This window comes from Crocodylus siamensis, chromosome 5 (assembly GCF_052110815.1).
Source record: "Crocodylus siamensis isolate JL-2025a chromosome 5, ASM5211081v1, whole genome shotgun sequence".
NCBI lineage: Eukaryota > Metazoa > Chordata > Crocodylia > Crocodylidae > Crocodylus > Crocodylus siamensis.
The window spans coordinates 187,184,636-187,423,917 of record NC_143399.1 but is presented as its reverse complement, the minus strand read 5'-3'; the positions used below and the strand labels follow the sequence as shown (position 1 = coordinate 187,423,917).

Here is a 239,282-nt window from a genome sequence, read left to right as displayed (position 1 = left end):
GAAAAACCAATATTAAGAGTATTCTACGTAAAAATATTCAATTAATATCTATTTAAAAAACTCAAAATCTTTGTTTTTAGTATTATAGGGCTTTTTTACATGTGCAAGTGCCACAATGCTGTGACTTATGCAATTGTATAAGCAGCAAAATGCCATTTTCTGCACACTTATGTGCATTTCGCCACTTATACAACTGCACGTGGCACAGCACAGTACACATCAGCTCATGTGCGAAGCAGATTCATTAATCGAGTCTGCTCTGAAGTGGTGGATCTTCATCGTGTCATGGGGGAAAAAAAGGTACATGTATAAATACCCATAATGTAAAGACTGGATCTGTATACAAGCCATATTTTTCTTGACTGCTAGTACTACAAGTTTCCTTTGGAACCTGGAACCTTCATGCATTTTTTCCTGTTTGTTTATTCAAGTGTGGTATCTGAAAAAGTAATAAATTTTGTTCATGCACAAGGTAGCGTATAACTTACTTTTCTTTATGCAGTGTTGACAGAAATACCACTTCTGATGTACCTCTTGCACACGAGATCAGATCCTTTTGATAAGCAGAACCCATTGGGGTTAGGGAAGTTTTGGTATCTCTTTTCCATTGCAGGGCAGTAGACCCAATCATCCCTGAGCTCTGTTTCTGCAGAGTCTCAGACCAACAGGCAATTGTAGAAGTGGAAAAAGAAGAGTAAGTATATTATAAAGCCAGAGGGATGATTATTGTCATATATTCTAACTGGCTCTATAATATAGGCACACAGGACGTCCCAGAATTAATTCCTGTCATCTTGCACTCCTCCTCCAAAGACTTAGGGCAACCAAAGTAGCCTGCAAGGAAGTTGTCTGATCTAGTCACAGAACAGGCTAGACAGCTCTGGTATTTGGATCTAATAAATCTGTCAAGTGAGCTCTATTGCCTGCTCCATCTGATAATCTCAGAATTGTGGTTAGAGCCTACTTCTTGATCTGTCACAATTGTCTGCCAGCACAGAGGCTGACTAATTAATTACCAGAGGAAGGAGCTCTTCAGAAATTCTGATTCATAGCAAAAAGCCATGCATACAACATACAACTCCTCACCCCCCACAATAATCCACTAAACCAAAGTGGAGGTGGTTTTTATTTGGGCCTCCTAACTTCACCGGTGAAAATCTACTTTTCTGCAATTTAATTTATTGCCCTAAAGTATCAGAGCTATCCCTTAGTTTTCTGCATTATACCTTCCTATTATAAGGCACTGCCTTATTTTCTCACTGTACAACTTCTGTGCCCTTCTAAGGTCTCTCTCATGCACTTATTTCCCTAGTTCCAGTATTCCTGCCTCCCCCAAATTTCAATATAGCACACACAGGGTTGAGGTGTGAATTCCAACACACATGCATTGCCTCTTAACATTCAAACTTGCTGCACTGTGTAGCAATGTCCCAGTCCGTCTTTGGCTGCCATTCAGTTCATTCACTGCAGATCATAATCATAATCAGCTCCAATTATCCTTGGCAGATGCAACAACTCAAATCCTTGAAATCTGTCTTTATGGGTGAACTTTGAGATTGCCACTCACCCTGTCACTCACATCCACTTCCTCTTGGTGGCAAGCATTGGCTGATAGTTGCTGCAGTAGACACATCTATTAGGGGTTGGAATATTGGCCATTTTATGTCATGGAGCAGATTTTGTAGAACTGCTATAAACTTGTTGGTGCAAACTTTTTCAAACATCACCCACTTCCAAAGGTAACCCTTCAAGTTATAACTTCAATGTAACTCTTACTTTGTCTTTTCTTTGACATCCACAAGGTTTCCTCCTGTGGGTTTTGAATGTCTTATGTGAATTTTTGGAGTATCTTTGTAATGTGTACATTTCAAAGCCCTCCTTTTGATATATGTATGGCCACTGTCTTCCTGTTAGCCAGAAGGACATATACCAAAACCATCATCACTGATTGCTCAATTTAACTCAGAACTCATAAGCATTTAATCCATATCTATAATGAGTTTACTATTTACATGTATGCCACCTAATAGACCAGATCATAGGGAACTGTCCCCACCTGCCAAATGAGGATACTACTCATGTTTTCTCCACTTCATTTTCCTTTTTTATTCTGCTTTATTCAGTCTTCAATCATGAAATCTCTGCCCTAGCCTGCTTATTCTGCTTCCTAGGTTTCCAGCTCCATCAGTTTCTCTGCCATGAGTAGCCTTTTCTCCAGTGACAGGTTTCTTCCAATCAAAGTTCTGCTTTTTTAGAATTTTAATTTTCGTGCCCAAATGTGTAGCAACCTCTGTGGCACCGTCTCCATCGTCACCTCCAGGAAAAGAAAGAGATCCTTCTGATTCCTTCATTTGGAGTAGCAGCCCCATCCTGCCTCAAATCAGAAAAGTGCAAGATGACCACCAGGTCCATTGTTTTTTCTGATGAATGGCAGGCAGAGCACATCATGCACACATGTTTAGCAGCTGATCTTGAACTGTTCATAATTCATGCTTGCTATTTGGGCTTTCACTTAAATAAATCCATTCTTTGTTTTCATTTTAAAAGTAGAAAGCTTTAGATCTCCACACCTTTCTGAAAAAAAGCCTTTCTGAAATGCCTGTCTATCATGCTTATCCCAAATGCTGTCACCATCCATCACAGCACTACATGCAGACCCCTCACTAAACCCTCATTAGACTGAGGTTTTAGGGTCCTAATATGCTAGGCTCATTGTAAACCTCCAGGCTAGTTGTAAAACTATCAGTTCCATGGACTCTAGCATGTTTCTAGGGCACATGTTCTCTGTTCACAGAAATGGAACAACCTGGTCCAGTTGCCCTAGTACTGCAGGCCCTTGCTGGTTGTCCCTTAAACCCTTTTGTAGAGGCTTTGGGTTCTGTTCACTGTTTAAAGATATGTCATAATGGAAAGTTCTTTGCATTAGCTAGCACAAGAAATATACAGATCCAGACAAAAGAAACTTACCTGCACACATCATCTTGTCTTAATCTCCACACCACCCTGAAGCATTCTGTCAGGTCAAGTCAGTATTCTCTAAAGCAGGGGTGGGCAAAATATGGCCTGTGGACCACATCTGGCCTGCCAGACCATTCTATCTGGCTTGTGGGGCCCTTTAAAATTTAGAAAATATTTATCTGCTCCTGGCTTGTCAAAGATGACAAGATACAGGGGCAGTAGGGTCGTTGCTCCCACCTACATTGCCAGACCAGGGAGCACGGGACCCACAGTAGTACCCCTGGGGAGGAGGGGTGCATGTGCACGTAGGAAGGGACTGTGTGTATGTGTGTTCATAGGATGAGTCCCACACACACACATACCCCACCGTACTCATGTACCCACACCCCACCTTGCACTGCCAAATAGGCCCCCACACCCCATCCCCACATACCCCAGCTCTCTTTTCCCCACAAACCCCATAGCCACCCACACCTCACATATCCACACCTACATGCTCCCTCACCCCCCACCCTTCACAGACACACCCACATCCACACACCCACAGCTTCCCACAAACCTATACCCACCCCAATATATAAGAGTAAGACTTCATTTTAAGCTATTATAGACAATCACTGTACACTACACAAACACATGTAAACCAGTACAAAAATATTTTTTGAAATCAAATTAATATTTTATATGTTCACTTTTTAGAATATAATTTTGTAGTTTTTTTGGTTACAAACCCCCTTGCTGAAAGGAGTACTTCTGGGGCAAGGGAGGGACTTATGGTGGCAAAGGTAAGGCGTTAGGGTGCAGGACTTCCAGTCACAAGATGGCAACCAAGGGGCAGGGCACCTGTCAAGGGGCAGGTCTACCCATGCAGGGCCTCAACAGCTTACCAAAACTCAGTAAGTGGTGCTTTGCCCAAAATAATTGCACACCCCTGCTGTAAAGAGTTCAGGATCCTTCTGCTACATGTGGTTTCTCCTCCCAATCTTGGAGTTGCCCCTCTTTCTCTGACCTCAGCATTCACCAATATTCCATCCTCTTGTCCGAGGATGCTGGTATAAATCACTCTGTGGCTCAGCCTGCAAACCTGAGTCCTGCAAACTACCCTTCATAATCCTTTTTTTTTTTTTACGTGGCAAAAGCCAAACTCACATCCAGTATTGGCATGTGAGGTTGTATCCAAGTTCCTTAATACAGACAGTGGAGTTCATCTAGTCTGGTGTGTGGTGCACTGTACTTTTCTTTCTTTAATCACTTCAAGAGTGAAAGTTATTGCAGCCCACCACCAAATGGGTTTTTTGTCAGCCTAGCACGACACTCACTTTTGTGAAACAAGCACGTCTTTTGTGATTTAGAGACATTAGACCAGAGAAGGCATAGAGAGTGAGGAAGTTTGGATTTGGAAACATACAACATGGATGTCTGGATTTGGAACAAACAGATTTGGATTTGAAAACATACAACAAATGAACACTGTAGTTGCTGCCCTATCTCCAACTACACTGGCATTTCTAGAACAGAGGAACTCACATAACATGATGGGAATGTATCAGTTGGAGATGACCAATAGTGGCTCAAAAATTTCCATGTAATGAAGCACATCTTTATTGACCTTTCCAAACCCACTCTGTCTTATCTTGGAGTGGGGCTGGACTCCACATTAACCTTCATAATCACCTGAAGAAGGTAGCTGATAAAATGAAGGTAAGGGTCAATTTGGTCCAGAAATTAGCAAGTATGAGCTTGGGAGCATCTGCATCAGTAGTAGAGGCATCAGGGCCCTTGCATACTCCATAGCTGAGTACTATGCACCAGTAGGACCAGAAGCAGTCACACTTGACTTGTTAACATCCAACTGAATTCTGGAATGTGCATCACTGGAACCCTCTAGTCAGCCCCACTGTCTTGGCTGCCTGTGCTGTTGCACATTACTCCTTAAGCCATTCATTGCAAGGCAGCAACTCTACAAGTCAAACCAATTAAGGAAAACCAACACCTCCCCATCCACCAGGACCTCAACAAGGCCCCCTCACCATCGCCTAAAGTCACTCAAACCCTTCAGGATCCACACCCTTAACCTTCAACAATGTGACTTCAATCCTGATGAAGCTTGGGAAACTGAATGGAATTCACAGGAAGTCCTAAATAAATATCTTGTGATAGATCCAACGCAATAGGTCCCTGGCCTCAATCTCCTGCAGTGCTCATGGGTAACTCTAAACAATATCTGCACAAACCATGGGAGATGCAGATAATTGATGCACAAATGTAAAATTAAAAACTCCACTCTGCAACTGTGGTCACCCAGAACAGACCATGGAAAGGTGGAACATATAATGACTCAATGCCTGATCCACAAATATGAAGGAGGTGTCACAGTGACATACTCTGCTGCTCCTGATGAAGTTGTCTGGCTCACCTACCTACACGTAAAATTATAGTTGCTGTTCTGTACCTACATCAGCCATACAAAAGAAGTCGCAGGGTCATGGGTGCCCACCATTATTTTGGGGGACCCCACCTATCCTCTACTGTCATGGCTGATGAAGCCATATCCAGATAACCCAGTGCCATGAAGGCCATTCAGTTACACTCATAGCAATTTCAGAATGGTGATGGAATGTGCATTTGGAACCTGAAAGAAAGATGGCATTTGCCTCTAAAAGCATTTGTACGCTAACACAGTGAACACTGCATGCATTACCATGGTCTGCTACTCCCTGCAAAACATTTATGAAAAAGAGGCAAGTTGTTCTGTATAGAGGGGAAGTTGGATAGTAGTGTGCTCAGATCCATGCCACATTTGGTGGTTCTACTGAGGAATTATCTGCTAACTTAGGTGTAATTTGGACCAACACAAGACATCTTGTATTATATTGTCCTGACTTGTTATAGGGCTTGGAATTGCTTGTACTTATTTTTAACCTTCAAGAAAAATGGGGCTTATGTACCTGGGGTATTTTGTCCTTAACAAATTTAACAGATTGTGGTAGGGGAAAAATGATTATTTTGTCTGTATAGATTGCTTGCTTGTGTGCATGCATGCACGTGTATTATAAACATGACAAAGGACCCTTCAGACTTTTCTATTGAGGGTTTAAATTCTTTGCCTTTCCAGGAACTGTGATTGGTTGATGAAAATTCTAACCAGAAAACACTGGCTAGTCCTCATCTCCAAAACAGATTCCACAAAACAGACTGGTGTAGACATTACAAACTTATGACTTTCAAGATTAGTATGTTGTCCACTAAAGCATCCATATAATTCACAGGCAAAGTCTTGACCTCCTTTTGTTGAAACATTTATTTTATTATAATCTACAAATAATGGGCCAATGTGCATCATAATGATCAGGAAAACAAGTCTTATGCAACATCTCAGTCATGTGAGAATGTGTGTAATAGTAGCCGTACTATGAGACAATACGATGTCAGGCAATACTATGAGACATTCATCAACTGGCTTGTGCCTTTTTCATTCCCTTCTGAGCAGCCATGTTGGCAAGCATGTGGCACAGCTAGATGATGCACTCTAGTCTGCGTACCTTGGGAAAAAAATAACCCAACTGGAGAAAGGTAACAAACTTCAGCTTTTGTACAATATGTTCTTTTGTAACTGACATTTTCCCCTATTTTCTTCCACAATTGTGAAAACTGAACCAAGATCCAAACCTCCACACTGGTATATAAAGTAGCATGATTTCCAAACTATATAGTGCAATGACAGTGGCCCTTTTATTTAAGTTTGTAGTTACTGAATTATGCTACAAAAAGATGTTAAGCCAGACCTATATTACTAAATGTTCAGCTCCTTTTTGTTTCTGAAGACCTTGAGCTCAGCAGAGTGTAACTCTTCCCAGAAATACAGAGTGGTTCCTGAAAGTAAAATGAAAGTTTTGCTGTACTTTATAGAACTACAGAACAGACAGAATTTAAAACCACAAAATATTTTTAAATGAGAGCCTAACTAACAACTAAGGTTGCTGTAATGAATAAGGTGCTTGAGACTACAATAATAAACTCCCTCAGTGTTCATTTTCACATATGGAAACACTACATAAATCCACAAATAACAATTAACTTTGTATATCTCTGCAAAAAAAACCCAGTTACTTGCCTTTTTTTTCTCCCAAGGATTGTCCAAAAGGATTCAAGTCCTGGAAACTAACAAACAGTTATATGTATATTTGAGAGAAGAAAGTAGGAGTTCCACTTAGCCAGTGATTGAAAAGGCTACCCTACCATGCCAAGCATCCAATGTGGAAACCTCTACTGAAGAAAAAATATCTTGTGAATGTGTGGACCAAACTCCCCAAAGCTACCTAATAAATTAATTTAAAAAAATAAGACCATTTTCTAGATAGGTAGCAGAGGCTCCCTGAGATCTAGTACAATGAGTTGTGAAGTCTTTGCTGCATCAAGTATATACAGTTTCTGAAGTTAAACCAAGCTTGGGGAAGAAAAGTGAGAGATGAATAAATTGGTTCATAAATTGGTAGTCTGAGGCAACCTGAGGCAAGATGGGGATGGGCACTGAGAGCAATCCTGTTCTGTTGAGAAAGAACTTAAGCGGGATCTACCCTGAAGATGTCAATCTCCTGTACTTTTCATACTCATGTGACAATTACTACAAAGGCAGCTTTCACTGATAGGCAATATAGGGAACAGATTGCTAAAAACTCAAAGAGAAGGATCCATCAGTCTATTATCAGTATTGTGAGGTCCCAAGAGGGAAGGGATTCCTGAACTTGGTAAAAATATGAGATGGTCCCACCCTTAAGAAATCTAGCCACAAAAGAGTGAGAAAATTCACTGGGGGAGAGGGAAGTTATTTGCAAATGTTGCTGACACATGACCCCCTTATGGTTGCTGTAATGAATAAGGTGCCTGAGACAACGACAACACAATAAACTCCCTCCGTGTAGGCTTATTATTAAGCATGTAACTGAGTATTACTAAAACAAATGTTATCAAGGGACACCCTAAACTTTAAAGAGCTATAAACATATATTTGAGGACCTAATGAGAGATTTATGAAGGCAGAATTGCTTTCCTGAACTTGAAACAATATATGTATTCTGTTCACAACAGGAATCTATGCCCCTTTCTTCTTTGGGATGAGCATTCTTAGTGCACTTATGCTACTGCTCCAAGTTGCAGAAAGAAATCCACTGCTAGTTTTAGCAGTACTCATGAGAACCATCACACAAAAAGGACTGGAATTGATACAACTCTTTTGGCATTTCCAGCACCCACTAGTTTGAGATGTTCTGAGTCTAGGCTTTCTGAAAGTAAGAGCCAGTTTTCAACACAGGGAATGAAAGGGAAAGGTGCTTCAGTGTTTCAATCACACTCTCCAAATTGGTATCAGACCTGTTGTCTGGTGAAAAATGCAAATACATGCAGCAGCAGAGGAAGAAATAGAGGGTCATTGTTACTGAAACCTCTGCTTGTTTCTCTACAGCTTTTAGTCCCTCTGAGGCTCATAACAGTACTTTACCTGCAGGAAATGTTTGCTTCATTCTTTGCACTGGAATGTATGGGCCCCAAAAAACAAAGAATCCCACTGGAGTCCTCCAATAAAAAGGAAGACTACATGCATTTTTAATAAAATGTTTATTACTCTTTAAGGAAGGTCCTCAGTTGTTATCGGAACCTTTCTGGGAATCTCCATGTACATCATCATGGATGTGTTCCTAGAATATCCAGCCTTGGAATCCTAACTGAGGAAATACCAGGTTTCATCGTATCCATCCTAAAAACCTCTTGTCACCCAAAGACCGAGTTGTGTCTAAGACACAACAGACTTTCTACAAAAGCTTAAAAACATAGACCACTTTCCCAGCAATATCCTCCTAGCCACCATGGATGTCAACAACTTATATACCAACATCCCACACCAGGATGGCATCCAAGCTCGCCTCACGTATCAACAGGAGTAAGATTACAACTCAGCGTAGACCTAAAGATGTTACTGAATTTATACACTTCATCCTCACACAACAACTTCAGTTTCAATAACCAACACTTCCTCCAGAACACAGGCACAACCGTGGGCACTAAAATGGCCCCTTCACAATTCGATGCTGCCCTTCATGATTTGATCACTGAGGAAGATAAAACACTCATACCACATATTGAACACTTAATTGGTACTAGAGATGATAAAACCCTGCTTAAGAGAAGCGCTTAGCAAAAACAATTTAAAATGGGGTGGGGCTTATATCTTTTGCTGATCTTGGTGGGAGGCTGGAGGATGTGAGGTTGTAAAGCACATCAACACTTTTCTGTATCTAATGTAGATTAGCATTTGCTTTAGTGTCTTGGATCTCTAATCACATACATATAGGGGTTTTTGTAACGATAAAACCAATGAGACTTAATGGTCACTAGAAATGATCAAAAAAATCCTTCTTAGGAGAAGTTAACACAGTAAACTAGTAAATATTTTAAAAGTTTTTGAAGGAAATAAACACTGAATTTAAAATATATATATTCTCACAGCTTTTGTATGGTAGGGGGGTAGTAGGGGTGTGTGTTATAAAGATAAACCAGACGACAAAAACAAAAAACAAAAAAAGATGGCCATTGTGTTCAGAGCTCTTCCTGTTTTAAGACTAAAGGAGTTATCTTTTACCAAAAGGCCTGCTGTAAAGATAAGGCCGACAAGGCTTAATGGTCACAGGAAATGATAAAAAACACTTCTTAGAAGAAGGTTTAACAAAAGAAATCAGTAAATATTATAAAAGTTGTTGATGGAAATAAAGGCTGAATTTAAAAATATATATTCTCACAGATTGTGTATGGTATTGGGTGGCAGGTGTGTATCATAAAGATAAACCGGTTCCAAAAAAAAAAGCTGACCGGTGTTTCCAGATCTCCACATATTTTAAGACTAAAGGGGTGGAGTTGACTTTTAGTGGTGACTATTTTAATACAGTTATATTTTAGTTTATACATACACTATCTTCCTTAATCTGTTATTTAATTTGAAATACAGAGGACTTACTTATATCATTTCATTTATATTACAGAGAGCTTTTCAGGTGAGTATTACCACAGCAAGGTAAAAATTATTTTAAAATGGTGGGTTATTTGTGGCTGCGTTACTATAATCACACTAAGTTATAACAACTGTTTGTAACTTTGTTTTCAAACAGAACCTCTTCTTCTAAAATAGAAAAGCAGAACAAGCACATACAGTCATGTTTTCATCCAGTAGTAAAAGGTAATTTTTCTGAAATCAGCTTCTGAAACTTTATGTTTCTTGTGGGAGGAGAAGCCGTGTGTAGGGGTTAAACAAATTTTAAATTTGTAGTGTGTGAGGAAAATGAATTCTCAATGCTGAGATGTAAATTTTATATTTTCTAAGTGATCACACACACCACTCCCAAAGAAGAGCGGGGGCCTGGGCAGAGACCTCTAAAAGCACAAGCAAAAAACCCCAGAAATGCTCAGCCTGCAGATCATAATACCCAAGGATCAGAAGACCACCGGGACAGAACAGAAGGGTATGATTCCTCAGAGGAAAACAAGCCACATATCTCTGAGAAAACCATATGTAAAAAGACAAGGATTCACATTCCCAAAACAGGTGATCTGGACCCTGTGAATAAGAACCCCAGGACTGATTGCTCACACAATTTAGAGAAAGAGGAGAGTCTTTCTCCTTTTTTGAAAGATCATGATTATTGTGAAAAAAAACGAGGGTGGATTTTCAGGGTGAGTGTAATCACCTTGTCTTGAAAGATCATGATTATTGTGAAACAAAGAGGGTGGGTTTTCGGGGTGGGTATAAACGCTTTGTCTTGAAAGATCATGATAATGAAAAAAGGGGAGGGAGTTGGGGTGATACTGGCAGATGTATACATCTCAGAAAGAGTGTGCAGAGCACTTTGAAAGATTATGATTACTACCAGAGCAAAAGGGTAAATTTTACTCAGAGAGGAGGTAGTCTGTGTAATTTGGACAGTAGGCGTGGCCTGTATCATAAGAGGGGGAGTCACAGATTTCATAGATTTCATAGACATTAGGGTCTGGAAGTGACCTCGGAAGATCATCGAGTCCAGGCCCCCACCCAAATGGCAGGAAGTCAGCTGGGGTAATAGGATCCCAGAAAGATAAGCATCCAATTTGCTCTTGAAGGTGTTCAATGTAGGTGCTTGAACCACCTCCGCTGGCAGGCTGTTCCAGACGTTGGGGGCTCGGACAGTAAAGAAATTCTTCCTTATGTCCAGCCTGAAATGGTCTTGCAGGAGTTCATAACCATTCGACCTCGTCATCCCTAGAGGCGCTCTGGTGAGCAAACGTTCCCCCAGATCCTGGTGGTCACCCCTGATAAACTTGTAGGTGGCCATCAGATCACCCCTGAGCCTGTGTGCTTTTCCAGGCTAAAGAGCCCCATGGCTCTCAGCCTGTCATCATAAGGTCTGTCATGGTAAACGTGGGGGTAAGAATGGGTGGCAAACCAGCAAGTGGCTCGCGGAGCGAAAAGTAAGGGTCTGGTTAAAGAGGAGCATGGGGAAGGCTAATTTAAACAAGATGACCTCAGAGCTGTTTTTAGAGTGGTTCAGTAATGTTACAAAGCCAGAGAGAAATATTGCTCGATTCGACATTTTGGCTGGTTGTGGTTGTTGTGAGAGGCCGGGGAGGTGGAAGCCGTGGACTTATAAGTCCTATCCCCTATTCCCAGATCATTACTAAAAACAGGAAGTATGTAATTGACTTGAATACCTATGATACTAACCTGTGCTTTGCAGGCAGTCTATTGGCTGTTACAAAATATAGAGGGGCCAGAGATGTTGAACTGCTAGATGGTGCCAAAGAACTGCATAGGAAATTAGGCATGTCTATATAGCAAAAGGTTATGCCCCATCAAGTACCATTGTTTGAAGACCTTGAACAGGTTAACATTCACATAGTAATGCATAAGGAAAAAATTGGGTGGAGTTTATTTAAAACACAGGATGCACCCAGATACCCCGACACCTGTTTTCTTCTGCTACATGGTGAACATTATTATGGTATTTTGGATGTGAAAAAGGTGTTTGGCATGAGAAATTATTGCACTCTTTGTCAGACATTGTACAGCCATAGCCACATGTGCAGGTTCCGATGTCGTCTTTGCCTGAGCCCAAACGGCTCTGAAAACATGGGCAGGACACAAAGGTGCCCTAATTGTAAGCTGTTCTGTCGTTCCAAAGAGTGCTTAGAAAGGCATGCGGCCCTGGCTTCTGAAAATCGGATTCAATGTCTGACTAAAACTCTGTGCGATGAGTGTAAATCTTATGTGGACAAAAAGCACGAGTGTAAAGGATAGCAGTGCAAACAGTGTTATGGGAAAGTCACGGATGTAAACAAACACTGGTGCTTTATGCATCAGATTAAAGAGCCTGAAGAAGGCGAGGGGTAAATTTTTTATGATTTTGAATGTGTGAAGGAGACGGGGATGCATGTGCCCAACTACATTTTTGCAATGGAGCTAAAGACAGGGGGAAAAAAACCTCAGAAAGCCACAGGCAAAAACCCCAAAAAGGCCCAAAAAGCCAGAAAGCACTTGGGAGTTTAAGGGCAAAGAGTGTCTGTCTGATTTTATTAAGGTCTTTATGGATAAAAAGTTCAAGGACTACACCTTCATAGCTCACAACGCCAAAGGCTACAATAGTTACTTTGTTGTCAGCCATTGAAGGAAAAAATGGGCATAAAACTAATCACTCAGGGCGGTAAACTCATGTTTATTGAAGTGACCGGGGTCTGTTTCACAGATTCTTTAAACTTTTTGCCAGTGAAACTTAGCAGGCTTCCACAGGCAATGTGGTTTGAAGGATGCAAAGGTTATTTCCCACATTTTTTTAATACAGCAGAAAACCAAAATTATGTGGGGTCTCTCCCAAAGATGGAGTACTACAGTGTTGAAAATATGATGTCCGGTGAGAAAGGACAGTTTTTAGAATGGTATCAGAATAACAGCGATAAGACCTTTGACATGCAAAAGGAGCTGGCCTATTATTGCCAGCAGGACATAAAAATTTTGAAAGAGGCCTGCTGCCTCTACAGGGATGAGATTATGAAAATAACACAGCCGGTAGACCAAGTGAAAGTAGATGGTGAACTCCAAAATGTAGTATGCTGCATAGATCATCATGCTGGCCTCCACCTGCATGGCCATGTAGAGGTTTATGTTTTTGGAACCGCAGACCATAGCGTTTCTCCCCCTAGACAACTATCACAGACAGAAAAAGGGTTTTCAACCCCATCTATTCAGTGGCTAATGTACACTTCAGAGAAAGAAAATATTCAAATTTGACATGCCTTACAGGGAATTTCAGGTAGGCCCCTATTTTTTAGACGGCTATGCCAACATTGATGGGGAACCTACGGCGTTTGAATTTAACGGATGCTTTTTCCAGCGTTGTGTCACTTGCTGCAATGATAAAGATCAAAACCTGTTGACGGGGACCACCTTCAGGTTTCTGAATTATCAGGCATTGCACAAAACCGATTATCTCGAGAGAGGGGTTTACCGTTAGGACCATTTGGGAGCACGAGTGGAGGGGTCTGTTAGAAACAGATGGGGAGCTGGCAGATTTTTTAAACAGAATCCCGCTGCCTTCTCCGCTGGTGGCTAGGGATGCTCTTTTTGGGGGTAGAACTAATGCCATCTGTCTATATTACCAAACTAAACCTGGTGAACAAATACAGTATTATGATTTTACCAGTCTTTACCCCTTTATAAACAAAATGAAGGAATACCCAGTCAGACACCCTGAAATCATTCATGACAATTTCCAACCCCTGTCGAACTATTTTGGAATAGCCAGGGTGAAACTGTACCCACCGCAAAACCGTTTTTTTCCTGTGCTACCCACCAGGGTGAACAGGAAACTTATGTTCATGTTGTGCTGCCTCTGTGCGGAAAGAAGACAGCAAAAGTGCTACCACACTGATGAAGAGAGGGCCCTTCTGGGCACATGGTGCACACCAGAATTGAATAAAGCTATCCCCAAGGGGTACAGAGTAGCTCAAATCTATGAAGTCTGGCATTTTCCCGAGAAGTCTAGCACCCTTTTTTCATGGTACATAAAAATGCACCTCCAACAGAAACAGGAAGCCTTGGGCTACCCTGCCTGGTGTACTGACCAAGAAAAACAAGAGAAATACATGGCCAATTTCTTGCAAAAAGAAGGCGTGACCTTATGCCCAGAGTATATCAAACCCAAAGTGCCAAATAGCAAAATTGTTTCTAAATTCTTTGTGGGGTAAATTCAGTCAGAGAACCAACTTGCCCAACACCAGCATTCTTAGAGACCCTGAAGAACTCTTTGGCTACCTCTTTTCTCCCACCTATGAAATTTCATCTTGCGATTTTATTGATAATGTGGCAGCCTGCATATCTTGGAAACACGCCAAAAAGCATTACACGGTCTCTGGTAACACAAACATCTTTATGTTGTTCCAGCTGTGTGGGTATTGTATTTCTGCTAACCTTAGTTCCCCAGCAGATCCAAAGGTTTAACCAGTTGTATGGTAAAGCTTGAGCTGGTGTTCTGCAGAAAAATGCTGGCACAAGCGTTGCTGAGCAAAGTGATGTAAAAGTCGCCATCACACATCTCAGCCTTCTGACTGAGGCACCCCTATATGTTACAAACTTGGGAGGCTTCCACCCAGCTGTTAAACTTAGACAGACACCCCAACCATTTCACCAACAACTTCTTAAAGTTCTGTTAAACCTCTCTACCACCGCCGCTTTCACGTCACTATTCGTCATGAAATGGTGAATATTATACTGTTTTAACAGCTTGCTTAAAGACTTATTTAAAAATTCTTTTCCCCGATCAGTCTGTAATTTTCAAGGTACACGGCCCTCTGTAAAAATGGTTTTAAAGGCCCGAGCTATTTCACCACCTGACTTGTCTTTTAGACCCACGGCCCAGGCATACTTTGATGATATGTCTATCACTGTTAAGATGAACTTAACCCCATCACTGTGCTTGGAAAACTGCTGCATATCCACCAAATCTGCCTGCTGTTGCACATCAATATTTGAAACAACAGTCTTGTTTCTTTTAAAATGTCTTCTTGCCGGTTTGTGTAGTGTGTAAGCATCCTGATCTGAAAGCCAGGAGGCCACCTCACTTCTGTTCAGAACTTTATTCTGCCTTTTGGTAGCTTCAAAAAGTGTGTTCACCCCACCAAAACTGCCAACTTCACCAGGAGAGTGATAACCTTCCTTTAGCATAGCCTCCTGTGTAGACATGTCTGGTAACCGCTTCCCCCACCCTCACCCCCATGCTAACACCCATGTGGTGCATTCAAATGTTTGAGGACAAATTTAAACCATGGCACAAAGATACCATCTTCCAAATTCTCAACATCTGCTTAGGGGCTTGGGCGATAGGTCATAATTGCACGATGTGATCTAGGGCGGTTCTTGCAGCATGAGGGGTTGGGCTTTGGGGGTCTGCATGGGCTGTCCTTGTGATGTCATGGACCATGTGGTGTTGATGTCACACACCACGTGACTGGGGGGGGAGTTGCTGATGTCACACACCACTTGACTGGGGTCAGGGGAGGGGCTGGCGATGTCATGCACCATACAAAGGGAAAGGGAGTGAGGCTAAGGGGGTGGGGCTTCCAGTCTTGCCCACCTGTCACATTTGCATTGAAGGGCAGTGAGCCTATATACTACTAAGGTGCAAGAATCCAGAAGCATCTCCTGCCCTGCTTCTGCAATATATCAAGAATATCCATCACGTACTTAATACTGTTGCAGAAGGCACTAGGGTCATCATCTGAAGCAGGCATCACGGAAACTGTGAGGCCACAACCACCTTACTGGAAAAAGGTGAAGAAAACCTGGAGGAGCTCCAGGCCACAGTCCACAGACTGCATGCCATCAGGGACTGTGAGCAGAAGACTGACTCCTACTGCCAGGCCCTTGTCCCCCAGAAGCCAGAGAGTAGACCACAGTCTCCCTCCAGGGCAAAGGAGGACTCCGGGACCTCCCGCTCTGTCTAGCCAGGGGCATGGACCAAGGTGGTCAAGGGCCCTAAGGCCTGCCGCACAAAGGCCCCTGCCCCGTCAGAGCTTAGCAACAGGTATACACCTCTTGCTGCTCGAGCAGAGCCTGCTGAGTTGCCAGCTCCCACAGGCAACACAGGCTCAACTGCAGCTACCACCCCTGCTCTCCCCAAGACAAAACATAACGTGTTTGTTGTGGGAGACTTCATCCTGAGGGGGACTGAGGGGGCAATCTGCTACCCTGACCCCTGAAGTCTGCTGCTTCCCAGGGGCCCACATCTGGGACATTGCAGAGAGGATCCCTAAGCTCCTCCAGCCCACAGACCACTATCCTATGCTCCTTATTCATGTGGGCACCAATGACACAGCTCAGAGCGCTCCCAGCCAGGTCATGAGGTGCTACAGGGATTTGGGAGCAGGGCTAAAGGGTCTGGGGGCACAGGTGGTGTTCTCGTCAATCCTCCCAGTCTTGGGGTATGGGCTGAGGAGGAAGAGGAGGATCCACGTAGTCAACCAAAGACTGCAGCGCTGGTGTCATCGGGAAGGCTTTGGCTTCCATGACCACAGCCCGCTCTTTGGCAAGAGAGGCAGCGAGCTGCTGGGAAGAGATGGCCTCCACCTCTCTCCCCTGGGGAGGAGGCTCTTCTCAGCCAGACTGGCTGATGTGCTCCACCGGGCTTTAAACTAAGCCCATTGGGGGACAGGGAGAATACCGCCACTGCTGGCCCACTGAGCAACCCTTACAAAGCCAGCAGGCCAAGGCACTTAAGGGAGCCCACCCCTGCCCCAGCCCTGGTATAATCTGTGGGCAAGGCAAGAGCCCCCAAGGGGACACTTGCCTGCCTGTACACAAATGCCAGGAGCTTAGGGAACAAGCAGGAGGAGCTCATCCTCCTGCTTAATGCAAATAATTAAGATGTCATAGGGATAACAGAGACCTGGTGGGACTCCACCCATGACTGGACCATGGGTATAGATGGCTATACCCTGTACAGGAGGGATCACGTAGATAAAAGGGGTGGGAGTGCAGCTCTCTATGTTAAGGAAAGCTACGCATCCATGCAAGCTGATATTGGTGACCAGGGTGGATGACTGGAGACCCTCTGGGTTAAAATCCATGGGGAACACGGCACAGGGGACACAATGGTGGGAGTCTACTATGGTCCTCCCACCCAAAGTCCTGAGCTTGACCAGGAGTTTGCCCGGGAACTGGCTGAGGCCGCATGCTCCAAGACCATGGTTGTCTTGGGTGACTTCAATTACCTGGACATCTCGTGGGAGGATCACTCAGCAAAATCTGAGCGGTCGCAAAGCTTCCTCTCATGCGTGGATGACCTCTACCTGACTCAAGAAGTCTATGGGCCAACGAGAAGTAAAGTGCTGCAAACCTGGTACTGGCTACTGGGGATGACCTAATCAGTGACCTAGTGAGTGATGGGAAGCTGGGTGACAGCAACCATGAGCTGATCATCTTCACCATCCACCGTAAAGCTGGCAAGTCAGTCAGCAACACAGAAGTCCTTGACTTCAGGAAAGCCGACTTTGACAAGCTCAGGAGGCTTGTCAGTGAGGCCCTAAGGGACCATTACCCCAGGGAGAGGGGAGTTCAAGAAGAGTGGTTCCTCCTCAAGGGAGTGATGCTCAATGCACAAGCTAAATCTATTCCATCTCGGAGGAAAGGCAGCAAGAGGACACAGCAGCCCCCCTGGCTCTCCAGGGACCTAGCAGACCTCCTGAGGCTAAAAAGAAAGGCCTACAAAGGATGAAGCGGGGGATTCACCTCCAAGGAGGAATATTCTGCACTGGTCCAGTCCTGCAGGGAACAAACCAGGAAAGCCAAGGCTGCAACTGAACTCCAACTAGCTTCGAGCATCAAGGACAATAAAAAGTCCTTTTTCAGATATGTGGGGAGCCAGAGGAAAAGCAAGGGCAACATTGGACCCCTGCTGAACCAAATGGGGCAACTGACAACTGATGCCCAAGAAAAAGCCAACCTATTAAATGGGTACTTTGCGTCAGTCTTTCATCAGTCCCATGGGACTCCCATGCCCACTACAGGACAGGGTGGTCTGGGTAAGGGAGATCCCCTGCCCTCCATTAATGCTGACCTCGTGAAGGAACACCTTGAGAGGCTGGATGCTTTCAAGTCAGCCAGCCCTGACAATCTACACCCCATGGTACTCAAGGAGCTGGCGAGCATCATAGCTCAGCCTCTGGCACGGATCTTTGAAAACTCCTGGCACTCTGGTATAGTACCCGAAGACTGGAAGAAGGCCAATGTGGTGCCGATCTTCAAGAAAGGGAGGATCCAGCTAACTACAGGTCCATCAGCCTGACTTCTATCCCAGGGAAGGTCTTAGAAAAGTTTATTAAAGAGGCCATCCTTAATGGACTGGGCAACGCCAACGTCCTAAGGGATAACCAGCATGGGTTTGTTGTGGATAGGTCTTGCTCGACCAATCTAATTTCTTCTACGACCAGCTGACCTATCACCTGGACAAGGGAGAAGAGATTGGTGTCATATATCTTGACTTCAAAAAAGCCTTCGATCTGGTATCCCATGATCCCCTCTTGGCAAAACTGGCCAATTGTGGCCTTGATCTGCTTGCTGGGAAATTGGCTCCATGGTCGGACCCAGAGGGTGGTAATTGATGGAAGTCAATTGTCATGGTACCCTGTGACCAATGGGGTCCCCCAAGGCTCTGTCTTTTGACCTGTATTGTTCAACAACTTCATTAATGATGTGGACACTGGAGTCAAAAGCAGACTGGCCAAGTTCGCCGATGACACCAAACTTTGGGGCAAAGCATCCACACCAGAAGACAGGCGGGTGATCCAGGCTTACCTGGACAGGCTCAGCAAATGGGCGGACAAGAACCTGATAGTGTTTAACACCGAAAAATGCAAGGCTCTCTACCTTGGGAAGAAAAACCTGCAGTTTTTATAGGCTTGGCAGTGCTACGCTGGCTAGCACTACAGAAGAACGAGACTTGGGGGTCATGATTGACCACAAGATGAACATAAGCCTGCAATGAGCATGAGCATGCAAGATGAACATAAGCCTTTACTAGCTGTGGCTAGTAAAGCGACCAAAACGCTGGCTTGCATCCATAGATGCTTCTCAAGCAAATCCCAGGACGTCATTCTCCCCTTGTACTCGGCCTTGGTGAGGCCGCAGCTGGAGTACTGTGTCCAGTTTTGGGCCCCACAATTCAAAAAGGAGAAGCTTGAGAGAGTCCAGAGAAGGCACAGGCTCCAGAAGGGGGCAAGAGCGCGAGCCCCGTGGGGGAGACAGGTCCCAGTGAGGGCTGCAAGGCCCGTGGGAGGGAGACAGGCCTGGCGCAGACGGAGAGAGCCGCGAGGCCCGGTGTAGGGCGGTAATACAGAGGCAAGGCCCTGGTGTGGGTGAGAGCACGCACGATGGGCCCCGTGCAGCGAGGGCCATGAGGGAAGCGAGGGGGCACCTGAGCTCCTCCCGATAATCGCCCACGTTGGGCCAGGGTCAGGACACCCCAAAATGCATGATATGTCATGATCAGAGGTCAGGAAAACAGACCTTACAATGACAGGCTGAGAGCCATGGGGCTCAGGGCCACCTATAAGTTTATCAGGGGTGACCACCAGTACCCAGAGCACCCCAAGGGATGACGAGGTCCAACAGTTATAAACTACTACAGGACTGTTTCAGGCTGGACATAAGGAAGAATTTCTTTACTGTCTGAGCCCCCAAGGTCCGGAACAGCCTGCCATCAGAGGTGGTTCAAGCACCTACATTAAACACCTGCAAAAGCGAATTGGATGCTTATCTTACTGGGATCCTATGACCCCAGCTGACTTCCTGCCATTTGGGTGGGGGGCTGGACTCTATGATCTTCTGAGGTCCCTACCAACCCTAATGTCTATGAAATCTATAAAATTGCAGTGGGGATGCCCTTTATAGAAGGTGTCCCTCATCACTTTCTTCCTTCTGCCTTTCCATGATTTGAAGCTATACTTAGTGTGGGTTGGCCTGTGCTGCCTCGATGAGGAAAAGGATCTAACCTGAAAGGTCAGAAGATTTGGCTGGTGTGAAGATGGCTGCACACAAGACGAGTCAGATATTGTTTAATTTTATCTTGTTAGCCACCAGGAAGGATGATTTAAGTCTTGGTTCATCTCTGGAGTCATGCTCCTTCCTGCTCCTTTAATGCTGACATGGATGTACACAATTGGAATTTTTGAGTCAACATACAATAGGATCTGAGGGGAATCCTGGGTTAAGGGGGAAACTGACTAAACTGTAAAGTCAAACTGTCCCCTTCCTTTTATTACAGCTTGCATAGAATACTCCAGGAAAAAAAACTTTTGAATCATAGATCTCTTCCCTTCTGTGGCAGGGTGACCTCTAGGGGTGCTGTGACCTCCCCTAGCGCCCCTACCTACCGTGCCAAATATGGTTTAAATGCACCCTCTTTATCTTGCCCGCCACGTCTTTGATGTTGATATGTTCAAAGGAGGCTGCCTTTCTACCCTCTTTGGCACAGCCTGGATGGATCTTGGCTTGGCCTAACTGCCCGGTGCACTCTGACCTTTGGGGCTGCATGTGAGTCCCACTGTCGCCCGTGCCCGTACAGGTCCTCAGACTCGTCCCCATGCCTGCCTGTCTTGACCTTGCAGGTGCCCCCTCGCTTCCCTCATGGCCCTTGCTGCACGGGGCCCATCGTGCGTGCTCTCACCCACACCAGGGCCTTGCCTCTGTATTACCGCCCTACACCGGGCCTCGCGGCTCTCTCCGTCTGCGCCAGGCCTGTCTCCCCCCCACGGGCCTCACAGCCCTCACTGGGATCTCTCTCCCCCGCGGGGCTCGCGCTCTCGCCCCCTTCTGGGGCCTGTGCCTCGTGCTCCCACCCCCTTCTGGGGCCTGTGCCTCGTGCTCCCCATGCTCCTGCCCCCTTCTGGGGCCTGTGCCTCGTGCTCCCCGCGCCCGCGTCGCCCGCATTGGGGCCTTGCTCACGCGCCCACATCGCCCGCACTGGGGCCTTGCTCACGCGCCCACATCGCCCGCACTGGGGCCTTGCTCACGCACCCGCACTGAGCTCCTCCCAATAATCGCCCACATTGGGCCAGGGTCAGGACACCCCAAAACACAGCACCCTCTGCGGCGCTAGGAACCCCCCCCCCCCACTACTGGGGAGCTCCCATGAGGCCTCCTCCACCCCTACAGGTGTAATATCACAACCAAAACAGAAAACTCCCACTCCTGGGTTACAACAAACTTCAGGCCAACCTGGCTATCCCTCACATATCCTTATCAGGGTTTCCTCCACCCAGTATTGTCAAGCCTACACTCTCCGGTCATCCTTCTCCGCTATGTTCTGCTTGCTCCAACAGAGCTCCCTCTTCCCTGGCTGCCAGAAGGGGAACTGATCTCTGGCCTCAGCCTTCTCTGTTTATATAGGCCAGGCCCTGCCCCCTTCTGGTCAGCTGACCAGACTGGTTGCCTTGGCAACCCCCACCTGTGCTGCCCTGGTGAGTGGCAGCTGAGCCCACATTACTATTATCCAGTAGCAGGCACCCTAGTGCCCTGCTACACCTTCTTAATCCTTGCAGGGAAAGAACAACATATAAAACACTGCTCAGTGCCTCTGTCAATGGCACCAGAGCACCTTACTGGGGGAATTTTTGAACCCTCAGGAGTTCTTATAAGAACTCCTCCTGTTGGGTAGTTAAACACAGCAGTGGACTAGTCTATAAACTGCTTATCTTAATAAAAAAGTATTTTGGACAGGGTTTGTTTGGTAGTGGTGGCAGCAATTGTTTTTTGCCAACAGGCAAAAATACTAATACTACCAGCTAAGGGTTGGAATCAACACAAATACTAGCACAGTGTATATCTAGTGAAGCAGGGGCTCCCCCTTGCTGCAATGTATGGTAAGAAGAAACTGAGGAATGATTGGGCCCACTCCTTCCTTCATGCCTGTAACTGAGGATCAGGAAGACATCCAGGACAAAGGTGCTGCCCCCAGTAGACCTTGGTGGTCAAAAGAATCTGCTTAGGCATGCATGAAACACTTGAAGTTCAAGAGTGTATTCCATGTGAATATTAAATCAAAGAGAAACTTAACTCTAATCCACAAACCAAGTGTACAGACAAGTATATTCACATTAGTGTTTGTCACCTGAAAAAAACAGTGGGCCAAACCCCCTGCAGATATGCCAGGTGCATCAGATCTAATGACAAGAAAAGAGCAATAGCTTCCCTGGATTACTAGTTATTAAAAATTGTCTTTTAGTTCAAAAGACAAAGTATTTGTACAGGAAATGTCTTCATGCCTCAGGCTGTAAATAGACATGGAATTTGTCTTGGGCAAAAGACTTTTGTACATCTGTAGAATCATCTTGGGACAAATCCATTGTCCTACTTCAAGTCTCTGAAATATGGGGAATAAAATGTACTAACGTTGTTTTCCAAAACATGGTTGTGTGTGTCTGCAGGGTTATTGCAAATCAGTGCAGCAACAAGGTGTCCAGGCTGTGTGCTCTCACTCGCTGCCTATTGGCAGAGGAACAGCGGTGTATGTTAAGATGCGTTTGCTGTGCCTGTTTTGATTTAGGTCAAACCTGAGAACATATGAGGCCCATCTCAAATGAGATGTCTGTGGACATCTAGCTGTTGGTGGATGGGTGGATCTATGACTTTAGGAAGAGCTAAAAAGTCTTCAAGGGCTGTGCAATAGGAAGAGAGAGAACATAAGCAGCCAGCAGACTGCAAAATTGCTGTAAGAAAGGTTGCTTGACTATTAAAAAGGAAAGACAATCATTAACACATGTGGAGTAAAGAACAATGAGATATTAGTTAAATGAACCCCTCAACTGACAGAATAGTAATGGCACAATTGCTGAACTGGAGCAGGAATCAAAGCAGGTTGCTTCCATCCTAGGGAGAAAATCAGTTTCCTTGCTTAATACGCCATTCCCAATTTGAAGGGAAAAGGTACAGGTTGCACTCAAGAAAAATACGTATATTTTCTAAAACAGGAAATCCAAACATAAAACCCCAAACATTCCAAAATTACCCAACTGAATAGCTTAGTCCAAGGGTGGGAAAAATATAGCCTGTGCGCTGGATTCAGCTCACCAACTAGTTGGATCTAGCCCATGGCTGTTCCAACAGAGCTCTGCATGGGGCTGAGCCCCACACTCCTGCCTGGGCAGCCTGCACACCTGGGCTCCAACTCCAACTCCAGCTCTCAGTACTTGGGCAGCCGCAAGTGCACAAGGAGCAGCTTGCCAGGAAGCTGTGCACGTTAGCTGGGGCCGAGGCCAGGGGCATGGGTGCTTCAGACAGGAGCAGGCAGGGCTCTGCCCTATTTGGAGTGCTGCAGGGGCAGCTGTGTGCCAGTTGGGAGGGGCAGAATGCACCTGAACCACACTGCCTGGATATGCTCTGTTACATGAGCCCTCTGCCCCCTACCTTCCTCCTCCAGCCCTGGCCAGCTCCTGGGACTAAGTGCACAAGCACCACCCCCTCATACACACCACACCTGCCCACATATCCCATCCACCCCCACACATACACTGTACAAGAATAAGACTTTATTTTGAGCTATTATGCAATTGCCTATTCAAAAAAGTAGAAACCAGGACAAACTTTAAAAAAAAAAAAAAGTAGATATTTGATTTTTAGTATATGAATTGTTTTATATCTATAATTTGTTAAAATGATATCTTCTAAAAAATTGTGTGTGGCCCTCGGCACCTCACCAAAACTTGTTAAGTGCCCCTACAGATGAAATAGTTGCCCACCCCTGGCTTAGTCTATTGTTTAAGAAACCTATCTTAATTCACTTTAATTATTTGAGAATCTGAAAACAGTTCAAGTGAAATGTTATGCATTTCTAAATAAGTTCTATTTACTTACTATTTCAGCTTTCTGAGGAGTTGGTAAGGAACCCAACAATCCTAAAACCAAAACCAATATTTCTATCAAATATATCAGGCTATCCCTTGGTATTTTATACTTCAAGATAATAAAAAGGGTAAACTTTTGTAAAAAAAAACATAGTAAGATATTTAATAAGCTTACTATAATATGAAGATCAGTCTTAAAATATGCTGGTATACCATATGATTAATTTATTTGTTTTACAGGCTGGCTGAATAAATTCAAACATTTATTTTGCTGTATAAAACAGCTAACCTCAGAGTCACACATCCAGAGCCTAGCACACGACATGAGGAAAAAACATTTAATCACTGGGCTTGTTTATCATATCTAAGGACACTGGCAGACATTACACTTAAGATGTGATTAACCAGTTAATCACATTAAGTAGCAACATGCTCACACATTCATGTAATTAATGGCGTGATAAAACGGAATAAACCATAAAGTTATCAATAATAACTAATAGCTATTAGTAATAACTTTGTGGCTGGTTCCCATCAAGTTTTAAACTGAATATGTGACCAATACCAATCAGCTGACTGGCATTCCCAGCCTTGTGAGTGCACTGGAGTGAAGGGCTCTAATGTGATCCTGAGGCTGGGAGTGCCCATCAGCTGACTGGCACTCTCAGCTGGACACACCAGGCACCCACCTTGCTAACTGCCAGCGCAAGGGGAGCCTGGGATCATGATCAAAGTTAGTCATGATCCTGGGCTCCCCTCTCACTAGCTAGAGGGCACAATTAAGTTCTGATCCCCAGTCCGAGAATCACACCTCCTGCCATGCGCATGTAGTATGGCAGGAGGTGTGATTGTTGGGATTACAGATCAGATCCCATCACATCTTTCACTGAACATCTGCCAGGAGCCTCATACTAATCACTGTTGAGTCCTGGCAATAAATAGCACCCCAGTGAAATCTATAAGTTCCTTCTCTTTTCACGTCTGTGGGTTGTTGTCCCACACAGTTACAAGTCTCTCTCTCTACTTCCTTACTCATCATTCCTTTACTGATACTTCTGCTTCTCCTGGCTTTAACATGGCACCAGGAGAGAAAAAGGAGTCCTCCCCATCTCCTCCACAAATTCCTGATTTCCTATGATCTGGTACAAGGGTTTGAGGACAAATTTGAAGAACTCTGTTAACTATGCCCTTTCCCCCCCACCCCCACCCCCCTGGAGTCTCAAATTTCTGTTCTGAATGTTCTCAGTGGCCCCTTGCTAGTCCAGATAGTACATTTCCCCCACAAACTGTCAAGGCTGATTGTTTCTCCTTCTGTGGGACTTAAGGAGCCAAGAATTATGGAAGTTTGGGATTTTTGGTGCAAGACTGTTTACATGGTAGGGTTATCTCCAAGCCAGGGATGCCAGAAGCCATTCTTAGAGTTTCAGCTTCCAGTCTCTAAGACAGGGCCACTTACAATTCTACAAATACTGGCTTCAGGTGGGACTTCAAGGCCAGCTATATTCCCAATTCTGAAATAGTTGGAAGCCTTAAGAATCCACAGGGTTCCTGGTTCCACAGCAGGGAACATGGAAATCCTCAAGTCTCTAGCCCCAAGGCAATGCACAAGACAGGTCTGCTCTAGAAAATTCCCAACTCTACAATCTACATAGTAGTCTGAGCCCAAGGCAATCCATTCTACTTGCTCACTGAAACAGTCAAGGAAATAGCTGCAGAACTGATCTATAACTTGTTTTATTCCAAAAAATGTTTTGGGGAGTTTTTGAAAGAGCTCCCAGAATCAATCCTGAGGATAAAACACAGCCGACTCACTGCACTATAGAACGCTGCATTTGATTAACTATTAAATTATATACTGTATGTAATGTAAATACAGACTGTATACATTTATTTATATGAAATGTAAGCGTTTGGTTCTTGCTCCCCAGCAGCCTGAAAGGTAAGCTGACAGAAAAGCAGGCAGGCTTCCAACAGAATCTTATGTGGGAACACTGTTCTGTCAGAAGTTAATCAAAATGGAAATATTTAAATGAGACATTTGGGGGGGGGGTTGTAAATTAGCATTTTCTGACAAGCTATTCACAAGAAAATTCTTGATCAGTTCTGCCTACAAGTTCCTTCCAGAGCCATGTACAATGGTAATAAACTGGTACATAAACTGAGTGAAAGTGTTTATTTTTAAAGTCTCTATTTTAGTAATTTAGTATTGTATGTTCTCACAGCAATCTATAATGATATAAGGAAAGGAGGTAAAACATTTTAAAACAAATATGATTATAAAACTGAAATCCTTCTGCAATACTGACAAGAATACACAATTCAATTTAGGTTGAGTTTTCTAGAAGTATTTTGTTAATAAGGAAAAGAGTTACCCTTAAATCCCTTGCTCTGAGAAATGAAAGACTTTTTGTTTATTATCCTTTTCTTCCACAGTGATGGCTGAGTTTCCATCCCTGAATGTGCTATGTAAAATCAGATAGAGTACAATAGATTAGTACTTTAACACAAAAACAAAGAAAAACATAATCACTTCGAAAAAGATTTGGTTTTAATCCTTTAGAATTAAATTTGTTTCTTAGAATTAAATTAGCCACGCTGCACTTCTAAGAAAAATAAGCAGCACATTGGAAAAAACTCCAATTATCAAAATTAACAAATCCTCATTAGAAACCATGCATTAATGCCTATGGGCCAATCTGCATGCGGTTTTAAATGTTGTTAGGATTTAAAAATTAAATGGAATACACAAAATGTCTCTGTTACTGACCTCTCTACCTCTTCTGGCATAGCTATCCCACAAAGGACAGTAAGTGCAAATGCCATTTCTTGCATGTACCACATGGACATAGCCCATTATGTAATTTTTTTCATCAAATATAAATGGAAATGGCTCTCTGTTCTAAAATCTCCTTCTCTCATAGGCAGAATTAGCTTCACGAGTTACCTGATGGTATGCTCGGTCTTGAAGATACATTAAGGAGCGTGGATAAAACTGGAGTTACTACATCTAGTGGCCCATGGATCCTGGATGAAACAGAAGTTATGTCTGCTGACCTATGGGCAATATATGGGATCATCTCTTTGGAGTAGCTCCGTTTTGCAGATGCTTCAAAATAAAATAAAATCTATTAAATATGCCATATGGGATACAATTACTTAGCCAATACCAAATTATTCCAGTAGGGAAAAAACATTATCAAGAGGATTGTATGTCATGAAAAAACAGGACAGCTGGGCAATTTGATAACCAACAAAAGCAGTGGTTATTAGTAACAAAAACAACAGGTGGAAGGATTACAAGCAATTAGAAATTAGCTCCATTTGTTAATGTCGGCCAAAATATTTTTACATATGTGCATATTTTTTCAGACATTTAAATTTTCTAACCTCTAATGTAAAAATACCTTACTAACAAAATAACTGCCTGCCCCGATGTAAACTGTATACTTCTTTACCTTACCCAAGAGACAAAGCATTATAATAAACTTTTAGTGCCCACTGTTTGGCAATTCCACAAGAACTAATTAATGTAGCAAATTTTTCAGGAAAAAAATGAATTATTTGCCAAGTATTCAAAACTCTTCAAGTTATACTGTCCCCATATTCATTCTCAATGAGGCTAAAATCTGTGCCTTTGATGAGAGTCTTTTTGCCTTAGGGTACCACACTGCACAGCTCTTGTGAAAGGAAGCAAGTACTCTCCTCCTCCTCTCCAGTGTCCTGTGCCCGTCCCAACTCAGTGTTTGCAGCTACTTCTTCTCAGGACTGCTGCTGCCCCTCCCTGACAGATGGGCCAACAGCCCCTGTGCCAACTACCCATACACTCCCATCAGAAAACACTGCTGCAGGTGGGTGGACATATTTTGCAGCCTTGCTTGTCCCCTCTACTCTTCTCACACTCTTGGGGCTCATGGGAAAGCCTGTAGGTATGAAACCATGCAGGAACAGCTTCAGTGGCAGGGGCCACACTTGCCTCTTCACAGGTAGAGACTGGGAGTGGGGAGGGGCAGAGAATGGAAAGAACAGGGCACAGCACAGTTAGGTCCTGCCCTTGCCTCCCTTACCTGGCACCAGCTACAGCACTGCTTCTCAACCTATTTAGTCTGAAGGGACTGCCTTCCTATCTTCTTTTAATTTAGATTCTAGCTCAGTGATTCACAACTAAGGTGCCTCAAAACTCAGAAATTCAGCTAGAAGGGGTGCCTTAAGGCTAAAGAAGTTGAGAACTGCTGGTCCAGAATATAAACGCCCAAGGAACAAACAATCACTTTGGAATCCATAAGAGTGGTTTCCATTATAGATTCCTTCCTATAGATGGATTCCTTCATTCATTATAGAGCTGAGTAAGTTGAAACCCACAAATATACAATCTCAATAGCGACCAGCATTTCTTTTGGAATACCTGATTGTAACTGATTAAAAGGGAGAATAATGTATTAATTACTCAACCTATACTATTTTACTCTCTAAGGAAAGAGAAAAGAGCTATAGAGAGGAGTTGGACAATGCTAAATTCATCTTACAGCCATGAGCAATAAGATGGAAGTGAGGAATTTGTGCTCCACTCATTATTGTGTAGGTGGGCTAATTCTGGCACAAAAGCATGGTAGGCACAAATACAGCCTTAGCAGAGTGTATGTCTGGCACAGATGCAGCCTCAGCACACCATCAGGCAAAAGAATATGATCTTCTGGGTGTACGGTGAATACAAAGGCCCCTGCCACATGTTACCTAGATTATGCAGTTAACTGGTTAACCATGCAATACACTGAAACCAGCCATAAGTGCAAAGTCATTATCACACCATAAAATGTCCATCCAGCTATAAGAAGAGCCAACCAGCTACTGAGTTAGTGTTTGAAAATGTGTAACAACTTTATAACTGGTTTCTATCCAGCTTTAACATGAACATGTGGCAGGGCCCAAAGATGCAGATACTGCTTATTTGCTAATTTAACAACATTTGGTTAAATTAGTCATTTTTGCAACATAAGTGAATTAAATAAGATTTTCCTCTTTGAAAATTCTGTCCCATTATGCTGCAGAATAACCTTAGGAAAAGAAACGGAATCCTCATTTAAGTGGCTGAAACAAAGCACTAGAAACTGTCAACAATTACAGTGGCAGAAGGATAGAGTAAATGATTAGATGAAGTAAGTCTTTGTCACTTCTAAATGGTGTGATCCAAACAGGCATGGGTGCCAGGCTAAGATACAAAGAAAGCCTGCAAACCACCATAAGGGACACCTAACGGGCCAGAAACAAGTTGTAGACAGACAGAATACAGAGCATAGAGATACATTTGCTTACCAGAAGGTAGTACAGCTGCAAGTTGTTTTGAATCAGAACTGGTTTGCACAGGAGAGAAGCCTGTGGCACTTTTGTGGAACCTGCACATTTATCTGAATATACCCCTAGGGTTTATTTAGTTTGCAGAAGAGAAGACTGAGGAGGGATTTGATAGCAGACTATAACTACCTGAAGGGGGGTTCCAAAGAGGATAGAGCTAGACTGTCCTCAGTGGTGGCAGATGACAGAACAAGGAGCAATGGACTCAAGTTGCAGTATGGGAGGTTTAAGTTGGCTACAGGCAACCCCCACTTGGTGCTCTTAATTGGTTCTGGAAAACCCAAGCACTAAGCAAAATGGTGTTATGAGAAACACTGGATTTAGCATAAGTAATGATAATTGGTTTCACACCACCTGCCAACCCAGATCCCATGCTCCTGCAGCCCCACCCTGGGCCCTGCCAGCCCAGGCCCTGCACTCCTGCTGGCCCTGGCGTTGGTGCTCCCAGCAAGGCACCACATGGGCTCTGCCAGGGAAGGCATCAGCTCCTCCCGGCCTCATTGTTCCCCTGCCGCAATGACTCTGTCAGCCCACACCTGCTGGCCACCAGTGCACGGCCCCAGCTGCCCTGCCCTTGAGGCCTGAGTTGGGGACCTGCCTGCCCAGGGATTTATGGTGAGAAAGCAGCAGGGCTCTGGGGCAGGGTAAGCAGTGGGGCCACCCACCCTCCTGCACCCTGCTTTGGCCAGCAGGGTCTCCTTCCAGGTCACCCAGCACTGGAATGAGCCACCACTGCCGGATTGCTGCAGGGGGCGGGGACAGGGGAGCTCTGTGGGCTTGGCTTGCACTGGCCCAGGCCCTGCACTCCTACTGGCCCTGGCCTTGGACGCCCCACTCCTGCCGCCCACCTGCCCCTTCTCACTACTGCTGCTGCTCCTCCCCACCCACTAGCTGCTCCAGCATCACGTGCTGGAGCGGACCCTGCGATCCTGCCTTCTTGCCCTGGGCTCCCACTGGCTGCCACTCACCACTTCCCTCACTGCTGCTGCCTGCTGTCACCACTGCTTCTCCACACCCCCACGCTGAGTGCTATAATGAAACGTGCTCAGCACTAAGTGAAACCAGGTAGGTATTTTAAATTAGTGCTATAACAAAACGGCGCTAAGTGAAACTGCATTAAGCGGGAGTTGCCTGTATTAAGAAAAATTCTCTCACTAGGAGGGTGTTGCAGCACTGGAATAGATTAGCTAGAAAGGTGGTGAAATCACCATCCTTGAAGGTTTTTAAGGCCTGGCTCAACAAAGCCCTGGCTAGAATGATCTAGTCAGGGATGGTCCTGCTTTGAACAGAGGGTTGGACTAGATGAACTCCTGAGAGCCTTTCTAACCCTCATTTTCTATAATTCTATTATTCTAACACTAGAGAGGACCTGCCAACCATCCATTGTCATCCCACCCATTGCTGGCAATCCTTTGAGAATGATCTCTACCACAGCTTACTGATGGGTCTTGTGGTAATTTAAGAGCCCAATCTACAAGCCACAGATCTGTCCACAGAAGTTGCAGGTTTTTCTGTAGGGGAGAGTAGGCTGTAGGCTAGAATTCCTCTCCTTTTTCTTCTTCTGCTCTCTTTTTTCTCCTTTGAGGGCAAGATACTTTACCTCAAAAGAGGCTGCTACATGGTTAAGGCTGCAGCGCCACTGGAGTTGGTCAGCAGCTAGCTCCTCCCAAGTCTTGATGTAAGCATCCATTTTCTTGAGGTGTGCCTTCAATGTGCCCTTGTACCATTTCCTCTGGCCACTGTGAGACCTTAGGCCATTACTAAGCTGGGCGTAAAGCTCTTCGTCTGGGAGTTGAGAGTCAGGCATCCACAAACAGTCTAGCCAAGTTGATGCTCGAAGTTCACTGACTCAATGCTGGTAACACTGGCTTTGGGCAAGGTTGTTGGCATCTGTGCAGCAACCCTCTGATTTGATTTAGAGGATTTTCTAGAGACATTGTTGATGATAGCTCTCCAGGATCTTGAGATGATGATGGTAGGTCACCCACATCTCACATCTGTAAAGGAGAGTGGGGATGATGACTGCTTCGTGGACCTGGAACTTGTTGTCTTTCTGGAGGTCACAAAAAACAGATATGCCAAAGAATTTCCAAAAGCAGGATCCTGTACTGGATCTCCTCATCAATGTTCACTCTCTAAGACAGGTGGATACCAAGGTAGGGGAAATGCTTGACTACCTCCAGGGTCTTTCCCTCAATAGTAATTTTGGAAGGGGAGTCATATTCATGGCCTTGGGCAGGCTGACAGAGCATTTTATCAAGGCTGAGAGAGAGGCCCAAAGTTCAGTAGGCTTTCCTCAATGTGTGCAAGGATGGTGCAATCATCGACATATTGAAGGTCAAGGATGGTTGTTTTGAGTAGTTTGGTCTTCGAGTGAAAATGGCCCAGGTTGAAGGGCCCTCCATCCATTCAGCATTCAATGTCATTTCTGGAAGGAAGATAGGATGACCATCAGAAAAATGGAGAACAGAATTGGGGTGATGACACATCCTTCTTTGACTCCAATTTGGATAACAAATGAATCTGTCTCCGATCTACTACATAGAGAGGCTGGAGTCATCTGATTATGGAGAAGCTTCAGGACTTTTATGTACTTTTCAGGATATCCAAATCTGGCCAGTACTTTCTACAAGCCTTGACTGAATTGAATCAAAGGCCTTAGTAAGGTCAATGAAGGCCATATCTATGTCCTGGTGTGGTTCCTAACAGTTTTCTGGGAACTGGCAGGCAGCAAAGATGTCACTTGCCCCATGGGATCGTATGAAACTACACAGATTCTGGCAGGACTTCCTCAGCAAGAGGTAGAAAACAGTTCAGCAGGATGTGGGCAAGGATTTTGCTTTGGAAAGGAGGCAATAGGCTTGATAGTTCCCAATGTGAGGAAGCTGGGGCACAGACACAGAAACCACACAATCTTAACAAAACGGAGATCTGGCCCCGGTGGCAAGGAAGAACCCTGGATGACAGGACCTCCATCTTGTGGCTGTCTTCTTCCGTTTTTCCAGTGGTTGAAATCTTGACGTCATCTTCTGCCTGATCTGCCTTTGAGGACTTGGGGTTGGATTGTGGCTTGTCTGGAACTTCACCTCAGACCTGTTCACCATGAGTGACACTGCTAGGAGTGTAAGCCTGGGCAACAAAGCTCTGAGGATCATTAGGACATGCAAGTGTCTCTGCCACTACAAGGTCTTGATCACAAAGAGGTGATCCCACCCAACCACCTTGTCTGTATTCTCTCAGTACCTGGTGCCTAGCTGCCCAGAGGGCTCTGATCCTTTACTGTGCATTCACACTCTGACAGCCTCACAAAGGACCTCCCTTCTTCCTGTCCTCCCTTTCTCCAAATGACCATAGGTGCCCAGAAGGCCTGTTGGGCTAGCCCCTGGGCAAGTATGTCTGGAAATGCCTTCATTATGCATTTGCAGGGCCATGGTTTCAGGATACTCAGCACACAAGAGTGGGCCCAATGCCTATGGTGTGGGCTCCTAAATTCACCCCACGGTGGGGGACTTGACAGCAGCCTGTGCAGCTGTGACACAGTGAAGGTACTCTTATCTTCAGGAATGTCCTTTAGCCCCAAATCTATCTCCACTGTCTGATGCTTAACCACTGAGAACAAATTAAAATTTGCCAATAGGCTAATTTCTTAGTCCAATGTACCTCAGCTTCACCTGTCTCACGGAGGCCTTACCAACTCTAGCAGAGGAGATTTAGATGGCTTAAAGAATTACACCCGTCTATGAATCATGTAAAATTAGAGATTTTGGTGAGCAGTTATCACCACTTGGGCCATTAGGAGAGCAGGGTGCTATAATAAAGCTTATTGTTGTCTGCTGTCTTGTGCATTCTTAATTTCAGCCACAAGCCAGTAGTATCCTCCCTCCCATTCTTCTCCATTCTACTGTTCACTCATAATGGGAGTAGAGGTGGGGAGGGCAAATTTTGTCCTTTCACCAGAATTCACACCACTCTGGAAACTGCTGAGCCAGGAAAATTCTGTTGTTGTTTCAGATTGGCAAGTGTAACCAGGGGCCTTCTCAGAGCCTATTTGCCTGTGGCCTGCCCACCTGTTTCTGGGCCAAATGCCCACCTTCTCACCTGCCACACCTTGTTGTTACCTAATTAATTATATTAATTAGGTGGGAGGTTGCCTATTGTCTTGCCCCGATGCCAGGGGGTGCTATCTGCATCTCTGTACCTCCCCTACACTGCAGCCCATGCCTCGCAGATGGCATCCTAGTTGTTACTCACCGGCCCCACACTGAGCCCCAGAATCCTCCAGTCAGGACCCCTCTAAGATTCCTCCATTCAGGCAGCCTACCCCACCCTCATTCAGAGCTGCCTAACTCGCTAAAACTATTTCCCCTTTTGGGCGTGGTTCCCCCAGGACCTTTGGCCACACAGGCCCTGGCCTCATCTCCAACACCAGTTGGAAACCCCAGGCCCTCAGCTCTGGGCATCCCTCACGGTGGCCCCTGGCTCTTTTGACTGTTCTGGTCCTGGCCCCAGCAATGACCAGTCGCGGGTACTCTATATCAGGTCTCTGAGCCTCTAGCCCCACCCTCTCTGGGGTCTCCCTTCTGGACCCTACTAATGGGTAACCCACCCAATTGTGGGAGCTGGGGTCATGGCGCCCCAAACCGCCTTTTACCAGGGTGGTAACTGGCCTGGCATTTCCTGGGGGCTCCCACGCTACTGAGAGCCCCACCAGGCCACCCACTCCCAGCAGGTGCAGTTTTAGGTCATGCCCAGGACCAGGAGCCTCCTAGCCATCCCCTACAGCCCCTTCCTTACCTCCGGGATGTTCCAAGACTTGCAGCCAGGTGATGTTGCTGCCTGGCCCACATGCAGGGAACTGATCGGTTTATATAGGCAGCCAGGGATCTAAAATTGCTGCCGCAATCAAGCACCAGCTGGCTGCTTGGCTCAGGTCTTAAAGTGGCAGGCATAAACAGTGCCCTGCCACAGCAAGTCATTCAGTTAATGGCAGTTTAAATAATGACTTGATTTTCTCTCTTCAGCCTGAAACTAACACAGACCACGCTCCTCTCCCCCTTTCTGGGCAACAGTAAAGACACAGCTCAACACACCCTACCCATGCCCCTCCCACACTTAGCAGTGTGTATGTTCAAGCTGTAAACCTGTCCTATTTAAAAGCTGTCTTTCAGACCAGAGCTTTTTTTTCTCCAACTGGTCAATTTTGTTGCCCAAGAGGTTAAGCAGTGGAGAGACAATATTTATGTATTTTAAACATCTCTGAATATAAGGAAAACATTTAATATTGAGAAGTGATTAAAGCAGATAGTCATTAACTAATATTTATTTATGGAATATTTTCACCAAAGGATTATATTTAATCAATGACCTGGAAGATGGGAGGAGTGCAACCTCAGAAAGTTTACAGATGACACCAAGCAGGGGGCAGTAGTAGAAACACTGGAAGGCAGGGCTAGGATTCAAAGAGATCTAAACAGTTGGAGAACTGGACCAAAAGAAATCTCACAAGGTTCAATAAGGACAAATTCTGCACTTAGGACAGAACAATCCCATGCACCAGTGCAGGCTGGGGACTGACTGGCAAAGCAGCAGCTCTGCAAAAAAGGACGTGGGGGTTACAGTGGACAATAAGCTGAATAGAAGCCAACAATGTGCCCTTGTTGCCCAGAAGGCTACCAGCATACAGGGCTGCATTAATAGGAGTGTTGTCAGCAGGTCAAGGGAAGTAATTATTCTCTATTTGACACTAGTGAGGCCACATCTGGAGTAGTGTGTCCAGTTTTGGGCCCCTCACTACAGAAAATATGTGGGCAAATTAGAGAGAACCCAGCAGAGGGCAACAAAAATAATGAGGGGGCTGGGCACATAAATTCTGAGGAGAGGTTGAGGGAACTGAGCTTATTTAGTCTAGAAAAGAGAAGACTGAGAGGAGATTTAACGTCAGTCTTCAACTACCTGGAGGGTGGTTTGAAAGAGGATGGACCTAAACTGTTCTCAGTGGTGGCAGATGACAGAAAAAGGAACAACAACCATTTTGCAAGTTGCAGCAAGGAAATTTTAGTTTAGATATTAGGAAGAACTTTCTCACTAGGAGGGTAGTAAAACACTGGAACAGGCTACCCAGAGAGGTTGCGGAGTCTCCATCCTTAGAGATTTGTAAGACCTGGCTAGACAAAACCTTGGCTGGGATGATCTAGTTGGGAATGGTTCTGCTTGAACAGGGGATGGGACTAGATGACCTCCTGAGATCTGTTCCAACCCCCATTTTCTATGATTTTGTGATTCTATATTAAGTGCAAGGGAGTCAAAATGACAAAGTATAAGTAAGTTTTTTAAACTTTTAAAAAATAAATGTCTTCATTTAAAATATCAAAATTATGTTGGCACATACTCTTTAAATATATAAAATTCACACACCTGTTAGTGCATCTTAATTATCCTTTAATACGACAAAACAGATGTATCAGATCTATTTTTGTGTCTAAATATCTTCTCTTATATGGGCAATGCAACAAAATGTATTGTATGTAAAGAAAGAAAACTTTTTTTGTTTGATAGTTTTGTAAAAGCAAACCTAAACTTTCCTCTTTTATAGGATTATCATAAACATGCTATGGCTATGTAGAGCTGTTCATTTGCTCCTGGGAGAGTTGCTGCTGTCCCAAGAGAAACCACAGATGTAGAGACATTCATGGTTTTTCTCCCAGAGCAAAAATGGCTTTTCTGGGAGAAAACATAACACTGGAATAACCTGAAAGAAATGGCTCCCAGAAGACTCTCTCTCAGGAGACCAAATGCCTGCATAGATACCTATGTGAAAAAAGCCACAGAGCAGTCTTTCAGAATCCCAGCAAGCTTTGCTGTCTGCCTTCCCCCTGCTCCTGAGCTGAGAGAGACAGTTTGTCAATCCCAGCCATACAAGGAGTAGAACATGCCCCCGAGTGCTTTGGACTGCTAATACCCAGTCCTGAAGCACTTAGAGGGTATGCTCTGGTCTCAACTTTTTCCAGCTACAGCCAATCACACCCTCTCAACTGAGCTGGCAGCCCCCTCTGCCCCATCATTGACCCCCATCATTAGCAAACCCCCGCCCTCCTTCACTGATCTGCCAGGCTTTGTGCCCCTTGCCTAGACAGCAGCACTTGGTGCTCTAGAGCCTCCTGGCAGGCTAGTGTCAGCGCCACAGACTCTCTGGTGCTCAGCTTGAATGTTTGTAAAGGGCTCTCCAAACAAGTTTTTTCTATTGGGACAACAAACCTGGGAAAATTCTCCCAGATCATTTCAATGCATGTATGCAGCCAATGTCTATTATATAACCAGAGAATAGTATTTTTGAATGAGGCAACGTTCTATGAAAGGAATGACATACATGTGCCACAGGAGATTCCCACAGCACATCTGCAAGAGGGGGAATTCTCATGCAAAAGCACTGCCTGATCGGGGGTGGCTGCCTGGTACAAGCACCACAGGAATCCCCTGCAGAGGAATTCCTGGGCCATGCAATAAATAAGCAGTGTGACTACCTTTGGGTGCAGCAACATTTTTTGGCACTTAAAGCACAAGAGGCTAGGATGTACATTTGCTCACAATTTGTGCTCCCATAAATTTTATGGTGGCAAAACAGTGACATCTGTTTTCATTCAAAGAGAGAAATCTGCAAATCACCACAGCCATACAGCAATACTGCATCTTCCTTTCACAAAAGTGACCAGAGAAAAACGGAAAGTCACAGAAATAAATTAACATATGGGAAAGCTCTTCACTTACCTCTGCTTCTGTCTTGATGTATCAGGAGTGTTGAAGGTGTAGGTTCAAGCTGTAAACCTGAAAGAAAATTTAATGACCGTCTTTCAGACAGGAGTCTTTTTTTCTCTGACTGGTCAATTTTGCTGCCTAAGGGATTTTCCAATGGAAAGGCACTATTTATATATTTTTAAACTTCTCTAAATACAAGCAAGACACTCAATGCTGAAGATGCTCATTAACTATGATTTATTTAGCAAACATTCTCACCAAAGGGTTATCTTAAGAGCAAGGGAGTCAAAATGATGACATATAAATTGCAACCCCCTGCGAAACTCCTCTGCCTACCCCCTGAAAAAACCAAAATTTTCAAGTAAATGTTTTAAATAGATACTTTCATAGTAAGTAAAGGCCCGAATTAAATATTTGAAAAAGTAAAAGTCTACATTCGTTTTTTTAAAAAGACAGACTGTTTTAATCCATGGTGTAACAAAATGGTCTGTTCTTTAAAGAAGGGTCAACTAATTCTGTTAAAGAAATTCAGATGTGAGGCATAAGGAGGGAGTGTCCCACTAGGATCATAAAGAGCTCCTTAACAAGAAAGAAAGAGAAGAGAGAAAATTAAAAAAAAAACCTTTATCATAAAAATATTGTAAAAAGAAACTTTAAAGTGCAAAAAAGTAGGCCTGTGTGAAACTGCTTGTATTTGCTTTGGATTCAGCCAGTTCAGGGGACAGTGATTCGCTTCAGTGACTCGAATCACTGTCCCAGATAGATTCGGCCGAATCTCCAAATCACCCAGGCCCATCCCCCACCCAGTCTCCCAGCCTGGCAATGGCTGCCCTGCCCACCCAGCTCCTGGCACTTTGAAAAAAAAGCCCTGACTCAGCAGATGCTGCTGGGCAGGGGGACAATCCCTGCTGCCTCCCACTGCCCCATGCTGCATGGGGGGCTCGTGCCCCCCCTGCTGCTCCAGTCACCACCCCATGGCTGCCCCACTCGCCCCAGCTCTGGCCCTTTAAGGAAAAAGAAACAAAACAAAATCCCCAGACTCACCATTGCTGCTGGGCAAGGGGGGCAATCCCCACTTCCCCCTGCTACCCCGCACCATGTGGGGGGCTCTGCATGAGCCCCCCAAAGCCATGACAGCAGGAGTGGTGAGTCCTGGGGTTTTGTTGCTTCTTTCTTAGAGGGCCAGAGTTGGGGGAGGCGGGGCAGCCATGGGGGGGGGGCCTGGAGGAGAGAGGGGGGTCAAGGGACTTGTGTCAGAGCCCCCCATGCAGCGTGGGGCAGTGGGGGCCAGCAGGGTTCACCCCCTAACCCAGCAGCACCCAGTGAGTTAGGCTTTTATTTAAAGCACTGGGAGCTGGGGCAGGCGGGGCACCCATGGGGAGAGCAGGCAGGGGATAGGGGCTGGTGGGGGTACCCCCATAGTCCCATCCCCCCTCCTCCAGCCCTCCCCTCCCCTTCCCCCCTACTTACCAGCTCTGAGTCCGGCTCCAGCTCTCTACTGCAGTAGACAGGGACTGCCCAAATCATCAAAGCTCTCCAAATCTTTTCCAAAGATTCAGACCTTTTAATTGGTCCCTGATTTAATTCAGATTCGACCACCAAATCGGGCCAATCCTCCTCTGAATCGAATCAGCACCTGAAGCTTTGCACAACCCTACAAAAAAGTGTGTGTTGCCTACCCCCAGGGGCTGAGCATGAAACATTCATCAGTATCAAAATTCCTGTATCACTAGAGTTTGAAACCCCTCTTACACTCATTTAGGATTAGCTGTTTGTCTTCCATCTTGTAGACTGCCCCTCAGTGGCTCAGCATGACACAAATTGGTCCACATTTTGTTGCAAGGTGAAGTATCCAAACTCAAATGAGATGTAAACCCAACCAAGAAGTAGAAGAGTTGTAGGGTATCATCAGAACCAGCTCTTGTGACCCAGTTTCTGCAGCTTTTCAGGGTCACCATTTTGGCCTGGCCCAGCAGGAAACGTAGAAAAAAAACAAGTTCAAAGTGCCAGAGTGGGGAAGTGAAAGGAAAAAGGAAGCGATAGGGAAAAATTTTTGAAGGAACAGTTTGATGGGAGGAGAAGCCAGAGCAAAAAGTGGCTTTTCTCCTAATGTCTGAGGAGGATAAGAGTATTTTGGTTTGGTTTGGTTTGTTTATTTTGCTAAAGACTGACATTTGTGTTGTTGGGAATAAAGATAAACATAGCTACTTGTCCTGTAAATGGCAGCAGGATAAATAACCTGCTTACATATGGAAAATGAGAGAAAATGGAAAAGGTTTAATAATAAAAAGGAGAGACTGAAAAGCCAAAGACAAAATAGGTTTTAAAAAGGAAAATGACCAGTACTACTTTTAAATTAATAAAGCTAGGTCTGTCTATTAGAAAAGGCAAGTTAAAAATCATTTTAAATGTAAAAATATAGGGCAAAATATAAATGTAATACAGAAGAGCAACTTAAAACAAAAGCTAAAGTTAAAGTCATCTGACCCTAGCACTCTTTCCTGCCTAGGCAGGGGGTTAGACTTGATGAACTGTTCAGGTCCCTTCTGACCCTAGCATCTATGAATCTTAATCATCAACAAAACAAAGAGGGAAAATGCTCTTATCCATGAAATTTCATTTTAGGACTTTCAATGCCAAGCAGGTGTCACAGTCACAAAATACATGCTTTTTTTTTTTGTAAGTCTTTCCCATTATACATTCCTTCACAAGGGGATAGAAAAAAACAATAAATTATTAAGGGAAGGAGGATTAAATTTACCCATTAAGACCTGAAAAGAAACCTAAGCATAACAAGGATACCCTGTTCCGTACTTTCCTCATACCAAATATTAAACCAGCGGAGATGAGAATGACAGTATTTAACATTGAATATGTGTAGAGTCTGGAATGCCTTACATGAATGGAACCTGCATACTGCAGGCCTGATAAGAATGGCTGTCCTCAAAAATCTAACATCAGATACTGTAAAAATGAGTCAGTAACTGCATTAAGTGATGGATGGACTTGAGCTCCATAAGAAACCATCTCATTGCATGTCCTACACTTCAACTGCCTTTGCTCTGGAATGTATCTCTACACAAACAATGAAAACCCAAGTGATACACAGGGTCTTAAAAGCAAGATGCTAAAAGTGGGTTAATTTGCTCTACTTCCTAGGAGAGCTAATGAACCTGGGTGCAATACCATGCAAATCTGGCTACATGACTTCCAGTGCAAGAGGTACCAAATGCAGTACAGAATTGTGCGTGTCAGTATAGCAATACTTAATAGACCTGTGCAAAATGGCTAGTATTTGCTTCAGATTCGGCTGATTCAGGGGACAGTGATTCGATTCAGTGATTCGAATCACTGTCCCAAATCAATTCAGCTGAATCTGATTGGAGTATTCAGTTGCCACCTAATCGGCCAAATCTCTGAATCAAATAGGCCCCATCCCCCACCCATTCTCCCAACCCGGTCGATAGCTGCCCTGCCCAACCCCAGTGTTCCGGCTCTTTTTTTTTTAAAGCTCCACACTCACTGGCTGCTGCCAGGTGGGGCAGGGGCAGGGGGAATCCTCGCTGCACTCCATTGCCCAGCGCTGCTTTGGGGGCTCTGCCACAAGCCCTCTGAAGCCCTGACAGCTGCTGCAACAACCAGTGAATATGGGGCTTTTTTTAAAGAGCTGGGACACTGCGGCCAAGCAGGGCAGCCATTGACGGGGCTGAGAGTGGGCAGGGGATAAGGGCTCATAACAGAGCCACCCACGCAATGTAGGGCAGTGGGGGGCAGTGGGGATGGCCTCCCCACTCGGCAGGAGCTGGCTTTTTTTTTCTTTTTTAAAGAGCCGGGATGCTGGGGCTGGGCATGCAGGAGCCAGGGGGGCACTCAGGGGGACTGGGGAGCAGGCAGGGGATGGGGTCTGGCGTGGGTCCCCCCATGAGGGGTGAGCTGAAGTCACTGGTAGCAGATGACTCATTGATATCAGAAAAGTTGCAGAAGCTGACAGCTGAGGCATTGTTGGTAAAAAAAAAAAAGTTTGTTGAGAAAAGAGATGCTTTGTATCTTTCTTGAACCTCTTACCATAGACTTTGCCTATGTGCTTCCAGGATACAGGAATTTCTTCAGTTTGGTTGCTGCAGGGATACTTTATCTTAACTGAATCTCCAGTGAAACAATTTCTTCTTGTTCTGTAACTTTGGAAAATAGGAGTTCCAGACCTGGAGGACACCCATGTGATGTGCAATGTATAGGGTTGTGTTTGTAGTCCCCAGGTTGCACTTGTATTTTGGAGTGGAGGGTGTCTGGTAAATTCTATCCTTATGAACACTGCTAGTCACCTTGTGAGGCCCAAATTTGCTTCTTAGTGTCTGGGTGTTTTTTTCGCCTTCCTCAGAAGTGTTGGCACTGGATTTATGACCCAGATACCTTGTTCAGGGTAGACCCAAACCCTCAGACCAACCACAACCCCACCCTTTGATAACAGGCAAATTTTATTGATATACAGTGATAGCATATAAGAATAATGCAAACAGTTCTATATCTACCAGTCCTAGGGTTCACAGAGTAAAGGGACGTCTGGCCAGTACATGACCTTCGCTCTGAGGTTCTCTCTTGAATGTCAGATTCATAGATTTTAGGGTCAGACAGGACCTCAGTGAGCCATCTAGTCTGACCAATGCCCTGGCAGGCAAGAAAAGGGTTACCAAACCTGGGGTCATGTGAACCCAGCAAGGTGCCTGTCCAGTCTCCTCTTGAAGACCCCCAAGCATGGGGTGAGCACCACCTCCCTTGGAAGCCCATTCCAGATCCTGGCAACCCTGATCATGAAGAACTTTTTTCTAATGTTCAGTCTAAACCTTCTTTCCAGTAGCTTATGACCATTGTTCCTTGTTGTTCCAGGGGGTGCCCTGGTAAACAGATCATTGCCTACTTCATGTTGCTCTCCCCATATGAATTTGTATGCCACCACAAGGTCCCCTCTCAGCCTTCTCTTGGAGAGGCTGAAGAGGTTAAGGTCCCTTAGCCTTTCCTCATATGGCCTTCCCTGCAGGCCTCTAATCAGATGAGTGGCTCTTCTTTGGACCCTCTCCAAGTTGTCCAGATCCCACTTGAATTGTGGCGTCCAGAACTGGACATGGTACTCCAGCTGTGGCCTGACCAGTGCCACATAGAGAGGAAGATTCACCTCCCTGGACCTGTTTGTGAAGCACCTATGGATGCACGATAAGGTTCAATTGGCTCTGCCGACAACTTAATCACATTGACAACCATGTTCATCCTGGAATCAACAGTGACTCCAAGATCTCTTTCTGCCTCAGTGGTGCTGAGAGGGTCGCCCCCCTGCCCAGCCTATAGGTATGATGGCAGTTCTTTCTCCCTAGATGCAGCACCTTGCACTTGTTCTTATTGAATTGCATCCTGTTGCTCTCTGTCCACTTCCCCAACCTGTCTAGGTCAGCCTGGATCTGGTTCCTCCTCCCCAGGGTGTTAGCTTCACCCCGTATTTCTGTGTCATCCATGAATTTGGACAGGGTGCTTCCCACCCCCTCATCCAGATCACTGATGAAGATGTTGAGCAGCATTGGCCCCAGAACTGAGCCCTGAAGGACTCCACTGCACACATTTCCAGGTTGACACCAACCCATCCACCACCACTCTCTAAGTGTGACCCTTGAGCCAGTTTGATACCCAGTCTACCACATAATCATCCAAGGCAAATCTCCTCAGTTTATGTATAAAGATGGTATGGGATACCATGTCAAAGGCCTTCCTGAAGTCCAGATAGATAACATCCACCTCAACTCCTGCGTGTAAACATTTGGTGGCCTTGTCGTAAAAAGAAACTAGGTTAGTCAGGGAGGATCTGCCTGCTATAAACCTGCTAGATGTCAGCAGCCTGGAGGTCAAAGGCCAAGGCCCACCCTCCCCACAGTGGGGTGCATGAGACAGGCTGGTGCTATGCCCCCTGTCCATGGTGGCCTTGGTTTTCCCTCTCATGGACCTTTTGCTGCTCTGAAATCCCTCCTTTTTGTATTCTTTTTTCCCTTCTGATGACTCTTCATCCCTGGGCCTCGTTGATTGGTCTCCCTGTGGTCATCATACTGTCCATGGTCTGTCCTGTCAGTACATTCCTTTTTTTTCACAAACCCATCACATGCACTTTTTTCACAAACCCATCCTAATTTGTTGGGCTTTTGCCGGTCTGCCCGGCAATTCTCCTAATTTGGTCTGCCCCCAAAGCCAGAAATCCCAAAGGCTATGCAGTTGGCGCTGTGACCTGGTGCCAGTGCTTCAGAGTCCCTTATCTCTGTTACGAAACAGTGCAATAAATGCCTTCAATTTCCCAGCCTATGCACCTGTTTCCTGCTTGCCTGTGTCAAATACAGTGGGTCTTGAAGGAGACTTTGCCACAAACAGGCTTTTAGAAATCAATTAACCCTTGCCATTACTGTGGACCATTGTTCTAAAGCAATATCTACTTTATCTATAACCCAATTCTTAAAAGCAAACCTCTAAATATCATTTTCTAGCTATCAAAAAGCATTGGGTGTTGGCCATAGACAAAATTGGGGATTTTGACTGTTGTGAGCCAATGGGACTGGGATCTGGAAAACTCAGAGGCTCAAAGCTAGAGGGTCTTGATCCTCTGCTCAGGATCAGACCAACTGTCACATCTGGGACGAGGAAGAACCCCATGGTTTCACTGGCATGTAGTGTGGGGATTTTTGCTGACTTTTGTAGGAGTGGAGCACAGTCCTCTTCCTTACAACTCTGGAGCGTATTTTAACAACCTAATTCCAGTCCTTGCAGTGTGGCAGGACATAGAGGGATGAAGGCATCATCAGCTTTACCAATGGTAAGTTAAAGGGTGTTTTTGATGTTTTGGACATTATGTCTCATAGCTGTGTGTGTGAGACTTCCCAAAGTTTTTAAGAACAGTTTAAACAAAGAATTGCCTAGGATGGTTTAGACAATGGTTGAGTAGGAGGTTAGGCTAGATGACTTCCCGAGGTCCCCTCCAGCCCTACTTTTATATACGATTCTATGAATTCTACTTTGATATCACTGAAGAGAGGTTTTCATGTGGCCTGTTGGTACTGTGTCAGCATGGACCTCACCCCTGTACCCATTAGGAATCAGATTCTACAACAGCCTACTTAATTCGAAAGAAGTACCTTGCTTACTCTCTGTCTGGGAACTGAAGAAGCATACTATTCTTTGTCTGTTATTTCCAATAAGGAGAAATGTTGTCCACCAAACCCTCCTCAGATTGTCCAAATATTGATTTGTTTTGAATTTAGTAATAGCAAAGAAAAAAAGTCATACCAATGAAGAAACTAAGAAAACATGCCATTCAAATTTTTTGAAAGCTCTACTACAGGAGGAAATTTGGAATATGCCATGTATGCCACATGGAAACAGAAAGTTCTAGAGAGTTTTGTCTGAAAGGTTTGCCTAAGCCCAGAATCATAATAAGAATTGGATCTTCTCCCAGTTGCCAGGGAAATTTGGCACATTGACTGAATAGACTGTCTTGCATGGAGGAGACTAAGACCCCTTCTACACGTGTAGATAAAGCCACAATTGGACTTAATGCACAATTCACACAATCGCACCTCCTGCCATGCCACATATGCCTGAAATCCTCAGACCCTGGGGATTTCAGCTACTGTGATCCCTAGAGCTCAGGGGTGTGGGAAGCCCTTGAAGTCTGGGGATTGTGGGTGCCACAATCCCTAGGGCTTGGGGATGATGGAAACTTCCAGATTCTGGATATCATGACTGCCATGATCCCTAGGGGTTAAGCATCTCACACAGGGAATTGTGCATCCCTGCAGCTGGAAGCCCCATCAACTGACAAGGCTTCCAGCTGCAAGGGAGACCCTGGTATATATGCAAATTACAGCTTGATAGCAACCAGCTAAAAAGGTAGCACACATTTTCAAGGTCTAACTTCATAGCTGGTTGGAGCTTTTTATGTCATGATAACTACTTTGTGCTGGTGTCCAGCAGGTAACTGTGCAATTAACCAGTTAATAGTGCAATACCTGTAACATGCAGAGGAAGCCTGAAAATGGCCAGTGTCAAAAACAAAAGTATATAGAAATAAAAGTAGAAACTAATTTAAAAAAAAGGCAAAGGCAAAGCAAGTAATAAATAAAATGTCCAAAAAACCATGAAACTAAAGAGCCATGTACCAGTGTTTATTTTATATGCATGATGTATTCTATTCTCTTTTCCTTATATTGTTTTTGCATTTTAAGTTTCCAATTTTGTAAGTTAATAAGTATGCCTGGACACTCACTGAACTCTACAGAGTTCTACACAGGCCCTCAAATGTCTCTTATATCCATTTAATTGAAGGATCAGAGCCTGATAGTATACATTCCATAGGGCATAAATTGTCATTTTTGTGTGTATTTGTACTGAACCCAACTCAATTGTGCCACCTTCCTGGCTAGGACCTTTAAACGCTGTCTTAACCGTGCACATACTTACACAAATGCCTAAAGTCACTATCAGAAGTAGTTCCACTGCTTCAACTGGACAATTTATGGTAATGATGTTAAGCAGGTGCACACTTGCAGTATCAAAGGCTAATAAAATAAGTAATAGTAATAGACTACTTGCTCACAATGTGGCCAAATTATAAAAAGTTTTTTGACTGGGCTTTCAAAAATGTCCAGCTATATCAAAGAGGGAGGATAAAACAGACTTAGAAAAAAAACTCAAGGTTCCTAAATTATCATCTGGTCCATAAAAGCTGACCTAAGGAAAACTGTAGATTCTATGTTGCATATCTAAATAGATTTTCAAGATCCCAATGGACAATCTTAAAGACAACAAATGGGACAGTGGTACAGAGGCAGCTAATCTATTGTATAATGATGGTAACCAACTAGCCCAGGGGTTTTCAGCCAGGGGTATATGTACCCCTGGGGGTACTTTAGAAGGCACCAGGGGGTATGCAGCAGTGGCACAGAGAAGCCGCCAGCACTTCCAGTTTTGCTGCCATGCAGGGGACTCCCCCCCACCCCTGCACGTCAACTGGCTGACAGGGAACTTCCTGCTTCTAGACCAGCTGCCTGGGGTACCCTGACCAAAAAAGGTTGAAAACCCCCGATCTAGTCAATGATCTGCCCAGAGAGTCAGAGACAATAGTCTCATATTGGATTACCAGATTTTATTTTATTTTTAATTAAAGGTATTAAAAAGCCTCACAATATCTACAACACAGATTAACATTGCCCTGTGATGCCATAAGCCCTGTCAAAATGTTGAGTGGTTAAACATAAATCTTTGAAAATCAGCAAAGATAGATTTAATCTCCAATGCCTTTAAAAACAATGCCCCATTATGTTAATGGAACACACGTTATCAATGTCTCTTTACAAATGAACATTCTTCTATATGGGAATGCCATTTTTCCCTTTCCCACTACTTCCCCTCTTGGACGTGGTTCCCCCAGGACCTTTGGCCACACAGGCCCTGGCCTCATCTCCAACGCCAGTCGGAAACCCCAGGCCCTCAGCTCTGGGCACCCCTCAATTGAATTCTCAACTTAAATCTCATCCATATGGATAACTACACATATAAAGAAACAGTAGTTACATTGAGTATCCAGAGATTGAAGAAAACAATACATCATCTTTGTTCAAAATTCTATCCATAGGTGGTGCCAGAGGCCCCAGCAAACTCACTTTTTTAACTAACATATAAGTTATTTACTTTGCACTCACCACTGGATCCAAATCTTCCCAACTGTCCCGAAACCAAAACCTGTGCTTGTTGCAGGCCTTTTAGATTTTCTTCCACCTTTGCAAGCAAATGCTCTCTGTTCTTGGAAAACTCTTGGCTAGCTTTTCTCTCTACAGAGTACAGAAGATTTTAGTGCACTTACCAGAGAAAAGTTTTAGATATTATTCTCTATGAAATTAAAAGCATGATGCAGAAAACTGATCCAGACCTTTCCTGCAGGCAATAGTATAACATCTTACCATACCATACAGAAAATAGTCTAAAAAGATGAATTAATATTAGACAATAGAAAGAACCAACAACAATTTCTGCATTTTATCATGTATCTACCTATATGTTTAAAAAAGCACCTGCAAAAATAAAGACACTTGAAAATTGAAGTTTTCATCTGTGGGTCTCATAGATTTCATAGACATTAGGGGCTGGAAGGGACCTCATGAGATCGAGTCCAGCACCCCAGCCATAGGCAGGAAGTCAGGTGGGATCAAATGACCCCAGAAAGAACTACATACATATGTTTTTTGAAAGAGTCCAGAGTAAGTGCTGGCATCACCTCTGGGGGGGAGTTTGCTCCAGACCCTGGACACTCGCACCATAAAGAACATTTTTCTTATGTCTAGTCTAAATTGTCCTTCCTGGAGTTTATGGCTATTAGATCTTGTTATCCTTTGGGGAGCTCTGGTGAACAACTGTTCTCCCAGGTCCTGATGCACCCCTCTTATATAATTGTAAGCTGCCACCAAGTCCCCCCTGAGCCTTCTCTTTTCCAGACTGAAGAGTCCCAAGTCCTTGTAAGGCCTGACCTCCAGGCCTTGGATCATATGAGTGGCTCTCCTTTGGACTCTCTCAACTGGGTTCTCTCACACCAAAGAAATGTTTTGCTTTAGCAATAGACTTAGAGAACTTTCTAGCCTCCCTCCTCCTCATGCCACTTCACCTGAAGGTTAAAAAGAAAACGCCAGCTTCTAGCCTCTCAGTTTCTTCTCATTGCAGAGTTGAGGGTACTTAACTGTGCTTGCGGACAGTACATCTCAAAAGAATTTCCTTCTCATTTAAGATCAGCTCCAAAGCACTACCCATGTGTCTGAAGGTGACCTTCAAGTGCTCTATACCAAGGGTGTCAAACATACAGCCCATGGAACAACTGGTCCACTGGTAGTCCAATGGACTATGGTCTGACGGACTGTCCCTTAGCTCCAAACTGCTGCACGCTCCAGACACTGCCGACTGACTAGAGCTCCACACTGCTGGGTGGCAGCATAGAGCTGGGGGTGTGCAGCTGCATGTTTCTAGCTTCATGCTGCTGTATGAAGGTATGGAGCTCTGGATGGTCAACAGCACCTGGGGTGTGAGGCAGCATCGATCCAGGATGTGTGATGACGTGTTGTCATGTTCATGCAGTGCAGAGCCACAGGAATGTGTCCATGAGGAACCAGGAGTGTGCAGAAGGGAAGAGCTCTAGCCAAACATGGTTCTGCACTGCTGCATGCTTCTGGCTCTGTATTGTTACCTGGCCAGAGCTGCACACCATGCATGCCACTACATCTTTGCTCTGTGCAGCCACATACCCCAGGACCTATTCTGTTGCCTGGCCTAAACCAACACTGCTCCCCAAATGCAGCCCCACAGATCTGACCTGAGGTCCACGGTGAGTTTGACAGCTCTGCTGTAGATAAACCCCAACTGCAGAACCTCCTGAAAGCCTCCAGGATGCTGTAATGCTTAGTGAAAGTATGTATGGAGATCCAGGTGGTAGCCCTTGAGATTCACCTTACACAGGGAAATAAACTGGACTTTGGTGTAATGAACTTTTTATCACAGAAGGCAGATCTACATCAATAGTCTCACAACATAAATTTGCACGACCTAATGACCAGTCTTTGAGCTAATATGACTGCATCTTTAAATCTCCCAGTCAAAACCAGCCATAGAGATTTCACAGCTTGGTTCTTTTAAGGTAGTAGGTCAAAGCTTTTAACATCAAGTGAATATAGTGAAACCTTGGATCACATAAATAAGGAAACAACATAGGCAAGCTTATTTGCTAACCTATACGAAAATCTGAGACTACTTTAACAGAAATTTTGAATGGCTCCTTACAGTCACTTTATCTGAGTAGAAAATAGTATAAGGAAAATCCAAGAAGTGCTTGGCTACCCACTAATCTTGCCAATATTACTGCTTCCAGAAATTCAATTTCTTGGAAAGATTCAAGAAAGAACACACTGCAATAGGCCCAAATTATATTCTCATCCACAACATGAGGTCCAAAATCAGGTCCTATTCTGGAACTGGCGTGTCCACATGAGAAAAGTCTTCAAGACAAGCCAGAGATTTGCTGGATAAGAAAATACATGTAGCCAGTGACAGGCTAAGATAACTGCCAGATGGATTTCAACTACCTGACAGACGTTTGCATGTTTTAGGTCCAAAAGGCAGTCAAGAATGGTCCTGATGGGCCTAATGTTCTTCAACCAAAATCAGAAGAAAAACCTAGTCCATTTTACCAAGTAAATATACCCAGTTGAGGTCTTTTTGATGCCAGTGAGAATGTCTCTGGCCTTAGCTGAACATTATTGCCCAACCTACAAGAGCCATACAACATCCATGGTACAGAACCCCCTGTCATGGATTAACAAACCTGGCACTGAAAACAGTGCCATAAGATCTCACCAAGAGAATCAGGGGACCCTGATGCTAGAATTACTTCAGCCACACAGGCTGATGATTAGGATTCAGTCCTGCCTGATGAGGAATTCACAAGTTTAGATGTGTGGGAAGGAAGGCATATAGAAGGCATTTCAACCACACTTTATAAGTCCAGATACCTGGCGAAAGCACACACCTTTGCGACCTGCTCGGGGAAGCAACACAAATGAAAGGGATCTGGGGGTAACAATAGACCCCAGCATAAATATGAGCTGGCAATGCAATGCAATAGCCACTAGGGCCAATAAAACTCTGGCATGCATCAATCAATGCATCTCCAGTAAATCCAGAAGTGATTCTCTCACTTTACTCAACATTGGTGCAGCCGCAGCTGGAGTACTGCATCCAGTTCTGGGCGCCACACTTCAACAAGGGCATGCTGAAGCTCAAGAGGGTCCAGAGAAGGGACACTCGTATGATCAGGGACTTGCATAATAAGCCATACGAGGAGAAGCTGAGGGATCTCAGACTCTTCAGCCTAAAGAAAAGAAGGCTGAGGGGGGACCTGATTGCAGCTTACTGCTATATCAGAGGCATACATCAGGGGCTCAGTGAACAACTGTTCACCAGGGTGCCCTGGGGGAAAACTAGAAACAGCAGCCACAGACTCCTAGAAGACAGTTTCAGGCTGAACATTAAGAAAAACTTCTTTACAACTATAGTGTCTAGACTGTGGAACAAGCTCCCCACAGAGGTGGTGCAATCATCTACCCTAGAGGCCTTCAAGAGAAGACTGGACGGTCACCTGGCTGGGGTTGTCTAACCCCAGATGTCTTTTCTGCTCATGCACGGGGTTGGACCCAATGACCCTTTGGGGTCTCTTCCAGCCCTATGATTTATGATTCTAAGAATAAACTGAGAGGGGAAAAAGGACTAAGACCACCTTGTGGACAGAAATAAAAACACATCTTGTTGGTTCCATTTGCAAAGAGGCCTATATCTAGATTGGGGTGGGCAATTATTTTGGGCGGAGGGCCGCTTACTGAATTTTGGCAAGCCATCAAGGGCTGCATGATAGGCAGCCAGGGGCAGATAAATATTAAATTTTTTAGGGGCCCTGCAGGCCAGATAGAATGGCCTAACAGGCCGCATTTTGCCCACCCCTGATCTAAATGGAGATACTCTGCAAATATACTCCTGAGACTAAATCCTTGATCTTCTATCATTTGTAAGGACATCTTTTGGCAATGTAAAATTAAATATCCTGTCAATCAGGGGGGTGAAACTCATCTGGCCAGATGGGCTGGAGGAGGCTGGACCACAGGCTGGACTGGGTCTACAGACATCTCCCCATGCTACATCCAGTGCACATGACACCTGCCCCCATGCTACATCCAGTGCACATGACACCTGCCCCGGACCAGTCCGGGATCTGTGCTCCAAATGGTACTCACCCTGGACCAGTCTGGGATCCAATGCAGCATGCAACACTTACCTGTGGCTGGTCCCTGACAGGCACCACATGCAACACAGGTCCTGAACCAGCTGCAGCAGGTACTGTGCACAGTGTACATCCCAGACTAGCCCCGCATGGATGCCACATGCAGTGCAGTCCCAGACTGGCTGAGGCAGGCACTGCTTATGTCCCAGGCCCTGCATGCAGAGCTGGTCCAACGCACACTGCATGTGGTGTGTGGATCAATTATGAGACCCTGGGGCAGCACTGGGGTCCAAATTGTCCTGTTTGACAGCCCTGATGAAGTTAAGCGATACAAGCCAGCCCCTTCAATGTAAGGAGGGTATTATTGCCACTAGAGTAATCAAAATCAGTACCCACCTACCTTCTCTCCCATAGGTCCAAAAAAGAAATTTGGACCCATATAGACTGGAAATGATCCAAGCATTTGTGCAAGAGCAGAAAGGCTTATTGTTATCATTTCCCAATCACACCATCACACTCCCTATATGAGGTCAGATAAACTAGAAGTTGATGTCTAAGCTGCAGCTAGATGTCTTTGTCTATGAAATGTATGCTACTTTATGGGGGGCTCACCTGACTGGGACACACCCTGAACAGGTAGAGCACTGAAGATCACAGATGAGAAGGAACTTCTCCACTTAGTTGACCTTGGCTGGCACAGAAATCTGTGCTTGTGTGAAGGACAGACTACCCCAAACAAGCATAATGGGCTTTGAAGACTTTATGGTTCATCCAAGTTAGAGCTATATCCTCAAAGTAAAAGTTAGGTCAATATCCTCAAAGTAAAAGTCCTCCACAATTGACTGGACCTCCTTTGGGAAGCCTGAGCCTTGAAGATATGAAAAGCAGCACATCATTACTGCCAATGCTATGAATCTGACTTCTGTATCTTCTGCATTAAATGATACCTACAATGCCATTTTTGCTAGTAATTAATCATCTAAAATTAAGGTCAATAGTTCTTCCTTTCTCCCCAGAGGGAGTAAATTCACCAGGTCATCACATCATAGAACCTAACATCAAATGAGCCAGGACAGCCAGAATTCATGATTCTGGATTGCAAGCTGGGTGGAAAGCAAGACCTTTTATTGACCTAGTCCTGGCACTCTTTACTGTTTCTCTCTTTTCTTGCTGGCATTATAGCTTGATGCGGGAGTTTGACATTCTCTCTTTGCAGGATCCACAGTCACTTTATTAATAGGTAACATAGGGCCAACTTCAGAGGTTCTGTATGGTATAACAGAACCACTATAGCATAATTAGGGACCTACCAAATTCGCAATTTCACAGAATCCATGAAATCTGGCCAATGCCCACAAAATCTGCAGAAAAAACCACTTACAGAAAAGAAATTGCTTGCTCCTTAGAAGGAGCCAGAAGTCCTTAGTGTGCTGCAGCAGCTTAGTGAGGTGAGGAAGGGAGGCTGCCCATTTGAACAGCTGCAGGCAAGATGGCTGCCACTTCTACCCTCACCATTGATTGGCTGAGAGGACTGCAAGTCATGTGGTCCTACCCCACTCCACCAATTGGCAGTGACAGACAGCCCTTGTAGCCAATCGGTGGCCAGGGCAAGGCCATATGATGTGCACCCCTGCAGCCAATCAGCAGCAAGTGGCAGGGCCACTGGGGCCCTTCAGCCAGAGGTTTGGAGTGCAGCTGCCATGTTCTACCTGCAAAATGACTGCCTGGGCCCATGTTCCATCTACAAAATTGGGGGGCAGCTGCCATGAATTCGATAGATCTCTAGGCTTAATATATTCCAGTATCTCTTTTGAGATAATTCTAGAACCTGGCCTACTCACTTCATTAATTCTTGAAAACCTCCAATGTCCTCCAAGGACTGAGGTACTGGCTGTACCAGGTTCGTTCCAAGAGAAGAAGGCTCTCAAGAATATCCCATTCTTAGTCTAGTAGTTAACTGTACATGGTGATTCAGATTAAATCTAAAATGGCCCCAGATAGAGGTTTAGGATTTTGGTATTATTCTTCAGATTGAGCTAATGTAAGCTCCAAGACCAAGCTAGTCATAATGGTATTATAGGACATCCTGGCAGCCACGGATTGGCAACACCGAACTCCCAACAAATGTGTACAGCGTTGTATGTACCAAAGGATGATCTAAACTGGCATTCTAATAACCTGTGCTGGGGACTAATTATTGGCCAGCAACAACAGGGAGGTCATAACAGACAGTGATGGTGAGTTTGCATCTGACAGGCAGCTTGCCTGTAGATCTTGGCTGAGATCAGTGTGGTGGGCACTTCAGCACTGGAGTGGGCATCACTCTGTGTGAAATCTCAAAGCCAGGAAGTGTATTGTGTTTTCCAGAACCCTTCAGCCTCAGGCTCAACAGAACTGAGGGAAAAATAGCTAAGGCCTATATATCTAAAAGGAATATCCAGAACAGATCAGACCTTGTTTCTGTACTTACCAGTGACATTACCTGGTTGGGTAGCTAGAAGAGCATGCGCTTGCTGAAGATCTTTCCAACCTGATTCTAGATTTGCAAGGAAAAGCCTTCTTTTTTCTGATAAATTGGGCATTTCATTCTCTACAAAATAACAGAAATACCTTGCAATTCAAATTTCCTTTAAAATCTGAGGTACATTATTTGTGCCAAGCAGAAAGCACAAAGAAACTATTATTCTGGCTGGAGGTGGTCACTGGAGAATTTTCTTTGTCCAAGGGCTCTTTACTGATGTAAAGCTACAACAGTACTTCCCCACAATTTTCCACAATGGAAAAGAAAAAAGCATGTCATCAGGGGCATTCTAGGAGTCAATGGGAGGTCATGGAAGACATGGAGGAAGAGAATCAAAGATATTGCTTCAGAATTTTAAATTACAGCAACTTCTGTAACTGTTCCCTTACAGCCCCCTCTCTCCTTTCCCTGGTATATAACATTTAACCTTAGCCTGAAAGAGACCACGAAGCAATAAAGGAGTATAACAGACTTAGGGCCCTATCTAATCACAACATAAATAGGGTGCTACCTGTGCACCTGATTTGTATGGCTTGTTCCCCATTTTATGACCTCTTAAATGTTCCACATATAATACAGAACATTTTTATGGCTCATTTGTATAGCACCTTAAATTTAACATGTGGCTAGTGGCTGATAATCAGCTGAAGCAATTTCTGCAAGGAACTTTAAACCCTGTGCTGGACAGGCCTGGTTGGGTTGCCCAGTGCTGTGAATCAGAGGCTCCCAGCAGGAGTGATGAAAGGGAGGGAAGCCCCCCACTGGGACTTTAAACTTTCACTGAGCAGCCTGAAACAGGGAAGGAGCACCACCAGGCTGTATCCCTCTATATAGGGTTTAACGTTCTCATGAGGGTAAAGCCTCTGCTCTCCTGTGCTAGGACTTTAAACCCTGTGCTGAGCAGCTCTAGGCAGGCTGCCCAGAGCAGGGAAGCAAAGGCTCCCAGCAGGGGGGAGAAACATTCATCTTCCCCTGCCAGGGATTTTAAACCCCATATCCATCAGCTCTGGTTGCTGGGTCCACGACTGCATTGAGGTTCAGAACCAGCCCAGTGCAGACACCAGACTCAGCTGACAACCTGCTAATTATCAACCAGGCGTGATAATCATTATCATTATCATTCCAGACCCCAGTGTGGTCCTGTGGCCAAGCTAACAATCAAATGAATCTTGGGCACCTACACATGTGCAGCGAGGATGCTCCAATGCACTGTAACTACAGCGCATCAGAGCAGACTCCAGCATCTCGTGTATCAGCATCCCCATGTTGAAAAATGGTAGTGAGGGTGCTTTAACTAAAGCTCGTTTGATGTGTATAAATGTCCCTCCCTGGCTTTCAACTTTCCCACTAGGCAGCATGATGTGATTGGGATCCGATCCCTGATCATAAAATTGTACATCCTGTCATCCATGTGTGGCATGGCAGAAAGCACAACTGTTGGGACTGGAGATTGGATCCCCTCACACCTTTAAACGAGCATCTGTCATAGCCCTTAGACATCCAACTCTAATTAAATTTGTATAAAAACTGGGTGTTACTTTGCTTGTCTTCAATTGCTACATTCCGTAAGGCAGAGAAAGAAAACACCTCTGAATCCAGTAGAAGAGTCACATCTGTGACTTGGTATTTAGTGGCAATTAGTTGGATTTGGCTTATTTTTCTCTGCATTGCAGATTTTTAGTACTTTTTGAATAAAATTACTTAGCACTCAACAATTTAAAACAGTCCTTTCTACTTCATAACATCCCGTTTTTATACAAATTTAATTTAAGGGAAGGCAAATGTGCTTAGTTTATCACAAAGAAAGTTAAATATTCTTTATTAAGTACTATGAAAACAAAGAAAGTATTTGAATTCAATCACTGAAAAGAAGCTATTCAAGTGGTAGTCTTATAACCACTTTATTAATGAATTTAAATTTCACATTCAAATCAGAACCTTCTATATCTCTCTGCTTACCAATGTTACCTTTTGTTTCCACCCCAGGAATACACACACTAAACAATCTGGTGTTTAACAGAAGCTGTTAATATCTTAAATTACAATATCATATATCATTTCAACTGACCTAGCACAGTACGGGTGGTGGAGGGGTGGAGAGCAGCTGACCAGGCCTGTGACAGCTTACTAAAACTCCCTAAGTGGCCCTCTGGCCCAAACAATTGCTCACCCCTGCCCTTTATCATCCTGGTTGATAAAATCTTGGTGATAATTAATCACTTAGTCAGATCGCATAATAAAAGGTCATAGCAATTTCCTGAATTCTTAGTTGAACAAGGACATATATTTAGAAAGATCAAGGACATATATTTACAAAGACTTAAAAACTGTCAGTATCCATCACAATTTTTGGTAAGTTATTTTTTAGATGTGTACCTTATTATTATCTTCAACTTCCAGCCATTCTGTTATATCTTACTTTGCTAGAATGAAGAGTCCATAAAAGACTTGTTCCCCATGTTGTTACCTACTGAGTGATCTAGTCATCATTTAACCTTCTCTCTGATAAGCTAAACAGACTAGATCCTCAAGTTTGTTCACTATCAGAAACCATTTCCAATCCTTTAATCAATCTTGTGGCTTTTCTCTGAACAATCTGCTTGTACTGGGGACACAACAACAGGACACACTATTCCAGAACTGGCTGCCTCAGTACCACATACAGAGATAATAACAACTCCTCATTTCTACTAGAAATACAAGGATTGTGATAGATTTTCTTCAATAATAGCATTATAGAAGTTCATGTTTATCTATCTATGGCCAGGTACAAGGCTGACAAGGATAAATGATGACTATGCTAGGCTGAAGAATATGCTAACAGAACTAGAAGCTCAGGTGTTCCTCAGGCTGTGGGCAGGTTACATTTATAGCAGTACAAACACCCATGCAATGCTACAAATTTTGTGTGCAGAAGTACAGCCTGTCTGTAGCACCATAATAGGGTTAAAAAGTAGAGTAAAGGTCTCACCTCACAGGCAACTCAGTACCACAAATGGCAACACTGTGTATCAGATATAGATGGTCTACCTGTTTCAGAAAAGTCACATTGCCATTCTGGCAAGTGGTGCATATAGCTGACATATTGGAAACCAGGATGGCTCCCATGAATTTAAGTTTTGGTCAATATTTCAGCCCCCACTTAATTCCAATGACAAAAATCAATATTGTATGAACAAAGGAGATTCATAATAACATTTCTGTTGTGGTAGTCATATTAGATTCCAAGAAGGCTGCCGTGAATTTACAGCTTTCTTCATTATTAGATACACACAAGATTTCCAAAATTGTTACATCAGCTTTGTTCCATTTCAAATTACCTTAACATGAAAACCTGCAATAGCAATTGTCAACAAGAGATTCACCCTTATTACCCTTAGGCAAACATTACAATGGAGCCTGTAGCATCACTGAGTCTAGAAAAGCACGTGAGGTACAACTCAGAATCTACAAGATGCGTCACATGTCTCAATTAGGTTTGCAGCCAGAGATTAGCCAAAGTACACCTGCTAGAATTGCATGAATAAACGAGGCATTTGTTCAATGTAGGACAGTTGCTGAATTTGAGACTTGTCAAGGCAGTATTCTTGACAGACTATCACGCTGTGTTGATCTTGCACTGCAACATTCCATAAGCCTTGACTGGCATCGTTGTTACCACAGTTCTTTTACACACAAAGGACATAGAGAGACTATTAAGAAAGTCATGCAAGACAGAAAATGAAAGGGAAACCCTACCAACAACATCAAGTGAAGAACACAGAACATCCAGAAGGTCATCTACTCCAGCAGTTCACTGGAGGGTGTGCAAATCCTGACAGAAGTGTTGTCATTTGAATCAGCCAATGCAATACACAAGCTGGCAGAGAAGAATGTTGCCAAATTGGTGTCAAAGATCTAATAGCTGCCTAGGCGTATTACCATCCTGAATGCAGATGGGAGGAACAATGGAAGCAACAAGTTTCTCATTCCCATTCAAAAAGTGAAGATTGTGTAAGAAAATATTCTTCTTTCTCCTGAAGCGAGAGCATGGCATCAAATAATTGATGAACTAGATATTAGCTCTGCACAGAGAAATGTGTACAGTCTGAAAGGTACACTTGAAAGATATTGTGATGCAGTAGAAGATGGTGGTGGTGAACATCCTCCAGCAAATGAAGCAAGAACTTCAGACTTACTACAAGACCGCCATTCAGTTTCAGCACCCAAAAAATGCCCATCTCCCATTCCTTGTCTTCTGAACTGTGACTACTGGTAAATCTGTACAAGTAGTTGTAACTGTGTATATAAATAATGATGAAGCCTACAGTTCAGAAAAAAGTTTTCAGACACATGAAACTTGTACTATGCTGCTCTCAAGATCAAAGAAGATTTGAAAGTTATAGCTGGCATAAAGAGATACAGCAACTTGAATGAAGAGCAAGCCCAAAAATGCATTCCTAATAGCTTTTACACATTGAGCTGATCAATTTTGGAAAATGAAAACGATGACTTAGATGTTGAAAGTTGTGTGCAAGATAAAATCTAGACAGAAATGTACTAAATATATGTCAGGATTTGATTTACCTGCAATTAAGGGTCAAAAAGCTAACATTAAGATATGTTGGGTTCAGCTAGCTGATGCATCACACAACTAGATCTAACAAGCTGGTACAAAGTCTCCACATTACTGGTTGCAGTATCCTTTATGACACAGTTCCTCACATCAAGACCACCACTGCTGACAAAAAAGAATTTCAGGAAGATTGGAGTTGTTAACCCAAGGAATCTCGTTCCTGGTCATTTTGGTCAGTTTTCATTGGACAACATTAACATCTTGGGGGAGACGTTGGATGGAAAACAAACATTTCATGCAACACAGACTGTAGCATTTTGAACACCACCACTGAAACCAGTTGAGACTGAAGAAAGCAATGACATAATAGGAAGGAAAAGAACCTTGAAAAATGTACCATGTGCATTTAACAAAGTCATTCTGGCAATGATGACCCATAACAAGACATTGAAACCATCCATCTATGGTACAGGTAGTAACATGAATGAAAAGTTTGACAACACAACTGTTCAACAACTGATGTCAGCAGAGCTACAATAGATACTGGTTAGAATACCAGCCAACAACCAGGAGAACATTGTTGTACCAGGGAGGACAAAGCTTAACCAGTTTCTTTCTGATGATACTTCACCACCATTGCTTGTTGGATTTTGTCCCATACTGCCTGCATTAGCATCTGAGTATGATACAACTTGAGCTGTCATCATGCACTGCAAAGCAGTTTGTAGAACACCTGGGACAGTCATAACATTTGATCAGGCATTGTATTGCAAAGCAAGTGAACTTGTGTGAGCCAGAAGAGATTGAAGGACTGATCATTTGACTGGAAGCTTTCATATCATGATGGTTTTCCTAACAGCAATTGGTCAGCATTTTGCCACTTCAGAACTTGGAGACTGTTTGACAGAAAGCAGATTATTTTCAGAAAACACTACCAACATACTAAAAGGAAAATTGTACAACTATACTATCAGAGCACACAAGATAATATTTGAAGCAATATGGCATATTTTGATAAATTAACTGTATGGTTGTCCAGTTCAAGGAAAGGATTAGTTTGGGACAGGCAATTATTTGGGCCTGTAGGGCACACAGACAGTTCTGGGGAGCTGCCACATACTGGTCAGTATTCCCTCCCTCCCTGCCCTGCCCACAACAGCTCAGATTAGATTCTCATGTTGTTGACCAACTTTCCAGTAGCATAGCTGCTGCATTCAAAAACAATGACTGAAAAGCTGGAAAGAGTGAGGTGAAAGAAATATTAGTGCTTCTGCCAAAGATTGTCATTCTACTTCACAAATCTGTGGAAGAACACTCCCATCAAGGTACATTCAAGTACTGGATGAACTATTCTCTTGTGCTTCATCAGGGCTAAACATGAAAGAAATAGGCACGAGTATTTACATGCCTTTGAAAAAAAGCTTCCACTGATAGTTGTGCATGATCATACCAATTGCATGAGATGGAATCCAGTATACCTTGAATGTATAAACGATTTTGGAAATTTTGCTCTTACAGTGTATAATGAGTTTGTGGAAAGAGGGCTTGGGATCAAGACAACTAATCTCCCATTTGTAAACATTTCGACTGACCAGGGAATAAAGCATGTTAGCAAGGTTTTCAACATCTCTGGTGGCATTGCAAACGTAACATGTAACAAATCAGCTAGACAACAACGGGAGCTGAACTCCAATGAAAGAGGTCACCTAACTGAGATGGTAAATCAAATGTTTGAGAGAGATCAATACAACAACATCTTTCAACCATAACAAAAGAAAAAGGACATGACTGAGATGAGATTACAATGTCAAGTTGCTACAAGAGCAGTTTGACCGGTTCCACTTTTTTAAGGTTTCCAGTAATGAGGTGTTACGTATTTCTCCAGATGTTTTGTTGGAAGATACTGCACTATACATTCTGAATGCATGTAATCAAGAAAGAGAAATTTTGATTTGGGTATGTCTGCATAGAAGCTATCGGTAGCATCTGCAGCAAGATGTTTCTGGATAATGGTGTTAATTTAGATATCTAACTATAAGCAGAGGAGTTTATTAAAAAAGTGTTTTGTTTTTTAATTATTTGTGTGGGGCTTGCTCATACCTCATGTGTAAAACAAAAAATTACCCTTTGTCTTTCCACCTGTAAATGAGACTGTAGCAAGACTGGCCCTAAAGGTGGCCATGGTACCCCTCTGGCAGCCAAACCAATCTTACCCCACTTAAGCTCTCCCACTTGACCACTCAGGGTAATCTCCTCACTGCCGCATTTGTTACATCTTGAAGGAAATTGTATATTACATTGGGAGGCTGATTCCCAGAGTCCCTGAATGTGCCCAGTGGATCCACTTTCGGCTTAGCTTTACCTGCTCTGCCAGACCCCCAGTTCTAGTCGCGGCAACGGACCCAAAACCTGCAACCCCACAATGTGTCCCAATGGCATCCGTGTCTTGTTAACTGATTGGGACCAGTGGTCCTATCCTTGCCCTCAGACATTAACTCATCTTAGGGGTATTATCTGTGACCTCCAGCTCCCCCCATAACCAAATTCCTGCCTCTCAGATCTTACTCTCAATTCATGCACTGGGCCCTCTGGCTCCATCTGTCTTAGTTCATTCAGTTCACTAGGCCCCTGGCCCTGGCAAGTCTCTCCTGATTCCCTGGGACCCCATCCCAGTCTTGGATTAAGCCCCCCCCAGGACTTCAGCCTCCCTACCCAGGCCTTGATCTTCTTTGCTTTGGCCCATTTTCCTCTGTTCAGGCCTTGGCCCTCTTGGTCTCAGCCTGTCTCATTCTGTTCCCAGCTCAGGCCTTGGTCCTCTTAGCCTTAGCCTGGATCTCTCAGCTCAGACTTTGGTCCCCCTAGTCTTAAGCTGCCTCTGAGCCCCTGGCCCCTTGGCTCTGCCCTGTCAGCCTCTCCTGGGCTTCAGCCCCACTGTCTAGGGCTTCGGCCCTCTCAATTTTGGCTCCTTCACACTGCTGCCCCTTGCAGGGCTCAAAACAGAGAGTCCCTATGTACCCTGGCACTTCGCCTCCTGGCCACCCCTACAGCCAGGGTGCCTAGGGATCTCTGTTTTGAGCCCTGCAAGGGGCAGCAGTGTGAAGGAGCCAAAATCCTCCCTCACACTAATCCTCTGGTAGGAAACAGATGCTTGCAATCTGTTTCAAATCAAAATACTTACAGCCCTCTCTGGGTAACTGTATTGATGTAAGAGCCTCACTCCTGCTCCCTACCAGCCCCTTGGGTACCTTTCCTGGTTTGCAGCTTGATCCCTGACAACCTGAGCTGGCAGGAGCTCCTCTCCTTGCAGAGTTCAGGACCACAGGGGCCTGTCTCAGGAACCCAGGTTTATATCCCTGAGCTCCACTTCTGGGTAGGTATGCTCGTGACCAGGTATGCTCTCTCAGGTTCATGAACTGCCTGTTGCTGTTTTCCTAGCTAAGCTATCTTTGTTTCAATCCTGCCTTCTTGGAACTCTGTCTTATTGGTCTAGTGCCCCACAGCTAGCTTCTGAGTAGTATTCTAGAGCCTGCATTTAGTTGAGGACCTCTCTGTTACACTTTTCTTTTTAAAATAGCAGGAGCCTCTGGTACAGGGCACCTGATCATTTGTGCTGAGGAGTTAAAGGCAGCCGGACATGGTACAAGCCACATCACTCCATTGTGTGCTGTTGGTACAGGCACCAGCACTAACTTTACCACACTAACCTGATGCACGAATGGACCACTGATACTAACTCTGTATTTACCACTGACACTGCACGGCTGGCAAGCTGCTAGAGCCTGTAGTTCCTGCAGATGTTCTAGATTTCTCTTTTCTGCTAACTCACTCAGTTCTTCCTCTACAAAGGTAGAAATTAATTTAAAAAAATCATTTAAAATGTTCCATTATGTGGCAGGTTGGCCGGTGGCCTCACTGGCAGCCCAGACTGTTAGCTTGAGTCCAAAGGGCTGGGACTCCATTGGTGGAGACAGTTTTTCCCACCAATCAAGGGAAGGCAACCCTGCCCTGACCCAGAGGCAAGGTGAAAGAGAGGACCTGAAAAGGAACTAACCACTCAGGCTTTCCTATTGGTCTGCTCCCAATTCAGGGGCAGAGCCTCCAGAAGGAATAAAAAGCCAGCATGCCCAACACACAGCGGCTTTTCGACAAGGGACGATGAAGACCAGGGCTATAGAAGAGCTGGTTTTACTGGCTAGAGGGGGCGGAGCAGTTGCCCTATGTGACTGCCGGACTGGGACCCTCACCCGTAGGTGGTTCACCTTCGGTAGGGGGAATGCCGCTGCTCACCCAGGATCACTATGGGTTTAGAGTAGATCTCTTATGGCCCAGTCCCCGCCTTACTTCTTGCCCACCACGACTTGATGTTAAGTTCAGTTAAGGTCGGTTCGTGGGTGCTCCGTGGCCCAGGATCCCTCGGCGGTCACGTCATGGGGCTCCGCCACCCCTGTACCCCGGCCTCACGCCACCTCTAGTGCTTTCCCTTCTTTCATGGGTCAGACCTCTTGTTTGTGGGCTGGTCGTTCTCCTTGGCCTAACCTGTCCTTGTCGGATTAGTCGCGGGCCCGTCTGCCCCATCCTCTCCTTCCTATATCCTGTTTGACCCGGCACTGGGTCGCAGCACAGGTTGAGCCCCTCTAAATTGTCCTAGACACTATCTTCCTGAATGGGACACCTCAGCAGTTCCCGCTGGGGTACCCTTTTAACTGGGAAACAAAATAAACAACTTAAAGCCCAGCTCCTCAGCCCCTTACCGGTTAGGGCTCCTATTTGGACCTCCCCCGGGTCCCCTTGGGCAATATCTGGCCCTCAATCTCCCTAGTGCACCCTATAGGTTTCTAAACACGGCCGGCTGGCGGCGACCTCCGCCCCACTCCACCCTCTTGAGGCTCTCCCTGGTCCTCGCCCCCTCTTGCTGGGTTGCATCCCTGCGCCACCGCCCCGGCACTCAACCTGTGGGTCTTGCAGGCTTCCAGTCTGTAACCCGAAGGTCCCTCATCAGCCATTCTTCCGACTTCTCTTTCCTCGTGGTCTACCTCCAGCCTCACTGCCCACCTTCGCTCGTCCGACGCCCTGTAGCCAGCTGTTATTGCGGTTTTCTCCTCCAGCTGAGTGGGTCACTGCCCCTCCCTGCGGTTCTCTGCCCCTCTTCCTAGGGAAGCTGTCGCCTGCTCTGTTCTGGGGCTCTCTGCCCCTCTTTCTGGGGAAGCTGCCGTTTGTTCCGCACTGGGGCTCTCCACCCCCCTTCCTGGGGACGCTGCCACCTGCTCCGCACTGGGGCTCTCCGCCCCTTCTGCTGCTGGACCCGGTCCCGGTTCCTCGGCTTCCCCCTTCCCTTCTTCCGCGGCCGCTTTTATCCTCGCCGGCCGCCTGCTCCTGATTACGTCATCTTCCAGCCGCGTCTGTATAAACAAGCAGCAGACGCGCTGAGCAGGTTTCTCCAGCATTGCTGGTAAGTCCCGCCCTGGCTCCCCGGGACACCCCAGAAGCGCCCTAAAGCAGCAACAGGCAGTTGCATCCCAGCTGCCGTGGGAAGTGAATGGCAATGGTGCATGGGTCAGTGCACAGAGGTCCAGAGAGTGGATGGGACCTTGGTGGCTGCATGAGGCAGTGCAGGTCCCCAATCCTTCACAAAGCAGGAATCCGGCCCCTTCAGTGCACAGAGCAATGCACAGAGCTGGTGGAGAGCTGAGGGGACCTAGGCAGCTGCACGAGGCAGCGCCTGTCCCCAACCCTGTATGAGGCAGGAGCCCTTGGTGCACAGGTCGGTGCACAGGGCTGGTGAGGGTCTGAGAGCAGATGGGACCCAGTGGCTGCACAAAGCAGTGAGGCAGAAGCCCTCGGTGCACAGACCGGTGCATGGGGCTGAAAGAGGACTGACAGGCCCCGGTGGCTGCATGAAATAGCCCAGGCCTCCCTGCCACAAACAGTGACTGGATGGGACAACCCCCCTGCAAGGGAGGACACAGAGTCATGAGTTTCCCAGGAAAAGGGATTCCCACAGGGAAGGAGGGACCTTCTTCACTGCAGGTATCAATGGGAAGCCCTTGAGGGTTGTTTCAAGGTTACAGGCCCCTTTCTACTTGAGTGACCTGGGAAAAGGTAGTGATGTGCTATTAGGTAACAGGCTCTTTCCTTGGGTTGTCATTTCTCCTTTAGCCACATCTGTTCTGCCATTGTGGTGTTCTGGTTTTTCATGTCATTAGGATTCTTGATGTAACCCATGTCCTTATTGTTCTATTAGGAAAGCTGTTTTATATTTTAATTCATTGTATTGGTTATTTGTATATGTTTGTGACTCTTCTGATGTAACCTGATTATGTATGTTTAATTACTGTGCCATCACTGCCAGCTATTTCTGTTGTTGATGTATTAACGAATCTGTGTTTTATTATAAAGTGTTTCTTTGCCTGCTGCCTAGAGGGGCCATTGCAGACTAATCAGAAGGTCACATAGGATAGGCCTGTGCCTGAGTACATGGTTAAAAGTGCTATTGCCTGTGTGAACCCACTTTGTAAATATTGTGTGTGTGTGTGTGTGTGTGTAGATATGTAGATATATACATACATACATAGATATATGTATGTACGTTTATGGTTATGTTTTATGTTATTTTGTATTCATTAAACCTGTACATAGTTAAATATCACTGAGTGTCCTGGGTCTCTGCTCTGCTCTGCTCTGCTCCGTAGGGAAAGGGAGGTGAATGGGCTCTACAGCTAAGCGGCCATGGTCCCCCACAGCATTGACACCTGCTGACATTCCTCCACTTGGAAAGGGGGTTCCTTCTGTGTACCACCTGGGTTACAATTATAATCAGAATAAAAAAACTATATTAAATTTACTCATATAGTCCATCTCCAATTAGATTATCTCATGAAGTAAATCCACTCAGAATTCATTATAATCTCATTGGCTAATATAATGTTTAGAATTTTAAAAATCTTTAAAAAACTGTTAGCTAACATCTGAATTCATTCATGTAATTGGAACAATAATTTTAAAAATTACAACTGTTGATATTTTTCAAGGAAAAATTTGGTACCAATTTGGTAGCCTTCTATATGCTGGAAAAGACAGGTAACAGCTGCCTTTTTTGGAGAGAAAAGAAATAGGGGGATGGGCTGGAGAGCTTTTGTTGTCACTTTTTTTGTCATCAAAGATGCAAGATCAGATTCCAGCAACAACAAGCACAGACAGAAGAGGATGAAAAAGAATGACACAGCTAAACAATGATGCCGCTTCTGTTTCAAGGACTAACTTATAATCTCACAGATAGAGAATGATAAGCACAGGACGGTTTTAACTGTCCCTATGAGGTCTACTAAACTGGTACCAGAATTTATCTGTCTAAATTTAGTTGTCCTTTTATTTACAGGCTCACAATGACTTTTTTCATAGAATGCAATCTTGCCAAACTCTCATTATAAAGAAATCAAAAGGTGAAGGGCAATATGCAAATATCATATTCTATGTGCTGTTCAAGACTTACTCCAAAGAAAGTGTCATCTATGTCATTTTCTCTGGTTTGATCTAATTAGGAGCCAAGGAAATGAAGGCCCAACAATGTCATGCTGCATCCCAGGAAAATGAGTCACAATGCTAAAGTTAATTTTTTTGGGGGCACACAATTTTCCAACTTGTCAGTGTCAAACTGAAGATCCCCAAAAGAAGGTCAGGCATCCATCCTCATTATTTTTGTCCACCATTGAAGCCAAATTTCTGACACACCAATTTTGGTCTGCTGATTTCTGATCTCACACATCTTTTGTTTACTGCACAAAACTTAGCATTGTCCTTGAATTGCTTTAGTAGTCTTTTTTGTTTTAACTCATTCAGTTTTTCTATCTGTAGCATGTGCTGACTTTTGTAAAGAACATTAACTTAAAAATTATTTAACTTAAAAACCTAAATTCATATTTGGATACCTAATTACCCCATTTTCCCGAATCCAAGCCAAGATTTTCTCCCCATTCAGCATGAAAAAGAAACCTCATCTTAGATTTAAGTATCAGTGGAGCGGACAGTTGCTATGACTCTGGCTCCAACTCCATCCTTGCCCTGGGGGCAATTGTGCAGTGCTGGGGGAGGAGGGGCAGGTACAGGGGAGGATCACAGGTTGTGCAGCATTGGAGGAGTGCAAGGAGACTGCCATGTCAAGGAGCAGCGAGTGTGAGGGAGATTGTGGGTTGTGCGGCCCAGGGAGCGTGGGGAGATTGACCGATGTGTGGGGCAGGTGCTGTGGCCCTTGTACCAGCCTCAACCTGTTGCTGAGGCTGCTGCCTGGACAGGACAAGAGCACACCATTCCATGCTCCATGCTGAAGTGAAGCCAGAGGCACCACATAAGGTAAGTGGGGGGCGGGGGTGGGCAGGGAACAGCAAGCACCAGGGGGACAAGAAACTGGGTTTGTGGGAGGACAGGTTGCAGGGGGGCAGTTGGTGGTGGGGAAATCTGGGGGCAACACAAGATGGACAAGGGGAAGGTGGCTGTCCTAGGGGGCACAGGCATGGTGGAGGCAGTGGCAGGGGGGCAAGCATTGGCTGCCTACCCCCTGCCAGTGCTTGCCCCCCTGCCACTGCTTTCCCTGCTGCAGCAGTATGGGAAGGGAGTGGATGTATGGTGACTCTCCAATAATAATACTGTATTTAACAAATTTATATTGTTCCTTGTGCAGAATCTAATTATGGGGGTGTTGCCTTAAATATGAGGTCATCTTGAATTTGCATAACTCCGGTATGTGGCCTTCTTATTAGGATGGTTAAGTGCACTTCACAGGATGATTATATGTCCCTTGTCAAGAATTCACTAACAGAATTATAAAATTGGGAGATGGGGAAAAGGAACTGAAAGAGAAATTATGTTGAAGGAAAAAAATGATAGCTCAAAGCCCATAGAGCCACCAATTAACTCATTATATTGTTGTCTGTAGACATACTTAAGTCCGCACTCACTGTCAGATGTGTATTTTCCTAATTGCTCCAATGCAAGAGCCTCTGCTTCTTGCAGGTCTTGTAGACTTGCCTCCAAACTTTCAAACAAAAACCTTCTTTGCCAAACTAGCTCATTCATTTTGCACTCTGCAAAGAGAGGAAGTTATAATGGGGTGGGTCATTAGAAAAATGGTATCTCAGTAATTTATAATGTCCTTTATAACATGAGAGAGATGAGGCACTTAAAGAAACAGAGAAAAACTTTTCTATGTTAAGTAAATTTATTCAACAGCTTCAGAAAACTGCCTAGAAACATCACTTAGATCCCAAAATTAAATCACCTCAGATCACTGTGGTCCATCACATTAAAAATACTGTAAACATTTTAGCAATGTTCCTACTTTACTTCGGCTTTTAAAAAAGTATCCTCCCTCATGTTTTCATCTTTTTTTAGGACAGCACTATGATAAAATAGGCAAAAAACAAAAGCATGCTACAACATTTTAAAACCCTCATCACACTGAACTTAGACATACTTGTTAACTAAGTGACAATAAGTATTTTTAAACTTTATTAAAAGTACTCCCAGGGCACATCCAGATGAGCATGCACATGCCTCTTGTCATGTCTCAAAGCAGTTTAAGGCATAGCAAGAGGCACACCAGGAACAAAAAAAATGTTCCTCATGCTACATATTTAGGCAACATGCTGCAGTGTAGGCTCAGAATTTAATATCTGGATATCCAAGTATCAAAATAAAACATGGGGAGAAAAAGCAGGGCAGGGTATGGTTGTCGACCATACCCTGAGGTAACCCAGGACACGGTCCTCCAGAGAAATGCTCTGGTTTATGGCCAGAGTGTCTCTATGGTTCTCCTGCTGCCCCAGCACATGGGGCACGAACTCAGCCTGCTGGGACAATCAGAAGTGTGGCAAGGATCGTGACCCACAATCCTTGTAAGTTAGGGATGTGTGGGATTTTATGGGTGTTGGTGGGTGTGGCAGGAGGGTGCAATCTTATGGGTTTTATGGAGAGTGGCAGGAGGGTGCAATCTGTGGGTGGGTTTATGGAGGAGCCACTGCATACCTGTCCCCTCCCCCCAGGGCACCAGTAGCAGCAGCCAGTGCAGCTGTGGTCCGGCTGCAAGCACAGCTGGTGATGATGCGGCACTGCATGACCTGGGCTCTGTACATGCTGAGGGACCCAGCCCACTACAACACGGCTCTGGACAGGACTGGGAAAGTTGTGCACTAGTGGGCTGGGCCAGGTCTGTTCAGCATATACAGAGCCCGGCTCACACAGCAATGCATTGCTGCCAGCTGTGCCTGCAGCTGGGTCACAGGTGCACTGGCTGCTGTCACCAGTGCCACTGGGCAGGGGGGGCAGGCATGTGGCACCCCCCACTCACTCCCCTCCAGAAAACACATGGTGGGACCCGACCCAACCCACTAGCACGCCTTTGCACAGGACCAGGTGGTGTGGCTCCAGAACATGTGGCTCATGTGCTAGCTGCACGGCCCGAGCCGAGCTGTACCGGGTGCATTTTCCATGAGGCTCCAGTGTCAATGCATGGCCATGGTGCTGTGCCTACAATGGGCCATGGCACATCACTGCCTAAGCCTCATGGAAAATGCACCCTGCCAACCTGACCTGGCCCAGGCCATGCAGCTAGCGCATCTTTGCACAGGAGCCATGCATCCTGGAGCTGTGCCTCTCAGTTCTGTGCGCACTTTCTCCCTGCACACACTGCAGATCTGGCAGCGCTACTGCCAGAGGCAGGATCCAATCTGGCGCGACACCCAGTCTCTGTGAGTGGCACAGGGCCCCAGCTGACAGCCCAAGTGGCCCGGGGCTACCAAGCAGCACAGGCGGCACTGGGTATGAGGTTATGAGAGCCCTGAATGCACCACAAGAGAAAAATCTACTAAGAATAGTTCAAAGAATCTCACTAAAAAAACTGCTATTGAGTTTCTCTCATGAACAATAAAGGATCTAGCCTTAACTTGATCTAGGGGTACAGTCGCATAGTAGCTAAAGAGCCTTACTACAGATCCAAAGGTATAAGTAAGCTTCAAACAGAAAGTGGCTTTTTGCCATCCCAGCTGTAAATAGGCACCTGATCATTTGGGCTGGGGAATCAAAGTCAGTCAGACATGGTGCAAGTCACATCATTCCACTTTGTCCTGTTGGCTACAGATACTGGCATGGCTTCACCACAGTAACCTGATGCACAGAATAGGCTTGAGTAGTCTACTGACGCTAATTCTACTTACCATTGACACTGCTTGGCTGGCAAGCTGCAAGAGCCTGTGCTTCCTGAAGATCTTTCAGAGTTGATTCGAAACTTGCAAGCAAAAGTCTTCTCTTCTCCACTAATTCCCTCAGTTCTCTCTCTACAAAGGCAGAAATTAATTAAAATAATCATTAAAAATGTTTCACTGTAATTAGAATTTCAAATAAATATTAGATTTACTTGTATAGTCTGTTTCTAATTAGATTATCTCAGAAAGTGAATCCACTTCCAATTCATTATAGTCTAATTAGCTAATACAATATTTAGAACATTCAAAATCCACAAACTGTTGGGTTACATGTCAGTTCATTCACATAATCTGCAACAATCATTAAATACTATTAAAAACAAAAACCATCCCAACCAAGTGTTGATCCAAACTGCTCTTGAAAATGTCCAAGAATGGAAATTCCACAATTTCTCTAGGTAACCTGTACTAAACCTTGACCACCCTCATAGTCACAAAGTTCTATCTAATCTCCAGCCTGAATTTCTTCTGCTGTAGTTTGAGGCTATTGTTTCTAGTGCTCTCCTCCAGCCACAAAGAATAGTCTATCTCCATCTTCTCTATAATTGCCCTTCGACATCCAGCCATGGCCTCAGCTTGACCAGCACAGCAGCTCTTCCAGTCAGCTACCTTGCAGCGGACCACCTAGACTAACTGGACATTGAGCCATTGATGACTATTCATTGAGTGGGAAGATCTAAGCAGTTACATATCTACTTTACAGAACTTTCGTCTAGTTAGTATTTTCTTTGTTAATGAGATGGTCATTAGTGTTTCACCTTGCTACTTTTTTATCTAGGTCCCCTGCTTCTTACCTTATCTCTGATCTCCATTCCCCGATTAATCCAGTTTAAAGCTGGTTAGTATGCCTGCACATGAAGATACTCTGCCCTCTCTTTATCAGATGGATCCCATCTCTTCCCAGTAGTCCTTCTTGGAACTCTACCCCATGATCAAAAAGCCAAATCCTACTGGTGACACCATCTATGCAGCACAAGCAGATCTCCAGGATACATTTGCTCTTACCTGGGCCTTTACCTTTGACTGGAAGAATTGATATGAACACCATCTGGACCCCCACTCCCTTCACCCTTATACCCAGAGCCATGTAGTCACTTCTGATTTACTCAACATCGCCTCTGGAAGTATCATTAGTGCCCACATGCATAAGCAACATGAAATAGTAGTCAAAGGCCTGGATAGGTCTTGACAACCTTTCTGTGACATCTTGGACATGGACTCTTGGCAGGCTATAGACCTCCTGAGCCAACAGGTCATGTATACATAAAAAAGGCTCAATACCAGGGAACTAAGATAGTCAGATGGTACCATAAAAGGAAAAGTTGGAGATAATAGTACAAGTCAGCAGTACTCCCAAAATTTCATGAAGTCCCCAGAGTGGCTTTTGAAGAAGAAAGAGTCTCAAGGATGGGAAAAGAGTCAGAGACCAGAACTGGAGAACACAGGACATATCTGTAGGGCAAAAGAATGTGCCATACTGAGGCAAAAAGCATATGCTGGCTTATAGAGCAGTACATATGCCAGTAAGTTCTACTGAGAAGTATAAAGACAAATCAATATTGAAAGCTTTAAGTATCTGGGAGAGTTTGTTCATAAGAATCTTCACCAATGCAAAGGCATGCAAGAGCCTACCTCTACCACTCATGGTGCTCTGGAGAGGTACCGGAGGACTGGAAGAGGGCCAACGTGGTTCCCATCTTCAAAAAAGGGAGGAGGGATGACCTGGGAAACTATAGGCCAGTTAGTCTTACCTCGATCCTAGGCAAGCTGTTCGAGAAAATTATTCTGGCACACATCCAGGAGGGGCCAGCAGGAGACTACATGCTTAGCGGCAACCAGCACAGGTTCATCAGTGGCAGGTCCTGTCAGACCAACCTGGTGGCCTTTTACGATCAGATCACCAGATCATTAGATGCAGGGGTAGCAGTGGATATAGTCTTCCTGGACTTCTGGAAGGCTTTTGACACTGTCTCTCACCCCGTTCTCATTAAGAAACTGGAGGGCTGTGGCGTAGACACCCACACAGTCAAACGGGTCGCCAACTGGCTGGAAGGCCGCACCCAGAGGGTGGTAGTGGATGGGTCCTTCTCAACCTGGAAGGACGTGGGCAGTGGGGTTTCGCAGGGCTCAGTCCTCGGGCCTGCACTGTTCAACATCTTCATCAGTGATTTGGATGAGGGGGTAAAAAGCACCCTGTTCAAATTTGCTGATGACACTAAGATGTGGGGGGACGTGGGCACACTAGAAGGAAGCAACAGGATACAATCAGACCTAGACAGGTTACAAGGGTGGGCGGATGAGAATAGGATGGGTTTCAATACAGACAAGTACAAGGTGATGCACCTCGGGAGGAACAACCGACACCATACCTACAGGTTAGGGAACTCCCCTCTTGTCAGCACAGAGGCGGAAAAGGATCTGGGGGTCATCATATAAGCTAGTCGGGGTGATCAGCAGGCACTGGGGGAGTCACTGTTCCCCCGAGCACCGCCAGGAGTGACCAGGAATAACGGTCACAAGCTGGCAGAGGGTAGGTTTAGGTTAGACATCAGGAGGCACTATTTCACAGTCAGGGCGACTAGGGCCTGGAACCAACTTCCAAGGGATGTGGTGCAGGCTCCTACCCTGGGGGGTTTTAAGAGGAGGTTAGATGAACACCTTGCTGGGGTCGTTTGACCCCAGTACTCTTCCCTGCCATGGCAGAGGGTCAGACTAGATGATCTGTTCAGGTCCCTTCCAACCCTAGAAACTATGAAACTATGAAACTACCTATAATAAACATCCATGTGAGGCAATTCAAGACTGGTGATTGCATTCTGGTGTTACTAACAGATGCAGTCTCTAAAATCTTCACTAAATGGCCATGCCTGTACCAGTGGTTTGGCTGGGCAGACCACTGCACTATAGTATTTACCAAATGGTTTTAGAAAAGAAAAGCAAGTGCACCACAGGAATTGGCTGAAGTCTGAGAAAGCTCAGGAATGCCTCCATGTGGTATGTACCATGCACTCGGGATGTACTGGAAAACCGATGTTACCACAAAATGTTACCTCCCATGCAAGAACTTACAGTTTCATAGATTTCATAGATTTCATAGACATTAGGGCTGGAAGGGACCTCGGGAGATCATTGAGTCCAGCCCCCTGCCCAAAGGGCAGGAAATCAGCTGGGCTCATAGGATCCCAGCAAGATAAGCATCCAATTTACTCTTGAAGGTGTTCAATGTAGGTGCTTGAACCACCTCCGCTGGCAGACTGTTCCAGACCTTGGGGGCTCGGACAGTAAAGAAATTCTTCCTTATGTCCAGCCTGAAACGGTCTTGCAGGAGTTTGTGACCGTTCGACCTCATCATCCCTTGGGGCGCTCTGGTGAACAGACGTTCCCCCAGATCCTGGTGGTCACCCCGATAAACTTATAGGTGGCCATCAGATCACCCCTGAGCCTGCGCTTTTCCAGGCTAAAGAGTCCCATGGCTCTCAGCCTGTCATCGTAAGATCTGTTTTCCTGATCTCTGATCACGCGCGTGGCTCTCCTCTGGACTCTCTCAAGCTTCTCCACATCCTTTTTGAATTGTGGAGCCCAAAACTGGACGTAGTACTCCAGCTGCGGCCTCACCAAGGCCGAGTACAAGGGGAGAATGACGTCCCAGGATTTGCTCAAGAAGCATCTATGGATGCACGCCAGCATTTTGGTCGCTTTACTAGCCGCAGCATCGCATTGGAGGCTCATGTTCATCTTGTGGTCAGCGATGACCCCCAAGTCTTTTTCTTCTGTAGTGCTAACCAACGTAGCACTGCCGAGCCTATAAGGGTGCTGCAAGTTTTTCCTCCCAAGGTGGAGAACCTTGCATTTTTCTTTTAGTTTAGACAGATTTCACTCATCTCAGGTATATGGATTGTCTTCCATATATGGAAAATGGTAGTTCCATTGAATATGAGAGCAAAGATTTTAAAAGTTCCATAGGTTTGAAAAAACTAATTTACATTTTGATCCAAAAGTTCAGTTCACAGAAGCATAAGGAATCACCACTGAATTCACCATATTTGCTGACACAGCACTCACTATTGGGTATGATTTTGCCTACTTTGCCTGCTGCAAGAACCTTTTCTTGCTGCAGGTATGGTAGAGATTTGCTTTCAAATTCATTGCCAAATTCCTTCCTGGCTTACTTAGGGTATCTATTTTACTGTCTACAGAAGGAGGAAACATTTAGTGCGTCAATGAGAAAAATATTTTATAGATGTTCTTTTTAATAGATAACAAAGATTTAAGAAAAGTGGCTTGATAAATGAACAGAGCATATTTTAAAATTATCAAAACAAAATTGAAAAATAAAAAGTCTTTCTCCTGGTCATATTTTAGCTTTACGTTCTAATAGCAGGATGCTAAATTAGATAATGAGCAAAAGTAAACTAGTACAACATATTGTGACTGAATAATTCTGAACCTAGTAATGCCTATTAACTATATGATGTTATGCATTTAAAACAAATTTCTTCACCTTCAGGCATACAGACTGGCAATCAGCATAGGTAGGAAATCACTTCTGCAGTTGGAGAATAGTGATTTTTTTAGCGATGAAAATGAAAAATAAAAGAGGTACGTAATCTAGCAAAGCAGATGTAGATGCCCGACCCTGAAGAGGGGTATTTTCAGAAAACAATTTTGCTGAATCTTTGCATTACCAATGGCTTATTTTTTTTATCACTCTTTACTCAGACTAAACTTTTCTTCATAACTACACAATTGATCTTCTCAAATCCACACAGTTTTGTTGTTTCATCCAAGAAAAAAAAAGTAGGGTAAAATCTTAACACGGCAGCTATAGCCCTGACCCCAAGTAGAGGTTGGAACCCAAACCACAGCAGCCACTTGCCCTCCCACCACCCTTATACTCATTTTTAAAACAAAGGGCGTTTTCCTCTATGTTAAATGGGAAAAAAGCCTTGTCTTAGAATGAAGTAAGTACTGTAACGAAGTAATGTATTCATTAATTCCAACCTAGACGTTTAATACTAAACAACTGTATGGATCTCTTCTTTTTTGAATGTACAACAAAGGAAAGAAAGATTATTTATATTTTTGAAAAAAAGATATTCATAATATCTGATGATCTGCCTAACACGTCGTAATTTTGGCTGACTGTACTTGTACGCTATGTTGCCACCCACCACTAGGTCTGTATTTTTCCAGGTGCCCTGTTGCAGGAACGTGTGTTTGCAGCAGGTCTTGTACATTTGTCTCCAGATTTGCAACTAAAATTCTTCTTTGATCTGTTAGCTCATCTTCTTTGTTCCCTACAAGGAGATAGTTAGGTCAGTAAATAGAAGAAAGAAGCATTGCATATTTAAACTTTTTATAGATTTCCTCAGGATATAAATTTGTAAAAATCCTTACCACTGAAAAAGTATTACCTTTGCATTTATGAAATAAAGTAACATTTAGTATATAATGACTGCCAAAAATTGTCTAGAAAGATAATTTATACAAGAGACTTAAAACATACTATATTAGAGAAAGTTTTTATTCTCTACGTCACAGTATTTTATCAGGTAAAAAAGCATGTACATTAAAAATTGTTTAAATATAGCTCAATGAATGAATGGACATATTTCCTGTCCAATAAATAATGTTCTTTACTATTGTAATGGCATTCTATTTTTGGTTTAGCACAGGGCTGTCCAAGTTCTTAGCAGCTGGGGGCCACACATCACTCAGCAGTGCCCACCTCTCTCTCCCCTGACCACATGTGCAGCACAGGCAGCTTGGCTCCCCCCACTGTGCATACAGCTTCACCCCACTCCTGGCCTGCTGTGCCATACAAGCAGCTCACCCCTCTGCTGCCACACATAATACAAGAAGTCCCGCTCCCTTTCCCCACACGTATTCCCAACCCCTTCATCCAACAGATACTGGGGTATCTGAATTCGCTCCCTCCCACTCACTGCCCCACCCCCAGGAGTAGGACCATGAAGCAGAAGCCAGGGAGGGAGGGGTGTGCACAGACCCAGGCTGCTGCTGCATTAGAAGCAGCAAGGGAAGCAGTGGCCAGACAGAAGCCTGCTGGCCCCTCATAGGATGCATGTGGGACAGGCCTGCTTTAGCATCCTGAAACCATTCTTTAGCCAAAAAGCTAATTAACTAAAGGGTACAAAGCATTCAAAACAATCCTTTGTCCATGGAAGCATATACAGCAGCAATTAATCTACCTACTGACATCCTTTGCCAGTGACAGAACATTATTTCTTTTTAGTAAATGATCATTTCCACAAGAAAAGAAGTGTGCTTTTACCTTCTTTATTTTCATGAGAGAATTCGAAACAGACATTAATTCTGGTAAATGAACACTGCATTTCTTATGCAGGAAACGTTCCCATGGAGAATGGTTCAATGGCTCGTTCAACCATACAAACTACTATAGACTGGGCATGTTTATATGAGGTGTTTACTGCAGGGATCCTGGTTTTCTTTGATAAACAAAAAAATCCCAAATTTTCTAATTAACCCTTCCCCCCGCACCCCTGCCTTGAATCCGCATTTTTCCGTGATTAAAATGAAACATGGATTGGGGGAGGGGGTTAATCAGAAAATTTTGGAATCAGACAAAACCAGGATCCCTGGTAATTAGCTCTGCAAGAAAGTCTCAATGTCTACATGTGCTGCCTTTTTATGCTACAGAAAACTAACTGTTCTGCAAGTTAGTACTTGTAAATATAGGCAACCCCCACTTAACACTTTTTTGTTTAGTGCTATTTCTCTATAACACTCATTTTAAATTGATACCTGATTTCACTTAGTGCTCAGCGAGTTTTGTTATAATACTCGTGGTCACCATCTTGGGTCATTAAAAACAATTGCAGTAGCCATCTTGGGTTGTCAAATACTTTCAGTTTCGCTTAACACTAGTTTTGCTCGACACTGTTTTTCAGGAACCAATTAAGGGCGCTGAGCGGGGGTTCCCTGTACAAGTACTATCCTGAAACAGTGTTCCTTAACATGCAGCAACACACGTGTAGACACTGACAGGGCTGACTGGGGCATAGGGGTGCTTCAGTGCAGCGCAGCCTATTGGCTAGCCCCACAGTGGAGCACATTTGTGCCCCAGCCAGCCCCTCCACAACACGTTGAGCAGGTTGAAGCAGTCCTGGGCTGGTAGGCTGACCCCTGGGGCCCTCTGCCAGCTAAGGGTACTCCAACCTGGCTCAACATGTTGCAGTCCCAGGCTCACATGAAGACACGGCACTCAGAAGCAATAAACTTCAGTGTGATATACATCAGATTATATTCATTGACATCAAATTCACATCTAGATGTGACCAGTGTTATCTGAATGAAAAGAAAGAGGACCTGACTTTAACTTACACTTACCACTCATATTGCATGGCTGGTTTTCCGCAGGTCTTCTGTATGTATTTTTCCACAATTTTCAGCCTCTAAGAGATCTTACACGAAGCCTCACCCCATACTTGCTACTTTATAATAATGGGACAATAGAACCAAAAGAGAATAAAGGATTGCTCTTTACCTCTATACTTACCACTCTCACTACCTGACTGGCTACCTTCAAGGCCCTGAGTTTGCTGCAGATCTTTCAGATTTGATTCTAGGTTTGCAAGCAGAAGCCTTCTCTGTTCTGAGGAATCATTTTTCTCCTTCTCTATAATAGTTCAAATATTTCATGGTCATCAAGGGAAAAATTGTTTTCAAAAGTGTTTTTAAAAATACTGTCACATATGACTGGTCTTAAACGCTAATAAAATAGTTGCAGCATGTCTGCCCAACAATTACCCCAAGTAACTGACTTGTTTTTACCTGGGTTTAAATAAAAGTGCACAAAAATGTGGCAAAACCTATAAAATAATTAAATCATGGCCTTTCTGAAACTTGAAAAATGAAAATATTGGTTTACGTTCCTGTTAAACATCCCCAAATAAAAACTTGTATTAAAATATATCTTGTGTTTTTGTCTCTTCTCTCTCTTCCATGCCTGTTCTTTCCAAGATCTTCTCATAGGATTTAAGACTTTGGAGGAATGGATCTTATTTTTTTTGTTTGTAAATCACCTAGAACAACAGAACCTGGTCCTGATTTCACTGTCCAGATATGACCATAACTTATATATTTAATAATAATCATCATCAGCAGTCCCTCAATACAAGGACAACAGTCTTCCAGTAGATAGGGAATTCATTACAAGGCCAATCTAAGATTTGTATTTTCAACTTTAGATATGGCATACAGTTCTAGAAGGAAGAAGTGGATCCTGGTAATGTTGGGTCCCAGTTGTTTCCCTTTGTCTCCCTCATCTATGCATCTCATCAGGCCCAAGCAGGTAGCAACAACCCGCCATCACCCTATGCACAGATCCCATGGCAAAAAAAAACAGGTGGTGCATGTGGCAGCAGCACTCACAGCCCCAAACCAGAGCCTTGCCAGCTAATGCCATGCTCTGGCTGCCAGCCAGGTTCCCAAATACAGGAATACCATGACTACAGCTCCCCAAGGCCTTCAGGTAAGGCTGTGGGACTAGTACAGTTGTTAGCCCCAGCCTCTCCTACCCAATCCCGGGTAACTTGCCAGGCACCAGAGCGTTCCCCGGGAACATGTAGCAGCGGCACAAGGTGTCCAGCTGGTCTGTTGGGGCAGCAGATCAAGGCCCCCGTGGTGAGGGAGGAGGGGGGTTGGGGCAGGTACTGCTTGGCCAGGGGAGGGCATGGGACAGAGCCACAAGAGGCTCATCCAGGGGGCAGGGGGGCAGCTCCCCCCACTGCATGCATCCCTGGGGGAGGTATAGGGGGTATGTGCCCCCCCAGCTCTGTTCATAGGGCGATGGCGGGCTGCTGCTGCCCGCTCAGGGACAAGGGCAGCACTGGGCTTTTCCTGGCGCAGGGCCTGAGCCAGGGCTGTATGGCACAGAAGGTGTGCCACTGCTACTTGTCCCTGAGGAAACAAATGGCTGCACTTGTCTGGATGTGGCCAATGTCGGTCTGTAACTAAGGGCCTCTAGTGATCACTAGCACCTGCCCTCGCTGCCACTCACTCATCATCATAAGACTTGCTGTTGATAAAAGATGCCTGTGTGTGTCTTTGTTTAATGTGAGGATGCACATTAGCAACCACACAATATTTTGCAGGAAAGAAACTCTAATCCAATTGCAAGGAAAACCTAGATGACTGGAGGTTTCTGTTCCACTGAAGCCTTCATCTGTTTTTGCAGCCATTGTGAAGTATTTCATCTTCAATTGCCTGCTCCACCACCGAGGACTTTCATTTTTGTTTTTGAATCGCTGTTAGTCTGGAAACCTTGCTCTCAACTTTGCTACTACGGGTGACCCTACCAGGAGTACTAAAAAGACATTGCCCTAGAGATCATTGGTAGCATACAAGCTTCTCTACCACGTCAAAGTTGTGATAATAATAGATGCTTCAAATTATCCTAGGGGTTACAATGGCAAGAAAAAGAATTTGAATCCTGATTCAGAGCTAGGGATGAGACCCTCCACCCACTTAAACCTTTGGCTAAAATCTCAGGATTTTCCAAGACTATGTTTTGAAACAAACCATACAGACTCAAAGAGACATGCAGCATGTTAATATTGTCAGGATGGAGTGTGATGAATCTACATGCTACTGTAGTAGGTCTAGGAAGAAAGCCACTAAGAATGGATGATGAACATGGAAGATTTGATATATTGTGATTAATAACATAGGTATACATGCAAGGGCTATATTTGATCAGTTTTTGAAATTCAGAAAATGAGTGATGAAAGGGGGATTAAAAGAAACCAGAGAGATGGGTTCTTTGATAAGGTGACCACATCTGCTGGGCCCAATCATCATGGGACAGCTAGACTTTCTAATCAAATGCTTGCAACTGTACTGGTCAGAAATGGTCACTAATAGCAATAAACATTGTTATCTAATATACACTTGGTATTTTCTTTTATTTTAAAATGTCATAGACATTAGAGCTGGAAGGAACCTCAGAAGATCATTGAGTCCAGCCCCCTGCCCAAAGGGCAGGAAGTCAGCTGGGGTCATAGGTCCTATACAAAGCCTCATCCCACCATACCTCCTTTATATAAAAGATATAGGCTACCTGCAATGCATTGAGTTTGCTGCAGATTTGATTCCAGATTTGGAAGCATAAGCCTTCTCTGCTCGGATAGCTCATCTGCCTCCTTGTCTAAAATAACTGAAGCATCAAGAGAAAAAATGTATTTAAAAGTCTGTTTAAAATATTTTAAGATTGGTTATAACTAATCTTAAACTCTATTAAAATAGTTGCAATGTGTCTGCACAACAACTCTGCCAAATAATTGACTTATATTTATCTGGCTCTTAAAAAAATTTATAGAAAGATAATGTTGCCAAACCTGTAAATAATAATTAAATCGTGGCCTTCCTAGAAATTGAAAACTGAAAATGTTGGTATATGTTCCTATTAAAAATCCCCAAATAAAAATATATATTAAAACATCTGTTATGTATTTTTTGTCTTTCCTCTCTTCCATGCCTGAAATGCCTCTACTGGGGCCGTGTGCATGATGTCCCCAGTTTAAAGTAACTGTGTAAGTGCTATAGGCCTAAGGATTCAATAAGGGAATTTTAGCTGAACTACTGACATAGTCAATAGAATGCAACATTCTTGAATAACATTTTCATAAGTCCTTAAGTGACTTTGGAGCCCAAGTTCTATTTTCAAAAGGATCTGCATTATTAAGGAGTCACAGTAATATAACATAAATATGGGTCTCTGCATTTATTCTCTACTTGCCAGTGCTATTGTCAGGGACTAGGGACAAAAATTACACATAAACCAGAAGAAGTGATCAGAAACCGGTTCATATTTGTAACACAACAGAAGTTCAGTGCTGCGGGCAGGAGCCTGCAGGCAGCGGATCACAACTCTGCCCTGGCTCCAGATCATGTTGTCAGAGCCTCAAGATCCCAGTACCAGCCCCAGAGCAGCTCTTCACCCAGCCACATGCCCTGCCAGTGCTGCTGGGGCCAGTCTCATGGCAACCCTGGCCCCATGTTGTCACAGCCTCACCCCTGCTGAAAACTAGCGGCAGTGATACAGTTAGGAGCTGCTGGGAAATCGAGTCTGGCTGCCAGCCAGATCTGTCATTTTGCCCAGCCCTGATCTAAGACCTCAACTGCTGCCTTCCTACAAAGACAAAACTTATTCTCAGACTATTCCACAGAGGAAAAAGGCCCCAAACCTTTCTAGGAAGTACCAGCAGAAACTGACAGACAAGATATTTAATACTGAGAAGGGGGTCTCTCCTGTCTTCAGGAAAAATACCTACATTAAATTCAGTAACACACAAACAAGGCAAAGAAAGGTGGGGCTTTACTGTGGATTATTTGCACTTGGAGGTAAAAATATGAATCTGAGAAGTTTCCATGGAGCGGATGATGCACAATAAAAGTCGTGCCCCTCCCTTGCTTCACAGTAGTTTGTACCCATGCTATCAAAGAAAGAGATAGATGAGTCGGACAAAGACAAAGCAGCCCCAGGGGACTAACAAATTCTGGGATGTGTGAAAGCCTTCTTAGGAGGGAGAAAACCTCATGGAATCAGAGTAGATATGATCATACCGTGACCATCTTCACAATCTACTGAGAGTGATAAACAGCATCTCAAGGAGATAGAGTGAAAATTATTACCATGTGTACTCAGCTCCCAATACAAGATTCCCCCACCATTTAACATGGGGAAAAAGCCCATTATCTAGAATCAAGCATGAAGCAGCAGGTGGGGGGCAGGCTACTGCTGTAGCTCCAGTTCTGGCCCAGACCCACAGCCTCAGGCCCTCCTTCCTACCTGTTCCCCCCATGCTCCCCACCTCTCTGTTTACCCTTGATCTGACACCAGCCAGCGTGGGGCATGTTTCTGTTCCAGCATGGGGCATAGCCTGAGCCCAGCCTTGTAGCAGCAGCTGCCACTGCAACCTGGCTGAGCTGGAGCCATGCTCTGTGCTCCAGGTTAGAGTGGGGATGGAGTCTGCCAGTAATGAAGCAAAGGTAAGCAGTGGCAGGGAGGGGCAGCACCTTCACCCCTGCTCCCTCTGCTCCCCCTACCATCTGTCCTCTTGCCACTACTTTCCCCCACTCTCCACTGCAGCAGTGGATTAGGTGGATGAATTTAAGATGACCTTGCAATAATTAGATTCTGCACACGGAAAATGTTATAAGTCACCTTAAATTCAGGATCATTTTGGGTGATCATTTGGGTAACATGATAGTATGCTTTTTCCTCCTCTCAATCTCACTTCTAAAATATTTTATTGGAAGCTTCATCCTACCCTTGCTCTTTTATATTAGTGTGACTGTAGAACCAAAAGAACTAAAAGGAGATCTAAGAGCTGGACAACTTCCTAGAGAAGAATTCTATTTGTTCAGTGACTTTGGAAACGAGTTATTTTTTTTTATACCACCTCTTTATAAGACAGGTAAAAGGAGCATGGCAGATGTAAACTGGGGGAAAGAGATGCATACTGCACACAGATCTGCAGTATACAACACTGAAAATTTCTAGGAGTACTGTAGCTCACAGAGCAGCCACAGAATGTGTTTAACACACATGTGGCTGTGAAGCATGCTAGCATAAAGAAGTAAAAAGATGGCCTAGTACTCCCATTCCCCAACCCTCCTTTTTCATTGGGTTTCAGGTTATGTGCTGCACTTATTGTTGAAGAAAGTGGGTGAGATAGAACCCCCCCTATACCAGTATCCTGAGACAATGGAATGCTCCAATTCCATCTAGTAGGGAGGACAATTCTCAAGAGACAAGGGAAAGTTTTCATGCCTGGGGCCTTTTCTACCCAGCTTCTTGTTTCATAGTTTCATACTTTCTAGGGTCGGAAGGGACCTGAATAGACCATCTAGTCCGACCCCCTGCCATGGCAGGAAAGAGTACTGGGGTCAAACGACCCCAGCAAGATGTTCATCTAACCTGCTCTTAAAAACCCCCAGGGTAGGAGCCAGCACCACTACTCTTGGAAGTTGGTTCCAGACCCTAGCCGCCCTGACCGTGAAGTAGTGCTTCCTGATATCTAGCCTAAACCTACCCTCTGTCAGCTTGTGACCGTTATTCCTGGTCACTCCTGGCAGTGCACAGGGGAATAGTGACTCCCCCAGTGCCTGCTGATCCCCTCTGACTAGTTTATAACAGGCCACTAGATCCCCCGCTCAGCCTTCTCTTTTGGAGGTTGAACAGGTTCAGGTCCCGAAGCCTCTCCTCATAGGACCTGCCCTGCTGTCCCCTGATCATGTGAGTGACCCTCCTCTGGACCCTCTCGATGCTGTCCACATCCCTCTTGAAGTGCGGCACCCAGAACTGGACGCAATACTCCGACTGCAGCCTGACCAGTGCTGCTCAGAGGGGGAGGATCACCTCTTTGGACCTGCTCGAGATGCACCTGTGGATGCATGACAAGGTACGGTTGGCCTTCCTGACTGCCTCCCCACACTGCCGGCCCATGTTCATCTTGGAGTCAATGATGACTCCAAGATCCTTTTCCGCCTCTGTGCTGACAAGAGGGGAGTTCCCCAACCTGTAGGTATGGTGCCGGTTGTTCCTCCCCAGGTGCATCACTTTGCACTTGTCTGTGTTGAAACCCATCCTATTCTCGTCCGCCCACCCTTGTAACCTGTCTAGGTCTGATTGTAGCCTGATGCTTCCTTCTAGTGTGCCCACATCCCCCCCACATCTTAGTGTCATCAGCTTACTACAAGGGCAAGGTGATCATATATCCCAGTTTGGCCAAGACAGTCCCAGTTTTCATAGGCTGTCCTGACCATTTGGTGAAAAATGAAGCAAAAGTCCTGAACTGGCTGGGGAGATAGAGGCACACACATGCCTGGCATGATTCTTCCACAACAGCAGCTGGACGCTGGGGGTGAGGATTGCAGGGCTGAGCACCACTCCTTCTGTGTGGGGCAGGGATCAGTTGGGACAGAATGGGCTGGGACTTAAGCACCTGCATGGAGGGAAGCCAGAATGGCCACCTACTACTTGCAGCCTTGTGCTCTGCCACTATGGCCACTGCTGAGGCCCTAGCTGTGGGTGGCAGCCCCATGCAGCTGTCAGCAGCAGGTGGGAGGCGCCATGTATCCACACACTGTGGGATGGCAGAGCCTGGGGGGGTACCACACAGGGGCCACTCCCAGCCAGGTCCAGCTTCTGCATGTAGACACTCAACACTGTCCTGCCCCACCCTGCTCCAACATGTCATTATGGCTCCTAGGAGCCACAGGGTCAGAGCTAGCCAAGTTCAACATCCTCATGTGCAAATACACCAGACAGCACCCTGGCTGCCACCCTCCACAGGTGTGTGTGTGTGCATCTGAATGGGCAGGGGGATGCAGAGGCATGGTGTGTGTGTGTGTGTGTGCGCATGTGTGTGTGCGCGCACGTGCGTGCATGCATGTGTGTGCGTGCGTGCGTGCATGTCCACCCCCGCCTCTACCTCCCTAGCTTGGTGCCTGCAGGATGCCAATTGGCTGGGTCCTCCCTTGCAAACCTGGACAGGAGCTAGTGGTCACAGCAAACTGCTGGATGCAGGGGGCAGATGCCACTTGCAGCAGCCAGAGGCTTCCTTGCTGGGGAGCAGGGTGGGGGGAGCTTGGAGCCACAAGCTCCACAGGGCAAAGGAAAGCAGGCACTGAGCTCACTGGCACTCTGGATGAGGGCCAGGTGGCAGGCTGACAGCATGGCAACTATCCCTGCACATGCTGTGTACTGGGTTGGAAGATGAAGCAGGGTGGGGAAAGTTGGGCAGAAGGGGGATGGCATGTGCCTTGCCCCCATCCTGGATTTCCTTAAAAAAATTATGGTCACCCTAAACATGGGTAAACATGTACACTGGAGCAGTTTATATTGGTTTCTAGGGTAAAGAACAAACACAAGTGAGGTTACGACCCAGTGCCTAGCTCACATATTTGACAGCTATTTTTGTGCGTTGCCACTACATGTTATGGTGGGATAGATATCACTTTGTCATTTGTTGTTCCTAAGACAGAAGGAAACTCGTTTGCTGGGAGTTTGAGCCCAAGCACTCAGAAGTCCAAGAACCTGAATTCTACTGGTCATGAGCCAGGCAAAAAATACCACATCTGTGAGGCTGAGGATCAGATCCCACTGCAGCATACTGCTGGTGCAAGGGAAGCCTGGTATCATGTTCACCAGCAGGTAGCAAGCTTGGCTTCCTGTGCTTTCCTGCTTGGCAAACCTCATCAGTTGGCTAGAGCTCCCAGCTGAGGGAGTGCATAGGAGCCTTTGTCTCAAATGTGTTCCTGCAGTGGGGAGCCCCAAACAGCTGATAGGAGCTCCCAGCTGGGGGATGCATGGAAGGTCTCCCAGCTGGGAGTCCCAGTCACCTGATCAGGGCTCCCCGCCAGGGGAGTACAGGAGAGCCTTTGGTTCTGATGTGCACCCCTGGCTGGGAGCACCCATCAGCTGATTGGGGCTCCCAGCTGGAGTAGCTCACATGGTGTACTCCTGGGGCTGGAAGCCCCAATCAGCTGACAGGTGGTTCCCACCACTGAAGTGCATTGGAGCCAAGGGCACCATGGGCTCCCCCAGCTGAAAGCCCCTGGTCAACTGACCACCACTCCCAGTCAGTGGAGCACACAGAAGTTTTGAAAAGATCCAGTGTGCTTGGGAGGCTGGGAGCACTCACCACATTCAGTTAAAGGTGTGATAGCTTATTCCTCATTTTGTCACACTATTAATGTAATTAAACATACAACCAGGACACTACTTAAAATATGTCTAGAGTATAAGACATGACAGGGGTTTATCTGGCAGGATCTAAGCAAAAGTTTGTACATGTTTTCAGACCTTATTATGCCTCGCATGGAAATCATACGAAAAACAGGCTCTCTCAGAATGCAATGGACACAGGATGCTATGAGGTTTTCCAGAGGATTGGAAAAGCCCTACATAAACAACCAGTGGTCAGAGCTCCAGGTTTCACAAAGTTGTTCATTCACATAGAGATGGAGGCTTTAGCACAGCGTACCTTGTGGCCCACTCCCAAAAAAAAAAGAAAAAGAGCACCCAGTATTAAATGTCAATAGAAAGCCGTTCCGACTTGAGGTGGCTATGGTATTATCAAGGGAAAAAGCCTGGCGGTAATGTAAACAAGAGAAACCTTCTGCTGGGAAGAACAGTCAGCCAGGTCTGAACGCTCACATAGGTTCTTGGCCAGAGTGCAGGACCCCCATCTAACCCAGGAGGTGCTCAGCCCCGCCAGGGGAGATGCCTTGTTGGACCTAGTGCTGGCCACGGATGATGACCTGGTGAGGGGGCTGTGGGTGCTCAACCGCCTGGGCAACAGCGATCATCGCCTGCTGGAATTCACCATCCAGTGCAAGATGGCAAAGGCATGCAGTAAGGCAGCGGCCCTAAATTTTAGGAGGGCAAACTTCAACAAGCTAAGGAGGATAGTTGGAGAAGCGCTGAGGTCCCGGAGGGGAGGGGAGCCAGGTGTCCAAGGACAGTGGTCACTTCTTAAGGAGATGATCCTCCAAGCCCAAAGGAAAGTAATCCCAACAAGGATCAAAGGGAGCAGGAGAGCACACAAGCCTTCGTGGCTCACCAAAAGCATCCAGGAATGTCTCCTTGCTAAAAAGGAGGCTTACACCCAATGGAAAGAAGGGGTCATCACCAGGGAGGACTATTCTGTAGTTGCTCAGGGATGTAGGGGGGTAGTTAGGAAGGCCAAGACAGAGATGGAACTGGGACTAGCTTCCCAGATTAAGGACAATAAGAAGTCCTTTTTTAAATACGTAGGGGGTAAAAAGAAGGGCCCGGGTAATGTGGGGCCCTTGGACGATGCGTTGGGAAACTTGGTCATCACACCAGACGGCAAAGCTAACATGTTTAATGATTTCTTTGCCTCCATCTTCCTAAGTAAGGACCAGAACAGCCATCTCCCTGCTGGGCCCCCCTCGGGCCCCGGAAGAGGCACACCTGGGCCACGGGATAGCGAGAATTTAGTTAGGGAGCTTCTGGAGGGATTGGACGTATTCAAGTCAGCCGGTCCGGATGATCTCCACCCCTAGAGTTCTAAAGGAACTGGCCAAGGTCATTGCAAGTCCCCTGGCATGGCTTTACGAGCACTCGTGGTGCTCTGGTGAGGTATCAGAGGACTGGAAGAGGGTCAACGTGGTCCCCATCTTCAAAAAAGACAGGAAGGAGGACCCGGGAAACTGTAGGCCAGTTAGTCTTACCTCGATCCTAGGCAAGCTGTTTGAGAAAATTATTCTGGCACACATCCAGGAGGGGCCAGCAGGGGACTGCATGCTTAGGGGCAACCAACACGGGTTCATCAGTGGCAGGTCCTATCAGACCAACCTGGTGGCCTTTTACGATCAGATCACCAGATCATTAGATGCAGGGGTAGCAGTGGCTATAGTCTTCCTGGACTTCCAGAAAGCTTTTGACACTGTCTCTCACCCCGTTCTCATTAAGAAACTGGGGGGCTGTGGTGTAGACACCCACACAGTCAAATGGGTCACCAACTGGCTGGAGGGCCACACCCAGAGGGTGGTAGTGGATGGGTCCTTCTCAACCTGGAAGGACGTGGGCAGTGGGGTTCCGCAGGGCTCAGACTGTTCAACATCTTCATCAGCGATTTGGATGAGGGGGTAAAAAGCACCCTGTTCATATTTGCTGATGAAACTAAGATGTGGGAGGACGTGGGCACACTGGAAGGATGCAACAGGCTACAATCAGACCTAGACAGGTTACAAGGGTAGGCAGACGAGAATAGGATGGGTTTCAACACAGACAAGTACAAGGTGATGCACCTCGGGAGGAACAACCGGCACCATACCTACAGGTTGGGGAATTACCCTCTTGTCAGCACGGAGGCGGAAAAGGATCTGGGGGTCATCATTGACTCCAGGATGAACACGGGCTGGCATTTTAGGGAGGCAGTCAGGAAGGCCAACCGCACCTTGTCATGCATCCACAGGTGCATCTCGAGCAGGTCTAAAGAGGTGATCCTCCCCCTCTATGCGGCACTGGTCAGGCCGCAGTTGGAGTACTGCATCCAGTTCTGGGCGCCACACTTCAAGAGGGATGTCGACAGCATGGAGAGGGTCCAGAGGAGGGCCACTCGTATGATCAGGGGACAGCAGGGCAGGCCCTATGAGGAGAGGCTACGGGACCTGAACCTGTTCAGCCTCCAAAAGAGAAGGCTGAGGGGGGATCTTGTGGCCTGTTATAAACTAGTCAGAGGGGATCAGCAGGCATTGGAGGAGTCACTGTTCCCCCGAGCACCGCCAGGAGTGACCAGGAATAACGGTCACAAGCTGACAGAGGGTAGGTTTAGGTTAGATATCAGGAGGCGCTACTTCACAGTCAGGGCGGCTAGGGTCTGGAACCAACTTCCAAGAGAAGTGGTGCAGGCTGGGAGTGTTTAAGAGGAGGTTAGATGAACATCTTGCTGGGGTTGTTTGACCCCAGTATTCTTCCCTGCCATGGCGGGGGGTCGGACTAGATGATCTGCTCAGGTCCCTTCCAACCCTAGAAACTATGAAACTATTATTGACTTGGAAACCATTTCAACTTGATTATAAATAATCTGTTCCTGAGGAAGCAGCATATCATGAAAGAGACAAATGCAAGGATCATGTGTTGGTATCTTAGTTTGGAGCCGCACACCAAAGGAAAAAGTTATTTGTTGGTAAATGTTTGCCGTAAGTGTATAAAAGCACAGTAGCGTAACTAAGTCTGGGTGACTGGGGCACAAGCCCTAGTTGTTGGTTATGGGTAGAGGGTGGGAAGGAGAGAGAGAGACACTGGAATGGAGGCATGGGGCATGGTAATGGTGATAGGGATCAGGCTCCACATGGGCTCTCCCAGGGTCTGTAAGTTCCACACATCCAGACCACAGGCAAAAGTCCCCTCATCAGCTTCACTCCCGTTCCCGTGTGGCCAACAGCTACTGGCTTAACTCTCACACCATCACCACCAAATTGAGGCATTTACAGCGGCATTCCACATGCAGTTCCCCTGGAGCTGTGAAACAGTTAAACTTGTAGCTTCTGGCTAACAGCAAGGGAAGGGGGGTGAGCCCTTACTATGTGGTGAGTAAGACTCTGCCTTACCCCTCACCTCTGTTCTGCAGTCAGCACTAACTTCCCCCCCACACCCCTCAGTTCTGCCCAGGGTGCTGAAATAGTTGGATACACCTGTGTAGAAGCATGCACAAATCTTAAACAAGGATACAGATAACAGACTAATCAAGTATCTCATTCTAATACTGTGCTCTGTATTTGTGAATATGCTAATTTACTTATAAAACTTTCCTGATATAAAATATATACATGAAAGTTCTGATTCGTATTTACTTTAAATAAGAATGACATTGCCAAGACACCATAAAAGGTGTAAAGTCTTTTTAGGGTAAAGGAGACAATTTGTTTCCTGCTAACCCAAAAATATAAAAGTAACATTAAAATTTATGACATTTCTTCATACGACATGCATTTACCTGATTACAGATGTTTAAATTACAGTTCTTGATAACACATATATCTGTACGCTGAGACTATGTAATAAGCATGCTGACAGTTGCCTCTAATCAGAAGAAGCAACAACCAATCACGTAAAACTAATGACTGCTTTTCTTTCAAAAAATATGTAACAGCTCATCTAAATATTTTTCACTAATTAGTAGCAGCTGGGGTAGCTAAAATTGGAAATCGATTCCATTATAATCTCTGTATTTGCAAATTGGCAACTTCCCAAATATTCAGTTAGACTTGTAATTTTATTTCTGCTCAAATAAATTTTTTGAAAAGGTTTAAGCAAAATTTTTATATATTGATTAGGTTTGTATTAGGCAGACAGAACCCCAAAAGGATATTAGCATTTTATTAGGTCAGGAAACGTACAGATCTTTGTGAGGGAAGATTTCCCAAACCTCACAAAGAAAAAGGGTTTCTTTCCATCCAACATTCTTTGCATTTTTAATATTGCAAAATCTTTTTTAAAAAAATCAAAGGTTCAGATATATTAATAAGGTTTTATCAAACATTTGGTCAACAATTAGTTTCTGGCTTTATAATACAAAGTTTCAATGAACTCAGACATTTTTCAAGAATACATTCTTTAATAACTGAATTTGCACTTACCCATGGGTCTATCCCGTTCTAGCAGGAATGCAGCAAGGTTTTCTGTTTGATGTATATCTTTCACATCTGCCAAATGATCCTCAAGCGGAGGTCTTGTTTTATCTGTGGTATAGAAGCAATGGCCTCAAGATGCAGCAGAGGAAATTGTAGGTTGGAGATTAGGAAGATCTTTCTGACTACAAGGATGATCAAGCATTAAAACAGGCTACATAAAGAAGCTGAGGAATCTCCATCTTTGGAAATTTTCAAGAGTAGGCTGGACATTTAGCTGGGATGGTTTAAATCAAGGATAATCCTGCCTTGAGTAGAGAGCTGGACTAGATCTTGTGAGGTCCCTTTCAGTCCTACTTTCCTATGACCCTACAAGAGTCTGACTGCTTTTTGAGAGAGAAATACTACTAGGAATTGGTTGTATAAAATACTGTAGCAGGAGGAGATACTATTTCATACATGGATTTGATAGGTAATGAGGACACAATATCAGAACCAATTGCAGAAAATAACCTTGGAACCAGTGGGTGCCGATACACAAATAAGGAGCCTGCTCAAACACACTGTAATTACAGGAAAAAAAAATGCTAAAATTGCCAGAAAAAAAGTAACCGAGTCTGCTGCAGTGTTGTAATTACCACTCTCCAGCAACGTCCTGTGTCAGGTCATTGAATGTGCTTTGGTTCAAGGGCCCCCACCATGATTTGGAAGTGCGGGGATGATGATACACAAGATGCTATGGCACTCTAATTAGAGCAGCTCTCAGAGCACCACCCCGTTCCCCCAAGCACATGTAAAAGTGCCCAGTGATTGCAAATCGATGTTACAGTATTTAAATTACGATAAAACTGCAACTAGTGTCCTCGGTTTCAAAAGGGCAAACTGAAAAATGTTAGGAACTAGTTAATTAAGTCAACTGAACTTCAGAGACATGAATGCTGAATAGGCCTGCAGTTTTGACAAATGAACAGTGGTTGAGAAAGGGGAAGGGAGGGAGTATTATCTTGAAATTTTATTTCATGGAAAGGGAGGGGAGGGGGAACCTCAAAATGCTCCAGACCTAATTAGATAAAATAAGCACTTCATAATGGATATTAGGAATAAGCAAAGAACTTACAAGGACAGAGGGAAAGCATACTAATCCACAAAGAAAGCCACATCTTAGAGCTCAAGAAGTATACAGATAATATGGTAACTGCCAAAATCAAGACAACCTAGAGCTGGCAACTGTATTAAAACAAATAATTAAAAGTCCTATTTTTACTTAGGAAAGAAAGGAGATTGCTATTCAGAGATGAAACTGTGGAGATTAAAAATAATCTAAGCACAGCCCATTTTGCCTTTGTTTTCAAAAGGGAAGATTATGTTGAACATGGATATAGCTACTGCAAATGGTTGTCACGATTTCTATTTCCACATCCTCAATATGAAAAACAATTTAAAGAGCTTGATCCATTTTTAATTTGAGTGTACCATCTCCAGCGCAGAATTCTGAAAACTTGGGACAGTTTATCCAAGAAGTTGTTATATGAAGCACTGAACCATTACTTTATGTCGTAGTATTTCCAGGAGTAGGCCAAAGTAGATGCAAATATATGCTAAGCTTTATCAAACCTCTCTGTCTGAAATAACAATTACACTTAACTTACATAGAAGTGCCTTTTAACAAATGATCTAATGAGTACTCAGCAAAGTATCATTATTTCTATTTATACAAGAGGAGATAAGTATAGGAGGAGTGACATGGGAAAGATTGGGGCCGACATGAGTCAGCCCGCCCACCTGGCTCTGTGGGGCAGTCTGCCCAGTCTCACTTGCCATGATTTTACTGTTCCCATAACTGGTGGAAAATGCGGGAGACTACCCATTACAGGCCATGATGCTAGGGGGCGCTATCCACCACTCAATCTCCCCTACACGGTGGCCCATGCCTCGCAGATAGCATTGTAAGTTCTTGCTATACACCAGCCTAAAGCCAGACCAAGCTTAGCCCTCACTGTCAGACCTCTTTCACATGCACATTCATACCACCATCCTCTCACTAGGGCCTCTCACACTCCACCCCCTCTCACAGGGTCTTTCTTGCATTGATAACTGGTTCTGCATTGCTCCCTCTTGAAGAAGCTCTCGTAGGCCTTGGGGCTTTATCCTGATCATGCCTTGGGTGGCAGACATAGTCTCTTGGGTCTCTCCCACAACCCTCACCTGGATAGTGGCCAGCTAAGTTCCCGACCCAAGCCAACCTTGCCCTGGCCCCTCTCAGGGCAACTCTACATAGACATACACAAACATACACTGGGCCCCTGGCCCCATCTACTGAGCTCCCAGCCCTCAGTTCCCCCTCACTAGGGCTCCACACTGCCACCTCACTGGGGCTAACTCTGTGCCCTTTGATGGGCTTGGGGTCTTACACTCCCAGGGGCTCAGGTGCCTTTCCTTCAGCGTGCCTGGCCTTACAGTTTGTATATTCTCCACTGTACAGTGGCGACTAAGGTTCTAAGGCACCCCCACCTGCCTTTCAAACCATCCCCTGTAACTCCTACCCTTACCTCCAAGGTGTTCCAGGAGCAACTCAGCCTGATGTTGCCACCTTGGCTGTTCCACCCAGACTGTTGTCTTTCTAGCCTAAGTTTGAAAATGGCCACTGCAATCAGCCACTTGGCGGCTGCCTGCTACTGCCCTTAAAGCTGCTCTGTCACAGGGAGATAAACTGACTTGCAAAAGGTCAAAGAGCTGGAGGTTCCTGGCTAGCAAGTCTTCCCCTCGGCTCTAACTATTTGCCATATATGGAATCAGGAAGGATTTTTACCCTGTGGTTAGACTGGTATGGACTGGGGGAGGGAGGGTGGCCTTCCTCTACTCAGGATCTCTTGAACCTATATTGACAACATTTCATAGGAACAGGACATTGGCTGCCATGGTTCCCCTGCTTTACCTGTGGCAAGTTAGGGTGTTCGGTCTGTGTTATGTCAGGGTTGATGGTAGTCTTAGGCACAGAGATCTCCATAAATCATGCTAGAAGTGCCCCCCACAGTAGCTCCTTTAATGTTTTCCTTTCACCACTTGCCCCCCACCGTTAATTGGCAAAGAAGCTGCACTAGCTGGGCCATTTGCCATTGATTGCTGGGGAGTGGTTTTTGCTTTCCCAGGGATCAGCAGCAAACAGCCCAGCTGGCTTGGCCCCCCCACCAATCAGGTCAAAGTAAGCTTCAAAAAGGAAAATTGCATATGGATTTAAAATATTTTGTTTCATAACCCATAACATATTTTGGCATGAGCTTAAAATATCAACCATTTTGTTTCTCATGCAAGAAAAAAAAAAGCTTACCTTGAAGATGTGATGCCTCTCTGTAAGAACTTGAAAAATGCCTTGCAGTGGATGGAGCTTTCTCCAAAATTACAGTCTATAAAAAGAAAGTAATTATTATTATTTTATATTGTTTGCTAACAGTATATCAACAGATATACATCACTGCACTTTTTCAGTGCATCCAAATCCAAATCTAGAAATTGTTGCTACTTTACGCAGAACTTCGCTCAGAGTTTCTCTAGGCTAAGGTTGTCAAATTTCTGAGTGTTTAGAGGTGAGCCACACACTGTGTGGGCTGCATGCTACATGAGCCACACACTGTGCCATGCTATCCCATCCCCCACATTCTACTGTGCAGCAGGTACCCCCTCACTGCACTGTGCCAATACCCCAGCACCCTGCATTGTGTCCTCTCCCCCACCCTCCACTGCACTTTGCCAGAACTCCTGCACTGCACTGAGCCTCTCAGGCCCATGGATCATGCTGCTTCCCCCAAGGTGGGGGCAAGGAGCAGAAACTAGAAGAAAGAGGGAGAGCCCAGAAACTCTGGCAGCAGAAGCAGCAGCTGGAAAGATGCCAGGATCAGCATCTACACTGAGAGCCTGGGGGGCAAAGGTTAACCTCTCAGGGACTGCATGAGGCCCACAGGCTACCAGCTCGATAAAAATACTAAGGAAGCTAGTTGAAGTTACAGCAGAGCTTCAGATCTTTACTCTTGCGTAGGCTAAGAGGTGTTCATTTGAATTCATGCTAGGGAAAAGAATAAACATAGGTAAGGGGTTAACTTGTTAACTAAGACCAATCTAATTTTTGTATTCTGGGCAAACCCTAAATTTCAGTTTCTCTTTCTTACCTTTTTTCCAGTATAGCTAAAAATGTGCTCGAGCCCTTCATTATCTCACATCTTAAGTACAATGATCTCCTTTCATTTATTTTATTCATTTCTACCTTATAGTACAAACGTACTAGCTGCAGATCTGTAGTCAAGACCAAGTTGTGATTTGTGCTTAAAGCAGAAACTCATCCCCTTTATTATATAAAAGAATGCATTACATCAGCTCCAAAATTATACCACTTACTGAATTAACTTTCTGCGAAGTTAGAGGTAATTTAATTTCAGTTAAATTTGAGTGGGTGTTTGCAGGGAGAGTTTACTTATTTGTATTCTAGCACTTCTTTACTGTAGAGTTACCATATTCATAGTTTCATAGTTTCTAGGGTCGGAAGGGACCTGAGCAGGTCATCTAGTCCGACCCCCTGCCATGGCAGGAAAGAATACTGGGGTCAAATGACCCCAGCAAGATGTTTATCTAACCTCCTCTTAAACACCCCCAGGGTAGGAGCCTGCACCACTTCTCTTTTGAGGTCCAAAAAAGAAGACACCTGTCACGTGCGCGGGGGGAAGAGTGGTGACATGCCTGTGCCCTGCCCCTGCCCATTCTGTTGCCCCTCACTGCCAAGACACAGCCCCCCCCGCCACCCAGGCCTGCTGTTGCACCTCACTCCCACCTCACTGACACCAGCCTAGCCATTGCTCCTCACTCTCAAACCATAGTACCCTGCCCCCCTGGGTTCTAATTGTGTCCCTCACTCCTGACCCACAGCCCCTGCCCCATCCCTGCTGGTGCCCCACACTCCAACCAACAGCCACCCTGGTGGTGCCAGTGCCCTGCACTCCCAACTCAAAGTACCTACCCCTCACTCCTGATCTACAGCCCCTCACTCCTGATCTACAGCCCCTGCCCATGCCCCTCACTCCCAACCCGCAGCCTCCTGTCCCCCCAAGCCCTGCTGGTGCCCCTCAGTCCCAACCTACAACCCCCTGCCCCTCCCCCTTAAGCCTTACCAGTGCTCCTCACTCCCAATCCACAGCCCCCTGCCCCACCAGCTCTGCCAGACGGGCTCCAGCTGTCTCTGCCTTGACCAGGCCAGAGCACAGGGGATCTGATTCATGCAGGCAGCAGCAGAGCACATCCAGCCCCAGCATATGTTGAGGAGGAAAGAGGAGGGGAGGCTTGTAGCACACCCACCCTGATATCAGAGGCAACAAGGAGCACCACATGGGTCTGTGCATGCCTACACAGCTGCAGGCAGGTACATCTGTTCTCCCTGCTGCCTCCAATCACCCTCCCCCTGCTCCCACCAGCAGAGCAAAGCAAAATCAGATTTAAAGAACCCACCAAGACAGAGATCAGAGGGCTCAAAAAGAGGACATATCTGGGAAAATCCAGGCATATGGTAACTGTAAAGCTGATGACCACAGTAGGATAATTTCTAGGAGGCTTCCTGGAAAATCAGTAAGACAGTTGGAAGACACTGTAACACCAAAGTAACTGCCAGCTTCTCCTAGCTTATACAGGCTCTGTCCAGGGAGAGCCACTAAAGTCTAAGGCTTCTACCCAAGTTCTGGGCTGGGCTTTATGGAGAGTGTAGCTTGTACACCCCCTGCCAAAGACATCCAGGCGGGGAATATTTCTTGTGTATGAGGTGCCTCATAATGGATTCCCTTGGAAATTAGGTAGAGTTCTAGTAGAAGTTGGCTGCAAAGCATCCACAAATATGAGGACTTCATTTAACATGGTACACAAGGAGTCTTCCAAAAGTGTAGAAGAGGCTCTAGCCTGAGAAGGCACTGGGGGACAACAAAGACCTGGATACTTAGAAGGCAGAAGTTGGTACTGTGTCACTTCTGGCAACAGACTGTACTCCATCTCTGAACCCCAGCCATCCAGATGAAGGACAGGTATGAAACCTCTGACATCAGAAAAGGAGCCTATCCTGTTGGGGGAACAGGCTGAGCTATGAACCCCAAAGACTGGGAGGATCAAGACCAGTGCCACCAAGAAACAGCAAAGAGTGGTAATGGTTGGTGACTCCCTTCTGAAGGGTATGGAGACATCCAGTATACAGCTGGACTTACATCAGGAGGGAAATGGAGACAAAACTCACAGGCAGTACTAATTTGAGATGCAAGGTGAATAAGGAGAAAAAACTGCAAGCCACATAAGTATGAGGTAACAGATTTGGTGTGATAGTTCAAATTCACATGACTGGAATACTGTCATGGACGGATTTAGCTTGTTCAAAAAGCAAGATTTTTAGTGCCAATATCTTTTATTGGAACAGCTATATTTGGGGGAGATATTAGACAAACTTACAAGACATGCTTCTTCATATCTGAGCACTCCTTCAAGTCTAGGCACTTGAAGAAGAGTATTTCATGACCAAAAATTTGTCTAACATCTTTCCTACCTATATAGTTGATCCAATAAAATATATTACCAGAAATCCTTTTTCTTATATATTTCTGATACATTGTGACTACAATACTTCTCCAACCCTTGCACAGAAAGGACAGTTAGAGGGGGAAACGGTAGTGGTGTTCTCTATGTAAAAGCAACACACATTTGTCCTGAAGTGTGGTACATACCAGGATATAGGCCAAGGGCAGGCAAAATATGGCCCGCAGGCTGGATTCAGCACACCAAGTACTTTCATCTGGCCCACAGCACCCACCAACAAATTGTGTCCCACCCAGCCCTTCCACCCACGAGGGTGGGAGCAAGGCACCCACGTGTACACACAGTCCCAAACATACCCTATTGTGCCTCACTCCCACCCTTGCAGCCAGCATGCAGCTTCCACACAGGGCTGCTGCTGCCACTGCTGCAGCACCCAGGGACCCGCTCTGCTTCCCCAGTCTCCTGCTGGCTCTGGGAACAGTTAAGAAAGCAGCAGGGATGGAGCTGCAGCTGGGTGGGAAGTTGAAGCGTGGGGCTGGGACTAGTGGCAGTGCAGAGCTCAGGTGGACCTCATGTGGATGAGGGAGGGTGGGGGGATATAGGGAACCCCCCACACTCCCCTGTGGCATGGATCCCTGGCAGGTAGTGGACGCAGCAGCAGGCGGGGCACTTAGGGCACAAGTGCCCAGCAGAGTGCATCTCTGGCTAGCACCACACCTCACAGCAAGGACGGCAGCCTCCACTGGGCCGTCTGTATCACCAGTGCTCCCTGCCACTTAATGTGCAGCCCCTGCACTCATGCAGCACGGAAGCAAAGCCCCTGCACTCACTCATACACACACACACACACCCTGCACACCCCACCATACACACCCCACCCATACCCCACCATAAACTAAGAATTTATTTTTTGAGTTATTATGCAATCACCTCTATATACACTATGCAAACACAAATCATGACAGAAATATTTTTCATAATAAGATCAAAATATATTACAGTAGGTGTTTGACTTTTAGTGTGTGATTTTTCCCCCTGGTTCTAAAATGGCAAACCCTCTTCCTAAAAGGAGCATTTCCAGGGGGCAAAGGGAGAGACTTCTGGTGGCAAAGGTCAGGGGTGGAACTTCCAGTCCCAAAATGACAACAAGGGGACAGGACAACTGTCAAGGGGTGGAACTACCCATGCAGCCCTCGAAAGCTCACCAAAACTCATTAAGCAGCCCTCCACCCAAAATAATAGCCCACCCCTGATATAGGCCTATCAAATATCTCTGGTATGAACTCATGTAACCTATACAATTAACTATTAGATAAATCATGCACATGGCGTTATGGCCCTAGGCAAGCCATACTCAGATTCCAGCAGTACCTTAAATTCCTAGGCACTAAGCAAGAACCTGAACAGCCCAAGGGATTTGATCCTGGAACATAATTTACTTAGAAATCACTTAATTTGTTGACATATAAGCAGCTTGTGCCAATGCAAAATGACAATAAACAGAAGGCTTTTCATGGACAGAAGTCAGCCACTCATGATGAAAGTTCTGAAAATGGGAAGTGTTCTATAAAGAGTAGTGATATTATCTGAATTCAGCTGTATGTTACTGAGGAGATAAGAGTGGATTTAAAGGATACTGTCATAAGCCTACTAAATATTGAGGTGTTTGCAGAGTTTCATGCTTGTGCTCTTGAGCTCATCTTACTGACAATTCATGTGTAGTCTATATATGGTTAACACCTGCCTGTATTTAACCTTATTGTCCTTATGTTTTTATACATTGTGATATTTGATAAATAAATGTATGTCATATGCTGTAAGAGGGCCAGAATTGCATAACATGGTAATTATTTTCAGATGACACTATCTAAACAATGAGTTTTGTACCTGGGAAAGGCTCAAAGCCCACATGGCTGAGAGAAGTAATTATGGACAATTAGCATCTGAGGTGAGTATGTTTGACAGCAAGTTAAACAGGCTCTTGCAAGACTTGATCCAAGACCTTCCAGCTGATGATGAATTTACATGTTAAAAGGAGAGGCCAGTGGTGAAAATGACACCTGGCTAGCCAGGGAAGGACATTTATAACAGTGAGGAAATTAAGTGAGAGACAGTATGACAGTATCTTGAGGATAATCTTTATATCTGAAAGGATGAAAATACTCTACTGGTCATAACGGGAGCAGAAAAGACTTCCAGTCTAGTAAACAAATATACCCTTGGTGGCAGGAAGTTATATGCATTTTTAGGCTCCCAAAGAATCCAATGGTTAACAGCTAGATATGAAGCCATTCTTAAGTTTTGCCACAAGAACAAGTCTTTGTCTTTGTTTTGTTCCTGGCATACAGAATGACTTATGCCCTCAAGAGGATATGCATTAGGCACCAGTCTGTCTCATGAGACAACAGAATTGTGCCAAATGAGGCATTAGATCACTGAACGTCTGCGTGCTGTAGAGCCCAAATCTTGAATCACAGTCTCTTCCACACTTAATACATTTGAAGTTTGTATCAAACAATCCTGAACGTGGTCTGAGGTTTCTTCTTTACTTTGCATACTGAGCTCTTCTTTCTTCAAACACCTTCATTCCATGTTTAACAGACTGTTTCCAAGCACTCTGATCCTCAGCAATCTTCTCCCAGTCTTTGGCTTGATGTTCATTGCCTTCATATCACTCCTGCAAGCATCTCTGAACTGGAGATAAGGATGCCCATATGGTTGTCTTCCTGTAAAGAGTTCTCCATCCTTAGGTATATGACCACAATCCATACTCTACATACGACCAAGCCATTGAAGTTGACGCTGGCTAAGAAAAGAATGGATGGTCATAATGTTGGCACATTCCAAGACCTCAGCGTGGGCAATTCTGTCCTGCCAGGTAATTCCTAGAATGAGGCAAATGCAACCTAAGTGGAAGCTGCTGAGGTACTTGAATAGAGCGTGGTCCAGGATTCGCTGCCATATGAAAGGTTGCTGATGATGCAAGCACAATACACTTTGATCTTGGTTTTTAACAGTTAATTTGTTGTTGTTCCACACATTTGCTCAGCATGCTCATGGTACCTGGTGGTTTGCCAATGTGTTATTCAATTCAGCCCCAAATGACAGATTGTTGGTAACAATGGAGCCAAAGTACGTAAATTTACTTACAACATCCAATATGTTTTCACCTACTGAGACCACTGGTGGTGAATCAGTGTTATGGCCCTGTAATAGGACCCCTCCCCCATTATTGAAGAGAAGAGAGCCAGAGCAACTGGCTGGCTCCAGGACCCAGAGAGACTGTTAGGAGTGGAGAGGCCTTTAAGAAAAATGGTTACTCGTCTCAGGTGCAGGCAGCACAATCCAGGCTGTAACTGACAGACCTGGTGGGAAAGTGGTAGGTCAGGTGACCCAGCAAGGCATGGCTACAGACCTCATAAGGCCAGGACCATTGCTGGGGTCTCAGACCAGCTCTGACCTGCCAGGGTAAAGGAACTCCAGGCCACAGAAGGAAGCTCAACAGCACCAGGCATAAAAGTTAAATTATGTCTGCTATCTGTTTATTTATTCTCCCTGTAGCGTGACACAGATCCAGGCTGGAGGTAAATTTTAGTTTGGCAGCAGTTAGCTTATGAATAAGGTGACCGTGTGACAATGTGAAATCTGGGACATGGCGCTTCCTTCTCCACTCTCCTCCCCTTCACCTCTCAAGTCAGGGGTGCTGTTGCAGACAGAGACAGGGACAGGCGTGGGGCAGCATGGTGCAGCTCTGATTTTACTATTCAGGCAGCTAAGGGGGGTTCAAAAGAGGATGGAGCTAGACTGTTTTCAGTGGTGACAGATGACAGACCAAGGTGCAATGGTCTCAAGTTGCAGCAAGGGAAGTTTAGGTTAGATATTAGGAAGAATTTTCTTACTAAGATGGTAATAAAGCACTGGAATAGGCTACCCAGAGAGGTGGTGGAAACTCCATCTTTGGGGATTTTTAAGACCTGGATAGACAAAGCTTTGCCTGGGATGATCTAGTTGGGGATGTGTGGCAGAGCACAGGTTGTGCTGGCCACTTTAAGAGGTTTCAGGAAGGCTCTGAGTAGCTGGCAGATGTGGTTTGGCCCAATTAGATGGTCACATAACCAAAAAAGGGCCACCAGATTGAAGGAAGGTTGGGAAGCCTCAGTATAAGCCCAGGCCCTAGGAACAAAGCTGGCAGTTGCATCTAGAGAGGCAGAGGAACAACATCACTCAGCCTACAGTTCCTGAAACACATGGAGATTATGGTCGGAACTATGGAGACAGAGGAGGTCCCTGTTGGGCCTGGGTAAAACCTAAAACTACACCCTAATGAGGTTGTATGGTGAGGCTGCCTGTGGTGGGGTAATCTCCAGGAAATGCCACACGGGTGCCTCCCAAGTAAAAGGCAAAGATGGGGTGCCAGAAAGCCTCAGCCCCTAAGCCCTGGTGAGTTACCCCATAGATGGGACAGGTTTAGGGTCCAGGCATGTCAACAGACACCTCAGGCCTGAGTGCGCTGTAGGCAGAGTTAGGGGTCCAGGCACATAAACAGACACCTGAGGCCTGAATGGGCAGTAGACCAAAGTTTGAGACACCTGAGGCCAGAGAGGGCCAGGAGAAAGAATCAGCCCAGTGTGCAGGATGGTAGGCCTGAATTGGGTGGCCTGAAAGTCTGCGAGGGGCCAGGACCAAAAGTGCAAGAGATGAAGCCTGAAGGGCTGTATAGACTGGCAGCCTAGGTGGTCCTGAAGGGACAGTAGGGGAGAGTGACTAAGGCCCAAGAAACAGGCAGACCAAGTGTGGTCCTGCCAGGGGTAGTATAAGAAAGGTTCAGGCTGGGACTGAGTTTAGCCCAGTTAAGGGGCCAAGAGACTTGTCACCAGTATGTGATGACATCTGCAAGGCATGGGACACAATAAAGAGTAGGTTGGAGCTGTGTCTTATGCCCTTGGCATCAGGGCAATAAATAGGCAATCTCCTCTCTATGAACAACTATTCAGTTCCAGCAATGGTGTGGTAGGCAAGCCAGGCAGGCCTCTGCTGCCACTACTGCTGTCGCCAGGAGATCTGCTCAGTTTCCACAGTGTCCCACTCACTCTGGGCACACGTATAATTATGCGTGTAAGGGTGTGTGAGGTGTGGGAGGGGCACACACTCCCCCATGGTGCACAGACCCCATTGGCGACAGCAGCAGCAGCAGGTGGCAGGCGCTCAGGGTGCTTGTGGCCCGTACAGGTACTGCTGCCCAGTGGCATCTGGCTCCAGCCAGCACCGCACAAGGTGGCAAGGAGTGCAGCCAGGCTGACCCACCTCTAACACACAGAGCTCCGCATGGTGCATGTGCAGCTCCTGGCACTCGCACACCCACCAGGAGAAGCCCCATGCGATGGATCCAGCTGCATTCCCCAGCCCCTGCTGGGGAGATAGATAGATAGATATTATATATGGAAGGGTGTGGCACAGTATTGTAACTATCCTAAGGGTCAATATCTATCTATACTCTTGCTTTTTCCAGATCTCTCTCTCTCTCTGATCTCTAGTGTTTTTCATCTAGAACTCTTAGGATTCTTTATAAAGGTAGGGAAGGCATTGTTGTCTACTTAGTGCAACTGGAGCACTGCAACAAGAGATTGTAACTTGTTCAATGTCACCTAACTAGCTATGACAGTTAGGAAAAGAACCTAGGGTTCCTAACTCCCTGTCCCTGGCCTCTGCCTATGAAGGTAGTAGGTCTATGAGACAGATGTTGGATATCTATCTATCTGATGGATAATATATATAGGGAAGATGGTAGCACAGTACTGTAACTATCCTAAGGGTCAACTTTTTGCCAAATGGGTACTGCCTTTGTTGAAAGTTCATTAAAGTTCTCTCTAACTTTTAAAACTTAGGTATTTTACACTTAATAGCTCTTGCACTTCATTTCTGTAAAGAGAATATGTCTCCTTCATGATGAGGAATATTTACTCTGATTTTCTTCAAATGTATTCCCACGGTGATAACCACCCATTTAAAATCTTTTTATCATTTTCAATTTAAATGTTTTATATTTACCTCATAAGCATCAGACGAATCTTGAACATCAAGTTGAACATCCTAAAGATCAAAAAAGTAAATATTAAGATATAATGCATTACATCTGCATTTTATTACAAAACTAAGATTGAGGCTGAACCACTCTGAGGGAATGTGGAGCCGCACGAACAGGCTGCGCAAACAGGCGCTCGAGTTAGTGCAGAGTTCGCGTGGGAGAGGGCGCGGGAGGGCACAAGACCCTGCCTGCGACCCCCCGCAGCCATAGCCAGCCCCAGCCGTAGCCAGCCTACCAGAGGCATGACACAGATGGGCACGCACCGCACCCCGAGGGTCCCCTCGGGCTCTACAGCCCCTCCACTGGGCACCTCAGAGACGGCCACCCTGACGGAGCCCATGGTTCCGGGCTCCACGCAGACGGAGCCCCTGGCTCTTGGCTGCAGGGGCTGCCTGTCCCTTTTTCAGGCTCTGGGGCCTGGGAGCATGGCCACCTCCCCTTGCGGGGTCTGCTCCCTACGGAGGTCTCTGGCGCGCCAGCTGGAGGAGCTCCAGGCCACAGTCCAGAGACTGCGTGCCATCAGGGACTGTGAGCAGGAGATAGACTCCTACTGCCAGGCCCTTCTCCCCTGGGAGCCGCAGGGGAGAGCTCTGTCTCCCTCCGTGACTAAGGAGGACTCTGGGACCTCCCGCTCTGCCCAGTCAGGGGCATGGACCAAGGTGGTCAAGGGCCCCAAGGCCCGCTGCACCAAGGCCCCTGCCCCGCCGGAGCTTAGCAACAGGTTCGCACCTCTTGCAGCCCCAGCAGAGCCCACGCAGTTGCCAGCTCCCGCAGGCAACGCAGGCTCGACCGCAGCTACTGGCCCCGCTCTCCCCAAGACAAAGCGTAAAGTGTTTGTTGTGGGAGACTCCATCCTGCGGGGCACTGAGGGGGCAATCTGCCGCCCCGACCCCTTAGCCCAGGAAGTCTGCTGCTTCCCGGGGGCCTGCATCCGAGACATTGCGGAGAGGATCCCACAGCTCCTCTGGCCCACAGACCACTACCCCATGCTCCTTATTCATGTGGGCACCAATGACACGGCTCGGAGCACCCCCAGCCAGGTCATGAGGCGCTACAGGGAGTTGGGAGTGGGGCTTAGGGGTCTGGGAGCTCAGGTGGTGTTTTCGTCAATCCTCCCAGTCTCGGGCTATGGGCTGAGGAGGGAGAGGAGAATCCACGCAGTGAACCAAAGACTGCGGCGCTGGTGTTATCGGGAAGGCTTTGGCTTCCATGACCGCAGCCCGCTCTTTGGAGAGAGAGGCAGCGAGCTGCTGGGAAGAGATGGCCTCCACCTCTCTCCCCTGGGGAGGAGGCTCTTCTCAGCCAGGCTGGCTGACCTGCTCCACCGGGCTTTAAACTAAGCCCGCTGGGGGATGGGGGGACTACTGCCACTGCTGGCCCGCTGAACGGCCCTTGCAAAGCCAGCGGACCAAGGCACTTAAGGGGGCACTTAAGGGAGCCCACCCCTGCCCCAGCCCTGGCACAATCTGTGGGCAAGGCAAGAGCCCCCAAGGGCACACTTGCCTGCCTGTACACTAATGCCAGGAGCCTGGGCAACAAGCAGGACGAACTTGTCCTCCTGCTCAGTGCAAAGAAATATGATGTCACTGGGATAACGGAGACCTGGTGGGACTCCACCCATGACTGGACCACGGGTATAGAGGGCTATACCCTATACAGGAGGGATCGTGTTGACAAAAGGGGCGGGGGTGTAGCTCTCTATGTGAAGGAAAGCTACATGTCCCTGCAAGCTGATGTTGGCGACCGGCATGGACAGCTAGAGACCCTCTGGGTAAAAATTCGTGGGGAATTCGGCACAGGGGACACAACGGTGGGAGTCTACTACAGACCTCCCACTCAAAGTCCTGAGCTTGACCAGGAGTTCGCCCGGGAACTGACTGAGGCCGCTTGCTCCAGGACCTTGGTTGTCATGGGTGACTTCAATTACCTGGACATCTCGTGGGAAGATCACTCAGCTAAATCTGAGCGGGCGCAAAGCTTTCTCTCGTGCGTGGATGACCTCTACCTGACTCAAGAAGTCTATGGGCCAACGAGAGGCAAAGCGCTGCTTGACCTGGTACTGGCTACAGGGGACGACCTAATCGGCGACCTAGTGATTGATGGGAAGTTGGGTGACAGCGACCACAAGCTGATCACCTTCACCATCTGCCGTAAAGCTGGCAAGTCAGTCAGCAACACAGAAGTCCTTGACTTCAGAAAAGCCGACTTTGACCAGCTCAAGAGGCTAGTCGGTCAGGCCCTCAGGGACCATGACCCCAGGGAGATGGGAGTTCAAGAAGAGTGGTTGCTTCTCAAGGAAGCGATCCGCAGTGCACAAGCTAAATCTATTCCAACACGGAGGAAAGGCAGCAAGAAGGCACACCAGCCCCCCTGGCTCTCCAGAGACCTAGCGGACCTACAGTGGCTAAAAAGGAAAGCCTACAAAGGATGAAGGACGGGATTCACCTCCAAGGAGGATTACTCCGCGCCAGTCCGGTCCTGCAGGGACCAAACCAGGAAAGCCAAGGCTGCAACTGAACTCCAACTAGCTTCAGGCATCAAGGACAACAAAAAGTCCTTTTTCAGATATGTGGGGAGCCAGAGGAAAAGCAAGGGCAATGTTGGACCCCTGCTAAACCAGATGGGGCAACTGACAACTGACGCCCAGGAAAAAGCCAACCTATTAAATAGATACTTTGAGTCAGTCTTTCATCAGTCACACGGGATGCCCATGCCTGCTATGGGACAGGGAGATCTGGGTGAGGGGGATCCCCTACCCTCCATCAATACTGACCTCGTGAAGGAACACCTTGGGAAGCTGGATACCTTCAAGTCAGCTGGCCCTGACAACCTGCACCCCAGGGTACTCAAGGAGCTGGCGAGCGTCATAGCCCAGCCCCTGGCACGGATCTTTGAAAACTCCTGGCGCTCTGGTGTAGTGCCCGAAGACTGGAAGAAGGCCAGTGTGGTGCCGATCTTCAAGAAAGGGAGGAGAGTGGATCCGGCTAACTACAGGCCCATTAGCCTGACTTCTATCCTGGGGAAGATCTTAGAAAAGCTTATTAAGGAGGCCATCCTTGAGGGACTGGCCCAGGCTAACATTCTAAGGGACAGCCAGCACGGGTTTATTGCGGGTAGGTCTTGTTTGACCAATCTCATTTCCTTCTATGACCAGGTGACCTATCACCTGGACAAGGGAGAAGAGATTGATGTCATATATCCTGACTTCAAAAAAGCTTTTGATCTGGTATCCCACGATCACCTCTTGGCCAAACTGCTCAGTTGTGGCCTTGGCTCCACCACGATCCGCTGGCTGGGAAATTGGCTTCGTGGTCGGACCCAGAGGGTTGTGATTGATGGCAGTCACTCATCATGGTGCCCTGTGACCAGTGGGGTCCCTCAAGGCTCTGTCCTGGGACCCATCCTGTTCAACATCTTCATTAACGATGTGGACATTGGAGTCAGGAGTGGACTGGCCAAGTTCGCCGATGACACCAAACTTTGGGGAAAAGCATCCACGCCAGAAGATAGGCGGGTGATCCAGGCTGACCTGGACAAGCTCAGCAAATGGGCAGACGAGAACCTGATGGTGTTTAACACCGAAAAATGCAAGGTTCTCCACCTTGGGAGGAAAAACCTGCAGCACCCTTATAGGCTTGGCAGTGCTACGTTGGTTAGCACTACAGAAGAAAAAGACTTAGGAGTCATCATTGACCACAAGATGAACATGAGCCTCCAATGCGATGCTGCGGCTAGTAAAGCGACCAAAATGCTGGCGTGCATCCATAGATGCTTCTCGAGCAAATCCCGGGACGTCATTCTCCCCTTGTACTCGGCCTTGGTGAGGCCGCAGCTGGAGTACTGCGTCCAGTTTTGGGCTCCACAATTCAAAAAGGATGTGGAGAAGCTTGAGAGAGTCCAGAGGAGAGCCATGCGGGTGATCAGAGGTCAGGAAAACAGATCTTACGATGACAGGCTGAGAGCCATGGGACTCTTTAGCCTGGAAAAGCGCAGGCTCAGGGGTGATCTGATGGCCACCTATAAGTTTATCAGGGGTGACCACCAGGATCTGGAGGAACGTCTGTTCACCAGAGCGCCCCAAGGGATGACGAGGTCGAACGGTCACAAACTCCTGCAAGACCGTTTCAGGCTGGACATAAGGAAGAATTTCTTTACTGTCCGAGCCCCCAAGGTCTGGAACAGTCTGCCAGCGGAGGTGGTTCAAGCACCTACATTGAACACCCTCAAGAGCAAATTGGATGCTTATCTTGCTGGGATCCTATGACCCCAGCTGACTTCCTGCCCTTTGGGCAGGGGGCTGGACTCGATGATCTCCCGAGGTCCCTTCCAGCCCTAATGTCTATGAAATCTATGAAATGTTTGATCTATGGTCACAAATAGAGCTGGTAGGTCATTTTTTTTATTTGAAAAAGTGCCAGTTCATTCCTGAAATCTTTCATTTCAAAGATGTAGTGACGCAACAAACTTTTGTTGAATATGAGGTAGGTATCTGGGGCAACCCAGCCTTATTCCCCAGAGCCAGGAATACTAAAAGTTGCAAGCTCTTATCTCACAGGCAGACAGACAAAACCAGGCAGAGACATTTTTGGACAAACTAGTGGGAGGAAAGAGGGTTGGAAAATTGAGTAAAGAAACTACTTCCTTCTTGATTCCTACTATGTTCAGGGAGAAAAAAAAGGGGGATTTATGTATTTTCTTTGCAAATAAGACTACATCAAAAATACATTACCATCTCTTAGACGTCTCTTAACAGAAAGATTTCAGTCTTGGCCAATATTTAAAAAATATTAATGCTGCATTAGTATCTGGCATGAGAAATACCAATGAGTATTTGTAATATGTGATTTGCTAATATGATGCACCCAAATAGTCAAATAAAGCCCATATAATCCACAACAAAAAATGACCATTGTTTAACACTTATCTCTTCTAAAAGATAAATCTTCAAAACTCAGAACATTACATTTTCCAGGCTGTCTATAGGGCAATAAACTATTCAATAAATCTAGAAATGTAAAGGGCAAATTTAGATTTGAAATAGTTCTGTATTAATTTACTATATGGTCTCTTTATAAATCTCAGTATATATTTTATTCCCCCTTGCTTGACAATAGTATAAATAGGAATATGTTAACTTGTTATTTGTTTTTAATTTTTGCTCATTTTGCCTGCTGCTTTGGGAGAATTAATCTAACATTGAAAAACAGTTCCACAGAAGGATCTGCATTTTATTTTTTCAACAACAAATTCAGACTAGATTCCTCACACTAAAGATGGTGGCATTGACTCCATTTGAGTTCTGACTGTCCTGTTATCACACAAAGAAAAATTAAATGCTAAATGTGTATGAATTAATGTATGTATGGAGGCTACTTCACCAAGTGACAATCCTGTAACTATCAATATTTCACTTGTTTTGAAGAAATGTTTGAGTACATAGAACCATATTCAAAATCAATTAAGTTTCTATTAGTAATTATGCCTAATAGTACTTGATCTCTGGCCTATAAACCAGATCCAGCCTGTGGAGCCATGTCATCTGGCCTCTGGGACTCCCCAAAGATCCAAAAATTAGCAGTGGAAAAGTAGTGGCAGTGTTAATTGCTGCTCCTCTGTTGCCAAGTTTTCAGTCATGTAGGAAACCCACCAGACAGGACAGTGTGATCCTGCACAAGGCCCAACCTAGGAGCACAGAATGGGGCAGCACTAGGCAGGATGCAGGCATACAAGACTCGATCTGGTAGCCCAAAGTGGAATCTAGGTACACATGACAGGATAGTGCGAGGTGAGATCTGGACCTGTAGGACCAGATCCAGGCAGTGTAAGATTAGACTGAGGACATGGGGCCTGGTCTGGATAGCATAGAGCTGGGTTCAGGCATGCAGATCTGGATCCATGTATGGATAGCTGGACTCAGGCAGCACAGGATCAGATCCACACACTGACCCTACAGATCCGGCCTGTTAATAGCACTTATGAAGCCTGCAAAATGAAAAGGTTGAGCACCACTAATTAAAACTATTTCCATCTCACCCAAAGTATCCAGGACCAAAACAGGATAAAAGATTGGTCATGTCTCCTGTAACTATTCTGTCACTTTTGAATTTGAGGGCTAGATTAGAGATGAATAGCATTGCTTTTGTTTAGAAAACTGTTCAATGTTATAATTTACCTATATATTTCTTTTTTAAACATAAGAATAATCATTGTACAGAACTAAAATATTTTCTTTTATAGATTATATTTGTTTTCATTTTTACCTGATAAACTTTGAGAGATTCTTGACTGTCTTCCCTCAAAACCTGGAAATTCAAAAAAAAATTAAAGATATCATATTAAACTATATTTGATTATTTGTTTATTGCAATAAGATTTATAATCAAAAGTATATTTAAATGTGATTGCTACTATTAGGTCCACTTACAAGATAAAGCAGGGGTATTGAAGATAAGGCCTATGGCCCAGATCCAGCCTACCATATGACCCCAGTCCGGGATCACCAGCTCTTCCTCTCCATGCTAGATCCAGTACTCATCGTGCTTACTCCTGGATCTGGCATGCCAGGTGAGACTCGGAGGGAGAGGTTCCACAGGTCCCTTGCATGCTGGATACAAATGCCCGTTCTAGCCAGTCCAGGACCTGCACTACATGTGGTGTCTGCACTGGACCAGTTGGAGCAGATGCCATGTGTGGCTTGTATCTGGCCAAAATGGGCACCACATGCAACTTAGTCCAGGACTGACCAGAACAAGCTCCGCTGGCACTGGATCCAGACTGTAGTGGGGGTGTTCCTTGGGGTTGGGTGCATACCGCTTATCTGTCCTGTGAACTGATTCTGCCAAATGAGTTTTACACCCCTGAGATAAATGGACTTATCAGTGAGAAAACTTAAATTGTGACTATTTCAAGATATTAACTGCAAGGTGAAACTGTCAGTTTATAGGTGTCCAATATGTAGGTGTCCAAAATCCTGTCTGTTTAATTTTAAGTCCCACCTTATTTATGTATTATGATAGACAACCTACAACCGCGACTCTGGAGAGGCATGAGGTCTCTCATTAAATGCATTGAGAGGAAACTCTGATATCTAATGTAACCTTCAGCCATTTCATTACTGATCTTTAAATTTGTGGGACTTTTCAAGTGTCCAGAATGGATGAGTTCACAATTTAGTCCAAAATAATTAGTGTGTATATAAAATAATAAATAATACTGTACCACCTCATCACTGACAGAGAGAACTGGAATAGGAATTTTATTATGTCCTGGAATGAAAGCTGTATATATCTTTTTTTGGCTCTCAGAAGCAGGTATTTTTCCAGTAGAAGAATCAGAAATGTGTTGAAATTCTTCAGTAACAGTACCAAGATCATCAGAAGATACTTCATGATAAGTCAAAGAGTCTTTAACAGAAACTGTGTCTTGAGGTTTTGCAGTTAAAGGTGATGCCAATGTATGCTTCTCAGATATGAATAAGGAAGGATCTTTCTTTTGGACACCAGATCTGACAGCAGCTGCAACTTGATTTTCCTTTGCATGGGAGACCAGTGGAGATGTTTTCTTTTCCCTTTCTGAAATCAGTGGGGGCAATTTTTCCCGCCTATCTAAAGACCTGGGTAATAACTGTTCTTCAGTCTTTGTGGAGTCTTCATGAAGTGACTTTTCTTGGTCTTCTGAAACGGCAGTGCTGTGGGTTTCTTTGCTTGTCCTTTAGGATTCAAAAAGGTAAAAGAAAGTATACTCTTATTTGAGAGATAAGAAATACATTGGGCAGTCAGTTAAATGGAGGCTTTCTTTCCAATAGATATATATTCAACAATATACTTCACTATCAGGATATGCAAGTACCATAGAAAAAGCATAGGCAGATTAGATGCCACTAAGATTAAACCTCTTTTTCTGGAGGCAGGAAGAGGTGATGTCAAAGATTAGATTAAATTCTATAGGAATGCTAAACAAAACAAACAACACTGAATTTAGAAGGTCCCTTATTCTATCTGACTGGAGGGGTTTTTTCCCTCCCTCATTCATCACCATGGTACCTATGAATTCTCAGGAAGTACTTCATATAAAGGAATACACCCTCATTACTGCTGAACTTTCCAATTATTTGGAAGAAAAGTGAAATTTCTTCATCAGTATCTAAAGAAGCAATGAGTAAAATATGACAGACTGGTTTGCTTTCCGTTCTTAGGTAGATTCAAAGACCTTTATGCCATGATTTAATCTGATTTACTGATTTTAATTAAACATAATCATTTAATGTATAACTGATGAACTTCCTTAACACTGAAGAACTATGTTGACCCTGCCTGAGAAGCAGAAGCCTTACACCTTGTTAGCTGTAAATCACATTTACTTCCCAAAATGTGCTAAATCTCATATATAGAAAGAGCCAATGGCTAATTGTCACATTAGAAAAAGAACATGCATTGTAAGGTGGGGCATTTTGACACCCTGCCTCAGTCCCTCATAAGGTATGTTTTTTAATGTCTATGCACAACACTTAAAACGTTATTATTGTTACCCTTGTACTTGTATTTTTAAGGAGAAAGGTAGATCACACAATAACAAAGAGATCATACAATCAAAGGAAAGCAAGACTGGAAGGGACCTCATGAGGTCATCTAGTCCAGCTCCCCGGTCAAGGAAAGTTCATCCCCGATTAAACCAGCCCAGCAAAGTATCTGTCTAACCTACTCTTGAAAACATCTCCAGGGATGGAGATGTTATGGCTTCTCTAAATTAAGGGTGTTTAACCCCCAGCCTGATCCTACTTGTGAAGCCACATCACGTGGCCTGCAGGGCTTCCTATGGGTCCCAAAGTTTGCCAGTAGGGAAGTGGTGGCAATGTCAATGATTATCCTCCTCCTGCCAAATTTCAGAGCCCATGGGGAGCCTGGCAGGCTGGACAGCATAGTTCCACATGCTAGACTAAGTGTGCAGGCCAAGGTGGCTTAGGACCCAATCTGTACAGTGCGAGACAGAATCATGAGGGGGTGACTCATACAGCCCATGGAGCCAGAAGGTTGTGCACCATTTCTCCAGATCATCTTTTCCAAAACTTGATCATCCTCACAGTCAGAAAATTCTTCCTAATTTCCAACCTTAATTTCTTCTCCTGTGGTTTGAAGACAATTGTGTCTGCTTCTGTCCACTACAGGCACAGTGAAGAGTCTTTCTCTATCCTTTTTATAATCTATCCCCAGCTCAAAACTGGGGACAGACTGGGGATTCTGATGGTGTACTGACCACCCCTGACTGAACTAGCTGAGTTGGCCTCAGAGCTGGTGTTGAGGATGCCCAGACTTATTACGCTGGGGGACTTCAACAGCCACACTGACGCCAGCTCTTTGGGGCTGGAGTAGGACTTCATGGTATCCATGTCAACCATGGAGCTACTCCATGTCCAGCCCATAAGGTAGGGCATACATTGAACCTTATGTTTTGCACCTACCTAGATCCAGGGGCTCCAATTATCAAGAAATGGTGTCAAGAAACCTCTGTCATATTTGAACCACTACCTCACAGAGGCACAGATCTCAGTACTCCATTGCCCCTGTTAGGGTGATGGACCAGCTAGGATGGTCCCCAGCTTTCCCTGGGGCAGAGGTTCGCAAACTGTGGGGGCAAGTTAAAAGGGGGCCACAAACTTCCCAGGGAGTATGTGTGGCGGTGGAGGGAAGTGGCACGCAGCAGCGGTGTGGAGTGGTGGATGGCAGGGGTGGCTGTCATGTGCGAGCTCCCCATCCCCCACCACCTAACACTCAGGGTCACGGTATCACAAAGTTTTAGAACCTCTGCCCTGGGGGATATTCTCATTAACCTTGATGGCTACTCTGCTGATGGCCTAGTCGATCTGTGGAATAGCATACTGACCTTGATCATAGACACAGCAGCACCTAGGCATCCATTCCTACCACTATGGCATCATAGGTCCGACTGGAATTTGGGGGAACTGGGGCAGGTTAAATGGAACGGTAGGAGCTGGAACACAGGTGGCTCTCAATTTATGCTAAAGCCAACTGACTGCAGCATATATCGTTCTTAAAGGACCATGGTATGGCAGTAATGGCAGTGAAGAAGCTTCTCTTCTCCACTGCCATTCCATTTGTAAAGTATTGTCCAGAAGAACTGCTCTGGGTGGTGAATCACATGGTTAATCCAGTTTGTCTCTGCCCAGAAACCAAGTCTTCATTCCACTGTGATGAATTTGCCACCTACTTTACAGTTAAAATCTCCCATGTCTGGCACAAATTGAGGACCACCACATTTGCTGCAGTCAGAGTTTGGGATTGAGGAAGCCCAGTTGCATCCTGTTTATATGGATCATTTTAAATTGCTTTCACTCACTGCTGTGGGGCATGGGCTTGGAGGAAATAGGGTGACCAGCTGTGAACATGGCTTTCCTGGCTTGTAAAAGCTAGCCATGGGAGACTAGGGACACTGCTGGCCGGAGTTTTCAATGCCTCCCATTGGAAGGGCAGGGTACTGGATGCTCTTAATTCTGAGATTCCCTACTCAAGAAGCCATCACTTGATGCTTACTCCCCATCCAGCTACTGTCCTGTCTCCAACCTTCCCTTTTTGGCAGTCATTGAACAGGTAGTCATTTAACTGCTCCAGGCACACCTGGATGCCTTTGGTTTCTTGGATCCTTGCCAGTCTGGCTTTCATTCTGGATACAGCATAGAGACCATGCATGTGGTCTCAGTTAATGATCTTTCAGTGGTCTTTGATAAGTTGACCCTGAGGTACCAAAAAAGCATTTAGCCTGGTGGGTACTTGTAGGACAGCTCTAAATTGGTTCTGCGCATTCACAGCCAGGAGGCTCCGGGTGATGGTGATGAGTAAGTGTTCATCATATCTCCACCCTCCTCACATAACCTTTCTTATGGACTCCTGCAAGGTTCCTGTGCTCCTGTTCAATGTATATATGAGGCCTTATTGTTAGAGGTGCACCAAAACAGATTTTTTGGGCCAGTACTGATGGCCAATCATTAACAAGCCATATCGGCAGATACTGATCCGATTGCCGATATGTAGCTTGGCAGTTGGCAGAGCAGTGTCCAGCTGGTAAGTCTATTGGGTGGGGAGGGGTGGGGGGAGAGAAGGGAAGGGAAGTGGGGAGCAGATTGAGGCCCTTACAGTGAGGAAAGAGGGGGGCTGGGCCAGGGCAGGCACTGTGTGGGCCATGGGATGGAGCCACAAGTGGCTCATCTGAAAAGGGTGTGAGGGGCAACTCCTGCCACTGTGTGCACCCCTGGGAGAGGCATGGGGGAGGTGTTCCCCAGATCTGTGCATGGGGTGAGGGCAGACTGCCGCTGAGGGCAACAAGGGGAGGCACTGGGGTCTTCCCGGCAGGGGCCTAGGCCAGGGCTGCGCTCGGGGTGGGAGGCAATGACACTGGGGGGTACACTGCAAGGAACTACGGGGGGACTAAGGTCATCCCAGAATTTGCCATAGTCCCCCTGAAACCCCCCTCCCAGCACCACTGCTGCCTGCCACCAGCGCAACCCTGGCACAACCCCCCATTGGGAAGAGCCTGGCACTGCTCCCAGCCCTGAGCTCACAGCAGATCTGGGGGGTACACGCCCTCTGTGCCTCCTCCACAAGTGTGCACAGCAGTGGGAGTTGCTCTCCCCCTTCCCCCCAGCACCTCCTGGACAAGCCTCTTGCAGCTCCACCCCATGCTCTGCCTCAGCCCCAACCCCACTCCTTCCCTCACCACAGGGGCCTCAATCTGCCCTGCCTCCCCAACCAGATGCTGCTATCTAAGCTGCTGAGTTGGCCATGTGCATGCTGCAGCTGTGTACACACACACAGTATTTATTGGCGATGTTATTGGCCACATCAGCCAAAAAAAGACCATTGCCGATAATGTCAGTTTTCTTTTTACTGATGCCGATAAGATATGGACTGATATATCAGTACACCTCTACTTATTGTGCTCCTGTTCAATGTATATATGAAGCCCCTGGGCAAAATTGTACAGAAGTTTGGAGTGAAGTGCCATCAAAATGTTCTGTTTTTCCTTCTCTTCTGACCCTGACCTTTGCATCTTAGTCTTTTCCCAGTGCCTAACTGCAGTTGGGGACTGGATGTGGGTGAACTAATTGAAAATAAATCCAGTATTCCTAGAGAAATGAGACTCATTTTTCTCTCTAAGATTCTATTTTTTCAGTCCTTTGCAAACCTACAGCTAAGATTATCTTCAAAGACATTTTCCGGAAGCTAGTCAATCTAGAATTCACTTCTAGACTCAGGTGTGATCTATTCAAGGAGGTAAGGGTATCCACACTGCTCAAATCAAAAGCAAGTCACATGAAGAAGTGTTAACTGGCCTTGAAGGTGTCATGAGTTGAGTCTCATCTTTGACAAGTTTAGGATGAGGTATCCTTCAGCCCAAATAATCAGGAAAATGTCAGAGAAATGGGGAAAGGAGAAAGAAGGCAGGAACTATCCTATATAATATTATTTTTAATTAGCATTAGTAGGTACAACTATATACAAAAGTCTCTATGCAGTGGTGTTGAGACATGGACCCTACAGAGATCAGTCTTGCAAATCACTGAAGAAGGAACTAAGTGGTAATTGGGTTATACACTTCATCTTTGATATGGAAACACAAGGACACTCACGGTACATGTGCAACCCTAATGGGGTATTTCTGGCCAAAATATTTTAATGTCAAGCCAATAGAATATACATGTGGATGACAGATAAATGGATAAGGACTCAATTACAAAAGGCCACATAATAACAAAATTCAGGGGTTGTTAGGTTAGTCTGAAAGTAGACCAGGGTGGCACTAAAGAGACTACCTGGTTCAGAGAGGCTTGAACAAACTTTATAATCAGATACCAGGATCCTTACAAAATTCAATATTTCTTGCATTTCAGTTAAAAATTAAAAGGACTCAATATGCATGTAATACACAAATCCTTGGCCTCCAACATGGGCCACAAGTATCAAGGAACAGAAGTGAGCTGAACATTTTGGGTACTGCAGACAAATAACCACAAAAAGTATTTCACTGTTCTCAATTCCTATGTTTATAACCCATAATAACTTCTGAAAACTTAAATAAAACTTTCAAACAGTTTAACTGTCAACTATTGCATCCTTGCTCTTCTCATCTATGTAAACAAGAGAGAGAGAAGATATTCTCCCACTTTAGGCCTCCATATATTTATATCAATTACACATTCAGAATACTTGCAGTAGTTATTTCAGTTCTATAAGAAAAAATAGGATTAAGTTTCACTACCTGTTTCTCACTAAACTTCCTTTTTTTGTTTCTGTGGCTTTTCTAGGTTTAGTAGATCTTTGGGGATCTAATTTCAAAGGCTGTAAAAAGCATAATAATTAGGACTGTTAATTGAGAATAATAAATTGGATAATGATTCACTTGGAAAATAAACAGTTTTGATTATTCATTGTATACCTCGACTGCTGAAAAAGCTATTTATTTCAACTTGCAGTTATTTATCATGTGCTAATAATATCCTAGGAGTGTATAAAGGCAAGTAGCAAGACAGTCCCTGGCTGGGAACTTAAAATATAAAAAGGGCAGAACATAATAAAAAAAAATACAGAAAAAATCATTTTAGCCAATTAAAACAATTATTGTTATTTTAGAGTTAACTACACTAATATTATTCAGGATATCAATCACTCAGAGAGCGCTGGGAGAAGAAAGCATGTTACACCATTAACTGAATGAACAGAAGTGCCAATATGTAGGCTAAGCAAAGTTGTACAGGAGCCTAAGGACAAAGATAAATTTAATATTGATGTGGTGAATAAAGGGAAACTGTGTTTTGAACAGTTTGGAGAGGAACAAATTGAGTAACTGTAATATTAGTAAGGTAAATAGCTAATGAAGGAGGAGATAACAAGTAACTGAATTAATATTTCAGCCCCTGAGGGAGTTTAAGGTCTCAAATTTCCAAAAACCCTAAATACTGTGAAGTAAGTTTTGGTGATCTTTTTAAATTCTTTTCTTTGTCCAATGCCATCACCAAGGATTTGAATAGAGAGGTTAAGTATAGAGTTGTCAATAAAAACAAAAGAGGAGGGAACAGAAGTGAAGAGATATCAGACTTGATCAGAAGGTCAGTTTTGATCTCCTAGAGGGTATGCCATACAACAAAGAAATAGACAAGTACTGGCAAAAGGTCATATATGCATCAAAAACAATGAAATGTTATAAGAACCCAGTTGAAATGTTATATGAGCCATGAGAAGATGCATTTGAAAACAGTCAAAGAGATTTAAAAATGAATCATAGAAGCATAGTGCTACAAAAGCCAGGGGACAAAGTGATTAGCAGTTGTATTTCAGTCTGCAAAAAGCTCAAGAAATCAGATGAGACCACTCCTACTCCTGAAGCTGTATTAAAATCCAAGACATCAGTGACCACTGGGAACCTGTGATTAGTCCAAGCCAGAAAACAGGAAAATACTGTTTGCAGGGCAAGCAGCAGAAGAGCTCAGTAAAGCGTGGTTTATAGTTTTTTGGTTTTGGATTGGCTGTTTTGTTTTTGGTAATAATGATAAAGATGATGGTAACAGCAAAGGAGGAAATCCCAACTTTATTGGGGATAATGAAGACAACCAGATATGTGAGCTTTTCAGAAGTTGACTGGACTCAAGAACTCAAGGACTCAAATATAGAAAAAGTATTAAATTAGTTTAAATAAATACCAAATATTATCTAAAGTTTGCATCCCCAGAAGGAGGTAAAATTTAGGAAGGGCCTGAAGTTTTACCTGGATAAGTAAGTACCTCCAAACAGGATATTAATAGAAAGCAGACAACTTTCAAGGAATGACAAAATGAATTGATCAAAGAGAGCTATATCCAGACTTCAAAAGTGCAGAAATAAAGTGAGACTGTCTAAAAAATATTTCTGTGCTGGATCTTGGAAAGTAACTGCAAGTTTCTTCAGTCACAAGAACATATAAGGAACTGGGAGAAAGAGAAAAAGTAGGGACAATATATATTCAGGATGGGGTGGAGATTAGGGATAATCCAAATAGGATTTAAATACCAAATTAACACTTTGCTTCAGTTTCCAGAGGAGGAGGAGAGAAGGAGGAGGAGGAGGAGAAAGGAAAGAAGGAGGACATGGGGAATTACAGACCAGTCACTCTGACTTTGATACCTGAAAAAAAAAATCATACAGCAGGTCCTCAAAAGTCTAGTGTGAAAAACCTAGAGGAGAACAAAGTGATCAGGAACAGCCAGCATAGATTCACCAAGACCAAGTCCTGCCTAACCAACCTCATTTCCTTCTGCAATAAGGTGACAGACACCGTGAATGAAGTAAAAGCAATAGGTGTCATACTATTGTTAATACTTGATATTAACAAGGCTTTTGAGATTGCCATGGGAGACAATCTCATCAATAAATTAAGGAAATGCAGACTAAAGTAAAGCACTGTAAGCTGGATACACAACAGGTTGAATCCGTGTGCACAACAGGTAGTCATCAATGGCAGTCTACTTGGGAGGAAAGCTCAAATGGGATTCTCCAAGCATCTGTCCTGGGTCCAGTTTTGACATCTGCATTAATGATTTGGATAATGGGACTGAGAGCAGGCTTAGCAATTATGTAGACGACACCAAGTGGATAGAGCTGCAGACATACTGGAGTTTAGGGACAGGATCCAGAATGACCTGGATAAACTAAAATAATAGTATGCAATCAATCAGATGCAGTTAAACAAGGTGAAGTGCAAAGTCCTACACCTGGGACAAAATAATTGCATGGACATATAGGGTGCCTACACACATGCGTGGAGCCTGCTCTGACAAGCCTGCTCTGACTTGATTAACTGAGTCTGCTGGAGCATGGAAACTGATGCACTCCAGCAGCCTTGCTTGTCCTATTTATCACCATCACTACACATCTCTGCACTGACAAAATGGCAGCAGTGCACTTTGAAATAAAACACATCCAATAAACTTTAGTTCAAAGTGCCCTGCCACCATTTTTTAAGTATAGGGATGTGCAACAATGCTTTTAATTAAAGCGCCCAGCACCATGTTTGGGAGCACATGTAAAAATGCCCATAAGGACTGGGGAATGACTGGTTAGAGTACTACAGAGAAGGACTCAAGGGTTACAGCAGGGGCAGGCAATAATTTTAGGCAATGGGCTGCTTACGGAGTTTTGGCAAGCCATCGAGGGCTGGGTGACAGGCAGCCAGGGGCAGATAAATGTTAATTTTCTAAATTTTTTAGGGGCCCCCTGGCCAGATAGAGAGGCCTGGCAGGCCAGATCCGGCCCACGGGCTGCATTTTGCCCACCCCTGGGTTACAGTAAACCACAAGCTGAATATGAGCCAACTGTGTGCTCTCATTGCAAAAAAAGCCAACAGCATACTAAACTGAATTATTAACAGGAGTGTTTCTTGCAAGTCAAGGGAAGTGATTCTTTCACTCTATTCAGAGCTGGTGGGGCCTCACCTGGAGTACTGTTTCCAGCTTTGGTTGCCACACTTCAAAAAGGATGTGGACAGATTGGAAACAATCCATCAGAGAGCAATAAACATTGTTGCCTAGGAAGTATGATTTATAAGGACAGGCTGGAAGCACTAGGATTATTTAATCTGGAAAAGTGTTTTCAAATACCTGAAAGAGGTATCTGACTTCCTTATAGAGGATGGAAATGGACTTTTCTCTGTTACTTTAGGGGACAGAACTAGGAGCAAATGAACTTAAGCTACAGCAGAGGAAATTTAGGTTGGAGATAAGGGGGTGTCACTTTCTGACAATGGAATTGGTCAAATATTGGAACAGGCTACCTAAAAAAGCTGTGGAATCTCCATCCTTGGAAATTTTCAAGAGCTTGGCTGGGATAATTTAGGGTGATTTTACCTTGAGTAGGGTGACAAGACTAGAATAACTTACAAGGTTGCTTCCAGCCCTAGTTTCCTCAGATCCTATAAGGATAATGATAAGTACCTAAGACAAATAAGGATAGAGTAAAAGGAAATTATTGTATCAGAGGTGGAAGCAAAATAGATCACTTACTGTGATGAAATCAGAAGAGAAGGTTAAATAAACTCCATCACAGGATAGTGAATGAATGGGCATTTCAAATTGTCCCTCCAGTATGCAAACAGTTTCAATTAACCTACAAATTCAGCAAAAGTACCCTGTGACTCAACAACAGCAAATGTAAAACTTCTCTTCACTGAAAATAGGGATAGAATGACAATCTTTATAGCTTCTCTCTCTAAGAGAATGGGGAAAGAAGCAGTTAAAACCAACAAGTGACAGATGGGCTAAAAGGAAAAGGTAGAAAAAAATAAAATTAAATAAGGCAATTTCAGTGACTTGTTCAAAAGAATAAGAATACAGTACTGAAGTGATGATGGATTTTTCCATTCTCCTTGAAGGAATTAGTAAGATTCTAAACCGAAAAGAATCCCAACAAATGTATATGCTAACCATTAGGACTAATCTGAAATTTCACTGTCTTCAAGGAGAATCTTTTTCTTGAAATCTATACTAAATTAAGCACTTTGTTTTCTGGAGCTGAATATGTACTTTTGAAAACTGTCCAGGAGGCAGGAATTTCAAAAGAACTGTCTGAAAAAGAGCAGCCTTTGAAAATGAAGAGAACATAAGGAGTCAAATAACAGCAAAGGAGGTACAACAAGAAAAAGAGGAGAGTAAGAAAAAGTTATAATTTGCAATCCTAACAAGTAATAAACGTGCTTTCATCAAAATAGTTTTGAAAAAGAGAACAAAAAAACAAAGCATGCTAACAAATAATAAATCTACAGAGTTATCATTGTTTTTCCAAGGACCATTCTAAGGTATCCATACATTTAACCTTTCAGCTAGAGTACATTTTTAAAAAATAGTGGAAGATTCCAATATATATATTTGGTTTATTCCACCACTCAGTTAGGAAAACCTATACCAGCAGGACCTTTTTTTTAAAGAATGAGGGAAAAAATCTGAAAAATTAAAGGGGTTGAAAAAGAAATAATACTTATTGCTAATAGAGTCCATTTAATTACCATCCTTGCACTATGAAAATAAGGTGGACTGTATTCTAATATTAATATTTTTTAAAAAGCCAAAAAGAAAAATATGATCGTTCTTACAACCTCTGATTTTCTTTTGCCATGGGCTTTCATTTCCTTTTCACTTGACCTTTCTGTGACTTGACTAGGTAACAAGGAGACTGACTCTTTGTCAGCTGGCCTCGTTGTATATTGTGCATTCTCATAGTCCTGTTGACCCAACCAATTTACTGGAGTCTCTTCTATAACAGGAAGTGATTCATAAGCTTTGTACAGGGGTTCTCTCTCCTGAACAAGGTTTTGCTCCCTTAATCCATTTGCTGGAATTTTATAATCTCTACATATTTCTCTATCAGAACCTTCTTTCTCAAGTTGAACATCTTTCAGTTGAGATGACAACAGAGTTTCTTGTATTTTCTTAGTGTCTGCTGAACTTCTTTTTCGAAATAATTCATTTCCAATTTGTTTCCCATTGTTAACTGTTGATAATCTCTGTTCTGGCTTATCAGCTTCATTAATAGATTTTCTTCTTGAACCTGCATTATATTCTCCTTTGCCTTTAGATTTTGTTGGTTTTTTCCCCTTTTTTGATAAATCTTTATAATTCATCTTCACATCACTGTTAGCATCCTCATTACCACCCTCTACCTTTGCATATGAGAAGTGTGCATCTTGAATAGGGGCAGGTGCTGCTGGTTTTGAGAGCTGCTTGCTAGTGTTTTCAGTTTCCTGTTCAAAACCAATATTTACAGTAGAGTAAGTGTTGTGCTTTAGGCTTTAATTGAACAAAGAATATAAGCACTTGCAGGGCTAGATCCAGCCAGGGTGCCGTAGCATGGTTCCACCTCCCTTCTGGACTGGACTGTGCCACAGAAGCCTCTAAAGACTTTTCTGAAGTCCCCAAAGCAAGTGAGAATTCCCCACTGCCTTCCTCTCCATGGTCAGATGCATGTCCCTTCCCCTCCCTTCCCCTGCCTCCCTTTCCCCACCTGCTGCTGCTTTCCCCACTGTCCCAGGGGTGGGAGAAGCTTCAGAGTTGCTCCTGCCTGCTCCAGCCAGCCTGCCTGGAGGCTGAGCTCAGCTAGGACAGCCATAAAAGTAACGGGTACTGGGGATACCCCCTCCCCACACCTGCTCCTGGGGAGACCTGGTAAGTCAGGGAAACCTACCCCCTGCTGTACCAGCTGAGCCCAGCCGCAGCACAGCCTGGCTGGAATGGGCAGGAATATCTTTGAAGCTTCCCCCACTCCCAGACAGCAAGGAAAGCAGCAGCAGTGAGTGAGGGAAGGGGGCAAAGGATGGGAAGAGGACATGCCTATGAGCTGGGATGGGTTGGGGGGGTGGGGATTCTTAGCTGTTTTGGGGACTTCAAAAAGTCCCTGGAGGCTCCCACTGCGTGGCCTACCTGCATGGGGGCAGGAGGAGGGAGGAAGGGGAGAGCCAGAAATGGCATGCAGCCACTTCTGCAGGATGGGTTTCTGCTTCCAAACCCCACTTTGTCAAATCCTGGATCCACCACTGAGCACTTGTTAAAAATGCTTAAGTGCTTACAAGTTTAAAAGTAGTTTAAGGTTAAAGGAAGATACAGGGTTTAACTCTCATATAGAACTAATTAATATTACTGAATTAAAATTATGAAACAATTACTTAGAGATTTTCAAAGAATGGGCTGAAAACAGACTGCAAATTATGTTTCACCCAAAGGCATAATTCATCCTATTCTGAAATCCATTACGATGAAATCCATTATGATTAATATATAAAAAGCAAAAACCTATGTTCACACAATATTAGAACTTGCACATTAAAATAAAAACAGGAAATGAAAAAAAAATCTATAGAAAAAGTTCTCCATATCGCATTATGTAGTATGGTTATTCTGATTTTTAAATATGTACTTTATTTTTTATAAAATGTATAACATTAAATAACAGGATCCACACTGTGATCAAATTAATATTGCTTTACATATCATAACTTTTTATTTTAGCTGCAAATCTTTAATGGTGCATTAACATTAATCTTTTTTTTTTTTAACAGGCTGTAGCAGGTCAGACCCTGGGGATGGCCATGCCACGCTCAGTGGCTGTCTGGATCCTGCCTTACTCACCCCCTCTGGCCTCTCAGGGTCCTACACCGTCGTCTCGCCTACCGTGCCTTGATGTTAAAGTAAAGTAGGGAGGCTGCCCTCAGACGGCAGTGACCTCGGGATGCTATTTCTGCTCTGGCTGTACAGTTCCTCTGTCTCCAGGGTATTGACTTGGAGGGGCTCCCCCTGGACCTCAACGCAGACTTGGCCATTGGGCCTTAAATCTTTGTCCAAGCTTCAGCTTTCTGGCTTTGGCCCTCTTGCTGTAGATGAGTCCCTTGGCCCCAATCTTTCCCCCTCAGGGTCTAGCTTGTGCCCTCAATCTTTGGGGCTTCAGGCCCTCCTCACAGGGTCTGGGCCTGCACCCACAGTCTTTTTGTTGCATGTTCTGATCCTTGGTTTGCAGCCTGGTCCTCCCGCAATGATAGCAATGCACCCGAGGGGCTGCCTGTAGCCTCTAAGCCTCCCCTTTCAGCTGCTCCCAGTTTTTTGGTATCAAATGTGAGCACAAGTCTAAACCACAACTGCTTCCAAAATAAATCCTTTATCCCAGCCTGGGGCTGTCACACCATGGTAACAAATGATCATATAACCAAAATAACTTATCCTCAGTGTAACTTATCCTCAATGTCTGGTGCTACTGGGCTTCCTTGTAGTCCTCCCAGGGTTTGGAGCTCCCCTGACTGGGCCGGCCAGGCTCTTCCCTGCTCCCCCTCCAGCCATGGTCTGGAGCTCCTCTGCTCTGGCAGGTCAAAGCCAACCTCCCTCCTTGGCTGTGATCCTAGCCTTATGAAGCTTGTAGCTACCCACTGGGTCATCTGATCCACCACTTCCACTATCAGTCACTGGCCTGACTGAGTTGTCTACACCTGGGGCAAGCAGCCATTTTTCTTCAAAGGCTCTCTGCTCCTACTAGTCCCTTCAAGGACTAGTCCCCCCTTCAAACCTGCAGGTTGCTCCCTGGTTCTCTTTCTTCTTCCATAATGGGGTAGGAGCCCCACTACATAGGCTTATTCATAATAAAAATAATTTTTAATTCCATTCACCTGAAAATATGCTGTGCAAGATTACCAGCACAGAAACTAGGTTCCTCTTTCCCCCCTGGAAAACTCAGAACAGATCATTAAGGATTTTAGTATCTTCCAGGATTTCTCGTCTTCACTTCCCAGTACAAAAAAGTGTGTCCCCCACAACCAAGAAAAAAATTAATAATAGGAAATCAAAACAAAAAATGGACAAGAAAGCAAAGGTAAAGCAATATGCTCAACCCTCCCCACCTCATTCTCTGCATCTGTGAAAGGTGAAATTTCTTCCTTCATCTGACCTGATATCTAACTGCCACAGGCACACTTTCAGAACTTCTTTCCCTGAAACATTTGTTACATTAGCAACTTTAAGAGAATTAATACCAGATTAAAAGAACTACTGGTCTGAACCGATATGGCAGTGTTTATGTTTAAAGATATGTTTATGTGCCCATCAAAATTGTTGCTAAATAGTTTTTAATTATTGTACACCAAGTGCTGCAGGGGGCACCAATGTAAACAGAAAAGGAAACAAAAAAGGACTAACAAAACAAATTTCACAGCTATTTCTAGGATAGCCATCAACAGTAATAATATAAACTGATCACTTTACAAGAATATTGTACACATATTTTTCTATCTCCGTACCTTTAAAGCTTTCTGTAACTTTTCCTCAAGGCTTTTCTTCTCTCTTTCAAGAACTTGAAGGCATTCCTATGATACATGAAGAAAATTTAAGATCTTGTGATTTTTTTCACTCTTATCTTCTGAATCTATGACATCAGCCCTGGATTTCTTTCATATTTGGCAACTAGCATCAGAGTTAAGTCACCTGATTTCTTTTCTTCTGATCATAATGCAATGATAACAGATTTCTTGTCTGAATAACAACTACAGATATTTTCCACTAAATAAAGTTATTTTATAACAATTACAATAATTGCAATTTACCCTATTTATTCAAATACCACATGCATCTTTTAAAAAATTAAATTAGCTATCCAAGATTGGGTTGTATGTATAAGTCAGAAAGTTGATTTTTGTGTTGGAATGAAATCATGGGAATATCTAATTGGCTGCCATGAGCTGTGCTCTCTTCCTTTCCCTTCTCAGCTACATGGAGGAGAGGTAGAATCTGCTGTTCAGATTCATATTCTCTTGCAAACTAAGCAACTCAGACTTTAACTGTCATAGCTGCTGCTGAATTGCAACAGAGTTAAAGCTGGACATGGAGCTTGCAAAGAAAGAGTAAATAAATCAGAACAGTATATACTGTCCAAACTCCATGCGGCTTCATTCCTCTATGACTGAAACAATGTTTTTTTTCTTCATTCTGCCTTCAAAAAGGCTTGACTTATTTGGAGATGTGTGGTATGTATGAAAATGCAATATTTACCACTGGTCTGAAGCACTGAGTCATATTCTAATATTTACCTTAAATAGTTGTCGTACTACAGTGCATATGACATGCTCCACTAGAGAATGTAAATTTATTTATTCTAATTAAATTAGAATAAATAGCAGACCATGTTTTTTTGTGTAACAAGTAATTATGGTGCTACAGAAGGGACGATCAATCTTGCAGTTAATGTATTCAATCTGTTTTTACATTTTCTAAATACCTTCCTGCCTTGAGTAGGGGGCTGACTAGATGAACTTGTGAGGTCCTTTTGAGTTCTACTTGCCTATGATTCTGTGAACCTGGGCAAGTCACTTAACTATTCTGTCTGTTTTTCTATCTATAAAATAGGATAACATTTTCCTATCTCTAAGACCATAGCAAAATTAAATTTGTTACTGTTTGCCAGGTGTTCAAACACTATGGTGCTACTCAACAGCCAAGTTATGAGCAGGGAGTCTGGTTTTCCCTGATAAAACCCCCCCAAAAATTCTCTGCTAAAAACACCAAACTCCATGATTAAAATTAAAACTCCCCACCCCAGCCCTGCCAGTGCCTCTCACCCCCCACCCCCAGTACTGTTGGCATCTCTCACTTTGCCCCCCAAACCCCCAGACCCCTGGCCCTGCTTATGCTGCTTACTCACCCCCACAGCCTGTTGGTGCCCCTTGCCCCCCACCCACAGCCCCCTGCAGCCCTGCCCCTCCATCTGCCGGGGCTACGGGGCCTAACACAAAGTATGTCTTTTTCTGCCAGAAATGTGAGGAGTCAACGGCCAAGAGTGCATTGTTACCAGTCACCAGTACCACATGCAATTAAATTATAGCGCTGGATAAGTGCTAAAATCACCAGTAACAGAAGAGCTGATACCATTATAAGTAACAACCTTAACAGTATCACACACTTGATAACGGTAATCAACAGTACTAATGTGGAGTGCATGTATGAATATGGACCAGAAAGCAGCACCCAGATAGTTTTAGTATGACATTTTGGTTGAGATATGATGGCCAGAGAAGTCATGGGTGTGTAAAGGACAATTGCAATAAGCCTGGCTAGGAGGTAGGCTTTTTTCACTCCTCATGTCCCCAGAGTATATGTACGCTTGAAGTGGCAATAGACTGATATATTATCATCTGCAGAGAACAGGATTTAAATTCAGATTCACAACACAGAGTGCTGCATTAGACACCTACCCTTGGACTCTCAGGAGCTTTTAAAGAGGAAGCCAAGGTGAAGATCAATGGCTTCCCTCTCTCCCTCAGGATCTTATGGGAAGGAAGTCCCTCATCCGAGGATAAAGGATAAACTGGATAATTGGACAAATTGTCCAAAAATCAATCAAATTCTAAACACTACTCTAGTCCCACATACCATTTTATCAATACTGCATGCAATATGTTACCTGAGCTTTAAGTAAATCTTCTTTCATTTTCTGATTTTCACTCTGTTTTTTAGCCTGAGATGAAACTTGCTTTGGTTTTCTGTAATTGATCAAACACTTTCACATTAACAAGGTCTAATGGTAGAACTATGGAGACCGTAAACAATATAAGTTTTGTTAACATGTTCTTCACATAGAAAAGCACAAACTTCAATGTCATTCTTCTTATCCAAATTTATAAAACTGCTTTTCAAATTACTGCCCTTTTTACCAAAGCAAGTATAATTCCATGCCATTCAAGCAGACAAAAGAAAGATTATTACCGAGTACTAAAGAATGAATTTTTTTGGTACAGACCCATATTTCTGGGATACATACGTCCCTAAAACAAAAGCTCAAAACTCTTTAGGAGCATCCACTTGAGCCATACACATGCCCACTGGCATAAGCATTCAAACTGACAGTTCATAAAGAAAACACAACTAATTTTCAGTTTCTTCCTCCACAAAATAGTATCAACATAAGATTCTAAAAAGTGCTAACAAAGAATGGGAAGGGTACATCCATAAATAGAGTGAACCTTCACGTGCTTTCTTTATGAATTCTGACTTCTGTAACATTAACTAGTCACACAAAATTCAAAAGGACAACGGGTCTGAAGAACATAGCTTTCATGAATTAGCAGAGACAGGTCCAGGAAGGGGTTTATGGGCACACTCAACCCCCCTTTTCATTCTTGCTCCACTGAAAGTTTAAAACAAACTGTCCAGCAGTAAGAGCCACAATTCAAATTAAGCCAAACTGAGGGAGTCAGCTGACTTCATGGCTCACAGATCTACTGGATTTCTCCTAGTCTCTTCACTCCGTAAGCATTAACAACCCTTGATCTTCCTCTATTCAAGCTAGCCTTTTTTTAGTTATATTGTCTGCTTTATACTCCTAGCAATATCTCTCTGCTCACTCCCCAGCAAGTCCAATAAAGGTGAACTCCTACCTAAAAACTTGTACTGGGTGGTTTTGTTCCTAGGAGATTCAAACCACAGCAAATCAGAGAGAGAGAATGGAGGGGCATAGTTAAAAGCAAGCTGATTTGTGCAATGGCACAGAAGAGGCAGGAGGGAGTTGCAAAGGTCAGTCAAAGAGATAAATTACTGCAACAACCCTTTCTTGTATTATTCACTGCAGCAGATGATAGAAGCTGTACCAGTGGTACAACCAGGCCTACATAAAGCTGGCAAGGGTGGATGAGTGCAGCTGATCTCCTACGTAGAGGCATTGCCACTGGCTTCATGAAGAAAGTCCTCCCCCAACCCAAACTGCTTTTTTCTGCATATTGAGGGTAGAGGGAAGAGGCCAGTTGTGGGCATGCAGTGAGAAGAAAGGGAGCACTACTAGTTAAAGCCCTGCTCCCACTTGCTCCATGGCTGGGGGCTGTCAGAGGTAAGGGGAACTGTTTGGAGCTTGTAGTCTTGTTTGGGAGTGGTTTTGAGGGAAAGATGCTGTCAGGGGCCACACAAGGGACTGTAGGGGAGCAGTCATGGGCATCAAGAAAATTTTAGGGGTGAGGGGGTAACTGCGTGGTAGAGGGATCTGGGGTGAGATGGGGCTGGGGTTTTACAGGGGTAGGGATGTGTATGGGGCAGATGGAGTTTAGAACTGAGGGGTATGGTGGTACTGGGGGGAGAGGAGAGTAAAATGGGGTAGGAACAAGAGGGACTGTGGGAGAAAGGGGCCCAGGGACTGCAGTGAGGTTTGAATGTTCAAAGGAGGGCTAAATGCAGTATAAGGGGAGATGGTGAGCGGTCAGGGAACCTGAGGCAAGATGGGAACATGTCTGTGTAAGGTGCAGTGGATTCATGGAGGGAGTGACAGGGATAATGGGGTCTGATGGGTTTGTGGCATGATGGGGTGGGAGCTGAGTATGGAGATATGTGGGATAACAGAAGACAGAGTGGAACCAGGGGGCATTTGAGGTGGCAGTGGCAATGCACAGAAAGCACTGAGGGGCATTTTGGAGTTGTGGTGGAGTGTCTGGCAGACCCACGTGTCAAGACACAGGGAGCATTTCTGTCTGTGGCCAGGCTTGAGGGTGACATCAAGTACCTGCCCCGCTCTAGAGCCTATAGACTGCCACCTGACAGGCTGTTATATTTATTTTTGCTTAGGTCACATATAGCCCCTAGTCTATTAATAAGGTTTCTAGTTTCTTTTTAACTGAAGAAAAATATGCACTGTGTTATGGGATGATGCACCTCATCACCTGCACCTCCTTTTCAAAATCCTAGGTATATCCATGTGAATTACATATCAGATCTAGTCACTCATTCACATGGTATGCAATACTGTAACTAGAACTTCAGGAAGTTTCATGTCTCCTGAGTGAAATGATATCACAGAAATGTTGTGGAACTGCTCTAGTGCTAATATGTGTTCCAAGACTTTCAGGTGCAAAGACACTCATCATAGTTGAAGTAAGCAAATAAGACTGATGCTTTTGGACTATATAACCTACAGAACTTCTAGAGATATCATTAGTTTTATCTTTTAAATTCCTAGACTATGCAACCTGACTTTTTCTGAGAAAGTGAGTTTTTGGAGAAATTGCCAGCCCGTCTCCTTATATTAAAATAGGAGCACAGAATCAGTATCTAAATGAGTGTGGGGGGAACCAATGAAATAACTAACTGACACCTAAATCCTAATTCTGTTTTGTTCTTACCCTCCTGTTTGAATTTTTGCCATTGCTGCTTCAAGAGTCTCACTTTCAGAAGGTTGCAAGAATGCTGAAATCTTCTTTCTAAGTTCTGGCATTATTTTTTCCTTCTGTAAAGTGTAATGCATTAAAATCAATATAATAGTAACTATTCTTTTCCAGCAAAGAGTAGCATATTACATTGCAAATATATTGGTAATATAAACCAAAAAACTGCCTAAAATGCTAAACAAACTCTGCCCTTATCAAGTCTTTTACTAGACGGATGGATAGAAGAAAGGAATACCCAATTGAACGTACATTTGAGACAGAAATAACTAGAAGCATCAGATGGCTGCCAGAGATTGATGAGAACCACCACTTTTGACACTCATTTGTTGCGTTTTGCACAACCTTTGTGACAAGAACAGGGAGGATGCATATATGAGGAGATAACCAGACTTGCTGGGGATTAAAGACAGCCAGAGAGAAAACCTCTATGAAATTTTGCTACAACTTGGAAACGGAGTCAGAGATGCATAGGTTAATGTGCATATGCCATGACACAAAGTCATTACCAAGCTTTAAATGGGGATTTTAGCACACATTATGTGGGGATTTTAATATAGCTTGTATCTGAATTTTAATACAGTGAGTTCCAAGGTGGTTGTTTTTATTAACTATTTAATGAACTGGTAGAGAAGAATTTGGCACTTTCATGAATTGTCTGGATACATAACAATAGATTTCACAGATTTTTAGGGTTGGAAGGGACCTCGGAAGACCATTGAGTCTGACCTCCTGCCCCTGGGCAGGAAAGAGTGCTGGTGTCAGATGACCCCAGCCAGGTGTTTGTCCAGTCTCCTCTTAAAGACCTCCAATGCTTGCAAACAGACACCTACTGAGTTTTTAATAAATCACAGTCAAGACAAATATTTTAAATATCATCAATAACGAAATTAAACATATATAATAATGTGCACATTTACAGAACCCTAAATACCTTAAGAAGTGAATGTTTAACATGATGTCACATTTTTGCTTTTAAGGTCATCTGTGTTTGCACAGGGAAATAATATACATATATTCTCTGTGTCTTGGGATTTGGGGTGCTTATAGAAGGAAACTTCTACAGTGTGGAAGTATAATCTCCCATGGTTCACAATTTTCTTTACTGTTTTCTGGTATTAAAAGAGTAGAAAAGAACCTATTTCTAGGCAACATTACATGAATACCACACCTCAGTTTTTAACAAGTAACTGTTTATGGCTGAAAGGCATTTTAAAACATGAAATAACTTAAATTAACCTATAACAAATGTCAAGTATAAAGAAACACTGAGACTGCTGGAGCACACAGCCCTGCAGCACTGAAAGTTTAGTATTACTTTCCAGAAGAATATTAAAATTCTTTATCTCTGGAAAGGAAATACAGCTGAAGAAACATACCAGCAATTTTTTTGTTTCTTAAAAATACAAAAGGAAAGATAAAGACACAAAACTGTTCTGAAGGGTTTATCTAGAAAACAACCAGAATTACTGCTTTGTAGAAGCGAACTTTTTCTACTACCTGCCTATTGTTAAAATGGTTAACCATTTGCTACATACATACATTAACCTCCATTTTTTCTGTCTCTTTCATCTTTTGAAGTTCATTCTCCATTATCTGTTTCTCTTCTGCTAGTATCTGATATTCATTTTCTATCTTCTGGTATTTCTAAATAAAGATACTGATATTAGGCTATTTAATTACTAAAAATTTTAGTTTAATATCAAATACTACTAACTCTTAAAAAATATAAAACAGCTAAACAAAAAAAATGACTCTGCTATGTTTCCAGCTGGAAATGGTAGGAATGTTTCTCGGTGCCAAGTGCTTTCTGTAACTGGTGAATGAGAGGGGCACCTATCATATTCTAAGGAGGTGTCTATTGTTCACTAATGTGGAGTCCTTAGTTTTCTCCCAGATTTTTATATATTTCAACATTTCCATTTCTTGGACATATTAATTCTGTCTTAATTTTAAACTTAAAGTAAGCATGCATGTGTGTGTTCCCACCCTTGTCCTCCCCCTCCTTCCACTCTCTCTTTATATTTTTTTATAACCACTATTTCCTTGTATATTTTATAATGTTATATAATATTTTAAAGCAGGAAGGGCCAACCTATGGTATGCATGCCAAATATGGAACAGGAAGCCTCTGTGGCACACAGCAGACTAGAGAGTGGACAGACAGCAGATAAGGCAGGGAGCAGAAAATAGAGTAGCAGATTGGGCAGGGAACACAGGGCAGAAAACAAAAAGCAGAAGAGCAAATCAGACAGGGAGTACAGGGTAGAGAGAAGAAAGCTTAGCAGCCAATCAGGAAGGGGAAGGGGATCACAGTGGCACTCAGGGATATGGGGGCAATATATGCCACACCTGTCAAAAAGGTTGGCACCTACTGTTTTAACGCACATGCCTCAAAATCCAAGCAAATGAAAGATAAATAGATTCAGAACCATCTGTTATAAGTGGGTTCATATTATTTCTCTGGGTCTTTTAATTCCCTGCTACTTGAGAGCAAGACTTTTCCGAAGTTCTTCTGAAGGGATGAGGATCTTCCAGAAAAATAAAGGCTCTTACCTCAAACCATATTCTACGAAAGTCACTATTTTAAAATTAAAATGTAAGTATACTTACACCCTCAAGAACATCTTGTTCATTTAAAATTCTGAAAAACAAAACATGGCATACTTTTTTTTTTTCATTTTTCATCGCTGAATCTTAGTTGAGACAAAATTATATGCAATCTATATCATTTTTAAAAAGCACTTCATGAAATGACTTAATCTCGTTTGTTTATGTTTAAAATGAACAAAATGTAGTGAGTGAATGAACAAAGTGAGTGTCTGTGGTCAGACAGGAATGTCTATAATGTGTTAAACCCAGGATAACTAACTGTTTAAGGAAGACACATCATAACTATATATCTATCTGGACATAAAGTGTAAAGAGAATTCCCATTTTCTTGTGAGACTTTTGCATCCATTACTTCTGTAGAATAAAATCAACAGAGTAGTCAACGATAAAGATCCACAAACCTCCTACAAGCAGAGGTCTCAAAACCAGAATGGTCAGTCCTATCTTTTTATAAGGCGTAGTAGATTCCTGAGTTGGCAGAGATGAACCTAGGGGCTAAGACTTTCTGACAAGAAGAGGTCAGGGACAAAGATTTTCAATCAGTTCTGGTCAATGTTGCTCCAGAGCAGTGGCTCAGTGCTGATTAACTGGGTGCTGATGATCTGAGAATTTTATTAAGCAGATGCATGCAAAGTTTTATCTCATATGTCTTTCTTCTACTTGGTGTTAAGGACTGACAAATGTTGCACTGGTTGGATATACCAGACACTGAGGGACTAAAAACACTTTAAGTAGAACTCAGAATCAGTCCTTTTTAAGAAGTGCAGTTTCAGGAACTCAGATGGGAATGGTTGGAGAACACAGTATGAGTACTGCTAAGGTTAAAAGTCTCCAAGTTAAAGGCTCAGGAATCAGCACACACATGGAAGAATAAGTAATAATTGCTTCACACAAAGCAGTGGTAATTATTTCAATTCATTAAAAATGCTTTTGGTTGCAAATTATCATACGATGAGACAAAGCGCTATTTTTATGCATAGAAGTCATGTAACAATGCATGTAATTATCCTCCTGTTCAGACACTAGTCTTACCTTTGTAACTTATTTGTCTGTCTTTCAAATACTTTTATTATTTCTAATATGCGAGTATTCATTACTTCAATAGTTTCTGCAAGATAAAAATTGTGAAACATTTGCTGTATAAGACCATCTAAAAGAATCTTACAAAACGGAAACTAATTTTTGTTTTATTTTCTTACATATTACTTATTCTCTATTAGTTTTTCTTTAAAAAAAGGAGGAAAAAATCAATGATAAGCAATCCTATACTAACAAAAACATACATGATGAGGAAAAGATTTCAGTTCAGATGTCTCAGTGTAAATAAGTACAGACATGTCAAATATAACTCCTAGTGGAGAAGAGATTTGCTGCCCTCCCTCAACAAGAGGACTTGTCCAAAGTATTTTAACCACTGTGCTATAGAATAGATTCCATATTTTAAGAGAATGGTCCAGAGGTGAGCAACTAAAATGATAAATGGGTTGGAAAGCAAGCTGTATAAGAAAATGTTGAGAGAATTAGGTATGCTCAGTTTGGAGAAAAGGAGATTAAGGGGGGGGGGACTTGATAGCAGTTTTCAAATATTTGAAAAGCTACCATAAAAAGAGAACTGTTGGCTTTATATTGCACCAAAATAGATTTAGATTATATTTTAGGAAAAACTCCTTACTGTTAGAGCAGTCAGGCAGTGACAATAATTGCCCAGGGAAGTTGTGAAAACCTTTTCACTGGAGGTTTTCAATAGCATTCCTGCATTTGTGCTGGGGGTTGGACCAGACGACTCTTGAGGTCCCTTCCTAACCAATGCTTCTGTGTAATGAAAAAACAGCCCTGGCAGCAAGAAACAAAGCCCAGGGATTCCCTGCTTCCACAGAAGTGCCTATATCTATAGACTATAGAAGCACGCTCCTTCTAATCTGCACTCTTTACTCCAGAAGACATCCTCATCTGTAGCGTACATGTCATGTATCTGTTACCACTGAAATTTCACCCCTGAGTAGCCATTTGTTCAAGGCTAATGGATTCTCTCACCGCCTAGTGGCCAGGTGCTCTAACAACACTAACTTCAGGTAGGCAGCTTGGGAGATCTGGTTGTGTGCCCCACTCAATACTACCAAGTTACTTTCTTGAGAAGTAAAATGTCTGTGTTAAATGTCTTTGGAATAAAAAGTGTCCTATGTCTGCAGCCTAAATCTCTCCATTTAAAGTCCAGTGAATGTAGGCATCCTAACTCAACTTTGTAGAGTCTGGTTCTGGAACCAAGTGCCTAAGATTTGCGTGCCCAAAAGTTCATCTTTGCTACACCTAAGTCACTTTTTTTTAATCTGGATGTCCAAAAGACTTTAAACTTTATATCTTGCAAGTAAAATATTAATTCCATTCTTGAAAGAGGGAGATGTGAGGGAAAAATATGAGTAAATTAAATGCTTTGTTCAAATAAGAATTTGTGACAACTTTGAAGTGAAACGTCAAGTGTGTTCTCAGAAATACCTTGTCTGGATAAAAATCAGAACCTAACTTAGAGCAGTCATCTTGCTGATACAACAGCAATTAAAAATGTAGTTTTTAGAGGTGCACTGATACATTGGTCTGATATCAGATCAGCACAGACATAAAGAAAATTGATCGTATCAGAAATAACCCTGATGTGGCCAATACATGCCCGTGTGTATGTGCACCCACAGCACAGCATGCAGGCAGCAAGAAGAGAGCCCAATAGCTTGGAGAGCTGCATGCAGGTGGTAAGTCTGGTGTGGTGGAAGGGGAGTGGGAGGACAGATCAAGGCCCTCCACATTGAGGGAGGAGTGGGGCTGGGGCAGTGACTGGGGCAAGTGCTGCCCAGCTGAGGTGGGGCAGGCACAGGATAGAGCCACAGCTCATCTGGGGAGGGGGAAAGGGCGGGGAGCGGGTGGCTCCTACCACTGTACATTACTTGTCCGGGAGAGGATGGTGGGGGGCAGGGTGCCCCCAGATCTGCACAGGGCGGGGCAGGGCAAGGCAGGACAGGAAGAGCCCCACAAAGGCCCCATCCCCAGGCCCTCCTGGATAAGCCATGGAAGCCACCGGACAAGCAATCAAGTGGCTCCCAAATGAGCAGCACACACTGCTGGAAGCTCCCCCACACACCCCCAATAAGCCATAGCTCTGTCTTGTGCCCACCCCACCCTGGCTGGGCAGGCCTTGCCCTGGCCCCTGCCCCACTCCTCCCTCTCCACAGAGGTCTTGATCTGTGCCCCTTCCCCTTCCCCTTCCCCTCCACCACACCAGACTTACCAGCTGGAAGCAGCTCTCCAAGCTGCCAGGCTGGTATCAGAAATCAGATCAGTATTGGCCAATATAACTCCTTAAAAATCAGCTATCAGTATCAGTCCCAAAAAAATCTCTATCAATGCACCCCTAGTAGTTTTCATGTAAAGATGTAACAGGGAGCTTATTGATATGGGTTCAAAGGTGAAAGATAAAATTAAGGTCCCAAGGAGAGACCAGTTCTTTAGGGAAAACATTTTGTCAGATAACAAAAAAACATAAGCCTCTCTTTAGAAGTGTGATGTACAGAAACAGCAGACAGACAACAAAAGGAAAACCTTGTCCATTTATCCAAGTAACTTTTGGCTTGCACTACCCAGATATAAATTCCACCAGTTTTGGATATTGACATAAACTGCACTGAAATCACAAAGATACAGGATGCAACTACCCTAGGGTAGCCCACACAACTAGGCAGCATACCTCACAACTAGGTGGCAAAAGGTAATATAGTCTGTTTGCTATAGCAAAGGACTATTTTGGGATGGATGTAAACAGATAAAACATAAACCAGTGTATCTTACACCAATAGTATTTAACCCTGAAAAAAGCAGAAGAAATTTTTATACCAAATTGGGCAATTTTCCCTGGTTTAGGGATTTCTATAATCTGTCTGAAAACATTTTGGTTTTTTTCACTCTGATGTAACACCAATCGCACTCATGTAAGTTTCACCCATTCCAGCGCATTGTCTCGGGAAATCTTTCCTGGAGAGGACTAAAGTGTCTTGTATAACTACAGACCAGGATTTTTTCAAACTCAGTCTGGTCTTGAAACAGAGGGATTCTAGTAATGAGTAAATCTCATCTCTTAATGCTGTTATCAATAGGACTACATGGGGGTAACATCCTTGGCAGGTAAACAGACAGATTTAATATTTTAAAAAATTACAGTTATTGGCCATGTTGATAATATTTAGATGATTCTGGTGACACCTAAGTGATGCTGGGATTCTGGTAAGTCAGAGTCAAGAGATGTGTGTTCACTTAGGTCTTCAGAAATAACATCAAGACTTTCCTCCTCTGGAGCTAGAAGCCTGACACTTGTTTGCCTCAGATAGGGTTGCCCTCTAAGAAGCCCTGTTCCAAGAAAATGTCTCACGCTATCATAATTGGAGAAATGCCTTGTTAGCTTGTCCACCAAAGTGTTCTGCAGATCAGGTAAGTAAACTATGAAGAAAGAGATCAGGAGCTGAATATACTTCTTGATTAATATAATAGGAATGCTTCTTGATTAAAATGGGGAAGATTCTTTTTATAAGCAGTGTTTATAAAATAGGGCCACTGTGTTGTCTATAACTTGGAATTAACTTGAATGCATGGTAAAAATATATCCAAAGTTCTATATTATGTCAAGTGCAAGTAAATTTTATATGCAACCACATTTCCTGGAGAGTTCAAAGATTTTGTGGCAGTAGGCCAGTCTTGTGTGCTTATTTCTGTTATTGGCAGACAAGTTTCTTTGGGTAAATCTGGTATCTTTTATTAGACCAACTCAAATAGCTGTAAAAATTGTTCTTAGCAAGCTTTCAGGCACAAATGCCCTTCGTCAGGCTGAGGAAGCATCTGCAGATGGTCTGTGCTCTTCCTGGGTTGAGTGGTAAAGCATCCAGAAGCCAATATGTATGCAAGAAAGCCAGTCAGTGAAAATGTGAATTCAGGTAGTCAATGGGCGAGGGACCGGTGCTGGGGGGAGGAGAATGAATGTAGCTGTAATCAAAGGATGAGATAGAAGGGTAGATGGGCAGAAGGAATGAGAATAGCTGGTAAAAAGTGGAGGGTTCACCTGGGGAGTCAGATGTTAGGCAGGTTATAATATGTCATAAATCCAATGTCTATATTTAGTCCATGATTTTTTGTATCCAGTAGATTGATGAAGTGGAGTTGATAGGCTTGTTTGTAAAAGGTATTTTATAAATTCCCTTTGAGAATATAACTGAGAGATTGGAGAGAGAGTGGTTTTCTTGTGAGAAATGTGCCCCCACAGATAACTGGATATTCTTGTCTTTGATAGATTTACAATGTGTGGTCATTCTGGAGCGTGCCTGTCATTTGGTTTTTCCTACATATTTCCATCAGAGCATATGGTGCACTGGATGAGCTATATTACATTTCTGGAGGTGCAGGTGTAAGATCCAGGAATGTTGATGTTTCTGTTGTCGGGGGTAGTGGAGATGTGTTGGCTGATTTTACATTTCTTGTCCTGGCATAGTCTGGATCCATTCAGTGTGTTTTCGGCCATAGCAAGTTTACTTCTGATGATGAGGATGGCAAGGCTCAGTGCTTGCTTAAAGGGTAGGGTGAGTGGTTCTGGGAAGCTCGCTCTGAGACTTGGGTCTCCTTCTAGTATGGGCTGCAAAGGTCTGAGGATTTTCTGTACAGGTTCCAAGGAGGGATGATATGTCATAACCAGTGGTATGCAATTCATGGGGGGGTGTTTCTTCTGCATGGCAGCAATTCTTCATGTGGTATCTGGGTGGCTTTTTCAAAAGTGTGATCTATCTCCCTGGAAGAATGTTCTTGTTGAGTGAAGGCCCTTTTGAGATTTGGTGATCACAGGTGTTCTCCTTAGTGCAAATGTGGTGGTATCAGAGGGCTTAGCTATACATTACAGCTTGCTTGGTGTGTTTAGGATGATTGCTGGTTCTGTGGGTTTCTTGTATATGGTGATCTGTATTGTACCATTCTGGATAGTGACCATCATGTCTAAAAAGTGAATGTTGGTTTTGGAGTATTCCAGAGATAGTCTGATGGAGAGCTGCTGCATGTTGAATTTCTGATGGAAATCAATCAGATTGCAGGTTTTCAGTCCAAACGACAAAGATGTCCTTGATATATCTTAAGTATAGCAAGGGTTTGATGGTGCAGTCCTTGAGGAAATTTTCTTCCAGGCGGCTCATGAAAAGGTTGGCATACTGTGGGGCCATTTTGGTGCCCATAGCTGTGCCCATGGTCTGGAGGATCTGTTGGTTATTGAAAGTGAAGTTGATGTGTGTGAGAACAAAGTGTATAAGTCCAGTAATAACTTTGGGTCTGTACACTGAGTTGCAATACTGTTCTTGCAGATATGTATGGCAGTCTTGAATGCCGCCCTGGTGTGGGATGTTAGTATATCATCTGGTAATGTCCATGGTGGCAAGGAGGGTGTTGCTCGGAAGGTGGTCTATGTCTAAGTTTTCGTAGAAAGTCTGTTGCATCTTGGATAAAACTTGCTCTTTGGGTGACAAGAGGTTTTAGGATTGATTCGATGAAATCTGATATTTTGTTAGTGAGGTTGGATATCATAGGTCTGCCAGGGTTCCCTTGTTTGTGAATTTTATAGTAGGTGGTATCAGAGAGTTGTCTGTTGGCTTCCTTTATGTAGTCTAGTCTTCAGGACTAAGGATAATGATAGGTCCTCCTTCATCCATTGATTTTATTACTATTTGGTGGTTTGATCTTAGGGATTCTATGGTACTTCTCTCTGAGAGGGAGAGGTTGTTATAGTGGTGTGTGTTGTTAATTATTTAATTGTTCATTCTTTCTCTGAAGCAGTCAGTATAGTGGTCAAGTTTGGGATTCTGTTATTAGCATCTCAGATTGAAAAAGTATGAAAAATGTTCCTTTGCAAACATTGTTGAGTTCTTTCCACAATTTCAGAAAGGAGAGAGCCAGCAGTGGCAAAGAGGCATACCTTTGCCTTTCCCCGTATCTGCCCATGTGTATATATGCCTGAGAACACAAACAAGTTTTCACCAGGGTGTTTAGAATAGATTCTATCTACTAGAGTAGACATGTTCTCTTATCTGTCATAATTTAAATAAACCCAGCAAATAGAAAACAGTAAACAAGAATTTCCCAAGAGGTTTGGAGGGGAAGGTGCATGTGGCTTTGTTGCTTTTATGGCAAGGACAAGGAAGAAAAGATAATGGTGAATGATACAACGAGAGATTATATGAATAACTGAAAAGAAAATTAGGATAAGATATAGAAGCTGTCATCTGCATATTACCCCTGAAAGAAGTTATTCATACACAACGTGTGATCTGACAGAATTTATGGAAAAGTAGATCAAGCCAAAAATAATGGGTTAAGACAGACAGTTGCAGACTTGATACAGGGGGGAAGGCTGTGCAGACAATTTCAAGCTCAGGAGCTGCTGGCAAATCAAGAGGATGTAGAGTGCAGACTCTTAGAAGGTAGTGGCTCTTAAAGGGCAATGATAAACCACAAAGCGGAGTCTAGAGTGGTCACCTCAGGCCTCCAAGCATGCTGTTAGAGACCACAGAAAAATTCACTGGGATAGAACTGAGAATCTGTCATAGGTCTGGATTTGAATAAACAAAAATATCTAATGCTACTAGAAGGATAAGTATTACTTGAAATTGTGGCTTTATGAGAGATTTTAAATTCCCAGATATAGATACCTGGAGTGACAACAGGAGTGACTAGAAATAACGGTCACAAACTGGCAAAGGGTAAATTCAGATTAGACATCAGGAGGCGCTACTTCACTGTCAAGGCAGCTAGGATCTGGATCCAACTTCCAAGCAAAGTGGTGCTGGCTCCTACCTTGGGGGTCTTTAAGGCAAAGTTAGACAATCACCTTGCTGGGTCATTTGACCCCAGTACTCTTTCCTGCCACGGCAGGGAGTTGGACTTGATGATCTGCTCAGGTCCCTTCCGACCCTAGAAACTATGAAACTACCTAATAATGGCAGCATCTAGTTATTCTTGGATCTGACAGGTGAAAATAAAATCTTTCAGCTTCCAGTCCTATGTTCGGAAGCAATGGTTCTGATTGCCCTTACAAGATTCACCTTTTAAAGTGGTATTAACTTGGATTTTTCCATATTGTTTTCAGACCAAATACATTAATAGAGAATATAACAAAGATCCTGAAAGGCAAGAGTTGCCACCAGCTTCCAAGTTCTAAGGAATTATGTAAAAATGGGTACCAGAGGCTCTTTTGGACAAAAGGTTGCTGATGAATGCAAAGAACTGGACTCAAAGGACTGGAAAGGACCTTCTAAACAAATATTCCTAAATCTACCTCAGTAGACTGACCTCCTCTGCAAAATCAGCCCCTTGAAGTTAAGATCATCATCTCATTGCCACCACTAAGGCCACAGATCTAGAGGCAATGTTGCTTGCATACAGCGCAGCTTGAAAAGTAGTCTTGGATGCTAGGCCTTTGGTAGCAAATACAGAGAACCTCCCTTTACTATCAAACAACCATTTATCTACAAATGCCAGGATGTTTTCTTAATTCATAAAAATCATGGTATGCCAATAAGGCCTGGTAGCCTGCAAGCCTGCTAAAGGACATCCCTTGTGACCAAACAAATCTCAAAATTTTGGCTCACTTCCTTTCATCATCACTTTGGTACTCGTTGGTGACCAGTACCGTGTAAGTAGAAAAATTTAGCTGCAATGGAAGGCCTTTCCTTTGGTATTTCTGGAACAAGTCTATCAAGCTATTTGAGTAGCCATTAACTGCATTAGTTAGGAGGTACAGTCTCCCAGAAGTTAAACAATGTAAAACGTATCTTAGCATGCAAGATGGTTCTTGAGTCTCTTTAGGAGGTAACTGAAAGAAGTCAGCTGTCCTTTTAAAAAGGTCCGGAAACAGTATAAAAATATTCAAGTGTGGTGAGACAACTGGAACTACAGCTTTCTCCAGAGAGCAAGAAATGACCACAGGGTCCTGTAAGCATAGGTGGAGGAAGAAAAACTGGGGAGGTCTGAGCGTGTGTGCACATGCCCTCTCCCCGCCAGCAGGTAAGTCTGCGAGGGAAGTTGCAGGGTGAAGGGAAAGGGCTATGGGAGGGCAGGGCGTGGGACTAAGCCACGAGGGGGCAGAGAAGGGAAGCAGCTTGCCCTGGTGCTGGTGCCGGCAGCACTGCAGACCCGGCTCCTCTGCATGTCCCACTAGCAGGAGCTGGGAAGAGCCAAGGCAGCAACCAAATCCTCCCTCCCACCTACCCAACTCCATACACCTGGCCCCGGTCCCACATGCAGGGCTGCCCTGTGGCCAAGCAGGCTGCTCGCTCTGCCCACCTTTGTATTGGCAGTGGGTCCAGGCTGCTGGACCTGGAGGCAGGTGCTGTGTGCATCTCAACAAGTGCTCAACTCAGTGAGGTTTGCCAGGTAGCCAGTTAACTCTGTTGGCTGTAGCATGGTGTTAATAATGCAAAGGTCATAGGTTCAGTCCCTGTATGGGCCACCAAACTTGTCATCCTGTTTCTCCTCCACCCTTTTGCCTTCATGTGCAACAACTACCCTTCTTGGGAGGGAAGGAGGCACAGTGGACACTGCCTGCATGACTCTGCTCCAGGAATGGCTGCTGTGCAGGGGCAAGAGAACAACCATGTTCCTGGGAGGTGTGGGCAGCACATAAGGTGGTGCTTCACCCATGGCAGCAGGAGTTTTAGCAGTGGAGCACCTCCTATGCTGGGGTGAAGGGAAGGGCAGAGCAGGGTGCAAAACAGCCCCAAGCATGGGCACTTCCACTATGTATCCCTTCCTCTCCTGCCCCTGCCCCTTCTATGCATAGCAGGATCTTCAGTCCCTCACCCCGCTGGCTGTGCAGTGCCTGCCCATCCCCACTCCCTCCCTCATTGCTATGCCTGCTCTCCTCCCCACCCCTGCTGCAGCCACCGGGAGCCCGCGGCTGGGCTGCCTTGTGGCCCTACCGCTGCCCTACACTTGTGGAGCTAAGCTCCATTAGCCCCCCTTCCACCAACTATGCCTGTAAGCTACTTAAATGGGGTGGATTCTCCTCAGGTTGAGAAGGGACTCAAGTGGGCTGTTCAACAGGAGCATAGGTGGGTGATATTTCAGAAAGATGTCCTTACCTGAATCATCAACTAGCCTCACCGGGGCAGGGAGCCGCAGGAAGACAAGGAGACACCACCCAAGCAAGACAGGTAACAAATGCAAGGAGTGCCCAGGTAAGAAACAGGGGTCCAGACAGTCTCCCAAATCGGGGGGTGGCACACGCAGCTAGGCAAGGCCTTAAATGCCTATATACCAATGCTTGTAGTATGGGAAATAAACAGGAGGAACTCGCCCTCAGAATAGCCAGTTCAGACCCAGACATAACAGGGCTTACAGAAACGTGGTGGGATTCATCCCACGACTGGGCAGTCAGCATTAGGGGCTATAGGTTTTACAGGCAGGATAGAGAAGGAAGGAAAGGTGGGGGTGTGGCACTCTATGTCAAGGAGCAATACACATCCTCTGCCAGCAGAACAGGTTCAGAGGAGGGGTAAGCTTAAGTTCTCTGGGTCAAGATACAAGGGGGCCGTGGGGAGAGGGATCTAATGGTGGGGGTCTACTACAGACACCCCAACCACGGGGAGGAGCTGAACCGGGAATTTTCGGGCCAGCTTGTAGAGGCACTTAAGGCAAGGGATGTAGTTGTTATGCGTGATTTAAATTACCCGGACATCTGCTGGGAGGAACAGTCAGCCAGGTCAGACCATTCCAGGAGGTCCCTGGCCGAGATACAGGACCTCCACTTAATTCAGGAGGTGCACAGTCCCACCAGAGAAAATGTCCTGTTGGACCTGGTCCTGGCCACAGGAGACAACCTGGTAAGGGGCCTCCAGGTTCTTGATCACCTGGCTGATAGCAACCATTGCTCGCTGGAATTCACCATCCAGCACAAGGTGTCAAGGGCCTGCAGCAAGGCGGTAGCCCTAGACTTCAAGAGGACCAACTTCAACAAGTTGAGATTAGTGGGAGAGGTGCTGGAGTTCCTGAGAGCAGGGGAACTCAGTGCCCAAGATGAGTGGTTGTTCCTTAAGGAGACGATACTCAGGGCCCAAGGAGTAACCATCCCAACAAGCAAGGGGGACAAGAGTGCCCGAAAGCCCCCCTGGCTCACCAAGGGTGTACAGGAATGCCTGATTGCCAAAAAGGTGTCATACAACCAGTGGAAGGGGGATGCTATCTCCAAAGAGGAGTATACCTCCTCTGCTCAGGCCCATAGGGGGGCTCTCAGGAAACCTAAGGTGGACATAAAGCTAGGACTAGCGTCCAAAATCAGAGAATAAAAAGTCCTTTTTCAAGTATATAGGGAGGATGAAGAAAGCACCGGGAAATGTGGGGCCCTTGCAAGATTCTCTGGGCAATCTGGTGGTTGCGCCAGAGGAGGAAGCAAACCTCTTTAACCAATTCTTCACCTCCGTTTTCTTGTGCAGGGACCAGGACTTCCCCACCGTGATGCAAGACAGACTTGAGGGGAACGCCTCCAGATCTCAGGTTGGGAAGGACCGGGTTAGAGAGCTTCTGGAGGGGCTGGATGTGTTCAGATCAGCGCATCCAGATGTTCTCCACCCCAGGGTGTTGAGGGAGCTAACAGGGGTTGGTTATTGCAGGGCCCTTGGCACAGCTTTACGAGCGCTCATGGTGCTCAGGCCAGGTGCCAGATGATTGCAAGATAGCCAACGTGCTCCCCATCTTTAAAAAAGGGAGGAGGGAGGACCCGGGCAACTATAGGCCCGTCAGTCTTACCTCAATCCTAGGGAAACTCTTTGAAAAGATCCTCAAGGAGCACATCTGTGATGGGCAGCTTCAGGGATGATGCTCAAGGGCAACCAGCATGGTTTCATTAGGGGCAGGTCATGTCAGACCAACCTGATTGCCTTTTATGATCAGGTCACAAAAGCATCAGATGCAGATGTCGCCACAGACGTAGTCTTTCTGGACTTGAGCAAGGCCTTTGACACCATCTCCTACCCCATCCTCATTAAAAAACTAGGCAACTGTGGCATTGATGCCTACACAGTCAGATGGATTGCAGATTGGTTCAAGGGTCATAATCAGAGGGTGGTGGTGGACGGGTCATATTCAACCTGGGGAGAAGTGGGCAGCGGAGTCCCCCAGGGCTCGGTCCTTGGACCCGCGCTGTTCAATTTCTTTATCAACTATTTGGACAGGGTGAAAAGCAACCTGTTTAAATTTGCTGATGATACCAAAATTTGGTGTGAGGTGAGCACGCTAGTAGGGAGGGAAAGACTGCAGCAAGACCTGGACAGGTTACAAGGGTGGGCTAACAAAAACAGGATTCACTTTTCAATACTGACAAGTGCAGGGTGCTGCACTTGGGCAGTAGTAACCAGCAGCACACTTATAAGATGGGAAACTGCCTTCACGAGAGCATGGAGGCAGAAAGGGGTCTTGGAGTCATTATTGACTCCAAGATGAACACGGGCCGACAATGCGAGGTCACGGTTGGCAGGGTTAACCGGACCTTGTCATGCATCCACAGGTGCATCTCATGTAGGGCCAAGTAGGTGATCCTCCCGCTCTGCGCGACACTGGTCAGGCCACAGCTGGAGTACTGTGTCCAGTTCTGTGTGCCCCACTTCAAGAGGGATGTGGACAACATTGAGAGATTCCAAAGGAGAGCCACCCACATGATCTGGGGACAACAGGACAGACCCTACAATGAGAGACTGCAGGACCTGAACCTGTTCAACCTTCACAAGAGAAGGCTGAGGGGGGACCTGGTGACAGTCTATAAACTCACTAGGGGGGACCAGAAGGGTTTGGGAGATACCTTGTTTCCCCTAGTGCCCCCTGGCATAAGAAGGAATAACAGCCACAAGTTGTTGGAGAGTAGGTTTAGATTAGACATCCATAAGAACTACTTCACAGTTAGAGCAGCTAGGATCTGGAACTGACTTCCAAGGGAAGTGGTGCTGGCTCCTACCCTGGGGGCCTTTAAAAAGAGGCTTGATGCCTACCTGGCTGGAGTCATTTGAGCCCAGTTTTTCTCCCGCCCAGGCAGGGGGTTGGACTTGAAGATCTGCAAGGTCCCTTCCGACCCTACTTCTATGATTCTATGATCCCCTGTGGTTTCAAAATGACCACATAAGCATGCTGTCAGGATAATGTCCCAAAGGTCAGAATGGTAGACATTATAAAATATAGCAAAATAAGAGTCAATGCAATCTTAGTGTGGTCCATGAAAGGCAGGAGAGATTGTTCTTGATACATGTACAGTATTTTTCCCAGCTGATTTCAGTTGCTGATTACACTGAAATGGAGTACTCTCCTTCCACAGGATGAGCACAGGCAATAAGTGCAGAAGGCAGACAAGCCTGTTTCAGAATCCTAGGCATGCACAGTACTGCAGTTAAAGAAAGTCCTAGTACTGAAAATATTGACCACTGTAAAAAGCAGTAGAGATCTGGGCTCTTGCAACACCTAAAGGCCACCCAATACCATGGAGGTTGCCAATTCTAAGCAATACAGTAGGACAAATAGAGAAGCTAGAAGACTGAAAATGATTGTGCCAGTGTAGCCCCTATCCAGTACACTCAATGTTGAAGAAAAATCACAAATCAGAGTTAATACAAGAGGAGTTCTGCCAGAGGTTATTAGTCATGAGGCCTGGATTAGAAATAGTTTAAGCACTGCAGGAATAATGGTTCCATGTAGGCATCAATGCTGAAGCCTCTGTCGCAAGACCTGGACAGTCATGCTGGTCCAGGAAGCCTCTTGTATAGGCCTGCCCTTTTCCTTCTTGAGGGCATCTTTTAACAGGGACCTGCCTCTAATTTTCTCCAGAGTGTAAACTTTCTGTTCAGAAGCTTTTTGTCCCGCTTTCCTGAATGATCAGCTGAAGCCTTAATAAACAGGGCTCTGGATCTAGCATACTATGACTACAGCTCTCTTGGAAACTCCCTTATATAGGAGTGATAGATAGCAGGGTCAGAAGTCAGTCAGTCTTGGATTTATCAAATAAGAACCTCTGGTGATGGATCTCTCCTAGAAAAAGATTTATATTTTGGACATTCTGCAGGAATGTGAGTTTCTCCCCTCAGAAAACATCAAGAATGCTTGTCCTTAAGGGACATTAAACATTAATCCTGTAAGATTTAGGATTAACCATTTCTAAACTCTAGTACCATGAATCTTTGTACACAAGCTTAGCGAAATGTACTGGCAATGAGCACTCAAGTAAGCTAGCTATACTAAAATAAACTAGGAAAAGGAATATTATTCACAAAAAGGTAAACAAGAATCTAGTATAGTTTAAGAAATGAATGGACAGCAGCTCCAGTTTGAAGCAATGGAGTGGAGACTAACCATCTTTATACCACATGCCTGTTTATACAGCCCACAGTGATTATTGCTGAGGAAAAAAACCCTAAATTCTTAAATGTATGTTATGCACACACATCTTAACCGGAATATTAATGGAAAATACCCAAGGAGAAATGGAAATCCCTACATGCCTGGGCTATAGAAGTGTCTCTAAATTCCCAGTCTGTCTCAAGCACTATCCAATCAGACTAATCAGCTTCAGCCATTTTCCATCTAGTCCATCATCCCTGTCTTCTTCAGATAAAAAATCCAATGATTTCTATGCTGAATATCCTCCTGATATTCCCATGGTGGTTATTTCCATAATAGGTAGAATTTAATTTGTCATTCTAAAATTTCATATAATGGCAAAACTTTAGTAGCCGCCTTAAACTTACGTGGTGCTAGGTCATCTTCAAAAACATGTGTCATGCTGATTACATCCTCAGTTCCATGTTTTCTTACAAGCTCTGAAATAAGATAATAATTTCTACTCCATAAAAATGCACTTCATATAATGCTGGTATTTAAAACTTCATAATCTTTAAAATGCCAAGAAGAGTAAGTATCAATTTAGATAACTATTTAAACAATGGCAAACAAATGTAGGAATGCTATTTTTGACACAGATTGGCAGGGTTCTTTTACTGACCTACATTGTTAGCAAGAGTCAGCACCCTATATCAAGCTATTTAAATTCTGCTTAAGCACTGCACTAGCTTATTAACTAAAAGTTTGGGACATGAACCACTTTTATCCAAGTCTTAAGTAAAAATTTCACGTCAGGCACATCTACACGGTCATTAATGCACTTTAATTATGGTGCATTAAGTTTAGTACCTGTAATGAGAGGTACTAACTTAATACACCATTATAGGCACTATTGCGCATTTGCACAAACGAATGGTCTTTTGTGACATTAATGCACAGTAGACTAAGTCTACTGTACATCAGCATAGGTTTTGCCCGCCATGCTAATGCACAGTAGAATTAGTCTACTGTGCTTGAAGTATCTCATGTAAATGTACCCACTGAAATTTGTCATGCTATAGCTGTTTCAGCTATCACTGAAAATTAAGCCCAGAAAGTGGTACGCTTAAACCTTTACCGGCTCTCTATATTTTGTCTCTTGCTCAACATCCAGGTTGGATAACTGCAATCTTGAATAACTGACAGGTTTAAGATGTTGTTTCCAGCCCTGGCCATTTTCAAAGCACTTACAGTTTCTGATAGTGAACTTCTGCAGATGTTACAACTAGCAAGACCAATAAATTTTTTTTTAAAAAAGGCAGTTAATGTGAAGTGAATTCAAAAGTCTAAACCAGTAGTGAAATCAAAACTCCTGACAGGAAACATCATACACACACACACACACACACACATATACACACACACACACACACACAAGCAAATCTTGAAACATATGACCCAAACTTAATAAAATATAGCTTTAGCTTAAGAACATCAGCAGTGGTGACTGATGTAACCTGTTGCATTAGATACAGATGTGTTATAATAAATATATCTTTGTTAAATTTCTTAACTAAAATTGTAAATAAATAAATAAAACAGCCTTGTCAAATAAAAGCAAAAAGTAAGGTGAAAAGAAGCAAAAATCCAAAATGGTAAAGAAAGGAGATAAAAATCTTCCCTTTCATAAATCTACATTGATTGACATCTTCTGGGAGCCTGGAAGAACTGGTTCAATCCATTCCCAAAGTTTTAGTAAGATGGAGAGAAATCAAATAAACCGATAAAAAAATTACATAAACCATAGATAAATATTAAACTACATGAACTACAGGGGAAAGAAAAAAAAATCAGAGACCTCGAACAAATCCAAGAAGACCTGATGCTGATTTGCATGTCACCCTCTACTCCCTCCTTAGTCTCCCAGGTGGTATACATGAAAAATCTATGTTGTGAAGTACAAACAATAAATAGTTTGGCTGTAAACCTATCTCTTGACTCTTACCAGTAGCCAATTTACCAGCACACCTGAAATCCACGTAACAGTATGAACACCAACACCATCCAAACTTGAAAAGGCTGGGAAATACTCATTTAAGAATATCAGAGGTGTTTTTTTCAAGCCTAGAAATATTTGATTTTAACAGTATAATAATGTTCTGATAAGAAAAGCTCTTCTTGAGTTTTTTAGTGAGTACTAAAATTAATTCATTGTCCCTGCCACTCCTCTTATTCTGAGGTCAGGAAAGTTAGGCTGTATATTTGGACAAACGAACAACAATATTAATCAAAACTAAATTGTAGAATCCTTTAAAACTTTTTAGAAGTTCCAAAATAATTATGCAAAGTGCAACTTACAAACATTCATGCCTTTTTAGCACCTTATGTAAAGCACTGGCAAACTAATTTAACATATTCTAAATTCTGGAGACAATTAACTTTCTCACCTTCTAAAATAGCCTTCGGGTCTCTCTGAGCTATTGCTACTGGGTTCGACTTTCTTTTCTTTTCTCTGTCAAAAGTTAAAATATTTCAACTCTACCTTTAAAAAGAAAGTCAAACAGTAAACATCTAAAATTACCTTAAAACTCTTGCAATCTGAGGAATATCTTCTAGGTTCTAGAGCTACATATCATTCTCATTTCACTTTTGAACTATTGAGCTCAACAAGAATCTTGAAAGAATAGAATATAAGCCTAATATTTCTGGACCACTCTTTCCCTATTACAAAAAACGTGCACATGTAAAATTATTTTATTCCATATATTTTGGGCTATAAACCAAATACTGATTTACACAAGGAAACAGAGTTAAAGGTCTTTTGAAACCTTTGTGTGCTTCAAAATGTCATTCATTCTTGAAATTACTTATTGGCATAATGCATTTTTAAAACAAGAGAAGAAAAATAACATAATTGCATATAAAATTACACAACTTATTAAAGTAGCAACATAAATGAAACTACAGTAGTGGTTATATTCTAAGCATGTATCTCTGTGGTTTAATAATTCAGTAACTTTAAACACAATTTATACCTTTTCATAGAGATTCTAAAACCTTTTATAAACGGATGCTTGCACAATATAAATATTATGCAACTGAAGGTATAAGGGGCAACTACATTCTGGTCATTTTACTTTAATCACTAAATTGATACAGATTTCTAGATGTAATAACTTGCTCAAGCGAAAAGTATTGTTGATTCTATCCTGAGGTAAGATGCCCAGCAGATCCACAGGAATCAAGTCTCTGGCCCCAAGTAGGATGCAGCAGTATGAATCTGCTCACTAAAAATTGTTTTCATGAAGTCACTTGCTTCTTTCTCCATAGTATGTTGGATGCAATAAATGGACCCAAAGAGTCAAAAATGTTAAAATGACTCTGCCACAGTACAACTTTAAACAACTGAACTGACTGTTGGCAAACAATCGCTAAGGCTGCAAACAAACATTGCATTATTATCCCAAGATAAACCATTTTATTCCAGGACAAAATGCCAGCACCAGAAACTCTTAAAAGTTTTCCAGATAAGAGGTAGTAACAGCTTATCAAAGGATATTGCAAAGTACATCTGTACAGTTACCCCAAGATTACTGTATTAAATCAATGGTAGAAAAAGTGACACTGCATTCAGCCACTCACCATGCCCTGACTAGAAGGCGATGTGTATACACAGCAATTACAGGTTATTTTTATCCTGGAACAAACAGGCACAACTTATCCAAGGGCAAATGCAATGTTTGATGCTAGCCTATTAAAAATCTATTTCACATTTAAGCTATTAAATAACGGTTTTGTTTTAAACATCCCTTTTTCTCTTTAGTTGCACTGTTCTAAAAAGGAAAAGCCCCACATGACAGTCTTTTAAACAGTAATAACTTACCTTCTTGGGAGGGGGGAAGGAGAAGAAGATGGAGCAGGGAACACACTGGCATAGGTTCAAATGGTACTATTATTATATAAGTAAGAATTACATTCAGATCCCATTCTGGAACTTGTTCCCTTCCTTGAAAAAGAACCTGGTCTGCACTTTAAGAGACCTGAGGGCTTCCAGGTAAGAAAACACGTGGCATGTAGAAAGCTAAGATAGCTTCCAGGTAGATCTTAACCAAAATGACAGAAAGGTCAGCTTGACTAAAATCCAGTCAATAATCTAGTATATCTAATATGGTAGAATTGATCAACTTTCTATTTTTCACACAGCATCAGGAAAGAAACCTGGCCTGTTTTTCCAGGTACATATACTTAGTCACAGCCTTCCTGCTGTGGACAACACCTCTGACTAGGGCTAAACACTTTTCCTCTTTCTATGAAAGCCATCCAGAATCTAGACTGTGAGACAAGGAATGGAGATCTGGGTGCAGAACCCTCACTCCTAATGTCTAGAAGCAGAGCAGGGTCCCAAGAGAAATGGAAAATTGTCCCAGGCATTCAGGGGCTATCAAGATGAGTAAGCCCCATTCCTACTTCACTTGTTGGAATTAGTGGTGTGAGGGAGTGCACATAGTAGGCTCTGTGATTCTTCTGTCTTAAATCCACCCAAGGGAGAACCACGGCTGAACCCACAGAAGCAAAAAAGTGGCATTCCCTGGCTGCACTTGTTTATGGTCAGATGGTCCCATTCTACAAATACAACACTGAGTGCTGAGTCCCACTTACAATGCAAGGAGCTAGACTTATAAATGCTTTGCCATTTAGAGACTGAGTAAATGTTCCACATGCTGTGGATTTGGTTGCTGATGTACAGTTGCCATAGGTTGGTAGAATCTCACCACAGGAAGAAAGTATCTGGCATAAGTCGCCTATCATGACCTAGACCTGACAACCTCAAATTCAACAGAAGTAAGACCATGAGAGCTCTCAGCACCTCTCTGAGCTTAACCAACTGATATGAAACATCACTGCTTCCAATAACCAGAGAACCTGTATTTGGAGTTCTCCCAAATAAACTCACCAGCCCATCAGTGAGGTATCTGTTACTGAAGTGACACTGGATGGTATAACACTGCATGCATTGCTTAGATCCTTCTGCCAAATTATGGAGACAAGCACCAGCTCAGGTTCTGTGACTATATATTTAAATGAATCTCCTCCAGACCCAGAATAAGCCTTAACTCAATTCTGGTATTCCTCCTATGGGAGGCAGGCTTTTGCTGACATTGAGTCTTAAGTAGGCTTCTATGAACAAAAAATTCTAAGCTGGATCCAAAATTGATTTCTGGTGACTGATGAGAAGCTCCAGAGATTATAATAGGCTCATTGTCTTTCATAGGTTGCTTGATGCTTGAGCAGTCAAAGAACCTCTTAACAACCAGCCATCAAAGTACAAATAACCTGCTTCCCCTATCCCTGAGATAGACTGCAACTATCAAGAGGACCTAGCTGAAGACTCACAGGGCTATGAAAAGGCTAAATGGTATTGGTAGTAGACTTCCCATCGCGAATTGGTAACACTTCGTATGTGAGGAACTGACTAGCTTGGCATTGACGGATACCCTGTAGGCCATTTCCTTGAAACAATGGGGTCTGTAAGCCTGTCTGCATACCAGCAGTTTCTGGATGAATGTCTACACATCAAGTGGGTACTATTAGAATAGTGATCTAGTACTTGAAGAGGATATTTAACATATTTTCTCATATACAGCATGCCCTTGATGGCATGCTCTGTTTTTGGATGGCCCTAGGAAGAAAAAAAAAGTTCTTACCTTGGAGTACAGGTTTAGGTTTAGGTTCTCAAGGGCTCAGACTTCACAGTGGGATACACTGGAATAGGACCATGCAGCAAATTCAATGACACACCAACCCCACACACTAGCCCAGTCTGGTGCATGGTGCCATGTTAGTCAGGGGGCTTCCCAGGGGCCCAGAAATTTGCTGGTGGGAAAGCAATGGTAGTACTGAGCCACTGAGTCACTCTGGGACCCACAGCAATTAATGCTGCCACTGCTCCCCTGCTGCCAGATCTCCAGATCTCTAGGGATCTGTTTTTCTCAGGTATTATGCATAACTGTACTTCCCACAGATGGTGCAAGGAAAAACGTGTGCATTTTATGCAAGAAAATATAGTGTTTGTTTATTTAATTTTTATGCCACGCTCCCCAGAAAGCTCAGAGCATCTTACAATAAAAACAAAATAATAAAACAATAAAACAGTATCCCAAAAAATACACAGAATTAACCCCACCTGCTGGCAGTTTGATGAGGAATATACAAAGTGGTCAGGACTGTACAGAAGCCCATCTGAAAGGATGGTGCTAAGCACTGTGATGTTCAACAGAAAAGGACAGCAAATTAGCCACCACAGTCTTTACCATCAAGTCTGTTGCCAGGCAGCACTTCAGTACTGAAAGATCTACCGAAGTAAGTGTTGCTAACTGTGAGCACTTTTGATGTGATGTGGAGAATGGTGCTGTACAGTCAGCTGATGTTACCAGCTGATGGTACCAATTCTGGCTCCACCAGAATTGACAACTGTCAATGTCACAGGCCCTCTGGCAGGATAGGGTATCATGAAGTCATGTCCTCTGACTAACTCATCAAAGGAATGAATGCTCCTTCTTCCCTTCATACTCTGAACCATGGGCTTGGAACCAGACAGTTCTGGTTTGACATGTTCTAACCTTCCCTGGGCTTCCACGGAAATTGTTTATGGGCAAGAAATACTGGGGCCTGATATTGGCACTATGATTAAAGCTCCCATTTACCCATAAACCTCATCCATCATTTGTGTGGGTCTGATCTCCCCCCCATAAAGACCTTTCTAAGGGTCTATTCCTGGGTGTAACTGGATCTCAACCAGGACCAATGATTAGCACCCATCTTGCCAGCACTGGAGAAGACATTCTGTGCTGATTCCCCATACTACGCAGTGAATGGTGCCATAATGAGATTCTCAACCATAGACTGGATATAGAGCTGAAATATCTGCCAAGAAGACAATGTTAAAGCTTATTCTCCCTGTCTTTTCAAGCTCTCAGTTTAAAAGGCACACAAATTGAGCAGTTGTCAGGAATGAGAGTTTTCTTCAGGTATAAAAAGCATCTTGGGTGGCTATTGCAAGTTGAAATCAGGCCATCCCAGGAAGGACATGGCAGAAACAACAAAGAGCAAGCAGGAAAAAGGCACCCCTTCCTTTCCCTGACAAGCCCAGGGGCCACAAATTGTGCCTGACTAGAAGTTTTAGTATGTCTTTCTAGGCTTGAAGGCTGGTAGGAACTTGAGAGAAGGGTTCTACATTTTCTACCCAGGTAATTAAGAGGAACTTGTGTATACTCTACAGATACTGCTAAAAAGGCAAAAAAAAAAGTCTCTAGTTGAAGCTCAAGAGGTATGAGAAACAAGTGATAATGAATATATAGAGAATTACTCAAGGAAAAAATAATGTTCACATGCAACGCAGAACATATTCAAATATTCATTTTTTCTGTCTTTCACTATTCATTATTAGTAAGCCTAATAATATTTAATAATTCCCTTACTGTTTGGCTAGAGGTGGTTGGACAGACTTTGGCAGATGGTGAATGCGGTTTCTTAGTTCTTCAAGACTTCTGATGTGTTGTGTTAGTTTAATTATGCTATCTGTTATGTCCTTATCAGCCATAGGAAGCTGCAGTTCTGGAAAAAGTTCATCTTTTCCTAACTAAGAGAAGCAGACACTGAAAATGTTGGAGTAGCAATTTAAAATACAATAAATTAGTAGGGTCTAGTTTAAAGTATTTTGACTATAAAGAAAAAACAACTATTATCATTTAGAATGGTAGAGATTTACACAAATACAGTAAATAGATTTAACCAGCATCCACAACAATTGCTAGATATAGTTCAACTCTACAGACCTTGTAGGTCTGTTCACCTAGTACAAATGTTTAAAATAAATAGTTAACTGGTTTCTGGTCATGTTGAACAAAAAAGGATAGCACATTAGCCATGATAGTGAAGATCCTCTAGATCGTTTCTTATGTGTTAGATATTGTTAGATATTGTCAGATGATGCAACCACAGTGAAGTCAAAATGCTGCTATGCTACAGAAGTTTTCAAATAGACTTGCCTTCAGAAATAAAAAATGGTTCTAAACTGTTTTCCTGGAAATTTATTCAAAATTCAATCAACACAGCATGTTTTCCTGAAATATCCTTATATTAGCATTCCCTGAGAAGCAAGTTGTATTTGTCTTCTTAAGAGGAAAGTCTCAAATCTCCGATCATAGTGACAGAGGCAGTATTGTTAATAAATTTACTTATGAAAAAGTGCAGACCAGTATTTAAGACACAATATATTGCAGTTCTTGCAATATAAAGTTAAGTCAAAAGAGACAGTTAGTAGATGTTAGAATTACCTCTTCCATCTGCTGGACTTCCTTTCCAAACCACTTCATGAAAAAAATATAAATACATATCAGTCACTGACAAATTAAAGTGATAGTTCAAATTAAAAAAGAATGAAAATAATAAAATATTACACAGCAAATCAAAACTTAAGTTCTTACCTTAGTCAAAGACTCTAATATCTAGAAAAACAGAAGGATTATCACTAAAGATAACACAAAACATAATTAAACATCTAACAATTATACCAATTTTATGATGATTTAACTAAAGAAATTGACTTATTTGAATACAATTAACTTTTTAGGCAATCGGACTTCATCATAACATTATCTTGTAATGGAAAAATGTATCTTATTGCAATGAAATATAAAAAGCAGAAAACTTATTTTAAAAACTCTCTTTATTCAGAAAGATGTCATGGTCCCAATAATACATTAAAACCAGCAGCTGCCCAAACATTCCGTGCTGCAATCACAGGATACCCTTAAGAGGTGCTTCACTTCTCTCCCTGACTCTGCAGCGGGCAGGCTCATTATATATAGACTCCCTGCCCAAGCCAGTGGTATAATCAGCAGTCACAGTGAACCCTGATGCAGAAGCAGACCTTTCTTTCCCCGTGATTTGGGCCATACACTTCTCACTTTCTGCTCCCAAATCTTCCACACTCCGAGCTCAAAGAAGACTATGAGAACAACCACAAGAGTGGATCCCCAGGAAGGGGAAGGGCAGTCACACCCCCATTCAAGTCCTCCTCTACTCCTGCCATCCATGAGCCCTAAGGGCACCTATACACATGCCCAATGCCTCTGAGACATTCTAATTAGAACACATCAGAATAGACTCTGTTAATTGAGTATGCTGGAGTATTCTAATTAAAACACTCCAGCAGCCTCAGTGTCACATTTATTTAGTGTCCCCACATTTCAAACCAGTGTCAGGAGTACTTTTACTAAAGTTTGTCTAACTAGCTTTAGTTAAAGTGCCTCCACTGCCATTTTGAAGCACAAGACATTGAATACATGAGACTCTGAAGGCACTTTAATTACAGCAGTTCCCAAGAGCTACTTTAATTAAAAGACCACCACCACCACCACCCTGGATCATGTGCGAAGATGCCCTAAGGGCCCAATCATGACAAAGCTACTTTGACCAGCCCCTCCTCACTAGCCCAGTGCACAGCCCACAGCATCTCCCAAATCAGCTAAGGAACCTGTTGGAGCTGAACTGCCTGGCCCCTCTTCCTAAGATGAGTGGGCACACAGCAATACTTTTCTCATTCTGCCCAGCTGCAAAGGCCAAAGACCTTATCTGACCACATACCCCTTTTCAAAATCCTAGATCTGCTACTGAACACTCAATATCCAATATCCACAGACCAGGTACAGCAATCTCAATCTCACCCTCTCTCAACTAGCAAAAAGAACCAAACAAATATTAACTGTGGCTGTTGATGTAAACGTATGGCTTTGGAACTTCAGCTTATGGCAACAAGAAAGGAACAGACCCGCGCAGTCTTATGTATTCACATGCTAAATGACCACATTCAGTGTGATTACAATGGCAATTCCAAGATTGCAAAATTGAGAATTGTGCATGTAAGCCAAAGTTTCAAACATTTCTCCAAAAAAAGCCAATAAAAATTTAGTAAAAGCAAGTCCAAGTTTAAAAAATAAATCTATACTTTCATGTATAATCTTAATATTACATACTTCTTTCTGTTCCTGAAGTGTTGTCTCTAACTGTTTTGCAATTGATGAAAAACCTAGTAGTGATGTAGTCATGTCCTCATGACCTTCCTTTTAGAGAAAAAAAAAGTTTTTATACAATCCATCCATATTCTATGGAAACCCTATGAACTCAGAAAATTTGCCTTAAAATTTAAGCCATGAATGCATATTTACTTGATTAAATAAACCAATTTAGTTATAGTTTTATTATAGAAGTGTTTGAAGTCATTTTATTTTAATTTAAAGCTGTTTTTCTTTAGATTATTAAAATATAAATATGTTAATCACATTTTTTCACCATTATAATCTTTAGCATAGCTTTACTGCAATGCACTTCACTGCTTACCATTTCACTTGCTAAAGGAATATTTTGAGTTTTCTTCATAACTACGAGACTTTATTATAAAAGACTCCTATTTAAACTTTTTAAAATAAATTTATTGGAACACCTTTAATTATGCTGTGTGTTTAAGCATTTAAAGGCAGCTATTAATATCAATTCAAATAAACTCATACATCTCTTTAATAGGATTAAATATTTGCCTCCTGGAACAAATGTATGTGGAGTCTTGATGAGCATTAACAAAAATGTTGGTTAAATTAATTAAGCAGACAAGGTTCTTTGGGTAAATCTTACATCTTTTATTAGCCAAACTCAAATAGTCGGAAAAATTCTTCTTTGCATGCTTTTGGATATAAATGCCCTTTATCAAGCTGAGGAAGCACCTATAGTTGATGTGTGCTCTTCCTCAATGGACTGAGTAGTAAAGAAGCAAGGGCCTGGTACCAAAGACAGGAATACCCAATTACCTACGGGGAAACATTTCTTATAAGAAAACCTCTTTCTCTCCAATCTCTCAGTTCTAATCCTCAAAGGGAATTTGCAAAACACCTTTCATTGATGAACATATGAACTTCACACTTCACTAACCTCCTGGGTGCAAAAAATCATGGACTAAATATAGACATTGGATTATACAGACACATTATAACCTGCCTAACATCCAACTCCCCAGGTACCTCTCCACTATGTACCAGCCACATTCATTCCCCTAACCCCTCCTACCCAACCTGCTCTCACCCACTGACTCCTCAATTTACTCTTCACTGACTGGCTTTCTTGCATGCATACTGGCCAGTAATAAAAAAGGATTCTACAAGTATATCAAGAGAAAGAAGACAACCAAAAAAACTATAGGTCCCCTAAAGAATGCAATCTGATACAGATGAAGCAAAGAAGGCTGAAGTATGCAATGCCTTATTTATTTCAGTCCTCATAAGTAGGAACAGCTAACAGGGAATGAGCTCAACTGGCAACAAAGTCAGGGAAAAAGACAAACAGCTGAGAGTAATGGCAGAACAGGTTATGGATTACTTAAAAAAACTAGATGTTTTCAAGTTGACATGGCTGGATGGGATGCACCCTAGGGTCCTGAAGAAACTGGCTGAGGTAATTTCATAGCAATCTGTTCCCCCGGTGAGGACTTGTGAAGGTCAGGAGAGGTCCCAGATGATTGGAAACAAGCCAATATAGTGCACATTTTTACAACATGGAAGAAAGACCAGTTAGTCTGGCCTCAATATCTGAAAGATGATGGAGCAGGTTCTCATGGAACCAACTGTGAAGCACAGAGAAGAATAAGGCAATCTGAAACAACCAGCATGGATTTGCCAAGAGTTAGTCATGCCTAACTACTGCTGCATTTGGTGAGTAAGTTATCCCTCCTAAGATCCAAAATTACCTGGACAGACTGGAAAAATGGTCCACATGAACTTCAACCAGATGAAATTCAATAAGAACAAGTACAAAGTCCTGCCCTTCAGGCAAAATAACTGCATGTACAAATATAGACAGGGGGATGATTGGCTACACTGCAGTACTGCAGAGAAGGGCATAAGGGCTGCAGTGGACCATAAACTGAATATGAACCAACAGCATGCTCTTGTTGCAACAAAGACTAACAGCATACTGGAGTATATTCCCAGGAATGTCACTTGCAAATTAAAGGAAGTGATTTTTCCATTCTATTAGGCAATAGTGAGGCCTCACCTGGAGTACTGTATCTGGTTTTGGTCCTGACACTTCAAGAAGTGACCACCCCCATTGTCAGAAAGATGACTCTCCCTTATCTCCAACCTAAATTTCTTCTGCTGCAGTTTGAGGCCATTGCTCCTAGTCCTGTCTGGACTGCATCTTCCCAAGGAATTGCCAAAATGTGAAGATGTATGAATATTTATTACAGAAAATGCAAAAGAAAGTATACTTCCATGACAGCAGCACAGTGCTTTGCCAGAGCCAAGAATTTCCAGCAGAATTATAACACTAGAGATAAAAAAAGATCTTCAGTGACATTCCCAATACATTCACTTTCTACGTGAAACTGGATTGGATTTATGCCTGGGACACCATCACAGAAGCCCAGTAAACGCTGGACAAACATGCTGGCCTACATCATCCAGTGGAAAGCAGCCAGTCTGAGCAAGATTTCCAGTGAAGGGCCAAGACCTTTCCACCCCACAAACACCACCCTAGTGTCATGCCAGGTTGTGGCCAGCCAAATCTGCAGCCACTCAGGGGTCAAGATGCTGACCAAGGTCAGGAGTAGTGAACAGAATCCAAAGACAAGCCAGATCAGAAAGCCAGGAGGTCAATCCAAGAGCAGCATCTAGGAAAAAGCAGAGTCAGGAAGTCAGGAGATCGAGCAGAGTGCAGAGGTCAGAGTATAAACCAGAGGGAATAGCAAACCAATTTGGAATCAGGCTGAGCCCTGTTGCCCAGACACTTTCTGTTCTTGTTCAAGGATTTATACTAAGGGGGAAATAGAGGATCACCTTGCCCCAGGCAGCCACTCTGGTGACAGAGAGTGGGCAGTTAGTTGGGCCCTGTGAAAGGCTCCAGACCATCCCGGATCAATCTAGACAAACAGCAAAAGGGTGGATAAGTAATTTTAAAAACGGCCCTCATCCTGACAGAGGTAATAACTGGCTGTTTGAATGCCATAGGTGGCAGCTGTGCACAAAGCTACATCAGTGCCTGTGCTACTGCTGTGGCAGCAGCAATGCAGGTTCTTCACTTTTTGCTTCCCCACCCGAAAGGTCAGTGCCCTCATTTTCCCCCAATTCATTATATTACTGCTGACAGCATATCGAGTACCAGCAAGGCACCACCATATTGGGTGACTATTGTGATGTACAAGTACAGGCATGTCTATCCGTCTGCTAAGCCTTTAGAGTTATTTACCTGCTCAGGTTGTATATCTTTCTAGAACGCTCAAAATGGCATAAGCCCCAAAAAGTTTATTTTCCTAAAGTACTGAATCTCATAGATTAAATGTACTGGTTACTTCCCTTATAGTATCAAGGGTTGAAAGAGGAATGTCACCTAGTCAAGGAGTGCTCAACTCCTAACCCATGAGCCAGACCTCACCCATGTCATCCAAACCATGAGTCTACAAATCTGGTGGCAGGGGGACAGGACAGGACAGTGGTAACAGGCCAAAGGGTGGGAGGGATGGGAAGGTGTGGGCCCAGGCCTGAGCAGGGGGGAAAAGGAGTCCCGCTCCTCCCCTCCCCAGCTGCTACTGCACTGGGCCAGGCCCGCTGCTCCCCAACACCACCATGTTGGGCCTGCTCCCTGCCAGAGTCGGGCCTGGGCCCACTCCTCCCCTTCCCCCACTGCCACCATGGCGCTCCCGCTCCTTCCCCCCCACAGCATCAGGACCAGTCCTCCCCCAACCGCCACTGGGTCAGCCCTGCAGGCGGCAATGACGGAAGCAGGGAGAGACAGGCCGAAGCCAGTGCCAGTGGCCTCACTCCCCCCACAGTGTCCCGTCCCTGCTTCCCCCAGCCCATGCCGCCACTGCCATCACCTGCAGGGGCGGTGGTTGAGGCCTCGTCACCCTCTCCACTCCATTGTCACCACCTGCAAGGAGCACTACTGGCCTCGCCCCCGCCCCGTTCCATCCATTCCATTGCCATCACCTTGAGGTAGCAGGGCGGGGCTGGCCTTGACCCCCCCTGCTCTGTCCTGTGTCCCCACCATCATGGTGGCGCATTGCCACCTGTCCCAATGCTTCTTCACACTCTGATTGGCTGTCAGCCAATCAAAGTATGAATAAGAATATTGACAACATTTCACAGAAGCAGGACATTGGCAGTTGTGGTTCCCCTGCTCTACCTATGGCAGGTTAGGGTGTTAGGTCTGTGTTATGTCAGGGTTAATGGTAGTTTTACACATGGTTTAGATTATGGTTTGTATGGGATGGTTTGGATAGAGATGATTCTCCCTCAAGCAGGGGACTGGACTAGATGACCTCTGGAGGTGCCTTCATGCCCTACTTCTCTATGATTCTAATTAAGTTCTTAAACCCCAAATAAGTAAATTTACCTTTTTAATACTGATTTACAAGTGAAGGCTCACCGTAGAATGCACTTCATAATAGAAACTCAGTATCGCTCCCTTGTTACAGTACATTTAAACACCACAAAAAATATTTTTCAACTCAAAAACATTTTGTAAAATTTCACAAGAGTGCAAATTTAAAATACAATCAAAGTGTACAGCATAACAACAATACTGTAATAGCAATAATATATGCACACAATACTAATAGATGTGATTCTAAATGTAACTAAAACAAAAATTTTAAAAGACAGAGAATAAATAATAAAATAATAAACAATAAAAATAAATAGCATGCACTGTAGCTGTTTATGTATCAGGAAAAAATGGACTGCTTTCTTTAATAGTCACACTTGGTTAAGAGCAACACAGCAGCAGGACATCAACATATTGCCACCAATGTGTATTCAATCTATTAGTGAGAACTGAAGACACTAACCTCTTGCAGGATTAACCCCTAATTCCTTAAAAAAACAAGAACTTTGGGGAAAGCAACATTTATGATTTTAATGACCTCTGTATTTATATGCTTTCATTTTACTGAGCACTTATTCATGTTTGTAAATGCATTCATTTTATTAGTAACAATAGGATAATGTGTGAGTTAAGAAGTGTTAATACAGTCATTTTATGTGAAATTATTAATGCTAAAAGCAAAGTGCATAAAAATCTCTTATTTTATGGAGCTACTGTTATACATACAACTGAGTCTTCCTCTTCTTCATCTGCTTCCTCTTTCTCTTCCACTTCAGTTTTCTTCTGATACACATATTCCATTGCATGTATAATCTGCACAAAAAAAAAAATCATATTAAGAGAAGAAAACTAAATCTCTCTTAAAGCAAGAAAGAGCTAATAAAAATGCAAATATTTTAATCTGAATTTAGACATCATAATTAAATTAAAATAATTTCCTACCCCATTGAGACGTTTAGTGACGTTCCTTAGCATCTGCACTTCATCTAGCGAATCATTTTTATTTACAGATGGAATCTGTAAAGAATATTTCATGAAAGATTCGACTGGAGCAGCTGGTAATAAGACCATTGGCTCACATTCCTTTCCCGAGAGCTTTATTCTTCCTTTTATTTTTAAATTATCAGTAGGAGAGCCTTGTAAATTTAGTGGACCCTTTTTAAAAAAAGATGTTCCTGTATCTGCTTCTGACAGACTGCTGGGTTTCATTTGCTTTCTTGCTTTCATGCTGGGGTCTGTGTTGTCTTTCCAAGCCTAGATAAGGAAAGTTTTATGTCACTAATTGGTAAAGAATAAGATCATTAGAAAAAAAATGTACATAACGGCTAAGATCCAACTGTTCTATATTTAGTATTAAAAATTAGCCCATTGCCTTAGAGCCCTCTAAGTAAATTTATGGTATAACAATTAAACAAAATTTATCATTGTGCTAATAAAACATGTCCGCAACAATACTACACATGTTTACAACTACTCTGTGCTCCACTCCATTCAAAAATTGGAATCTTCTGTACAAAAACAAAAGACATTATGTGCAACAGGAAGAAAGAAGGAAATACAGGGCCACCACACCAACATTTTGGGAAGTGCAGGGAATTAGTTAGGTAAAATATATGTCCAGGTGACCTTAGAAGTGAACCATATACCTGGTTACAGAGAACAAAAAAACCTTCAAAGGTCCTTCACAATCTGCCCTGGCCCCAAAACTGATGACTACAAAGTTGCTTCTAAGGCCCATTCTCCAGCCAGGGGGACATAGCGGTCTACTCCCATGGGAGCCTATCAGTGACTCCAAAAGAAAGCACGAACAGTTGACTGTGCTGCCTGAAAGGCACTCATAGGAGCAAGAGCTGCTTAGGTGTTAGCCTGTTAGCTTTTGCTTTTGCCTGTTACTTTAGCTGTCACTACTGCTGCTGAAGAGAAGCAGGGAAGAAGCAACTCTGTGACAGCTGCTACAGCAAGCAGCACTGCAGCTCTGTTCCCCATTGGTGTCAGGGAGCCAGTCACTCTCCCCTCCCCTGGAGAGAAGAGAATGGAGCACTCTAGGTCAGTGGTTCTCCTTTTTGTACCAGGACCCATTTGTAAACAGCAATGGCGAGTCCCAACCCAGTGCCCCTCACTCCGACCTGCTGCTAATATATATAGCTAAAACTCACCTAAAGTTTTATCACCTCCTCCCTCAACTGAATTACTGCAACTTCCTTATATCTGGTATTAACAAAGACACTTATTTCTCATTCATATATCCAAAAGCCTGTTGCAAATATCCTCCTCACCCTGTTCCTTTGACCATCTCACCCCTACTTTGCAACCCTTCAATGCTTCTCTCTCTTTCAAATGAAAGATAATTTACTTTTCTTCATTTTCACAGCTGCTTGCAGAGTATACCCTCCTGTAAACAGATTCCTTAGCTGGCTGACTTTTATAGAATTCGATTTCTGAACTGCTCCTCAGCCAGCACTCCAAAGCAAAGTATAGTCTTTAACCAAACAAATACAACAAAATCCCTTCATCCTGTCCCAGACACTAAAAGAGCACCTTTTGCTCTGGCCCCAAAACAGTAGCCTGGCTCCTCCTTGCAGGAAACAATTTTCTTCACAGCTTGCTTCCTCCTTCCTTTTGCTAATTCTTCTGGGAGTTTTAAAAGTTCACAGTAGGACACTTCCTGTTTGCCAAAACGGCCCACAGCTAAGCTTTCTTAACAGGGTTGACTGTTGCGCCTTAAAGGACAGACAACTGTGTTACACCCTATCTATCATCTCTTATTCAATAACAAGAGGTCAATCCCTGCGTCCAACTAGCAGGATGCCAGCTTTATTTGGCCACATGTTCAGTTTCCAAAATGCTTGCTTCCATGTTGACTAGAAGGGAAGCTTATGAACAGCCACAGAACTACTTCATTATGCTCCTTCAAATTCCTCCTTAAATCTCTCCTTTGCCTTATAAAAAACATGTCGCTTACAAAAAAACATTGACAAACCTTAGGCTGCTGGAACCCACATTATAATTATTTAAAATAAATAGTAACACCTTAATCTTCAAAATCAAATATTTCATTAAAAATGAGGGCTCATATACAGAGAAGCCCTCTGTATTAGGTTATTGCCTTAAGATGCCAACCCCCCCATGTTCTTCGATGATCTTTTACCTTACCAGTTTTCCTCTCAGATCTTGAAATAATCTCTTCATGCTCAAGAATTGAAACAATATTCTCTTTCTCCTGGAGTACACGGCAGATTGACTCATTACTCTTTTTATTTAAGGTTTCACAGCTGCCCTTCTTAGGGCTGTGATTCCAGCTCTGGCCTTCCCAGGCTATCATCTCTCCTTTATAGATGCATTAACCATTCCTGTTCTGCCTAGCTTGCACACTCTCTACCCTCCCATATCTGGGTCTCCATAGGCCTTCTTCTTAAGGATGGAACTTCATCCCTGGCCTTCTCAGTCCAGGAACTCCCTCAAACACAGTCTTCTCAGTAGCTCCTCCCAGCAGCATTCAGCAGGCCTCTACTGACTCAGGACTTCAAGTCACCCAGTCCTTTTAGGCTTAGCAAAGTTAGGAGACACTGTCTTTTCATAGATTTCAAAGATTTTCCCCTCTGTTGTCTCTATCAATACAAGGGAAAGAGACAGAATATATGCATCCCTCTTCTTAGAGCTTATCTTGTTTGGCTGGAAAGGAATGAAGCCTTAGATCAACCAATGTACAAATTTTCCTGGCAGGGTACATTAGTTATGTGGTGTGCTATAAACCATGGCTAGATTGCTTTTTGTACTCAATCTAACTCATTTATAGTGAGGATGTGTATCTATACATTATATAGTGCAGACTAAATGGTTATCATAAAAACAAAGCTTGGAGGAATACCACTGAATTTTTTTTCCGTTTTGATCATAGTTAAAGGTAACTGGCCTCATAGAAGCATTTCTGTAGTCATGGCCCCTTCTTTCTCTTGATACAAACTAGAGCCATGAGAAAGATGCAACCTAAAGAAAATGTAGAGATTATGACGGCACAGAATATATCTGTATAAAACTGTAACTGATATTCCACTGCATGGGATGAATATGAACACACATCTAGTTTTGGCCATATATCAATGCTACTCAAGAAAGCTGCTTAACATATGATTTAAGGCGTCACAGAGAAGCTATTCCAGGGCAATCTCAGGCAATGTTTTCTCTCAGTTGTTGCTCCAATCTCAGAGAAAACCATGGATCTTCCGCACTCTACCTACAGCAGGGAAGAGGGGGTAAAAAGCACCCTGTTCAAATTTGCTGATGACACTAAGATGTCGGGGGATGTGGGCACGCTAGAAAGGAGCAATAGGCTACAGTCAGACCTAGACGGTTACAAGGGTGGGCGGATGAGGACAGGATGGGATTCAACACTGACAAGTGCAAAGTGATGCACCTGGGGAGGAACAACCGGCACCATACCTACAGGTTGGAGAACTCCCTTCTTGTCAGTACAGAGGCAGAAAAGGATCTTGGAGTCATCATTGATTCCAAGATGAACATGGGTCGGCAGTGTGGGGAAGCAGTCAGGAACGCCAACCATACCTTGTCATGCATCCACAGATGCATCTCCAGCAGGTCCAAGGAGGTGATCCTCCCCCTCTATGCGGCACTCGTCAAGCCGCAGCTGGAGCACTGTGTCCAGTTCTGGGCGCCGCACTTCAAGAGGGATGTAGACAACATGGAGAGGGTCAAGAGGAGGGCCACTCGTATGATCAGGGGGCAGCAGGGCAGGCCTTACGAGGAGAGGCTATGGGACCTGAACCTGTTCAACCTCCACAAGAGAAGGCTGAGGTGGGATCTAGTGGCCATTTACAAACTAGTCAGGGGGGATCAGCAAGCGCTGGGGAAGTCCCTGTTCCCCCGAGCACTGCCAGGAGTGACCAAGAATAATGGTCACAAGCTGGGAGAGGGTAGATTTAGGTTAGATATCAGGAGGTGCTACTTCATGTTCAGGGCAGCTAGGGTCTGGAACCAACTTCTAAGAGAAGTGGTGCTGGCTCCTACCCTGGGGGTCTTTAAGAGGAGGTTAGACGAACACCTTGCTGGTGTTCCCAGTAATCTTTCCTGCCACGGCAGGGGGTCGCACTAGATGATCTACTCAGGTCCCTTCCGACCCTAGAAACTATGAAGAGACAGCTTTCCAATCAATCATATGACAAAATAGAGAAACCGTATTTAGGAAGAGCGAGATGGGAAGTTCTCCTCTTACGCCCCACAATTACCATTTTATTATTCAGTGCTCTTAGGATCTTATACCAGGTGATCAGGAAAACTGTATACAGGAAGGAAAGAGGGCAGAAAGGATTCCGCCTGTCTTAAATGCTAATAGATCTCCGTCTCAAAGAATGGATGAGATAAGACTAAAAAGGAACACACTGACCTGTAATTCTCCAGTGCTTTCTTCTAAGTAAAATGGTATGCTAAAAGTGACTTTGCTAAGCTTGTGTTCTTTGCTTTTGTACCACATTGGCCCTAAAGAAGCTAACTAAAAGCTGGTGCTCACAGGTAAGTGGAACTCTAAAGAATATACATGATCAATTGGGTGGACTCAGGAGGTCTGAAGCACTAGTTTCGAAGCCTAGGGTAACATAAATACAGAGTCCCATGTCTTACAGAAGAGTTTAATATCATGGTCTGAACCAAGGCTGTGTGGCCTAGAGACTAAAAACTAGAAACAGTAATTGCTTAAATTAAATGGGCTTAGAAGCATGTGAGATTTGGTATATCGGTGACAGTAAAAAGTAGTAGGTGGATAGGCTGCAACAGCAGTAACATCACCAAAAGAGGACAAAAAAAGTAATAAGCTCCTCTGCTTCAATCACCAAAATCTTTAGATATAAAAGAAAGAAAAAAGAATGGGAGCAATTATACACCACTAAAAATCTAAGTGCAGGAGAAAGACAGAAATGTAAAAGAGGGGATAGAGCAGAAATTTATCTACACCCTAAGGAAAGTGTTCTCTCAACCCCACATAAATGAAAAATTAGTAGCACATCAAGGGCAGGTTGAGCAATTTTCACTGCCATAAACAGCAAAAACAGTTCTGGATGGGAAGCAGTACTCCTACCCCCGCAAAATTACCAAGTCCATTTAATTTTTCTATGCTTCTTATCTAATCTTTCATCCTGGTTCTGCTGAAATTATTACTGTTGCAAACCAAATCACAGTTTTAATACAAATCTTAGATTACAACAGTAAACATTATCTCCTTTGACCCTTTTTTGGGTGCCTTGTTTCTGGTACAGTGACACGTAGAAAAAGCAGGGCTTGAGAGAAAAGAGGGAACAATAGCAACGCATGAAATTTGCAGAAGTATTTGTCTGGAAGACAAAAAGTGTCAATATTACAGATGTTGATCCCCCCACATCAGGAGAGAATGGAAGGAAAGATAGCAGAATAATAAAGGTCTGATTGGAAGAGGAGTCTAGAAGAGCTGCCTGCACTTTAGGGATGTCCTTTTAAAAGGGGCAGAAGTAGGCTATCCCAGTGCAATGGAAGAATGAAAGTGCAACAGGAGTCCAATGTGGCCAAGTTGAAACTCAAAAAGGAAACCTAAAAAAAGTGGAAACTTGGCCATATTACTAGGGAAGACTGTTGCATGGGCATGCAGGGAGAAAATCAGGAAGGCCAAGGCATGATTTGAAATGCAACTGGCAATGGACATAAACATGGCTTGAACACCTGAGACACATTGACCTCCAACCCCTCCTGGAAAAGGATAACTATCTCAAGACAGTCACGGGCAACAAACCTGTTCTGATTTGCAGACAGCCCCTCAACTTCAAACAGCATCTCTCAAGCAACAGGCCACCTAAATCCCAGTCTCACCAAGACATCTCATTACCTGGACTAGCTTTAACAACTCCTTTTGTTCATATGGGTATACAGGCAGTCCTCAGACTTACAACACAATTGGTTCCTGAAAACCATGTCTTAAGTCAAAATGTTGCAACTTGGAACTGATTTTCCCATGGGAAATAATGTTATAAATAGGAGATTGGTTCCTGAACCAAGGCCCGATACTCTATTTTCACCAAAAATAACCCAGAATTTTGTACTCAATCAATTATAGATGAGTAATATAGCTACATTAATGAATTTATATTGTAAACAGCAATCATATTGATTTGGAAGGACTTCTTTGAGGAGACTTTGCTGGTTGTTTTGAAGGATTCTTGGCTGGAGTTCTCTCAGGAGTCTTGGCTGCAGGCTTTCTGGAGTCTTGTCTACTTTCTTAAAGAAAGTATCCAAGGAAGTTTGGACAGATGCTCTCCAGGGAGATGGATGATGCAGTAAATTTGTTCGCTGGCTCGGCTTGGCGTCAGATCAAGTGTTGTAAAGTTGAAACTGACGTCAGAAAGCTGAAACAGGGTGTCAATTTATAAACATTATAAGTGCAAAACGTTGTAACTCGAAACATTGTAAGTCGAGGACTGCCTGTACTGCCTACATGTTCTCTCCCAGCACCACTCTCTCCCCTCTCCCTTCTCTGTCCCTGCTTTCTGCTTCTGTATTCAAATTGTGCTCCTGCTTATATACTGCTTTGTGTACATCCCTTCACAGCATTTGAGGAAGTGAATTTCAGCTTATGAAAGCTTGTGCTATATTTACTGTAGTTAGTCTATAAGGTGCAAATCTAATCTGCTTTTTAAGAGAGCATAAAAGTTAAAAAAAAAAAAATAAGGGGGGGATTCTACAAATATGTCAAAAGTAAGAGGATGACCAAAGAACTATAGGTCCCTTACAGAATGCAGAAGGCAGTCTTGTTATGGATGATGCAGAGGAGGCTGAAGTATTTAATACCCTTTTTATTTCCATCTTCACAAATAGGAACAGTTACCATGTTATGACTGACCCCAGTTAAGCAAAGACAGGAAAGGAGACAAACAGCAAAGAGAAGTGGAAGAACATGTTAGGGATTACTCAGAGAAGCTTGATGCTTCTAAGTCAACAGGATCAGGTGGGATGCACCTTGGGGTACTGAAGGAATTGGTTGAGGCAATTTCAGAGCCATTAGCTATCTCTCTGAGGACTCATGGAGGTCAGGTGAGGTCCTGGATGAGTGAAAAAGGGCAAACATAGTGTTCATGTTTAAGAAAGGGAAGAAGAAAGATTGAGGAACTACAGACCAGTCAGCCTGACCTCTAAACCTAGAAAGATAATGGAGCTGGTCCTCAAGGAATCCACTTCGAAACACCTAGATGAGAACAAGGTGATCAGGAACAGCCAGCACAGATTCATCAAGAGAAGGACATGTCTGATAATCCTGATTTCCTTTTATGATGTGACAGACTCTGTGGATGGGGGAAAAAGCAGTGGATGTTGATATACCTTGGCGTTAGCAAGGCTTCTGACACCGTATCGCTCAACATTTTTATTAACAAGCTAAGGGAATACAGATGAGACAGAAGCATTGTAAGATGGATACACACAGGTTGGATTGGGTGCTTGACCACCTGGGCGACGGTGATCATCGCCTGCTGGAATTCACCTTCCAGCACAAGGTGCAAAGGCCTGCAGCAAGGCAGCAGCCCTAGATTTCAGGAGGGCAGACTTTAAAGAGCTAAGGAGAATAGACAGGGAAGCACTGAGGCCCCAGAGGGGAGGGGAGTCAGGTGTCCAAGAAGCCCAAAGGGAGGTAATCCCAACACAGATCAAAGGGAGCAGGAGGGCGCAAAAGCCCCCATGGCTCACCAAAAGCATCTGGGAATGTCTTCTAGCTAAAAGGGAGGCGTACACCCAATGGAAGGGAGGGGCCATCACCAGGGAGGATTATACTGCGGTTGCTCCGGGATGCAGAGGGGCAGTCAGGAAGGCCAAGCCAGAGATGGAACTGGGACTAGCTTCCCAAATCAAGGACAACAAGAAGTCCTTTTTTAAATACATAGGGGGCAAAAAGAAGGTACCGGGTAACGTGGGGCCCCTGCAAGACATGCTAGGAAATTAAGTCGTCCAAATTTGGTCATTCTGAGCAGGACCACATCAGCCCCCACAATGGGCCCCCAGGCCAGGCACACGTAGGCCAAGGGTCAGGGAGGATCTAGTCAGGGAACTTCTGGAGGGACTGGATGTATTTAAATCAGCTCGTCTGGACTATCTCCACCCCAGAGCACTGAGGAAATTAGCCAAGGTCACTGCAGGACCCCTGGCACGGCTTTACGAGCACTCGTGGTGCTCTGGTGTGGTGCCAGAGGACTGGAAGAGGGCCAATGTGGTTCCCATCTTCAAAAAAGGAGGAAGAAGGACCCAGGGAACAATAGGCCTGTTAGTCTTACCTCAATCCTGGGTAAACTTTTTGAGAAAATTATTCTGGCAGATGTCCACGAGGGGCCAGCAGGGGAGATTATGCTTAGGGGCAACCAACATGGGTTCATTAGAGGCAGGTCCTGTCAGACCAACCTGATGGCCTTCTACGACCTGGTCACCAAATCCTTGGATGCAGAGGTAGCAGTGGACATAGTCTTTCTGGACTTTCGGAAGGCCTTCGACACTCTCTCATCCTGTTCTCATTAAGAAACTGGGGGACTGTGGTGTCGACACCTACACAGTCAAATGGGTCACCAACTGGCTGGAGGGCTACACCCAGAGTAGTGGTGGATGGGTCATTTTCAACCAGGAGGGATGTGGGCAGTGGGGTCTGCCAGGGCTTGGTCCTTGGGCCCACACTGTTCAACATCTTCATCAGTGACTTGGATGAGGGGGTAAAAAGCACACTGTTCAAATTTGCTGATGACACTAAGATGTGGGGGGGATGTGGGCACGTTAGAAGGAAGGAATAGACTACAACTGGACCTAGACAGGTTACAGGGGTGGGCGGGCAAGAATAGGATTGGATTCAACACTGACAAGTGCAAGGTGATGCACCTGGGGAGGAAGAACCAGTACCATACCTACAGGCTGGAGAACTCCCTTCTCATTAGTGCAGAGGCAGAAAAGGATCTTGGAGTCATCATTGATGCCAAGATGAACATGGGCCAACAGTGTGGGGAAGCAGTTAGAAAGGCCAACCGCAACTTGTCATGCATCCACAGATGCATCTCAAGCAGGTCCAGGGAGGTGATCCTCCCCCTCTATGCGGCACTCGTCAGGCTGCAGCTGGAGTACTGTGTCCAGTTCTGGGTGCCGCACTTCAGGAGGGATGTGGACAACATGGAGAGGGTCCAGAGGAGGGCCACTTGCATGATCAGGGGCAGTAGGGCAGGCCCTACAAGGACAGGCTATGGGACCTGAACCTGTTCAGCCTCCACAAGAGAGGGCTGAGGGGGATCTAGTGGCCTGTTACAAACTAGTCAGAAGAGACCAGCAGGCATTGGGGGAATCCCTGTTCCCCCAAGCACTACCAGGAGTGACTAGAAATAACAGTCACAAGCTGGCAGAGGGGAGATTCAGGCTAGATATCAGGAGGCGCTACTTCACAGTCAGGGTGGCTAGCATCTGGAACCAACTTCCAAGCAAAGTGGTGCTGGCTCCTACCCTGGAGCTCTTTAAGACAAGGCTTGACAATCACCTTGCTGGGATCATTTGACCCCGGTACTCTTTCCTGCCATGGCAGGGGGTCAGACTTGATGATCTGCTCAGGTCCCTTCTGACCCTACGAACTATGAAACTATGGATCATTCTCTTTAATAAGTAGTCATCAATGGCCCAGTGTCCAGTTGGAAGCAAGTATCAAGTGGGGTTCACCAGGGGTCTGTCCTGGGTCCAAAACTGTTCAACATCCTCATTAATGACTTGGATGATGGTATCAAGTGCACACTTAACAAATTTGCAGTTGACACAAAGTTGAGTGGAGCTGCAGACACTACGGAGGGTAGGGCTAGGTTCCATAATGACCTGAATAAACTGAAGAAATGAACCAGATGAAATTCAACTGGTACAAGTGCAAAGTCTTGCACTTCCAATGGAATAACTGCATGCACAAATACAGACTGGAGAATGATTGCCTAGACTGTAGTACTGCAGAGAAGGACCTGGGGGTTGCAGTAGACCATAAGCTGAATATGAGCCAACAGTGTGCTCTTGATGCAAAAAAGGCCAACAGTGTACTGGGTTGTATTAATAGGAATATCATGCAAATCAAAGGAAGTTATTCTTCTGCTCTACTCAGTACAGGTGAGGCCTTACCTGGAGTACTATGTCTAATTTGGACTCCACACTTCTTGATGGGAGAGGGTTCAGCAGAGACCAATGAAAATACTTAAAGTTATTTTCTTTATTTATGCCTGGAAAGCATAACTTACGAAGAAAGGCTAAAAAGGTAGGGTTATTTAGTCTGGAAAACAGAAGGCTGAAAAATGTCAAAAGAAAATTGTGTATAATTCAATAAAAGTAAAACTGAAATACTGAAGAAAAAAAACAGAATTAAAAAAAAATTGTATGGTAGATATCTAACTGGGGCCCTGAGAAGATCAGGGCTAACAGAGCTTAGCCACCCCAAACACAGGGTAGCACAGAGAGCCACAGGGCAGCCCAGGCTGGGGTTCCAGGTGACTACAGTGCGGGAGAGGCATGCACAGGTAGACATGGAGCCTGCAGGCAGCCAGGATTGCAACAAGATGGTATGCAGAGTACTGCCCACCACAGAAGGTAAGTTAGGGAAGAGAAAGGGGCATGAGAGGGGCAAATCAAGGCCCCAGGAGTGAGGGAGGTAGTGGGGCAGAGACAGGGGCTATGATGAACGGGGCCCCGTGGCAGGTCATGGGACACTCAAGAGCCCGGGCAGCTCGTCCACAGGCGTTTGTGGGGTGGGGGGCTCCTGCCACTGCACACACCTCAGAAGCCTGGGGGGCAGCCCACAGTAGCAAACTGCCTCCGCCCCATGCACAAATCCAGGGGGCATGCGCCCCCAGGCTTCTCCCAAGGTGCACAGTGGCAGAAGCCCCCCTGCACAAGCCGCCCAGGCATCAAGCATCCCAAGACCCGCCCCGGGACCCCAATCACCACAGCCCCTGCCCCTTCCTCTCCCCACTCCCTCCCTCACTATGGGGGCCTTGATCTGCATTCCCCCACATCCCTTCCCCAACTTACCTGCTGTTATGGGCAGCGCTGCACATGCGGTCTGGCTGCAATCCTGGCTGCTGCAGGCTCCATGCCTGTCTGTGCACGTCCCTCCTCCCCGCTGGAGCCACCCAAAGCCCGCACCCAGGCTGCCCTGAGGCCCTCTGCACTGCCCCATGTTGGGGAAGGGGAGGCAGGCTATGCCCTGTTAGCCTCAACATTCTGCCACCTACGGCTGTGTGCCTGCCTGCCACATCTACATGGGTAAAATATCATTTTTCACAGAATATTCACAGAACTACCAGGACCCATTTCCCAAGATCAGTGGTAGTTCTGTGAATATTCCAAGAAAAATTATACTTTACCCGTGCACATGCTGCAAATTTTCGACAAAAAATTGCTATTTTCTCAGGGCCCTATATATAACCAGAACGCCAAATAAAGGAATATCATGTACTTCTATTTGACTAAAAATAAGAGCTAGTACCTTCAAAAAGTAAAATTCAAATATACTATAGATCTAATAAGCAAAACATTTCAGCATGACAATTTTAACAAGGATTCAACACCTTTACTAACAATACTTACAGATCTTCTTCATAGCCAGGTCACAGGACATGAAGCCAAAATACGGTTCTGAAATAAACCGATATAAAATATTATAAACGGAATCAACTTGCTAACGTAAAAAGCAAAGACTGGTCAAAGGCAAAAACTGCTCTGATGACTTTCTAAATTTGTTAGGGGCAAGATATTTCTAAAAGAGCCACAGGATTGTCAAAATATAAAGGTAATATAAAATCACTTTTGGCATCCTGTTGCTTTTATTCTTACATTAAACAGTTTGGCTGGGCCCAAAGACTGGTACCAGAGAGTTCAGCCAAGCTCCAAAGCAAAAATTATTTAAGCTGTCAATCATTGGTTTTCATCTTCATAAGCAACTGATATTGAATTTTTCTCTTAAAGATTTTTAAGGACTATTCAGTTTTAATTTTTATTTTTAAATTAGGGGTTTAGAGAGGTATGCTTCAGAAGCATTTCAAATGAAAGCAGGTTTTAAACAGAGCTGGGGTGGTGATGTACCTATGATGGTCCAGGAAAAATGAGATGTGGATTTTTGTGGATGATATCTTTTGTTGGAGGATCTTGTGAGGATGGCTATAGGAGACTACTGTACACATATAATTTGCACAAGTTGTACAATTTTCTATCAGCAGCTCCATAGTCCTTGCCATACCTGCACTCCGTTTTCCAGCAAGCCTAGAAAACTACGTGCCTGACCTGAGTTAGTTCCTTCCTGACCAGATAATCAGAGTAATCCTGATGAAACCTAGCTGACCTCCTACACCCTCCTATACTGGGATTTCAAGGCCTTTTTCCAGCATTCATGGAATTAGCCATGCTAGTTGCAATTGTAACTAAGTCACTATCTCTGCTACAATCCATTTGCTGTCAGCCTTGTTTCAGTGGCTTTTACACAAGACCTATTGAATGCTTTCCCACTTCAGATGAAGGAGGCAAAGGACCATGCCAGTTGCCGAAGCACTTTACAGACCAACATCATGAAGCAAGGGGTAGGTGAATTATTTGGGATGTGGGCTTGGGTAGGTTGGCCTGTTACATGCCAAATTTCCAGGGTGGCAGTCCAAAAGTAGGTGGAAGTGGTATGCCTTTCCACTTAACTCATACAAAAAGTCATAATCTGATCCAATGATCTTAGAACAGTATAACCAGAAGGCCACAAAGTAGCGGCTTAACGGGGGGGAAGCACTAAGATGAACAATGTTTTAGTACAGGGTAGTGGGGCATAAATGTAGGATGATGTGCTTTGCTCCACAGAGTATCAGAATTATTCCCATTTCATCAAGAGGGTTTTGTTGTTGTTATTATTGTTGTTGTTTTGGGTTTTTTTAACACAAGAACAGCTTAATTTGGTTTTTATTACACTTTTAAGCCTCTAAATATGCAATAGCTGTTAGCCTTAACCACACCCTACCACATGTATCAGCACCCTATAGCCCACAGGCTGAATCCAGCCAACGAACAGATTGGATCCAACTCAGCCCAAGGGATTAGGCAGAACACAACTGTGCCAAACCACTACAGCTTGGGCTTTCTCTGCAGCTTCGACTTTCCAGGGGACAGACATCTGGTGTCCATAGTGGGGGGCCAGCAAGCTCTGGTCTGCAGCAAAAAGGCTGAGGACTCCTGCCCTAGCACATTAGAAAAACAACTTGTAAGTATTTTGGAATGGCCTATCTGTCTAGCGATAAATTAATATCATGAGATGTTCCTTTTGGGTGACTCTTTGTGGCTCTGATTCATTTGAAAAAAACAAACAAACAAAAAACGAGCAATGAATACATTTCTTTATCTGCAACTATGGCTTCTGGAATATGTATAGATATGTCTACACAATGAAAAGCAATGCCATGCACAAAAGCAACATTATTAACATGCTAACATAGCACTGAACACAGTAATTACCCTGATTAGAAGAAGGACTTATTGGTCTGGGTGCAGTACCCTGCCAGTGCAGCTATAATGCTTCTGATTCTAGAAGTAGACCTCTCTCAGCTGTTTTTATATGTCTCTGTATTGTTCCATGTACACCAGTGACACTCAACCTTTCTGTCCAGAGGGCTGGATGGTCAGTGCCCAATGTCTCTGCAGGCCAGAACCTACTGGTGAACTCAATCTGATGCCCAGGGCAGCACAGCAGGGCTGAATCTGGCCAGATGGGGGGGAGGGGGGGCGGCGGACAGACGCACAACACATGCCACAAGAACCTGGTCCTGCAGAGGGAGAGGGCACGGCCCAATCTCAAGGGAGAAAGGGAGCATGCCCTGGTTGGGCAGGGGAAGGGGACATGGCTTAGCTCTGTGGTAGACAGGGAGCATGGCCTGGCCCTGAACCAGCCACACAGAAAAAGAGCATGGCCTGGCCCCAACCTAGCCAAGGGGAGGGAAGGGGGCATGGCCCAGCCCTGAAGGGGTGAGGGAAAGAAATGAACATGGCCTAGCCCCAAACCAGCTGCCTAGGGGGAGGGGGCATAGCCCAGCCCCACATGGAGAAGGGGATACAGCCTGGCCTGACCCAGCTGCAAGAAGGGACGAAGGTGTGGCCTGGCCCCGATATGGCCATGTGAGTGGAGGGTCGTGGCCCAGATTGAACCTGCCCTGCAGGGCTTGGGATTTTGGCACCAGAGACAAGTGGCAGTACTGCTACTGCTTCTTCCCCCACCAAATTTTCCAAACAGTGGGGAGGCCTGCAGGCCAGATTCCAAGGCTCCACAGGCCACATTAGGCCTGTGGGCTGGAGATTGAGCACCCCAATACAGACAAACATCATAGCTATGGCACTTCCAAATTTACCCAAATAGGCACAGTTACTTTCATGAAAGGTGGACAATAGGATTTCAAATAGAAAAGATCTTTTTTGACATTTTCAGGGGTAGATGGCATAGAGGGGACATGTTCTGTGAATTTCCAAAGGGTAATAGCAACACATTCCCATGCAGACACATGGAGATCCTCATAGATTCATATCTATTCCTGTGGAAAATTTAACTATCATCATCAGTCACTGGCTCCAACATCTCACTAGGACTGGCAATTTGCTAACTCCATCCTTTTGTTCTCATTTTACCATGACCTTATACAATGATTTCTACAGCAAAATCTTCTCTTCTAATAATGTATTTTCTAGATTTCATCGTCCCACCTTCATGATCTCCCCCTTAGCTTCTTGACTTCAATATATATCGTCACCGCTTCACTTGGTATCCTCTCCTGATATATTATCTTTACACATCCAGTCTTTCAGCTCTCCTGATTCAGTGTGCTTCTCTTGCAATCATTCCTCATTCAGTCGTTTTCAAATTCCCCTAAACTACCCATAGAAAATTCATTTGTGCAGATTACAACCAGCTGAAATCCCTCTTGAATAGAAAACATGCCTCTGAACCAAACAACGTAACAATGTTTTCACCTCAGATCACATCATCAGTGAATGGGGTGGCCTACAACTCTTATCCTCTGCCCTCCTTCACTCTTTGAACCCCTTCCATACCTGCATTAAAAAACATTAGACCCCAGACAGGATTCAGACAGTACTCCACATCAAACCATTCCATCTTCCTATGCCTTGTCTATATATATTTATGAACTTAATATATTCTCTTGATCCATTTTACTTCAGCTTTACACACATTTAAGCTTTTCTACTCTTTCCACATTTTCCTTTTGGCAAACTGTCATAGGCATGCTCAATACCATTGAATGAGAAGATGACTTTTTATGCTCCCAAACTTTTTCCATCAGTTGTCTTGTAGCAGCTGTTGCCATCAGTCCATTTTTCTTCCTCACTTAGTCTACATTCATACTTCCTTTGCATTAAACCAATCTTCCTTTGAATCAATGTGCCATTTGAGTATCTTGACATAAATGTGCGTAAGGATTATTATACTTCTTTGAAAAGGTATAACAATCCTTTATTCCAATTTTCTGGTAACTCCTTACCTGCCAAATGTGTTTGAATATTCTATCTGGCCAGCATTTTCCTTCTCCTCCAGCTGTTGTGATCATACCCACCATCACCTGAACAATACCAGTTTTTCTTCCTTTTCTTAGTTTTTATAACTGCTGTTTCCATTTCATCCATCTATAAGTCTCCATTCTCCGTTTTTCACTACCATTTAATTTTCTGTTTATCTTAGACTGTATTCAACCCTCCAGATACTTTACATTCAGTATATTTTTCAAAATAACCCTACTACACTCTTTTAATCCCAGGGGAATTGGTTAATAAAATTACATTTTCATCCCACATAAATCCAGGTTCTTATATACTTGATCTTTTACTTTTAACTAAAGCATATAAGCTTTTCTTGATACCTGCTGCATTTTCTCAGAGGTTTTCTGTGAAATCTTTCCAAACGTTTTCCTTTACACTGTTTGGTAATACTTCTTATTAACCTATACTTAGTTCTATTTTCAGTTAATATTCTTTTAAATCATACTCTCCATGTCTTGTTCTTCCCTGAACTCCTCCTTGCACTTTTTTTCTTTTGCACTCCTCTTCTAATTCCACTTGGTTTTCCATAAACATCTACTACCTGTTTTATAAACATGCCTTTATTCATTTACACTTTTACTGTCCTAATCTACCCATGTGAAATGCATTCCTTTCTTTTACTCGTTCTCAGAAATTGCCCCACAGCATCACACCTTTTAATTTCTACACTTTTGAATTTACTTATTCTTCCTGTTCAATAAAAGCATTATATTTAAAGTTATTATATTGATATTCTTGCTGAGTGAGACCAGACTTGAAAATAAAAGAATACTGACTCAGATTGGAGCAAACTATATACCTTTTTGTGGTGTGATGATTAGCTGAAGCAGTATAATTTGTTTTGCCAATTGGTCTGACCTTGTTAAAAAATTGCAGAGCCTCTCAGAAAGCATCCATGATAGACTGAATATCCCTCTAATCAGGAATGGTTTATGTATCTCTGATTTAGCTGGTCCATAAGGTACATATCTACCTTGCCTTCTGCCTGACTTCAGACTAACATGGCTAACTAGACAGTCTCTTAAAGTCTCTTCCAGTTCCAGCCATATTTTTCTCTTCTTTTCTATGATAGGATCTGCCAAAGCCAGTAGCCATATGCTTCCACAGTTGTATGCCAGACATAAGTGGATCATTACAAATACAGTCTTTCGAACAGTAGAGAAGAGGAAGGCCTCATAGATGCATCCAGGTCTGACCACTCATGTAGGTTCCTAGCCAAGATATAGGACCTCCGTCTCACCCAGGAGGTGCACAGCCCTACCAGGGGAGATGCCTTGTTGGATCTGGTCCTGGCCATGGGTGATGACCTGATGAGGGGTCTGCGGGTGCTCAACCACCTGGGCGACAGTGATCATTGCCTGCTGGAATTCACCATCGAGTGCAAGGTGGCAAAGACCTGCAGCAAGGCAGCAGCCCTAGGCCTCAGGAGGGTGGATTTCAACAAGGTAAGGAGAATAGTTGGGGAGACACTGAGGTCCCAGAAGGAAGGGGAGTTAGGTGTCCAAGAAGAGTGGTCATTCCTTAAGGAGATGATCATTCAAGCCCAAAGGGAGATAATCCCAACACAGATCAAAGGGGGCAAGAGGGCGCAAAAGCCCCCATGGCTCACCAAAAGCATCCGGGAACGTCTCCTACCTGAAAAGGAGGCATACACCCAAGGGAAGGGAGGGGCCATCACCAGGGAGGACTATACCTCTGTTGCTCGGGACTGTAGCGGGGGCAGTCAGGAAGGTCAAGCCGGAGATGGAACTGGGACTAGCTACCTGGATCAGGGACAACAGGAAGTCCTTTCTTAAATACATAGGGGATAAAAAGAAGGTACCAGGTAACGTGGGCTCTCTGCAGGACATGCTAGGAAATCCAGTTATCACACCAGACAGCAAAGCTAGCCCATTTAACACTTTGCCTCCATTTTTCTGAGCAGGGACCAGGTCATCCCCCCTACTGGGACCCCCGTAGGCCCCAAGCAAGGCACACCCAGGCCTAGGGTCAGAGAAGACCTAGTCAGGGAACTCCTGGAAGGACTGGACATATTTAAAATCAGCAGGGTATGACGATCTCCACCCCAGAGTGCTGAGGGAATTAGCAGAGGTCATTGCAGGACCCCTGGTGCAGCTTTATGAGCACTCATGGTGCTCTGCTGATGTGCCAGAGGACTGGAAAAGGGCCAGCGTGGTTCCCATTTTCAAAAAAGGGAGGAAGGAGGACCCAGGAAACTATAGGCCTGTTAGTCTTACCTCAGACCTTTGTAAGCTTTTTGAGAGAATTATCCTGGCGCGTGTCCCCAAGGGGCGAGCAGGGGAGATTATGCTTAGGGGCAACCAACATGGGTTCATTAGAGGCAGGTCCTGTCAGACCAACCTGATGGCCTTCTATGACCAGGTCACAAAAGCCTTGGACGCAGGTGTCACGGTAGGCATAGTCTTTCTGCACTTTCGGAAAGCCTTCAACACTGTCTCTCACCCCAATCTCATTAAAATACTAGGAGACTGTGGCATTGATACCTACACAGCCAGATGGGTCACTAATTGGCTGGAGGGCCACACTCAGAGTGGTGGTGGACGGGTCTCATTTGACCTGGAGGGATGTGGGCAGTGGGGTTCCGCAGGGCTCGGTCCTCGGGCCCGCACTGTTCAACATCTTCATCAGTGACTTGGACAAGGGAATAAAAAGCACTCTGTTCAAATTCACAGATGACACTAAGATGTGGGGAGAAGTGGGCATGCTAGAAGGGAGGAATAGTCTGCAATCAGACCTGGACAGGTTACAGGGGTGGGCGGATAACAACAGGATGAGTTTCAATACTGACAAGTACAAGGTACTGCACCTGAGGAAGAAGAACCAGAAGCATACCTACAGGCTGGGGAACTCCCTTCTCGTTAGTGCAGAGGCAGAAAAGGATCTTGGGAGTCATTGTTGACGCCAAAATGAACATGGGCTGACAGTGTGGGGATGCAGTCAGGAAGGCCAACCATACCTTGTCATGCATCCACAGATGCATCTCAAGCAGGTCCAAGGAGGTGATCCTCCCCCTCTATGCGGCACTCGTCAGGCTGCAGCTGGAGTACTGTGTCCAGTTCTGGCCACCGCACTTCAGGAGGGATGTGGGCAACATGAAGAGGGTCCAGAGAAGGGCCACCCGCATGATCAGGGGGCAGCAGGGCAGGCCCTACGAGAACAGGCTATGGGACCTGAACCTGTTCAGCCTCCACAAGAGAAGGCTGAGGGGGGATCTAGTGGCCATTTACAAACTAGTCGGGGGGACCAGCAGGCATTGAGAGAGTCCCTGTTCTCCCAAGCACTACCAGGAGTGACAAGAAATAATGGTCACAAGCTGGCAGAGGGTAGATTCAGACTGGACATCAGGAGGCGCTACTTCACTGTCGGGGTGGCTAGGATCTGGAACCAACTTCCAAGAGAAGTGGTGCTGGCTCCTAACCTGGGGGTCTTTAAAAGGAGGCTGGATGAACACCTTGCCGGAGTCGTTTGACCCCAGTACTCTTTCCTGCTGTGGCAGGGGGTCAAACTTGATGATCTGCTCAGGTCCCTTCCGACCCTACCAAATATGAAACTATCCAGCAGTGTAAGAATGCAGATGGACGCCCAATGTAGGAACAGCAGCAACTTCTGGTTGCTGGCGCCACTGTGATTGCACAGCTGCACTAGAATTCAGTTTTTCTGTACCCCCATTCCCACAGGCACCCAGGGCAGTTACCCCTGTTGCCACACTCTAGTTACACCACTGGATGCACCCAAAATTCCAACAGTGGTACCTAACCGACCATTTTACTGTGCCAAAGAAAGACCTTAAGGATGTCTGGGTTGCTCAAGTCACAGAAGTGGTGGATAAATTATCTAAATGATTACTTCAAAACTAAATTGGATAATTCAACTGAAATGCAGCACTGTAAGAGTTAAGTTTCCATGAAGGATGAATATGAATTGGTTGAAACGTCAACAAGTCTGTGCAGAGTTATGCCAAAACCGACCTCTGCTTTCTCGGGCTCTGGCATGCTGTTTGTATTACTATATTTTCTCACACAGCACAAACCTTTTCCTCCCCACAAAATTCAGCCCCAAAACTGGGGTGAGGCATTAAGCAAGGAACCTGTTTTCTTCACTTAAAAAGAAGCATCCCTGGAGACAACCTGCATGCTATCTATGCACCTACCAAGATGGTTTCTGCTTGCTGTATCAACCCTCAGTCACCTTCCTACTGCCAATCGTCATTCTACATCAGACTATTTCCATGAGCCATGGTGGTGTCCAGGGAGGGCAAGATAAGAGTGGTGCTATGAGCCAGATACAGCCTACAGGCAGTATGTTTAACAGTCCTGCTTTAGAGCAAGGGACAGCAAATATATATTTTTGTTGCATGACAGATTCAAGAGAGATGGCATAATAGAGCTGTCAGCTCTACATGGCCTTCATCTTCAATAAGAAAGCCTTTGATGAAGTCAGGCAACCTCACCTGCTAGCATAGGCAACCCCTATGCCTGCTAGCATAGGCAACTAGTAGGGGGGGCATGGGGGTGGGGGGCATATGTCCCCTCTGATTGGCCACTGCCGGCTTTTGCGGGCAGTTGCCGCTTGCTCCCCCCCGCCAGCTTCTGCAGGCAATTGCTGCTTGCCACCCCCCCGGCGCTGGCTTCTGCAGGCAGTCACCACTTGCCACCCTGACGCCAACTCCCACCAACTGTGTCTTCCCAGTCTCAGGAGACACCAGTCACCCATGCTTGCTGGGATGTTAAGGCAAATTCTTACCTGCATCAGCTCCAGGAAGCAATCTAAAGCAGAGTAAGGACTGGCACTAACCTATCTGGGTTGAAACAAGACTGTGTGCTTGGACTGATTTTTCTGTACTGCACTTATGGGGGAGGCAGTTGGCAGCATTTCAGTTGTTAAGATTCCTCACCTTCAGAACACTGTTCTATTCTGCAAGCAAGACTGAAAGTCACTATTCAACTGCACCATGAAGTGCTCCACACAGATGACTGTGAATTAAAAATGCACTCAAAACCAAATTTGTAGGTATTGATGGCACCTGCAAACTTTATGGCACTTTATGGCATCTGCAAACAGCTTTAGGCTCACAATTGGCTTAACCAAAACAGAGGTCATGTATCTGGTTGCACCAACAAGAGTTTTGTGTACTTTGGTGGAGAGCAACTACCTATGACTCATGAATCCCACTATGTGGACAGTGTCGTGCCAAATCAAGGTAATACTGATAAGAAAGTTGTTTCCCACAACCTGAAAGTAAACGCAACAATTGAGAAATTGAGCAAGTGGGTGTGAAGGCAACAAGAAATAAAGATATCTGAAGAAGGGTAAGTTTTACAAGACTGTGGTGCTTATTCTTTTATGAGCTCAAACCAAGACATCGCATCAGTGACACTTCTGGCAGCTGGAAAAAAGTCCACCAATTTTCTTGTGCCCTGCACACCTCCTCCTCCCTCCCTCTCCCACTCCAAAGCTCAGATCCTTTGACTGAGTATCCAGTGCTAAGGTATTGTGACAAGTCAGTCACTACAATGAAACACTGATAATGAACAACTGATCACATAATGCACACAAGTAACAAATGCAAGCCCTAGCAGCTACAGTACACAGACCTGGAATGCAGTCAGCATCAGTGAGGCTGGCCAAAAAATGGGTTTTGCAGAATATGTTCTACCTTCAAAAAGGTCAAAGAGGACTAGCAACCCAATGTTGATTGGCAAGAAAAGCATAAGGTTTAAGAAAAGCAGCAACAAAAGCTACAAACCACACACCTGCTACAAGATGGTTGGTGCCACTGCAGAGAATACAGTCCAACATTTTTGTGGCAGACTGTGCTCGCCTCACACTGCTAGATATTTTAATTATCTTTTCAACCTGAGACTGTTAGATTGCTTAGCCTTGGGTGCCTTGGCTGCATCATCTCTCAATCCAGGGGACCAATAGTGATGATAATATTAACCTTCACATTTTTCAGGAGTTTTATCCAATCCTTATCTGTAATTATGTAATCAATCCTGGACCTATTTCTTCCATCCCAGCTATACCATGTTACTAAAGGGGTCTTTCTAGTTTGAAACCAGATATTGCCAATTCTAAACCTGTTTCAAATTACAAAGGCCCAGTAATTGCTCACTCTCTTCATTTCTATTTCTTTCTCCTTACACTCCTTTCTCCTTACACAATATCTTCATAACCTGATCTATCTATACTATGTGCACTGCAGCCATAATTCCCACACCACTATCCCCATTCTCAAACTATTTTTTCAATGCTTTAACTAGTCTGTAGACTATACTTGTATTTTTGTGAGCATTTATTTTCCAGCCATCATACTTATCCATGTTCCCTCAGAAACGCATGGCACTTCTGTCACCAGTTCCTCTGTTTGTATATTTATCATCTCAGCTATTCTGTTTCTTTCAACTTTTCCACCTTCTGACCAAAGTAATATTCTACCTTCAACTACCAAAACTAATTCTGTTTACCTCTTCTATCTGGGCTCATAAAAACCAAAAATATCCATGTTCCTTTCTTTCATGTCAGCCAATTCCTTGGTTTTTCCTGCATAGTTAATTCTTTATATTGGCAATTATTGACCTACAGCACAGACCGAACAGATAAATCTGGGCAAGGGCAAGCTGTCTATGCCCCCCGCCCCAGCCAGTACCTGTATTAGGAGAGTCTCTTAAGTCTTTCAGTGGCTTCTCTGGTGATATCTGGTGGAGAACTGAAAAGGTAATGAAGATACAGTGGGGTAAGCATCAAAGTGTTTTTATCTGATACGCAGAAACCTAACAGAACAGCTTTTCGAGCCAGATATTATGACCCGCTCAAAGTGGGGCTTATGAACAGGGCTCCAGAAGTCATCACGTTCTAGTCCCAATAGGAAGGGCAGCCCATGACCTTTTCTCTTGTAACAAAGGTGGAACCGATCCTTGCTGTCTGCACAGGTCCTGACACAGCAGGGCCCAGCAAACAGGAACTCCTCCGGACCACATGCAAATACCACTCTAATAATGCAGATAAGATCCTTCCGGTAAATCTGATATCTTTTCTTAGACCAACTCAGACAGTTGGGAAAAAAAATCTTAGCAAGCTTTCGGGTATAAATACCCTTCATCAGGCTGAGGAAGCATCTGCAGAGTTGGTGCAGATGCAGCACTCAGGGGCAGACCTAGTATTTTGAAGGTGGGGGGGAGGAAGTGTCAAATCATCGTTGCCTATAACACAACAGAGACTTTTTCTCCAGTTCAGGCAAAACTAGCTGCTTAACCAACATGCTAGGGAGCTAGCCCTACATAATTAGGATCAATGCAAAAACAAACATGCAGATTGAAACATCCCCCCATTGACTATGTGCAGCATTAAAAAACTACAAGGCACCAGGCAAACAAAACCCAAAAGTTAAAGGGTATGGTGTCATTAGCCCTGTGGTCATTAGAGTGAAATGTAAATCACTTGTTCAGATTCAACAAACAAACATGCGGCTTTCCCGAGCGTCCCACTTCAGTTTGCCCTTCCCACCCCAGGGCGCTGGGCCGGGTGGGGAAAAGCGGAGGGCGCCACAAGGGCCGCCCGAGGCAGGCTGCAGAAGAAAAGCCGGTTTGAGCAGCGGAAGGGCAGCGGCCTCGCCGCCTCCAGAGCGGATAGATGAACAGGACCCAGGGATGGGACGAGCCGCGGGCTCAGCGATGCCGCTGCCCCTCCGAGGGCGGTTTTGGCTCGCGGGGGGGAGCAGCACGAGCCGCTGCGCCCCACCTCCCGTGCCCGCCCGGAGACACTGCTAGATGCCAGCCTGGCCCCCGCCGCATCCCGCCCGCGGCCGCCGCGCTCTGCTGGGGGAAGGGGTAGGGCTCGCAACGGTCCGTAACGGCCGCCGCGCGCCAACTGGGGGGAGGGGCGCGCCCGCGGGGGTGGGGCAGGAGACACTTGCCCTGCACTCCCCCCGGCGGGACCGTGAAGGGCCCCGGCCCCGGCCCAATCCGGGGCTCCTCCTAGTCCAGAAACGTGGCGGTGGGTGGAGGAGCAGTGGCTATTGATCCCCCACCACCAACTTTCCAGACCCGTCGGGAGCCCTGCAGGCCAGGAGACATGAGGCTGTGGGCTGCCCGTCCCTGTCCAGGGTGTTTCTGTAGTCAAAAAACAAGTGAAAACAAAGCTGGGATTTTCAAGGGGTGCCCCATATCTGGATAGGTTGAGAACCACCGGTCTGGACAATACAATATAGCACTCGCTGTTTGTCTTTTGCGGGGGGTTTGTTGTTCACTGAAGCACTATAAATGAACCTGAAGGTAATACACCATAAGCTGTCTAGACAGTACGGTGTTGCATTCATTATTTATGTAGAACTGAGGCAGTTAGTTACAAACCAGAGTCCTCTGCCAGCTGTGTGATAAAGTCTTAGGGTGGCAGTGAGCACTGCACAAGTCACCCGTGTGGTTTTTCAAAGTAGGATGAGGCATGTTGGTAACTCCTAATTGGTGCTGTTCCCACAGCTCCAGGCTCTCAAATTACAATAAGTCAAGATCAGGAAGAAGACTACATTATCTACTGGCAACATGATCAGCTTTCGTGATGACAACAGGTGCTGTTGTAATACAAAATCTAAAATAAAAGCAAAAGTGGAGTACAGAAAAAGGAAAACCAGCAGAGAAAGGGAATCTCCAGCCCTACCAGAAAGATGAGAAATCTTCAAGTCTATTTGGCAACATTTAATAAATTATAAACACAGAAATAAAATATGTCTTAGTAAGAGGTACACATCAAATACACAAAAGGAAAATAAAAGAATTAGTTGCAGAAAAAGGAATAAAAGAAATATAAATGCAAAAAGAAAGCATGACAGAAGAAGCATGGAATGCAATAATATTTTTAAATAATCAGGTATATTAAAGGCCATGAGTACACTTAACAAACAGTAAACATCATAATAGTCTCCACTTGATATTCACCAGTAACATTCATTAAATTGTATGCTTTGGGTGACAAGAGACAATATGTTGAGAAACAGCAAACAAATCACCCAACCCATCTGGATATCTAATCGGCTAAATATCAATAGTTATATATCAGAGGGGCAGATGAGAAAACATTTTGTTATGCAATAACTGTATGTATGGTAAAATAATATATACATATAAATTGTAGATATGAATACTATTTATTTGATTATTCTGTCTGCCCCCTTACCTTCCATCAGTCCTTTTTATCTTTTTAATTCACCTTCTCCCCTCTCCACTTTTGACATGCATTTAGTTACAAGATCACATACTTCTACAAGACCTTTACTTTATTCAGTGCACAGGATTAATAATGCTTCTGGAGTGAGTGGGTCACTTTATGCTCAGCACTTGATGTAGGGCTCGATATCTGACCCTACACTGTATACAGAATTATTAATTCCTCCTGAACTCTTCTATAATAATAATTACCATAGTATGAGTGCTCACAAATGTTAATAGATTGATCACTGTATACACCCTGTGAGGTGAGATTGTCCATATTTTAAAATAAAAGAGAAAAAAAGTAATGGAAATAAAAAATGCCTACTTTTGAATGATCAATATGATAGCAAAAGCTTTCTTTTTTTAGTGTTTAATATTTAGTTTGTTAAATCACAAAATAGGAGGAGATTCATAGGAATAGGAGGATTTTTTAACAAGTAACTGAAACAGCAAACTTACAGGGGCTGCTGGTTGGAGGAGGACTTTACTTAGCATTATATCTGCTGGAAAGGCAACACAGCAGAGCACTGACAGTCCAGGTTCTTGCACTGTATAGGGCAGAGGTTGTCAATGCTTTGGGGCTGAGTGCAGAAAAAACCCGCAACTTCACTTGGAAGATGTTAAGGTGCCGGGGACAGATGATGGGGGAGTAGCAAGGGGCCCAGTCCTTGTTGTGGCACCAAACTGCTACAAACAGCCCAGGCTCTGGGCAGGCACCTACTGCCCACTACAGACCCCAGACTGCTACAGGAGGCAGTGGGGAGGCTCATTGCTGGCAATGGCTACACGTGCACCTTGCATGGGAGAAAAGGGGCCATGGAACAGGACACGGAGGGCGGAGGGACTGGCCCTTCCCCATTGCAGGCCGGCCGCTGGCAGTGCAGCCCCCACCAGGACCCCCCAAGCCACAACAGGGACAAGGGCTATGGCTGAGGTCTACACTAACCGCAGCAGCATAGCACAGCTCCCAACTCAGCACAGCTGGAGCTAAGGCTGGCAGCACAGCTAGCCCAGCACACTGACACTGGGGCGTGGGAGTAGAAGCCTAACTGGGACCACCTGGGCAATCTCCCCCACAGCACTACCCTCACCCAGGAGCACTTTTCCCTGGCCTTGTGGCCAGGCTGTGGGCTGTCCTGCCCTGTTCTCAGGACTGTTAGAAATATTATTAAAAATGCATTATCAATAGCAGATTTAGGAAAACACAGCTGCTTAGCTCTCCTTGTCTCCTTGGTGGGAGAAGGGGGGTTTGGAAATTGAAGGAAAAAAAAACTACTAAGGGCTCTTTGTACTAAGGTATCACTCTCTCTTTGTTCTGCAAATTTACTATCTCTTTGTTACACTAAATCACACTTTCTTTCATGGCTCCCACATTTTTTTAGGCTAGATAAGAGTAATTGCCATCTTAGCCTTGGGGTTGAACCTTGAATAACCTCGGGTCCCTTCTAAGCACGTGCAATAAGCTAATACATATTAAGCCTATCTGCCCCGCATACTTAAGTAGTTAATTATAATACACATGCGATGTATGATGTGACGTATTCACATGCATGTGTGTATGAACCGGAAATGAGTTATAAGAGTTCCTGCTTCTCTACACGTGTTCAGGAGAGAGGGGATAAAAGCCTACTGATGGGTGTTCTCCGCGGGCAGAGCGTTTGATCTTTTGTCTCTCTCTCTTACCCTATTTGCAAATATATACCCTTTTGTATCACCAACAATGTGTGCCTGAAGGATCATTAATATTCATTGAGCCTCCAAAGAAACGAACCGAGAGATTTTTTTTACCTCAGGACTGTGGCTCCCTCTGGAGCACGGCTCCCTTGGCCACCACATGGAGGAGCTCTGCAGAGAGCGGAGACGTGGACAGGGGCAGTGGGGCCTTGAGCCGCCTGGCTACAGCCCTCCCACATAAAGCTGCTGCATCATGCATCTTGCCCTGCGTTTTGTCTGGTGTGATGAGGACAAGGACATCCTCCCTTTGCCCCCTGGCTCCACCTTCCTTCTTCCCCTCTCCCTCTCCATCCCCCCATGGGGATGCCAAACTTTGTGGGTGCATAGCCCCTGGTGGTGGAGCACAGTCCCAGCCCCCTCTCCACCATGCTCCCCAAAGTGCACATTGTAAGAGAAAACGGCAATACAATCATAAAAAGTCGCCAAGAAGGAAACCTGAATCCACCATAGCCACTTAAAACCAGGAGAAAAGCCAACATCGCCAGCACCACCAGAGAAGCAAGCTGTTCCGCCCTTAAGACTTATAAAGACTGTAAAAGACACATAGCATGTTAAAAGCCCATTAGATGCCTCCTAAGCTACAGATAGTACTTTCTTTACTTGCTATACTCGTTATAGTGTGTATGTTTGCATCTTGTATTATCACTTACATAAAAAAGCTGTTTGCAAGTACAATGCAGAACAAGTATGTCATGTACGCTCAAGAATGACAAACCTTGATGTCAGCCACTGAGCTAGAGCTCAAGGCTGAAAGGGTGGAATTGTAAGAGAAAATGGCAATACAATCATAAAAAGCAGATGACCCTTGAAAAAGCAAATGATCTTTTTTCCCCTAAGATTAAAGATCACCTCTTGCTGACAGTAAGCGACGTGTACTTCTCATTGACAGTAATGTGTAACTGCGAAACCAGTCTCAACTAGCCCAAGCTTGCTCTGTACCATGTTTTGTAATTTTGTAAGGGCAAGGGAAAAAACCCAAATGCGCACACAACAATGTAGCAATGCAATGCTTAATGTATAAATACCAAGCTGTAAACTCAGTTCAGGGGGAACTCTGTGTCTTTGTGACACTGGGTGGCCCTCTCTGCAGAGAAATAAATCATCTTGCTGACACTCCCTCATTCTCTGCCTAATTGATCGTGGCTAGGAACGAGCCCAGCAAAAGGGAAGAGATCAGTGCTCCTCGGTGTATGAGCACACCCTTCGGTGTATGGGTGCTAAACAGTAGCTGATCAAATTTCCCCAACAACATGCAGCCAGCAGCAGCAACAAACCAGGCCAGGGCTCTGGACCTCAGTGCACCACCTTGCAGGCTTGCAGCTGTGTGCTGAGAGCAGCCCAGACTCTAGGCAGGTCTCTTCCGACCAACACAGAGCCTAGGCTGCTGGCAGCAGAGCTCATAGCCTCCCTCCCACTTGCTGCAACCGGCCCAGGCTCCATGGCCAGCAGCAGGGGCCTACCCAGAGCTGGGGCCAGCTCTGGCATGCAGCAAAATGGATTCACATGCCATGCTCTGGCACATATGCCAGGGGTTGCAACCTAGTGGGTAACTTTGGCGCAAACAAGAGGCTTTACTTGATTTAGTTCTAGCTGACAGAGAGGATTTGGTTGAAAATCTGAAAATGGAAGGCACTTTGGTGACAATGATCATGAAATGATAGAGTTAATGATCATAAGGAAAGAAAAAAGGAGAACAGCAAAACAGAAACTTATAGATTTCAGAAAAGCAGACTTCAGCAACTTCAAAGAACTGGTAAGGAGAATACTGGATACTATTAAAGGCAGAAGACTGCTACTTTGATGAGAAGAAATGATGGGATATGGAACAAGAGATTTAATTGCCTAAATGGTAAGCTTTTCAATGACAGGAAAGCTTGTACACAAAATACAAATGCAACCATATTACTAAGGATGAGTTAAGGAGTCTATTATAAGCCTGTAGGGACAAAATCAGAAAGGCCAGGGCAATAACTGAGATTCACCTAACAAGAGCCATTAAAGGAAACAACAAACTTTCTGTAAATACATTACAAGTAAGGCAAGGGAAGACCAAGGAAAATATGGGTATCTTCTTAAAGGGCAATAGGAAACTAATGATGAATAATGCAGGGCAAGCTAACATGTTTAATGCCTTTAGCCTTCACAAAATGATCTGTCAAATAAAGAGCATAAATGATATCAAGGATATAGAGAATAGGTAGGCACAGCAGAGAGAAAAAGGAAGAGATTATTCAGATAACCTAGCTGTTTTCAAATCAACAGAACCCGATGTGATTTCATACTAGAGCAGAGGTCGGCAACATTTTGCCACTGTAGGCCGCCACTTGAAACATGGCACCCCTGCCATGGACTGCTAATCTCCATTTCCCCCAGAGCAACCAAGTTCCCTGTGCTTATCCACCAACTGAAGTGGACAGCTGTGATGAAAAAGGTTACATTGGTAGCACAATACAGTAGAAACAAAGCAATAAGCACTCTCACATTGCAAAGGGACCAGATGCAACAACTGTAAGACTTCCAATGTCCCAGCCTCTGCAGAGGGATTAGATAGAACAAGACAAACAGAAGGACCCTCAGCTGCCAAAGGCTGGATCCAATCTCTTCACCGTCTAGATCCAGCCTTTAGATTGTAACCCCTGCCCTAGATGCTCAAGAAATTGACAAAATAATTACAGAGAACTTTTTCTATTTTGGGGGGAATTTATGGAAATGAGGTGAAAGAATGGGGCAGTTATAAAAGGGAAAAGTGAGACATCAGAATTACAGACTGATCACTTTAATTTCAATACCTGGAAATATGGGTGACTGGTGCCACCTTAGACATCCCCCCCCCAGCAACCAGTTAGTGACTGGGGTGGGGGGAGGTCACTGGTGCTTAGTCAGGGGGTGCACCGGCGCTCTCAGGGGGTGCACATGCACCCCCTATGCTTCACCACTGCCTGGAAAGACAATGGAATAGATCATCAAACTTGGATGATGGAACTAAATTAATACTTTTTAAATTTGTGGATGAAACCATACTCCGTGGGGTTGCAAGCACTTTAGAAGACAGGATGAGGATTCTAAATTACCTTGAAAAAATGGGAAAATGGTCTGAAATAGAATGGCAGTTCAGGAGGAAAGTATAAAGAAATACATTTAAGAAGGAACAATTAAGGACTCAAATACAAAATAGGAAGTGACTTGCTAGGCTTCAGTGCTGTAAAAAAGAATCTGGGGGTGATAATGGATCACAAGCTGAACATGAGTCAACAATGACATTTCGTTACAAAAAATAGCACACTGAGATGTATTAACAGGAGTTTCATGTACAAAACATAGAAAGTGTTTCTTCCACTCCATGTAGCACTGTTGAGGATTCAGCTGGAATACCGTTTCCAGGGCTGGGTGATAGCCTTTAAAAAAAAATGTGGACGAGCTGAAAAGAATTTGGAAAAGGGCAACAAAATGTTAGGGTCCCAAACAATTACAATACAATATAATACTATACAGTACAATACTGTACAGTACAATACTGTTAGGGTATTGCAGCAAACAGGGACTGCAGGCCAGCAGGCAGACGGCGAACAGGGACTGCCAACAGGGGAGCATTTTGCAGTTGCTGGAGGAAGAGGAGGGAGGAAGAAGGAAGAGAAAAGCCAGGCCAGGCACCAGATCCTGCCCAGGAAAGGTAAGTGATCCAGCTGCGTGTACCTTTGGTTTAGCTGACTGTTTATTTGTTTGGTGGGGGGATGCTCTGAGAAGCTGGGAGTGAGTGCTGACTGCTGAGTGAGTGTTGATTGCTGTGGGATTGGTAACCGCTCTGCAATTCCTGCCTGGACCTGGGTCAGCCCAGGCACAGAAGGGTATAAAAGGAGACTCCCCAGGTGACCAGGGAGCCTGTGACCGGGGACTGCCAGCAGGAGAGCAATTTGCAGACGGGTTGCAGGCCAGTTCGTGGGTAGGAGTACACACTGTGTTTCGGACAGAGACTCCAAGTAAGTGAATGAGGAGAGGGGCTACTATGGGGGTGGTGACATGGAGTGCAGCCAGGGACCCTACCCTGCTGCGGCCTCTGGCCTGGAGCTCCTATGAAGACCCCACTCAGGCAGACTCCTTGGATGGGTTGGCAGTGCCCTGGCTCCCTGTCTGCAGGGTTGCCTGGCAGGACCTCTGGGGATAGTGTAGGGGTTGGGGGGTCCCTTCTCTGTCCCACATATGCCCAGATTGAGGCCCTGGAGGGGCAAGTGAGGGAATTCCAGGCAGAGGTGAGCAGGCTGCAGGGGATCAGGGCTGCAGAGGATGAGATTGATGGATACTTTCATTCTCTGCAGGACCAGACACCTAGCGGAGAGACATCACAGGACAGTCCCAGGACAGCTGAATGGAAGACGGTCAGCTCCAAAGCTAGACAGTGTGCAGCTGTGAGTGCTTTCCCCAATGCAACTGGGGAACAGATACGAAGCCTTGGCAGCACTGGAGGATGATGCAGCAGAGGAAGCCACAGGGAAAGACATGTCCACAACAAACACCAGGCAGGCTGAGCAACAATGGAGCAGCTGGAGGAAGAGAAGTCAAGTCATTGTGGTGGGCGACTCCCTCCTGAGAGGCACGGAGGGACCTATCTGTCAACTGGATCCCATGGCACGAGAAGTTTGCTGCCTACCTGGAGTCAGGATCCGAGACATCACTGCGAGGATTCCCAACCTCATCCAGCCCTCGGAGTACTATCCCATCATCCTTGTCCATGTGGGCACAAATGATGCAGCCAGGAGTAGTCCGGACCACGTCATGAGTGACTACAGGGCTCTGGGGGCCAGGCTTAGGAAGTCAGGGTCGCAGGTGGTCTTATCCATCCTTCCAGTCAGCGGTCACCGTCAGCATCAGGACGCCTGCAGGAAGTCAACCTGTGGCTCTGGAGTTGGTGCCACCATGATGCAGGTTTTGGCTTCTTTTGGAACCAGGAAGCTATAGGTCAGTTAGTCTCACCTATTCTTGGGAAAAATCTAGAAAAAATCATTAAGGATCACATTTGTGGGTACCAAGCGGGGGGAAATAATGCTGAAAGGAAATCAGCACATATTCATTGCAGGTAGATCCTACCTGACTAACCTTGTGTCTTTTTATGACCAAGTCACAAAATGCTTAGACACAGGAGTCAAGAAGGCCTTTGATAGGGTATCACATTCTGTTCTCGTAAATAAACTGACAGGCTGTGATGTAGATAATTACATGGTCAGGTGGGTGGCAAATTGGCTTAGGGGTCACACCCAGAGAGTGGTGGTAGACGGGTCAATATCGACCTGGAAAGATGTGGGTAGTGGAGTCCTGTAAGGCTCAGTTCCTAGACTGGTGCTGTTTAATGTCTTCGTCAGTGACGCGGACAAAGGCGTGGAGAGCACCCTGTCCAAGTTCGCAGATGATACCAAATTATGGAGCAAAGTGAACACACCAGAGGGTAGGGAATGGATCCAGGCAGATCTGGATTGGTTGGAAAAATGGGTAGAATGAAATAGGGTGCAGTTCAACAAAGACAAATTTAAAGTGCTGCACCTGGACAAAAAGAACCACTAATAGGCTTACAGGCTGGGGGATGACCTTCTAATCAGCACAGTAGCGGAAAGGGATCTTGGGGTCATAGTTCACCCCAAGATGAACATGAGTCATCAATGTGACAAAGTGATCAACAAGGCTAACTGCACTTTGTCATGCATTAGAAGATGCATAACGAACAGGTCCAGGGAGGTGATTCTTCCCCTCTATGCAGCACTGGTCAGGCCACAGTTTGAGTACTGCATCCAGTTTTGGGCACTGCACTTCAAGAGGGATGCAGAGAATCTTGAAAGGGTTCAGAGGAGGGCCACTCGTATGGTCAGAGGCCTGCAGGCAAGGCCCTACGAGGAGAGACTCAGGGACCTAGATCTCTTCAGCCTACTCTTGCGAAGGCTGAAGAGAGGTGATCTTGTGACTGCCTATAAATTCATCAGGGGAGGGCAGCGGGAAATAGCAGATGCTCTATTTTCTAGGGCACCCCCTGGAGTAACTAGGAACAATGGCCACAAATTGATGGAGAGCAGATTTAGGTTGGACATTAGAAAGAACTTTGTCACAGTAAGAGGTGTCAGAATCTGGAATGGGATTCCAAGGGAGGTGGTGCCCTCCCCTACTTTGGGGGTATTCAAGAGGAGACTGGACAAGCACCTAGCTGTGGTCATCTGACCCCCACACACTTTCCTGCCCAGGGCAGGGGGTTGGACTCAATGACCTCTTGAGGTCCCTTCCAATTCTAACATCTGTGAATACAATACAATGTTCTATATATATATATTGAAATAATTGGTATTATATAGAGAAAACAAGACTGAAGGGGGATTTTATAACAGACAACAAATAGAAAAATAATTGTTTATAAAGAGGATGGTAACTAATTGTTCTGTATGTCCACTGGGAATAGGACAAGTACAGGGCTTACTTTTCAATGAGCAAGATTTAGATTAGATATTAGCACTTGATTGCTATATTTCTAGGATAGGTAAATGTTGTAATAAATACATTACCCAGAGAGCCTGGAAATCTCCATCAATAGAAGCTTTAAAGTACAGGTTAGACAAATATTTGTCTAGAAAGGTTTACACAGAGATTATCCTAGCCTGCCATGGGGGGTAGGCCTAGATCAGAGGTCAGCAACATTTTTCTACTGCCCTTTACATCCTGGCACCCTGCCCTGGGCCACAGGTCTCCAATCTCCAAAGCAGACAGGTGCCCGCACTTAGCCTTGCCATTGACCCCATCCACTTTGTAGTGAGGCTAAGCTCAGAAGTGGCAGAGCAGCAGACATAAGGGCACACTGTGGATAAGATGGGCAACATGGCACAGCTCCAAGCCACCAATCCCCTGTGCCAGACTAAATTTCTGCAGGGTGCCTTGGACTTCTGTGTGCCAAATCAGACCTTTTCAAGAACCAGATCTGGCCCATGAGTCACAGGTTACCAACCACTGAACTAGATGCCTTGCTGAGGTTTTTTCTATCCCTATTGTCTTATGATTCTATATTCTGAATATCCCATTGGTTTAATTTGCAGGTGTACAAGTTCAGTGCTTCTACAAATCATGTTCCATAGTCTCAAGTAGGGCCTTTAGCAAATGAGGTACAAACAATTTGTGGCCAGTTGTGAAGTTTGCTGAAGGAACTTGCCCGGTATCACATAGAAACACTAACAGTAGAGACTGAATCCATAATTTGATTGTCTTTACCAAAAACTATCTTTCCTTTTCCCAGAGTTTCCTGCCTCATTCAATTTATAGATTCATTTTTTTTGCTAGAAAGTTAAGGGTCCTGGAGACAATATCTTTGTTCTCTATAAAAACCTGATTAATTTAGCATCATTAATGCACTGAATGAAACAGCAGTCTTACAGAAAAAATGCATGTGATCAAGCAATTAAAGACTGTATTATAATTTGTATTATAATTTATATGGATAAGACCTCAAAATTAAGGTTGCACAGACAACCCTAATTTTAGTTTTCTTTCTTTCTTTCTTTGTAAATCCTTGCTTTCCAACTTTGGCCTCCTTTTTGTTTTGTTTTTATATGAACATAATTTCCCTAAGTTAAAAACATAAAATCTACCTACCTACCTACTAAAAAATTCTGACATGTGAACCACATTGACCCCTATATATATTTTCATCTGAATTGGAACTTTTTGCCTGTTTTCCATACCGCACCAACACTGTATTTGGTTTTCATCCTCTATTTAAACTAACCAGTAGAGCATGGGTGGGCAATTATTTGGGCTGGAGGACTACTTAACAAGTTTGGGTTATCTGTCGAGGGCCATGCACATAAAATCTTCCAGAAGATATCATATTAACAAATTATAGATAATGAAACATATCATATACTAAAAATCAAACATCTACTATAAAATATTAAAAAACAAACAAACCCAGAGCAATGGGTATTTCAGTGAGCTGTTACAAGTTACATAACTTGTAGATGGCCTGGGTGGAGTGTGTGCATGTGTGTGGGTGGATGCGAGTCTCCATTCTGTGTGTCCTGTGTATGTCTCCTGTGCCCTCTGTCTGTGTGTATCCATCCTATTTATTCTGCGTGTGTCTGTGTTGTGTCTGTCCAATATTTTTCCTTTTTGTGTCTGTCCTGTCCTGTGTGTCCATCTTGTGCATCCTTTGTCTGTCCTGTGTTTTTCCTGTGTGTCCCTCTTGTGTCCTGTGTGCATCCTGTTTATTCTGTGCATGTTTTCCATGTGTCTTGTATGTATCAATCCTCCATGTGTGTGTCTATTCTGTGTATTCTTTGTGCCCACCCTGTACTTCCCCCTACACCCTCTCTTAAGCCACATTCTAAGGCTGTGAATGCTGCAACACCAGCAGGCAATCACCGTTCCAAGGGGAACAAAGCTGAGCCCAGGGCTGCAGCCACCTGGTGCCAAAGGGGCCTGGTGACCCGCACCTGCAGCCCTCCACACATGGGTGCCCAGGCTCCAACTCCTCCCACCATCCCAGCCTGGGCCTGGGTGCAGTGGCACATCTCACCTCTGTGCACCCGCAGCCCAGAGAGCAAAGCCAGCCCGCCTCAGGCCTGAGAGATGTGGCAAGACATAGGAGCCATCAATCCCCACTGAGCCCCACTTGCTCCTGCTGTTTCTCTCTAGTTCCCTGCTACAGCCGTGCACAACCCTGGAGGAATTCCTTCCCCTCCTCCAGGGTTGTCCCCTCTGGAGTCACCATGGAGCATTTTGGGATCTTTGTGGGGTGGGGGCAGGCACTGTGGCTTCATACTTTCTTTTCTCACCTGGCCTGGCCCAGCCTACCTGCAGCTCCTTGCCTTCTTCCTGCATCCACGTTCCCTCCGCACCCCACCCCACCCAAAATCTCTGACACAGGGAGAAGTCAGAGGACCAGACAGGAGCTTCCAGCTTTTTGTCCCCAGCACCCGCTCCTGGGAGGGAGGTGGCTGCCTGGCCATTGGAGTCAGAGCTACTATTCTTACTCCAGCACCTCCTGCATGGGAGAGGGAGAAGGGTGGAGGCACTGACTTTTGGAGGGGCAGCCACAGGCTGGATACAATTCTTCTTCAGAGGCATGGCAGCCAACTGGAAAGAATCACTTGGCAGGCTGCATCTAGCCTGCAGGCCATATTTTGCCCACCCCTGTGGTACAGGGAGATGAGGCACATGCTTTGCTATTGTGCTTTCTATCTACCTCCTGATAGAAGAGGAATATTGAAACTGAAGAATTGTGAGTTCAGCTCTGGGCTGCCAAGAAGAGTGTGTTCAGTGAAGCTTATATTACAGCCTATTAAGCCCTTGTCCCCTCCCAAGCTTACCCGCTTCTAACTGTGTTGTGTCTAGCCTGCCTCTGTACAGTGGCAATGCATATGGGGTGCACGGGGGTATACATGGACCGCCTGAGAGCACTGGTGCACCCCTTGACTGGCAGCACTACCTGCTTAGGGAATGGCCAAAGGGGCAGAGAGGAACACCAGTGCCCCCCTGCGAGCTCTGGCTGGGGAATAGGGGCGCCAGGTGAAGCGCCACTGGCACGTCCAGGAGCACCATGCTTCCTAGTTGGTGAGATTTACTGCAGGAGACCCCCCACACAGTCAGCAAAATTGGTGCCACGTGAGTTGGGGGGGCACATACCCCCATGGCCAGTCGCCCATGACTCTGTACCTTCCTTTCACCCTGTACTTTTCTCATTCTTTCTTCACATGCAATTTACTAATCCTCTAGCCCGGGGTGGGCAACTGACTGGATCTGACCTGCGGCTGCATCCATGGAGCCCCACCCACTCCTGTCAGGACAGCCCATGTCACACTCCCACCAGCCCAGGCCCCAGCCAGTGCACAGCTTCTGGAGGGGCTGTTCCCAGTGCACTGAAGCTGTCAGATGCACTCTGCTCTCCTCACCTCCAGTGGGAGCCACTGGGCTGAAGCTTTCTGCCTCCCTGTCCACCTGGAGTGGTGCAGCAGGGGCAGGAGCAGAAGCAGCAGCTGCAGCTGAAAGCAAAGGGAGCAGAACAGCTGTACTGGCCCAGGCCCTAGCCGGTGCACACAGCTTCCAATTGGCAGCTGCAGCCAGCTGGGTGCTGCTGTGCTCTCTTCGCCTCCTGGTGACAATGGGAACAGCACTGCCAGAAACTGCATGCTGGCCAGAGCTGGGGCCAGTGGGTATGGGTGGGAGTATGGCATAGGTTGCCCCATGTGGGGCTCAGCCCTGTGCAGAGTGCCACACAGGCATTCACCAACCAGGCAAGCTCTGCTGCACACTCCCAAACATTGCTTCCCACCCACCCAAAGCCCCAGAGGGAGTTTTGGTGAGTTGTTGTGTGTCTGTGTCTGTGTCTGTGTGGGGGAGGGGTGGGGGGGGAAGGAGTGCTGACCCAGCCCACAACAGCTCATCAAAATTCCCTATGTGGCCCTCAGGCCCAAATAATTGCCCCCCACCCTGCTCTAGTGCTAGTCAAGATGCCTATTCTCCTCCGTGATGCCTGGGTTTTAGCAGAAGAACATTAAGAATACAGGAGAGAGTCTCTGATCTTACATCTAGTGCCACAGTGGTCTTCAACAACCAAAAAGAGCAACTGCAGAGAATATTCTGCTCTAGCTCTAGCAAGTTGTGGTCCCATTCCAGCCTGAAGCACACAACACGTGCTTGCTCCAGCCCTAGCCTGACCCTGTAACAGCAGCAGCAGCTCCAGCCAGGCCCCAGCTGCTGAGGGCAGACAGCAGGGGGCAAGCAGTAGGGGTCAAGCTGCTTGACGCCCTCCACCATCTGCCCCCAATAACTGTCCCCCCACTGTCTCCTCTACAGCCTGCTCCCCTGCCACTGCTTTGACTGTTGCAGTGGTAGTGGAGGATGAATTTAAGACAACCTTAATTGTTGAGCTTAGATATTCCAATATTTAGATTTCTATACATGGACAATTTATAATTACTAGGGGTCATCTTAAATTCAGGGTCATCTTGGATTTGAGTAAATATAGTATGTGCAATGTAGCATGTTTGATGCATAGAATCTTTGGAAAATGTAGATGCCAGCCTCTAATAATCCTTTATTGAGCATATATGTACAGTGATATAGGCCAAAATATGAAGAAACAAGAGCTTCATAATAAAAGACTTACAAGAATATTTTACTATAGGCAAAAAGGCATATTTACCACTAATTTTATACTCAGAAACAGGTATATCATTTTGTTGAAACATTTCAAAATTTTCAGTGTAAGATACAGACCTGGCATAGAACCTTTCAGTTTGATAACTGCCAAAAAGGCAGAAGGCAGAACAGGGCTGTCACCTAGGAAAATTTATATCTCTGTGAACAAGTTAGTCTCAAAGGTGCCACACTGCCCTGCCTTTTGCCTGACTTCAGACTAACATGACTAACTACCTCTCTTGGTCAAAAAAGTGTTAAGTAAATGAAAATAAAAATGTTAAGCAATCACAGCCATAGGCATTGTTACCACTGGAAAACTGTTACTGTTCTGATTAGAAGTATACAGTACTTCTTTTTTCCCCTCAAAAAGTTTTATAAAATCACATTTGATTTATGAACAGAATAGACCTATACTAGAGCCCCTTACAATCAGGTTTAATTACACTCACATGCCTAATTTTTGATTGACCCTCACAGCAATTTTGTCAACTTGTATGCAGATTTGATTTATAATTGGAACAACATGGTAATTAACAGTAAGCTGGCGTACAGTAGTGCTTTTCAATGACGCATTAGGTAATTGAGCACGGAACACGGACACTTTGTAGGAATGCATTGCAAACTTCTAGTTCAACAATTTGCTAATCACCAAGCTATTTTTCAGCTTTTTAACTGACTGAATAGAAGAGATGGAGAATTAACTAGGTAGCAAATGCTGTGAAAAAGCTCTGCCTCAGGAGAAGAAAGCTTTCATTTTTCAGAGTTTCAGAAGAAAGCGAGAAAGAAAAGACCTCTGTATGCTGGCCTGGGATGAGTGTAGTTTCCAGACTTTTTCCTATTGTGACCTCCTTTATGATCATCTAAAATATTATAATAAAATTCATTCTGTTCTTGCCCCCAGGATTATTTGGCTAACATTATATTTTCTGTAACCTAGTTGCATTCCCCTCCTCACCCCCATCCCTCTTATCCTGGGCTGTCCCTGTGGGAGGCTGAATCAGGGTGAGCACCCCAGGGCCCTGCACTTTGTGGGGTCCTATGGAGCCAGGTGGAACGGCCGCATCTAGCCACTCACTACCTTTCCCCACCCCCACCACCACTGATACTGCTGCTGCTGGCTGTGGCAGCTTTTTCAGATCCAGGGAGCACGGGATTGGGGCATAGGCTGATTTGCCCCAGACCCCGCGCCCTGCTTGGGTCAGTTTGGCTCTTATGTTAGTCCCTCACTATTTCCCTACTGGCTTTGTCTTCTTTTTGGTTCATGACTCTTAACATCCACTAATAAAACTCAATTTTAGCTATTAGCTTGGGAGATGATTTATCACAAGTTGGGAGCAAGAGTAGGAAATTTGTATCTAAACATATGAAATCTTGAAAAAGGAATCAGTCAACAGTTTCCAGACTTTTTCCTATCATGGCCACCTTTATGATCATCTAAAATATTATGACTCTCGTAAGATCTCAAGTTTATTTATGCAAATACACACAAAACCCACTAAACACCAAATTCAGCAAATTTGGCAAGAAGAAAGTCTGAAGCACATCAGCCCCTTTGCATCAGCAAAGGTCCACCTATGTCCAGATAACCTAGATTTTCTGTGGGGGTTTTTTCCATCATTACTTTGTAGATATCTTTAATTCTGATGCACTGACACTTTCCTGCAGTAACCAAACTAATGTATTTTGCAACTGCCCTGGCTATACAACTTTCTCCAGCCAGCCAATTTAACCCCCTTTTTGAACTGTCCTGGGTGACTGTGAATACAGGTTTCCCTTACTTTACACTGTACATGCACTCCTAGAAAATGGCACAACCCGAATTCACATAAAGGGAACCCACTTTACAATGTAACAAATACATTCCAAGACCTTGACTGTACTGACCCCTAGGCCCATTTCTACCACAAGACAATTTTGGTACTCACCAACAGCACAGTACACACAAGAACAGGGAACTGTCATAATGGGGATGGCAACTACAGAAACACATGTCCTAGACAATGAGTGAAGAGCACACATCCACACAGGAGACTATGTTGGTGTGTGTCACTCCCACAATACACTGCACAAAGCAGCTGACTGTAGGCTTCCACTACACCAATTGCATAAGAGTGAATTACCTTGCATATAACAATTTTTTGGTATAAAAAGGGTCATTGCATAAGAGTGAATTCACACATACAGAACCCATGTGAACCCATGTAAAGCAAGGGAAACCTGTACTAGCAGTTGGGAGATAGTAGTTGCCTTCCTCTAAATCTAAAATATAAGGTCACACACAATTGCTGTTTGTTTAAATCCTTATCCTCTCTTCTTCCCAATTAGGTTTGGGACAGGATTAACTTTGTAGAAAGAAAAATCTGTATTTCTCAAAAGTTATACGATTGCTTGTCCCTCCTCCTCAGCCTGCTACAAATGTTGAAAGGTCTGATTAGGGAGTTCCACATTAAAGCACCAAATAGTGTAAGAGAAATCATTAATTTTGTGTGTACCCTTATATAGCCCAGGACTTAATCTTCACAGTCAAATTGACTGCCCTTGTCCTAGTGATGGACCTAGCAGACAGTAAAATAAAATCCTGAGAGAACTGATGCAATAACCTGGAGTTTATTACTATTATTATTATGCAGCCATAATGATTTCAAAAGGAAACTTGTATTGCAGGGAAAGGAGTTCTGCAATCAATTATGCAAGAACACTTGTGCAATAAAAAGCAGAGAATGAACCACTGGGATTTCATCTTTATGGCTGTGGTGCTTGCCTTGGAGTGGGGTCAGCCTCTTACATTATCTGACTCCATTTGTTGGGGTCATCTGGTCAGATGCTCAGATTGCTCATTATCTTTTCTAATGTTATCTAAGTTTCTACTGCCAATTGGGGTCTTTTTATGGATAATTTACACAGTAATCTCTCTCTAAGAGAAAACTCACAGAATCTCTTCGCAAAATCGTCAACTCTAAGGGATTCCTCTCAGGGCATTATTCTCCCTGGAGAAAGAAGACTTTGTTATAGCAACTTGCTACCTCTCAAGTGATTTGTATAACTTAAATTAAATGAGTGAAAAAAGTGCCAAGAGTTGGCCAAATATCCGTCAGTCTCAGTATACTAGGCTAAAGTACAAGTGTATTATTAGAGTTATCCTCCTGTAGGTAAATATGAAATAACTGAAGGTCATTCTTGGCATTTTAGTAATGTTCAGAAGAAAAATGCTAGTTCACTGGTGAAAAGCTCCTGGATCTTTTTTCCTTTGCTGCAAACAGCAAACCAGCTCCTCAAATACCATCAGCATCTAGGCAACGACATTCATATCCAGGGTCTTGATTTGTGCCCATTTTTAATTTCCCCTTCCAGGATCTAATTACTGTGACTGGTTCTGTGACAACCACTACTCCCAAAAAGATGACTGGCATAAAGGAAGAATCAAGAGATGCCAGAACTTATTGCTGCTGATTGGTAGTTGTTGCTGTTTGTAAATATTATGGAGGATGCAACTGCAAAGATGAATTAGTACAAGACTGAAGAGATTGTCATGCCTTACTATCCAGAAATTAATGTAAAAGGGAGACAGAGGAGCACAGCACCCTCCTCACTGCCTCTGTTTCAATCTACTTGAATCATTGTTTATGTCTTTACAAGATGTTAAAAATATACTGAGTAGGCTAAACCTTTGAAAAGTTTCATACTGTTCTGTACTCTGTGAGGCCCTCAAGGAAGATAAAACAAGCCTACAGATATAGAACCAGATTGATTAGATCTTGAATTCAGGAGATCACAGATATCTTCAGACTACTGCCCTACCAATATTCAAGTTCTCTCTAGCAGAATGCTGGCATACTCAGCAAGGAGAAAGAGGGTAGAGGGTTGTAGTATCCCTGAAATAAGTTAGCATTTTGTGATCCTTGTGTACACCCTATCAACACTACATCAAAACCTCTGTCTATGGCAATTGTTGGAAAAGTTTTGCTGTCTCAGGGCAGAATGGCCCCACGGAGTTCCCAGGCAGGCTAAAGCTAGGACCTCATTGCCACTGCTGCTGTTCCTCTCTGCTGCTGTTGCTTCTCCTGACAATCTGGCTATGGCACAGCACATGAAAGCTCCCAGCCACTTGTCCACAGTGCTATGCAACATGGCACCCTGCCAAGTGCCACCAGTGTCAGATGCCTCTGAAGCCCCATTCCCAAAGGCCAGATCCAACAGCTTTGTGACCCAAATCCAGCCCAAGGGCCATACAGCTTGACAACCCCTGGTCTATGTTAATTAATTTTAACGGTCTAATCTAAAAAAGGGATTTAATTCTCTCATGCCTTTAGCATGTTAAAGGCAGTTTAGACAAATAAAAACACTTTTAAAATGAGTCATTTAGAAGATAATAGTTAACATACTGATGTCACACCTTTCACTGCTAAAGCCTGCATGTTCAAACATTTGCCAACAAAATCTTCAATCAGCAGCTATTTAGAGTGGATCCTATAAGGGAATTCTTTAAAGGCGGAAAATGGAATCCTTGTGTTTCCAATTAATTTATTTCCTGTATTCACTCCCTCTTCTTAAGCTAGCCATGTCTGTTTGATCTGTTACCACAGACGGTTTTAGTGAGGAAATGCAGTACACACACAGCCCTCCTATTTCTCTATGTTATGCTGTCTCAGAAAAATATGTACTTGCCTATTAATGTCTTCTGTGACTTGGGTAAAGGAGCAGTACTATTTAACCTTCACAGTAAATAATGTTCAGTAAAAGATCAAAACATGTTCTGAGTTACAGGCAAATATAGATTAGACTAACCAAAGTTCTTCCAACTATCTAAGAATTTACCTGACAGAAGCAGGAAATAAATAAAGCGTCTTCTAGGAGAGTATGAATTCCTGCATTATGATCAGCTGCCAACTGTCTATCTGAACACTGAGAAGAAAACCTATCAATATGTGTTCCTCTTACCAAGTTACAGGGGAAAATGGAGTTTAAATGCATTCAAAGGCTATAAAGTTAACTAGACAATGCTACCAAAATACTACCAGAATAAGATAGTTGCTGCCAGGACTAGAGTGACTAAGTTCAGTGATTGCTAGGCACACAGCTAATTCTTAGGTACAAGAACACACCACTGGGTTTTTTTCATTTATTCATAAGTAAAATACAAACTGCATAGAAGAAAAGAATAGTTCTTTTGTTGTAGATGATAACTTGCATATCTGTATCACTGAAAGTGGAATAATACATGTTCCAAAAAAGGATAAGGAGCATTCTATTATCTAGGGGGGGAAAGGGGGAAAAGATGTATTAAAAATGTAAAAGATGAATAAGAAACATAACTGTCTTAATTAGACTGCTCTAATTCAACATTATGTTAGCTGTCAAGAACCTTCGGTGATACTGATAACGCATCTCATTTCAAGCCTTGCACTCAAAAAACCAAAAAGTCTCCATTTGCCAAAGAAATAGAATGGAAAAGATGATACTAAAGCTTTTCTTAATAATCACAATGACTCTTGCCAACACTCATTAAATTGCAGAAAACCTTTCTGTATAAGCCAGTTATAGAAACACTTAATTGTCAAAGTACATTGCTTGTACTTAAAGCTTTATTATTACATTGCCACCATTCAAACAGCTTTACATTTTGGTCTGCATGCATTTGTATTAAGAAAACCAATTTTCAGTTATGTGTACTGAAAGAGACTTGGGGGTCATCACTGACCACAAGATGAACATGAGCCTGCGGCTAGTAAAGCGACCAAAACGCTGGTTTGCATCCATAGATGCTTCTCGAGCAAATCCCGGGACGTCATTCTCCCCTTGTACTCAGCCTTGGTGAGGCCGCAGCTGGAGTACTGCGTCCAGTTTTGGGCTCCACAATTCAAAAAGGATGTGGAGAAGCTTGAGAGAGTCCAGAGGAGAGCCACGCGCATGATCAGAGGTCAGGAAAACAGATCTTACGATGACAGGCTGAGAGCCATGGGACTCTTTAGCCTGGAAAAGCGTAGGCTCAGGGGTGATCTGATGGCCACCTATAAGTTTATCAGGGGTGACCACCAGGATCTGGGGGAACATCTGTTCACCAGAGCGCCCCAAGGGATGACGAGGTCGAACGGTCACAAACTCCTGCAAGACCGTTTCAGGCTGGACATAAGGAAGAATTTCTTTACTGTCCGAGCCCCCGAGGTCTGGAACAGTCTGCCATTGGAGGTGGTTCAAGCACCTACATTGAACACCTTCAAGAGTAAATTGGATGCTTATCTTGCTGGGATCCTATGACCCCAGCTGATTTCCTGCCCTTTGTCTCGATGATCTCCCGAGGTCCCTTCCAGCCCTAATGTCTATGAAATCTATGAAATTAGTAAGAATTCAGTCTTTTCTAAACATTAATATAGGAAATCTCTGCTGTAACAAAATGTAAATCTGGGTTGAGATTATGAACGAACAAAAGGGAAGTGAGTAACATGCCTTTTGGTGTTATGTAGTCTGCAAACAGTTTCATATTAAAAATGCTGCAGAGGATGAGATCTAATTTATGGAATACATGCTTTCTGTTCTAATTCTGATCCCTATTACAGACAAGTACTTTACATCTTCTACCAACAGGTTATGTTTAATTTACACATTATTCAATGGAACTATTGCTACCTGTAGCAACAAGTTTCACTTGATTCTCTTGGCTAAAATTTCAGAAGGAAAAAAAATGGTTTCCAAGAAGATCTGTATTGGCCTATTACTTTTCCCAATCTGAAAATGACTCAGATCAAGTGATAAGGAATTAGATTGTTTTATTCCAACCTCTAATAGTTATTTGTCCAAATCAGTAAACCACTGTTCAAGACAATTTAGAGCACTGGTTCTCAACATGTTTAGCCTAAAGGCTTCCTTCCATAACTTTTTTGACTTTCACAGCACCCCGGTTGAGAATCTTTGAGCTAGAAACTAAATTTAGAAAAGCTATGGAGGGGTATCTTATTGACTGGAAAGACAGAAATACTGCTGTAGCTGGTGCTAGATAAGGGTGGTGGGGACAGAACCTAACCCTGTTGTGACCTGCCAATGTCTGCTCCCTCCCCATCTTCTGGTCTGTACTTGAGAAGCGAAGGGTACCCCCCCACACACTGAGGCTGCTCCTGTGGCATCATATGCTGTAATGGTCACCATAGCCCTTACTGCCAGTCCTAGGAGCATGGGAGAAGCAGAGGGAAAAGTCAGGCTGCAAAGCATGGCTCTGGCCCCACATCTACTTGCCCGCAGTAGAGCAGAGGTTACTAGGAGGTGGGGAAGGGCAGAGAAGAGTAGCAGTGGCAGCAGTCCCCAGAGGATCAGCTGTAGGCATTGCTGGGGTAGCTGGAGCACTCTCAGGATGCCAGATGTGTGGGACTGGCAGGAGGATAGCATTTACCTCCTCACACAGGGGCTGGGTAGCATGGTACCCTTCGTAAGATCTCATGGCACCCCAGCGTTGAGAATCACTGATTTAGAGTCTTCAAAAACAGGTTGAATGGTATAGCAAGGATAACAGGAATGGAATAATAAGGATAGTAATTACCAGGATGAAGGTGTGGCATCAGAACAAGAGGTGAAATGAAGGAAAAGATGAACTACCCTTTGTGGGTCCACTGCTCAACAGTGATCTAATAACAGAAAATGTAAGAAAAGCAGTGTTGCTCAGTGACTATTTTGCCTCAGTCTTCATAACAAAAACAATTTGCAGACAAATAGCTAACAAAATACAGACAGATGAAGAGAAGGGCACAGCACATCACAATACATACACAGCACACCAGAGAGCTTTTGACAAACTTGCATGAAATCAATAGCCTGACAAAATTCATCCCAGGGTGTGGAGGGAACTAAAGGAACTGCCTGAAGAAAACTTGAATCACCAGCAGTAATATTGAAGTCATGGATGATAAGCAATATCCCAGGGGACCATGAGTAAATCTAGGATTTTGAAAAGGGGGCACAGACAGTGAGATGCATCATCCTATAAAATACAACAGATATTTTTCTCCAGTTAAAATTAATCTAGAAGTTTTACTAATGTGCTAGGGGCTTAAAGCTACATTATTCAGTTTAAGATCAAAGCAAAAACAAATATAATTTTATTAGAATGTGCACTAATTTGCTACATCATCTATTATATATAAAAAACCACAACAAACCAGGCAAAATAATGAAACTATGTTGTTTCATTAGTCCTGTAGTCACTAGAATTAAATATACATCTCTTTCAGACTCATAAAACAAATTCTAACCTTCTTGAGCATCCTGACAGTTCATTCAAAGCTTCACTGACATTTATTTTCACACCTGAGTTAATGTTCACCCCAGTTAAAAACAGTCTTCAGGCCTGTGAAATAGGAGCTATATTACCAGGAGGCACTAGCAGACAACAAATGGCAGAAGAAAAAATTAGTGGAACATCAAGACCATTAAAAAGGAGAGGGTCATTAACACTGTGGAATTAAGTATTTAGAAGGAATCAGGTAGGTTATAATAAGCCATGAATTCAGTTGACTCCCTCACTGCTTCCTGAATGGAGATCCTCTGCCACTGCTAGGCAACTGTTTTTAAACTTTGGGTAGACCAGGAATCAAAGAGGGGTGCGACTGCACTACTGCATCTGCCATGTCTCCCTCCGTGCAGGGGACTAGAGACGGGCTAATAGATTTCATAGACATTAGGGCTGGAAGGGACCTCGGAAGATCATCGAGTCCAGCCCCCTGCCCCAGGGGCAGGAAGTCAGCTGGGGTCATAGGATCCCAGCAAGATAAGCATCCAATTTGCTCTTGAAGGTGTTCAATGTAAGTGCTTGAACCACCTCCGCTGGCAGACTGTTCCAGACCTTGGGGGCTTGGACAGTAAAGAAATTCTTCCTTATGTCCAGCTTGAAATGGTCTTGCAGGAGTTTATAATGTTTGACCTTGACATCCCTTGGGGCACTCTGGTGAACAATCATTTCCCCAGATCCTGGTGAACACCCCTGATAAACTTACAGGTGGCCATCAGATCACCCCTGAGCCTGCGCTTTTCTAGGCTAAAGAGTCCCATAGCTCTCAGTCTGTCGTCGTAAGGTCTGTTTTCCTGACCTCTGATCATGCGTGTGGCTCTTCTTTGAACACTCTCAAGCTTCTCCACATCCTTTTTGAATTGTGGAGCCCAAAACTGGACACAGTACTCCAGCTGCGGCCTCACCAAGGCTGAGTACAAGGGGAGAATGATGTCCAGGGATTTGCTTGAGAAGCATCTATGGATGCAAGCCAGCATTTTGCTCACTTTACTAGCCACAGCATCACATTGAAGGCTCATGTTCATCTTGTGGTCAATCATGACCCCCAAGTCCCTTTCATCTGTAGTGCTAGCCAACGTAGCACTGCCAAACCTATAAGAATACTGCAGGGTTTTCCTCCCAAGGTGGAGAACCTTGCATTTTTCGGGGTTAAACACCATCAGGTTCTCATCTGCCCATTTCAAGGTCAGCTTGGATTGCCCTCCTGTCCTCAGGTGTGGATGCTTTATCCCAGAGTTTGGTATCATCGGCGAACTTGGCCAGTCCGCTTCTGACTCCAATGTCCAGATCATTAATGAAGATGTTGAACAATATAGGTCAGAGCCTTGGGGGACCCCATTGGTCACAGGGCACTATGACAATTGACTCCCATCAACCACCACCCTTTGGGTCCGACCACAAAGCCAATTCCCCAGCCAGTAGATCGTGGTCCATCTTTTAAAAGGAGGATGTAGGGTAGAGGCGGGCAGTTATTTCACCTAGCGGACTACTTAACACATTTTGGTGAGCTATCAGGTTGTACCTAAAATTCATGGTGAAGATATCATTTTAACAAATTATAGATAAAAAACAAATCATATGCTAAAAATCAAACATCTACTATAACATATTTTAATTTTATTTTTAAAAAGACTTCGTCTTGACTTAGTTCTTTTGAGTAGTGTGTATAAAGGAGATTGCATAATAGCTCAAAATAAAGTCTTACTCTTGTATATTGAAAATTAGGTTAAGGAAAAGCAAAGAAACTGACTCAGTTGGAAAAAATGTAGCCTCTGATATGTGTTAACCAGAGAATTGAAGTCAGGCATCATCTCTGTTGTTCCTCTGCTTTGATGGCCTCATTTCCAACTTGGGCTCTGGGCGTTTGAGGCAGCTTCCCCATGAGCACCTTTGGCACTGCCATAGGCTCCTGAGCCACCGGCAGGCAAGGTACCACCAGCCCAGCCCGAGCAGGAGCACTGGGGTCTGAGGGCAGCTCACATACAGCCTGCTACGTGGTGACAGGTGGGTGGGTGGGCAGGGCTGCTTCTGCCCAGCATCCCTTGCAGCGCCAATAGAGGCCAGAGTTGCCACCCACCCACTGACCAGATAGAATCAATTGGTGGGCTGGATATGTCCCATGGGCCACGTTTAGCCCATCCCTGGCTTAGGGAATCGAAACCCAGCCAATCTGAATTGAATACTTGGAAAGTTATTAGAACAAATTATAAAATAATCAATTTGTAATAAATGGAGAAGGAAAGGGTAATTAATAGCAGTGAACATGGATTTGTTAATAACAAATCTTGCCAAACCGAGAAATATGGGGCTAGATAAAATTACTGCCCAATGGGGGCAAAATTAGCTGAATAACAAGTAAAGTGATTATAAAGGGATGAATATCAGAATGGCACTAGACTTTACGTGGGATTGATGTTGTGGGTCCTGTGCTGTGTAGTACTTTTATTAATGACTTGAATGAAGGAATCGAGAACTTCCTGATAAAGTTTCCAGATGATACAAAATTAGGAGGACTTGTACTTGGTAGGATAGAATAAGAATTCAAAAAGTTCCTGACACATTGGAGTGCTGGGCACTAGACAACAGAATTAGTTCAGAAAAGAAAAATATAAAGTGTTTCACCTAGAGAAGGAAAAACAGATACTCAGATTAAGAATGGGAGATGATAAATTAGGCAGCATAGTTTCATAGTTTCTAGGGTCGGAGGGACCTGAGCAGATCATCTAGTCCGACCCCCTGCCATGGCAGGAAAGAATACTGGGGTCAAATGACCCCAGCAAGATGTTCATCTAACCTCCTCCTAAACACCCCCAGGGTAGGAGCCAGCACCACTTCTCCTGGAAGTTGGTTCCAGACCCTAGCCGCCCTGACCATGAAGTAGCGCCTCCTGATATCTAACCTAAACCTACCCTCTGCCAGCTTGTGACCGTTATTCCTGGTCACTCCTGGCAGTGCTCGGGGGAACAGTGACTCCCCCAATGCCTGCTGATCCCCCCTGACTAGTTTATAACAGGCCAACAGTGTTGGTGAGAAAGATTGGAGGGTGTTGATAGATCTCAGGTTCAATATAAACCAGCAGTGTAAAGAAGTCACTAAAAAGGCAATTCAATTTTGGGATGCATTGACAGGAACACCATATGTGAGGCACTGGAGGTGACAATATCATTCTATACAGCCCTGGTTAGACTTCAGATGGGGTACCATGTACATTTCTGGGCTCTGCAATTTACTAAGGAGCAGAGAAACTTGAGGTTATCCAGAGATGAGTAAAGAAAATGATGAAGCAGTTAGAATGCAAACTATGAGAGGAAAGGTTAAGAGAACTTGGTATATTTAGTTTGGCAAAAAGGACGTTAAGTTAGGGTTGGGGGAGGGAGGGCATAAAATAGCAGTCTTTACATATTTGAAAGGCTGCCATAAAAAAGAGAGGGAACAACTGTTCCCCCCTTGCCATGGAGGACAGGACACAAAGCAGTCAGTTTAAGCTGTAGCAAAGCAGATTTAAATTAAATCTCTGAAAAACTTCCATACTACCAGAAGAGTAGGACAATGGAACAAGCTGCCCACAGACATAGCGGAATCTCCTGCACTTGGAGGTTTTCAAGATGAGGTTGGTATGGGACAAGAATAACACATTCTGCATTTGTTCAGGGGGTTGAACTAGATGACCCTGGCTTCCTTCCAGCCAATTTAGTTTATCTGATTTAGTGATTCTATGGTGGTAAATCAATTACATTCATTTCTCACTTCCAAATTAACCAGATTTTTTGTTGTCATTCAAGCTCTGATGAAATGGGTTTGTTTTAAAAATGTAAGCTGTTTTTTCCAATGTTTTTCCCGCTTAACAGACCAAGGCCTTCTTTACTAGCACTTTTGTGTTCCTAATCAGGACCCCAGCTTCCACCTACTCTCCCGCATGCAGTTTATACAGCCTACTGACATTACACTTAAGTCTGGCCTGCCATTAGGGAGAAAACAAAGTCCATACACTTTGTTTTTTACCTAAGCAATTAAGCTAACATTCAAATTAGTGGTATATTTTCTTTTCACACCTCTTTGGCAAAGGTGGGAATAGGGGACCCTGACAAGGGAGGAATGAAACACACAAAACAGCTGGCATGGGGATTGGGAGAACAATATACACAAAGCCCTATAGTAATGGAAATACCCTATGGAAATAAGGGTAAACTAGAGTCATGGTTTAAAAGTTGAGAATAGGATGAGAGAGCAGTGGCATATGGATTCCTCTTAAGCATGTAGGGATACAAGGGCACTTCCCTGCAGCTGGACTCCTCCTATAATTAGGCAGAGTCCAGCTGCCACTTTTCTTCCAGCCTGGGGAAGACAAGGGCAGCAGGTAGGGGTCATGTTCTCACTCTTTCTCTCTCTGTCTCGGTGATTTCCCCAAAATTTGCCCAAAATTCACAGCAGTAGAAAAGAATACCTGTCCAATTAAGAGCAAATTAAGAGCAAACCACTCAGCTAATTTTCAAGAGCACTGCTTTTCCATTTCACTAGAGCTCATCACCAGTCCTGTGCAACTGACTGGAAAAGCTGTACCCTTTAAAATAAATGGAAACATTTGAACGACATGAAGGAAGTGTTTAAAAACATTTTATGAAATGCCCAAAAAGCTACAGTTTCAAAATTGAAAAAGATAGGCACAGTGGTTATAAGACAAGCTGGCTTAAAGAGGAAATGAAAAATGCTATAAAAATGGCCCAGCAACCCTAAATACAATAAGAAGGGATTTGAGAAAAAGCAGATGTTGATGTTATTTATTTTGCCTCTGGACAGTAACTAAGGAAGATATTAAGGAACAACTACTGAAATCAGTCATGTTAAAATCACTATGCCCTAATAAACTGTATTCAGGAGTTTTAAAAGACATAGCAAATGGATTCTCTAAATATTTAATACTAATTGTCAATAACTCTTGGAACATTGGGGAATGTCCATGGGACTGGAATTCAGCTAATGTTGATTGAATATTTTTAAAGTGTAAAAGATAACACAGGCTGTTACAGGCGTGTCAGCGCAATACTGATCTTGGGCAAAATACTGAAATGGCTAATAAGGAATGTAAATAATAATAATAATCACATGAAAATATTATTTTTAAAGCAAATCAGTATGAGTTTATGAAAAATGTACCTTGCCAAGATAACTGGATACTTTCCTTTATGAGATGACAGTTTGGTTTATAAGGGTAAAAACAACAATGAAATATTCTTAGATTTTTTTTAAAGGGTTTGACACCGTACCATATTAAGTTTTCATTAAGAACAAAATCAACATAGAACACATTTAATGGTTTAAAAACTATCTAATGATAGCTTTCAAAATGTAATTATAGACAGGGAATCATCATTAACTAGGTGTGTTTTAATGGTGTGTTGCAAGGATTGGTTATCAGCCCTGCGGACTAATTATTGAATTCCTCGTCCTCCACTTACCAGAAAGAACCAGAATGACTTGTAGGTGAATAAAAATATGTGGAGTAGGTTACAGGAAGGAGAGCTCTCTAGCTGAAGGATAAAGTATGGCTCTTTTTTGTTAGGCAGAAGGCAGGGTAGATTTACACCTTATATGCCAACTGTTAATCAGAGATGTATAGCATAAGCTTTCATAAGCAGAGGGCTTATTTAAAAGTAGCTGTATCCCCACCTCTAAAGAAGAGAACACACACCTTCCATGGTGAGTGATGAACACTGAAAAATCAAGAAACAGATCTGTGAAAATTGAAGCAGTAAGATGACACAACTCCATCTCAGTACAGCAATGGAACCCATTGAACAAATGGTTCCATTAGAGAAGTTTGAACTTGGTAAGTCTGGGAGCACGCCTTGTCAGATTCAGAGACTCGAGTTGTGCTGGATGGCTTCTGTTGCAACAGAAAAAACACAAGAACACCAGATACATGTCCTAATATTTGTTATGGGTGATGCTGCTGATATCATATGTGCCCTATGCCCACTGGGGAGAAAAAACAAAAATATAAAAATGCCAAAATCAGCAGCAGCTCCTTTTACTCTCACAGTTCCGCACCACATAGAAACTATGCTCTTGGTAAGGAAAGCAAAGACAATAAAAGATATTACCTGATATCTTGGTTTGTTACCTGGTTACCTCGGATTACATGGTCTGTTACTTTACAGGAGATTTCAAGGACTAGCAGGCAGGGAAGGTTAGAATAAAAAAAAAAAGGCCAATTAAAAAATCCTTATTTGTGTTGACCTGACAGAATTTAATAGCAGCGCATTCAGAGCAAGGCGCATACTTCCTGTAGCTTATCAGATGTTAGTACAGTTGCCTTAGGCCAAAGTATTCTCCAAATTCAAGCATGAAAATATGAAGACCATATATCATAGAATAAAACAGCGGTCACTAACTATACATCAGCTTCTCTGTGTACCTGCACCTGTGTATGCAGTACTAAGTGGAACCTTATCTCGTAGTAAGGAAACCTAAATTGCAGTAATTTACTTCTCTCTTTCATTAAGGACTATATACTATGTTATATTAGCTTTAATTTGCCTTCAAGTGATGTTGTACAGGCAACCCCCATTTAAGGCTGTTCTGCTTAGAACTGTTTTGCTACAGTGCTCATTTTAAATTAACATCTGATTGTACTTAGCAGTCAGAGAGTTTCATTATAACACTTGTGGTCACCATCTCGGATCATTAAAAACAATTGCAGTCGCCATCTTGGGTTGTCAGATACTTTCAGTTTCACTTAACGCTTGTGTCACTTAACACTTGGTTTCAGGAACCAATAAAGAGCACTAAGCGGGGGTTCCCTGTACATACTGGCAGTTACCACAAAGCAGGTGTTGCATAGTAAATCCTGGTCCCTTTTCAATATATAATGAATCATTCATATGTCCATACATTAGACATTACAACGGAGGCTCATCACCCTCTTGAACATGAGGTTACTGTTTCTATCATATTCCATTTGGCATATCACCAGCACCAGAATGTTCCCTAAAGATAATCTCTGCTTGTATGTGTCCAAATATCTTGATGTACCTTGCCATACAGGTAATGTGCTGATTTACATGAAAAAAAATGCAAAAGCAATTATATTAATTTTTGAGACACCTTCCATCTGCTTACTTTATCCTGTGTAAGAAATATGTATCTGAAAAAAACCTTTATATTTGTATGACCCATAAATAGCAAATAGGGAATTTAGTTGGACTCAAAGTGAATAATACTTTCATTTTCCCTATCTGAAACCTAAGACATTTATGCTATTATTAAGAATTTGGGGCAGAAATATACTGATATCTCTATGTATTTTGGCACGATAGTAAACTGGCCAACAACATGCTTTCTTATTATGGTCTAGGAGCAAAGCTTACAGCAGAAGCCTCATTCTGCCTTCATGATGCAACCCAAGGCACCACTGAGAGACACACTTGTCTACTTACTCCATTTAGCACATGTCAATGACCAGAAATCTGGCAATGTAGCTATTCCGTATGGCCTTGAACACTTGCCCAAACCTGTTTTCAGACTGTCTCAGGTATGCTTGCCTAATTTCTGGGCTTTAAAAACTACCTAAAGATAGCTTGCAAAATGTAATTATAAACAGAATCATCATTAACTAGTAGGGCTGTGTGAAGCTTCGGTCCCTGATACAATTTGGCAGAGATATGGCCCGATTCAATGGCCAAATCTCTGAATCTGAATCAAATCAGAGAACCCTTTAATGTCTCTGATTCAAATTGGAACCCTCCAAATTGATTCGGAGAGATTCAGACATAGACACAGCTTTAAATGTTTGTTCTACATACCTCTAGGCAGCAAGAGGCTTGTGAAGGCTGAGATGCTGGGGCAGATGAAGCATCCCACAGGAGCACAGGGGGCTCCCCAGCACGCTTGGCAGCAGACCCATAAGTGGACCAAAAGCACTTCTGGTCCACTTCCAGGTCCACCGGGGAGCGCACTGGGGGGGCCCCCCTGTGTCCTCAGGCTCGGTAACTGGCGCCTCCTGAGTCTGGAGAGGACACCTGGGGTCCCTCTGTAGCTAACTGCCAAGCTGGGCGCATGTGGGGGGGGAGGGGTCAGCTCATTCCTCAGAGGACCCAGAAGTGGACCAGAAGTAATTCGCCGCCGAGCATGCAGAAGGCCCCCCCCACACGCCTGTGAGACACTCCATGCACCCCCCGCATTGCAGTGTTCACAAGCTGTGCTGGTACCTCAAGGTATGTAGAAAAACACGTTTAAAGCTGTGTCTGTGTCTGAATCGCTGATTCTCCAAATCAGCATCTAATCTTCAGATTTGGATTCAGCCATATCAAATCAGGGACAGTGATCTGAATCACTGAATTGAATTGCTGTCCCTGATTCGGGCCAAATCCAAATCCAAATTGAATAGGGCCTGCTTCACACAACCATGTTAACTAGGTGTGTTTTTAATGGTGTGCTGCAAGGATTGGTTTTCAGCCCTGTGGACCGATTATTGAATTCCTGGTCCTCCACTTACCAGAAAGAACCAGAATTAGTTGTAGGTTGATAAAAATATGTGGAGTAAGTTACAGGAAGGAGAGCTCTCTAGCTGAAGGATAAAGCATGGCTCTTTTTGTTAGGCAGAATAGATTGCTGAGCAGCAAGTTGGCAGGACATTTTATGCCATTTTGTTTTCACTGATGATCACTTAAGTGACTGATACTGCTTCTTTTTAATATTCTTAAATAGTCATCATCAACTTCACAGTTGGCTAATTGAAAAAGAAGTACTAATGGCCTAGCAACTACTAACACTCACTTTAATTCTAAAAAAACACTGTCTCTACACATATATCCACCCAGTGTAAATATGACCAAATTAACATTGATCATAAGAAAATCTATACATGGAATACAGCATGTATTTTACACAAGCATCTTTTAAGGATTACAAACTTTTAATGACTATCAAAAGAAAGTAATGACAATGTAATTAATCAAAGAGCAGGAAGTACAGAAGGAGAAAAGTTAAATAGGAAAGTTCAGTATCTTCCTGTTACTTGACAAATTTGACTGATCTCAATTACAGGGATCAAAAACAGTCTAGAATGGGTAAAAGAGTCTGAAATATAGCTGATATAACTCAGAAGGCAGGGTAGATATATATACCTTTATAGACTATGTAAAATGTATATAGAGTGTTCTTTATACATATCTTAGTCAATAAAAGTGCATACCTACTCTTCATTCTGACTGGGTGTGTCTACACTAATGCAATGCAATAAATTCTGGCGCATATTGTACTGGAGTGATGCATATAGCTCCCAGGCACTGCATTTACATGTGTGCCTGGGACTGCAACTTGTTGAGCTGATTCAGAGAAGCCCAGGGAGCCAGCCTATCAGCCTGGGTCTACTCCAGCCTGGCTCAATGTGCTGCAGAGGGGTTGGCTGGGGCAGCCTCCTTACTGAAGCATCCTTGTGCCCCAGCCAGCCCCATCAGTGTCTACATGTGCGTTGCTGTGCACTAAATAACATCGTTGTAAGACTAACCTACAGCAGAGTTAATTAGTTAACTGTGACCTAAGAGGGACACATGTGTAGACACAGACCTTTTCTGTGGAATAAATTAGGTAGCTCCACTAATTACTAAACTAATTAGTAAACAGCCCATGTAGATGTGCCCATTGACTTCAAATTAACATGGCTAACTACCTCATAGGGACCTCAGTAGGTTATCAGGTCCAACCCCCTGCCCTGGGCAAGAAGAAGCATGGGGGTCAGACAACCCCAGCTAGGTGCTTGTCCAGTCTCCTCTTGAAGACCCCTGTAGCAGGGCACCAGGGTGCTTGCTACTAGATAATGGTGCATAGCAGGACACTAAGGAGCCTGCTATAGGCTTAGCTGCCACTCAATAGGGCAGCACAGCTGTGAGTTGCCAAAGCAACTAATTGAGTCAGCTGACTGCCAGGGGGCAGGGCCTGGCCTTCATAAACAGAGAAGGCTGAGGCCAGAGCTAGTTCCCCTCTGGGAGCCTAAGGAGTAAGAGCTCTGCTACAGTGAGCAGGGTAGTGTTGTGCACTGGTGTGTGGATACAGGGTGGAGAAGACCCTGCCAGGGATGAGAGAAGGATAGCCAGGTTGGCTTAAGATTTGTGTTATGGCCTAGGGGCCTTGTGTTTCTGTTTGGTTGGTTGTTGTGATTATTACACCGGAGGACCGGGCAAGGCTGTAGGGGTGGAGGAGGCCTCATCAGGAGCTCCCCAGTAAAGTGGGGGTGTTCCTGGCACCGCTGAGGGTGCTGCGTTGTGGCCGCCTGAGCCCCAAACCTTGGGGAGCCCGAGTCAGGCATAGGAAGCCCCAGAGCAGGCAGAGGCATGGGAGGCATGAACAAGGCCCCAGTGTGGGCGGAGAGCGCGAGTGCAAGCAAGGGCCCCAGTGTGGGTAGGGGAGCGCGTGAGGTGCAAGTATATTAGACACTGGGCAGGCCCAGTGGGGCACTGCCTGTGAAAGGGAAACCCGGAAGGGGGCAAGCCCAGGGGAAGGCCCCGGAGAGAAGGGCAAGTCTACTAGGAAGCCTAAAAAGAGAGAGTGAGCTGCTTAGGACAGTCACAGAGACAGGCCGGCGAGGGCCGGCGCAAGGAGTAGCCCCGTAATCGTGGTCTAGCAAAACCGGCCCCATGCCAAGGGGGCAAGAAGGCAGTCTCCCACTGATAATAAAAAGATCAAAGATGTGGTGGGGGAGACAGAGGGTGCGTTCAGGACCCAGACTTAGCACGGTGGGCAAGGGCGCTGGGGGAGGTCACGGCACCCCTAGGGACAGTCCTGCCACAACCCCCAAGGTAGGGGAGAGCACCACCTCCCTTGGAAACCCATTCCAGATTCTGACACCTCTTACTGTGACACAGTTCTTTCTAATGTCCAACCTAAATCTGCTCTCCATCAATTTGTGGCCTATTGTTCCTAGTTACTCCAGGGGGTGCCCTAGAAAATAAAGTACCTGCTGCCCTCCCCGATGAATTTATAAGCAGCCACAAGATCACTTCTCTTCAGCCTTTGCAAGAGTAGGTCCCTGAGTCTCTCCTCATGGGGCCTTGCCTGCAGGCCTCTGACCATATAAGTGGCCCTCATCTGAACCCTCTCAAGATTCTCAGCATCCCTCTTGAAGTGCAGTGCCCAAAACTGGACGCAGTACTAAAACTGTGGCCTGACCAGTGCTGCATAGAGGGGAAGCATCACCTCCCTGGACCCGTTCATCATGCATCTGCTAAAGTACGATAAAGTGAAGTTAGCCTTGTTGATCGCTATGTCACATTGATGACTCATATTCATTTTGGAGTGAACTATGCCTCCACAATCCTTTTCTGCTGCTGTGCTCTTCAGAAGGTCATCCCCCAGCCTGTAAGTGTGTTAGTGCTTCTTTTTGCCTGGGTGCAGCACTTTGAACTTGTCTTTGTTGAACTGCATCCTACTTCATTCTGCCCATTTTTCCACCCTGTCCAGATCCACCTGAATCCATTCCCTACCCTCTGGTGTGTTACCTCTGACCCATAATTTGGTATCATCTGTGAACTTGGACAGGGTTCTCTCTATGCCCTCGTCCAAGTCACTGATGAAGATATTGAATAGCACTGGTCCAAGAACTGAGCCTTACAGGACTCTACTGCCCACATCTTTCCAGGTTGATATCAACGTGTCCACCACCACTCTCTGAGTGGAACTCCTAAGCCAATTCGCCACCCAGCTGACCATGTAATCATCTACATCACAGCCTGTCAGTTTATTGACAAGAACAGAATGTGATACCATGTCAAAGGCCTTCCTAAAGTCTATGTAGATGACAGCTACCTTGACTCCTGTGTCTAAGCATTTTGTGACCTGTTTCTGATATGACCTAGCCAAGGCTAATAAAACATAAATACTTTTTTCCAGCATTTTAAATCTATGTGTTTGAGGAAGATTTATATTTGTTTTTAGAAAAAAAGGACAGGAAACTATGGAAATAAAATTACAGAAGAATAAATACTTTAATTTAGATTCAACAAATAACTAAAGATCTTCTTTTCAAATGCCTAGCATCAATTAAACATCTTTAGCACATTCAGACTTTTTGGTCAAAATTTGTACTTGGCTAAGTACTGAAACACAATATAATTTGTTAACAGTATCTGTTTCCAAGGATAGATGAAAGGGGTTGTAAATCTCACTTACTGTAGTTAGTAATTTGGAAATTCCATTATTGTGTTTTCCTTCTGTTTATAGAATTGCAAGCTTTCCAGCTAGGACTATGCATACCTATGAAGTCAGTCATATGGAATCCATTTTTTGCATTCATTTTGTATTTCATTTCAAAGCTTTTGTGAGCTTTACTTAAAGTTTAACTTTGTCCGGAAGATAGATATACCAGTATGCATGTGCATGTATCTGTCAGCTTGTAGAATTGTTCCCTGAACAGAAGGAAAATTATAGCAACTTTGAGTAGCTGTTGTTCTCCTTTTCCCCCTTATTTGCACTACAGGCATTCAAACTTTGCACTGAAATTGCTTTGGTCATCAGTGGGATGTTATGCATAAGATTTGGCAGATGCTTTTTTCTGACATACCTGACGCATGGAACAATACTAAACAAATCTACACTATGCTGTAATTCAACTTTTCCAGAGCTGTAAAGAAATGCAGTGTAAACTCCCCATATTGTAGAGAGCTAAAAACTATGGGCGTTTCTAGATGACACTTTAAAGCAGGTTTAAAGCGGGTAAAATGACTTTTGCACTGCTTTAATGGCGTTGTTGTTTGCACATTCAGCAGTGTATTGTGTGTTAATTCCAGCTGCTGTAGCAGATTGGGTGGTGTAATGTGCCTTAAATGACTTTGGGATGCAGCAAATAACTTTGGGGTGCTGCAAATTAAAACACCTCCGAGGAGTTTTAGTTTCCTCTCCTACAGCCGTGGAAGGAAGCACCGGGCTCAGTGAGGCTCAGGGGCTGTGCAGGCAGATTGTGCAAGCAGCTCAGCAGCAGCCCAGGAAAGCAGGGTCCACAGAAGGAAACCCCCCCCAGTGATTCCTTCCCCTCCCCCTCAGAGCCTGCCTGCCTGTCTGAGCAGCACAGGGGTCCAATGCCCCCCAGGACTGCCCAAGCCAGGTGCCTGAGGGTGGGTGCCACCTGGGGGAGGCCCGCTGCTGCGGGAACCACCAGTGGCTCAGGAACTGCTCTGCCTGCCAGCAGCTCACTCTCCTCTCTCCCCGCTGCTGGAGAAGCAGGTAAGGATCAGGCTCCAACACAGATGAGCATGACATAGGGGTTTACTTTGCCCTAAACTGAAGCGGTGTTTTTTAATAAAAACACCGCTTCGATTTAGGGAGAATTAAACCCCCATGTCATGTACAAATGACTAGCAACTGTTTGACACTGAAGTGAGTCTAGTATGGCAATAGTACCCACTTTTTGCCCTGTATCATATTGGATAAGATACTTGCCCAGGGAGGGGAAGACCAGAGAGGTCCATGTTTCTAAGTATTCCTCCTGCTGTGGGGATTTGACTTGTAGAGCAGTAGTATAACTGGGGCAGGGTGAGAAGAACACTAACCCCTGATGCCAATTTAGAGGTGGTGCCGGTATGGCTCCCTCCCTCCAGGAGTCTTTCCCTGGCACACAAGGCCTTGTCCAGCCTGGTCATGAGGAAATGGGCAGGCACAGCTGGGCAGGGGCAGTGCCATGCCCAGCAGTGTCTCTGATGGGGAGGAGGAGGGGTGAATAATGTTCCTTCCACCCAGAAGACTTTCCCAGCTCTATCCCTGAGGGTGGGGGAGTAACCGGGGGGGGGGGGAATGGGGCCCCAGGAGAAGCCCCCAGTGCTGCTATTTATCCCTCAGTGGCAGTAGCCCAGTTTGTGCTGTTAAAGTATTACCAGTAGTAGCTGCCACTCAAGTGAAGAGCCCCATGTGCTGCATGCTGCACCTGCACTACTGTGTCCAGCCCCATGCATTGCATCCAGCCTGCAGGCTGGATCTTTGACACCCCTCACATAAGGCATATACGTCTTAGCATCTGACCTAAGCAGACAGATATTATGCACACATCAGCATAAAGGTCTTGTTTTTCCTTCTTTACACATAACCTGTAATTTAGAGCGCTTGCCAAGGACACAGAAGATCTGGATTTTTTTCCTGCCTCTCAGTCAGTGTGTAGTTTGAACTCATACCACAGCTAAGCATACTTCCTATAGTTCCTGGTACTCGCCAGTCTGGATCAGGCCCACGAACTAACTTTTAAAGCATGGTAGTACAGAATGGGTAGAACATAGAAGATGTCTTTGGAATCACTTCAAGCACTAAAAAAATTGATTTAAGGTTAACTTGGAGCAATTCTGAACGCATGAGGATATACTAAATGCAGCTTTCCTTACTAAAGGCATACAAATAGATACAGATGACAAATTTGACACGATGACATATTTTAATCATCAGCTTAATTAATAGCAACTTTATGTTTCATACTTCATATTTATGTTTTTGTTTTAAATCTGATAATTTAAAATGTATCTAAAATATTTAATGGATAGCCAACACACTTAACAAACACCTAATACTGTGAACGGGACCCTTAGTAATAGCCTTACACTTACGTAATGTCTGTCATCCCAAAGACTTTTCATATATGCAGCCTTCGCTACTACAATGCATCAACTAGAGATGGTATACAAAGCAGAATCTTTTTAACAAGCTATTTAACAATGTTACAGAGCAATTTAGGGCAGGGCATGATAACTATTTAGCCCTGCTAGAAACTGCAAGGGCGTGAGTTGGATGACTTGAACAACAGGAAATAAAAGAGGAAATCTTTTAAATGTATGTTGCCAATTTGGACCTAAGCATGTTCAATACTGACCAAAAGCTGGGTTTTTTTATGTCTATTATTTATCTGTGCACTGTAAGCTGCTGGTTTCAGGCAACATTGAAGTGAACAAATGTTCATGTAATAAACACTGCTGCCATAAGTTGCACTAATCACAGTTTAATGAACAATCAATTCATCAAATAAAAATAAGATGGTTTAGAGGAACTGTTGGGTAAATTTACATAAACAAAATGTAGAACAGAGGTTCCCAAACTTTTTCTTATTGTGTACCCCTTTTCAGATTAATCAGCTGTCCATATACCCTCTACCTCCAAACATTTTTGTATTTTAAACCCTTAAATGCCATTTATTATTGTAATGAAAATTAAATTCCCTTACACAATTTCTCCCACATACTCCCCAGAGACATCTTGGGTAACCCCAGGGGTACCTGTACCACAGTCTGGGAACCCCTGATGTAATGTGAATGTAATGTGTGTAACAGAATAAGATTTTCTACATAAAAGTGGGAATTTCCCCTTGCTTCTTGTGCCACTTTCTGGGGCAGCAGAAATACCAGAGATTGGTGTCCATAGGCCATAAGGCACAGGACAAACTGCTGCAGTGAGTGTACAGAATTTGCTTGTTGTATGGGAAAATTTGATATGGGAAGATGCATACCATGGAGGAAGGGGTACCCTCAGTGGAAGGGGAAAAACACACATACCCCATCTAGTGTCTCAAGGCCTATATTCAACCCAGCCCCTTACAGTGCTGGACTGAATGGGGTGTTGTTCCTAATACTTGGGAGGAGACATCCACAAAACCACTGCATAGTTTTCTTTCAAATGGCTCAGAAAACAAGTTTCTTGCCATGTGGCTTACAAAACTGAACAACCATTAGGCTGCTGATGTGCTGAGAACATTGCCTATGGTGCTGACCAGTATTGTGCCATTGTTTCCTTATATTCCCTTGACTGTCTGTAGCCATCTGTTATCTTTTGTGCTTTACTTGTAAGCTCCTCAGAGCAGTAACCACTTTTTTGTCCTGTATCTCTACAGCACCTAATACAGTGTGGACTTGGTCTAAGATTATGCCTCTTAGATGCTGTGACAATGCAAAAAACTATCATCTCTCTGTATAAAGGGCTTAGTCTGTCTGTTTGCCCATAATGCTCTTTAAATACAAATAGCTTGAAAACTGTAAGAGAGAACATTTGTGTCTTCAGAGAAATTCTTTGCTAAACCTTAGCATTTGTTTAGTGACTGTGTCCTCTCTTGAAGATAAAAATAGAAGACATAAAGGCATTAGGTTTCGTATCAATAGAGGATAGAGTAGCAGAAAACTGGAATGTCCTCTGTGATGGCCACCCTATTAGTGACCACATCAGGATGATCCCAACTTCCAGAACTAGGAAAAAAGTCAGGGGCCAGGGCTGTTTAAACTGAGCTCCTCCTGGGAGGGTGCCAGGAGCCCAGTGCAGCAGGGAGGGCAGAGGGAGGGACCAGTTGAGGAAAAGTGGGAGCCGGGCAGAGGTGCGAGGCAGTGGGCAAGCAGTGGCAGCCCTGTCCCGAGCCCTGAGCAGGGAAGGAGTTGCCCAAGGGTGGCACAGAGGAAGCTCTGGAGCATGGGCAGCTGTTGCAAGGCGTGGAGCTCACCAGCCCTTGCCCAGCAAGGAGGCATGCAGGTGATGGCTGGAGCAGGTCTGCCTCCAGCCCGCTGGACAAGAGCAAGTGCAGAATTGGATTGGTAAAAAAAATAATTTATTTAATAAATATAAGAAGTAAAATCTATCTGTTTTTGTTATTTGAAATTCATTTTTGACAGGCAATTCACTAGTAATTAATAATGACCCAAGTTAGTCACAGACCAATGTCTGAAATTTATGACCCGAAGGTGGGTAAGAAAAAAAAATCACCATTGCCTCTTAAAAAGGATTAGAGTAGCAAGGAATAGGTGTCTTGATTCATAACTTCTAATATGACACTGGATCAAACTGAGCATATCTGGCAGCCTGTCTCCTCTGGTCTCTAATTTAACTCCCACCCAACTCAACAAAAAGAGTCCACAGAAAATTGAATAAGACCCAATGGTGTGTGAGAACAATGCTGGTGTCACATAGGTAGGTGGTTCAACTGGGGAATACATTTTTGATTTTTAATGAGCAAATTTCATTAAAATATGCAATATCCCCTTTTATTTTTTAAAGAAATAAATACCAAAAAACCCCTATGAATAATGGCAGAAAAACAGAAAAGACATAATAAAGTCAGTCAAAATGCAGTTATTTCCACAGAAACCATAACTCAGCAACCTTGCATATAAGCCATACATTTAAAAACAAATGTTACAAAATACATTTTTACACACCAGGCCTGCATGTAATTCTTGTGTGAACCATACATTTGAACATCTTGCCTTTCTGTGTTTAAATTCTCACTCGTAATATCTGAATAAATGAAGAGGGATATGTTCTTTTCCACTGAATATTGTCGCTCTGGATGTTGCACTAAATACTGCCTTCATTTTAAAAGCACAGCTAAAGCCAGTGAGTACCTGACTCAGCTCACAAACTAGAGACACGGCATCAGATTTCCCAACCCACTTAATTTGAAAGCCTGCCAAGATAGGTGAAGGACCTTATAAATATGTAAAGCAGGAAGTTCAAATTACATAGTCATGTACATTTCCAGTGATTGATGCCGGCTTGAAAACAAGAAAAATCCCTGAGAAAGTCCAAGATTTGTAAAGACTCCTCACCATCTCCGACGCCTACTAGCCTCGCGTGGAGTGGAGACGGTGCATTGTACTTTTTGTACTAATTTTATTTGGGATTTCTACCACTTCCTGGAGGCCAGGGGGAGGCACAGTGGGAGGATCCAGCAAACTCGGTGCCACAGCCATTTTGTTTGTGGGCAGCATGGTTGAATTCTGTCAGTCAGTACAAGGAGGGGTTTTTAAACCAGCCTTTATGGAAAAAACGCCTCCTGCCACAATGGGTGTATCTGTTGAAAATAACGTTAATTTCGTTGTTTGGTCGGGTAGCTATTTAGATCTGTCAATACATGGAGTATTTTCGTGGCTTGAAGGCTTTCTACATCAAGGAGGCATAGATTTGGTTTCAGGCATGACTGGCTCTTTTAGATGCTGTAATCTCGTTACATCGCACAGCCCGGGTGCCTTCCCCCTAGCCTGACGGGAGGTGTAACGAGCCTTCAGCAGCGCGGCTGTTCGCACAAACTCGCTTGAGGGATTTCGAACAAATAATGATAAAGCCCCAAATCCTTTTTGTCCCTTGCTTTCCCTGCAAAGACGTCCTTGCTGAAGGAGGAATAAAGGATCTGGAGAGGCTGCTGGTTTGCATCGGGGCTAGACTTTGGTCGCTTGGGCGTGTGTGTGCGTGTATTTGTGTGTGTGTTTCAAGCCGAGTGTAAAATGGCACACTGCATTTTTTTCCAGGCTGCAGAGGGGGAGCGCGGGGGATAGTGCAGACTGGAGGGACACTGCCCTCCCAGCCAATCAGCGCGCGCCTGTTTGCCATTACAAAGTTGTTAACCCCAGAGTCTTCTGGCTCCTGCTGTCTCTGCTTTTAATCTTCTTTGGATATTTCTCTGATTTCTCCAAACGCCCCCAGATCCTCAGGAAAACCTCCTAATTCAACCAGGGACCATGGCAGAAAGTCCCAGTTCTGATTTCCGAAATATTTGGAAGATGTTTGGAGATCCCTGTGCTGCATTGAGATGGCTGTTTGTAGGGGAACAAGTCCACAGCCTATATTGTTACAGTCATTTTGCAAGGACTATCCCCCGTGCCTTCTCTAAAGGTAAGTTTGGGATTTTTTAAACCTCTATTTCTTGCTCCCTTTTTGCGAGATACCCCCTGTGTAAAGGATTGGCGAGAGGTTATTGAGCACAACGTAGTCTTTGTATTTTTCTCCAGCTTTGATGTCGTGCCTATTCCACCCAACACTGGCTTGTTAATTTCGACAATTAGAAAACAGTTTTTGTTTCCGTCTTGAAAAATTAATACATCGAAGCTTAAACTGCACTTACAGGATTGTTTCAGATGGAAGAACTCTCATATTTTCAAGATGGTTTGATTTGTAGCGAGTGATAGCTATATTTATCTAAAAATGTTTTACTCTATAAATGTAATGCATTGTCTAATCTGTATGGAGATGTCTTCCCATAAGATGTTTATTGAGACTGTAGCCAAGGTAGTTTATAATGTCATTTCTGGTAGCTAATGATGGATTACTTTGGTTCCAACTACAGGAAAAAAAACCTGCCTTTGGTATAATGAAGGTGGAGATTGACATAACAGGGTTTATATTAAGTTATGTCTGTTACTAAACAGTGGCCTTTTTATTTGCAAATCAGCTCTCTCCTATGAAAGTCAACCTAAAGCCTTATTTGTCTAGAGGCTCCAATTTAGCCACATTTCATTATAGAAGCCTTGCTTTTCTCTCAGAAGGTACATTTGGGAGACATTTTGTAATTTTTGGCATTTTTCTAGGCGCATTTTTTTCACACGGTGGGAGATCTTTTTTGTTTTGCATTGATCTGTGTTGGTGGCGCTGTGGTGCTCCTAAACAATTTATGCCTGTTTCACTAAGAGAAGGGGTGGGGGGAAGAAAGGTGGGGCAAGATTTGATCTATTGTATCTTTTTCTTTTCTTTTATCTGAGTAGGAGCAGTTTAGATGGAGATCACTAAATTATATTTATTTAAATAATGTAATATTGTTCGACCTATTGACTGGAACATACATGATCTTACAGCCACTTGGTATTTTGTGTAATGAGAGGAGGCAGGGTTTTTTTCCCTTGTATCTACAGATCAGTTTTCTTTTCTTCAGTAATAAGGTTTTTGGCCCCACCCCCAAATGATTTTGCAGTGGCTTCAAATGAAATATTGTGAAATCATGTCATGTAAAATGGTTTGATGTAAATTAATTGTACTACTCGTCTATTGTCTGTCTGTTGTGAAGTTAAATTTTATATTCCTAGTTGATGGCTAAATCTTAAGGGCCCTGTTCCTTGGCTCCTTGCACGTACAAATCTCTTCCTAGGTCTATGGGAGTTCTGACTGCACATGAATATGAGATTGTATAAAACATAAAACCTACAATAGTTCTTCCCAATTCTAAATCAGTTGCATTTGCTGGGGGTGGTTTTGGGAGTGGGGGTTGGTTTGTTTTTGGTTTTTTCCTGCTTTGTAACTGAAGCATGATTAGCCAAAAAAAATTTTTTTTTAATGGCTGTACATTATAGGCTACAAATAGCCAAATATTTTAGCACAAAAACATTGCAGCATTTTCTGCTAGTGTCTTTATTGTGCTTATAAGAAAACAAAAAAGTAAGTCATATGCCAAAAAATGGGTGGGAAGACACAGTCAAGACTTAGATGTATACTCTCAGAAAAATGAAATTTAAAAAACCACTAGTTCATTAACTGCTGGTTTTGAAATACTCAGAACATGTCTTAGAAAACTCAACAGGTTAAGGGGAAAAAATTAAAGTGTGGAGTACAGTAATAAATTAATAGGTATCTATTTGTCTATTAAAGTGGAATGTTTTTGTACAATTGACAGCTGGTTATGAATTGTCAGATGCACGTTTTACATTTATATTTCTAAAAAAAAAATGTGATTCCCTTCTATTTTATTTACAAACTTTATTTTCATCAGAAATATTTTACTAAATCCATCTTTTTCTGTCCCCCTTAATCAGAAGTTCCCAAGACAAGTTTGATTCTCTAAAATTGAAATGCTTGCTTGGTGAAGGCCTTTTCTGTTAATCCTGACAACCTGACCTACAAACTGGTTTGTTTAACTGCCGACACAAAATCCATTTATGAAGAGTTAAGAGTTAAAGCTTCTGTTAGGGGAGGTCAACTTAGGTGCAGTCAGGACTCCATAAAATCCTAGTTGTTCCAAGCTGGAAAGGGACATACAGAACTAGTATATTTTCTATCAGCCCTTGATATAACTCTTAGCTTTTAAGAGAACATTAATCAGCTTTGAGCCTGCTAAGGTAATAAGGGTTGTAGACATTTGCATCACTGAGATCCATCCCCACCTTTGGATGGACTTTCTGCCATCATGACCAGCAACTGGGTTATATCAGCTGAAGTACAGTCATTTTGAGTCATCTGTAAATAATAGTGGCACTATCATTTTAGTAATATTCAATATATAGACTTTTGAAACGACTTGAAAATGACTCATTTGCATCATGCAGACCATGCAACGGAAATTTGGTAAAAGTGATTTCTATTCAGTACATTTTTTGTGGCTGATCACATATAACAAATCTTAAGCCTTGATATGTCAAGTAGGTCTTTACCCAAAATCACTTTCACACCTGCTGACCATTCTCAGAATACATAAAGATTTTGGCAGGACAAGGAGCTTAACGCTTTCTATCAGTCCTAGTTACTTAACAGTTTTGAAGAGGAGAAGGAAAGCAAAGAGGGCCAGAAATGCAGATCTAGAGTTAGTTAGCATTTCATTAAGATGAATGAAGGCACACACATAAATTGTCCACACTTATGAGGGCAACAGTTTCAGAAATGCAATAATATTTTTATTCAAAAGTAATCTTAAGCTATACAAAAAGCAAAACTTCATAATACACTTCACAACCAGGTGTATTTAACAAATAAGTCAGCAGTTCAGCTCTCTAGTTGATATCTATATTTTTGTCCTCATGGACATTTGAGGTTTATTTTAATCTGAGAGACAGGGAGTGCTGAAGAAGTTAGGCTCTAGGTCCTTACTTGTTTCCTAACACACAGGCAGCAGGGGCCCATGAATGAGGTTTCCGTGCCTGTTCCAACTTACTTTAGCTACCTAACGTATGGATTTGTCTCAAAACAGAAGCAGAAAATGTTAGCAGAAGAGTAAAGTTTTATTTGACTCACCTGTTCCAAACAATACAGCTGGTTTGCGTACTGTGCCTATACCTGTATAAAATTGTTGCAGCCAACAGCAAGAATAGAAGATGAAGAGTAGATGAATAAATTACTGAACAAGACTAGTAACTGCCTCTGAACTGATGTCAGAGAGGAGGATTCTGGATTAAGATGAAAGTAAGGGATCTTTGTTTCCTTTTCATTCTTCCTCTTTCCATTTGGGGACCAATAAGTTAATTTTGTGAGGTCTTTGTAGCCTTGCTGGTCCTTCTCCATGGAAATTCCTTTCTTCTACAGTCTTTAGACCCAGTTCTAAACAACAGCGGTTGTGAAATAACAGGATGTCTAAAGCCAACGTTAAAGGATAGCCTGTACTTACCGACTGGAATTGTACCACTTGATATCAGAAGAAAGCGAGCCAAAAATAAAGATCAAGGCAGATGGAAGAACCACTCTATGGTCACACAGAACTAAATGACATAAAGTACAAAAGAGTTTTGTGAACAGTGTTGCGCTGTTGGACAGGGTGGAAAGAGCCATCATTTGTGCACAATTATGGAAAAACATCTAGTTTACGGCAAGGACATGAGAAGAAAAACAGACTTTCCCATCGGGTAGCCTAAGTGGAAAAGGTCTGATCTGCCTCTATCGCCACATCCTCTCTTTTCTCCAGATTCTTTCTTAAGCCTGTATTGGACAAGAAAAAACAGTCTTCTAGGAGCATGGGGACCCAACAAGGCCCCCAAATTGGACTTAATTTGGATGCCTTTAAGAGATCAGCCTCATCCATGTCTAACATATCTTTTGCAGGGAACCCCAGAAGAGTCACTGCAGAAGAATGGTCTTATCTGAATCTTGCCTATGACATTTTTAAGCCCATCTAAATACATCAGGATTAGATTCTTATAAGGTCTACCTGTTTTCCCCAAATGGGATTCCCTTGAGTTTGTTCCTTGGCCACTCTTCCATTACCACGGGGGATAGCTAAACTGCCCCTCTCCCAAGCTGATTCCTACCTTACCTAATAACCTATGTACAATCTATATACTGGGGTAGCTTTTCAAGACCTGAACTTGTCCCAGATTAAAGTGAATTAGGGTATGATACCTTTCTCCAAATCATTTATTTCTTTCCAAGATACTAATGTATCATGGATGATGCATTTGATTGAAAAACAGTACACAGCAAGATTTTTTTTTTTTTAATTTTGAGTCATTCCAATAGCTATAGTCAGGTATACCTTGTATTTGTTTAGGACAGCTGCACTGGGATGTACACATTCCATCTGACTGCTAGTGTCTAAATAATCCCTTACCTCAGGGGCAGGCTCACAGGCCTGCTAGGCACTTCCATCCAGCCCACGGTGCCCACCAGTTAATTGTACCCCACCCAGCTGGGACCACATATACACCCCCAGCATAGCCTTTTGTGCCTCACTTTCACCCCCATGGGTAGAAGGGCCCAGCCTAGCTAGCACACAGCTTCCAGGGGACCCTCTCAACTACCCAGGGTCCCACTTGCTCCAAGCAGCAGGTAGGGAAGTGGCAGGGGGGAGCTGCAGGTGGGTGGGAGCATGGAGCATGGGCCTGGTGGGAACTCAGAGCCCATTCCCAGGGGGACAGTGGCAGCACAGAGCTCAGGTGGGCAGGGTGTGGATGTGAGGGAGGGTGGGGGGGACATGGGGACTTCCCCAAACACTCCCCCCATGGTACGCAGGCCTCGCCAGCAGGAGCAGCAGCAGGTGGGGGCACTCATGCCTGGCTCAGGTGCTGTTGCCTGGCAGCATGTGGCTTCAGCCAGCATTGCACGTTGCAGTGAGGAGCGCAGCCTGGCCAGCCCACCTCTATTGCCAGGGCTCCCTACTGCGTACATGCTCCCACACTTGTGTGCCACCAAGGGAAGCCCCTCACTGGGACCAGCTGTCATCCCCACTCCTGCTGTGCAGGTCCTGGGACTCTTGTGGAAGGAGCTTCAGTTCCTTCTTCCTCAAAGTCCTGGAACTTGCATAGCAGGGGGCAGGGAAGGCAGCCGGCTCCAGTGTGGGGCTTACCTTGGTGGCGCGTCAGTGCAGGAGCTACATGTGTGTGTTGGGGAGCCCTGGCAATAGAGGCACGCTGGCCCAGCCGCAATCCTCACCACAATGTGCAGCATTGGCTGGAGCCTTGTGCCACCGGTGATAGCGCATGCATGGGCCATGAACATCCCAAGCACCCCCGCCTGCTGCTGCTGCCAGTGGGGCCTGTGCACCATGGGGGAACTGCAGTGGGGTCCCCACCACCCCCAGCCTCCGTCACGCCCCACAGTTGCCACATACCCACACCTTGCCCCCACAACTCCCCCACATATACACCCCCAACTTACCCTATTGCCCCACACACACAGCCACACCCCCTAACAAACTCCCCCACCCCCACCATACACACACCCACCTAAACCCACATACACACACATGCCCCCCCACACCCTCCCTCAACCACATACCCCCCCACAATATACAAGACTAAGACTTTACTTTTGAGTTCTTGTGAAAATCACCTCTACAGTACTCAAACACAAATCATGGCAAAAATATTTTTTGTAATAAAATTAAAATATGTTACTGTAGGTATTTAACTTTTAGTGTATGGGGTTTTTTTTTTTTCTGGTTTTAAGATGGCAACCCTCTCTTCCCAAAAGGAGTGTTTGGCGGGTGGGGGGGAACTTCCAGTGGCAAAGGTCAGGGGTTAAGGGTGCGAGTTCCAGTCCCAAGATGGCAACCAGGGGGCAGGGCAGCTCTCAAGGGGCAGAGCTACCCATGGGGCTTAAAGGCCCTTGAGCCAGCATAATGTTTGGCTCTGCCTTATTTGGATGAATTTCTCATAAATCCATTCCCTCCAGGAGGTCTGTGAGACTGGCAGCCTTCAAAAGGTGGCCATAGGAACCTTTCTAAGTGTCTCCTAAGCAGTGAACAAAATACACAACATGGTCCAAGACCTCATTCAGATAGAAACCGACATTCTGACTTTCACTTACAGCCCACTTGTTCACTCAACTCTTCCAGCTTTTTTTTTAAATTTTTTTTTATGGCTCAAAAGTATTCAGTGACTCCTTGATTCAACTCTCAAGATTTCAGAGAAGGAAAATATTTCTCCGATTAAAACTTTTGAGTAAGACTTTAATTGCCTTCCTTCCTTATCTAATAAGAAAGCTCAGTTGCTGTGTTTGGTTCGATTTGGTTCTCTGTCTGATTAAATCTAATAGGAACAAATTCTACAAGTGCCCTTTTAGAAGACAGCCTTTAAATCCAAGCTTTTCTTAGCTATAGGTATTGAAGGGCATATAGATACCTAATATTTCTCTTACTTTAGAATTGGAAGTCCTTGGAAGAAGGGTTTCCTTCTTGCCTGTTCTAGTATTCTAAATGCAGATTCTCACAGTAGCTCATAAATATTTATTTCCTTTACCTTCCTCAGACTAGGCTAATACAGCCAAAACATTTTCCTATCTTGTTTGGGCTAGGGCCACTATGCTTGTCTTTCTGGATCAGCTAGGTCAAGAGGTCTACTCAAGATATTTGGTAGTTTACAGAGGTCCAAGTGCATCAGTTCACTTTAGCAGTGACTGATGAAGACTTCTTGACATCTGTCATCTTCAAGGGCATGCATGACTCTGGCTGACTAGAAACTTTTCAGGTTCTCAGGCACCAGTTACATTTCCAATACATATTACAGCCCCTAGGCTTGCCTCTGCCCAAGAAACATTCATCAAAATAATGGAAGTCCCTGTGTTTGGATTACTTACTCATGAGTCCATTCCTTTCAGGAGGTCAACAAGGCAGCATCTAAATGCAGCATCTAAATGTATTTATCTTTTGAAAGCTCAGATTCACATAGTGAACCAAGGTCTCCCAGGGTGTGTCCCAGGGAGGCCATCGAGATGAAGTATTTGATTCAGCAAATGATTCAGGCCTTTCAGCATTATAAACAGACATCCATCTGGTGCCTGGGTCACAGTAGTTTCTGCTCCTTGCAACAGTTCCTTCTCGTGTCCCATTAAGCTTCCACTAAGCACCTTGAGATCAAACAAAAGGTTCCCCTGCCACTAAAGGACCTAGTCCTGTCTAGTCACCAATTTCCTAAAAAAGTTCCTTTCTCTAACGACTTTCTATCCCCTCTGAGGCCAGCCTGAGAGAAGGTGCATTTCTTCTCATATTAGGTCAGTTCAGGGAGCTCATTCACAAGTGAAAAGAAGGTTCAAATCAAAATGCTAGAACTCAGGGCGGTTATACTTGCTCTGATGTCCTAGCAGCTCTCCATAAGCCAACATCTTCAGTGTTGGACAGTATGGTTGTGGTGTTCTATTTAAATCACTAATGAGGAACCACAGAGCAGCATCTTCTGAAAGAGGCCATTCTTTTTTACTGCATGCAGGGGGGTAAATGGAATAAAAGGCCTTTCATGTGTGCATGCTGACTGGGCTAATTGCAGTGAGTATCACTCAGGCAAATGGAGAGTTCACAAGGAAGTTCTCTAACGGCTAACAAAGAAACATGCTTGTTTTCTGTAGACCTACATATGTCCAATTTAGCTTCTATTGTAGCAGTAGGCTAAAGTCAGAAGGTGCTAAGGATCCCTTTGTGATTAATCAGCAGGCTGAGAAGTGACACCATATCTACCCTCATTATCACCTGAGAAATCTTTAAGAAAAGCAAAAAGGAAGTTGTCTCTTTATGCTGATAATGCATCCCATGCCATTTATGTAGACCTGCTCCCCTCCATCTGAAAAAGATGACCTCTTCCAGACAGAGGTGGCCTCATAAGCTGAGGTGTGGTGTTGCATCCTAACTGCTCAACCCTGAAACTCAGAGCCTACTTTGTGAATAGGCCCTCTTAAAAAGTACCTTCTATGCATTATTGGAGCTGATGTGCTCTTTTCACTTGGTGCAGAGGAGGATGGGGGAGAGGGGAAGAACAAGAAAGGACTGAAAGTAAAGAGACCTAAATTTAATTCAATGAGAATTTCAGAATTAAGTTTCAGTATCTCAGAAATCAAGTATATCAAGCCATAGCACTTTGTACTCTTAACCAGTCCAAAAAGTTGTTTTCCAGTTGAGTGCCACTCTTTGTCACAGTGTTTCTCAAGGTATCATTATAACAGTAGTATCAAGTAAAATCCCTAATTCCTTCTGAAGTCTTTTAATTTGTTTTACATTTTGCTCCACTCCTTATCACCTTACTGTCTTTTACGGAAAATGGCATCACCATGCAGAGAAATCAGCAGCCTTGTACAGTGCATGCACGCATATACAGGACACCCTTGCTGTTCGCCGGTTGGGCATTCGGGGTTTTGGACATGTAGCAGGGGTTCCCCTGTGCCTGGGAACCCCATCAGCAGCCAGAGCTCCCAGCTGCAGGGGTGCACCTTGCCCACCATGGAACTCCCAAGCCCCACAGATCACGGCTGCTGTGATACGCAAGACTTGGGGGTGTGTAAAACCCCCAGTCTACACAGGGCTCTCAGTTCCAGCTGTGGCTCACATGCATCCTGGACCTAGAAACCCTGCAATTAACGTGAGGTGCAACCAAGACTTGGAGCCCTGTCAGTTGCAGGACCCTTGGTCCTGGCAGCACGTGGCTCTCACAGCTGGGAACCCCCTTAGCAAAGGGGGCTCCCAGCCATGGAAACTTGCTTCTTGGCATGCCGTGCAGGGGGAGCCCAGGACCAGGCTTCCCTTATGCCAGCAGTAAAGCGGGATTGGATCTAATGTGCAATCCCACAATTGCGCCTCCTGCCGTGCATGTGTGGCATGGTGGGAGGTGCGATAGTGTGAATTACTCATTAGCTCAAATTGCACCTTTACCTGCATGTGTAGAAGGGGTCTTAATCATGCAAGTATACCTCCACTGAGTTCAATTAGATTATTTAAGTATAAACCCATGTAGGTATAAATCAAGACTGACTTTTGTTTGCCACTGTCTGCAATTTTTATTATTTTTTTTTTTACCATAATTCTTCAGATCTGGAATAATGGCATTGTGACAGTAACAAGAATTGTGATCATTTATTTATTTATGTATTGCCATTGCATTTTAGAATGCAAGGGCATTATAGATAAAAAGAAAAAAAATGTAAAGATAAAGCTTTGTGCCTAATTTAGGACTCTATTGTGCACTGCATGGTGGTGTTGCATATTATTTGGGTGTTTCTTTGTCTGACTGGCATCACCTTAACACCCAAATCCATATTTAGCAAATCCTAATGATCTTCCAGCTCTCTCCTGCCCAACCAAACCTATGAAGAACTGTGATCCAGGCAACCTTAGAATCTCAAAAAACTTCTCTCTGAAGAGAACTAACAAGGCTTGCTGAAAAGCATGCCCTCCTGCTCTTAAATGTAAGGTTCCTGAGATCCCGTTTTTCTTGTTCCCTTCACTTATAGAAATAGGAGAGGAGGATATTGTCCTTAGTTCTGGGCTGTCAAACATACAGCCTGCAGGCCAAATCTAGACCATGGAGCCATATGATCTGACTCATAGGTCTCTAATCAACCCCATGCGCTGCATGCGTCATGTAGAGCTAGTCTGGAGCCTAGGCTGGATCTGGCATTGGAGGCGCTGCATATGGCCCGGAGGGCTGACACAAGGTGCATTCTGGATGCCACGTCTGTGCTGTGGTATGCCAGAGCCAGTGCACAGGGTCAGTGCAGCAAGGTGTTGCATGTAGCATGTGTCTTATGTCAGTACCCTGTGCTGCGTGCAGTGTACATAGCTGGTGCAGCCCATGTTGCATGTGCAGCATGCAGTGGCTGCACTCAAGGGCTTACAGTGTCAGCACTTGGGACTGCATTTGGCAGATGGAGCCAGCATGGGGCACGCACTGCATGTGCTGCTTTGCTGGACCAGCCCTGTGTGCTAGCTTCAGCACCCTCTGATCCGGCGTAGACCCAGAGCCACATCCAAATTAAAAAGTAAATGAGGTTTTGATGGTTGTACTTACAGGGAGAACTGCTTCAACATTACACATTATGATCTTTTTTTTTTTTTTGGAACTTTATTCCATTTTAAAACTACTAATTTTTACACTTGCTTCCTATTGGGAAATACCATGCCCCCCTCCTTTTTATGTGACAAGGTATATATACAGTGATCTCTGGAATGCGTGCGCACACACACACACTTAATTACAAAGAGCTGCTTTTGATTTTAAAGCATGTCATCTTTCCCCTTTCTAAAAGGGCTTGTATACAAGCAGTTACAGACCAGATTATTTTTCAAAACAATCAAGTTAACTTAAAGACAGCACCCAATCACAACAGCATCCTTTGTCTAGGATGCAAAGGAACTAACATAAGTCTTGTTTGTTTTGTAACTTACTGAATTTGGGCAAGATTTCAAGGGTTTAAGGCCAGATGGAAAGTTACATCATAAGGGGTAATAAAACAGGATGCTGAACAGCAAATAGGCTTAACAGAAAGATATGGTTATAGATTTTCAGGGCAAAAATGCCAGGGGTTTTTAGCATGTCAGTTTATAGTATAAATGTAAACATTTGGGGGATACTAGCATTTAAGAACTCAGATTGAAGGCTCAGTGAATAATGTAAGAAAACCCAACAAGATTCAAATTCTGGTCTTTTCGTGCGCAGGAAATGTAAAATCATAGCTGAGATATATATGATGTTTCAGAAAGTAATGGTAAATTTTGAAATAAACCGTTTTGTGTGCAATGATTATTTACTGAACCACATTAGTTCTCTACATAGGGGCATACAGCAATGTCATCATTAGTGTTCCCTGCTGCCACATAATGTTTTTCTTTGTCACAGATGTGCAGCGCAGAAAGCCATTTTGCTGTTACTTTCTGAAATACCCTTGTATAATTGAAACGAGGAGCAAGAAAACAATTATCCAGCCATGGTAGACGTTTGGAGTTATGGTGGAACTTCTGATTCATGGTACATGTTTGAAGTTATGGTGGAACTTACTTCATCCCAGCACACAAATGCAGTAAAGTGGTGAAAGGGATTTATTAAAAAGAAAAAAATGGCATGCAAAACAATACATGATACTCTTAAGCATTTGTTAGAGCTTATTTGTGTGTTCATGGTATAGTCAGTAAATCACAGAAAGAATCAGGGACTTGGAAGGATGGTAGAAAAAGAACGTGTCTGAGAAATCTACATTCTAACAGAAGAATGAGCGAGCTTGTGTTTTTAGAAGGAAAGATGGACGAAACCAGGGGTTGGCAACCATTTAGAGCAGAAGGCCACCCCTTGCAACCCAGCTACCACCATAGCCCACCGCTCCTCTCTGCAGTGCTCAAGCCAACTACTGCTGCCTCCACCACTTGCTACTGACTTCTATCCCACACAGCAGTGGGGAGGGCTAAATTTTACAGTCAGTAGCCATAGGGAGAAGAGACAGCAGTGAGGGCTGCAGAGAAGATCAGTGGCGCAGCACAGGGCAGAAAAGGGAGACACACCAAGCCAAGCTGCATGCTGCCAGTCCCCAATGCTGCTACAGTTCTTTTTTTGGGCCATAGGTTGCTGAACCCTGGACAATACCCCACACAGGACTAAATTGTGAAGAGAACCAATTTCAAGTCCTGACACTGGCAAGGATTTCAGCATAACTGGGCAAATCATTTACATCTCCGTATCTCAGACTTCTAATCTATAAACCGCAGAATATACACCTGTGAGGCGATAAAGTATTGTAAGGACAAACCCAATATTAGAAGTTCCTTCAACAGAAGAACAAAACAAAACAAAAAAGCATACACAGGTTCTAGAAAATGAAATTATTTAACTGAAATTTGCTAGATTACAAAAGGAATGATAAAAGTCAGAATTAAAGTATGGGTTGCTCTTTAAAAAACAAACTTTGAAAAAGTTGATATGTAAAACTGAATCAGTACAAAATTAAAGAATATATAAATAAGGAACTATACATCTATGGTAAAGTCATGATATAAGTTATTTAGGAAATTAAGTAAGGCAAAGAATTCAAGCAATGCCAAAACTGATTTATTTAGAAGAGTGTGATTGAGAAGTTACTAAAGCAAAAAGCCCATTTATCTGTATTGACCTCTTTCCAATTCTTGGAACTCTTTTTAAAAACTATTAAAAAATAAAACAAAAAATGTCAGAATGATACAGTAGTCATGCTGATATTTTTCTATACATCCTTTTTTCTACCGTTTACCACAGACATATTACCAATGTACCAGGTTCCACATTTGCTAAACACTTCTTAATTCAATTATTTAAGCAGTATGTATGAAGTGTATACAATATTGAAAAGATGAAAAAAAATCTGTCTCTCAAATGCATTTTATGTGAATTGAGAGGGGTAATACTGGTGACAGACATGAAAAAAATGCCCAAAAAAACAGCACATTACCGGAAGAGGAAGTATGTTAGTTTGACCTGTGCGGTTCAGCGGGGTTTAATGGTGCTTTTATCTAATAGCTGGTGCAGTCAGCTATTAGACACAAGCGCTGAAAAGCCCCAGTGAAGCACGCGACTTATACGGATATGGGATGAGCTGGGTCAAACTAATGCAATGCCTCTTCTGGGCATGTACTAAACTCATAAAATGCTGTTTTGTTTTGTTTTTTCCCCACATCTGACAGCAGCCAGTGTCAACCTGATTTCAAGAAAAAAAGTGCCAGAAGTTGAGTGTGTAAGATAGAGATCCTGCTATTCAAAAGGGAAATGAGCCACCAGTATTTATAACGTATTCTTGCAGGTTTGGAGACAAATAAACTACCAGGGCTACCGTAACGATTGTAACTACAAAGGTAGTGTGCTACCTTTCTCCACTCATCAAGACGCCCTCTAAACCTCTGGACGAAGGAGTAAGTTGCCACTGACTCTACTCCCCTCTTCCTGAAAAAAAAAATGTATAGGCATAAGATTTCTCAGGTCCAGGGTATCTATGTTCTTTATTCCTTACTTTGCAATAGTCTGATTATTCAAGGATTACCACAAGCTAATTTGCCTTAGAAAGCTGGAGTTTCATTGTTCAGTATGTATAATTATAGACTCAGCACATACATACAGTAGGACTGATTTGCTGAAACACCTAAAATACCTTCTTTCACGCATGGAAAAATGTTTTGTGACCTTTGACATAAGAGCAGGGGTGGAACTGAAAACAAATAATAAATTGTTCCATAATGATACAGGATCACTCCAAAAGCAAATCAGTAACTTATTAGCTGTATTTCAGATATGTAATCTTTCACTCAAAGTTTGTAAACATTTAACATACTAGTGGATTGCCTGTCAAGAATTACGGATGAATTTCAAATAGCAAAAACAAACAGACTTTACTTTTTAATTTATTTAATAAATATAAATATTTATAAAACTTAAATAGGCTAAACATTTGAAGATACCAATCCCTTCCTGCACTTGCTCTCCTCCAGCAGACTGGAAATGGACCTGCCCATGCTGCTGCCCAGCTGCTTGTCTCTTTGCTGGGCAAGGGCAAGGAAAACCTGTGCCTTGCAACAGCTGCCCATGCTCCAGGGCTTCCTCTGTGCCATCCCTGCTCAGGCCACCACTGCCTCCCACCTCTGCACACCTCCT

General features: G+C 44.1%; 3 protein-coding genes across 5 annotated transcripts in view; 1 reads left to right on the top strand and 2 right to left on the bottom strand.

The window, feature by feature from the left end:
* Window positions 1-6,241: 6,241 nt before the first annotated feature.
* CCDC7 (coiled-coil domain containing 7) lies at window positions 6,242-184,497 on the bottom strand. Its single transcript, XM_090047535.1, has 36 exons — window positions 184,375-184,497; window positions 183,284-183,343; window positions 172,627-172,674; window positions 160,963-161,274; window positions 160,747-160,833; window positions 155,625-155,711; window positions 154,074-154,094; window positions 153,924-153,956; window positions 153,066-153,226; window positions 148,035-148,099; window positions 146,016-146,087; window positions 132,262-132,337; window positions 131,230-131,260; window positions 130,159-130,263; window positions 128,575-128,678; window positions 125,877-125,955; window positions 123,721-123,786; window positions 120,040-120,687; window positions 115,183-115,262; window positions 109,135-109,621; window positions 108,174-108,215; window positions 101,877-101,918; window positions 92,605-92,680; window positions 89,286-89,387; window positions 79,228-79,323; window positions 76,666-76,785; window positions 74,300-74,425; window positions 69,081-69,200; window positions 61,622-61,714; window positions 53,271-53,390; window positions 46,692-46,820; window positions 36,979-37,035; window positions 26,810-26,971; window positions 26,238-26,327; window positions 23,876-23,916; window positions 6,242-6,831 (listed from the first exon to the last, which is right to left on the bottom strand). Exons 4-36 carry the CDS (start codon window positions 161,245-161,247, stop codon window positions 6,760-6,762), a joined length of 3,975 nt encoding a protein of 1,324 aa, XP_089903661.1. The 5' UTR covers window positions 161,248-161,274; window positions 172,627-172,674; window positions 183,284-183,343; window positions 184,375-184,497; the 3' UTR covers window positions 6,242-6,759.
* Window positions 184,498-224,451: 39,954 nt separating this feature from the next.
* Window positions 224,452-239,282, top strand: part of EPC1 (enhancer of polycomb 1) — an 89,373-nt gene continuing 74,542 nt past the window's right edge. The window contains exons 1-2 of one of the 3 annotated variants that reach the window (XM_090047533.1): window positions 224,452-224,597; window positions 225,433-225,621. The gene's annotated coding sequence lies outside the window, so the exon portion shown is untranslated. Of the gene's footprint in view, window positions 224,605-224,646; window positions 225,622-239,282 lie in introns of those variants that run through there. The other 2 variants (XM_090047532.1, XM_090047531.1) reach the window with 2 other exon arrangements.
* The window catches only part of LOC149865051 (uncharacterized), a 9,855-nt gene continuing 7,087 nt past the window's right edge, over window positions 236,515-239,282 (bottom strand). The window contains exon 3 of the mRNA XM_090047534.1: window positions 236,515-238,577. The gene's annotated coding sequence lies outside the window, so the exon portion shown is untranslated. The remainder of the gene's footprint in view (window positions 238,578-239,282) is intronic.

What these genes read in the sequence shown, in the direction of transcription:
- CCDC7 (XM_090047535.1), bottom strand. Translation starts at nt 161,247, where the DNA reads ATGAAAGCAAGAAAGCAAATGAAACCCAGCAGTCTGTCAGAAGCAGAT. An exon ending in GCAAAAGAAAATCAGAGGTT is followed by an intron (nt 115,263 to 120,039) that starts GTAAGAACGATC and finishes TGCTTTTTACAG; the next exon opens with CCTTTGAAATTAGATCCCCA. An exon ending in TCAGAGCAAGGGATTTAAGG is followed by an intron (nt 23,917 to 26,237) that starts GTAACTCTTTTC and finishes TTTTGGTTTTAG; the next exon opens with GATTGTTGGGTTCCTTACCA.